Source organism: Oncorhynchus kisutch, linkage group LG10 (assembly GCF_002021735.2).
Source record: "Oncorhynchus kisutch isolate 150728-3 linkage group LG10, Okis_V2, whole genome shotgun sequence".
In the NCBI taxonomy this organism is placed as follows: domain Eukaryota; kingdom Metazoa; phylum Chordata; class Actinopteri; order Salmoniformes; family Salmonidae; genus Oncorhynchus; species Oncorhynchus kisutch.
Window position 1 is genome coordinate 38,101,812 of NC_034183.2, and position 243,237 is coordinate 38,345,048.

Here is a 243,237-nt window from a genome sequence, read left to right on the forward strand (position 1 = left end):
CTTTAATGCATTGCCATTTACTCAGCTGGGCCAGGGGAGTTTTAATTAGGTCAGGTCGAAATGTCCGACAGATCTCAACTCCATAAAAGGAGGAAATTGCCATCGCCTGATCTCGCTGCTTTCTCTTCCTTAACTCCATCTGATCCAGAAGTTCTGGGCGTCCATGAATCCACCGACTCTTACCTTTCATCTGAATTATCTGTGGCGATCGGGAGAGTGGGCCATTCAGTTATTGTTTATAGTTATTACCGCGGAGCGTGGCTTGGAGCGCACGCTTCAAACATATTGTGTAATGTGAATTGTCAATGATCACGGCCCTACGGATCCTCATAGGCCAATTATGCAATCGATATGGTTCATATGTATTGAAATTAATTATATGTACACATGAAGACAATTGAAAGAGTGAAATGAGAAACGTCATTGTTTGCTAACTGATTGACTTTGATAATGGGGATTATAGATTGTATAACCATTCACTGTTTGTATTCTTTCATAATTTATGATAACTAGTTACGAGCCTAAATGACTCACGGATGATTACTATTGACTTCTTAATGAACTGGACTGTTGAACTCCCTAACTTTTATGTTAATAATGAATGATATGATTTGATCTTTGATTATGAATTTGATTGGATACATGTTATTTGTTTCCTTTGTGATGCAGGACAGACTACTCAGTAAATATACCACTTTATGGTTAAAGGAATTCCTGCCTCAGTCTCATCCATTCCTCTGTCACCTGACACGTGACCACCTGTTCACACAGATTCCACTAATCTTTCAAATACACAAATAATCACAAATCAAGAAATGACAGAATGGGTCCAATCAACAACCTAGAGTAAATATATTAGAGTGAGCTGAGCATGTGTCAGAATCCAGAGTATAAGTAGGTGGTGTGTATAGACAGTATATCATTTGGAAAGAAAATGTTATGTAGACCGATTGGCAGTGTTTCAATTACTTAAGAGTATTTTGTACATTTAATTACATTGGGCTGAACTACACTCCAATGTATTTTGTAACAAGATACTTTCAAGAGCTGTAATTTGTTTTATAAACAGTCTGATGGCACTACCAGCGATCATACACTGTTTACCCGGGGGCAGGGCTACCGACGTTAAGGCTAATCTGAAGATGGTGCTGGCTAAAGCTAAAACTGGCGAGTGTAGAGAGTATAGAGATATTGTTATCCACGTCGGCACCAACGATGTTAGGATGAAACAGTCAGAAATCACCAAGCACAACATAGCTTCTGCGTGCATATCAGCTAGAAAGATGTGTCGGCATCGAGTAATTGTCTCTGGCCCCCTCCCAGTTAGGGGGAGTGATGAGCTCTACAGCAGAGTCTCACAACTCAATCGCTGGTTGAAAACTGTTTTCTGCCCCTCCCAAAAGTTAGAATTTGTAGATAATTGGCCCTCTTTCTGGGACTCACCCACAAACAGGACCAAGCCTGACCTGCTGAGGAGTGACGGACTCCATCCTAGCTGGAGGGGTGCTCTCATCTTATCTACCAACATAGACAGGGCTCTAACTCCTCTAGCTCCACAATGAAATAGGGTGCAGGCCAGGCAGCAGGCTGTTAGCCAGCCTGCCAGCATAGTGGAGTCTGCCATTAGCACAGTCAGTGTAGTCAGCTCAGCTATCACCATTGAGACCGTGTCTGTGCCTCGACCTAGGTTGGGCAAAACTAAACATGGCGGTGTTCGCCTTAGCAATCTCACTAGGATAAAGACCACCTCCATTCCTGTCATTACTGAAAGAGATCATGATACCTCACATCTCAAAATAGGGCTACTTAATGTTAGATCCCTTACTTCAAAGGCAATTATAGTCAATGAACTAATCACTGATCATAATCTTGATGTGATTGGCCTGACTGAAACATGGCTTAAGCCTGATGAATTTACTGTTTTAAATGAGGCCTCACCTCCTGGCTACACTAGTGACCATATCCCCCGTGCATCCCGCAAAGGTGGAGGTGTTGCTAACATTTACGATAGCAAATTTCAATTTACAAAAAAAAAAAGACATTTTCGTCTTTTGAGCTTCTAGTCATGAAATCTATGCAGCCTACTCAATCACTTTTTATAGCTACTGTTTACAGGCCTCCTGGGCCATATACAGCGTTTCTCACTGAGTTCCCTGAATTCCTATCGGACCTTGTAGTCATAGCAGATAATATTCTAATCTTTGGTGACTTTAATATTCACATGGAAAAGTCCACAGACCCACTCCAAAAGGCTTTCGGAGCCATCATCGACTCAGTGGGTTTTGTCCAACATGTCTCTGGACCCACTCACTGTCACAGTCATACGCTGGACCTAGTTTTGTCCCATGGAATAAATGTGGTGGATCTTAATGTTTTTCCTCATAATCCTGGACTATCGGACCACCATTTTATTACGTTTGCAATTGCAACAAATAATCTGCTTAGACCCCAACCAAGGAACATCAAAAGTCGTGCTATAAATTCACAGACAACACAAAGATTCCTTGATGCCCTTCCAGACTCCCTCTGCCTACCCAAGGACGCCAGAGGACAAAAATCAGTTAACCACCTAACTGAGGATCTCAATTTAACCTTGCGCAATACCCTAGATGCAGTTGCACCCCTAAAAACTAAAAAAATGTCTCATAAGAAACTAGCTCCCTGGTACACAGAAAATACCCGAGCTCTGAAGCAAGCTTCCAGAAAATTGGAACGGAAATGGTGCCACACCAAACTGGAAGTCTTCCGACTAGCTTGGAAGGACGGTACCGTGCAGTACCGTAGAGCCCTTACTGCTGCTCGATCATCCTATTTTTCTAACTTAATTGAGGAAAATAAGAACAATCCGAAATTCCTTTTTAATACTGTCGCAAAGCTAACTAAAAAGCAGCATTCCCCAAGAGAGGATGACTTTCACTTTAGCAGTGATAAATTCATGAACTTCTTTGAGGAAAAGATTATGATTATTAGAAAGCAAATTACGGACTCCTCTTTAAACCTGCGTATTCCTCCAAACCTCAGTTGTCCTGAGTCTGCACAACTCTGCCAGGACCTAGGATCAAGAGAGATGCTCAAGTGTTTTAGTACTATATCTCTTGACACAATGATGAAAATAATCATGGCCTCTAAACCTTCAAGCTGCATACTGGACCCTATTCCAACTAAACTACTGAAAGAGCTGCTTCCGGTGCTTGGCCCTCCTATGTTGAACATTATAAACGGCTCTCTATCCACTGGATGTGTACCAAACTCACTAAAAGTGGCAGTAATAAAGCCTCTCTTGAAAAAGCCAAACCTTGACCCAGAAAATATAAAAAACTATCGGCCTATATCGAATCTTCCATTCCTCTCAAAAATTTTAGAGAAGGCTGTTGCGCAGCAACTCACTGCCTTCCTGAAGACAAACAATGTATAAGAAATGCTTCAGTCTGGTTTTAGACCCCATCATAGCACTGAGACGGCACTTGTGAAGGTGGTAAATGACATTTTAATGGCATCGGACCGAGGCTCTGCATCTGTCCTCGTGCTCCTAGACCTTAGTGCTGCTTTTGATACCATCGATCACCACATTCTTTTGGAGAGATTGGAAACCCAAATTGGTCTACACGGACATGTTCTGGCCTGGTTTAGATCTTATCTGTCGGAAAGATATCAGTTTGTCTCTGTGAATGGTTTGTCCTCTGACAAATCAACTGTAAATTTCGGTGTTCCTCAAGGTTCCGTTTTAGGACCACTATTGTTTTCACTATATATTTTACCTCTTGGGGATGTTATTCGAAAACATAATGTAAACTTTCACTGCTATGCGGATGACACACAGCTGTACATTTCAATGAAACATGGTGAAGCCCCAAAATTGCCCTCGCTAGAAGCATGTGTTTCAGACATAAGGAAGTGGATGGCTGCAAACTTTCTACTATTAAACTCGGACAAAACAGAGATGCTTGTTCTAGGTCCCAAGAAACAAAGAGATCTTCTGTTGAATCTGACAATTAATCTTAATGGTTGTACAGTCGTCTCAAATAAAACTGTGAAGGACCTCGGCGTTACTCTGGACCCTGATCTCTCTTTTGAAGAACATATCAAGACCATTTCAAGGACAGCTTTTTTCCATCTACGTAACATTGCAAAAATCAGAAACTTTCTGTCCAAAAATGATGCAGAAAAATGTATCCATGCTTTTGTCACTTCTAGGTTAGACTACTGCAATGCTCTATTTTCCGGCTACCCGGATAAAGCACGAAATAAACTTCAGTTAGTGCTAAATACGGCTGCTAGAATCCTGACTAGAACCCAAAAATTTGATCATATTACTCCAGTGCTAGCCTCTCTACACTGGCTTCCTGTCAAAGCAAGGGCTGATTTCAAGGTTTTACTGCTAACCTACAAAGCATTACATGGGCTTGCTCCTACCTATCTCTCTGATTTGGTCCTGCCGTACATACCTACACGTACGCTACGGTCACAAGACGCAGGCCTCCTAATTGTCCCTAGAATTTCTAAGCAAACAGCTGGAGGCAGGGCTTTCTCCTATAGAGCTCCATTTTTATGGAACGGTCTGCCTACCCATGTCAGAGACGCAAACTCGGTCTCAACCTTTAAGTCTTTACTGAAGACTCATCTCTTCAGTGGGTCATATGATTGAGTGTAGTCTGGCCCAGGAGTGGGAAGGTGAACGGAAAGGCTCTGGAGCAACGAACCTGCCTGGCCGGTTCCCCTCTTTCCACTGGGATTCTCTGCCTCTAACCCTATTACAGGGGCTGAGTCACTGGCTTGCTGGGGCTCTCTCATGCCGTCCCTGGAGGGGGTGCGTCACCTGAGTGGGTTGATTCACTGTTGTGGTCATCCTGTCTGGGTTGGCGCCCCCCCCTTGGGTTGTGCCGTGGCAGAGATCTTTGTGGGCTATACTCAGCCTTGTCTCAGGATGGTAAGTTGGTGGTTGAAGATATCCCTCTAGTGGTGTGGGGGCTGTGCTTTGGCAAAGTGGGTGGGGTTATATCCTTCCTGTTTGGCCCTGTCCGGGGGTGTCCTCGGATGGGGCCACAGTGTCTCCTGACCCCTCCTGTCTCAGCCTCCAGTATTTATGCTGCAGTAGTTTATGTGTCGGGGGGCTGGGGTCAGTTTGTTATATCTGGAGTACTTCTCCTGTCCTATTCGGTGTCCTGTGTGAATCTAAGTGTGTGTTCTCTAATTCTCTCCTTCTCTCTTTCTTTCTCTCTCGGAGGACCTGAGCCCTAGGACCATGCCCCAGGACTACCTGACATGATGACTCCTTGCTGTCCCCAGTCCACCTGGCCATGCTGCTGTTCCAGTTTCAACTGACCTGAGCCCTAGGACCATGCCCCAGGACTACCTGACATGATGACTCCTTGCTGTCCCCAGTCCACCTGGCCATGCTGCTGCTCCAGTTTCAACTTCCACCTGACTGTGCTGCTGCTCCAGTTTCAACTGTTCTGCCTTATTATTATTTGACCATGCTGGTCATTTATGAACATTTGAACATCTTGGCCATGTTCTGTTATAATCTCCACCCGGCACAGCCAGAAGAGGACTGGCCACCCCACATAGCCTGGTTCCTCTCTAGGTTTCTTCCTAGGTATTGGCCTTTCTAGGGAGTTTTTCCTAGCCACCGTGCTTCTACACCTGCATTGCTTGCTGTTTGGGGTTTTAGGCTGGGTTTCTGTACAGCACTTTGAGATATCAGCTGATGTACGAAGGGCTATATAAATAAATTTGATTTGATAAGAGCGTCTGCTAAATTAACCAAATATACAGTGCCTTCAGAAAGTATTCATACCGCTGGACTTTATCCAAATGATGTTGTTAGTCTGAATTTAAAATGGATTAAATTAAGATTGTCACTGGCCTACACACAATAGCCCATTTAGTCAAATTGGAATTGTTTTAGGACATTTTTACTTATTAATAAAACATTTAAAGCTGAAATGTCGAGTCAGTAAGTATTCAACCCCTTTGTTATGGCAACCCTAAACAAGTTCCGAGAGTAAAAATGTGCTTAACAAAGACACATAATAAGTTGTGTGACTAACTGTGTGTGCAATAATACTGTTAAACATTTTTTTTAATGACCTCTCTGTATCCCACACATACAATTATCTGTAATGGCCCTCAGTCGAGCAGTGAATTTCAAAGACAGATTCAACCACGAAGACCAGGAAAGTTGTCCAATGCCTCGCACTGCTGAATAAGTCAAGAGGTAATACTTACTTTCTGAAGGCACTGTACCACTAGAGCAAATTAGCCTTCCCCACCAGTGAGACGGTCATGGACTGTATATGGCTTATGCATTGCTGACAGGCATTCTTTCCTTCCTCCCCATCGTACATGTGAATTTCCACATTACATTGCAAAACCCACGTCTTGTGCGAGGCATTCACTATCTTGAACATTGATGGATGTTACCTTGCTGGTCATCCACCGAGTCAGGGGAGAAGAGTTACACCAACCGCAAATATGGTTGATTTATCAGTCTCCTGCTCCAGAGCTGGATCTGGTACACATTTCAGGGAAGGCCAGGCACATACCTGGAACAGGAATATGATCAAAAGCATATTTACCAGTATTTCAGATGAGCGGTCGATGACCGATATGGCAGGAATTCCTCTGATCACAGAACTGTTGCAGTTAAGAAACATTTCCCCCCCCCCCCCCAGGGCTAAATCACCCATTATATTTGCTCCATTGACTACTGTACATTTCAGAATAGGAAATGCACATTTCATGCTTGTCACCTTCTCAAAAAAAAAAACTGGTTACAAAATATCAAATACACCCAAGTGATGTTAAACCTTAGAATGAAATGCAGAATATGAACAATGTATGATAATAGGAATCATCTATTCCTCTTTTTGGAGGAACATGGGAGCGAGAGATCAAATAGGATCAAATCAAATCAAATCAAATTTATTTATATAGCCCTTCGTACATCAGCTGATATCTCAAAGTGCTGTACAGAAACCCAGCCTAAAACCCCAAACAGCAAGCAATGCAGGTGGAGAAGCACAGTGGCTAGGAAAAACTCCCTAGAAAGGCCAATACCTAGGAAGAAACCTAGAGAGGAACCAGGCTATGTGGGGTGGCCAGTCCTCTTCTGGCTGTGCCGGGTGGAGATTATAACAGAACATGGTCAAGATGTTCAATGTTCATAAATGACCAGCATGGTCGAATAATAATAAGGCAGAACAGTTGAAACTAGAGCAGCAGCACAGTCAGGTGGAAGTTGAAACTGGAGCAGCAGCATGGCCAGGTAGACTGGGGACAGCAAGGAGTCATCATGTCAGGTAGTCCTGGGGCATGGTCCTAGGGCTCAGGTCAGTTGAAACTGGAACAGCAGCATGGCCAGGTGGACTGGGGACAGCAAGGAGTCATCATGTCAGGTAGTCCTGGGGCATGGTCCTAGGGCTCAGGTCCTCCGAGAGAGAGAAAGAAAGAGAGAAGGAGAGAATTAGAGAACGCACACTTAGATTCACACAGGACACCGAATAGGACAGGAGAAGTACTCCAGATATAACAAACTGACCCCAGCCCCCCGACACATAAACTACTGCAGCATAAATACTGGAGGCTGAGACAGGAGGGGTCAGGAGACACTGTGGCCCCATCCGAGGACACCCCCGGACAGGGCCAAACAGGAAGGATATAACCCCACCCACTTTGCCAAAGCACAGCCCCCACACCACTAGAGGGATATCTTCAACCACCAACTTACCATCCTGAGACAAGGCTGAGTATAGCCCACAAAGATCTCCGCCACGGCACAACCCAAGGGGGGGGGGGGGCCAACCCAGACAGGATGACCACAACAGTGAATCAACCCACTCAGGTGACGCACCCCCTCCAGGGACAGCATGAGAGAGCCCCAGCAAGCCAGTGACTCAGCCCCTGTAATAGGGTTAGAGGCAGAGAATCCCAGTGGAAAGAGGGGAACCGGCCAGGCAGAGACAGCAAGGGCGGAGGAGCGAGAGATCAAATCTGTAAAGACGGCCTTACGAGTCGTCCTGGGGGACCAAACTGTCACTGAAACTGTCTTGAGGACCGTCCTGATAGAGGTGGAAGGGATTCTGAACTCCAAACCCTTGGGATATCTCTCTGCAGACATCGCTGACCCCGATCCGGTTACACCAAATATGCTCTTGATGGGACGCCGAGATGCGTCACTTCCTCAAGCCATGTATGCTGATACCAACCTCGTAGGCAGACGCCGGTGGCGACACAGCCAAATCTTAGCTGACCATTTTTGGGCCCGATTCATTCAGGATTACCTACCAAGTCTACAGCACAGAGGGAAATGGCGGAGCGAAATGGCCGGCCTGGAAACTGGTCAAGTAGTAATGATGGTGGACCCTCAGCTGCCTCGAGCCTCCTGGCCGGTGGGCCGTATAACTAAGACCATGCCTGGGACTGATGGTCGTGTTAGATCAGTGGAGATCCAGGTGAAGAACCGGATATCTGGCCAGTTGCCCGACTAATTCTTCTCCCTGAGATGACAGAGGACGGGGAGCAATGAGCCTTTTTTGAGGAGTGTGGAATTTAACAAATTTCCGGGGTGGCTGTAGAAAAGGCCCATGGAGTTGGTGGAATAATCCTTTAATGCATTGCCATTTACTCAGCTGGGCCAGGGGAGTTTTAATTAGGTCAGGTCGAAATGTCCGACAGATCTCAACTCCATAAAAGGAGGAAATTGCCATCGCCTGATCTCGCTGCTTTCTCTTCCTTAACTCCATCTGATCCAGAAGTTCTGGGCGTCCATGAATCCACCGACTCTTACCTTTCATCTGAATTATCTGTGGCGATCGGGAGAGTGGGCCATTCAGTTATTGTTTATAGTTATTACCGCGGAGCGTGGCTTGGAGCGCACGCTTCAAACATATTGTGTAATGTGAATTGTCAATGATCACGGCCCTACGGATCCTCATAGGCCAATTATGCAATCGATATGGTTCATATGTATTGAAATTAATTATATGTACACATGAAGACAATTGAAAGAGTGAAATGAGAAACGTCATTGTTTGCTAACTGATTGACTTTGATAATGGGGATTATAGATTGTATAACCATTCACTGTTTGTATTCTTTCATAATTTATGATAACTAGTTACGAGCCTAAATGACTCACGGATGATTACTATTGACTTCTTAATGAACTGGACTGTTGAACTCCCTAACTTTTATGTTAATAATGAATGATATGATTTGATCTTTGATTATGAATTTGATTGGATACATGTTATTTGTTTCCTTTGTGATGCAGGACAGACTACTCAGTAAATATACCACTTTATGGTTAAAGGAATTCCTGCCTCAGTCTCATCCATTCCTCTGTCACCTGACACGTGACCACCTGTTCACACAGATTCCACTAATCTTTCAAATACACAAATAATCACAAATCAAGAAATGACAGAATGGGTCCAATCAACAACCTAGAGTAAATATATTAGAGTGAGCTGAGCATGTGTCAGAATCCAGAGTATAAGTAGGTGGTGTGTATAGACAGTATATCATTTGGAAAGAAAATGTTATGTAGACCGATTGGCAGTGTTTCAATTACTTAAGAGTATTTTGTACATTTAATTACATTGGGCTGAACTACACTCCAATGTATTTTGTAACAAGATACTTTCAAGAGCTGTAATTTGTTTTATAAACAGTCTGATGGCACTACCAGCGATCATACACTGTTTACCCGGGGGCAGGGCTACCGACGTTAAGGCTAATCTGAAGATGGTGCTGGCTAAAGCTAAAACTGGCGAGTGTAGAGAGTATAGAGATATTGTTATCCACGTCGGCACCAACGATGTTAGGATGAAACAGTCAGAAATCACCAAGCACAACATAGCTTCTGCGTGCATATCAGCTAGAAAGATGTGTCGGCATCGAGTAATTGTCTCTGGCCCCCTCCCAGTTAGGGGGAGTGATGAGCTCTACAGCAGAGTCTCACAACTCAATCGCTGGTTGAAAACTGTTTTCTGCCCCTCCCAAAAGTTAGAATTTGTAGATAATTGGCCCTCTTTCTGGGACTCACCCACAAACAGGACCAAGCCTGACCTGCTGAGGAGTGACGGACTCCATCCTAGCTGGAGGGGTGCTCTCATCTTATCTACCAACATAGACAGGGCTCTAACTCCTCTAGCTCCACAATGAAATAGGGTGCAGGCCAGGCAGCAGGCTGTTAGCCAGCCTGCCAGCATAGTGGAGTCTGCCATTAGCACAGTCAGTGTAGTCAGCTCAGCTATCACCATTGAGACCGTGTCTGTGCCTCGACCTAGGTTGGGCAAAACTAAACATGGCGGTGTTCGCCTTAGCAATCTCACTAGGATAAAGACCACCTCCATTCCTGTCATTACTGAAAGAGATCATGATACCTCACATCTCAAAATAGGGCTACTTAATGTTAGATCCCTTACTTCAAAGGCAATTATAGTCAATGAACTAATCACTGATCATAATCTTGATGTGATTGGCCTGACTGAAACATGGCTTAAGCCTGATGAATTTACTGTTTTAAATGAGGCCTCACCTCCTGGCTACACTAGTGACCATATCCCCCGTGCATCCCGCAAAGGTGGAGGTGTTGCTAACATTTACGATAGCAAATTTCAATTTACAAAAAAAAAAAGACATTTTCGTCTTTTGAGCTTCTAGTCATGAAATCTATGCAGCCTACTCAATCACTTTTTATAGCTACTGTTTACAGGCCTCCTGGGCCATATACAGCGTTTCTCACTGAGTTCCCTGAATTCCTATCGGACCTTGTAGTCATAGCAGATAATATTCTAATCTTTGGTGACTTTAATATTCACATGGAAAAGTCCACAGACCCACTCCAAAAGGCTTTCGGAGCCATCATCGACTCAGTGGGTTTTGTCCAACATGTCTCTGGACCCACTCACTGTCACAGTCATACGCTGGACCTAGTTTTGTCCCATGGAATAAATGTGGTGGATCTTAATGTTTTTCCTCATAATCCTGGACTATCGGACCACCATTTTATTACGTTTGCAATTGCAACAAATAATCTGCTTAGACCCCAACCAAGGAACATCAAAAGTCGTGCTATAAATTCACAGACAACACAAAGATTCCTTGATGCCCTTCCAGACTCCCTCTGCCTACCCAAGGACGCCAGAGGACAAAAATCAGTTAACCACCTAACTGAGGATCTCAATTTAACCTTGCGCAATACCCTAGATGCAGTTGCACCCCTAAAAACTAAAAAAATGTCTCATAAGAAACTAGCTCCCTGGTACACAGAAAATACCCGAGCTCTGAAGCAAGCTTCCAGAAAATTGGAACGGAAATGGTGCCACACCAAACTGGAAGTCTTCCGACTAGCTTGGAAGGACGGTACCGTGCAGTACCGTAGAGCCCTTACTGCTGCTCGATCATCCTATTTTTCTAACTTAATTGAGGAAAATAAGAACAATCCGAAATTCCTTTTTAATACTGTCGCAAAGCTAACTAAAAAGCAGCATTCCCCAAGAGAGGATGACTTTCACTTTAGCAGTGATAAATTCATGAACTTCTTTGAGGAAAAGATTATGATTATTAGAAAGCAAATTACGGACTCCTCTTTAAACCTGCGTATTCCTCCAAACCTCAGTTGTCCTGAGTCTGCACAACTCTGCCAGGACCTAGGATCAAGAGAGATGCTCAAGTGTTTTAGTACTATATCTCTTGACACAATGATGAAAATAATCATGGCCTCTAAACCTTCAAGCTGCATACTGGACCCTATTCCAACTAAACTACTGAAAGAGCTGCTTCCGGTGCTTGGCCCTCCTATGTTGAACATTATAAACGGCTCTCTATCCACTGGATGTGTACCAAACTCACTAAAAGTGGCAGTAATAAAGCCTCTCTTGAAAAAGCCAAACCTTGACCCAGAAAATATAAAAAACTATCGGCCTATATCGAATCTTCCATTCCTCTCAAAAATTTTAGAGAAGGCTGTTGCGCAGCAACTCACTGCCTTCCTGAAGACAAACAATGTATAAGAAATGCTTCAGTCTGGTTTTAGACCCCATCATAGCACTGAGACGGCACTTGTGAAGGTGGTAAATGACATTTTAATGGCATCGGACCGAGGCTCTGCATCTGTCCTCGTGCTCCTAGACCTTAGTGCTGCTTTTGATACCATCGATCACCACATTCTTTTGGAGAGATTGGAAACCCAAATTGGTCTACACGGACATGTTCTGGCCTGGTTTAGATCTTATCTGTCGGAAAGATATCAGTTTGTCTCTGTGAATGGTTTGTCCTCTGACAAATCAACTGTAAATTTCGGTGTTCCTCAAGGTTCCGTTTTAGGACCACTATTGTTTTCACTATATATTTTACCTCTTGGGGATGTTATTCGAAAACATAATGTAAACTTTCACTGCTATGCGGATGACACACAGCTGTACATTTCAATGAAACATGGTGAAGCCCCAAAATTGCCCTCGCTAGAAGCATGTGTTTCAGACATAAGGAAGTGGATGGCTGCAAACTTTCTACTATTAAACTCGGACAAAACAGAGATGCTTGTTCTAGGTCCCAAGAAACAAAGAGATCTTCTGTTGAATCTGACAATTAATCTTAATGGTTGTACAGTCGTCTCAAATAAAACTGTGAAGGACCTCGGCGTTACTCTGGACCCTGATCTCTCTTTTGAAGAACATATCAAGACCATTTCAAGGACAGCTTTTTTCCATCTACGTAACATTGCAAAAATCAGAAACTTTCTGTCCAAAAATGATGCAGAAAAATGTATCCATGCTTTTGTCACTTCTAGGTTAGACTACTGCAATGCTCTATTTTCCGGCTACCCGGATAAAGCACGAAATAAACTTCAGTTAGTGCTAAATACGGCTGCTAGAATCCTGACTAGAACCCAAAAATTTGATCATATTACTCCAGTGCTAGCCTCTCTACACTGGCTTCCTGTCAAAGCAAGGGCTGATTTCAAGGTTTTACTGCTAACCTACAAAGCATTACATGGGCTTGCTCCTACCTATCTCTCTGATTTGGTCCTGCCGTACATACCTACACGTACGCTACGGTCACAAGACGCAGGCCTCCTAATTGTCCCTAGAATTTCTAAGCAAACAGCTGGAGGCAGGGCTTTCTCCTATAGAGCTCCATTTTTATGGAACGGTCTGCCTACCCATGTCAGAGACGCAAACTCGGTCTCAACCTTTAAGTCTTTACTGAAGACTCATCTCTTCAGTGGGTCATATGATTGAGTGTAGTCTGGCCCAGGAGTGGGAAGGTGAACGGAAAGGCTCTGGAGCAACGAACCTGCCTGGCCGGTTCCCCTCTTTCCACTGGGATTCTCTGCCTCTAACCCTATTACAGGGGCTGAGTCACTGGCTTGCTGGGGCTCTCTCATGCCGTCCCTGGAGGGGGTGCGTCACCTGAGTGGGTTGATTCACTGTTGTGGTCATCCTGTCTGGGTTGGCGCCCCCCCCTTGGGTTGTGCCGTGGCAGAGATCTTTGTGGGCTATACTCAGCCTTGTCTCAGGATGGTAAGTTGGTGGTTGAAGATATCCCTCTAGTGGTGTGGGGGCTGTGCTTTGGCAAAGTGGGTGGGGTTATATCCTTCCTGTTTGGCCCTGTCCGGGGGTGTCCTCGGATGGGGCCACAGTGTCTCCTGACCCCTCCTGTCTCAGCCTCCAGTATTTATGCTGCAGTAGTTTATGTGTCGGGGGGCTGGGGTCAGTTTGTTATATCTGGAGTACTTCTCCTGTCCTATTCGGTGTCCTGTGTGAATCTAAGTGTGTGTTCTCTAATTCTCTCCTTCTCTCTTTCTTTCTCTCTCGGAGGACCTGAGCCCTAGGACCATGCCCCAGGACTACCTGACATGATGACTCCTTGCTGTCCCCAGTCCACCTGGCCATGCTGCTGTTCCAGTTTCAACTGACCTGAGCCCTAGGACCATGCCCCAGGACTACCTGACATGATGACTCCTTGCTGTCCCCAGTCCACCTGGCCATGCTGCTGCTCCAGTTTCAACTTCCACCTGACTGTGCTGCTGCTCCAGTTTCAACTGTTCTGCCTTATTATTATTTGACCATGCTGGTCATTTATGAACATTTGAACATCTTGGCCATGTTCTGTTATAATCTCCACCCGGCACAGCCAGAAGAGGACTGGCCACCCCACATAGCCTGGTTCCTCTCTAGGTTTCTTCCTAGGTATTGGCCTTTCTAGGGAGTTTTTCCTAGCCACCGTGCTTCTACACCTGCATTGCTTGCTGTTTGGGGTTTTAGGCTGGGTTTCTGTACAGCACTTTGAGATATCAGCTGATGTACGAAGGGCTATATAAATAAATTTGATTTGATAAGAGCGTCTGCTAAATTAACCAAATATACAGTGCCTTCAGAAAGTATTCATACCGCTGGACTTTATCCAAATGATGTTGTTAGTCTGAATTTAAAATGGATTAAATTAAGATTGTCACTGGCCTACACACAATAGCCCATTTAGTCAAATTGGAATTGTTTTAGGACATTTTTACTTATTAATAAAACATTTAAAGCTGAAATGTCGAGTCAGTAAGTATTCAACCCCTTTGTTATGGCAACCCTAAACAAGTTCCGAGAGTAAAAATGTGCTTAACAAAGACACATAATAAGTTGTGTGACTAACTGTGTGTGCAATAATACTGTTAAACATTTTTTTTAATGACCTCTCTGTATCCCACACATACAATTATCTGTAATGGCCCTCAGTCGAGCAGTGAATTTCAAAGACAGATTCAACCACGAAGACCAGGAAAGTTGTCCAATGCCTCGCACTGCTGAATAAGTCAAGAGGTAATACTTACTTTCTGAAGGCACTGTACCACTAGAGCAAATTAGCCTTCCCCACCAGTGAGACGGTCATGGACTGTATATGGCTTATGCATTGCTGACAGGCATTCTTTCCTTCCTCCCCATCGTACATGTGAATTTCCACATTACATTGCAAAACCCACGTCTTGTGCGAGGCATTCACTATCTTGAACATTGATGGATGTTACCTTGCTGGTCATCCACCGAGTCAGGGGAGAAGAGTTACACCAACCGCAAATATGGTTGATTTATCAGTCTCCTGCTCCAGAGCTGGATCTGGTACACATTTCAGGGAAGGCCAGGCACATACCTGGAACAGGAATATGATCAAAAGCATATTTACCAGTATTTCAGATGAGCGGTCGATGACCGATATGGCAGGAATTCCTCTGATCACAGAACTGTTGCAGTTAAGAAACATTTCCCCCCCCCCCCAGGGCTAAATCACCCATTATATTTGCTCCATTGACTACTGTACATTTCAGAATAGGAAATGCACATTTCATGCTTGTCACCTTCTCAAAAAAAAAAACTGGTTACAAAATATCAAATACACCCAAGTGATGTTAAACCTTAGAATGAAATGCAGAATATGAACAATGTATGATAATAGGAATCATCTATTCATAAAAAGTATGTCCATACTAGCATGGTATAGTTTAATTGCAAATTACTAGCTATAAAGCACTTGAGGGCTAAGGAAATACAATTTAAAAAACAGAACAAGAGTTTAAGTAATGTTTAACAGACGGAATCATTTCACAGGTGTTTCCAGCCACGTGAAACATCCTTTACTTATCTGAAGTACACTGCCAGTACAGCATGTGGTAAAATGTTCCAAGTGACTCTTTTCACACTCGTTTCACAATATGGCACCTTGAACGTCACCTTGCTCCCCCCTGGTGTCTCACTCAACATTTTGCTTTGTTCATTACACTTATGCTTGATTGACCATTTAGCGTTCGCGTCAATGTACAGTAGACTTCTTTGGTCAAGCTAAAGAATGAAAGCTAATCAACAAGTCATTAACATTCCCTTTATTGCATCAGTTGTGTGTGACAAGGGAATGTACTAAAAAACTGACATTAAACTGTCAGTGTGTGGTTAACTGTATACATATTGTACAGACGCAGTAAAAGACACGGCAACATAAGTTACTACTACTGCAAATGAGCCTTTCCCTCCAGTGAAAAGGTTGTGTACCAAATGTGGCCCAATGGCGCCATCGGGTGGATATTTTATGTAAATGAAAAGTTATCCACTTGGTTTCAATCAGTCTATCAACTGCAGTCTTTCTTGACCGCAATCAATGTTCTCGCCAACAGACACACTAATAATGCAATGTCTTTACCGTACATTTCTTGCTATTCAAAATTATCCAAATGAACCCATTTTTGATTTCCCCCAAAGCAGTTCAAAGATATTCATCCAAATCAAGCCAATAATATGTAGGTCAGGTAGTTGTCTATTTACAACGAAAACATTGGACAATACCTACAGACACACAAACTCAGGAATAAATGCGTTTTCCACTAGTGTCTGGATAATATGCGCGTCAAAGATATACCAAGGGATTACAAATAACAGTTCAAATGTTTCAATAACAATAACATCTATATCATGTGTACTGGGTAGACGAGCACTGGACCATTCACATAAACAGGGGCTGGACACGGGAGAAGAGTAGTGTGAGGGTGTCTGAGGGGGAAAGCTGTAGGACAGTCCCTGAGGGTTAGTGCACCCAGACTTTGGATCAAAACCCAAATCAAAGCCCAGGTTTCAACCAGATCTAGGCCTCAGTCCGCGTTCTGCCTGAGAATCCTCTTCTCTTCCTCTACGAAACTCTTGTCAGATGTGGCCTGGCCCAGATCCCGCTTCCTCTTCTCCTTCTGTTGGAAGCTCTCTACCCTCCTCTTTTTTGCTGACACGGATGCCTTGTCTCCGTCCTCGTCTACAACAGGGAGAAAACAGTACGTCAGAATTGTAATTCAGAAATGACCTGAGATTGCATAGCCACCTACTGTGCTTAAGTCTTGCCTAACCAGCACCGATTTCCCCCCCTGCTATAAATATCAAGTTACTGTTTATCAGAGCGGGAGAGAGTCATTATTTTCTATATGAAAGTCATTGAGAGATGTGCAGGCATAGATATAGAATCCAGGCAGATAAGCAGATACAACAGAGTTAAAGATGGTATGTTGGCAGCTGTATGAACTTGTACAGTGTACCTCAGGTAGTACCAAATAAGATGGAAGCTATACCACAGACAAAAGGGGAAACCCAGACAAATCACAGGGGCTATAAATCTGAAGCATCCGTTTAGAACGTCGCCGCTAAATACTTACTTGACCCTTTCTAAAAGTTTTTTAAAAATTGCATTGCTTAGGAGTGCAAGGGCGAATGTAAGTTTATTGGGTCGCATACACAGTTTAGCAGGTGTTATAGCAGTGCAATGAATAACTAACTCCTAACAAGGCAGTCGGATGTCAAACAATTACAATTGTACGAATAATACAACAAAAAGCAAGATTAAGAATGGCGGGAAAGAATCCAATTAACAACCCAAATAGCACTGTAGCAGTATCAAAACGCAATTATGCATACAGCACCAGTCAAAAGTTGACACACCTAGTCATTCAAGAGTTATTTTTTCTATATTGAAGAATAATAGTGAAGACAAAACTATGAAATAACACATGGAATCATGTAGTAACCGAAAAATCGAAATATATTTTATATTTCAAAGTAGCCACCCTTTGCCTTGACAGCTTTGCACACTCACAATCCAGTATATAAATACATGATGTGTATAAACCATACAACTAAATACAATTTAGAGTAGTAGAAATATTAGAATAAGCTATGGTCGGGGATACAGTGACCAAACGGGAAGTGACCAGTGGTTCAATGTCTCTACGAGATGGGAAAGCAGCATTGGCTTTGAGTGTGTATGAGTGACTTTTGTGTGAGTGAGTGTGCATCACCTGGTATGCTGAGTGAGTGTGTTTCAGTAGGCGCTCCCTAACAGAAATATGCAAATACATAATAAAACGCACCAATAGGATCTTGCTAGTTCTTGCTCGTTTCTGCCCATTTTTCTTCATTTGCTCCAATTTGAAAGAACACCAATGATAAATCTTGGGTTAGTTATCAGTATTTTTGCCTATACTAAGCAGGCAGACCCTGGTCAGTCATACAGATATTGTTTCCCCCTACCTGAATCTGATGGCTGTTCCTCTGTGGGCAGGAAGACAGCGTTGCCCATGTGAGGCTGTGGAGCGTCTTCTCCGTTATCCTCGTAGATGTTGGACCACTTTATGGCCATGTCCATACCTGGGGGAGCTCCCTTCTTGGGCTTCTCCGTTTCTGTGGCGTAACTCTGAGGAGGGGGCACCGCATTTGTCTTCCACATCTTGAACTCCTTGGCAGGCTGCAGGCAAAAGATACTCATAATCAACTCCCCTTTTACTTAAAAAAAACAAAAAGTGTTCCCCTATTCATCTGTGCCTTAAGGGTACGGTTTACAATGCATGGGGTTATAATACAACACCTATCCGGTGTATGTGACAAAACATATACACCAAGTGGCCAGTTTATTAGGTAAACCCCATTCACAAAAAATAGTTTGCGCCTACAGACAGTGAATCACGTGGCCGTGGCTTGCTATATAATGCAGGTAGACAGGCATCGAGACATTCAGTTACTGTTTGATTGAATGTTAGAATGGGCAAAGCGAGTGACCTAAGCGACTGAGCGTTGTATGATCTGTGCCAGGTGTGCCGGTTCTAGGGCTGTGGCGGTCACGAAATCTCATCAGCTGGTGATTGTCAAAGCAAATAATTGCCGGTTGCACGGTTATTGATTGTTAATAAACAAATATTTAGCATCTCCTGGCTTCCTGGCCTACAAGCCACTGATGGAGACCTTTGGAACATCTACATTTTAAAAAGTCTAATAAATCCATGTAATATAGACTACATCTTCACAATACATCCATTATTTATTTTAGACAGGTCTAAATAAACATGATATTAAAGAAAATGTTGTCTATTTCAGAAGAACAGAACACCATACTCGGAGTTGTCCTGAAATTAGGTCCTGATCTGGCTATGCCATTTGGCTGTAGGCTACACTAGTTCAATTAGCAGAAAATATTTGATTAGAATTCCGTGGCATTATTTTATTTAATGAAGAATTCAATTGAACAAAGCTGAATAAAATAGAAAGGATATTTTCTCCAAACGCACATGCGGCTATTCTGTGTCGAGCCTGTTAACAAAGAAACAGGTACTCCTATATGCTTAATTTAGAGTTGTTAATGTAACTTTAGTTGTTCAACAAATGTTGGGCTATGTGTTTGATTTGTAATACATTGTAAGGCTATATGATGCGACTAATGATTTGAAAAAAGTCAGTTGAAAAGGCATGAGCTCTGCTTTTTTTGGTGCAGGCTGTACACACTTCATCAGTCTCTCATTCACAATTTGACAAGCACTTGATATTGCCTTGAATTTCCCGGTGGCATCCCCTTCGTGTGGCCATAACATACCCTAAAACAATCCATGCCTTTTGTGGCCAGTTACAATATAATAATTATAATTCCCTTCTCGCTGAGTGCTGCGTATTCAGAAGCATCTCTCACTCACATGGCTCTCCATCACGTGACTGGGTCTTTCTCACAGGCTACAAGTGAAGACACATGTCGAGGACGCAACTGCGTGCAACCTTATCCAATTCCGAGGCGCATATTGAAGATATTGGAAGAACTGTCCACATTTACTTTTCGTCAGCCAACAAGATGAGTAGCCTAACAAACAGAAAAAGCACTAGCCTATGTCAATCTACTATCATCCATAGTACAAAAGTTGACTTATTTCATTCTTTGCGAGGAATAAATATTCCAAACAGTCTGGGACAGTTGTGGGATGCGAAAGATCCCAAATTAATACAACCACTAGCATCAAAAACACTTTTTGGCGATACGATCATCGTTCTCGATTTGGCCAACCTAGGGGTGCAAATTGACTAACCAACCCTCATTAACTGGGCAATAAAGAGCAGAACATTTTCCAAACTGTCAAATGACATGACTAACAGAAAATACTATCCATGTAATACAAGGAATGGACATTTTCATTAAGATATTAATTTGAATGAAAACGAGCAACAATAGCAAGCCTATCGTCTAACGCTCAAAAGGCTAAAGCCTATTATTGGACACACAACTGCTGTAATGAAGCAGCTCATCAAACCTCCTTTTTCAAACATTTACCAAAATGCAATTCGCAGGAAAACACTGTTCTAAACAGTGCACTTAATGCGAGCGGTTTCATATCTGACAGAGATTAAAATTACTATCAGCAATTTAGAAAAAAAGAGGCTGAATCTAATAGCAACAACTAGGATGTGCTGCTAATATGACTAGGATTGTGCCATTGGCTTGTTGATATAAAAAAAGTTGATATGAAAACGAATAGGAGAGAAATGCTGGTAATTGGCATGAGTAATCCACATTTTTATGGTTGGATTTTTGCTAAGCTACTTTGAAGCAAGGTAAGACATACCTCATTATTTGAAGTCAAACGTTCAGGTTTCAAAGAATGATACTGCCTCAGCCGTGGTAATGTGGTGGGTGATGAACTGATAGCCTGCCGACTATAGCTTATGCACTCGAATGGCGGGCGCGCGTTAATTACGAGTTGAAACTGAGAAATAAAAATAGCTATTTTTAAAATTGTGGTCATCAAAAGAGGTTAACACGCGACTGCATTTAGAATTTGTTGCACAATGACTGGGTTTATAAAAAACACATTTCACTCTAGTACTAGCTTTGAGGAGCTGCTCTCAGGTGAAAGGCTATTCCGATCCTCAAACTAGTTTCTGTATGCTTTGTGCGTGTGATAAATAAGGTACATGACGACTAATGAAAATACAGTCGAGAAAATTAATTCCCACTAAAGCATGACCGGTCAAATATATCTTCAGCATCTAAAACCGATTAACGGTTAAGATCCCTTGGCCAAACATTTATCTTCTAAAATGTCTGTGTCAAATCAAAATGATCTGCTCCAGCTGCAGGTGGTTCTTTTGAATTTAGAAAATGCTCCTTTATTTAAAAAATGAAATGTTTTGCTCCATGAAGTAATCCAACAATATGTACGCCGCCATCTTGTCCATTTAAAATCTTCTCTCATTGATTGAGACAGGTGGGTCCACCCCAAAGTGTCTCGATCAATGAGAGAAGATCTTGTTCCCAAGAACGCCAAAGTAACCTGTTTAAATGACTATCCCTGTAGCACTCACATCTGTAGCCATGAATTGCTTTGAAAGGTTGGTCAAGGCTCACATCAACACCATCATCCCAGACACCTTGGACCCACTCCCATTCGCCCTAACAGATCCACAGATGACGTAATCTCTATTGCACTCCAGTGGCGTATATTCATGGATGCCAAGCCCCCCCCCCCCCCCAAAAAAATGTACCTAGAAATAAAATATATATATATAATTTATTGTCTGTGTTTTCATAATGAGGCTGAATGTATCTCACAGAAACGGCAACCCTGTCTCCGTAGGCCATTATCTGATGCTATCTGGTCATAAAGAGTATGACATTGAAGCCAGAGAGCATTTTGCCTCCCTTGTATAAAATAGCCAATCAGCGTGAATAGTCCTAGCGCACCAAAAAAAGTGTCAAGTGCAATCAGCGTGAATAGTCCTAGCGCACCAAAAAAAGTGTCAAGTGAAGCCAGTTTGGATTTGGCTTCACTCTGATCACATCGCATTAAGAGAAATACGCAATTGACAGAAACAACTTGAATTGTTGCATATTGTTATGTTCCTCCGGTTGCTAGCGAGCTAAAATGGACCCTTTCCTAAATTAGCCTTGTGGTTTTACTTAATTCTCCATACTGGCCAATGAGTATAACGGCAATTCTGATCCAACCATAAATTCAAACATTGTGCACCAGAACTGAAAGGATGGAAGTTCAACATGTAGAAGGCCAATGTTAACTAGATGATGCAGGCCAATGAAAGTAAATTAGGCTAGCGAGGGAGCATTTTAGCCAGGAATCTTAGGATAGCAAAAACTAAAAGCTTGTACTGTATGACAGAGTCAAGAACGCACGCAAACACACAAATCAGAACCATGGACAGCTACCTCATCTTTAGCTTAAGTTGATTGGACTAAATTGTTTTTTATTTTATTTTAGTTGTCACTGTAGACTAATAAGCATAGGTGATTTAATGATGTTGAAATGTTAAAGTTGAAATGGTGATGGAATAGTGGAGGTAGCTCCTGTTTTCTTTGTGACTTGCGCTAACTGTGGTTCGAAATCAATAGTTATTTAGTAGTCTGAAAATGTCAGGAAAAAAACAACTTGCAGGTTATGTAACTGTAGGTTATGTAACTGTTTGTTCCATGCAATATGCTTTGTGGACTTCACCGGACAGAGGTTGCCATCCGGTATTGTGATGAAACAAAGGTGTGGTTTAATCTATTCTGCCACTGTTTTCTTTGTGTCTCGGCCTTAGGTCTATATATCATGGTCGCAAGGCAAATGAACTAACGGTATAGAGCAAACACAATTATCACAACAGGTTGTAATGCGGCTTATTTATTTCTGGCTTGGCTCCTCCAGTGATTTCACCCATGCACCGCTACTGTTGCACTCCACATGTCCCTTTCCCACTTAGACAGAAGGAACGCCTACGTGAGAATGCTATTCATTGACTACAGCTCAGCATTCAACACCATAGTGCCCTCTAAGATCACTAAGCTAAGGACCCTGGGACTGAACACCCCCCTCTGCAACTGGATCCTGGACTTCCTGATGGGACGCCCCCTCGTGGTGAGGAAAGGCAACAACATCCACCACGCTGACCCTCAACATGGGGACCCCTCAGGGGTGTGTGCTCAGTCCCCTCCTGTATTCCCTGTTCACCCATGACTGTGTGTCAATGCTTGACTCCAACGCCATCATTAAGTATGCAGATGAAACAACGGTGGAAGGTCTGATCCCCGACGCCGTGATAGCCTATAGGGAGGAGGTCATAGACCTGGCAGTGTGGACTACAGGAAACGGAGGGCTGAGTACGCCCCCATTAAGATCGATGGGGCTGTAGTGGAGCGGGTCAAGAGCTTCAAGTTCCTCAGTGTCCACATCACTAAGGGATCTATCAAGGTCCAAACACACCAACACAGTCGTGAAAATGGCATGACAACACATTTCCCTCCTCAGGAAGCAGAAAAGATTTGGCATGGGCCATCAGATCCTCAAAAAGTTCTACAGCTGCACCATTAAGAGCATCTTGGCTGGCTGCATCACCACTTGGTATGGCAACCGCTTGGCATCTGACCGCAAGGCAGTACAGAGGGTAGTGTATACTGCCCTATATATCACTGGGTCGAACCCTCTGCCATCCAAGACCTCTATACCAGGCAGAGGAAGGCCCTAACAATTGTAAAAGACTCCAGACACCCAAGTCATAGACAGTTCTCTCTGCTACCATACAGCAAGCAATACAGATGTACGAAGACTGGATCCAACAAGACCCTGAAAAGCTTCTACCCCCAAGTCATAAGACTGCTAACGAGTTAGTTAAATAGTTAGTCTGGGTAGCTATTTGGCTATCTTCTTTGACCTTAACTCATCACATACATTGTTACTACCTGTCACTTTATTCCTAGTTAAATGTACAAATCTACTTCAATTACCTCCTACCCCTGCACATCTACTCGGTACTGGTACCCCTTGTATATACTGATGTATTTATTATTACGTGTTTTACTTTTCTACTATTATTTTTTCTTTGCATTGTTGGGAAAAGCATTTCACTTAGTCCACAAATGGAGGAATACACATTGTTGGATTGCTTCATAGAGTAAAACATTTATTTTAATAAACGGGGCATTTTCTAAATTCGAACAAACCACCTGATATTTGAAAAGATACATGTTTGGCCGAATCGAGAACAAAGATGGTATCGTCAAGTTCAGCTTGGTCGAAAATTCTCTGCTACGCCAAACAGTACCTATCCTGTAACACTAATGGAGCATCACATTAGCCGTTACAATCTGCTAGCCATTATAGCAGATGAGCTGGCAGTCAAGTAAAGCTTGAAAATCCCTGGAATAGAGCTTGCCAGTTGACGAGTCGTGGAAAGTTAGCGGAAGTGGATGATGAGTTTGAATCAAGCAGCGCGTCAAGCAAAGTTGGTGAAGACGAAAGTTCTGAATGGACACCAGTAGTATCGAAAAACTGGAACAAAAAGGAAAGTGTCTAAAATTGGAGTGGAGGATACTTGTATGAATGATAATGATAATCATTTCTTGTTGGGATGCATTTGCTGAGTAAGAAAGCATATGTGGGAGACTCGTTTGAGGTGTCGAAAATGGTGAAGTATGCGCTCGGAAAAGTAGTCGGTCATAGTTACCAGGAGTGGTCTTATTTGGATTAATTGTATTTCCGAAGAACAGAGGAAGGTTGCAGTGAGAATCCAGACAACAGGTGGTGTGTTTTGAACTTAGTAGAGCACCAGTCAGAGGAGTCATCTCAGGGTTGAAGACGGATGTTCAGGTTGAATCCCTGAAGAGAATTCCTGGTGTGGTTGGTGCCTGGCGTCTGACCCGCTGGGTGAATGGAGAAAAATAAGAAAGTCTGTCAGTCCTGTTGTTTTTTGATAAGGAGCAAATACCTACGCATGTGAAGCTTTGTTATGCAAGATACGCTGTAAGAGCTTTCGTCCCCAAACCATTGCAGTGTAAGAATTGTAAAGGATAGTGTGTGTGCAGATGGAGAGAGTATATTGAAGAACGGTGTGTAGAAGAACGACGGTGTTGCAATTGTGGTGGGGATCATGATCCCAAGTTCCTGGAGTGCCCTGTAAGGGTGAAGGAGATTGAGGTGGCAAACATTAGAGCGGTCAATCAAATCTCCTATGTAGAGGGGATTAAAAGAATTGAGAAAACAAGTGATGCACCATAGCGTAGCTGCAAGTCAAAAGGTACCCTGTGGATTTTGTGGCGTTCATGGCCACAGTTACAAACTGTACAGCCCTAAAAAATTGTCAAAGACCCAAGCCACCCTAGTCATAGACTGTTCTCTCTACTTCCGCATGGCAAGCAGTACCGGAGCGCCAATAAATGTTTTTGGGACTTAATGATTTTAAATCTGAAGACTTGCAAGGGTTACTTGCGCCAGAAGACCAGACCTCCCAGGTTCCCCTTCAGCCTTTGTTGGGATGAGATTAACAGAAAAAGTTTGATTTAGTTTATTTACTGTTAGTTTGATAGTTTTGGTATTTAATTGCATTTGTGGGAATCCTGTTTCCATCCCGCACTGTAGGTGGCGGAATGCACATAAAATTGTGTGATCGCCAATATAGCAAAGAAGAACTCTCCAATTTGTAGTCCTAAAACACGGAAATAAATAAACTCTGGTTTGTTCAGCCATCCCTATGGCAAAAAAAACAGGGTTTGGGAATAAACGCCGAAAATTAAGTCCAAGGTTAATACAGATTTAGGAGGTCGTATACGTGTTGTTATATGAGATAAGAGGTCAGTTAACGAGACCATTATGAATTATGAAACTTTTGTGATTTATGTTTTTTATTACCACACATTCTTTAAAAAATCACAAAAAATGACGTTAGCTGATGAAGGTTCTCACAGAACAAAACGTATAAGATCATAGCCTGTGATTACCACAGACATTATTTTCTGCTTTTCTCCCAAAACCGCCATTCATTTTCCTCATAGCAGCCTTTGTCCAAGGAACCATGGTGGAGTGTCTACAAAAATAATTACTATTTCTCTCTAAACCTGTGCCAACACTGTAGTTTAACTTGCTTGTAAAACGAACGTTATCTAGCTGGTAGAATACAGTACAGTGGTGTTTCACTGGCTAATGTAACACTACACTAACGTTAGCTACTAGCAGTAGCTGCTATATTGTTGTATCGCTGTTGGAATTAACTGGCTAGTTACATAGCAACGGAATGCTAGCTAGATTCGTATTTTTTACAGTACCTCTTCGGGAGCTTTCACGGCGCGGCTCTCCCAATCTATCTGTTTATTCAATGGGTTGTACAGGAAGGATGGCTTGGCAACCGACTTGAAGAGCTCGTCAGGTTTGGGTAGAGGAGCTCCACTAACCGCCCGCTTGGTCCCGTGTTGGGGAGATTTGTTGTGGCTTCCAGTAGCATCGTCCTCCCCCTTTCCTCTCGATTTCTTCTGGCCCTGTTCATCAGAATCGCTGCTGTTACTATCGCTACTGTCACTCAGATCATCGTAACTCATGAAGTAATGGAAAGAGTCTGGTTTCTTCTTATCAACCATACTGATGAAAGGATTACATTAGCTAGTAATACGTTGAATTTAACTTTAGAGATAGGAATATAATGCCCTAGCTAATTAGCAAGCAACCTTGATGATTTTGCTGGTTACTCCATTTTGAATCACTATTGCCGTAAAATTTGTAATACCCTAAAAAGTTGTCGTAAAACTATTTTCTTAAAGGAGCAGTAGTCCCTTTTTTCAAGACACTCAACATAACTTTGTGAACAGTTATTTTCCTCAAGCTCAATGCACAACCACATTGTATATTTACCATAATCAAAATGTATTTTCATTTCTTAAACCAGGGCTGTAATATACAGTGTGTGTGAGTGTCTCCTAACCTACAGATTATTCGTATAGTATACAGTATATACTGATAAAAAATATAAACACAACATATAGACTGTTGGTCCCATGTTTCATGAACTGAAATAACACATTTTGTTCACAAATTTATTGACATTCCTGTTAGTGAGTATTTCTCATTTGCCAAGATAATACACCCACCTGTGACAGGTGTGGCAAGAAGCTGGTTTAACAGCATGATCATTACACAGGTGCACCTTGTGTTGGGGACAATAAAAGGCCACTCTAAAATGAGCAGTTTTGTAACAACATAATGCCACAGATGTCTCAAGTTTTGAGGGAGCGTGCAATTGGAAAGGTGACTGCAGGAATGTCCACCAGAACTGTTGCCAGATAACAGAATGTTCATTTCTCTACCATAAGTCGCCACCAATGTAATTTTAGAGAATTTGGCAGTATGTCCAACCGGCCTCAAAACCGCAGACTACGTGTAACCACGACAGCTGTGGACCGCCACATCTGGCTTCTTCACCCGCGGGATCGTCTGAGACCAGCCTCCCGGACAACTGATGAAACTGTGGGTTTTCACAACCGTGGAATTTCTGCACAAACTGTCAGAAACCGTCACAGGGAAGCTCATCTGAGTGCTCAGTATCCTCACCCAGGGTCTTGACCTGACTGCAGTTTGCCGTCGTAACCGACTTCAGTGGGCAAATGCTCACCTTCGATGGCCACTGGCACGCTGGAAAGTGTGCTCTTCATGTATGAATCCCGGTTTCAACTGTAACAGGCAGATGGCAGACGGCTTGGTGTTTATTATGGCGTTTTGTGGGCAAGCGGTTTGCTGATGCCAACGTTGTGAACAGAGTGCCACACGGTGGCCTGGGGTTATGCTATGGGCAGGCATAAACTGAGGACAACAAACACAATTGCATTTTATTGATGGCAATTTTAATGCACAGAGATACCATAACAAGATCCTGACGCCCATTGTCGTGCCATTCATCCGCTGCCATCACCTCATGTTTAAGCATGATAATGCACAGCCCTATGTCGCAAGGATCTCTACAGAATTCCTGGAAGCTGAAAATGTCCCAGTTCTTCCTGGGCCTGCATACTCACCAGACATTGAGCATATTTGGGATTCTCAGGATCGACGGGTACGACAGCGTGTTCCAGTTTCTGCCAATATCCAGCAACTTCGCATAGCCATTGAAGAGGAGTGGGACCACATTCCACAGGCCACAATCAACAGCATGATCAACTCTATGCGAAGGAAATGTGTTGCGCTGCATGAAGCAAATGGTGGTCACACCAGATACTGACTGGTTATCTGATCCACGTCCCTACCTTTTGTTAAGGTATCTGTGACCAACAGATGCATATCTGTATTCCCAGTCATAGATCAGGGCCTAATGAATTGATTTAAATTGATTGATTTCCTTATATGAACTGTAACTCAGTCAAATCTATGTTGCCTTTTATATATTTGTTCAGTGTATATGTTTTTGCAAAACTCTTTTGTGGGCAAAAAATAATCACTTGCGGGCCTGTTTTGGTCCGCGGGCGGCCTGTTGCCGACCCTTGACACAGAGGACTCCATCTAATAAATATAGTTATGTTATATTGTGAACATAACAATGGATTGAATGAGTACATTTTATACTTGTCTCTTATCTCAGGTGAGTCGATATTCACGTCAAATGATGTCATTCCCTTTCGACCACGCCCACAAATTGGTGAAAGCTGCTGTGTTGTTCAATGTACTTGTAACCAGGCCAAAAATCCCGACCTATGGTTCACAATGCTCCAATGTAGCGAAATGGAGCCTGAGAGAAGAGCCCTGTGCGGCTTCAGGCTATTCGGTGTGGAAGAGTGGGAGATGTCAGGACCCGATGTCCAAGGAGGCCGACTACAGGTAGCTACAGTACGTGTATGTAAAACATTTCATCACACAAGACATTTAGCTGGTTTAGCATAGCCTGTTTGTAACTCCAGTCACGGAGTTACAAACAGGCTATGCTAAACCAGCTAAATGTCTTGTGTGATAAAATGTTTTACATACACGTACTGTAGCTACCTGTAGTCGGCCTCCTTGGACATCTTTTTTGTTTATGTTGTTTGGACATCTTGGACATCTCCTTGGACATCTTGTTTGTTTATGTTGTTGGTCTTGGCTAGCCTAATATTCCAGTCTGCTCGTTTTAGTCAATTACAAAAAACGACATTTAAGAAAAGTACAAAAGATTACTTTTCAACATTGCCTGCTCCCGAGTGTTCTCACTATTTAGCAAAACGTAATATTGTAGGGCTTCCATCATGCCACTTTTCATGATGGTCTAGGAAAATAAACATATTTAAATGTGATTTATATGTTATGAAAATGTTCAGACCTCATGCACTTGCAAAACACATGGTCATAATCCCAAAGATTTGAAAAATAAATACACCTAAATATTTTCTGAATAATTTGTTCTCATGTTCATCTTCCAAGGCCATCCAGTTGTAAAACGATTTCAATTATCAAATATGCGACCACCAGGGAGCAATATAACACTTATTTTTGAATGTGTGACCGAGGCAAGAGACTGCTAGTGCAGCCCAATCACTGTCTACTATATCAGCCTCCATATCATGTACATATGTCTCTAAGAAGTCAACAGTTCAATTTGAGTTAAGTTTATTGTACAAAGTAGATGAAACTCTCAAATCAAGATGCAGTGTAAAAGTACTATGGCTGAGCTAGACTACCACTCTAACCAAACATCTAAAACAGAAATGGGCAACTCCAGTCCTTTGGGGCTGGAGTATTGTCAAACGTTTCCCCCATCCCTAGCAAACAGTTGATTAAACTAATTGTATTCTAAACTGAAGATCATGATTAGTTGATTATTGGAGTCAGGTGTGTTAGCTGGGGCTGGGGGTAAAGTGTGACACCAATCAGGCCCCTGAGGAATGGAGTTGCCCATCAAAACATGGACAATTCTAAACCCTTCTATGCAGTGGAAGGTTTAGGCATAGGCAACGTGGGCAGCCGCCCGGGGCGGCATCTTGCCAAGGGTGGCATGGGGCGCCCGCACAAAAAAATATATATATATAAAGTATTCAATAAAAAAATATATAACTAAATATTCCGAATGGTGACATTTGTACAATCGGTTTTCTTTCGCTTCAAGTCCATGCTAGGTAAAGCTCCGCCTTATCTCAGTTCACTGGTTACGATGGCAACACCCACCCGTAGCACGCGCTCCAGCAGGTGTATCTCACTGATCATCCCTAAAGCCAACACCTCATTTGGCCGCCTTTCGTTCCAGTTCTCTGCTGCCTGTGACTGGAACGAATTTGGAGACTTTTATCAAATCAAATCAAATCAAATTTATTTATATAGCCCTTCGTACATCAGCTGATATCTCAAAGTGCTGTACAGAAACCCAGCCTAAAACCCCAAACAGCAAGCAATGCAGGTGGAGAAGCACGGTGGCTAGGAAAAACTCCCTAGAAAGGCCATCTATCTCCCTCACCAACTTCAAACATCTGCTATCCGAGCAGCTAACCGATCGCTGCAGCTGTACATAGTCTATCGGTAAATAGCCCACCCATTTTTAGTTTAGGTGTTTCTTGTTTGAAGTACAATAGTGTAATAATCAGGTTCTCTTTTTTGTAAGTGTGTTATTCTATTTGTGATATAGGATTTGTGCAATTTAGTTTTATTGGTGTGTTTTTGGTTAGCAATAGGGTAACAGTGTAATAATTTGTCATTTTTATTTGTATTTACATACTAATATTTGTTTGTATTTGTCTTCGTTACGTCTTTTGATATTTATGAGTCTTATTGTTGTATATATATTTATATTGATATAGTTTGAAATATTACAATGAATTATTTGTGTTGCAAATGTGTCACGTTCTGACCTTTATTTCCTTTCCTTTGTCTTTATTTAGTATGGTCATGGCTTGAGTTGGGGTGGGCAGTCTATGTGTGTTTTTCTATGTTGGGGTTTTGAGTTCAGCCTAGTATGGTTCTCAATCAGAGGCAGGTGTCGTTAGCTACTTAGGTAGCCTGGGTTTCACTTTTGAGTTGTGGGTGTTCGTTTTCCACACGGAACTGTGTCGTTGATGCATGTTATTTTTGTTTTGTTCGAGTGTTCAGTTGTTTTCGTAATAAATCATTATGGACACTTACCACGCTGCAAATTGGTCCGATCTATCTTACTCCTCATCAGAGGAAGACGACGAACATTACAGAAACACCCACCAACCAAGGACCAAGCAGCGTGGTAATCGGCAGCAGCGGCAGCGGCTAAAAACACAGGACACCTGGTAAGGGACCAGGGACCATGGGCACAGGCTGGAGAATATCGCCGCCCCAAGGCTGAGCTGGAGGCAGTGAAAGCGGAGAGGAGGCAGCGCGGCTGGAAGCCCGAGAGGCAGCCCCAAAAATTTATTGGGGAGGGCACACGGGGAGTGTGGCGAAGGCAGGTAGGAGACCCGTACCAACTTCCCGTGCTTACCGGAGAGAGAGAGAGAGAGGGACCGGGCATGCACCGTGTTATGCAGTGGAGCGCACAGTTTCCCCAGTGCGTGTGCATAGTGCGGTACATTCCAGGTCCTCGTATCGGCCGGGCAAGAGGAGGCATTGAGCCAGGTGCCATGAAGCCGGCTCTACGCATCTGGTCTCCAGTGCGTCTCCTCGGGCCGGCGTACATGGCACCAGCCTTACGCATGGTGTCCCCGGTTCGCCAGCACAGCCCAGTGCGGGCTATTCCACCTCGCCTGACTATGGGGAGCATTCAACCAGGTAAGGTTGGTCAGGCTCGGTGCTCAAGAGCTCCAGTGCGCCTGCACGGTCCGGTCTACCCAGTGCCACCTCCACGCACCAGCCCACGCACCAGCCCATCAGTCAGGAAGTTAAAGCTTGGTCGCAAATGGGTCTTCCAAATGGACAATGACCCCAAGCATACTTCCAAAGTTGTGTCAAAATGGCTCCTAATCTCAGCTCATTACCTGTATAAAAGACACCTGGGAGACAGTAACCTTTCAGATTGAGAGGGGGTCAAATACTTATTTACCTCATTAAAATGCAAATAAATGTATAACATTTTTGATGTGTTTTTCTGAATTTTTTAAAATGTTATTCTGTCTCTCACTGTTCAAATAAACCTACCATTTAAATTTATAGACTGATAATTTCTTTGTTAGTGGGCAAACGTACAAAATCAGCAGAGGATCAAATACTTTTTTGCCCTCATTGTAGTTGGTGAACCAGGCGAGGCAGTCATTTGAGAAACCAAGGCTGTTGAGTCTGCCAAATTAGAATGCGGTGATTGACAGAGTCGAAAGCCTTGGCCAGGTCGATGAAGACGGCTGCACAGTACTGTCTTTTATCGATGGTGGTTTTGATATTGTTTAGGACCTTGAGCGTAGCTGAGATGCACCCGTGACCTGCTCGGAAACCAGATTGCATAGCAGAGAATGTACGGTGGGATTCGAAATGATCGGTGATCTGTTTGTTAACTTGGCTTTCGAAGACTTTAGAAAGGCTGGGTAGGATAGATTTGAAGAGGGGGATGACCGCGGCAGCTTTCCAATCTTTAGGGATCTCAGACGATACGAAAGAGAGGTTGAACAGGCTAGTAATATGGGTTGCAACAATTGTGGCGGATAATTTTAGAAAGAGAGGGTCCAGATTGTCTAGCCCAGCTGATTTGTAGGGGTCCAGATTTTGCAGCTCTTTCAGAACATCAGCTATCTGGATTTGGGTGAAGGAGAAGTGGGGGAGGCTTGGGCAAGTTGCTGTGGGGGGGGTGCAGAGCTGTTGGCCGGGGTAGAGGTAGCCAGGTGGAAAGCATAGCCAGCCGTTTAAAAACGCTTATTGAAATTCTCGATTATCGCAGATTTATCGGTGGTGACAGTGTTTCCTTGCCTCAGTGCAGTGGGCAGCTGGGAGGAGGTGCTCTTATTCTCCATGGACATTAGTGTCCCAGAACATTTTGGAGTTTGTGCTACAGGATGCAAATTTCTGTTTGAAAAAGCTAGCCTTTTCTTTCCTAACTGCCTGTGTATATTGGTTCCTAACTTCCTTGAAAAGTTGCATATCGTGGGGGCTATTCGATGCTAATGCAGTACGCCACAGGATGTTTTTGTGCTGGTCAAGGGCAGTCAAGTCTGGAGTGAACCAAGGGCTATATCTGTTCTTAGTTCAATTTTTTTTGAATGGGGCATGCTTATTTAAGATGGTGAGGAAAGCACTTTAAAAAAATAACCAGTAATCCTCTACAGACGGAATGAGGTCAATATCCTTCCAGGATACCCGGGCCAGGTCGATTAGAAAGGCCTGTTCGCTGAAGTGTTTTAAGGAGCGTTTGACCGTGGACCCATTATGGACGTAGGCAATGAGACCGTGATCGCCGAGATCCTGGTTGAAGCAGAGGTGTATTTAGAGGGCAGGTTGGTCAGGATGATATTTATGAGGGTGCCCGTGTTTACGGATATAGGGTTGTGCCTTTGAAGGTTTGTTTATAATTTGTGTGAGATTGGGGGCATCTAGCTTAGTTTGTAGGACTGTCGGGGTGTTAAGCATATCCCAGTTTAAGTCACCTAACAGTCCAAACTCTGAAGATAAATGGGGGGCAATCAATTCACATATGGTGTCCAGGGCACAGCTGGGGGCTGAGAGGGGTCTATAACATGTGGCAACAGTGAGAGATTTATTTCTGGAAAGGTGGATTTTTAAAAGTAGAAGCTCGAACTGTTTTAGAACAGACCTGGATAGCATGACAGAAGTCTGCAGACTATCTCTGCAGTAGATTGCAACGCCGCCCCCTTTGGCAGTTCTATCTTGCCGGAAAATGTTGTAGTTGGGGATGGAAATTTCAGAAATGTCGGTGGCCTTCCTAAGCCAGGATTCAGACATGGCTAGAACATCATGGTTGGCGGAGTGTGCTAAAGCAGTGAATAAAACACACTTAGGTTGGAGGCTTCTGATGTTAACATGCATGAAACCAAGGTTTTGGTTTATCTAGGCTCTTGGTGTAAAATGTTGTCATGTGGAACAGAACATTATTTTGCAGGGGAGGGGGGGGGGCTACGTTTATCAGCATTGAAAGTTGTCATCACTGATAGAAAAAAATATGAATCCTTGGATAGATTTGTCTCTTGGCGAATCTATTTGGCAAAAATTCAGATTATCACATGCAAAAGCCTTGGTGGGATGAGGTGATTATTCTAACTTTCAGCAGTAGAATACAACTGCAGTCCATTTGTATTCTACTGCCTGCTCTGCTCTGGTCAACAGTAGTGCACTATGTAGGGAATAGGGTGCCATTTGGGACGTAAGCCTAGACAGCCACTGACTGAGTGAAATCTGCTCTGAGCTGGATCAACATATCATAGGATAACGTTATCCTGTCTCGTTTTTGCTTGAAGTTATTCGTCAACTGATATTTATGTCAGTTGGCCATGCTCCCAGCAGGCTTTGCGGTGCCAATGGGAAAAGATGAGCGTCAACCACTTGATGTTTATGTCAATACACTGCAGTCAATGGGAAAAGATCAGTGTTGGAGGGTTGACGTGTATGTCAATACATTGTGTTCAATTTGAAAAGATGAGCGTCACAGAGTTGATGCTTATGTCAATACTTTCCAGTAAATGGGGGGCTTAGACAGACAGACGTCTCTCTATTCCCCCCTCACAGTCTCTCCTTCTCTTTGCTTCAAGTAAGATCTACCTTTCTGCAATGTAGTCGGGGTGGGACGACTTAATTAATAGTGACACATGTGGCAAGGACTACAGGCTATCACAGACTACAAAGACAAATCCAGCTGTCTGGTGCCGACTGAAGCCTCCCTCCCAGACAAGTTTAACACAGATTGCATTCCTGGCTGTGTCCTCGGAGTGTGCACTGAGCAACTGGAGGGTGCCTTCTCGGACATCTTCAACCTGTCCCAGGCTGTAGTTCCCACTTGGTTCAAGAAGACCAACGTCGTCCCAGTGCCCAAGAAAACCAAGGTGACATGCCCAAATGACTATCGCTCTGTCACATTCACCCCTATCATCATGAACTGCTTTGAGTGGCTGATTGTGTCGCACATCAAGGCCAGCATGCCAAGCACACTGGAAAGACTCCAATTTGCCTACCACTCCAACATATACACGGAAGATGTAATTTCCATCACTATTCACACAGCCCTAACACATCTGGACAAGAGGAACACCTATGTGAGAATGCTGTTCATTGACTACAGTTCAGAGTTCAACACCATTGTTCCTTCCAAGCACAACACCAAGCTCAGAGCCCTGAATCTGCAATTGGATTCTGGACGTCCTGACTGGCAGACCACAGGCTGTGAGGATGGTCAAAAACACTTCCTCCACACCGACTCTTACCACCCCCCCCCCCAGGGGTGTGCCCTCAGTCCTCTGCTGTACTCCTTGTTCACCATCGACAGCGTGGTTTGCCTGACACCAACTCCATCATTCACGTTTGCCGATGACACCATGGTTGTAGGCCTGATAACCAATCACAATGAGTCAGCCTATAGGGAGGAGGTGCTAAGTGAACAGGTATTGTGGTGCCAAGACCACAACCTCATCCTCAACGTCAGCAAAGCAAAGGAGTTGATTGTTGAATTCAGGAAGCAGAGGAGGGAACACGCCCCGATCTACACCACGAGTAGTATTAGAGTCAGCAGTCACGAGGAAAGTAGAGCGTCCACATCACCGAGGGCTTGACATGGATCCACAACACCACCACTCTTGTCAAGAGGGTGCAACAGCACCTCAACCTCCTAAGGCGGCATGCCAGGCCGGGTCCTTTCTAAATACTACCGCTGCACGATCTAGAAAGTCCAGACCATTTGCATTACATCCTGGCATGGGAATTGCCTCATCCAGAACCACAAGACCCTCCAGCGGGTGGTGAAGACAGTCCAGTACATCACTAGGGCAGTGTTCCAACCCATCTCATGAAATCTATTTGAAACGGAGCCTGAGGAAGTCTCACAGCAGCGTCAAGGATCCCACACACCCCATTCACGAGCTGTTCACTCCCTTACTGTCAGGCAGACTGTATAGAAGCATGAGGTCTGATACCAACAGGCTCAGACACTTTGGATCTTCAAGCCATCAGACTGCTGAACACTCGAACTGGACTGACCACCTGCACTGACTCTCCGCTCCTTAGCACTCATTCACTCACTCACTCACTCACTCACTCACTTATGCTAAAATGTTTTTCTATTCTACTGAGCCATTTACTTTGTTTGTATTCTGATCTTTTATTGTAATATAGTTCACGGTTGCTATTCAGTCAGGAAATCTGGTCTGAATGCTTGTTTAACTTCATTCAGTAAGCATGACTTTTGTTTCCTAGTAGAGGAATGAATACAAACGTATCATCAGCAAAGCTTCTTGTTCCTTCTCTTCTTTCCTGGAATGTCCGTCACCGATTTTCTGTAACTTATAGCACGGTTGCTATTTCACCTATGGGCTCACTTTTGCAATAATCCCCTTCCTCCCTTTCAACCAATTGGCGTAAATCTTGGGATGTATTTATGTCAACTTACCTTAGTTCTCTCATTTGCTGTTTTTCAGCAACAGTTTGACAACCATCCACCTCCCAACAAGCTATAATAACCTGAAGGCCCATCATTGGAACTTCTTTACCCCAGCGAGGGGGTTTCGATGGTACCTGCCATCACTTCATCTGGCTCATTGGATCTTCCCTCGGAGACGAGGCCATACCCCAAACTATTTAATAAAGTTTCATATTGCTTCTTGTTTTTGTTGTTCATTCCGTTAAGACTGTACTTGATTGAAGTTGCATTGTCGAGAAGGAACCTGCAAGTAATGTCTACCTTGTACATACGACTAATAACTATTTCAAGGTTGGGGCCTTAACTCTAACCTTCTCAGCTCAACCCAAGCTGTAACCTTAACTTCTTGTCCAGTAACTCTAGACAACCCTAATGAACAATAGATTATTTAGCTCTATCCCCCACTACTTTGCAGAAAGGTAGGCCTCACTTGAAGCCTGACGTAGAGTTAATGTGCTATTGAGTGACATCGGCAGAACGGTTATTAACAGTTTCTCTTAAGATTTGCCTTTTCACCTTTAGGTTACTGTGTACTGAGTGGAATCACAGAGGTACAGGCCAGATGTAAAATCTCAAAATGTAATGCGCAGGCTGTCAATTTGGGGCTTATAAAAAGTTTAGATTCATCATGGTTATGAACTATAAGCATTGTTGCACTGAGCACAACCTTGGATTTTTTTATACCTTTTTTGGAAAGTTTGTGGCTTTCAGTTTGCATAAAAGGTTCAACTTGAATGTTACCAATATGTCAGTGTTTAACATGTGTGCAAATGCTTAAACTAAGTTATGAATCTAGACTAGAAACAAAATTCAGGTATAGGATCGTTCAACAGACGCTTCCGATGAACGCAAGCCTGCACCTGACCATGTGAAATGATCTCTTCACAGTGAAAACTTGGTCACATAGAGAACAACGACTTTTCCATAGAAAAGTATTACCTACAGCCCTCATATAACCATGCCTCATCCGTGGACTGCAATTGAGCAAGCTAACCGTCCTGCCACACAACCCATCCTGACTTTGGTTCTGTTTACTGTGGCAACAGGAAATGGCTTAATTCATCCTCAACATGGTGCGTCATTCTTTCCCTGCAGTCAAACAAAAACACAATCTTCCATCCTCTATAGTACGATCGATTCTTAAAGGTCACGAACAGTCAGTCGTGTTTTTTGGTACATGTGATGAAACCAGATCAAAGTAGAAATGAACAAAGAATGAAAAATGACTGTTGCTTTGACATGGATGAAGTTTGATCGTAAAGTTACTGGTCCCCCTCCAAAATGTCACACACTTGGGAGTCAGGAGGAGGCATTAAGGGGATAGAGTGACGTCACCCTAACTCTAATTGTAATACACTGACGAAGGCCTTGAGGCCGATACATAAAGCTTAATAAAGAGCAGTGATACTAGCAAGAGCAGTCTGCAGGTTTCATTCTTTTTTTCTCTCATCTTATTCAATTGTTACCATGCGTCTACAACAAAGAGAGCGCAGATGTGCGAGTGACTTTTGAATACACCAATGGTAACGTGATACTCACTTACCTAATTTAAATAAGGCCCGCCTTGTAACCAACATCGGAGAAGGCGTGTTTGGAGGGCCGTGGTTTAAATAGCTACTCTACTGGTGCCAACATTTGACTAGGTTGTCAGCAAATATAATTAAACGTTTACACTTCATCTATGGCAAAGATACTTATGTCTTCCCCTTCATCTGTGTTTGACTAGCTTGGTCTTCAGCCAGACCGGAACAAAAGGGTGGGGAAGGGTCATTCAAAACTCTGACGCAGTTGTCATGTCAATACATCAGTCAGTGCTACTGTGAACCGTATCACAACAGATGCCAAACGGGAGATGTATTAAAAAAAAATGACATCATCATTGATGCAATTTCAATGTTTGAGTTGCTTTGTGTATCACCAAATTTTACTTGATGATTTTACTGCAACACTGCATCCACTTTTCTTGCCATAATTGTTTCAAAGAGCTGTCAGTCAAGGCGAGCTCATGAATATGAGATCACCGACCACTCAGCCTGTCTTTTCAAACTTACTGGTCGTTAGCCATGAGAGAGAAAGTACTTTTTGTCACATTTTGAGCATTTCAATCACCCCCAAAAATATTAGTCACTCAAAAGGTTATTTTACATGGCAATCAGAAGGACTGTTTTGGGACCTTTTTTAATGTATAGACATGACACTGCCTTTTTTTTTTACCAATTAGGTTGCGTCTGAAATGGCACCCTATTCCCAATAAAGTGCATTACTTTAGACCAAAATAGTGCAAATTATAGGGTGCCATTTCAGATGCAACCTATTGCCTCCAATGAGTGCTTTGAGGCCTGTTAACGAGCTCTTCCCCAATGGCCTTATCTCTGTTGTCAGATATGAGATTGAGAAACATCTTCAGTGGGGAGAACAAGTATTTGATACACTGCCGATTTTGCAGGTTTTCCTACTTACAAAGCATGTAGAGGTCTGTAATTTTTATCATAGAAACACTTCAACTGTGAGAGACGGAATCTAAAACAAAAATCCAGAAAATCACATTGAATTGTTAAGTAATTATTTTGCATTTTATTACATTACATAAGTATTTGATCACCTACCAACCAGTAAGAATTCCGGCTCTCACAGACCTGTTAATTTTTCTTTAAGAAGCCCTCCTGTTCTCCACTCATTACCTGTATTAACTGCACCTGTTTGAACTCGTTACCTGTATAAAAGACACCTGTCCACACATGCAATCAAACAGACTCCAACCTCTCCACAATGGCCAAGACCAGAGAGCTGTGTAAGGACATCAGGGATACAATTGTTGACCTGCACAAGGCTGGGATGGGCTACAGGACAATAGGAGAGAAGGCAACAACTGTTGGCGCAATTATTAGAAAATGGAAGAAGTTCAAGATGACGGTCAATCACCCTCGGTCTTGGGCTCCATGCAAGATCTCACCTCGTGGGGCATCAATGATCATGAGGAAGGTGAGGAATCAGCCCAGAACTACACAGCAGGACCTGGTCAATGACCTGAAGAGAGCTGTGACTACAGTCTCAAAGAAAACCATTAGTAACACACTACGCCGTCATGGATTAAAATCCTGCAGCGCACGCAAGGTCTCCTTGCTCAAGCCAGCGCATGTCCAGGCCCGTCTGATGTTTGTCAATGACCATCTGGATGATCCAGAGGAGAAATTGTAGAAGGTCATGTGGTCTGATGAGACAAAAATATAGCTTTTTGGTCTAAACTCCACTCGCCGTGTTTGGAGGAAGAAGAAGGATGAGTACATCCCCAAGAACACCATCCCAACTGTGAAGCATGGAGGTGGAAACATCGTTCTTTGGGGATGCTTTCTGCGAAGGGGACAGGACGACTGCACCGTATTGAGGGGAGGATGGATGGGGCCATGTATCGCGAGATCTTGGCCAACAACTTCCTTCCCTCAGTAAGAGCATTGAAGATGGGTCGTGGCTGGGTCTTCTAGCATGACAACGACCCGAAACACATAGCCAGGGCAACTAAGGAGTACTAAGGACTAACTAGAAAATCTTTGGAGGGTGCTGAAAGTCCGTATTGCCCAGCGACAGCCCCGAAACCTGAAGGATCTGGAGAAGTTCTGTAAGGAGGAGTGGGCCAAAATCCCTGCTGTAGTGTGTGTGAACCTGGTCAAGAACTACAGGAAACGTATGATCTCTGTAATTGCAAACAAAGGTTTCTGTACCAAATATAGGTTTAGCTTTTTCTGATGTATCAAATACGTATGTCATGCAATAAAATGCAAATGAATTACTTAATCATTCAATGTGATTTTCTGGATTTTTGTTTTAGATTCCGTCTCTCACAGCTGAAGTGTACCTATGATAAAAAATTACAACCCTCCTCATGCTTTGTAAGTAGGAAAACCTGCAAAATCGGCAGTGTATCAAATACTTGTTCTCCCCACTGTAGATGGCTACTAAGGTCGAATGCAATGTAAATACGCCGAGGATAGCTAGATCAGATGTGGATGGTGGAGTGTCATTCACTCCCAAGTGTGTATTATCATCTCTCCAGCTGGAGGGACAGTTGGCGATAAGTCTTATTGGATTTCTCAGAGCTCACATTACCCAGCATGCTCTTATACAGCGAGAGCATGGCAAGAAAAAGAGTACCAGTAGTAGAGAATGTACAAGTAACTGCCAAAATAAAGGAAAAAACAACATTGTGTCTTAATAGGGGGTTTGGCCACCACGAGCTGCCAGAACAGCTTCAATGCTCCTTGGCATAGATGCTACAAGTGTCTGGAACTCTATTGGAGGGATGTGACACCATTCTTCCATGAGATATTCCATAATTTGGTGTTTTATTGATGGTGGTGGAAAATGCTGTCTCAGGCCCAGCTCCAGAATTTCTCATAAGTGTTCAATTGGGTTCAGAGCTGGGGACTGAGACACACACATACACTTTAAACCCCCTTTGCTCTTTTGAGACCCCTCTTTCAAAGTCAGAGCTTTTCTTCTACCCATGGTTGCCAAAATAATGGGCAACTGGGCATTTTAATCCATGACCCTAATCATGATGGGATGTTAACTGCTTAATTAACTCAGGAACCACACCTGTATAGAAGCACCTGCTTTCAAAAATAGAAATGCAACAATTTCAAAGATTTTACTGAGTTACAGTTCATATAAGGAAATCAGTAAATAAATGAATTAGGCCCTAATCAATGGATTTCATATGACTGGGAATACAGATATGCATTTGTTGGTCACAGATACCTTAAAAAAAAGGTAGGGACGTGGATCAGATAACCAGTCAGACCCTGGTGAGGACGACGAGCACGAAGATGAGCTCCCCTGAGACGATTTCTGACAGCGTGCAGAAATTCTTCAGTTGCGCGAACCCACAGTTTCATCAGCTGTCCGGGTGCCTGGTCTCAGACATTTCAACAGGTGAAAAAGACGGATGTGGAGGTCCTTGGCTGGCATGGTTACACATGGTCTGCAGTTGTGAGGCCGGTTGGACGTACTGCCAAATTCTCTAAAACAATGTTGGAGGCAGCTTATGGTAGAGAAATGAACATTCAATTTTCTGGCAACAGCTCTGGTGGACATTCCTGCAGTCAGCATGCCAATTGCACGCTCCCTCAAAACAAGACATATGTGGCATTGTGTTGTATGACAAAAATGCACATTTTAGAGTGGCCTTTTATTTATTTTTTATCTTTATTTAATTAGGCAAGTTAGTTAAGAACAAATTCTTATTTGCAATTACGGCCTACCAAAAGGCCTCCTGCGGGGATGGGGGTTGGGATAAATGTAATAAAAATGTAATGTAATAACACTATAGGACAAAACACACATCACGACAAGAGAGACAACACAACACTACATAAAGAGAGACCTAAGACGACAACATAGCATGGCAGCAACACATGACAACACAGCATGGTAGCAACACTACATGACAACAACATGGTAGCAACCCACAGTTTAATAAACACAAGGTGCACCTGTGTAATGATCATGCTGTTTAATCTTCTTGATATACCACACCTGTCAGGTGGATGAATTCTCTTGGCAAAGGAGAAATTCTCACTAACAGGGATATAAACAAATTTGTTGGTATGGAACATTTATGGGACATTTTATTTCAGCTCATGAAACATGGGACCAACACTTTACGTGTTGTGTTTTTATATTTGTGTTCAGTATACTTTGTATCCCTCATTTAAGTGTTTCTTTATTTTTGTCAGTTACCCGTAGAATACAGTAGTCAATACAGGGACAATAAAGGGCTTTAAACATTGAAGAAACCCCTATAATGGCTTCTTGACTAGACTATACAGCAGTAGTTATTAAGCCACTTAAGATGGAGACACACAGCAAATTGAGACATGTTATAAGTATGTAAAGTGTAACGAGAAATTACAAGTATTGGTCATTACAAACATGTCATACACGGCAGGGAAGTAGTGCTCAGTCCTTCATAAAGTGGGCACAGCTTAGGTTAAGACAGGGTAGTAGGAAATGAACATCCTATGACTGTTTTTAAAAGGCATTTTTTTGATGACAATTGCATGTGCCTTTTGTAATTAGTTTCCTACCCTGGCTTTAGACGTCAGAAATCACAGTTTAATAAGAGGAATTGACCCTATGTTCAGCTGGATGGAATAACTAGCACCATCATCACAGCTAGGGATCAATCAACACTCCTGTTCAATAATCATATAAATTTCTTCTGGAACCAACAATAAGGTAGTAAGAGCACTCAGGTCTCCAATGGCAGAGAGAGGAACAGCACATTATGCCAATTTCCAGATTATTAAGATAACTGGGTGGATTTCATACATTTTCACCCCTCAATAAGAACTTGTACTTGTTACATGGCATGACTATGAATCATGATGAATTGAATCCTAAATTAAATACGGAGAGCGCAATCAGCAGGTGATTGTAAATGTATCTTGGCGGATTTGCTTTTTGTTTATTCATCATAAACCGGCTCCTGCACTATGCATACTGCACTATACCGTAGCATTATATAGATCCTACACAGTTGTTAAAAAAATAAAAATAAATCTATGAAACACCATCCTTTCGGCCTCTCCAGTGTTCTATTGTAGGTGGTTGTTTTAAAGGGTTGTAAACATTGACCAGTAAGCACAGGGAATGATTGACACATGAGCACTTTCAGAGGGGGGGGGGGGGGGGGTAGCCTGGATAACATTCTGTTATCAAGGGGTAACACAGCAGAAACAGACTTGTTTCGGGCAAGGGGGCAGCAGTGGCCCGACCCTGCCCTGAGAGCATACCTGGGTTTAAATACTATTCAGAATCATGTTAAATACATTGTCTGCTTGATTAAGCTTGCCTGGCTTAATAATGGCCCAATAGTATAGTTCCAAAAATGTCAAACCCCGCTCTCCTGGCACATCAAAGTATGTGAAAGATTTCAAGTATAGTATTTGAACCCAGGTCTGCCTGAGAGACCCCTAACGGAGCATGCTCAGATCAGACTTTGGCCTTCTTGTTGATGAGAACGGAGCAACAGGTGAGGGCTCCGTCCACCTTGACCTTCTCCATGTTCGACACTGGGATCAACATGTGGTCCTTCAGCTTCTCAAACACCTAGGGAAGAGAGTGAGAGAGGGAATATGTCTGTCTTCACCTTCCGTAACATTGTTTACAGGCATCGTTCATTTTTACAATGATTTGGAAGCACTTACGAGGGATGCAAATCTAAGAATGACCATTTTAGGTATAGCGAGTTCTCAGTCTTCTGAAGATAGAAAAACTAAGTGAGAAATATTACAGCATCTCCAGAAACCCTCAATGCAATGTGTCACCCTGTGGAGCCCCTCCAGAAGAAAACCACTGTTTTCCTAAGACACTTCCAAGCCAGAATATATATATATATATTTTTCTCTCTCCCTCTCTCCATGGGAAACACATGTTAACATTGCCAAAGCAACAACCAAAAACAACAACTTAGAAATAATTAAAAGGTCACCACCATTTTTAAACAATTTTCATTTCTACATTTTGTAGAAAAAAATGTAAAGTAAAAAAGTTCTAAACGATGACCTCATCAAAAGTTTAAACATTTTAAAAACAGTGATTTTCAAACACTATGAGATTTGCGGTGACATGGGAGCTAGAAAATACCCTCCCTCTGGCTAGAAACTCATTGCAGGGTTTAAAAATCACATTTTTTACCCTGTGATGTCACACAGAAGCATTTCTTAGGACCTTTCTTATCTTTTTAAGCACAGATCATAGAATCATACTGTTTTCATACATGTAGACACTGGTTTGGTGCTGGAGACAATGCATATTGAGGTTGACTGGCAGAATTGCCCTTTAACAGTAAACATTACCCACAGTAAACATTAACATTACAGTAAAAATCCCCTTCTGTCATACTAAAAGCCTGGGCTTTCAGTACCATAAGAGCAACAAGCAACCCACCCAACTCTGACCTATCAGATCCTCCAGCCATGAATCAACAGGTCTTACTCTGGCCTTCCTACAAGCAATACATAGAACAGGGGTAAACCCCATCAACCATTGGAGGGGGGATCACGAGGTCAGGGGGGGCGATGCACTTTATCCAAACTCCTCTCCGCCTAACTCCTTTTTTTTCTTCTAAATCTGTTCTCTCGCTCTCTTTCACTCAAGTGTTTCTGTTTTTATGGCAGTGAGTCTGTTCTTTCCAGCTGGGTTGTTATTACTGTGGTTGAAATTTATACAAGGGGTAGGAGAACTTCACTGTGGGGGCTGGCTGAGACCTTTTGTCTAGTCGACTTCGATCTCTCTTCTCAGCCCCCCCCCCCTCTTTATGTAACGCTACTAAAAATAGCCGGAGACAGAATTTTTAGGGTGAGAATGTTTAATGTTTATACTGTAGGAAAGCGGAGCGGCTTTGCAGGCAGTGAGCGGGTTCGGTCTGATTGGGTTGACGAATCTCTCATTCTCTTCCTCCCTCTCTCTCTATCTGAAGGGGGGGGGGTCTGTCTGTCTAGATTACTGTTATATAGATGTGTTAAGTTCAATCAGGCTGAGAGGGCGCACAGCTTGTTTTTGTATCTCCCAGATCTGCTCTTCCAGAGTGGTGGTTGCGAGAGATTACATGGAACTGTGTCTGACAGTCTGACACGCAGAAATGTATCCCTGTGTTCCGACACCCCTGATGATTGTGATTCCAACACCTCTACATTTAATGACTCTTCATCCCACAGATGGTGCGCAGAGAGGCAGAAAGCGCCCTAAGCTTCGATCCAGGACCCATATGAATACACTCTACAGTGGCCTGATACAGGACACTGACGCAGACACTCTGGTTTATGTTTCGGGTTGAATTCCCCTTTAGCCAATCCTCAAGGCACATATTATATTAAGCCTTGGGAAATCGGACAACAGTTCCAAATCCAACGAGACGTATTTCAATAAATGCTTCGTACTAAAAAAGAAATTGTTCAAGTTTGGGTTTTAACCGCAGAGAACATTTGAGGTCTTAGGGCTGTCTGTGCAGATTGCAGGGTGTTGGTTGTCATAGTGACACAGGAATGCGTAGCGACAATGAGGAGTCTAAATGACATGGCTCATCCTCAGCCGTCTCTAACAGCTACAGAGACAATAACATGTCATTCGCTGCTCCCATACGAGCTGACATCCAAGGGTCACGACAAAGTGCAGGGATATTTACGACAAACATATGCATACAAGACGACAAATATACAATATTCAGTGGCTAATAACTGGGGGAGAACAGAGATTAGCATGTGTGTGCTAGTGCACAGTGTGTGTGTGCTAGTGCACAGTGTGTGTGTGCTCACTTTGGCACTCTCTGGGAACTCCTCTGGGGTGCAGTGTAGCAGTACATGGCCTTTGCTGGGGAGGTTCATGTAGATGGTGTTAGCTGCAATGTCATCAGGCACCGTCAGCTTGTTGTAGCGATGGTCACTCATCTGCTGCATGATCTACAGACACACAGGGAGACAGACAGACAGATGTCTGGTAAGCTGTAAGCGGGGCACACAGAGCCACGGTGAGATTGGAGAGAAGCCCAGTCCAAATTCTCTCCTAAACCTCTTGGCCATAGCTCTCTGATGTTTCTAGATATGTAACAAATATGGTGGGAGCGCTACCCCTACACTGCTTATACCTTTCCAGGCAAACATTGAAGGGTACGGTCGAAGGAGGAGGGGCAAGGATCATATTGTGGCTGGGCAAAAAGGAACCAGACCCTGCTGTTTTTGCCTGCTCCAGTCCTAACCTCCAAACCACTATCTGGGTGGCTGGGCCTTAATGGAGAACACAGACGGGCAGACAGACTGACTGACATTCTTTCATGGCAGATGTCATGTTATTTATGTAATCTGCTGGGTCGGGGCTTGGGGGAGAAGGAGCAGCACTAGTTCAAGCACTATGACCTTAATGCAGAGAAGAGCAGATGTGTGAGAGTGTGTGTGTGTCCAAGGTTTACGACCTGAACACCGGTGGATACCTTAGAGGAGGAAAAGGATGAGGGAGAACCAAAGTAAACATTGAAAAGGTATTGTCATCTCCTTCCCCTCTTCCCTGACTCCTTCCTCTCGCCCCTTTTGCTCTGCACCTCTTTTTTTATATCATGCAGAGAGAGTCTGAGCTGGTGTGTGTGTGTGTGTGTTTGAGGAGAATTTGGGTTAGAAGAGTGATTGTGGTGTTGATCCATGATGATAAATCTCAAAACCCCTCACGATGCTCCATTTGTCTCTGTGGATCATGACGTGAACAATGTGCTTTGTGGTTTGGCCTGTTCACACATTCCCCTCTACCCTGGGGTTGGCCGGTGTGCGTGTGTGTGAGAAATGTGCACGTGTCTGGTATGTGTTTGTATCTCCCAGATCTGCTCTTCCAGAAGGGCGGTTGCCGGCTCCGCCCGGCCTGGCGGGGTGAGAAAATGACCATAAACACCTTGGCTTATGTATGGCGTGTTGCGTGACCGCAGCAGTCCTAAATGAAACACGGTCCATGTGCGTGACCGCGAGCGCTCTCTTCACACACAGGAGGATTAGCGGTCTGGCGTGAGAGACTGAGACAGAGAGGTGAGAGACTGTATGACACTCACGCCACACAGATCAGTATTTCCCTCAGTTTTATAATAGTTATCATTTTCTCTCCTCTCAAATCCAAGTCGGACATTGATGAGGGATCATTTTTGGACTTCAGGCAAGTCCTCAGTTTCTTTATCACATAATGACATCATTACATCACTCCATCGTGTGGGTCAGAGGGCACAGAGCAGTAGCCAATGCCTGAGGAGATGTGGCATAACGGCTAGTCTTATGACAGACGGGCTAGAAAACACGTGAGATCTGGTTTTGGGTGCCGATAGAACATAATGGCAGACCACAGCTAGAGGAGAGGAGACATACTGAAAGGCAGTCTATAGGAAATACTACACTAACAGGACGAGGACTGTCTGATGAGCTGTCCAATTACTTTCTAATCTCAACTGACTGATGTTATTAAACCAGTACTCCCCATTTCAGTCCTCCTGGGCACAATTTTCCCTTCACTGAACTCTTCCCCATATACTGTAGGAATTGTTACTACCTCAGTCAAGCTTACAAACCCCCTTCAGATGAACGTCTTGCTCTCTAATGTAAGACAAATGGGGCACAACAGAACTGGATTAGAACCAATGAACGATCTCTACAGTGAGCAGTGCCTCTCTCACAATGACTGTGTACATTCCCCCGAAGTACTGTTTAATATGAAAAACTGCTGAATGTGTGACGGAATGTGCAGAGTCAATCTTGCTAAACAAAATATTCACTGGGAGGTAACGGAATACCCTACGAGCAACAAACAGACACATAACAAAAACTACTGTCACTTTAATGAAGGGATATGGGATGCCATTCCTCTAAAGTCACCAGTACACAGAGTATTCTTGCAGCACACTTACAATATGTGGAATTTTCACAGTTCACACAATTTCCCCTGACCCGTGTAGCCATTAAACTAAGTTGTTACAATGGCTCTTTTCAAAAACCAGTTGCTATCCAATGGACCAGGGGAATGGTTATTAGACTGTAATGGCTACCTGTTGATGTCATTATTTGGGATTGGTCCTTGACACACATTTCTTCCCAGAGAACCGACTGTTATTGGCTTATGGTCCATGTTTATTCCTGTCCCTTTAGGCCAGCGTCTCTTCAAGAAGGTGAATGCAGGGGCACAAGTGGTGGCGTCTGTGTGAATGGGGGCGGGGTCAGCTGCTCCTTCTGACTGGCTGGGTAACCCAGTGCTGGGTAAATATGGGGCAGAACACACGCTGGGTTATCTTGATCCAGCCAGTTGGGTTGCGTGAATAACCCAACATGTTGTGTGGTTGGGATTACACAAACATGGGTTTTATTCACTTTCATGCTGGGTTAACCCAGCAGCTGGGTCTTTTTAATGTAATCCTTAGGTTATTTTCAGGAGGCATGGCTTTCAGATAGATGTTTTTGGCCACCCGAAAGGGTAAATGTCATTCCTGTTCATCTGTTGTATTGTATCAAATGTTAAGATTGTACACTGCAATTTTGAATGTGCCTTAATTTGGCATATTTCATTATTATAAAATATGAATAATATTAACATTATTAATTGCATATTGTAATGAAGTGGTAAGTATCCCAACTTTGGGATTTGTACAGGGTCTTAAGAAACACACATTTCTGTAAGCCTCATAAAAGCTTTAAAACGATCAGTGTTTAGCCTTAACATGCGCTAACAATACAACATAACAGACTAACATAAATACATTTACTCTCACAGGTGGCCAAAAATAACTATTTGAAAGCCATGCCCCAAGTCTTCTGATCATGCCTCTAAAGGGCTGGGTCTGGGGTATAGGCCTGGGGTTGAGGCTGGGGTGTGGGATATAAGGCTGGTGTCTGGGTATAGGGCTGGGGGTATGGGCCTGGGGATAGGGCTGGGGCAGAAAGCTGGGCCTGGGGTCAGTTATGGGCCAATCAGTGAGTCCTTTAAGCATAAGTCAACCTGGAACCCTGGTTCACTGGAAAGGGAGAGTGTGCGTGAGAGAGCATTAGCACTTCAGTATAAGTAAGAGGGAGTATTTTGGGGAGATGACTTCACGGCTGAGGCTTGGCAGTGATAGCCACAATTGTTATGAGTACGATCAGATGATGGAATTCATCCGGTACACGTCCTCAACTTGGGAGGGCTAAACATAGTATGACTGCAGACTATGCAAGGCACACACACACACACACACACACACACACATGCAAGGACACACAGATGCACACACACAAACACTGGCTGCCACAATTGGTGTGCCGTCAACTATACTGTATCAGAACCATGACTCAGTATCAGACCAGACATGGTAACATGGCAATACAGTCATAGCCTGCTTTAGTAACAAAGTCATAGTTTGGTCTGTGAATAACATGCCAACCTTATACCACTACTTCACTACTCAAAATTAGGTGTGCGTTCACAAAAGCTCACCAAGGAAATCCAGCCAGCAGGCATGTAATAATATCTAATGATATTATCATTAGATTTGAGCTACATTCACAAAAACAACCCCTTTACGTGCATTACAGCTACATTCACAGCAACAGCAACCCATTTACATTCTTTACAATAGCATTCACAACAACCCCTTTTGCGTTCATTATAGCAGCATTTCCCAACTCCAGTCCTTAAGTACCCCAACAGCACACATTTTAGTTTCAGCCCCAGACAAACTCACCTGATTCCACCAAAGATTGCCTATTATACTGACAAGACAGTCAAGTGACCACTTCAACAATGGAAATACATGTCCTCAAAGATGAAAGGCAGGCAGGAGGTGAGATCAGGTGGGACCATTCTAGCAGATACACGTGAACAGGCCAAAGAGATAGAGGACTCATCTTTGTATCGGTGCCATTATAGCATCTGCGAAAGCATGGGCAGCACAATTGAGGCAATCTCCATTTTAAAGTAGTCTGTTTTTTTCCTCTTCATTGGCTGATTGCTCCCAACTCACAGGAATCCCCACCCAGTTGACTACTTACATTTTTTAAAAACATTTTATTTAACTAGGCAAGTCCGTTAAGAACAAATTCACATTTTTACAATGACGGCCTTTCCCTGGCCAAATCCTCCTCTAACCTAACCCAGACGACGCTAGGCCAATTGTGCGCCGCCCTATAGGACTCCCGATCACGGCCGGTTGCAATACAGCCCGGGATCAAACCTGGGTCTGTAGCGGGGGTGGGCAATTCCAGTCCTCGATAGGGCCTGATTGGTGTCACAGTTTTGCCCCAGCCCCCAGCTAACACACTTGACTCTAATAATCACCTAATCATGATCTTCAGTTTAGAATGCAATTTGATTAATCAGCTGTGTTTGCTAGGGATGGAGAAAAAGTGTGACACCAATCAGGCCCCCGAGGACTGGAGTTGCCCACCCCTGGTCTGTAGTGACGCCTGTAGCACTGAGACGCAGTGCATTAGACCGCTGTGCCACTCGGGAGCCCAATGGTATAAGATGGTGTAAGCACTCAATGGCAATGGCCACGCTAAAACGAGTTATATCCATGATGAGTTCTCTGTTTAGCTCTATGACAACAGGCACAACTCCGATATAAAGTCATTTTTTCAAAGTTGGCGAAATGTCATGGGTGTCCACTTATGTCAGTGCATTCATCACAACCGAACCATAACAAAACGTCTATTCGATCCAATAAGCCTCACGCAGCAAATTCAACACTCATTGACCTCAAATTCCTAACGTCAATGGATCATTTTCGTGGAAAGATTTTGGACTGAGTAAAACCTCTCACTTCGCCTCTTCCTCTCTGATTCAACTCATTGAGGGCTTGATGATTAGTTGACAAGTTGGATCAGGTGTACCTTATGATCTCAGCCGTTCATTAAAGTCCTTTATAACTACAGCTAATTGCTTGTTGGAGGAAGGGGGAGGGGTAATCAGGAATTACAATGCTGTGAGAAATTCTGTCATTAACTCATGCTAATGGCCCTTCTCGCTTTTCTCTACAATAGCTAATGGAATCTTAATGGGGCTCCAGTGTGTGTCAACTAAAAGTGTGCTGTATTAGTTAGCTATCACTATTACAGAAGTAGGATCTTAATTTGAGCCAGTTTTATACAGCAGGAAGATAATCCTGCAGCAACAGAACATGTGAATTATAATTAGTGTACATTTTTGTAGGGGTCTATATTTTCTAATTTCAATACATTTTTTATTCATAAATTTTTTGTTATTAGGGCAAATCAATTCGGAAATTACAAACTTGAGAAGCCTTTTAAAAACTCAAATACACTACAAGTTTGCATTTGCAGGAAAAATTCTCAGCAACAAGAGTGATCAAATTAAGATCCTGCACCGTATGTAATAATTCATTACCAGTGTAAATAACTAATACTTGGATATGTTTGCCTCAGTATGTTGAATAAGCTAAGGATAACATTGGAGAATAAACATATGTACAGTCTTTACACATCTCATTGATAATGATAATTGTATACCACAGGAAGAGTCGCTGATGCAATTGTAACAGCTAATGGGGATCCACATGAACAAATAAGTACTTAGAGGGACATGGAATTTTGTGTCTGTCTGTGGTTGAAGTAATCTGTAGATAGTTCCTCTCAACTTATTTAGTGTTTCAACACTTTGCATCCCTGGGCCAGTAGGGGGTGACGTCTCACTGAGAAGGCAGATGAGGAAGAACTCTACCACTGAGAAAGCCTGGCTGTCAACTTTCAGGTGTGTCTGTCCCAGGTGTGCAGGGCCAGAATACTGAACAGGCTCGCAGGGCACATGCCCCGGGGCCCCTGACCTCCAGATAGCATATGATAGCAATGTGTAGAATTGCTGGAAATTAGCTTTAAAACTGCAAAATGTTCTCTCAGCCTTATGGCAAAGTGTGAACAAAAGCATGAAATGAGCTATAAAACAGCATTTTTCTTCTTCTTCCATGACAAAAAAAGTGTATAATTGCAGGAAATGTCCTTTTACACTGCACCATTTTCTCTTACTTAACCTCATGACAAAACATGTAGAATAGCATTATAAAACAGCACATTATTCTTTCTGCACCATGGAAAAATGTGTTGAAATGCAGTAGATTTGCAGAATTCCAAAATAAAGAACAAAAAAAAAGGTTAGTGCCCCGGGGCCCCAAGTGCTGTAGTCCGACCGAGCAGGTGTGTGTGCTCACTTGTCTCTGAGGTTTCAAAATGTATCACATTCTGTTTTCCTGTCTGTACTGTGTATTGACACAGAGTTGCGTGCCAGGCTCGTGACTCAACCCCCCCCCCCCCCCCCCCCGTCCCTACAGTCTGTGATTTGGAGTGGTGTGTGCATGCCAGTCTCCTGCTTTGATGCCGGGGAATTCCTTGTGTCTGTTCCTCAAAAAAGAACAGGCAGAGATTTATTGCAACAGTCTCCATGAAAGGTAGCAATATGTCACTGTCAGTGTGTTTGTGTTTGCTCCACATCTTTTATGAAGAGGATCTGTATTCCCTACAGGGTGTGTGTGCATCCCTATAGTGGTTATTCAAGGACTATCTTTAGATTAGCCCCATTGATTAAGAAGCCCTCTCTTTGGTAATGAGGTGGTGAGCGTTTTAAACATTTAAACAATAGTTGTATAATTGAGGTTCAGCTGTGTATAACATGGATTATACTATAGATTAACTACGAACACACATTTATCAGCGGGAGATCACATTCACATGTGGTTTCTGCAGGCTTGTAGAAGTTGGAGTCAGAGGCAGGCATCATACCGCAGAGAGAGGGGGGACCTGTTGTCGTGTGAGGTGTGTGTGTGTGTGTGTGTGTGTGTGTGTGTGTGTGTGTGTGGGGGGGGGGTTGAGTCAACACGTGTGATGACCTGTCTTGCATGTTACGCAGCGCTGTGAATGCCTGACAGAGGGGCAAGGAGAGGGGGGAGGGAGGGAGGAGGGAGCACAGGGCTGTACAGTTACAGTATATTGAGACAGAGCCAAAAATGAAAAGAGAAAAAAATAAATAGTGTCAATGTAAAATAAACAGTCTTTAAACTTGATACGATTTCTTAGGTTTTCATGACTACAATCCCAATCAGAGTTAAAGTTGGGAATACCTGGGAAAAGGCAATGACAACCCTGCAAATCCCCAAAGATCCAAACATTCCTCGCATAGGTCCAATTCGGGTCCTTCCAAAGTAATGTAACAGCTAATCGGGATCCACATGAACAAATAAGTACTTAGACGGTCATGGAATTCTGTCTGTCTGTCTGTGGTTGAAGTATGTAGAAGTGGTTTTGCACAAACGAGTCTTGTTGCGTGATCCAGACCAGATTCGTAATTTCCGGTCACAACTTGCAGACTTGTTTACGTGTTGCTGTGCGTTTTGTTGCCAACCTTACTTTGCTACCTGACAACTTTACGGTTTTTACTTTTTAATTACCGTTTATATTTTTAGTTTTTCCCTCACTCAACTTTTTTTTTTCATTCAACTTTTTCACTCCGGACGCTTTATCTGGACATGGTTCTCAGGACTTCCAACAGCCGAAGCTAAGTAGTAACATTAAAATGATGCCTTCTAATTGCAGTCGCTGTACTCATAATATACAGGAGAACGATCGCCTTATGGCGAGGATAGCTGTGCTGCAAGCCCAGCTTCAGACGCAATCGTTAGGCAAGGGTAATTTCAGTGTAGGAAAGGAGAAAACAGCGTCTGTGCCACCCGTAACTACAGATAGTAACGTTAGTATAAATCCCCTGGCACGGTCCCCACAGCCAGGACAACATTCTCATTGCTTCTGGAGGGAAATGCTGTAGGAATGCTCATCCGGTGTCGCTCATTCAGCCCGACAGAAAATTTCAACTGGTTTTCCCCATTAAGCAGCGAGATGGAGTCTGAGGCCAAGCCTTCTCTGGTCGCTACTCCTCCCTTTACGGGGTCTGAGACGCCGAAGCTTCCCACCATTAGCTCTGACAAATTGAAAACCCTAGTCATTGGCAACTCCGCTACCCGCAGTATTAGACTTAAAACGAATCATCCATCGAGCATACACTGTTTACCAGGGGGCAGGGCTACCGACATTAAGGCTAATCTGAAGATGGTGCTGGCTAAAGCTAAAACTGGCGAGTGTAGAGAGTATAGAGATATTGTTATCCACGTCGGCACCAACGATGTTAGGATGAAACAGTCAGAGGTCACCAAGGGCAACATAGCTTCAGCGTGTAAATCAGCTAGAAAGATGTGTCGGCATCGAGTAATTGTCTCTGGCCCCCTCCCAGTTAGGGGGAGTGATGAGCTCTACAGCAGAGTCTCACAACTCAATCGCTGGTTGAAATCTGTTTTCTGCCCCTCCCAAAAGATAGAATTTGTAGATAATTGGCCCTCTTTCTGGGACTCACCCACAAACAGGACCAAGCCTGGCCTGCTGAGGAGTGACGGACTCCATCCTAGCTGGAGGGGTGCTCTCATCTTATCTATCAACATAGACAGGGCTCTAACTCCTCTAGCTCCACAATGAAATCGGGTGCAGGCCAGGCAGCAGGCTGTTAGCCAGCCTGCCAGCTTAGTGGCATCTGCCACTAGCACAGTCAGTGTAGTCAGCTCAGCTATACCCATTGAGACCGTGTCTGTGCCTCGACCTAGGTTGGGCAAAACTAACTACATGGCGGTGTTCGCCTTAGCAATCTCACTAGAATAAAGACCTCCTCCATTCCTGCCATTATTGAAAGAGATCGTGATACCTCACATCTCAGAATAGGGCTACTTAATGTTAGATCCCTCACTTCAAAGGCAGTTATAGTCAATGAACTAATCACTGATCATAATCTTGATGTGATTGGCCTGACTGAAACATGGCTTAAGCCTGATGAATTTACTGTGTTAAATGAGGCCTTACCTCCTGGTTACACTAGTTACCATATCCCCCGTGCATCCCACAAAGGCGGAGGTGTTGCTAACATTTACGATAGCAAATGTCAATTTACAAAAAAAAGACATTTTCATCTTTTGAGCTTCTAGTCATGAAATCTATGCAGCCTACTCAATAACTTTTTATAGCTACTGGGACATATACAGCGTTCCTCACTGAGTTCCCTGAAGTCCTATCAGACCTTGTAGTCATAACAGATCATATTCAAATTTTTTGTGATTTTAATATTCACATGGAAAAGTCCACAGACCCACTCCAAAAGGCCTACGGAGCCATTATTTTGTCCAACATGTCTCTGGACCTACTCACTGTCACAGTCATACTCTGGACCTAGTTTTGTCCCATGGAATAAATGTTGTGGATCATAATGTTTTTCCTCATAATCCTGGACTATCGGACCACCATTTTATTATGTTTGCAATCGCAACAAATAATCTGCTCAGACCCCAACCAAGGAGCATCAAAAGTCGTGCTATAAATTCTCAGACAACCCAAAGATTCCTTGATGCCCTTCCAGACTCCCTCTGCCTACCCAAGGACGTCAGAGGACAAAAATCAGTTCACCACCTAACTGAGGAACTCAATTTAACCTTGCGCAATACCCTAGATGCAGTTGCACCCCTAAAAACTAAAAAACATTTGTCATAAGAAACTAGCTATATATGGTATACAGAAAATACCCGAGCTCTGAAGCAAACCTCCAGAAAATTGGAATGGAAATGGCACCACACCAAAATGGAAGTCTTCCGACTAGCTTGGAAAGACAGTACCGTGCAGTATCATCCTATTTTTCCAACTTAATTGAGGAAAATAAGAACAATCCAAAATGTATTTTTGATACTGTCGCAAAGCTAACTAAAAAGCAGCATTCCCCAAGAGAGGATGGCTTTCACTTCAGCAGTAATAAATTCATGAACTTCTTTGAGGAAAAGATCATGATCATTAGAAAGCAAATTACAGACTCCTCTTTAAATCTGCGTATTCCTCCAAAGCTCAGTTGTCCTGAGTCTGCACAACTCTGCCAGGACCTAGGGTCAAGAGAAACACTCAAGTGTTTTAGTACTATATCTCTTGACACAATGATGAAAATAATCATGGCCTCTAAACCTTCAAGCTGCATACTGGACCCTATTCCAACTAAACTACTGAAAGAGCTGCTTCCTGTGCTTGGCCCTCCTATGTTGAACATAATAAACGGCATTCTACCACCGGATGTGTACCAAACTCATTAAAGTGGCAGTAATAAAGCCTCTCTTGAAAAAGCCAAACCTTGACCCAGAAAATATAAAAAACTATCCATTCCTCACTGCCTTCCTGAAGACAAACAATGTATAAGAAATGCTTCAGTCTGGTTTTAGACCCCATCATAGCACTGAGATTGCACTTGTGATGATGGTAAATTACCTTTTAATGGCGTCAGACCGAGGCTCTGCATCTGTCCTCGTGCTCCTAGACCTTAGTGCTGCTTTTTGATACCATCGATCACCACATTCTTTTGGAGAGATTGGAAACACAAATTGGTCTACACGGACAAGTTCTGGCCTGGTTTAGATCTGATCTGTCGGAAAGATATCAGTTTGTCTCTGTGAATGGTTTTGTCCTCTGACAAATCAACTGTAAATATCGGTGTTCCTCAAGGTTCCGTTTTAGGACCACTATTGTTTTCACTATATATTTTACCTCTTGGGGATGTCATTCGAAAACATAATGTTAACTTTCACTGCTATGCAGATGACACACAGCTGTACATTTCAATGAAACATGGTGAAGCCCCAAAATTGCCCTCGCTAGAAGCCTGTGTTTCAGACATAAGGAAGTAGATGGCTGCAAACTTTCTATTTTTATACTCGGACAAAACAGAGATGCTTGTTCTAGGTCCCAAGAAACAAAGAGATCTTCTGTTGAATCTGACAATTAATCTTGATGGTTGTACAGTCGGACCTCAGCGTTACTCTGGACCCTGATCTCTCTTTTTCCATCAACGTAACATTGCGACAATCTGAAACTTTCTGTCCAAAAATGATGCAGAAGAATTAATCCATGCTTTTGTTACTTCTAGGTTAGACTACTGCAATGCTCTACTTTCCCGCTACCCGGATAAAGCACTAAATAAACTTCAGTTAGTGCTAAATACAGCTGCTAGAATCCTGATTAGAACCAAAAAATGTGATCATATTACTCCAGTGCTAGCCTCCCTACTGGCTTTCCTGTTAAGGCAAGGGCTGATTTCAAGGTTTTACTGCTAACCTACAAAGCATTACATGGGCTTGCTCCTACCTATCTTTCCGATTTGGTCCTGCCATACATACCTACACGTACGCTACGGTCACAAGACACAGGCTTCCTAATTGTCCCTTGAATTTCTAAGCAAACAGCTGGAGGCAGGGCTTTCTCCTATAGAGCTCCATTTCTATGGAAAGTGAGAGACACAGACACGGTCTCAACCATTAAGGCTTTACTGAAGACTGATCTCTTCAGTGGGTCAAATGATTGAGGAGTGTGAAGGTGAACGGAAAGGCTCTGGAGCAACGAACCACCCTTGCTGTCTCTGCCTGGCCGGTTCCCCTCTCTCCACTGGGATTCTCTGCCTTTAACCCCATTACAGGGGCTGAGCCACTGGCTTACTGGTGCTCTTCCATGCCGTCCCTAGGAGGGGTGCGTCACTTGAGTGGGTTGAGTCACTGACGTGATCTTCCTGCCTGGGTTGGCGCCCCCCCCATGGGTTGTGCCGTGGCGGAGATATTTGTGGGCTATACTAGGCCTTGTCTCAGGATGGTATTGGTGGTTGAAGATATCCCTCTAGTGGTGTGGGGGCTGTGTTTTGGCAAAGTGGGTGGGGTTATATCCTGCCTGTTTGGCCCTGTCCGGGGGTATCATTGGATGGGGCCACAGTGTCTCCTGACCCCTCCTGTCTCAGCCTCCAGTATTTACGCTGCTTTAGTTTATGTGTCGGGGGGCAAGGGTCAGTCTGTTATATCTGGAGTACTTCTCCTGTCTTATCCGGTGTCCTGTGTGAATTTAAGTATGCTCCCTCATTCTCTCTTCCTTTCTCTCTCTCTCGGAGGACGTGAGCCCTAGGACCATGCCTCAGGACTACCTGGCATGATGACTCCTTACTGTTCCCAGTCCACCTGGCCGTGCTGCTGCTCCAGTTTCAACTGTTCTGCCTGCGGCTATGGAATCCTGACCTGTTCACAGGACGTGCTACCTGTCACAGACCTGCTGTTTTCAACTCTCTAGAGACAGCAGGAGCGGTAGAGATACTCTTAATGATCGGCTATGAAAAGCCAACTGACATTTACTCCTGAGGTGCTGACTTGTTGCACCCTCGACAACCACTGTGATTATTATTATTTGACCATGTTGGTCATCTATGAACATTTGAAAATCTTGGCCATGTTCTGTTTTAATCTCCACCCGGCACAGCCTGGCCACCCCTCATAGCCTGGTTCCTCTCTAGGTTTCTTCCTAGGTTTTGGCCTTTCTAGGGAGTTTATCCTAGCCACTGTGCTTCTACACCTGCATTGCTTGCTGTTTGGGGTTTTAGGCTGGGTTTTTGTACAGCACTTTGATATATCAGCTGATGTAAGAAGGGCTATATAAATACATTTGATTTAATGCTTGGGGGTATATGGGAGCTCCTGCGAGATAGAAAATGACCATGTAGTGAAGCATGTATTGCCCTTTCTGTATCGTATTGTTTCTGCATTACACTGAAGAAGCCTTCCTCTCAATGACGTGTCCTCCCCTGTTTGTTCTACATGACACAGGGATGAGTTAAGTTAGAGCAATGTGATCTCCAGTTTGATCCCAGTACAAGGGTGTGGGCAAGATGGCCTGCAGTTACGTCGAGCAACAAATGTGTCACCTGAAATACTATTCAATACAAAGACCACATTTTCCAAACTGGGAGCAAGTCAATAAAACGTTTTCATTTGCAAACTCATTAAGAACTGTTTACACATTGTTTAGGAGTTCCATTATTCTTATTGTAGTGACTTATTACCAGGTGGAACTATTCAAAACTGGAAAATTAAGTAAAACATCTGACAAATCCATTAATATCGAAGACAAATGAAGAAACAATATTAGAATAATACAAATAATTAGGTGGGTGCTTACATTGGTCCTATTTGACATACGTACAAGTATGTATTATATTCCAGTGTTTCTCTCCACCTCCATCCCTTCCCCTGCAGCCTGCTCTCCCCCACCCCCTATTCTCCCTTCTCCCACTCATCCCCATGCTATACAGAGCAGTTGTGCCTCTACCTAACTTTCTCTCTCCATCCCAACTCTCTCCCCCATCTCTCTCCTACTGCCTATCCCTTTCTCCAAATTCATCCCTTCCCCTCTCCTGCAGACTCCTCTCCCTCCTTTTAACGCCTGTGTTCTTTGTTGTAAGAGACAGGGTTCCATCAAGGGACAAAATGTTTCAGGTTTTGGTTTTGTTGAGCCCCACCACGAGAAGACAACCTCGCCCAGCTTGGCAATGTTTGAGAGTCGCTCAAATCTGTTAATTCTCGTCACCTATGAAGAATGTTCATATATACTCAGTGGCCAGTTTATAAGGTACACCACCCCGTTCACAAAAATGGTTTGTTGCTCCTACAGACAGAAAGTCACGTGGCCGTGGCTTGCTTATATAAAGCAGGCAGACAGGCATCGAGGCATTCGGTTACTGTTCGATTGAACGTTAGAATGGGCAAAACAAGTGACCTACGCGGCTTTGAGCGTGCTATGACTGTCGGTTCCACTATCTCAGAAACAGACGGCCTTCTGGGCTTTTCACACACAACAGTTTATTTGGTTTACTGAGAGTGGTGCGGCAAACAAAATACATCAAGTCAGCGGCAGCCCTGTGGGCGAAAACAGCTCGTTAATGAGACGTCGAAGGAGAATGGCAAGAATCGTTCAAGCTAACAATGCAAATAACGACGCAGTACAGCGGTGTGCAGAAAGGCTTGGAACGTATAACTCATCAGTCCTTGTCACGGATGGGCTAGTGCAGCAGACGACCACAACGGGTTCCACTCCTATCAGCTAAAAACAAGAAGCGGCTCCCGATCACCAACACTGGACAATTTATATGAGCCGCGCTCAAGGTCCTAAACGACATCATAACCACCATCGATAAGAGACACTACTGTGCAGCCGTATTCATCGACCTGGCCAAGGCTTTCGACTCTGTCAATCACCACATTCTTATTGGCATGTGGTGATTGCCTCGCCTGGTTTACCAACTACTTCTCTGATAGAGTCCAGTGTTGTCCGGGCCTGTTGTCCGGACCTCTGGCTGTCTCTATGGGGGTGCCACAGGGTTCAATCCTTGGGCCAACTCTCCTCTCTGTATACATCAATGATGTTGCTCTTGCTGCTGGTGAGTCTCTGGTACACCTCTACGCAGACGACAGCATTCTGTATACTTCTGGCCCCTCTTTGGACACTGTGTTAACTAACCTCCAGACAAGCTTCAATGCCATACAACTCTCCTTCCGTGGCCTCCAACTGCTCTTAAACGCAGGGAAAACTAAATGCATGCTATTCAACCGATCACTGCCGCACCTGCTCGCCTGTCCAGCATCACTACTCTGGACGGCTCTGACTTAGAATATGTGGACAACTACAAATACCTAGGTGTCTGGTTAGACTGTAAACTCTCCTTCCAGACTCACATTAAGCATCTCCAATCCAAAATTAAACCTAGAATTGGCTTCCTATATCGCAATAAAGCATCCTTCACTCATGCTGCCAAACATACCCTCGTAAAACTGACCATCCTACCGATCCTCGACTTCGGTGATGTCATATATAAAATAGCCTCCAACACTCTACTCAACAAACTGGATGCAGTCTATCACAGTGCCATCCGTTTTGTCACCAAAACCCCATACACTCCCCACCATTGCGACCTGTACGCTCTCGTTGGTTGGCCCTCGCTTCATACGCGTCGCCAAACCCAATGGCTACAGGTTATCTACAAGTCTCTGCTTGGTAAAGCCCTGCCTTATCTCAGCTCACTGGTCACCATAGCAGCACCCACTCGTAGCACGTGCTCCAGCAGGTATATTTCACTGGTCACCCCCAAAGCTAATTCCTCCTTTCGTCGTCTTTCCTTCCAGTTCTCTGCTGCCAATGACTGGAACGAACTGCAAAAATCTCTGAAGCTGGAGACATATCTCCCTCACTAGCTTTAAGCACCAGCTGTCAGAGCAGCTCACAGATCACTGCACCTGTACATAGCCCATATATCTACCTACCTCATCCCCATACAGTATTTATTAATTTATCTTGCTCCTTTGCACCCCAGTATCTCTACTTGCACATTCATCTTCTGCATATCTACCATTCAAGTGTTTAATTGCAATATTGTAGTTACATCGCCACCTGCTCCTTTGCACCCCAGCAGCTCTACTTACACATTCATCTTCTGCACATCTACCATTCCAGTTTTTAATTGCTATATTGTAATTACTTTGCCACCATGGCTTATTTATTGCCTTAACTCCCTTATCTTACCTCATTTGCACTCACTGTATATAGACTTTTTGTTTTCTTTTGTTCTACTGTATTATGGACTATGTTTTGTTTATTCCATGTGTAACTCTGTGTCGTTGTATGCGTCGAATTGCTACGCTTTATCTTGGCCAGGTCGCAGTTCCAAATGAGAACTTGTTCTCAACTAGCCTACCTGGTTAAATAAAGGTGAAATAAAAACAAATAAATATGTACATATTTTTATTCCATCCCTTACATTGTGTTTGTATAAGGTAGTCGTTGTGATTTTGTTCGATTACTTGTTAGACATTACTGCACTGTCGCAACCAGAAACACAAGCATTTCGCTACGCTCGCATTAACATCTGCTAACCATGTGTATGTGACAACTAAAATTCGATTTGAGTGGAGGAACCTCGCCGCTTCTTGTCGTGTCATGCTGATGGCAGAGTCAGGATTTGGGGTAAGTGTAGTGTGAACACGCCTGGCAGGCAACTCTGTGTCATAAAACGGGAAAACAGTACAGACACGAAACAGAATGTGACACGTTTTGAAATCCAGGAGAGACGAGAGAACATACACCTTCTTGGCGGGACTACCGCATTTGGGACCCAGGGGCATTTAAAAAAAGGAGTCAGCTAACTTACTGTATTTCAACACATTTTGCCATGGTACAAAGAGAATAATTTTCTGTATTATAATGCTATTCTACACATTTTGTCATGAGGCTAGGTAAGAGTAAATTATGCCGTTTTAAAAGCAAATATCCTGCAATTCTATACTTTTTGCCATGGAAAAAAAATGTTTAAATGCTATTTTTATAGCTCATATCATGCTTTGGCTCACATTATGCCACAAGGCTGAGAACATTTAGCAGTTTTAAAACACATTTTCTGCTATTCTACACATTTTGCCATGAGGCTGAGAGAAAATGTTGCCGTTTTAAAGCAAATTTCCTGCAATTCTGCACATTTTGCTATCATATGCTATCTGGGGCCCCAAGCAGGCCGATAGCGGCGCAGTACAACAGTGGTGTGCAGAACGGCATCTCGGAACGTACAACTCATCAGTCCTTGTCACGGATGGGATATTGCAGCAGATGATCACACCGGGTTCCACTCCTATCAGCTAAAAACAAGAAGATGCGGCTCCAGTGGGCTCGCGATCACCAACACTGGACAATTAAGAAGTGGAATACCTTGCTGGTTCCTGTTGCGTCATGCTGATGGCAGAGTCAGGATTTGGCCACGATGAATTCAGACTGCTCTGGAGGCAAAGGGGGTTCCAACCCGGTACTAGATGGGTGTACCTAATAAACTGTCCAGTGAGTGTAATGCCTAATAATATTATCTAAAGTGTTTAGCATCAAGTTAATTAAGTCCTTGTGCATATTGAGGAGTCCCCAGAAGAATTCTTATCTTATGCTTCAATGATGCCAGATGGCCCTGTTTATCAAAGCAGGACACTGGCATGCACACACCACTCCAAATCACAGACTGTAGTGTAGTGTACACACACGCCTGACACGCAACTCTGTGTCAATACACAGTACGAGGTAGAGACACGAAACAGAATGTGACACGTCAGACAATGGAGCACACACACCTGCTTGGCGAGACGACCGCATTTGAGGCCCCGGGGCATAAAAAAAAATCTATAAATTCAACCAACTTACTGCATTGCAACACATTTTGCCATGGTGCAGAGAGAAAAATGTGCTGTTTTTATAATATGTGTTCGATGGGGTTGAGGTCATTGCTCTTTGCATGCCAGTCGAGTTCTTCTACACCGATCTCAACAAACCATTTCTGTATGGACCTTGCTTTGTGCACTGGGGCATTGTCATGCTGAGAAAGGAAAAGGCCTTCCCCAAACTGTTGCCGCAAAGTTGGAAGCACAGAATCATCTAGAATCTCATTGTATGCTGTAGCGCTAAGATTTCCCTTCACCGGAACTAAGGGGCCTAGCCCAAACCATGAAAAACAGCCCCAGACCATTATTCCTCCTCCACCAAACTTTTACAGTTGGCACTATGAATTCAGGCAGGTAGTGTTCTCCTGGCATCTGCCGAAAACAGATTTGTCTGTTGGACTGCCAGATGGTGAAGAGTGATTCATCACTCCAGAGAATGCGTTTACTCTGCTCCAGAGTCCAATGGCGGTGAGCTTTACACCACTACAGTCAACGCTTGGCATTGCATATGGTGATCTTAGGCTTGAGTGCGGCTACTCGGCCATGGAAACCCATTTCATGAAGCTCCCGACGAACAGTTCTTGTGGACTTTGCTTCCAGAGGCAGTTTGGAACTCGGTAGTGAGTGTTGCAACCGAGGACAGATCATTTTTTTCAGCCCTCGTGGTCCCGTTCTGTGAGCTTGTGTGGCCTATCACTTTGCGGCTGAGCTGTTGTTGCTCCTGGATGTTTCCACTTCACAATAAAAGCACTAAAAGTTGACTGGGGCAGCTCTAGCAGGACAGAAATTTGACAAACTGACTTGTTGGAAAGGTTGCATCCTATAACGGTGCCACGTTGAAAGTCACTGAGCTCTTCATTAAGGACACTCTACTGCCAATGTTTCCCTCTGGAGATTGCATGGCTGTCTGCTCGATATCATACTCCTGTCAGCAACGGGTGATGCTGAAATAGCCGAATCCACTAATTTTAAGGGGTCGCTAGCTAGCATGCACAGACATTTGCATGCTTGTGTTGCTATAGTTACAGAGTACCAGAAGCTGTCAGGAGCAGTCTGACTCTCAAAATAGACCAAAAACTAAATTTTAGATTACTTGCATATGAAATGTCTTCCCACATCCCTCGAATTGGTGCTGGCTGGCGCACATTGTGGCATTGTTGACAAATTGGCTATTTTAATGTGGAGAGATCGTTTTTCCCTGATTCACTTCCATTAATCAAAGGAGGAGTAGGATAATGGCAGCTCGGTGGCTTCAAAGACTCTTATTGGCCAAGACATAGCGTAGGCTATCCAGGGTTTATATACAATGCCTTCAGAAAGCATTCATACACTTTAACTTATTCCACAGTTTGTTGTTACAGCCTGAATTCAAAAATCTACACCCAATATCCCATAATGACAAAGTGAAAACATGTTTTTAGAAATTTTTGCAAATTTATTGAAAATGAATTACAGAAATATCTAATTTACATAAGTATTCACACCCCTGAGTCAATACATTGCAAAAGCAGCTTTGGCAGCGATTACAGCTGCGAGTCTTTCAAGGTAAGTCTCTAAGAGCTTTTCACACCTGGTAGTTGATCATTACTAGACAACCTTTTTCAGGTCTTGCCATAGATTTTCAAGTAGATTTAAGTCAAAACTGTAACTCTGCCACTCAGGAACATTCAGTGTCTTCTTGGTAAGTGTGTTTTAGGTTATTGTCCTGCTGAAAGGTGAATTCATCTCCCAGTGTCTGGTGGAAAGCAGACTGAACCAGGTTTTCCTCTAGGATTTTCCTTGTTCTTTAAAAAAAATCATTTTAAACAATTACATGCATACCCATAACATGATTCAACCACCACTATGCTTGAAAATATGGATAGTATTTCTCAGTAATGTGTTGTATTGGGCTTCCCCCAAACATAATACTTTGTATTCAGGACAAAATGTTATTTGCTTTTCCACATTTTTTTGCAGTATTACTTGAATATTGCCTCGTTGCAAACAGGATACATGTTTTGGAATATGTTTATTCTTTTCACTCTGTCATTTAGGTTAGTATTGTGGAGTAACTACAATGTTGTTGATCCATTTTCAGTTGTCTCTTATCACAGCCATTCAATTCTAACTGTTTTGATGTCACCATAATTAATAAATTCACCATGCTCAAATGGATGTTCAATATCTGATTTAGGTGCCCTTCTGTGCGAGGCATTGGAAAACCTCCCAGGTTTTTGTGGTTGAATCTGTATTTAAAACTCACTACTCGACTAAAGAACCTTACAGATAATTGTATGTATGTGTGGGGTACATAGATGAGGTAGTCATAAAAAAAATCATGTTAAACACTATTATTGCATAAAGAGTGAGTCCATGCAACGTATAATGAGACTTGTTAAGCAAATGTTTACTCCTGAACTTATTTAGGTGTGTCATAACAAAGGGGTTGACTACTTATTGACTCAAGGCATTTCAGCTTTTCATTTTTAATTAGATTTTTTCTTTCAAAAAACACAATCACACTTTGACATTATGTGGGCCAGCAATTTATAAAATTTTAAATTCAGGCTGTAACAATAAAGTGTGGAAAAAGTCAAGGGGTGTGAATACTTTCTGAAGTCACTGTACGTCATTGATTTCCACATATAATTGAAATAAATTCGATTTTTATTCCATAAAGACTGTAATTGTGTCTTGTGAATATTGTATAAAAATTATTTCAGCCATGTTCCATATTAAAAAGTGAAGTGCCACTTACAGTTTACCACGTACAGTGGGCAACAGGGAATATGTTCCTCCACTGATCTTGGCATCTGGGATATCCAGCAGTGTTTGTGTTTTTTTATAAAAAAAGATAAAAAATTCTCCCCAATTTCATGGTATCCAATTGTTAGTAATTACTGTCTTGTCTCATTGCCACAACTCCTGTACGGGATCGGGAGAGACGAAGGTCGAGAGCCATGCGCCCTCCGAAACACAACCCAACCAAGCCGCACTGCTTCTTAACACAGCTCGCATCCAACCCGGAAGCCAGCCGCATCAATGTGTCGGAGGAAACACCTTACACCTCGCGACCTGGTCAGCGTGCACTGCACCCAGCCCGCCACAGGAGTCACTAGTGCACGATGAAACAAGGATATCCCTACCGGCCAAACCCTCCCTAACCCGGACGACGCTAGGCCAATTGTGCGTCGCCCCATGGACCTCCTGGTCGCGGCCGGCTGCGACAGAGCCTGGTCTTTGTGTTTTTAAATACGACGAGCATACATTGTAAAATTGTAAACTGACAAAAATGTTTCAAGTTAGAACCCATTAGATAATATACAGCACCAACTACATAAACTGATAGGGTCCATTATCTGCTGCCTGGACTTATAAACATTGACTTATGATTATGGGTAACTTGAAATAGCTCTTGAAAAGAGAAAGCAATTAAGCACGGTACTGTTTTAATAATTTTTTGCTTGTATGAGAATGACCACCACAAATTGAACTTGAAGAAAATCTATTGGGATGAGATAGGAGTTTTATTTCAGTTATGTTTTCTGCAAACGCTATTAAACATGTATTAATCTAAACATAATTTACAAGATGCTGCAAAGGAAAGTAAGAAAGTAAGTCCAACTCTGTCCTCTGAACATAGACCTATGCACTCAATGGTGACTGATACCTTCAGGGCTTTCTGAGCCGGTTCGCTGGTGCCAATCACGATGAGGCCTGGTCCTCCCATGCTGCAAAAGCTCTTCAGGTGTAGGCCATCAGTGACAGGGACAGTGGATACGGCATAGTCCTGCAAACACACAACAACCCTACTGCATTACAGGGGCCGTGGACATAGTCTTGCAAACACACAACAAACCTACTGGATTACACAGCATAGTCCTGCAAACATGCAAGCCCTAACATCATTGGACTAGACAGGTCCCAGTGGGAAAGGTAACCGAACCGGCATTGGTTGAGAGTCTTAGAGATGAGGTCCCTAAAGCCCCAGGCCACTGGTTGGTTGAGATTCTGAGGTCACCAGAGCCCCAGGCCACTGGCCCCTCCCCTCAGTCTGTAAAAACCTAAACTAGCAGGCGTAAATTAAACGCTTGACATTAGATCCCCTATATACTGGTCTCGACGAGAAGAAGCTGTCGGGAGGTTCTCTTCCGCACTGTTCAACCAATCCAGTAAATGTGGAGTAGGAGGACTTTTTGGGGAATTGGCAGAGGCTAGTTTTTACTGGGAGCTGCGTCTTTCTCTGGCCTCGCGTGCCAGACACACCTATACGGCCGTCTGGCTGCTGCTCAGACAGAGACTGTTGATGTTGAGTGTCATCCTGCTCTGTTCTGTCTCATCTATAGTTCTAGTCTAGAGCTCCCTGTTCCATGGTTTGTTTCTGGAGGACCAGACTACTGCTACTGCTCAGAGAGCGACTGATGATGTGGTGTCATCCTACTTTGGTCTGTCATACCATATCTACCCCATGGTAACAGGGGTTCTGGTGGGCTATTAATTAGCATCTGGAGTATGTTGTGTTGTGACATGGGTTGGAATCCCAGGTTCACGGAGGCAGGAATGGACATGTTATATGGAGTGTCAATTCACTCCGCTTTGTCATCCGACCGATATCTGCCACATCATTTCTGCCCTTTCCTCCTCATTCCCAGCTCTTCCTTGTCCTCCTGGAGCCCTATCTTAACAGTCAAATAGAACAACAACCTATTGACAACTCACAATTCATGACAATCACTGGATTAGGCTGCACAAAAATATTTTGAACAATGCATTCCTGCTTGAACATGTTAGATGAACAACTTATTTGGTTTCCTACCATCTCAGTAGTCTAGTATACAGTCTAAAGCACTTTATAGAGTGAATGATAAAAAATATATTGCATCTCACCGGGAAAACAAAATAGTGTGACCAAATTATGGGCTGGTGCCACCAACTCAAAAAGTTGCTCACACTAATCTGGAGCCCTGTCAAGGAGTGTGCTATTAAAAAAAATCTGATACAGTGTAATGTGTTCTTCTGCCAGTTTGGTTGTTCGGAAGAGAATCATGCGATAGGATGTTATGCAGAAAAATATGTTGGTAGTACAAGGCTATGTTCAGGTAACTGCTAAAATAATGTAAACACTTGAGTAAATTAGTGATACAAAGTATTTTGAAAGCAGATGCTCCACATAGGTGTAGTTCCTGAGTTAATTAAGCAATTAACATTCCATCATGCTTAGGGTCATGTATAAAAATGCTAGGCAGGCAATTATTTTGGCTACCATGGCTATGCCCCCATAGGATGGCAATGCCCCCATCCACAGGGCACGATGGGTCACTGAATGGTTTGATGAGCATGAAAATGATGTAAACCACATGCCTTGGCCGTCTCAGTCACCAGATCTCAACCCGATTTGAACACTTATGGGAGATTCTGGAGCGGCACCTGCTCCAGTTTTCCATCAAGAAAACACAAAATTATGGAATTTCTTGTGAAATAATGGTGTCGCATCCTTCCAAGTGAGTTCTAGACACTATGCTGAATCTATGCAAAGGTCCATTGAAGCTGTTCTGGCTCGTATTGGCCCAACGCCCTATTAAGACACTTTGTTGATGTTTCCTGTATTTTTGTGCACATGAAAGTCAGTGATGTTTACTGTAGGTTACTGAGGCAATACAAATGTGATGTGGCTAAAATATGACTGAAAAGAAAGGGCATTTAGTTGACTGAAATGGCCTACTGTTTTTGTCATTTTGACAATAACTAGGCTAAATCGTTATTCAAATGACAAATGTAGTATATGTAAGAATAATCAAGTCAGCTACCTACCTGATTTTCTTTCACTGGTAGCTAGTGATAGCTAGTGATAGTGATGCAAAAGCTAGCCCTACTTGAAACATCGCTATTGTCACGTCCTGACCTTAGTTCCTTTTTTTTATGTCTTTGTTTTAGGTTGGTCAGGGCGTGAGTTGGGGTGGGCATTCTATGTTTTGTTCTGTTTGTAATTCTATAAGTTTGGCCTGGTATGGTTCCCAATCAGAGGCAGCTGTCAATTGTTGTCTCTGATTGAGAACCATGCTTAGGCAGCCTGTTTTCGCCCTTGAGTTGTGGGAAGTTGCTTTCTGTCTTTGTGTGTCTGCACCAGACAGAACTGTTTTGTTTGTTCCGCTTTGTTTTTGTTTGTTCTAGTGTTCAGTTTCTTTATTAAATTTACCATGAACACGTATTACGCTGCACCTTGGTCCTCTTCACCTTCTTCCACCTATGAATATCGTTACAGCAATCTCCTGGCTGCATTTACCCACCAGATTCAGTAGCTTGAACCCCCACCCCCAAAACGTTTTGATAACCCCATTAGATTCTATTGATATCCCCATTAGATTCTATTGATTCCCACATTAGATCCTATTGATTCCTCCATTAGATCCTATTGATAACCCCATTCGATCCTATTGACAACCCCGTCAATCCTATTGACAACCCCATTAGATCCTATTGACAACCCCATTAGATTTCTTGCTCAAAGTTTAGGTGTCACGAATCCCGCTTCCTGAGTCTGTGTTTGCCTGTGTTTCTGTCCTGGAGTGTGTTTTCGGTGTCCTGGAACGCACCCTGTCTGGTTGCCGGGCGAATTAGCTTGTTGGGAGATCGAAGTTCACCCGCACCTGTATCCCATCAGTAATCTGCACACCAAAAGCTCTGACCTGACATCCATTCCCTGCCGGATCGTTAGCCATGAACAGTATGTTGTGCCATAGTATCAGCCTCAAGTTGGATAGAATTTGTTTTGTTGTTTTTTACGTATTGCTTGCCTTAAACTTACCTCCGTTTGTTCTGTCTTCAGTTACTCACCCGGATCATTTACCCCATTCCCGCCTGGTCGTCGGAGGATTCCGCTACCCCATTGGATCCACCTATTTACTCCCATCAACTCACCACCGCTGCCCGCTACGCCACCTGGATATATCTACCCATTCACATTCACTTGTAAATAAATACTCACCTTCTTCCTACTCTCCTTGTCCTGGTCTGCTTCTGGGTTCGATTTTGAAAGAACGTGACAGAACGATCCGGCCAAGGATGAACCCAGCGGACCTGGACTCCGTTTGCCATGCCATTACCCAGCAGGGGAAGACATTGGGACAACACAAGACGGCGCTACAGGAGATAGCGGGTTCAATCCAGAACTTATCTGCTAGCTTGACACAAATCCAGGATCAGCTCAGTTTGCCGGCGATTCATTCACCACCTGTTTCACCCATCTCACCTGCCGTGTCTGGTGCGGTTTCCTTCCGTGAACCCAAGGTACCGACGCCTGATAAATATGAAGGGGATTTGGGAAGATGCCGTTCTTTTCTTATGCAGTGTGGGTTAGTGTTTGATCTGCAGCCCCATTCTTACGCCACTGACAAGGCTAGGATAGCCTTTGTTATTGAACTGCTGCGTGGAAGAGCTCTGGAATGGGCTTCAGCCGTTTGGGAACGACAGGAGACCTGCATGGCTTCATACCAGGAGTTCACGGGAGAGATGAGAAAGCTTTTTGACCATCCAGTCCGAGGTAAGGACGCAGCTAAACGTTTGTTCACTCTTCGCCAAGGAGCTCGCAGTGTGGCAGACTTTATGATCGAGTTCAGGACATTGTCTGTGGAGAGTGGTTGGAATGAGGAGTCACTACAAGCGGCTTTTTACCAGGGGTTGTCGGAGCAACTCAAGGACGAGCTGATATCCTATCCAGAGCCTAGTGATCTAGACAGCTTGGTCACCTTAGCTATTCGGGTAGATAATAGAGTCCGAGAGAGAAGGAGGGAGAAGCAGTGGGGTCCGTCTAATCAATCTGAGACTCGGTTACCATTTGGGTCAGGAAGTGGACCAGAACGGGTTGATCATTTTCCTTCACACGGGATTAGTGGAGGAGTCCTGCCGCCAGATCCTGAACCTATGCAAGTGGGGCGGCACGGGTTAACTAAGGACGAGCGCCAACGTAGACGTGAGACAAACAGCTGCCTCTACTGTGGTAGCTCGGGACATTACATCTCCGTTTGTCCTCAGCGCCCGTTAAATTGCTCGGCTCGTTATGTTTGGGAGGTTTGTTAGCGAGCCAGTTTCAACCTCTCAAGAGCCCTGTCAGACCTCGTTTTCCTGCTACCCTCATAAATAAGAATCAGAGTTTAGCGATTAACGCTTTCATCGATTCAGGTGCCGATGACAGCTTCATTGATGCCGACTTAGTGGAACAGCTGGGGCTTTCCAAGGAGCAATTACCGGAAGCCATTGAAGCAACCACTCTGAACGGCAGTATTCTGGCACGGATCACTATGAGGACTGAACCGGTTAAGATGTTGTTGTCGGGGAATCATTCAGAGGTTATTTCTTTTTTAATTTTGCCTTCCCCCCATGTTCCTCTGGTTCTTGGATACCCCTGGCTAAGAGAACACAATCCTTCGTTCGATTGGGTGACTGGTAAGGTAACTAGTTGGAGCATTGAGTGCCATGCTAACTGCCTCAGGACTGCCTGTTCTCATGCTGTCCCCAGTCGGGTCAGTGAGTCTGCTCCTCCTGATTTGTCCCTGGTTCCTGAAACATATCACGAGTTGGGTGAGGTGTTCAGTAAGCAGAAGGCTCAGTCACTTCCTCCCCACCGACCTTATGATTGTACAATTAAGCTGTTCCCTGGAGCTGCCTTTCCCAAGGGACGGTTATACAGTATTTCTCGACCTGAGCGGGAAGCCCTGGAGACCTACATAAAGGAGTCTCTTGCTGCAGGTCTCATTCGTCCCTCGTCATCAACCCTGGGAGCCTGATTTTTTTTTGTGAGTAAGAAGGATGGCTCTCTTCGACCGTGTATTGATTATCGGGGGTTGAATGATATTACGGTCAAGAACAAGTACCCCTTGCCCTTGATGAGCTCCGCTTTCGATTCTTTACAGGGTGCTATTGTGTTTACGAAGCTTGATCTACGCAATGCGTATCATCTGGTTCGGATCAAAGAGGGGGACGAGTGGTTGACTGGATTCAATACACCTATGGGACATTTCGAGTACCAGGTGATGCCGTTTGGACTTTCCAACGCTCCAGCAGTGTTCCAAGGTTTGGTGAATGACGTGCTGAGGGATATGATCGGTCTGTTTGTGTTCGTTTACCTGGATGACATCCTGATTTTCTCCAAGGAGCTTTCCAGCCACATCCAGCATGTTAAGCAGGTCCTGCAGCGGTTATTGGAGAACCGTCTGTTTGTGAAGGCAGAGAAGTGTGATTTTCACGCCCACACTACATCCTTCCTCGGGTACATCATCTCCAGGGGTGAGATCAAGATGGACCAAGAGAAGGTTCGGGCGGTTCGGGATTGGGCCCGGCCCAGTACGAGATTGCAGCTCCAGAGATTCCTGGGATTTGCGAACTTCTATCGGAGGTTTATCCGTGATTACAGCCGGGTGGCCGCCCCTTTAACTGCTCTGACGTCTTGCACCAGAATTTTCTGTTGGACTCCTGAGGCAGACCGAGCATTTCTGAACTTGAAGAGCCGATTCACCAACGTGCCGATTCTCTCTCAACCTGACACTTCCTGTCAGTTTGTTGTTGAGGTGGACGCGTCTGATGTGGGGGTGGGCGCCATCCTGTCCCAGCGTAGCTCCATTGACGGTAAACTCCATCCCTGCGCCTTCTACTCTTGTCGTCTTTCACCAGCTGAGAGAAACTACGATGTGGGTAACCGGGAGCTTCTCGCTGTGAAGCTTGCCTTGGAGGAGTGGCGTCACTGGTTGGAGGGAGCGGAGCAACCGTTTGTGGTCTGGACTGACCACAAGAATCTGGCTTACGTGCAATCGGCAAAACGTCTCAACTCCCGTCAGGCCAGGTGGGCTTTGTTTTTTGGACGCTTCAATTTTTCCCTGACGTTCCGACCTGGGTCGAAGAACGGCAAAGCGGACACCTTGTCCTGGATGTTCTCCAAGACGGATGAGAGTGGGGCCAAGACTGAGACGATTCTTCCCCAGGACCTTGTCGTGGGAGCCGTTACATGGAGGATTGAGGAGGATGTGATGGCGGCCCTTCGGACGCAGCCCGGCCCCGGTAACGGTCCACCCGGTCGGTTGTTCGTGCCTGAGTCGGTCCGTTCTGCTGTTCTTCAGTGGTCCCACGCCAGCAAGATAGCTTGTCACCCTGGCGTTGCTCGGACTATGGCGCTACTGCGCAGACGATTTTGGTGGCCTGCCATGGGAGAAGATACCCGGAGGTTTGTTGCCGCATGTCCTGTTTGTGCTCAGAACAAAAGTACCAATCAGCCCAGCTCTGGGCTTCTTCACCACCTACCTATTCCTCGGCGACCTTGGTCGCATCTGGCCCTGGATTTTGTCACGGGATTGCCCCATTCTGTTGGGAACACGGTCATTCTGACCATTGTGGACAGATTCAGCAAGTTTGCTCATTTTGTCCCTCTCTCCAAGCTTCCATCTGCCACGGAGACGTCCGAGATCCTGGTTAGGGAGGTTTTCAGGGTCCACGGATTGCCCAGTGACATTGTTTCTGACCGTGGTCCTCAGTTTACCTCTGCTGTCTGGAGATCCTTCTGTTTGGCCATTGGAGCTACAGTCAGTCTCACTTCTGGATTTCACCCACAATCTAATGGTCAGGCGGAGAGAGCCAACCAGAAGATGGAGTCCACGCTGCGTTGTCTTGTCTCCTCTGATCCCACCTCTTGGTCATCTCAATTACCCTGGGTCGAGTATGCCCATAATACCCTTCCTTCATCTACCACTGGGATGTCCCCCTTCCAATGCCTGTACGGATACCAACCTCCCTTGTTTCCTTCTCAGGAGAGGGATCTTTCGGTTCCTTCTGTCCAGGCCCACATTCGTCGTTGCCACCGGACCTGGTATCGGGCCAGGAAGGTCCTCCTTAGAGTTTCTGACCGGTATCAGATCCAGGCGAATCGTCGCCGAATTCCTGCTCCCGCTTATACCATCGGAGATAAGGTTTGGTTGGCTACACGGGATCTTCTTCTACGGACTGAGTCGAGGAAACTGTCACCAAAGTTCATTGGTCCGTTTATGGTGGAGAGAATCATTAACCCTGTTGTGGTCCGACTCAAATTGCCAGCAACGCTTCGAGTACACCCCACCTTTCATGTCTCCTGCCTCAAGCCGGTTCTCCTCAGTCCTCTGTTGCCCCCTCCTCCTCGTCCTCCTCCTCCTCGGATGATCGGAGGTGGTCCTGCCTACACGGTGCGCCGCATAATGGATTCCAGGCGGCGGGGTCGAGGTTTCCAATATCTCGTGGATTGGGAAGGATATGGTCCAGAGGAGAGGAGTTGGATTCCTCGGTGTCAGATCCTTGATGACGACCTGCTTCGTGACTTCTACCGCCTCCACCCTGGCGCTCCAGGTAGTCCACCCGGTGGCGTTCGTCGGAGGGGGGGTACTGTCACGAATCCCGCTTCCTGAGTCTGTGTTTGCCTGTGTTTCTGTCCTGGAGTGTGTTTTCGGTGTCCTGGAACGCACCCTGTCTGGTTGCCGGGCGAATTAGCTTGTTGGGAGATCGATGTTCACCCGCACCTGTATCCCATCAGTAATCTGCACACCTGTCCTGATCATCACCTCTCCCCTTCAAAAGCTTTGACCTGACATCCATTCCCTGCCGGATCGTTAGCCATGAACAGTATGTTGTGCCATAGTATCAGCCTCAAGTTGGATAGAATTTGTTTTGTTGTTTTTTACGTATTGCTTGCCTTAAACTTACCTCCGTTTGTTCTGTCTTCAGTTACTCACCCGGATCATTTACCCCATTCCCGCCTGGTCGTCGGAGGATTCCGCTACCCCATTGGTTCCACCTATTTACTCCCATCAACTCACCACCGCTGCCCGCTACGCCACCTGGATATATCTACCCATTCACATTCACTTGTAAATAAATACTCACCTTCTTCCTACTCTCCTTGTCCTGGTCTGCTTCTGGGTTCGATTTTGAAAGAACGTGACATTAGGGAAAAAAACTAAAAGTGAACATAATTCATGATGGGTTTTTATTTTTATTTCGTTTCAGGGTCTAAGATAATAGTTTCAGTATAGTTTTAGATTTTCAAGAAGGTTTGCTAATTCATTGTTTTTTTTTCATGATTCGTTTCCGTTTTAGTTTACTATAATAACCGTGACTCTCTGGTCTACCTATAGACAAGTAACAATCACAAAGAATGTTAGGGTATGGGAGCAGACACAAAGGGCTACTGGGGGTATCAGGCATGAATCAATTGCCTTAGGTGTCTGGTTTATGAGATAGCTAACCATAAAGGACATTTGATTGTTCATAAATATGTGGGGATAACTCATAAATTATATGCAAAATATGATATGGACAGTGTTTTTGTATGAGTCTAAATTTGGCCTACAGGAAGGAGGTGAAATCTAGTTCTTTGTTTAAACCGTGTGGTGATACGGAATTTAAAATTGTATATCCTCTGCATGGTGGATAAGCTTTTTTGTGACCGCCACACCAAGTCATTCATTAATAGTGCCTTTGTGCTATAAAATGTCTCGCAACTTGCGAGGTGATATTTTGATGTCTGATAGTGGATTGATGTTCTCCAAGGTGTACTTTTAAGGCGCGGAATGTTTTTTCAATATTCAGTGAGTGTACAACACATTAGGAACACCTGCTCTTTCCATGACATAGACTGACCAGGTGGTTCCAGGTGAAAGCTATGATCCCTTATTGATGTCACTTATCAAATCCACTTCAATCAGTGTAGATGAAGGGGAGGAGACAGGTTAAATAAGGACTTTTAAGCCTTGAGGCATGGATTGTGCATGTGTGCCGTTCAAAGGGTTAATGGGCATGACAACATATTTAAGTGCCTTTGAATGGGATATGGTAGTAGGTGCCAGGCACACCGGTTTGAGTGTGTCACACAGTTTCCCGTGTGTATTAAGAATGAGAAAGGGAACAGAAATGGTGATACCTAGTCAGTTGCACAACTGAATGCATAAAACTGAAATGTGTCTTCAACATTTAACCCAACAATCTGAATGGTCCACCACCCAAAGGACATCCAGCCATCTTGACACAACTGTAGGAAGCATTGGAGTCAACATGGGCCAGCATCCCTATGGAACTCTTTCGACAACTTGTAGAGTTCATGCTGTGACGAATTGAGGCTGTTCTGAGGGCAAAAAGGGGTGTAACTCAATATTAGGAAGGTGTTCCTTATGTTTTGTACACAGTGTAGATCGTATTGCAAGAACACATATAAATAACTCCTTTAGTAGTGCAAGTTATACATGCCTTTTATCTCATAGGTCCTAGGAGTCTGAGGGCTAGAAGTCTGAGGGCTCCTTCTGATTTGACCAACATGACTGATATATTTCTTGATTGTTTATAGGTAAATAAAGGTAGATTCTGAAAGGCAGAATGTTCAAAATCACTTTCCCTTCCACTTCTGAAGGTTGGCAATGATGGATTTGGTATCCCATGGGCTGATGCTAACTATAAACAGGTTTACCACATTGGCAGCTAGTGGTATACTGACAGGGGGTACATGGTATGCTCCAGGCATGGGGTTTGAGAACATATACCAAGGATGGGCACCATCAGGATATTGTGCTGGAGCTAGTGTAGCTTGTCTGAGGTGGAGCTGAAGTGGAGCTAGCACAGCATGACCTGGGGCTAGCTGAGGTGGAGCTAGCACAGCATGACCTGGGGCTAGCGGTTGAGGTGAGCTAGTGTAGCTTGACCTGGGGCTAGGTGAGGTGGAGCTAGCACAGCATGACCTGGGGCTAGCTGAGGTGGAGCTAGCACAGCATGACCTGGGGCTAGCGGTTGAGGTGGAGCTAGTGTAGCTCGACCTGGGGCTAGCTGAGGTGGAGCTAGCACAGCTTGACCTGGGGCTAGCTGTTGAGGTGGAGCTAGCACAGTTTGACCTGGGGCTAGTGGTTGAGGTGGAGCTAGGGTAGCTTGACCTGGGGCTAGCTGAGGTGGAGCTAGCACAGCATGACCTGGGGCTAGCTGAGGTGGAGCTAGCACCGCTTGACCTGGGGCTAGCTGTTGAGGTGGAGCTAGCACAGCTTGACTTGGGGCTAGCTGTTGAGGTGGAGCTAGCACAGCTTGACCTGGGGCTAGCGGTTGAGGTGGAGCTAGTGTAGCTTGACCTAGGGCTAGCTGAGGTGGAGCTAGCACAGCTTGACCTGGGGCTAGCGGTTGAGGTGGAGCTAGTGTAGCTTGACCTGGGGCTAGCGGTTGAGGTGGAGCTAGTGTAGCTTGACCTGGGGCTAGCGGTTGAGGTGGAGCTAGTGTAGCTTGACCTGGGGCTAGCTGAGATGGAGCTAGCACAGCTTGACCTGGGGCTAGCAGTTGAGGTGGAGCTAGTGTAGCTTGACCTGGGGCTAGCGGTTGAGGTGGAGCTAGTGTAGCTTGACCTGGGGCTAGCGGTTGAGGTGGAGCTAGTGTAGCTTGACCTGGGGCTAGCTGAGATGGAGCTAGCACAGCTTGACCTGGGGCTAGCGGTTGAGGTGGAGCTAGCACAGTTTGACCTGGGGCTAGCAGTTGAGGTGGAGCTAGTGTAGCTTGACCTGGGGCTAGCACAGCTTGACCTGGGACTAGCAGTTGAGGTGGAGCTAGTGTAGCTTGACCTGGGGCTAGCAGCTTGACCTGGGACTAGCAGTTGAGGTGGAGCTAGTGTAGCTTGACCTGGGGCTAGCAGTTGAGGTGGAGCTAGAGTAGCTTGACCTGGGGCTAGCTGAGGTGGAGCTAGCACAGCTTGACCTGGGGCTAGCTGAGGTGGAGCTAGCACAGCTTGACCTGGGGCTAGCTGAGGTGGAGCTAGCACAGCTTGACCTGGGGCTAGCAGTTGAGGTGGAGCTAGTGTAGCTTGACCTGGGGCAGCGGTTGAGGTGGAGCTAGTGTAGCTTGACCTGGGGCTAACAGTTGAGGAGATAGCTTAGTTTGACATGGGGCTAGGGGTTGAGGTGGTGCTAGCACGGTTTGACCAGGGGCTATCTGAGGTTAAGAAAGGGCTAGTGTAACATGACCAGGGGCTAGCAGAGGTAGAGGGGGATCGAGATCATAGGGGTTTGGGCAAAAGACCGTCCTCTCTCCTCCATGGCCCGGAGACCAATAAGTAGTAGAGGAGTGCATCAATTCGTTAGTATGCAAAAGGAAGAGTGTCCTCCCCTCCTCGATAGCCACCTTTTCATCGAGGATACTCATGTGCATCCCAGCGCAGAAGTGTGTTTAAATCTGCCACACCTCCTTTGAATCAGCTTTTGTTTTGTCAGAGGAGAAAAACGTGCACACGTTTGAAAAACTTGGACCTTTTTCATAAGGAGGTGAGAGAGGACACAGGAGGGGACCATTTGAGGAAGAAGTTCAAATAGAGCTACAACTTCCACACAGGAGTATCAGAGGAACCATTAATTACTTTGTCAAGTTTAGTTCAGCCATGGTTCTATAGTCAAAAACATTGAAAAAATAAAACTTGACCAAACAAATGGTGAAACCCGGAAGTACAAAGGGAGACTCAACACATACGTTTTAATAGGGCGATGAGGACGCGCCCATATTCAGCACCGCTGAATGGACAGCGCTTCTTCTGCATCTCCACTCATTGAGACAGGTATAGCGGGGCTCTGCGGTGCTGAAATGGAAATATCCAGTTGGCAATGGATATTTCCCATTTGAGGGTATTTTGATATTATAAGCACAGTTCAATACAGTCCTCATTCCTTTATGAAGCGGCAGTTTAGCCCAAACAGTGACTCAGAAAAGATAGCAGCAGGCAAATGTCCTCCTCTGAGCTTATCGTGAGACACATGATAACAACCCGTCATATCCCATGGACAATCCTAGAGTTGTGTTCAGCAGAGAGAGAAGTTTTGAGTGAAGATTCCTTACAACGTTAACTGCCCTACCTGTAATATATGTTCATTCATTTACAGGGAGATGGCAAATACCCGCTAACCCCAGGTCAATTAGTGGATTTCGGCGATTTCAGACACACCCGTTGCCGACAGGTGCATAAAATCAAGCGCACATTAATGCAATCTCCATAGATAAACATTGGCAGTAGAATGGCCTTACTGAAGAGTTCATTGACTTTCAACGTGGCACCGTCATAGGATTCCACCTTTCCAACAAGTCAGTTTGTCAAATTTCTGCTCTGCTAGCGCTGCCCCGGTCAACTGTAAGTGCTGTTATAGTGGAAACGTCTAGGAGCAACAACGGCTCAGTCGCAAAGTGGTAGGCCACACAAGCTCACAGAACGAGACAGCCAAGTGCTGAAGCATACAAAAATTGTCTGTCCTTGGTTGCAACGCTCAATACCGAGTTCCAAATTGCCTCTGGAAGCAACGTCAGCACAGGAACTGTTCATTGGGAGATTCATGAAATGGGTTTCCATGGCCGAGCAGCTACACACAAGCCTAAGATCACCATGCACAATGCCAAGCGTCGGCTGGAGTGGTGTAAACGCATTCTCTGTAGTGATGAATCACGGTTCACTATCTGGCATTCTGACGATTGAATCTGGGTTTGGCTGATGCCAGGAGAACACTACCTGCCCCAATGCATAGTGCCAACTGTAAAGTTTGGTGGAGGAAGAATAATTAACTCAGGCTGTTTTTCATGGTTCGGGCTAGGCCCATTAGTTCCAGTGAAGGGAAATCTTAGCGCTACCACATACAATGACATTCTAGAGGATTCTGTGCTTCCAACTTTGTGGCAACAGTTTGCGACGGCCCTTTCCTGTTTCAGCATGATAATGCCCTAGTGCACAAAGCGAGGTCCATAAAGAAATGGTTTGTCGAGATCGGTGTGGAAGAACTTGACTAGCTGCACAGAGCCCTGACCTTAACCCCATCAAACACCTTTGGGATGAATTGGCACACCGACTGAGAGCCAGGCCAAATCACCCAACATCAGTGCCAGACCTCTCTGATGCTCTTGTGGCTGAATAGAAGAAAGTCCCTGCAGCAATGTTCCAACATCTAATGGAAAGCCTTCGAATATGAGTGGAGGGTGCTATAGCAGCAAATGGGGGACTAACTCCATATTACTGCCCATGATTTTGGAATGAGATGTTCAAAGAGCAGGTGTCCACATACCTTTGGCCTGAAGATACAGTATTAAGTGTTATGATCTTGAATGGAAGACAAGACAATAGCCTGGTAGAGATGTCTCCCCATGGACTTTGATATTCCTCTCGCATGTCCTTCACTCAACAAGGGTAAGAGACTGTCCTTTACATATTTAACCTCCCAATAACATATGTGGATAATCCTGGCCTGAACAGAACAGGCTGTAAAATTATCCTGAATTGAATAAAGGAAGGAGGAAAAACAATGGGAGCTGTAGAGGGGAAAAAGCCTTGTATGTTTTCCAAGAGCCGCATCATCAATACCTGACTTAACAAGGATAATGAATAACAGTGAGAGGCTGAGAGATACCATGGTGGAATTTAAATTGGACACAGACAGGAGCGGAAACAGGGCAGCGAGGAAAGGTCAAATTCCTGTTGGGTGTTGAACTCGCCAGGAAATGACCCCATGAGTCAGCAAAAGGCATTCTTTCCCGAAACCACTGGAATCACCCTCTTCTCCTAGCCATACATTCCTGAGACACCATGTTTGCCATCTAATCAATTTCCGAGACAATAGCGTATTTAAATGCCTTGAGGCCCGTGAGGCCCCTGAATGAGACCATGATTACCTCAGGGGGGCAGTAATGGTGGCTTGAGGACACAGGAAGTCAGTCTGAACATTCCCAGGGTGCACTGCTCTAGTCTGTTCTCACTCACCTTGAACACATCGGCCAGGATCTCTGCTCCTTTCTGATTGGTGCGTTTGGAAAGCCCCACAAAAAACTCTCTACCTGAGGAGAAATGGACAACAACCTGTGGTCAGTATGGATGGAGAGAAAGATAGAACAGAAAGAGAGAAAGTACGGCCTGAACGTTTGGGTCGCCACTCAAGAGCATTGCAGAGAGAATGGGCATAGCCGTTGAGCTTTTATAAATGAGCCGTTAGCGACGACGTTGCCAAGAGGAAATGTTCCTAGCCCTGCCTGCCAAGTGAAACCAATTTCAGCTGGATGGGAGATGGGAGGAACGTACCACAGAGAGCCAGCGTCTAGAAACTCAATTAAATGTTCTAGTGCTTTTTCCAAGCCCTGCATGGTGTAGAGCATGACCCACATAACATTCACAGGCAAAGCTGCACAACTGTTACAGAATGTACAGAGTAGACCATAATAAAGACCTCACCTCACTAGCACTCTACCTACAGTACGTTCTCAGCTAGTTCATTGTGAGATGACTGTTGTGGAACAAGGTTCCTATTGTGATGAAATAGGGTGTGTGTGTGTGTGTGAGAGATGGGGGTATAATATTGCCATCTGAGCTAATCATTTTCAATCATGCAATGGGGCAGACTGCTGTAAGGAAAAACACTCTTGTGAGGTCACATAGAAAGATATGACAGTCAGTCCGTTGTAATTTGTACGCCATTTCAGTTGAGGTCACCTCAACTACTTGACTATTCCGAATTAATTATTTGGGAACAATGTTTGTTCACCACCTGTGGTGATGGGTCATATCATTTGCATGATCAAGTGGTCATACATGTTTAGCTTTGCTGAATAACTGTATACTGTATCCGTTTCCATAGTGATAACTAAGAGGATGGTGATGCCCATGGTTTTAATGGTGTGCGATTAGTGGAACGTTGTGTACCTGTAAAGAGGACGTCTCCTCCGTCCAGAGTGGCGTTCTCATCTGACATCTCAACGATGTTTAGGTCCAGCTCCTTCAGAGCTCGCCGCATGGCCTCCGTCTAGAAAACACACATAGACAGACAGGGTTAAGGCACATACACAAGTGCATATCTAGGCGCGTGCAGTCATGGACAGATGCACACACAAAGCATTCATTGGAAAGACGTTTATTGCAATGAGATATAGTACACACACATGACACACCAATAGGAGAGCTCTCAATGATATATGGAAATGAATACCTGGGACAGCCTAATAAACAGCGTCCAGAGAAAGGTATTATGATCAAGTCATCATATTGCTACATAACACGAGCGAAAAGGCACATGATCCAACATCAGCCAGGTTCCGGAGTAGAGTACGAATCACGTAAACCAAACCAGTCTGTCCAAGAGATCATCATGACATCATCTCTGCGAGCCACAAGGTTATGTCATAACAGAGGATGTATGTAAAACTTTTTATATGGCCACGGTGGTGGAAATGGGGTAGGAAGAGACCAACACGAACCTAAAAAAGGTTGGCGGATTAAAAAACGATCCATCCAAGTCAAAGTTCCTGGCCCGTTCTCTGGGTCAGCTGCCCCTGTGTGTGTGTCTCCATAGAAGAGGACCAGCTGTTTGGTGGTGGACTGGATTTGGTCAGGGTAGCCTGGTCTGAGGTCCGCCTATTCTGGTTTTGATTGTCCCGGGTTTTGGGGGTCCCCAGGGAGCTGTGACTGCCGCGGGGCCTGGGGCCAATGTGATGTTAGTGTAACATCAGTGTTTCCACAGGCCCCTATCTCACCATGACCTCAGCCTAGCTGTTCGCTAATCGAAGGCTTCTGCTTCTCCTCACACCAGACACCCGGGCCAAGCCATGAAGTCATCCAGGTAGAGACTGCCATGCGGGCCACGGCACAGCACAACACAGATAACACAAACACTTACTCTTTCTCACTCTCCCACACACGCATACATACACTTGCTATGCATTACACACATCCACACACAAATCCAAGACCTCCCTTGGATCCTCAATGAAACATAGTAGAACATGAGACCCTTTACCCTTTAAGTTCTATGTTTTTTAGTGTTTTTTTTGGAAGGCTGCGAGGGTTTGTTTTGTAGAGGGACTCTAAGTGTGATTTTGGATGATCTTGTGGCTCTGGCTCTCAGACACAACAGCACCTGTGTAAACAATCATCACACAGACCAGGCTGTACCGGCTGGTTCCTCATCTGCTATGGCTCAACCTCATTCCACACAAACTCAACCACTTTTGCAGCATCTCACAGAGCACCAAAGGCATCTCCTCCTCCACCTCATCCACATTTTCCCTTTTCTTCTCTCTCTCCTCCCTCTTCTTTCTTCAGCTCCCAAGAACATTGTCTCCTTTTCACCTATAGGTATGCCGTACTCTAGTTCATTAGTGGTCATAAGTAGATACTATGAAGTTACGACTGAATGTCTATCTAATAAACAGCATGGAAAATAGCCGTTTTAATTGGACCAAATATCTATTGAAATTAGAACAGACATGTTTTCCTTCAGAAGGTTATCAGTGCAACACCTTCAGCACTCCAATTAAGATGCATAGTAATTGCCCTAAGGGTACACAAGTTGTTTTGAATGATCCACAATAGATTTCAGATCTACTTTCCACTTGTCTTTGGCCTCATATTACGTAAGGAATCAAATCAAATAAGTCAAGATTTCCCCTTTATTCAGTTTCATCTCCATTTCTCTCTACTTCTCACTACTCTTCCCTTCTCCCAGGGCTACTCCACCATTCCCCCACAGCCGCCCAGCCTCCACCACTGCGGTTGCCCCTCTCCTTCCCCTCTGCCTCCCGATGTGGCACACTGTGACAGGACTGGAGACTCTGCCTGTGCCATCACAGCTGCAGCCTCCAGGAATCTTCAACAACCCACCAACTAACGGGCGGGAGTACAAACGCACGCACCACGCAGATACGCACACACACACAGACTAACCCTAACCCCCTTGACTTCACCCCTCAGGCATTTCCTCTGACGTGACCTCACAGGAGGTGATCTGACCCAGGGACGCCAACTGGGGCCCTCAGGGGCCCGGGAGTCAAACGCACCGACCCCTGAATACAGACAGGCGCTGGTGTGTGTGTGTGTGTGTGTGTGTGTGTGTGTGTGAGAAATAGAGTGGGGAACAGTTCTGGGGCCCGTCCGTCTCGTTCTTACCACCTGGACCCCCAAAACAGTTCCGGATTAGATATTTACATTGCATGGATGAGTAAATTAGCCCAGACTGGAAAATACAATTGGGGGTGTTCAGTGCATGACAGATACAGACTAGAGGTGTGTGGGTGGTTGACTGGTGGAGGTGTTCCCTAAAGTCAAACAAAGCTCAGAGGGTGTGCAGATACATGCGGTGGAGGGGGAAATATAGGCTAGTACATGGTTTCCCAAACTCGGTCCTGGGGCCCTTCATGGGTGCACGTTCTGGTATTTGTCCTTGCACTTTAGTGAGTCAATTATTGTAATAATACTTCTTTTGAGAAATAGCGGCCCTCGTGTGTACTTCCAGTAATAATGCATATCCCAATATGGTACAGAAACGGTGTGAAAATCTGGATACCGCCCAAGCCTACATCTAGATAGCCTAGTCGAACAGACTGAGTGGCCACCCTGGCTGTTATGTAAAGAGGGTGCCAGCTCCACTCTCCAACTGATACCCACTCCGCTGCTAAACCGCCCGCCCTACCCAGGGCTACACGCTGAGAGCTAGGCCTTTTAAAATTCACAACAGAGTTTTGACTGTTCTGTCCTAGGTACCCTGGTCCCAGATCTGTTTATGCTGTCTTTCCAACTCCTATGGTCACTGTCAAGCAAGATAGCACAAACAGATCTGGGACTAGGCTACTAATAGTTGGAGCATGAATACAGAAATAAATAGCTTAATTTTTATTCCATGGCCATTGGGCAATTGAGTTGGAAAAGTCAAGTTCATGCGGCATCAATGATCGTTGGAGCTTCGGCTGGACATCCCATAGCATAGATGAGGATGAACATATAAGACTAATGCAGAGAAGGAAAAGTTAAAGAATGGAATGGGAATGCCAATCAGAATGGAAAAGGCTAATGACAAAGCTATGCACCCCAGAGAAGGAATTTCAATAAACACACTGAACTTCATTAGGTATACAAAACATCCAGCGGGATAACGTTATCAGATCTTTCCAGGTATTTAGTACATCTTTGACGTCATGGAAGGACTAGAGAGATGACTGGACTGTCTTTGTTCTGTGATGATAGGAGTAACTTGGAGCCTTAAAAGACTGAGAGGTTTGCTATGGTCAGTGATTCTCACCGAGTGGTTACCTTGGGATTTGCATACTTGGCCTAGAGGGTAACACACTCGCACGCAGGTGGACGTTTATAGTCATGAATCTTGCCCTGTAGGCAGAACTGAGCGATTTCCGCTAGATGGACCAGCTGCAAAGTCCAAATTGGCTATATCGTAACAATTCATGAAAACAAAATTTGCTTTTTGGTCTTAATTTAAGGCTAGTGTTGTGGAGGGTCATGCCACCCCCTACAGTCTTCTAACTGTCTCCAATTACCTTGGGCAACACCCCTTTCCTCCACACCTGTTTACACTCCCAAATCATCTCTCCTCTGCCCTTTTCACCCCTTTCAGTTCCTTATTGATGCAGCATGCTCCTTCCTACACACTAGGATATTATTTTGGTGATGCCACTGGGTAGCCCTAGCATTCCTCCTGCATTATATGATAAAGTAAGTGCCCTTTGTTATTATACTGTTTGGAGAATGTAAGTCCTAAATAATATATAGTACTTGCCCTATTATTCATTTGTATAGCCATGCCCTCTGTTTTCTAATGATGCTAAATGCTATGGGCCCTTTGTTCTAGTTATGTGTTGGCAGTCTCCTTAATTTATAGATGTTATATGTTAAGTCTATTTATACCCATAGTCACTTGGCACTACCTTGACATGTCTGCACCTTTATGTTAATTTCTTTGTTTTCCTAATGTTTCATTTTTGTATCTCTCTTCCAGACCACCACATCCTGATTCACGTTATGACTGATGCACCGTTGTGGCAGAAACAGTCTGGAACCTAGCTTACTGTTCCGCCCTAGTCCTTTTCTTCATGGTCCTTCGAGCCGGATAAGACTGCTGCCTTGGAACAAAAGCCTTCAAAACGCACACACCGAACCCAGAAGCACAAAGAAATCTTCACCCCCTTCCAGTACCAGCTCCTCCTAGGCATACTAAGAGACATTTAAAGTAATCTACAAGAGAACGCAGGAGCAGCGGGTACAGCGGACATCACCGCCATCAAGCTCCTATCTAATCCAGCCTCCGTCGATAGTTCTTCCAAACCCCCCTCTTGTGGCCAGTGTGCCAGCCCCTCCAAGCTCCCCTCCTGTGGCCAGCACACCAGACATCATACCAAGCCTCTTCCTCCAGCTCGGATCCAGGGAGCCACCAGTCCAACTCCAACCCAGGGCCTTTCCTTTCCAGTGGTCAGCGTGCCACCTCCTGGCCTTTCCTCTCCAGTAACCAACATGCCACGCCCTACAGGTCCCTATCCTGTGGCAATTGGCATGCCAACCCCATGCCTTCTGGCTGGCAAAACAAACCCAAGCCGTCCAACTGTCTAGAAACATCAGAGGGATGTTGAGCTTCACCTTCCTCCTTGCACATCCTTGTTACCCATATCCTATCTCCAAGGCTTTACAAGCCTCAACACATCCTACCCACAGGCTTTATATGCCCCGACTCCTAACCTCCGTCCACGCCCTCCCCCTATGTGCTCTGTTCGTTACTGTGTTCAACTGTGTAATGATTCACATTCTGACCGATGCACCATGGTGGCCGTCCTGAGCCTAGCTAAGCCTGTCCTAGCCCTAGTCCTTTTCTTCAGTTAGGGTAAGCAGTGTGGTTAAGGTTAGGTTTCAAATCATGGGTTAGGGTTAGGGTTTTATGACTTTGTGCCTGTGCCAGCTAGTGACCAGCTGGAGCTACCTCTAGGGAAAGATTCATAACCTGCCACTCACACGTGCACATACACGCACACACAGGTTTTATATTAGTCTTATTTTAAATGAATATAGTTCAGTCCTTGAGCTGTTCTTGTCTAATGTTCTGTATTTTGTCATGTTTTGTTTTGTGCAGACCCCAGGAAGAGTAGCTGCTGCTTTAGCAACAGCTTATGGGGATCCTAATAAAATACTATAAAATACTAATTCTCCATTACATACACTGCTCCTCTGGACCGTCCCCTAACATGACTAAACAGGAATAGTATTTTATGAATAGTTCAGTAAAATGGAAGTTGCAGGTAATCGGGAAGCCAAGGAAAAGCGCTGAGCATGCAGGCACTGACTGACTGCTGCCTTGAGAGAGATGATGCTCTTTTTCTCACTTTCTCTCACACAACCTAAATGCATGCGCACATGCTTGCAAACACACACGCCACATGCACACATAGTACTGTGTCAATTATCTTTGTTGTTGCAAAACTGAGTTGTTTTTTCACCATTCCTCTGTTAACAGGTTGTGGCAGTGCTATAACCCAGTTCACAGCAGGAATGTGACAAAAAGTATGCTATTTATGCAACAGTCTAATGAAAATAAACTCTCAATGCCTTGTCCAGGCCAGGCAGGCGGTATCCAAACAAATCCCAAGGCAATACGTTGGAAAAAACCTGCGGCCTGAGGTAACCAAGCCATCTTTCTCGCTCTCTCTCTCTCTCTCTCTCGCTCTCTCTCTCTCTCTCTCTCTCGCTCTCGCTCTTTTATTTTGCATAACACACAACTATCTGCTTAGGGATTACATAAACGTTTGATCAGTAGGTCAAAGTAAAGCAGCCACAGTAGATCATCAAGAACCTCACAGCTGAGCAGAACAACAACCACGGGAGATGTGGCCGCCTGTCTCAGCAGCAGAGGAAAGGAGAGGAAGCTAGCTAGAGCCAGAGACCTATATCCAACCACTGCCAGACTAAGGTTTTGTCCCAAATAGCATCCCATTTTCAGAGCCCAAGGCTCTGGTCAAAAGTAATGCATTATATAGGGAACTCGGTGCCTTTTAGGAGGGAGACTAGATCCAACCGCTGCCAGAACGACTTCATTTGGACTCCCAGGATATTCGGAGCTGGAGCAGAAAAATGCCCCAAACAGCCTGTGAGGCTGACATATTTAGGAGCTGAGATGGCAGAGCAGGGTGTAGCATGGTGGGGGGCATATTATGGTCTGAGTGTGGATTGTTGTGCAAAAGGAAACTCACATAGAAAACACTCAGAGTTAGAGTTACAGGGAGATACAAAAAGGGGAGCGAGAGAGAGGAGAGAGAGCATTTAGGGGACTTGTCAAGGTAGGGCTCTCTTTATCTATGTTCCTCCACCCTGTTACCCTAGCGAGCCAGAGTGAGCCCCCAGGTAGCCTCCTTCACCCTGCTGGGGGTACATTTCAGTCCAGTCCCTTGGTGTTACCATGGACCAAACCCTCCAACCCGCTGGGGTGTTAGGCAAGAGGGGGAACCATTATACCTATACCTATTATACCAAACGGAGAGTTTGTTTCCAGCTTTATCAAGGCACCAATCATACCATCTCAGGCATCTACCTCGGGCATTCAAAGGCTGTTTCTCTGTCACTGTCATTAGATACACGTGGCATGTTGAAGACTGGCTTTGTTAAAGGCATCACAATAAGGATGTTCCATTTCTGTGTTTTTTCTGTCAAAGTGCTTCACTCACACCCCTTCCCTTTCCGGGAAGAGTCAACTTCCCTTCCACACTGGGAACGAGTCAGAATTGACTCTTTCTAACAAACTAAGAAATACTTCTAGTAAAAAGCACTATCACTATCCATTAGAAAGATGAGTTTCAAGAAACTTCGGCACAGCAACTGTGGAATGGCATCTTTTAAAACAGCATCTTATTCTTAGTGTGCTTCAGTATACAAGGGGAGCCTCATAGGATGTGAACTTTAGAGCTGTATAGATCTAGCACTGTAATCAGCACACAAACTCACTCCCGACACTACTCTGTTATGTAGCCTAGCTACAAGCCAGGGGGGAAACCTAGATGATCTTCAGAGCTCTAGGCAGCATGCTATCAGGAAGGGAGAAAGATTAGAGGACATGGAAAAACAAGAAAAATACATAAAGACGAGAATGGGAATGAGTGGAATAAGAGAGAATTCTTTCAAGACACCTCAATTCATTCAAGACCCCCCCCCCCCCCCCCCCATACACACACACACACACACACACACACACACACACACACACACACACACAGAGCTCTACTACAACAAACAAAGGTATCAGCATTGCCGGCCCAGGGCCAGCATTCCAGTCTCAGGGAAAATAAAGCTTCTCCTTCCAACCTCCAATCTCCCTCCTTATATCAGCAGCAGAGCCAGAAAGATACGTGTGTATGTTTTTGTAGTAGCTGTGTGTCTCTCACACACACAACCTCACACTGCGATGGCTCCACAAATATAGAAAGTAGAACTGCAGGGCAACAGGGTTTGTTGAAGGTGGGTGTATGAGTGGGGGGTATGGGTTGCCCTTCTGTATCCCCCCCACGTATTGCCCTGACCACCAGGGACTATATCTCTGCCCCCCCCCCCCCCCACACACACACACACCCCTCTACCCCAACACAGGAGGTGAAACAATAAACACACCCCCTAGGAGGATTACAGTGGACCCTTGCCTGGCCGCCTCTGCCTGATCAGAAATAACATTCCGTTCATCAGTGAGGGAGCATGCACACACGCACACACAGCTCTGTACCCCCAGCCGGTCAGTCACGCCATCATACAACAGGCCCTTAGAGAGAAGACAAATGGCTGGCATTCACTTTCAAGGGCTCTGTTAAATCGCACTGACACAATGATACATTCTGTGACCAGATGGGTTTAACGACAACAATGTAGGCCAGAAGTTAACTTCAAAAGGGGAACATAAATTTGAACATGATTGCCTTTGAAGGTCCTTTGATCTATAAAGTAAAAAGCCTGGACGAAGATAGGTTGCCCGAATGTGTAGGCGCTTAACGAGAGGTGGCCCCACTAACTCACCTCCCACACTTGTTGAATAGTGACTTTACTCTCCCTTTCTCTGGCTAATATAGAGGGAAAAACCTATTCCCAGACCACCTTTGGCCTACCTGGCCAGGTATACAGGACCACCCACATCTTTAGTGGAGCAGTGAATTACTAAAACACTGACCTGACTGGATCCACCATCCCAAACACTCACCCTCCAACCCAACCCCCCCTCCCCCGATATAGCATGTTGTGTGTGTCTACAACTCCACAAGCTTCTATCAAGATTGTAAAATGTTTGGCAAGGGACTTCTAGACTAACTAAAAGACACTGTTAGGCAGAGTTTGTCTGGACGAGAGTTAGAGGAAACAGAGGGAAATTGTTCAGTGAAGCTCATGAACACTCACCACACACATGTACGCACACACACACTGAATCATAGAGCTCCAAACAAGTACTTTCCCTGAATGTCTCCCAGAGCGTGACCCCAGATGACTCTTCCAGAGGGGATAATGGAAAAAATCTGGTTTGACGCTTTGAGAGAATCAGAGATGAGACAGAAGAAACGAGATAGGTAGTTTAGACTGCGGTGAAATAGGCAGAGAGATAGAGAAAGGAGATAGAGAGAGAGAGACGAGTCATGAGTGAGGAGGTGATGATACTAATGCTATCACTAAAGGAATCCCCATCTCAATTCTAATCCTCCAATGCCCGGAAGAGGGAGGCTGGACAGGGTGAGGTCAGCCCATGCAGGGTTAGCCTGCTCTGGGCCTCTAAGAGAGGGACCCTGTCCATGGAGGTCAGAGGAACCACTAGTCTCCAGAGGATACTAATAATGAGTAATTCAGAAGAAATGTCTGTACAGTGTACAGTCATGGCCAAAAGTTGAGAATGACACAAATCTTAATTTTCACAAAGTTTGCTGCTTCAGTGTCTTTAGATATTTTGTGTCAGATGTTACTATGGAATACGGAAGTATAATTACAAGCATTTCATACGTGTCAAAGGCTTTTATTGACAATTACATGAAGTTGATGCAAAGAGTCAATATTTGCAGTGTTGACCCTTCTTTTTCAAGACCTCTGCAATCTGCCCTGGCATGCTGTCAATTAACTTCTGGGCCACATCCTGACTTATGGCAGCCCATTCTTGCATAATCAATGCTTGGAGTTAGTCAGAATTTGTGGGTTTTTGTTTATCCACACGCCACTTGAGGATTGACCACAAGTTCTCAATGGGATTAAGGTCTGGGGAGTTTCCTTTCCATGGACTCAAAATATCAATGTTTTGTTCCCCGAGCCACTTAGTTTTCACTTTTGCATTATGACAAGGTGCTCCATCATGCTGGAAAAGGCATTGTTCATCACCAGACCTTGTGTTGGACAATGTGTTGGTACCATTCTTTATTCATGGGTGTGTTCTTAGGCAAAATTGTGAGTGAGCCCACTCCCTTGGCTGAGAAGCAACCCCACACATGAATGGTCTCAGGATGCTTTACTGTTGGCATGACACAGGACTGATGGTAGCGCTCACCTTGTCTTCTCCGGACAAGCTTTTTTCCGGATGCCCCAAACAATCAGAAAGGGGACTCATCAGAGAAAATTACTTTACCCCAGTCCTCAGCAGTCCAATCCCTGTACCTTTTGCAGAATATCAGTCTGTCCCTGATATTTTTCCTGGAGAGAATTGGCTTCTTGGTTGCCCTTCTTGACACCAGGCCATCCTCCAAAAGTCTTCCCCTCATTGTGCGTACAGATGCACTCACACCTACCTACTGCCATTCCTGAGCAAGCTGTGGTACCCCGATCCCAGAGCTGAATCAACTTTAGGAGATGGTCCAAGCCTTTAACCAACAATGCAGTTTTAAGAAAATATCAACAAAAAAGAAGTAAGCGATAAGAAAAACAAACAATTAAGGAGCAGCGGTAAATAACAATAGCGCGCTACAGTGCCTTGCGAAAGTATTCGGCCCCCTTGAACTTTGCGACCGTTTGCCACATTTCAGGCTTCAAACATAAAGATATAAAACAATTTTTTTGTGAAGAATCAACAACAAGTGGGACACAATCATGAAGTGGAACGACATTTATTGGATATTTCAAACTTTTTTAACAAATCAAAAACTGAAAAATTGGGCGTTCAAAATTATTCAGCCCCTTTACTTTCAGTGCAGCAAACACTCTCCAGAAATTCAGTGAGGATCTCTGAATGATCCAATGTTGACCTAAATGACTAATGATGATAAATACAATCCACCTGTGTGTAATCAAGTCTCCGTATAAATGCACCTGCACTGTGATAGTCTCAGAGGTCCGTTAAAAGCGCAGAGAGCATCATGAAGAACAAGGAACGCACCAGGCAGGTCCGAGATACTGTTGTGAAGACGTTTAAAGCCGGATTTGGATACAAAAAGATTTCCCAAGCTTTAAACATCCCAAGGAGCACTGTGCAAGCGATAATATTGAAATGGAAGGAGTATCAGACCACTGCAAATCTACCAAGACCTGGCCGTCCCTCTAAACTTTCAGCTCATACAAGGAGAAGACTGATCAGAGATGCAGCCAAGAGGCCCATGATCACTCTGGATGAACTGCAGAGATCTACAGCTGAGGTGGGAGACTCTGTCCATAGGACAACAATCAGTCGTATATTGCACAAATGTGGCCTTTATGGAACGTGGACGCCAAGGAACTTGAAGCTCTCAACCTGCTCCACTACAGCCCCGTCGATGAGAATGGGGGCGTGCTCGGTCTTCCTTTTCCTGTAGTCGACAATTATCTCCTTTGTCTTGATCACTTTGAGGGAGAGGTTGTTGTCCTTGCACCACACGGTCAGCTCTCGGACCTCTTCCCTATAGGCTGCCTCATCATTGTCAGTGATCAGGCCTACCACTGTTGTGTCATCAGCAAACTTAATGATGGTGTTGGAGTTGTGCCTGGCCATGCAGTCATGGGTGAACAGGGAGTACTGGAGGGGACTGAGCACACACCCCTGAGGGGCCTCCGTGTTGAGGATCAGCTTGGCGGAAGTGTTGTTAACTACCCTTACCACCTGGGGGCGGCCCTTCAGGAAGTCCAGGATCCAGTTACAGAGGGAGGTGTTTAGTCCCAGAGTCCTTAGTTTAGTGATGGGTTTTGAGAGCACTATGGTGTTGAATGCTGAGCTGTAGTCAATGAATAGCATTCTCACATAGATGTTCCTTTTGTCCAAGTGGGAAAGGGCAGTGTGGAGTACAATAGAGATTGCATAATTTGTGGATCTGTTGGTGCGGTATGCAAATTGGAGTGGGTCTAGGGTTTCTGGGATAATGGTGTTGATGTGAGCCATGATCAGCCTTTCAAAGCACTTCATGGCTACAGATGTGAGTGGCTCGGCTCGGTAGTCATTTAGGCAGGTTACCTTAGTGTTCTTGGGCACAGGGACTATGGTGGTCTGCTTGAAACATGTTGGTATTACAGACTCAGACATGGAGAGGTTGAAAATGTCAGTGAAGACACTTGTCAGTTGGCCAGTGCATCCTCGGAGAACACGTCCTGGTATTCTGTCTGGCCCAGCGGCCTTGTGAATGTTGACCTCACATCAGCTGCGGAGAGCGTGATCACACAGTCATCAGGACCAGCTGATGTTTCAGTGTTACTTGCCTCGAAACGAGCATAGAAGTTATTTAGCTCGTCTGGTAGGCTCGTGTCACTGGGCAGCACTCGGTTGTGCTTCGCTTTGTAATAGTTTGCAAGCCCTGCCACATCCGACGAGCGTCGGAGTTGGTGTGGTACGATTTGATCTCAATCTTGTATTGAAGCTTTGCCTGTTTGATGGTTTAGAAGGCATAGAGGGATTTCTTATAAGCTTCCGGTTTAGGCCCACTCCTCGAAAGCGGCAGCTCTGCCCTTTAGCTCTGAATGTTGCCTGTAATCCACGGCTTCTGGTTGGGGTATGTCGCTGTGGGGACGATGTCCTCGATGCACTTATTGATAAAGCCAGTGACTGATGTGATGTACTCCTCCATGCCATCGGAAGAATCCCGTAACATATTCCAGTCTGTGCTAACAAAACAGTCCTGTAGTTTAGCATCTGCTTCATCAGACCACTTTTTTTTATAGACGGAGTCACTAGTGCTCACTGCCTTAATTTTTTCTTGTAAGCTTTTACTGGTTTTATCAGGAGGATAGAGTTATGGTCAGATTTGCCAAATGTAGTGCGAGGGAGAGCATTGTCCGTGTCTCTGTATGTGGAATAAACGTGGTCTCAAAAGTTTTCCCATCTGGTTGCACATTTAAAATGCTGATAGAAATTCGGTAAAACTGATATAAGTTTCCCTGCATTAATGTCACCAGCCACCAGGAGCGCCGCCTCTGGATGAGCATATTCCTGTTTGCTTATGGCAGAATACAGCTCATTGAGTGCGGTTTTAGTGCCAATTTCATTCTGTGGTGGTATGTAGACAGCTACGAAACAAAGATGAAACCTCTCTAGGCATTCTTATTGGCAGACTCAATATCCTTTGCTTCTCAAATGACTGCCTCGCCTGGTTCACCAACTACTTCTCAGATAGAGTTCAGTGTGAAATCGGAGGGCCTGTTGTCCGGACCTCTGGCAGTCTCTATGGGGATGCCACAGGGTTCAATTCTTGGGCCGACTCTTTTTTCTGTATATTTCAATGATGTTGCTCTTGCTGCTGGTGATTCTCTGATCCACCTCTATGCAGACGACACCATTCTGTATACATCTGGCCCTTCTATGGACACTGCGCTAACAAACCTCCAAACAAGCTTCAATGCCATAAAACACTCCTTCTGTGGCCTCCAACTGCTTTTAAATGCTAGTAAAACTAAGTGCATGCTCTTCAACCGATTGCTGCCCGCACCCTCCCGCCCGACTAGCATCACTACTCTGGACGGTTCTGACTTAGACTATGTGGACAACTACAAATACCTAGGTCTCTGGTTAGACTGTAAACTCTCCTTCCAGACTCACATTAAGCATATCCAATCCAAAATTAATTTAGCAACAAAGCCTCCTTCCCTCATGATGTCAAATTTACCCTCGAAAAACTGACTATCCTACCGATCCTTAACTTTGGCAATGTCATTTACAAAATAGCCTCCAACACTCTAATCAGCAAACTGGATGTAGTCTATCACAGTGCCATCTATTTTGTCACCAAAGCCCAATATACTACCCACCACAGCGACCTGTATGCTCTCGTTGGCTGGCCCAAAATATTTGTCGCCAAACCCACTGGCTCCAGATCATCTATAAGTCTTTGCTAGGTAAAGCCCCACCTTATCCCAGCTCACTGGTCACCATAGCAACACCCACCCTTAGCACACGCTCCAGCATGTATATTTCACTGGTCATCCCCAAAGTCAACACTTCCTTTGGCCGCCTTTCCTTCCAGTTCTCTGCTGACAATGACTGAAACTGGAGCATAAATCTCCCTCTCTAACTTTAAGCATCAGCTGTCAGAGCAGCTTACCGATCACTGTACCTGTACACAGCCAATCTATAAATAGCACACCCAACTACTCATCCCCATATTGTTACTTATCCTCTTGCTCTTTTGCACCCCAGTATTTCTACTTGCATATCATCATCTGCACATCTATCACTCCAGTGTTAATGCTAAATTGTAAATATTTCACCTCTATGGCCTATTTATTGCCTTACTCTTCTACATTTGCACACACTGTACACAGATTTTTCTATTGTGTTATTGACTGTACGGTTGTTTATGTGTAACTCTGTGTTGTTGTTTTTGTAGCACTGCTTTGCTTTATCTTTGCCAGGTCTCAGTTGTAAATGAGGACATGTTCTCAACTGGCCTACCTGGTTAAATAAAGGTGAAATGAATACATAAAAAAAGGTACATAGTGTGATCTACAGCTTATCATGAGATACTCAAACTCAGGCGAGCAAAACTTTGAGACTTTAGATATCTTGCACCAGCTGTTGTTTACATGAATGCATAGGCCCCTGCCCCGTGTCTTACCAGAGTCTGCTTAACTGTCTTGCCGATAGAGTGTATAACCCGCCAGCTGTATGTTCTTAATGTCATCGTTCTGCCGCGACTCGGTGAAACATAAGCTTTTGCACTTTTTAATGTCAAGGTTGATAGGATATACGTGCTTTCAGTTCGTCCCATTTATTTTCCAGAGATTAAACGTTAGCTAGCAGAATGGAAGGCAAGGGCAGATTAGCCACTCGTCGCCTGATCCTCGCAAGGCACCTGGATCCTTTGCCTCAATCTCAGTTTCCTTCTCCAGTGAATCACGGGGATCAGGGCCTATTTGGGTGTCTTCAATATGTCCCTCACCTCCTTGTCCAATTTGAGATGAGCAATCCCAGTTCTGATGTCTGATGTCCAGAAGCTCTCATAAGAGACGGTAGTATCAAATCAAATAATCAAATCAAATCAAATGTATTTGTCACATACACATGGTTAGCAGATGTTAATGCGAGTGTAGCGAAATGCTTGTGCTTCTAGTTCCGACAATGCAGTAATAACCAACGAGTAATCTAACCTAACAATTCCAAAACTACTACCTTATACACACAAGTGTAAAGGGATAAAGAATATGTACATAAAGATATTAATGAGTGATGGTACAGGACGGCATAGGCAAGATGCAGTAGATGGTATCAAGTACAGTATATACATATGAGATGAATAATGTAGGGTATGTAAACAAAGTGGCATAGTTTAAAGTGGCTAGTGATACATGTATTACATAAAGATGCAGTAGAAGATATAGAGTACAGTATATACATATGAGATTAATTATGTAGGGTATGTAAACATTATATTAAGTAGCATTGTTTAAAGTGGCTAGTGATATATTTTACATAAATTTCCATCAATTCCCATTATTAAAGTGGCTGGAGTTGTCAGTGTATTGGCAGCAGCCACTCAATGTTATGACCTTGAGATAGAAGCTGTTTTTCAGTCTCTAGGTCCCTGCTTTGATGCACCTGTACTGACCTCGCCTTCTGGATGATAGCGGGGTGAACAGGCAGTGGCTCGGGTGGTTGTTGTCCTTGATGATCTTTATGGCCTTCCTGTGACATTGGGTGGTGTAGGTGTCCTGGAGGGTAGGTAGTTTGCCCCCGGTGATGCTTTGTGCAGACCTCACTACCCTCTGGAGAGCATTACGGTTGTGGGCGGAGCAGTTGCCGTGCCAGGCGGTGATACAGCCCGACAGGATGCTCTCAATTGTTCATCTGTAGTGTTTTGCGAGTGCTTTTGGTGACAAGCCGAATACCTTTAGCCTCCTGAGGTTGAAGAGGCGCTGCTGCACCTTCTTCACAATGCTGTCTGTGTGGGTGGACCAATTCAGTTTGTCTGTGATGTGTATGCCGAGGAACTTCAAATTTACTACCCTCTCCACTACAGTCCCATCGATGTGGATAGGGGGGTGCTCCCTCTGCTGTTTCCTGAAGTCCACAATCATCTCCTTAGTTTTGTTGACGTTGAGTGTGAGGTAATTTTCCTGACACCACACTCCGAGGGCCCTCACCTCCTCCCTGTAGGCCGCCTCGTCGTTGTTGGTAATCAAGCCTACCACTGTAGTGTGGTCCGCAAACTTGAAGGTTGAGTTGGAGGCGTGCATGGCCACGCAGTCATGGGTGAACAGGGAGAGGAGAGGAGAGGGCTCAGAACGCACCCTTGTGGGGCCCCAGTGTTGAGGATCAGCGGGGTGGAGATGTTGTTACCTACCCTCACCACCTGGGGGCGGGATGTCAGGAAGTCCAGTACCCAGTTGCACAGGGCGGGGTCGAGACCCAGGGTCTCGAGCTTGATGACGAGTTTGGAGGGTACTATGGTGTTAAATGCTGAGCTGTAGTCGATGAACAGCATTCTCACATAGGTATTCCTCTTGTCCAGATGGGATAGGGCAGTGTGCAGTGTGGTTGAGATTGCATCATCTGTGGACCTATTTGGACGGTAAGCAAATTGGAGTGGGTCTAGGGTGTCAGGTAGGGTGGAGGTGATATGGTCCTTGACTAGTCTCTCAAAGCACTTCATGATGACGGAAGTGAGTGCTACGGGGCGGTAGTTGTTTAGCTCAGTTACCTTAGCTTTCTTGGGAACAGGAACAATGGTGGCCCTCTTGAAGCATGTGGGAACAGCAGACTGGGATAAGGATTGATTGAATCAGCATTATGTACAAAATAAGTTACGAACAACGCAAAATAGTGTTTAACATTATTTTTGAATGACTACCTCATCTCTGTACCCCACACATACAGTTAATTGTAAGGTCTCTCAGTCGAGCAGTGAATTTCAAACACAGATTCAACCACAAATACCAGGGAGGTTTTCCAATGCCTCACAAAGAGAGGCACCTATTGGTTGATGGGTACAACATTTAAAAAGCAGACATTGAATATCCCTTTGAGCATGGCGAAGTTATAAATTACACTTTGGATAGTGAATTAATACACACCGCATCACTACAAAGATACAGGCGTCCTTCATAAATCAGTTCCCGGAGAGGAAGGAAGCCGCTCAGGGATTTCACCATGAGGCCAATGGTGACATTAAAACAGTTACAGAGTTTAATGGCTGTGACGGGAGAAAACTGAGGATGGATAAACAAGATTGTAGCTACTCCACAATACTAAATGCAATGACAGAGTGAAAAGAAGGAAGCCTGTGGAGAAAAAAAATATTCCAAAGCATGCATCCTGTTTACAATAACGCACTAAAGTAAATCTGCAAAACTCTGGCAAAGAAATGAACTTCATGTCCTGAATACAAAGTGTTATGTTTGGGGCAAATCCAACACAACACATCATTGAGTACCACTCTTCATATTTTCAAGCATGGTGGTTGCTGCATCTTGCTATGGGTATGCTTGTCATCGGCAAGGACGAGGGAGTTTTTTTGGGATAAAAAGAAACAGAATAGACAGGCAAAATCCTAGAGGAAAACCTGGTTCAGTCTGTTTTCTAACAGACGCTGGGAGACAAATTCACCTTTCGGCAGGACAATAACCTAAAACACAAGGCCAAATATGTATTTAATTAACTAGGCAAGTTGGTTAACACATTTTTATTTATAATGACAGCCTACCCCGGCCAAACCCGGACAACGCAGGGCCATCATCATCCTGTTCATAAGTACTGAACATCCCAAATTCAACATCAAATAACATGGGGGCCATAATCCATACATTGTAGTGACTCTTCTCATTCCCAGACTCTATAATCATTATTTTTCCAACTAATTTATATTTTTGAGGTGTTCCCAGCGATTTGTTCTCTGCTCCAGAACAATGAAATGGTTTTGGACAGAGAGCGAGAGAGAGAGCGAGAGAGAGAGAGAGAGCTGTGTGCAGTAAGAGAACACCATACCACACAGCAACACCCAGACTTTCCAAAGAATGTGATGGACACGTTCCCAAAGGCAAAAAGGGGAGTTTTCTGCCAACCAGCCAGGGTATAAACTAACTGCCCATTGTGAAGGGATCTCCCAAAACAGCAATAGGGCAGCCATGTAAACCCAGACGTATGGGAGTGGCTTATATGCATGAAAAAATAAGGTATAGCTACAAGCAGCAATGCCGGGGTTCAAGTTGTGGGCCCACTCTGCCACCATCAGGACGAATTGGACACATCACCATAGGATGAGCTACTTCTGTACTCCTTACCATGTTTGCCAAATATCAGAACTCAAAATCAAACTGATTATTTAATATGCTTCTGATGTACACTATTTTGGACCATTTTCAATGATGTTGACTACTTTAAACATCTTTTCCAGAACTGCTGGACAGATTGACACCAAATTGGGTATATAGCATCTTGTACCCATGTCGTTAAACGCAATATTTTCCAAGACTAGCTGAAACAATATAGCCGCCATGAGCCAATGAGCTTGCATTAATGTTGTTTCCTGTCCAACAACCCTACCATGCGGCTAAACTGAACCACAGGTCAGCTAGACTCATATCACTGAGCATGTGTGCCAAATTTCATCACTCTGACTCAAACAGATCACAATATATAAACATGTGCACCTTATAGAGCAACCGTGTGGTCGATCTGATTGTGCTTGCATGTTGAGTCTTCAGTGTTTGAAACGTGTCCCAAAATTGTTACAAAATGAAAATACGTGTGATTTATATGCATTTATAGAATACACCCACGTGAATATTTATTGGTCAGTAGTGGCCATGTTGTTTCACATACTAGCCTGGAGCACATTGGCTTGAGAAACCTTGGTCCACAGATGCCATATAAATTACATGACCAAAATAATGTGGACATCTCATTCCAAAATCATGGGCATTAATGGAGTTGGTCACCCCTTTACTTCTATAACAGCCTCCACTCTTCTGGGAAGGCATTCCACGAAATGTTGGAACATTGCTTCAGGGACTTACTTCTATTCCGCCACAAGAGCATTAGTGAGGTTGGGCACTGATGTTGGGTGATTAGGCCTCTCTCTCAATCGGCGTTCCAATTCATCCCAAAGGTGTTCGATAGGGTTGAGGTCAGGGCTCTGTGCATGCCAGTCAAGTTCTTCCACACCGATCTTGACAAATAATTTTGTATGGACCTCGCTTTGTCCACTGGGGCATTACCATGCTGAAACAGGAAAGGGCCGTCCCAAACTGTTGCCACAAAGTTTGAAGCACAGAATCGTCTAGAATGTCATGGTATGCTGTAGCGCTAAGATTTACCTTCACTGGAACTAATGGGCCTAGCCCAAACCATGAAAAACAGCCCCAGATCATTATTCCTCCTCTAGCAAAATTTACAGTTGGCACTATGCATTGGGGCAGGTAGCATTCTCCTGTCTGACTGTCAGATGGTGAAGCATGATTCACTCCAGAGAATGCATTTCCACTGCTCCAGAGACCAATGGCGGCGAGCTTTACACCAGTCCAGCCAATGCGTGGCATGGTGATCTTAGGCTTGTGTGTGGCTGCTCGGCTGTGGACATCCATTTCATGAAGCTCCCGACGATCATTTCTTGTGCTGAAGTTTCTACCAGAGACATTGTGGAACTCGGTATTGAGCATGGCAACCAAGGACAGACAATTTTTAGGAGCTTCAGCACTTATTCAAGTCCCATTCTGTGAGCTTGTGTGGCTTACCACTTTGTGGCTGAGCCGTTGTTGCTCCTAGACGTTTCCACTTCACAATAACAGCACTTACAGTTGACCGGGGCAGTGCTAGCAGAGCAGAAATTTGATGATATGATTTGTTGGAAAGGTGGCATCCTATGACGGTGCCATGTTGAAAGTCAATTAACTCTTCAGTAGGGCCATTTTGCTGCCAATGTTTTGTCTATGGAGATTGCATGGCAGTGTGCTCGATTTTATAAACCTGTCAGCAACGGGTGTGGATGAAATAGCCGAATCCACTAAGTTGAAGGGGTGTCCACATACATTTGTGTATGTAGTGTATCAAGTTTCGTATAGATATTTCTTTCGGTGCTAGAGGAGTAGCATTTTATGTGTTTTTCTCAAAATTCTAAATGACGGAAAATCCATTATGGCGAACCTTATGGGTCCTGAAGGCAAGGGGGAGGCTTTAAGGACATGCCTGGTGCCCAAACAGATTCGGTTCAGTCAATTCAGTCAGTCGTCCTCATGAGCCCTCCCTACCTAGCTAGATTATGCTTGTAGCTAGAGATTTCTTCGCGAATTTGAAACTTATCTGCCGAAGTTGGGACTTGGGAGTGTTCAGAATCATTCCGTTTTTATTAGACTACAAAAGCAATAAATGTGCTTTAACTGTCCCTCTGGCCTGAAATTAGCAAGACTGGTGGCAGGTAGCCTAGCGGTTAGAGCGCTAGGACAGTAAATGAAAGGTTGCTGGTTTGAATCCCCGAGCTGACTTGGTAAAGAGAAATTGGTTGATGTGCCCTTGAGCAAGGCACTTAATCCTAATTTCTCCTCTAAATTGCTCTGGTGTTGATGCACTGGTCCTTGGTCTGGTTCTCAGAAAGTTGTGGTGTGGATCTAAAGGGTTACATTCTTGACTTACTTTCTGGTACTCACACCAATTTTACACGCTGAATCCATGTGGGTTGTGCACACATCAGGAAACTCTGGAGAGTATTGAGATACATAGCCAGCAGGGGGCTCCTTTTCCACCAAGAGCGTCTGAAAGACTTGAATTGTCACGCCCAACCTCACTCAATTTACAGCTGCTTGGTCTATAAATGGAGGAATTAATTAAGCGGTGTCTGAGGAGATCTTGTTAAAAATGTTGGAAAATATACACTATTTTCAAAATTTCGGATGATCCATCATGGTGACATCGTAGGTTCTAGAGGAAAATGTTTTCCTTGGGTTGAGAGGAAACGCTGTACCAAATCCCGAGAATCTAGGTCAAACGAGGAGGCGGGGGTGACCTTTTGAAGTAAAATGTTGTTTATAAGGCCACCATTTGGCCGAGTTGCACCACGTGTAATCAAATGTATTTGCCTATCAAGTTGGGTCTCTATAGGTCTTACCATTTAAGAGTTATAGCTCTCCAAAGATCGGAAAAATAATAATAATCCTAGGAATTATAGAGTTCAAATCTAATAAACTTTTATTAGTCACATGCGCCGAATTCAACACCTTAACTTACAGTGAAATGCTTACTTACGAGCCCCTAACCAACAGTGCAGTTTTAAAAAATACATAAAAGAATAAGAGATAAAAGTAACAAGTAATTAAAGATCAGCAGTAAAACAATAATATATACAGGGGGTGCCGGTACAGAGTCAATGTGCGGGGGCACCAGTTAGTTGAGGTAGTATGTACATGTAGGTAGAATAAAAAATTTAAGTGACTATGCATAGATGACAACAGAGAGTGGCAGTGGTGTGGAGAAGGTAGGGGCAATGCAAATAGTCTGGGTAGCCATTTGACTAGATGTTCAGGAGTCTTATGGATTGGGGGTAGACGCTGTTTAGAAGCCTCTTGAACCAAGATTTAGCGTTCCGGTACCGCTGGAGGCTCGGAGGCCAAGCAGTTGCCATAACAGGCAGTGATGCAACCAGCTGTAGAACCTTCTGAGGATCTGAGGACCCCATTCCCTTCGGGGCTTGGATCCTAATAATCCTAACAATTATAATAAGGGTTCCAGCCCCTTTGTGGCTTGGACGTTTTATTAATAATGAACGTTAACAAATACAATACTGTTTCACCAGATTTGCTGCTTGAACCCTTTAAAAGAAAGTAAGTGTTTTTTTATTATTTTAAAGGGAGGGGAGAATAGAAAAAAGAGAGGACCGTGTTTCCCATAAATGTTAATGAAGGGCTTTCCCAGGCGTTTCTTTTTTCCCTGCAATATGAAACAAGGGATCAGACAGATGCTGATGTAAACCAGTAAGGGTCTACCTAAAAGTGGAGGTAGAGAGGAGGGAAAAACACTGGAAGAAACTGGACATTAACTATAGGTTTTTAGGCTTTACTAGGGTCAGCTAGTTACTAAATCTCTTTACAGTGTACAGACACTATTCTCACTCCATTCTTCCTCGAAATCAATAGTCTCTCGGTTCAAGGACACCATTTGTCCTCAGAAAACTCTCTGGCAATACCAATAAGGATTCAAGCCTTTTCCATTTAGTCTTAATCTTTGGGTTGAAATGAGGTAAAACCAGTTCCATTTTGTTGTTACATTTATGTTTATAGACACTAGATTAATGATATGTATAGAATGTAATGTTAATACTGCTGTAAAATGGACTGGAGGAGGTTGTTTCCTATTAAATATGCCAATATGTACGTGCATAGTGTGTGTGTGTGTGTGTGTGTGGCCTCTCACCAACCTACGGCCAGGTTCTTTATCTTGATTGGGTGGGTGTTTTGCATGCATGACTCATTGAAACAACCAGGGTCACAAAAAATCATGATCTTCTGGCCCAGGGCTAATGTCAGGGTAGATTAGTGGTTACAGAAAAATACATGCTGAAGAGAAATGGAACAATGTGTTACGTTCCTCTCCTGGGGTTATAGGACTTTTGGTGTATCACAACTGTGACAGTTGTCACAACTGCTGAAGCAGCTAGGCTAAAACTCCACTGCAATGAATCCTCAGGAAATTTATAAAAGTAAATCGGAAAGACATTATATAACCATATTGTAAACACTTGAAGTCTGGATGCAGTCTATCACAGTGCCATCCGTTTTGTTACCAAATCACCTTATAGCACCCACCACTGCGACCTGTAAGCTCTAGTCAGCTGGCCCTCGCTACATATTCGCCGCCAAACCCACTGGCTCCAGGACATCTATAAGTCTATGCTAGGTAAAGCTCCGTCGTATCTCAGTTCACTGGTCACGATAACAACACCCACCCGTAGCACACGTTCCAGCAGGTATATCTCACTGATCATCCCCAAAGCCAACACCTCATTTGGCCGCCTTTCCTTCCAGTTCTCTGCTGCCAGTGACTGGAACGAATTGCAAAAATCGCTGAAGTTGGAGACTTTTATTTCCCTCACCAACTTTAAACATCAACTATCTGAGCAGCTAACGGATCGCTGCAGCTGTACATAGTCCATCTGTAAATAGCCCACCCAATCTACCTACCTCATCCCGATACTGTTTTTATTTTATTTACTTTTCTTCTCTTTTGCACACCAGTATCTCTACTTGTACATCATCATCTGCTCATTTATCACTCCAGTGTTAATCTGCTAAATTGTAATTATTCGCTCCTATGGCCTATTTATTGCCTACCTCCTCATGCCTTTTGCACACACTGTATATTGACTTTCTTTTTTCTACTGTGTCATTGAGTTGTTTATTGTGTTATTGGCTTGTTTATTGTTTACTCCATGTGTAACTCTGTGTTGTTGTCTGCGTCACACTGCTTTGCTTTATCTTGGCCAGGTCGCAGTTGCAAATGAGAACTTGTTCTCAACTGGCCTACCTGGTTAAATAAAGGTGAAAAAGTCACTTACAACTACACAGTCTGCTCAAAACAAACCATCCCAGCCACAGACTAAAAAAAAAAAACAATAACACAACAGGCACCTCTACAGTCAGCCATCTCTACAGCCAGCCAGCCTCAAACCAATCCCACACAGCCTCTGCTTCTGATTTATCCTGTCTCTTTGTGATAGCAGCCAGAAGAGCCAACCCGTCCAACAGATATGCGTTTGAAGCTCCACATGTAGCCCATGTGTGCCCACCACCTGGGGGGACACTCCTCACCCTACCTGGGGCTGCATGCCCTGTCCACAGAGGGTCTCAGGCCTGCCTCTGCCATCGTGCCCCCTGGCCTCAGTGCAAAAACAACCAACGCAATGCACTGCAGCGAAACGAGACAGGCTGTAATGGAAACGTACACTTTCCAGACACTTAAGGGAATAGCAAGCATCCCTACCCTGAGCTCCATCCAAAAAAACAGTCCCCCTCCTCTGCCTCGCTGTTCCCCCCCTTTCGCCAGCCCTCCTCCGTATAATGGCCCATCTCCTCTTTCAGGAAATAACTTGGCAGATTTTTATAACGATTAGCATACAGTACATTACAGACAATAGAGCCTCGAGTCATACTGAGGATTTTGAACAGATGAAAAAAAGAGAGTGAGGAAAAGAGATGAAAGAATAGGAGGGGAAAAAACAACAGAGCAGCGAGGAGGGCGACTGACTGTGTCATGCTCTAATTATGTGTGCTTTACTGGCACGGGGGGGGGGGGGGGATTAAAGTAGGGGTCTGCTAATTTGCTATGTGATGTAAGGCTTGCATGTAATTCCATATTTCCTCTGTTAACTGCAGGCAGACATTCCACAGCATTCTGACCTAGAAAAAAATAATCCATATGTTGTTATTTAAAGGTTCTTGTTCCGGAACTGGAGCTCTCAGGAACTCTGGCTTGGCTCTGACAGTACATAGGGTTGTCACTATGACACTGACACTGCCCTCCACTACTCACTACTATGCCCTGATCCTCTCCTGCTCTAGCTTCCCGTGTGGCCCTGTGTTAACCAAACACTTAAATGCCCACTCTGTGATATTTACAGCGAGTTTCTCCAGCCTAACCCTCAGTTTAAATGGTGTGTTTGAAATACAAATCCCAGATAGTAGCTTTAAGTGAGTGATAGTTTCCACTCCTACAGACATTTGCTGCTTTGATTTATGTGAAGGGAAGCGGGAGAACAAATTAAATCTATTTTAAATAAGTAACTGATCAGAAAACTGTCTTCTCAGGACCAACTGTTACTGTTACACACCCTAGTGGGCCTGTTTGTTTTTTTACTTTGTACACAATGAACTGCTGTTGGGTTTAGCTACAGCAAGAGGCCATCAGACAATGATCAATCTACATTCAAACTTGAACTAGAACAAAACAAACAGCAGTGTAATTGTGTGAATTCTCTGAAAGTGTGAAATCTGTATCATTTATCCCATTTTAACCTGATTGTTTACATCGTGGAAAGATTAGTGTCATCTTAAAGTACATGTGGGTGAACCTTGGTTCGTGCTGAGTGTGTTCTCAGAGTAAAACACCCACCTTGGGTTGGGACTCCAGCTGACTTCTTAGTGCAAAACCTATAGGGAGAAGGAGAGTGTCGCTCTTTCCCTTCATTTCACTAGTATGAAAGTGGATCAGATTTCAAAGTCCCTCCCACCCCTCTCCATAAGCCCGTTCTCAATCTGATAACACACAGAGATGTTCAGAAGCTCATAAACTAACCCATTTCTGGGATTCTCAGAATTCTGAAAGGTGTGACTTGATTGGATAAGATATGGCCTATGATTCAACATGGAAAAGTTCTTATATTATGCGATTGTGCATACCTGTGTTGTGTTTGAGCGCATCTGCTTGCATCCCAGTGTGTGTGTGGATGCATGCCACCAAACACACACACACACACACACATAAGCACACACATAGTCTCAGTGTTGCGCTTCTGTAGCTGTCAGGGAGCTGCTGTGACTGTCGCTATTAGCCTGGGGCTAATAGTGACAGTACGGGTCAGGCCAGAGTGCAGAGACACAACTAACAGTCCACACTGTGGAGACACACTAGCCTAGTAGTCCCAACACTAACGTTTGCCAATGCTAAGTTGGTCAGCTAAGTCATTTTGAGTGAGATATAAAACATAATTGAGTTAAAGCTAGAACACAGAGGCGTAATTGACATCTGAGAACGACTTGAATTATGGAAGGAGAGAAAGAGGAAAGGAGGATTGGATGAGACCCTGAGGATTGGATGACACCCTTGTCACAATGCCTGCAGTCCTGCAGAAAGCAATTATATGGCATCTGCATTATAGATTATTCCTGGAATATGGTGCAATTGCATTCTTTAGGCTCGGCCAATCTAGCACTCAGTGTGTATGTGTATGCACGTGTCTCAGAGACAGAGCTTACATTCTTCTTATTGGAGTGAGAGAGAGCGAGAGAGAGAGGGGGGGGGGTTCCTCCAGGGGTTGATTGAATGGTTGAATGGCCATCCCTGGACATGATTAACTACACAACAGGGAACTGAGGTATGCACTGCCACACACACACTGCCACACACACTGCCACACACACACACTCTACACGTAGACGCATGAGCAATGGAGCAGCTGCATCCCCACATTCCAAACAGAAAAGTACTTACCACATTTACCAGAAAAGTATCACAATCTGTTGGGTAATTTGTCATTTTCAATGATTCATGTTTTGAGCTAGTCTGTATTAAAATGGATTGCATGTATTATATAATAATTAACAGATTGCATTTTGCAACCATCCTCCCCCCCCCCCCCATCACCTGAAGATGAATGGTTTTGCCCACAGGAAAGTTTTGCTTCCCTCCCGTGCACCACTGTGTTGGTTCAGTACAGTTAGAAAGCACTAGTTGTACCACTGGCGTTTAAAATGAAAAGGCACCTGCATTTATTTTTATATTTGTTGTCCTGATGCACTAAGGTTGTTGTTACCTATCATTTGAGCTGTGTGAACCACAAGCACATTTTTGTCATTTAACTTTGCCTGTAAGAACTACGATGAGCACAGGCATATGACAGTAGGCCTAATACTACACCATTATTTGTAGTAATAATAATAATAATACATTTTCTCCACAAGCTGTTTACAGGCATTTAACACCATTCTGCATTTTTGCCATCTATTTTTATTTTCCGGGTTAAATCACGTTGTTCAAATGTTTTCACTCACTTACAAAAGTAACTGTCCTGGCTGAGCCCCGTATGTGATCACACCATGGCCGCTTTGCGTTTACAATGTAGCCAATCTGTGTCTGTATGCAGTGGCCATTTTACCATGTAAATCTTGGTGGGGCAACAAAAATAAAATGTGGGATGCATGCCAGCAAAGAAACTACACAACACAACACATTAATTGCACTTTAACAGTGACAAACGGTGCCCACAAACTGTTAGGGCCTACATAAAGCTGTCCCAACAGCAGAGTCCCAACAGCAGTCCCAACACCTTACCACTGCCAGATCTGGCTTTCAGCGGAGCCTTGTCTGGCAGCGAAACAGTTCATTCAGCCTCATTAACTGCCTTTTCTTTTTTTGTTAAACATAGCTGACATGGCTGACTTGCATAAATATGGTTTCTACTGATAACTGAGATGTACAAACTATGGCATAAGGGAACAACAAGCAGATAAGAGGCAATCTGTCATTTCGATTAAGACATTAATGAGCGAGCGACGACGGACGTAGTCAATAAAACTATTTGTTCAGCACTTTTGAAATGTACAGCGACAGAATTCAGAACATGGGCCGTTCTTACAGAACCGTAGGATAAATAAAGGGGGCATATAAACAGACAAAGAAAGCTCTTACAATATTCAATGATTACATTTCTCTAAAACCAGGTTATAGGCAAACAAGCACACACCGGCCACGAACGATGTGTTTACAATACCGCATTGGTGAAAATAGACCAAATTATTAGGGTGAGGCACAGGTGCTACTAACAGCACAACATACACTTAGTATTAATTGTTTAGCTACAGTACACATATCTCTATGGCATCCTACATAATTTATGAAGCAGCACAAGACATTTTTGGACTCACGTTATTGTGATGTGCTTGGAGAGGAAAGTTGCGCGGCGGGCAAATGTTGTCATCAAAGAGAAAGATGCCCGATTTACAAAATCCAAGTTGAATGACTGTTCAAAACGCATTTCACCAGTTGTAGCTGGTGTAGTACCATTTTTTTATTGACTGAATATATATGGAGCAATTTAGCAATTAGGATTTGTTATCTGATATGGCTATGATAAATGAGCCATTGTTGCGCACTGTTGGCATAGATAAACGGCTAGATAAATTCACACATTTTTTTCAAGCCTTGTGTTCTAAAAGTTCTATATAATTTCTTGTGGCAGAACCTAAGAAAAATAGTTGTGAATCTGTTCATAAATATGTGTTCCTCCTGTGAAGAAACCCCCACTTTCAGATCAAGTCAGAACACACACAGACAGGCCAGGTCGGGAAGTTCCAGAACACACCGTACACCTCACACAGAGATGGGAGCACACAAATGGGGCATAGGAGAACAAACGCAGAGAGCATTGGACAACAGACCGGGTTTAAATACATTTCAATTCAGTCGATACAGAATTGAAAAGTCTCACTTATTTCAAATGAGGATTCTTATACTGATGGGAGTTGAGATGGAACTGAACACAACCCTACTGGACAAAAATAGATATTACAACAGAAAAGAAGCCCAGAACACCCACAGACACAGCAAAGCTTTGGAAGGATCGGCACAGAGTTCTTCAAGAGGGCCAAAAGAAATGGAGGGTTGTTTATGCTTATAACCGAGCTCTGAAAACACACATTTTGCTAGGCTTCGCTGATGCGTTTACCAAAGACTCCGAACTGGATAAAAAAATAGCTCCAATTCTGTATTTTTGCATAATGCCAGCAGCCAGTCCAGAATTCCAGGATATGTACAGGGAATCAGAGAAAACAAACACCGTCTTCTACATACTTCAAGCTTTTCCCAGCCATGAATAACTCAGTTCGTCTCAATGCTGCAAAATAGATTCACTCTTGCTCTCGGGCAGACCTGTGATTTTACCTTATAAGGGCTGAGAGGATGGCCTGGGGGGTGAACCTGCGTGGATTCAGGGCATCATACCTTTACCAGCTGGTGAAGCTGTTTTATCTTCCAGGAATGGTACCCCTCCAATCACCACTGGTTTAGAAAGGCTTAAACCCAGACAAAGGCAACAAGCCATAGACACCAGTAGACATCCTAGCATCCAATTCCAGTCATCATCCTTCCTCCCATTCTATCCAGCCACACACACACAAAATAATCTCCAGGTGGGTTCTGGGACAGTGCTAGACTTCTAGAGCTCAGTCATCCAAACCCACTCCTCTCTCTGTGGCTTAGAAAGCAGCTGGTTGTTGAAGATCTTTAAAGAGCAACCGAAGGCAATAAATTATTTATCTCGTAGAAATTGGCCTGTGTGGCATCGATATGACTCAGAATCATATTATAGTGTCAAAATTAAGTAAAGAGTAAATAGGATCATTTTGATCATGAAGTCAGTCTCATCCAAAACTGAGTTTTGTAATCGAGTTCGTCACGATTTACTTGAGAGTTGGTTATGTAATACTTACATGCCCACTTTTGCCAATGATGCCCAATTGCCCAGAGACAACACGCTGTGGTCCGCCCCCAGCTGCCATGTGGAGTTTGTGGACAATATTGTCAAGTCTGCATACTGTATGAGTGCAACACACACATTTCGCTCGGCAAATAGAAGTGAAAATAGGCTTCCATGAAGTTGCTGCAAACTTCAAATGCATTACAACAAACTCATCATTAAGCTAAGGACCCTGGGATTAAACACCTCCCTCTGCAACTGGATCCTGGACTTCCAAATGGGCTGTCCCCAGGTGGCGAGGGTAGGCACACTATTGATACTGTAGCTAGCTAAATGCATCAAACTAATGTGCAATGTGTTGTACCATTGGGGCGGCAGCGTAACCTAGTGGTTAGAGAATTGGACTTGTAACTGAAAGGTTGCAAGTTCGAATCCCCGAGCTGACAAGGTACAGATCTGCCATTCTGCCCCTGAACAAGGCAGTTAACCCACTGTTCCTAGGCTGTCATTGAAAATAAGAATTTGTTCTTAACTAACTTGCCTAGTTAAAAAAAAAGTCAGAGGATTAGCTCATCTTAGCTATCTACCTTGTAAACAACAGCTAACTGTAGTCAATTTGCATTGGATACTAGCTTTCTAGCCAACTAATTTCAACTTGGACAAAATATTGATAACTAACCTGGATTGGCTAGCTAGCTAGCATTTGGGAGCTTTGTCAGCAAATGAACATTTTAAACTAAGTTGCAAGCTACTTTTTTAGCAAGGTGTTGTAGAATGAGTGTGTTATTAAACACATTCCAGGCTCTTGCTGTAACTGATATGACAGAGAAATATCAGATAGATAGGCTAGTCAGCTGCAGCTATCCCCAAGCTATGCTTAGCTGCTGTCAGCTTGGCTAAACACAGTCAGCGCAGGCTTTAGCCTACATGTGCAACTGAATTAGCTGACCATCTTAAGATGGCTAGTCAGTCAGGAGGAATGAAGTCCTCAACTTTGTTCTCACCATTGCAAAACTAGCTTAGCTTACCTCACTCAGAGCTGTGGTGGTCCTGAAAATTTGTCAGCAGGTAACTCTCATGCAAACAACTGCCGGTCCCACGGTAATTGACCGTTAATTAACATAAACACGTTCAGAAGCTATGCTTCCACACATAGCCTACAAGTCAATGTGCTGACCTTTGATACATCTACATTTTAGTCTAATAAATTGTACACCATCACAATAAATCCGCTCCTTATTTTAGGCCGGATTAAAGAGAGATTTTCATCTCAATGAGCCCTTTCTGATTAAACAAAGGTCAAATTTATAATGAGGGATACCTGGAGAAAATCTGACCTCTCTGAAATTAAAATGGATGACTCTCCCGTCAGTAAAATATTTTTACCTGACCCTCCCTGAAAGATCCACTATACCCCAAATAATAATTAAAACATAAAGTGTATAGCAGAGAACAGTTTTGGAAACTGTTCTTCGTTTTGTAAGCATTTACATGGCAATGTTGTTGAAGTCCTGTTGCTGATGCGCTGTTGAAGTGCTCAGCGCTCCTGCCAGCCTGTAGTGTCACAAATGCTTCACAATTGATTTCCTAAATGGCAGGTATAGCCTTGAAATAATAAAAATATAGCCGAAATAATATATTTCCATTCCTTCTCAGGCTACCTGGCTTGCCCATGACTGATTTAAAGTTAGTATGTCGTTTAACAGCCTGTTGAAATGTTGAACGTCAATTGATAGTGACAGAATCACATATTACTTCCCAAGCAAAGTACATCGTTTGTCTCCCCGGCTATAGAAGGTAGAGCAGCCTCTGAATGTCATAGAGACAAACAAAATAAATCCCATGTGTATCGGAGTCACGTCTTTCTCCGGCATTTTACAGCTTGTTACTAGCGTAAAACATTGCAGTGGTCGTTACAGATCACTTTGAATAAATCAGGTCCACCCCATTTTTTTTCAAAATCTTAAACTGTTTTTTTTTTGCCATTTTCTTTAACAAAAGCCACAATACCCTCACATACCCTCTCAATTCGAGCCCTGGTTTTAATTTAACACACCAAGCCATTCACTTACACTGGGATATTTAAGGAGTGCATGGTGACTGAAGGAATTGGCTGATAACATCTATGGCTGGTAGACTATAATTTAATCTGTCAAACAGATAGGCCTACCTCTTATTTATTGAATAGGAAGAAATAGGCTCTAAGACAAAGACCATCCTGTTGTTTGTAGCCCAAAGTCAAATAGAAATGAAGACTGTTTAAATTAATTAGACATTCTCAAAATAGCCTACTTTCAGCACCCATCTGTCTATCTCCGTGGCTGCCTGTTCATAGTACTGTACATTTTGTAAATTACTTGAATATGACTTATTGTGAGGTCAATAATTCTAATAAATAGCTTCATTACGGACAACGAAACATTTTTATTAAAATCAATTATAGCAGTAGCAAGCTTAGCTCCGGTCTTCCATCTCATCTTCACACTCTCCCTCTCAAATTGAACAGGACATCAGTAGGCCTCGTCCACCACACAGATATATATTTTTATTTTACTAATATATTTAGACTTGTCTCCTGAAGTGCCACCGGTACAGAGCACAGCCATTGGATAGACAGGGCTTATGATTGGGATAGCTTATCCATTGCAGTATGTAATGCATATGGGGCAGCACGTAGCCTAGTGGTTAGAGCTTTGGGCCAGTAACTGAAAGGTTGCTGATTTGAATCCCTGAGCTGACAAGGTAAAAATCTGTAGTTCTGCCCATGAACAAGGCAGTTAACACACTGGCAGTCATTGTAAATAAACATTTGTTCTTAACTGACTTGCCTCGTTAAATATAAAAATGTAGTGTAGCGTAGTTTTAAATACACCACCACAGTAGCACAAAAACTCAGGGTGGAAGTTCATTTTCTCAGAAATATAACTTTGCCCGGTGCATCTCCGAGCATGCTCTTCGTATAGCCGTATAGGCTATGGATCACTTGACTGAGACCACACTAGGTGCACTGATATTGCTCAACCAGCATCGGGCAAACATCGAGATACAATAAGTAATTCATTCTCAAACACTGAGCATTATGACATTTAAATCAGTAACAAATTACATGACCCTCCACTGGACTAAATAAAAAAAGACTTAAACCCTCCCCCTGGCTGAAATTGGAAAAGCATGACCCTGCCCCATTTTCCTCCAGGTAAAAACGGTGTAAACTTCGACTTGATTATAATTCCATGGCATTTTTTTAATAGTATTTTACAGTAAGAAGAATAAAATTGAACATAGCTCAATAAAATAGAAAGTATATTTATCCCAAATGATTTCTGAGGGAGTGCGCATATTCTGTGTTGAGCGATTAACAAAGTGATCATTTTAATGCTTAACTTTAGTGGAGATACACACCTTAGGCTATATGTGTAAGGGTTTTCTTTAGGTGAAGGAGAGTCAGACCAAAATGCGGCGTGTCTGTTGCTATCCATGTTTAATGAAACAAAGTAAACACGAATCAAAATACAAAAACGTAACACGAAAACCGAAACAGCCTAATACTGGTGCAAAGTAACACAGAGACAGAACAAGGACAATCACCCACAAACACACAGTGAAACCCAGGCTACCTAAATATGGTTCCCAATCAGAGACAATGACTAACACCTGCCTCTGATTGAGAACCATATCAGTCCAGACATAGAAATAGACAAACAAGACATCCAACATAGAATGCCCACTCAGATCACACCCTGACCAACCAAAACATAGAAACATACAAAGCAAACTATGGTCAGGGTGTGACAATATGTTTTGATTTGTAATACATTCTAAGGCGGCATGATGCGACTAATGATGACTTGAAAAAAGTCACATGAAAGGCATGACCTCTGCTCTGTTTCCAATGCAGTCATCTTTCACAATTTGACAAGCACTTGATAATATTCTCACCAATCAGACTATTCTCAATTTAGCCTGGTATTTACATATAGCCTACTAATATACATTGAGTGTCGAAAACATAAGGTACACCTTCCTAATATTGAAATGCACCCCCTTTGCTCTCAGAACAGTCTCAATTTTTCAGAGCATGGACCATACAAGGTGTCGAAAGCGTTCGACAGGGATGCTGGCCCATGTGGTCTCCAATGCCTCCCACAGTTGAGTCAAGCTGGCTGTAAGTCTTTTGGGTGGTGGACCATTCTTGATACACACGGAAAACTGTTGAGCGTGAAAAACCCATCAGCTTTGCAGTTCTTGGCACAGTCAAACTGGAGAGCCTGGCACGTACTACCATACTCCGTTCAGAGGCACTTAAATATTTTGTCTTGCCCATTCACCCTCTGAATGGCTCACATTTACAATCCATGTCTCAATTGTCTCAAGGCTTAAAATTATTCTTCAACCTGTCTCCTCCCCTTCATCTACAATGATTGAAGTGGATTTAACAAGTGGCATCAATAAGGGATCATAGCTTTCAACTGGATTCACCTGGTCAGTCTATGTCATGGAATAGCAGCACGAGAAATCTGGGATCCTCTTTTAAATAGTGACCAGTCAAAACTCAGTTTTTACACGTGATTGCGCAATGACTGGATGCAGTCTATCACAGTGCCATCCGTTTTGTCACCAAAGCCCCATAAACAACTCACCATTGCGACCTGTACGCTCTCGTTGGTTCGCCCTCGCTTCATACTCGTCGCCAAACCCACTGGCTACCTAGCAGTAAAAACCCACCCTTATCTCAACTCACTGGTCGCCATAGCAACACCCACTCGTAGCACGCACTCCAGCAGGTATATCTCACTGGAATATCTTCAGGAAACAGCAGAGGGAACACCCCCCTATCCACATCGATGGAACAGTAGTGGAGAGGGTAGCAAGTTTTTTAAGTTCCTTGGCATATACATCACAGACAAACTGAATTGGTCCACTCACACAGACAGCATCGTGAAGAAGGCGCAGCAGCGCCTCTTCAACCTCAGGAGGCTGAAGAAATTCGGCTTGTCACCAAAAGCACTCACAAACTTCTACAGATGCACAATCGAGAGCATCCTGGCGGGCTGTATCACCGCCTGGTATGGCAACTGCACCGCCCTCAACCGTAAGGCTCTCCAGAGGGTAGTGAGGTCTGCACAACGCATCACCGGGGGCAAACTACCTGCCCTCCAGGATACCTACACCACCCGATGCTACAGGAAGGCCATAAAGATCATCAAGGACATCAACCACCCGAGCCACTGCCTGTTCACCCCGCTGTCATCCAGAAGGCGAGGTCAGTACAGGTGCATCAAAGCTGGGACCGAGAGACTGAAAAACAGCTTCTATCTCAAGGCCATCAGACTGTTAAACAGCCACCACTAACATTGAGTGGCTGCTGCCAACACACTGTCAATGACACTGACTCAACTCCAGCCACTTTAATAATGGGAATTGATGGGAAATGATGTAAATATATCACTAGCCACTTTAAACAATGCTACCTTATATAATGTTACTTACCCTACATTATTCATCTCATATGCATACGTATATACTGTACTCTATATCATCGACTGCATCCTTATGTAATACATGTATCACTAGCCACTTTAACTATGCCACTTTGTTTACATACTCATCTCATATGTTATACTGTACTCGATATCATCTACTGTATCTTGCCTATGCTGCTCTGTACCATCACTCATTCATATATCCTTATGTACATATTCCTTATCCCCTTACACTGTGTATAAGACAGTAGTTTTTTTGGAATTGTTAGTTAGATTACTTGTTCGTTATTACTGCATTGTCGGAACTAGAAGCACAAGCATTTCGCTACACTCGCATTAACATCTGCTAACCATGTGTATGTGACAAATAAAATTTGATTTGATTTGATTTGATTTGCCAATTCCTCCTTTGGTCGTCTTTCCTTCCAGTTCTCTGCTGCCAATGACTGGAATGAACTGCAAAAATCTCTGAAGCTGGAGACTCATATCTCCCTCACTAGCTTTAAGCACCAGCTGTCAGAGCAGCTCACAGATCACTGCACCTGTAGATAGCCCATCTGTATGTACAGGTGCAGTGATCTGTGAGCTGCTCTGACAGCTGGTGCTTACAGCCCATCTATCTACCTTCCTCATCCCCATACTGTATTTATTTATTTATCTTGCTCCTTTGCACCCCAGTATCTCTACTTGCACATTCATCTTCTGCACATCTACCATTCCAGTGTGTTAATTGCTATATTGTAATTACTTCGCCACCATGGCCTATTGATTGCCTTAACTCCCTTATCTTACCTCATTTGCACTAACTGTATATATACTTTTTGTTTTCTTTTGTTCTACTGTATTATTGACTGTATGTTTAGTTTATTCCATGTGTAACTCTGTGTTGTTGTTTGTGTCGAATTGCTATGCTTTAGGTCGCAGTTGCAAATGAGAACTTGTTCTCAACCAGCCTACCTGGTTTAAATAAAGGTGAAATAATACAATAAAAAATCTAAAGAATTTGGCTTCAGTCATGGCTGCTAGCACTAGTTTAATGGCCATGCTTCAAAACAAGGCCAACTCAGGTCTCTCTCTCTCTCTCTCTCTCTCTCTCTCTGATGTCATTTGTGTTTTGTGTTCTAGAATCTCCTCAACCATCCCAAGTTCCAACAATTCAGCAGCCATGTTCTCTGGCTAGCTCAGCAGGCTAAGTGATGCTGAGTAAAGAGGAGAGGAGTAGACGAGGAGAGAAATAATGTATATTATCTACAGCTGAGAAAAAGAAGACAAAAGTTAGAAAAGCTCCAGTTCTTTTGAAGGAGGAAGGAACTCTTTGGCTGCCCCCCCCCACCCCACCCATTATGGCTCTATAGAAAACCCAGTGATGTCATCTCTGTGCGGCTCCCTGATAGGAAGCTCAACTCTGAGCACCTGTGTTTTTACTACACACACTGACACATGAATAAGCCTGTCACATGAATCAGCTGCTTACTATTTGAGCATGGAATGGCCGACATTTCCTTTGCTCTGAATTGTCTCTATTTTTGACCATGTAGGGGAAGCTATTTGTCTGACTACTCATCCACATCGCCCTGGACAACGGACGTTTCTTCTGCACGATGAGAAGACGCCCCTCATTTTGAAGTCACACAAACAACTCCTAGGATGGCAGTTTCAGACAATGTATGTATTGATAGAGCAGCGGAATTAAATTCAGGGTGAGTCGTCAGGCAAGGAAACCTCTGTGGAGCGGTCCACTTCTGCTACTGACCTTAAATAACACAAATCAAATCAAATCAAATGTATTTATATAGCCCTTCGTACATCAGCTGATATCTCAAAGTGCTGTACAGAAACCCAGCCTAAAACCCCAAACAGCAAGCAATGCAGGTGGAGAAGCACGGTGGCTAGGAAAAACTCCCTAGAAAGGCCAATACCTAGGAAGAAACCTAGAGAGGAACCAGGCTATGTGGGGTGGCCAGTCCTCTTCTGGCTGTGCCGGGTGGAGATTATAACAGAACATGGTCAAGATGTTCAATGTTCATAAATGACCAGCATGGTCGAATAATAATAAGGCAGAACAGTTGAAACTAGAGCAGCAGCACAGTCAGGTGGAAGTTGAAACTGGAGCAGCAGCATGGCCAGGTAGACTGGGGACAGCAAGGAGTCATCATGTCAGGTAGTCCTGGGGCATGGTCCTAGCACACAACACACACATTCACAAGAGGCGAAGATAAGAGATGGTCTCTCCGTACAGCACATCCTAGAGTGGCTCATGGCCATCTAATCAACACACGGTAGAAGAGCTAAGTAATTCCTTCATCTTGAGGTACACTTCTAGACACACACTTGAGTCACCCCTAGACACACACACACGTTGGTTTTACTATCCACACACGTTGGTTTTACTATCCACACACACACGTTGGTTTTACTATCCAAGTGGGGACGAAAACGTTTTCCCATTTAACCACAAAGCCTAACCCTAAACCTAAGCCTAAAATAGCATTTTTCCTTTTGGAATCCAATGTCTTGTTTGATGTCACCTCTAGCCAAACAAAGGTCACAGCACGGGCACAAACAGATCAGATTACATGACAATGGTCAGGGCCTGTTCTTTCTGACTATTCTTAGCTCACATGCTAAGGGCGTATGGTCATAAACCATCATGATGTAAATCTCAGAGACTGTTAGATATCGACCAGCTGACATCAACCGCTCTCAACCACTACCATGACATCATAGAAAGGGTCATGACCATGGGTGTTTTGTTCCACTTATCCTTTCCGCATCTCCACTGACACCAAAAAAGGTACGAGGAGTTGCATAATAAACTCGAGAAAAGAACCCCGAAACCATAATCACATGACGTAAACGTTGTTATTTAAGCACAAAATTAGTGCAGTATATAGGGAAGAGAGAGCATGACCAATTTTCCTCACTAATGCTGTAAACTTTACAAACTAGGACCAAATGTGCATCTCCAGTAGACACACTCACTGGCCACGGAATGGAGAGAAACGGACAGCATGGTTCTCCTTCCTCAACTCGAACATCATGGCGAAGCTATTTCTAATCCCCTTTTAACTTTCTGTTTTTTTTGCCTGATTTCATTCAGGAATTTTCCCTGTAAACGCTCTCATTGTTATCACCCAATGATGTCATAGGAACACGATTGGACGACTCCCCTCGTGGAAGAACCACCGAGCTGAATGTTAGTTGAAGGAAAATTTGGATTTCTCTGCCAGAGATGAGGGAAGAATGACCAGAAATGAGTATGTAACGATTCAAAGCTTCTCCAAATGAAATATTTTCCCATTAGAAAACTCTTACCTGAGCGTCACAATTTGTGAATGCATAACAATAATCAAAAATATTTCCATTTCATAGGACATAGGAGATTAATGTAGAAACTACTGGTTTGAATAGAAAGGAGACGAGAAGAGGAATGAGTGGCAAGCAGAATGCCCATCTCATGTCAGAAACAATCTCTCAAGACATTGAATATGTTATGGCCCAATTCCCATTGTCCTCAAAATTGTGGAGGGGAACATAGCACAAGGAAGGATAAACTCAAGCAAACAAGCACCTATGTAATGCACTCAAACACACTCTCTCACACACTCTCTCTCACACACACACAATATCACACACACACTCTCACACACACACTCTCACACACACACTCTCTCTCACACACACACTCACACACACACTCTCTCTCACACACACACTCACACACACACACACACACACACACACACACACACACACACACACACACACACACACACACACACACACACACACACACACACACACACACACTCTCACACACACACTCTCACACACACACTCTCTCTCACACACACACTCTCACACACACACTCTCACACTCTCACACACACACTCTCTCTCACACACTCTCTCTCACACACTCTCTCTCACACACTCTCTCTCACACACTCTCTCTCACACACTCTCTCTCACACACTCTCACACACACACTCTCACACTCTCACACACACACACTCTCTCTCACACACTCTCTCTCACACACTCTCTCTCACACACTCTCTCTCACACACTCTCTGTCACACACTCTCTCTCACACACTCTCTCTCACACACTCTCTCTCACACACTCTCTCTAACACACTCCAAAGTGAGGAAATAATAAAACTTGACTAGTAGTTGGGAATGAAGCTTTTACAATGCAACATAGTGAACAAACCATTCTAACAAATGGTGAACAGTATGTAATGGATGGTCAGATATGGCAACAAGACACAGGGTGCTATATCAGGTCTCATGACTAAGAGGCACATTAAAAATACATGTGGGTCAGTGGTTGACCCCAGTTGTGGTTTTGTGGTCAACAGTAAATAACCATCTGAGCAGTCATCTATACCTCATCTCCCAGGGATGGAGACTTGGTGGCACTCCTCTCCTTACATGGACCTGTACTAGGGTCACCCATTCACCACGGTAAATCGATTTAGTTTTGTTTGCCCTTTGTGGGTTTTGTGGTCACTAGTAAATAACCATCATCTACACCTCATGTCCTCATCTTTCAGTGATGGAGACCTTCTGGTGGTTATTTCACTCCTTACATGGTCAGGTAGTGGTACCCTGGTCAGCCTTTCCACATGGTCAATCCATCTAGTGGGTGTTATGGTAAGGGGGGGGGGGGCTTCGAGGGTTATGAGTGTAGGGGGTTGAGTCAAGCTGGGACCAAGCAGGAGGCTAAGGGGTCTGGGGGGACATTCCTGGGACGGTCGGGGTGCCGGCGATATTCTGTCTCGGAAGTGCGTGACATTCCGACTGTTTGTGGGTCTCTTTCTGGAGTGCGGAGCGCCACATCTACGAAGATGATGTGAGGCCTGGAATGGGATGGACTAATGTCATACTGCTGGTCAGCTGATAGAGGCCCAGAGGCGCCTTGGGATGTTTTAACACCAATAAACTAGAGCATCCTGATTGTCTGGCTAAACAATCATGATCAAACTACATTGCGCTATAAAACTCAATGCTAGAAGTAATCAATGATGATGTCTTAAAGGGGATGTGTAGCTACTGATGATATACTGTTGGTGTCTTAAAGGGGATGTGTAGCTACTGATGATGTACTGTTGATGTCTTAAAGGGGATGTGTAGCTGCTGATGATGTACTGTTGATGTCTTAAAGGGGATGTGTAGCTACTGATGATGCACTGTTGATGTCTTAAAGGGGATGTGTAGCTACTGATGATGTACTGTTGATGTCTTAAAGGGGATGTGTAGCTACTGATGATGTACTGTTGATGTCTTAAAGGGGATGTGTAGCTACTGATGATGTACTGTTGATGTCTTAAAAGGGATGTGTAGCTACTGATGATGTACTGTTGATGTCTTAAAGGGGATGTAGCTACTAGCTACTGAGGCCCATTGAAAAACTGGATAATAGTATCAGGCACATAAACCATTCTGAAAATACTCATTAGAGAGAAATATTAGGAAATTAAATATAACATCATATGAATATAAGTTAGAATTCCAGACACGCTGTCACAGGACAGGAATGTAGAGTGTAGTGGAGCACTGTGGGAAATGAGAAAGGCTGGCGGGGCTCGGCTCAGGCTTCGGACAGGTGTGCTCTGCTCATGAGGGCGGGATGGAATGGAAAATTCCCTGCCAATCCCCACCAAGCTTTTAACACTTCCTCCCAGTGACCACCGAATGCAGCCAATCAGAGTGGTACGGTGGTAAACCGGTAGGAGAGAACAGTCGTAAATCACAATGCTCTCAGTGTATTTTGGATGATAAATATATTTTTCCAGGCAAGTTTCTGTCATTATCATTCCTGGAGTAGCTCATGTTTGAAGTCAGTGGGCTGTGGAACAGCGAGCTCCACACTGAGAGGACCGCGGAGAAGGGCTGATGGGGAAAGCAGGTGCTCTGACTGGGGCAGCAGTACTGCCAGAGAGGGGGCCTGACAGAGACTCTGTGGAGCTTCTGACCAGTGTTACGCTATATCTGTCCATCTGTCTGTCCTGCTATATTTCTCAGTATACCTGTGTCTGTCTGCCCCTCTAGCTCTCTTTCTCTGGCCTTTATTGTCTGCCTGTCTTCCGTTCAGCTATGTTTTCCTGTCTTGGCTGTGTTTATGTCTGATGGAGGGAGTTATGGCAGAGGCAGTTAGACCGGGAAGCAAAGTAGCCAATAGGTTTTAGGCTTCAACGCAATGATGTCATCTTTATGCCTTTCTCACAGACAGGGTGGGAGGTAAATGGGGAGTGTTTGGGGGAGTGTTGGGGATACGGTCACATCTGAGGGGAACACACACACACACACACACACACACACACACACACACACACACACACATAAACACACAAGTTTATACAGAAGGTCAGCATTGTAGGAGTGTTTCTGTAACGCAAGCGCCCAGCTATCCCACCAATCCTAGAGGAGTATGAATGCTGGCTCCCTACTGCAGTACAGCAGCGGTGAGGTCAACTTCCAGGTCATATCTCAGAGGTTTCACATTCTTTGAAATGATATCTACAATATTTATGGCAGCCTTATATCGTTACCACATTCTCAAAGCACATTAAAAGCATCTTGTCTTGGACACGACCACGCCCTATGACAACAAAGCAAATAGGCAATAGGTTTTCTGTAACACCTCTTTAAGTGCAGCCTAGCCAAGTTATTACCGTGCCAGTGCCAGACATTTCCTGCCCTGCTGCAATGATGATGCCTACTCTACGCCTCCTCTCTCTCACTCTAAGGACCATTAGGTCCTTGGTAAATAAGGGGCTCATTTACAACCCTCTATTATACACATAGAGCGAACCACAAAGCATGGCAGCGTTCATTATGTATTCATGAATACGGCCGTACGTCGGCACACACACAATTAAAGTCCTTGTGTAGATTAAATGGAACCTGACACAACGAGAGAACATTCCTCAGAGGCCTGGAGCCGAGGGGGTTGTTGAGAATCTGTAATGGAAGTCTTGTACAGGTATCTGGCTTTGTTTAATACAACACGTCAAAGTGTCCGGAGCCACAACGAACTGCGTCCATAAATCTCGCTCTGCGGCAATATATCAGCATCTACTGGGAGCAAAGCAGAAAACAGTTCTAGGAAATACACAAAGCTCAACTTTATCTATTTTCCTCGAGTCTCAAATAAACTTTTGCTGGTCAGTGTTCATAGTAGGAGTCGTAGCACATGTGGTGGTAATGAACATTCCCGGTCAAGTCGATTTCATCCTGTAGTATGGTATAGTAATAAAGTTGTTAATTCCATCATTATGAGACACTTGACAACTCTTGAGTATGAATGAACAAATTAGCCACATCCCGAAAGTTTACAGAGCGAGTGTGAGTTCGATGTTACTGTCCGTCAGGTCAATCGGATTTATAATGAGTTGTGACTTTTAGATAATAAGGTGGGCGGCTTAGAGTCTTTGGAAGTGACACATCTATTCTAGTAAAGGCTATTTTTAATCCTTAGTTTGCCCCCAGAAAAACGCGAGTTGGGTATGACAGGCTCTACTAAAGCGTGGTTGGCAGTGTTGCTCTGTTTGTCAGAGCATGAAAGGAGGAAGGATTTTTCTTAAAGCGTCATTAATCCTGACAACAACAAAAAACATTAATTGAGAGAGTAAAGAGTGGATTGAGTTAATCTTTCATTTTGTCACGTTACGGAGGTTCGAAACAAAACGAAAAAGACATTACAGAAGAAATACTTTACAATTGACATATATTTAAAAACATTAACATGCAGTGTGCGTATGTGTGTGACCATCTATCAGTTACACATGCATGTCAGTACATAAACACAACAAGTAGTTCACATGGGAGAGAGGTGTTGCTTTATTTGTTTTTTGAAACCAGGTTTGCTGTTCACTTGCGCTGTATGAGATGGAAGGGAGTTCCATGCACTCATGGCTTTGTATAATACTGTACGTTGCCTTGAATTTGTTCTGGACCTGGGGACTGTGAAAAGACCCCTGGTGGCATGTCTGGTGGGGTAAGTGTGTGTGTCAGTGCTGTGTGTAAAATCTGGAATATCCAACACATTGTTTCTTATATAAACAAGAAGTAATACAGTCAGTCTTTCCTCAACTCTTAGCCAAGAACATTTTTTTCCAACAGTTTGTTAAGAGCTGGCAGCAAGCTCATAGGTATGTTGATAAAACCAGTAAAGGCCGTTTTGTGATGACTTTGTCTTTCTGCCCATATTTTCATTACATAAGCTCTATACAGGGCAGACCAACAGGTGCAACCAATGGACGGGGTGGGCGTGGGGAGTTGGGGGTGGTGATTTTGACGACGAACAGACAACTTGAAGGAAGTGGGTTCAGAACAACAATGACAAAAAAGGTATAACCCCACAAAAAGATATACCAGCGACCCTGGAGCAATTTTGGTTAAGTGCTTTGCTCAAGGGTACATCAACAGGTTTTTTTTTTTTTACATGGTCAGATCTGGGATTCGAACTAGTGACCAATGCTCTAACCGCTAGGCTACCTGCTGCCCCTTGTTTTACAATGATATGGCATTGTAACTGCAAGGCACCATGCTTGAGCATGTGTCTGCATGTGCAGAAATAACTTACTGTATTACACTATTATCTGACTTCTGCTTTGGGCAGTGCCAGACAGTGCCAGTCTCAATGTGAGAGACAGACAGAGAGACAGACAGTCAGATAGTCAGCCTTATACTTTCCAAGACGCTCCATGACATAACATCTGTCAGAATGACTTATCACGTCTTCTGATAAACTTAGCTCTTATATATACTAAACAAAAATGCGACTTCTACTGAGTTACAGTTCATATAAGGAAATCAGTCAATTGAAAAAAATGCATTAGGCCCTAATCTATGGATTTCACATGACTCTTTATGCTGTTATGGTGACTGTCTTACTGGCACACCAGCGGTCACAAGTTATGAGCCCAGTGAAATTCCAAGTGACCGTTTAGTCATGGTAACTATGATTCTCCAAGTTCTGATGCTACTGATGGTCATTAGTAGCCTACCAAACTTGCTAACTGCCTGGTACTCAACACTCCATTGTCCCTCTAATCACTCTGACATCAACGCAAATGTTAAAAAATGAAATATCACATTTACATAAGTCTTCAAAACCTTTACACTGAATATTGTTGAAACACCTTGGGCAGCGATTACAGCATCAGGTTTTCTTGGCTACGACTCTACAAGCTTGGCACACCTGTATTTGGGGAGTTTCTCCCATTCTTCTCTGCAGATCCTCTCAAGCTCTGCCAGGTTGGATGAGGAGTGTCGCTGCACAGCTATTTTCAGGTCTCTCCAGAGATTTTTGATCAGGTTTAAGTCTGGGCACTGTCTGGGCCATTCAAGGACATTCAGAGACTTGTCCCGAAGTCACTCCTGCATTGTTGGCTGTGTGCTTAGGGTTGTTGACCTGTTGGAAGGTGAACCTTCGCCCCAGTCTGAGGTCCCGAGTGCTCTGGAGCAGGTTTTCATCAAGGATCTCTCTGTACTTTGCTCCGTTCATCTTTCCCTCGATCCTGACTAGACTCACAGTCCCTGCAGCTGAAAAACATGCCCACAGCATGATGCTACCACGACCATGCTTCACCGTAGGCATGGTGCCAGGTTTCCTCCAGTTGTGACGCTTGGCATTCAGGCCAAAGTGTTAAATCTTGGTTTCATCAGACTAGAGAATCTTGTTTCTCATGGTCTGAGAGTCCTTTAGGTGCCTTTTGGCAAACTCCAGGCGGGCTGTCATGTCTGGCCACTCTACCATAAAGGCGTGATTGGTGGAGTGCTGCAGAGATGATTGTCCTTCTGGAAGGTTCTCCCATCTCCACAGAGGAACTCTGGAGCTCTATCAGAGTACCCATCGGGGTTCTTGGTCACCTCTCTGACCAAGGCCCTTCTCCCCCAGCTCCATGAATAGTCTTGGTGGTTCCAAACTTCTTCCATTTAAGAATGATGGCGCCACTGTGTTCTTGGGGACCTTCTTAGGGACCCACTGTGTTTTTTGGTACCCTTTGCCAGATCTGTGTCTCGACACAATCCTGTCTCGTAGCTTTATGGACAATTCCTTCGACCTCATGGCTTGGTTTTTGCTCTGACATGCACTGTCAACTGTGGGATCTTATATAGACAGGTGTGTGCCTTTCCAAATCATGGCTAATCAATTGAATTTTCCACAGGTGGACTCCAATCAAGTTGTAGATACATCTCAAGGATGCACCTGAGCTCAATTTCGAATATCATAGCAAAGGGTTTGAATACTTATGTACAGTAAAATAAGGTATTTAAAAATATTTTTAATACATTTGCTAAAAGTTCTAAAAAACATGTTTTGCTTTGTCATTATGGGGTATTGTGTGTAGATTGATTATATACCTTTTTTATCCTCATAACAAAATGTGGGAAAAGTCTACGGGTCTGAATACTTTACGAATGCATTGTATATTATCACTTGTGAATGATACCCAGCTTGTGTGTACAGTAAGACAAAAAAAAGTGCATGCCTTTTTTTGAGACTTTTTCAAATCATAGTCACACACTTCATGTATTCTAGCCCATAGGCCTGTAGCCTATGTTTTGAAAAGGTTTGTCTCACAACTAAAGTTACCAAATAGTTTCTTTAAATGAAGCACATTAATCTGCCTTACAACCGTAGAGCCTAACTGGCATACATGATGAGCAACGCATGAGTTTCCAGTTTTGTGAAGATCAGGTTCACCCTAAAAATGCACCTATATATAAAAAAAAAGCATTACATGCATAATCGCATTTTTGAGAATGGTGTTTTCGGGCTAATTGATTGTATTTTGGAACATTAGCACACATTGCCAACTGCCGTGTGCGCATTGTTGCACTTATTGCTTTTAAATGTTATTTTTTATGCTAGTGGTTGTATTCATTTGGCATCTTATCGCATCCCACAACTGTCGCAGACTATGTTTGGAGTATTTCTTTCTCGCACAGAAGGTCAAGTTGACCAATAGAATAGGTCACCTTTTGTACTATGTGGGATAGTAGATTGACATAGTCTAGTGATTTTGCTGTTTGTTAGGCCTACACATCTTGTTTGCTGACAAAAAGTAAATGTGTACAGTTCTTCCAACATCTTCAATATGCGCCTCGGGAATTCGATAAGGACGCGCACAGTTGCGTCCCAGATGTGTCCATCTTCACTTGTAGCCTGTGAGAAGGATCCGATCACATGACGGCCACTGGTTAATAAGAATTTATATATCTGAGAGAGTCATGTGAGTCAGAGGTGCTTTGGGGCACGCAGACAGGAAAAGGGAATTATAATTATTATATCCAGCCCAAGGGCAGAACGGCCACTGGCCTCAAAGGGCACAGATCTTTTTAGGGTGCATTATGGCCACACAAAGGGGATGTCGCCGGGAAGTTCGAGGCATTATCAAGTGCTTGTCAACATCACTATCAGAGCTACTGATCCTCATGCTCAGGCATCCACATTACAGTGAGCTGACTCCCTGGTGTCTCCAGAAGAGCGTAGTCACAGTTTAGTCATGTAAATCTGTCCTGGCTCTGTGGCTCAGGGGGCACAGAGTACAGTTGAGTGATATGACTGATACTCTCTGCGGTGCGATTGGTAAACACGCTAGAGCACTAATGCGGTGAGTCCACAGAGTGTGATATGACCCACTGCTCTCCCAGGAGGAATCACGCCTGAGCAATCACACAAACACACTCAAATAGAAACACGCAGACACACACACTGGCGCATGCACGCGCACACACAAACCCAACACAAGCACACACACCCCGTGCTCGCACACACAAACCCAACACAAGCACACACACACACACCCCGCGCTCGCACTAGCGCTGGGACGTTTTGATCTTTTTACTGACTCAGATCTTTTTGACTCATTCAGTGAAAAGTACAAATATTTCAATTAATTTAGTTCATTTGAGTCAGCAATGCCCAGACTCAGGACCCCCTACAGGCGAACAATGAACTGAAAACGCGAAAGAGTCATGATTCTACAAGCCTCTCGTTCACATCTCAGAGTCGTTCACCATCGGGGGCACGCAGGACCCCCTACCGGCTAACAATGAGCCTAAAGTAGCAAGCGTAAAAAAGAACGCCTGAAGCTAGGTGATCCTACAAGCTTCTCGTTCACATGTCGCTGACCATAGGGAGCTTATTGGAGCTGTCGTTTGTGACTGAGACTTGTAAAAGGGTGCTTTTAACAACATACATTTTGTTGATTGCTAGGCATACAAATGATTATTTCTTGATCAATTTGAAATGAGGACTAGTTGTGGGCGCAGCTGGACTAAATTGTGAACGACTCTTGGTGGAATGTATTTGACTGCATCACGTCATTGCCAGGCTTTTTTCCCCCGCTATACTCAACTTGAGTGGGTTTTTCTCCTGTCTTATCTGGTGTCCTGTGTGATCTTAAGTATGCTCCCACTAATTCCCCCATCTCTCTCTCTCCCCTCCCGGACCTGAGCCCTAGCCATGCCTCAGGACTACCTGGCCTGACAACACCTGGCTGCCCCCCCTGCTGATCCAGTTTCTGCCCGCGGCTAATAAACCCTGACCTGTTCACCGGACGTACTACCCTATCCTGGACAACACCCCCCCCCCCCCCCTCTCTTGCACTATTTTTCTCGACCTCTCTCTCCGACCTCTGAATGCTTGTCTATGATAAACCAACTGACATTTACTCTTGAGGTGCTGACCTGTTGTACCCTCTATAACCCCTGTGATTTTTATTTGACCCCTGATCTAGCCTTAATGGCCATGTACTCTCTCCACTGGCACAGCCAGAAGATGACTGGCCACCCCTCAGAGCCTGGTTCCTCGCTATGTTTCTTCCTAGATTCCTGCCTTTTTAGGGAGTTTTTCCTAGCCACCATGCTTCTACGTCTGCATTGCTTGCTCTTTGGGATTTTAGGCTGCATTTCTGTATAAGCACTTTGTGACATCTTCTGATGTAAAAAGAGCTTTATAAATCATTTTGATTGATTGATTGACTGCCGTGATGGTGAAAAGGACAAAATTATTTGAACTGCAGCCCCCCAAACGATTTGCTCTCGAGTTTGAGTTTGTTGAGCAAAGGCTGTGTATATTTAGGTCCTATAAGGCTGTGTCCATCATTACATTCAATAATCAATGAATTGCATTCATTCTTGCACCATGAGATGAATTATCAGTTCTAAACATGTATTTCTCTTCTCTATGCTGCCTGCAGCTTGATCTATTTTCCTGCGGGCATATATGACCAACTGTTGTTGGTCAGAGCACGTCTCTGGAGCCACTGAGCGTGTATCAATCCTGCCGTAGGACTCATTGTGGCCAGCAGGTCAAATTAACAACTAAAATGAACAAGTCACTCCGAAAACTAATCATGACTCAAGTCAGTAAAAAGAGTAAATCAAAAAGGACGAATCGTTCACAAACTGCACATCACTAGCTCGCACACACACAGACATAGATCGCACACACCCACCCTAGCCGCCCCGTCCTCTGAGCCCCTGACAAGTCTGCTATAACAGGGCCCAGGGTGAGAGACTAGCCCAGGATGGGTGATTTCCCCCGCTACACAGTCTGATTGCCCTGCACTAATGACACAGATCCATCCCTCTACAGTCACCTGCTGAGGGGAAATGTGTGTGGTGAAATGTGTGTGGTGGGTTATGTAAGTTACACTAAGTGTGTGTGTTAGGTTAAAAAAATAAGTACAAAAAGTGTGTGTGTCTCTGTGTGTTTGTGAAAGTGTGTCTGTATACTGCACTGCCGGCGTGGCGATGACTTATCAAACATGCATATGTCTCCTGCTGCTTGGACCCCTGGCAACAGTCCCGGCGGATGAGCTCTTATTGTTGGTCTGAGCCGCAGAGCAATTAGATTAGTTTACACTGAGCGCTAAAGACGCGGAGGAGGCTGTCATCCTTTCAGGGCCAATTTCCCCATGGCTCCATAGTCTGACCGTCTGACAGACAGGGGCCACGTTACTGGCAGCAATAACCATACCTGGGTTCAAATACTATTTGAAATCTTTCACATAATTTTTGTGTTTGTTATAATCTGCATATAGTGCCATGTGGGCTGGGTTTGCACTTTTGTGACTTTTCTATTGGTTCCATTAAGCCACAGGCAAGCTCAATGAAGCTACATTATTTAAAATACTATTTGAACCCAGGTCTGCACGGTACTGTCAGCTCTAACCAGGGCCAGATGAAAGGAGAAGGAGACAGGTGGCTCATATTGCCTCATGCTTTCCGGTCAGGCACATCACAAACCACAAGCGGTTGGAGGCCCCCAAATCCCCTCCAGAGAGGGTCTACAGCTCAGATGACACCCTATTCAATGCACTAAATAGTGACTAGGTGCCATTTGGGATGCAACCAGGATGATGACTACTCTGACTCTGTGGACAGATGGAAGGAACACCAGTAGCGCTGTTCGTCTCCCAGCATCACCAACATAGAGCCAGATCAGCCACGGTGTGAAACAGTGAAATGCATTAATATTTTCCAGTAAGGCGAACCAAACCAAACCGGCGCCATCGAGTAAATAGAGTGAAACGGATGGGTCTGCCCTATCGGGAAGATAACACAACCTACCCGAGAATCCATGGCCCCGCACACACTCACTCCAAAAAACCTTTCCCAACAACATTGAAGTCTTTTTTTCCAAGAGCCATGCCAACAAAACACTTCATCTGAAGCACTTCAGAGGCCCAAGCATCCCCTTATCTGATTTAGTTTAGAAGAGATTCACCTCTTTAATAAACTATTCCCTGGAATATTAAATAAACACAGCTACACAAGCTCCTTAGTCACATAACAGTCAGCACTCACCCCGTGCTACGTTCCAAATCCAACATTTTTATCAACACATCCCCTCTCTGCCCTCTGCCCTCTGCCCCCCCATCACCCCATCAAACCAAACACACACACCCCTGCTATGCAGCATATGGCATAACAGCATTAACTCCTAACATCTGAACTAACATCGTATCATGGGGGATTAGGGAATGATCCTAGTCAAATACCTGGGACTGAGACACACCTCAGTGTGTCTACATACTGTCCCAGATCCATCCACACTACACGACTAGGGCTGCCTATGACTGCCTGTGGTTCAAGGCCTCGCAGTAACCATAGCATGACCCTTCACCTTCATAGTCACTGTGATAGTAATCACTGCTGACTGTTGACACAGTGTTTAGTGGTACTGACACACTGGCAACAAATATCCAGCCAAAATGATTCTATAATATGCAATATACTGTATGACAGGAGATCTCACAACTCGAAGCCTGTGGTTGTTTGTGTTCAGCAGGGCAGACAGGAAGAGAGGTGATGGTGGGATGTTCGGCCCTGGCAAGCGTGAGAACAGACTGAGTTGTCGAAGTTATACCCGACTGTGACACCCGGGCAGTGGCGACACATGTATCCTTTGCTAACCCCCTGCCCTACTGACCAGCCCTCTACAACCCATCCTAGTGTTCCCGTTTGGGTGCATGTGTGTGTGTGTGTGCGTATGTGTTCATGTAGCCTATGAGCCAGGCAGGCCCTCTACTACCCTACTGTCCCACCACAACCTGGCCCACTGCACCTGTGCACCTCTCCCAGGGCACATTCTGGCACCCGGCCTTGAGACACACTCAGTCATCCTACGACCTGCAGAGAATCTAGCAGATACAGCAAACCTACACACACAGGAACATGCACATGGTAATCCATGCGTGCACTCTGACTGGCACCGAGGCACACAGAAATGCGTACAACAACTGAAAAATATCTACCCTGTTGCTAAAGTATTCAACAATGACATAACAAGGAGCCACAACAACATAGCATCATCGGACCAGCAATGTCTGAGCACCTTCAGATTGGAATCAATGAAGTCCGTGAGCACAGTGCTAAGACATATTGACAACCACTGTTGTCTCCTCAGCTTTCCATGAGGGTTCACCAGATGGACAGAACAGCGAGCTACAGTGTAGTGCTTAATCTTACAGCGTATTCCAGAATTTAAATAGTTCAATGGAAGGCAACATCGTAGGCGCATTTATTCCAGGAAAGAAACTATCAAATAAATCTGGTCGTTAATTAAAGCTGTGTGGGTTTAAAAATGACAGAACTAGAGTACACTGATGCTTCAAAATGCTGCTTTGCCCATTTTATTACATTACTCTGATAAATTGGCCAACACAGTGAGAAGGCATGACATGTGCTGCAGTGGTCGGCCTAACAGAAGCGTAGCTACACCACACATTCCTTTCTAAAGGCACAACGTTTTTTTGAAAGGTCGTTTTTTTCCCCCAGACCTCAAAATGTGTCTTCTGATGTGATTTAAGCATTAACATGGGACTCAGAACATCAATTTTCACTGTGTCTCTATGAATAATTGTAATATTGAGAGAAGAAAAAAAAAACGGGAAAACACTAAATATAATTTAAAAAATGGGGCTCTTTAGAGTTGTTTATTAATTTATTAACCATTATTTTACAGGGTATATTGAAAACACATCTCTTGTACACCAAGGACCAGGGGAAGAGTTTCAGGGTAGAGGAGAAGAGAAGAATTTGCCTATTTGAAAGCTTAAAATAAATTGTAACTCGTGACATGTTTGAAGTTGCTAGAAAAGGTTGTAGGCCCCTGGTTAGACTATAAACTCCCTAACACTACAAAGCCTATCAATCACCACAGCGATACACAATCAATCACAAACGAGACAAGGCACAACAAAAAGAAAGAGTGATGATGAAGTACAAACTTAAGGCGGCATCTCAGCTCATTGAGCCAATTCACTTCGTGTTCTGTTCCTGCCAAGAGACTTTTGATTCAATGTTGGCTTAGTTTAGCGAGGTGCATTGAATCTCGAGTGCCAGGCGGGCAGGGGTTTGCATTGGCTGGGTCTGGTCCCGTGGACACTGTGTGTCCTAACCAGGGGCGCAACCTGGGGACATGTCCCCCCCACTTTCTGAACTTGAGACATCTAGTGGCCCTTTTGGTTACTTTAGATTATCACAGGTGTCTGTAATAATCTCTGGCCCTCTGTGTGGCCCTCTGTGTGGCCTTATCACATGTAAAATATATGAAATAATTGAAAAAGATGGTTTTAAAATAAAAAGTAGAACGACAGCTATAAAACATTATCCTAAATATAAACCATCAATGTTGTGAATACCATTGGTGTTTAATATGAGGGTTTCAACATGACATATCCTTTCAATATATTTTTTTATGTGTATTTGTTGTCAATGTTTTGACGTCAAACTGGTGGTGGCTCTGAAAAAAGTCAATAGTTGGAAGAGTTGCAGTGTTAATTGAAAATAATGCCATTGTTGATTTGATGCTTTTTTTTTCTCTTTAATTAGGGTATTTTCTCTTGAACCACATGGTCTATCGACTAGAAGTGAATACTATATATGAATGAATATGTTTTTAAGCGATTCAAGTATACATTTCCAAAGTCAGGATAGATTGCCATAGATTCTGTTAAATACCACCTTTTGATTCTGCTAACTTTGGTAAATTACCAGCAGCTTTGCAACCCTAGCTGGAACGTTTTACATTATCGAGGCTTGCATTATCTTGTCCTCTCAGGCGCCTATCCAAAAATATGACTGATGGTGATATGACCCAATGTGTATGTGCGTAACTTCGTGAGGAATTTAGAGTATATTTAAGTGTTACGTAAGCCTGCAAGTGTGTCTGTGTGTGTTTAAGTGTGTATAAGAGCACACACTGTAGTGTGTATCAAATCAAATTACAGTGAAATTCTTACTTACAAGCCCTTAACCAACAATGCTGTTTTAAGAAAATACCTAAAGAAAGCAAGAGATAAGAATAACAAATAACAATAGTGAGGCTATATACAGGGGGTACCGGTGTCAAGGTAATTGAGGTAATATGTACAATTAGGTAGAGTTATTAAAGTGACTATGCATAGATAATGACAGAGTAGCAGCGTTCCGGGGGAGGGGGGGCAATGCAAATAGCTGTTCAGGAGTCTTATGGCATGGGGGTAAAAGCTATTTAGGAGCCTCTTGGACCTAAACTTGGCGCTACAGTACCACTTGCTGTGCGGTAGCAGAGAGAACAGTCTATGACTAGGGTGGCTGGAATCTTTGACAACTTCCTATGACACCGCCTGGTATAGAGGTCCTGGATGGCAGGAAGCTAGGCCGTGTGAGGTACTGGGCCGTACGCACTACCCTCTGTAGTGCCTTGAGGCCGAGTAGTTGCCATACCAGGCAGTGATGCAACCCGTCAGGATGCTCTCGATGGTGCAGTTGTAAAACCTTTTGAGGATCTGAGGACCCATGCCAAATCTTTTCAGTCTCCTGAGGGGGAATAGGTTTTGTCATGCCCTCTTCATGACTGTCTTGGTGTGCTTGGACCATGTTAGTTTGTTGGTGATGTGGACGCCAAGGAACTTGAAGCTCTCAACCGCTCCACTACAGCCCCGTCGATGAGAATGGAAGGGTGCTCGGTCCTCCTTTTCCCGAAGTTCACAATCATCTCCTTTGTCTTGATCGCGTTGAGGGAGAGGTTGTTGTCCTTGCACCACACAGTCAGGTCTCTGACCTCCTCCCTATAGGTTGTCGGTGATCAGGCCTATCACTGTTGTGTCATCAGCAAACTTAATGATGGTGTTGGAATTTGTGTTGCGGGAAGGGTTTCAATCTTTTGCTAGTGTGTGTATGTGAGGATGTTGGTGTACATGAGTTGACTGGTCGTACAGTCACGAGTGAACAGGGAGTACAGGAGGGGACTGAGCACGCACCCCTAAGGGGCCCCCGTGTTGAGGAACAGCATGGCGGATGTAGTGTTACCTACCCTTACCACCTGGGGGCGGCCCGTCAGGAAGTCCAGGATCCAGTTGCAGAGGGAGGTGTTTAGTCCCAGGGTCCTTAGCTTAGAGATGAGCTTTGAGGGCACTATGGTGTTGAACACTGAGCTGTAGTCAATGAATAGCATTCTCACATAGGTGTTCCTTTTGTCCAGGTGTGAAAGGGCAGTGTGGAGTGCAATAGAAATTGCATCTTTTGTGGATCTGTTGGTGCGGTATGCAAATTGGAGTGGGTCTAGGATTTCTGAGATAATGGTGTTTTTGTGAGCCATGACCAGCCTTTCAAAGCATTTCATGGCTACAGACTCGAGTGCTACGGGTCGGTAGTCATTTAGGCAGGAACACACGCATGTACATGCTAATGCTTGAATATGAATGTTCAAATTTCTAGCAGGGTTACTGTGATACTGACTGGCATTGTTGGGCACAGCACCTCACAGCATAGTACTGGAGGCTTAGTTAGAGGCCCATTCAGAACTAGTCTATTTATAGCTCGGATCTGTGCTGAAGCAGAGGTTGGAGGTGCTGTGCTGGGCTCCACAGTTGGGTTAACCTCAGGGGTCTAATTCACACTGGCTTAATGTTGGCATGTAAACACCAAACTCCAAGCCCTGTGAGTAATGGGGGTGAAGGGGTGAAGAGTTTATGATATGTTCTGCTGTCTCAGAGAGGATGTGCTGTTTAGTGCTTAAGGGCAGACCCAACAGAAATTGACATGTAAAAGTACAGCGCTTCTTACAAGGAATTTGAAAGTATATTCAGAAGTGAGTGCTCACAGCACTTTAGTGTATTTGGAAACATATCTTTTAGCGAAAGCCTAATGATTTAGCACTGACACAGAGAGAAAACGTCATTCTTAGCTGGTAGAAATGTGTTGTAATTAGCATACATTCTCACTAATAAAGCATTGATGGATGACAACAACAATCATGTCACAATAAACACAAATTCATTACATTGATTTAGTTAAGAGTATTAGCAATGCATACGGTATAGGCATCTCTGCCTCAGTAGTTGTTGATAAGTACTGCACACAAACACTATCAATTCTATTCTGTCATCTTTTAATTGGTTAGAACACGCTGCAAGCATACAAACTCACAGCTAATGATTGAATACAACTTTACCCTAGACGTACAAAGTTTCCTTCTCGGGGGGGGGGGGGGGGTAAGGTAGTAGGTAGTAAGGTAGTAAGGTGCATGGAGGGAGGGTGGTAGTGGGCCAGGCTGGAGGGGAGCGGGGTTAGCAGAGGTTACATGTGCAGCCCCTGCCTGGGTGTCCCAGTATGCCATGTACTTCAAAAAGCACACCATTAATATTAATTTCCTTGTCGTGTCTAATGTACTGTCCTCTCAAGAGGAAAGCAAAACTGCATTAATATTCATGCATGAAAAATGGGCAGGTCATCAGTTGACAGTTAAGGTTAGGCCTAGCCTACATTTGGTATGAGAAAAGTTGTGAGCACAGACAGAAACCACAGAAGGAAGATCTACACAGCCCTACACACACACACAGACAGAAACACACTCTCACTCTCTCGCTCTCTGGCCCTCTGTGACTTGAATGCAGCTTTGCCAACCTGGCCCTCTTCCAGCCCCGCAGGACTTCCTGTGTCTCTCCTCAGTCCGACATGCCAGACCAGACGTTCACACACCCCCGGTGACAGTTGACCATGACCCGGTCACCCTGTGACTGAGAGGGGTTCCTGTTCGAAAGTGTCCCGCAGCTGTCTACCAGCCCAGGGGGAAGAGTAGGGGCTGGTCTGAGAAGAGATTGGTCTGTTCACATAGCACTCTTTACATAACCCAGACAGACACACGGCTGGCAGAAGCATGCAACACGTGCACCACCACCACGGCTATCACACACACACACACACACACACACACACACACACACACACACACACACACACACACACACACACACACACACACACACACACACACACACACACACACACACACACACACACACACACACAGAGGGCCCTGTGTTTTCTGTCGGTCTTTAAAAAAGACAGTGTGAAGGGTGAGGGGGAGATAGGGAGGTAGAGCAAGAGGGTGGAGAAAGAGAGAGAGAAGACAGAGATGATAGACATGAGATAGCAAGACAATGTGGCAGAGAAAGACAGTAATAGAGAAGGCTAAAACAGACAGACCTTCTCCAATCTCAACCAGTGTGGATGATTAGGAATGTGTCAGTCAGTTGGGGAAGCCAAGACAACTTGACCCTGCTTCTCCCATATATATACTGTAGCTGCTGGGTTCAAGCTGCTCCCCCGTCCCCCCCTTCACACACGGATGTCATGGCCTCCAGAAGGAAACCAGGTCGATTCCGTACAGGAAGTCTTATAAAACTGTAGAGCGGCGGGGAATCCGCATCTGCAGCCTGTCTAGTCAAAACAGGGCCTCTCTGCCGTCTGGAGCTGGGGCTGGAGTTGGAGCTGGGGCTGACTCGGGGTGAAAAGTGCTGTGAGGGATGGCCAGGAATAATGCAGGACAGGGTGGGATAGATAAACTATAAAGAGCTCCTGAGTCTAAATATTAGGTCTCTAGGACCAGGTCTAAATATTGTGTCTATGGAGAAAAAGCAGACTTCCTCTACCCATCCTGTTCCTAAAGTACCACGGAAGTGTTATGACTGTGTTATGACTGAGGATGTTGTGGTCTTTTTAGTTGAATACTAAACTGGACATTACCTGCTATTAAAAAGGTCACTGTCTGGTTCTGGCCCACAGGTGTGTCCATTTATGAACTATGAGATGAAGATCTGAAAGATACTCCTTGCGCTAAGGGTACTTTAGGTCTATATGAAAAGCACTGGCAATGAACAGGCCGAGAGCTTCGAGTTCCTCGGTGTCCCTATACACTCACTCCATCATCTGCTCACTCACAGTGCCCTATACACTCACTCCATCATCTGCTCACTCACAGTGCCCTATACACTCACTCCATCATCTGCTCACTCACAGTGCCCTATACACTCACTCCATCATCTGCTCACTCACAGTGCCCTATACACTCACTCCATCATCTGCTCACTCACAGTGCCCTATACACTCACTCCATCATCTGCTCACTCACAGTGCCCTATACACTCACTCCATCATCTGCTCACTCACAGTGCCCTATACACTCACTCCATCATCTGCTCACTTACAGTGCCCTATACACTCACTCCATCATCTGCTCACTCACAGTGCCCTATACACTCACTCCATCATCTGCTCACTCACAGTGCCCTATACACTCACTCCATCATCTGCTCACTCACAGTGCCCTATACACTCACTCCATCATCTGCTCACTCACAGTGCCCTATACACTCACTCCATCATCTGCTCACTCACAGTGCCCTATACACTCACTCCATCATCTGCTCACTCACAGTGCCCTATACACTCACTCCATCATCTGCTCACTCACAGTGCCCTATACACTCACTCCATCATCTGCTCACTCACAGTGCCCTATACACTCAATTCATCATCTGCTCACTCACAGTGCCCTATACACTGAATCCATCATCTGCTCACTCACAGTGCCCTATACACTCACTCCATCATCTGCTCACTCACAGTGCCCTATACATTCAATCCATCATCTGCTCACTCACAGTGCCCTATACACTCAATCCATCATCTGCTCACTCACATATAACATGCACGTACACTTATACTGACTCTACACACACGCACACCCACTCACATACAAGCTGCTGCTACTCTGTTTATTATATATCCTGTTGCCTAGCCACCTTACGCTTATACATATCCACCTCCATCACTCCAGTATCCCTGCACATTTCAAATATGGTATTGGAACTGACCCTGTATATATTAAGCTTACTTACTTATTGTGTTCTTCATATTTATTCTTATTTCTCATGTGTTTTTTCTAGTAATACATTGTTATTGATTATTGCAATGTTGGGTTTTACGTTTGCAAGAAAGGCATTTCACTCTACTTGTGCCTTTGACATTAAAACTAATCACAGATGAAAACCCATCATAACAACTACTCCGTGAATCTAACAAGTAGAGTGAGTCATGATGACACATGATTAGCTGTATTAAGTGATGAGCCGTATTAAGTGATGAGCTGTATTAAGTGATGAGCTGTATTAAGGAAAGGTAAACAGTCATGGATGGAGCAACTTCACCAGTCAAGCATCTAGGAGAGGTCAGCCATCACATAATCAGACCAGAGAGCATCTCTGCAGTGTGTTTATAGGATTTTAAATCAACTCTGATCGCTTCAGTGACTCAATGAGAATAATGGCAGATAAAGATTGAAGAGGTGGGGGTTAGGCTAGGTGAGGCGGGGTGACTCCTCTGTCTCCTTTAATGTGATTAGCCATGGCCTCACTGTCAGAGCGACAGCAGCAGAATCATCAGAGCACAGTATTCTGGCTGGGGCAGAGGAGGTGATTGATGACTAGGGCTCAACAGACCGCATCAGGGGAGCAGATAAACTCTTTAAGAAGCCTGTAGGGAGGGAGGACTGTTTACCTGATGCTACAGCTATAATTGAAGGGGGAGAGAGGCAGAAAGAGAGAGAGAAGGAAAGAGAGAGAGGGAGTGGTAGACAGAGATAACAGAAGCAAGAGAGAGACAATGTGGGAGAAGATTAAGGAGAATATTCAGGTACAGTGCATTTGGAAAGTATTCAGACCCCTGGACTTTCTCTACATTTTGTTAAGTTACAGCCTTATTCTAAAATGGATTCAATTGTTTTCCCCCCTCATCAATCTACACACAATACCCCATAATGACAATGCAAACACTCGTTTTTTGAAATTCTGGCAAATTTAAGAGAACAATTCAAATGTAAAAATCACATTAACACACAGGAAGCATACAGACCCTTTACACCTTTGGCAGCAATTACAGCTTTGAGTCTTCTTGGGTATGATGCTACAAGCTTGGCACACCTGTATTTGGGGAGTTTCTCACATTCTTCTCTGCAGATTCTCTCAAGCTCTGTCAGCTTGGATGGGAGTATCATTGCACAGCTATTTTCAGGTCTCTCCATAGATGTTCGATCAGGGTCAAGTTCGGGCTTTGGCTGGGACACTCAAGGGCATTCAGAGAATTGTCCCAAAGCCACAATTGCGTGGTCTTGGCTGTGGGCTTACGGTTGTTGTCCTGTTGGAAGGTGAACCTTCCCCCAGTCTGAGGTCATGAGTGCACTGGAGCAGGTTTTCATCAAGGACCTCTCTGTACTTGGCTCCGTTCATTTTTGCCTTGATCCTGACTAGTCTCCCTATCCCTGCCTCTGAAAAACATCCCCACAGTATGATGCTGCCACCACCATGCTTCACCGTAGCGATGGTGCCAAGTTTCCTCCAGACGTGCCGCTTGGCATTCAGACCAAAGAGTTCAATCTTGGTTTCATCAGATCAGAGAATCTTGTTTCTCATAGTCTGGGAGTCTTTAGGTGCCTTTTGGCAAACTCCAAGCGGGCTGTCATGTGCCTTTTACTGAAGAGTGGCTTCCATCTGGCCACTCTACCATAAAGGCCGGATTGTGGAACCATCCCTGCAGCACTCTACCAGAGGAACTCTGGAGCTCTGTCAGAGTGACCATCGGGTTCTTGGTCACCTCCTTGACCAAGGACCTTCTTCCCCGATTGCTCAGTTTGGCCGGGCGGCCAGCTCTAGGAAGAGTCTTGGTGGTTCCAAACTTCTTCCATTTAAGAATGATGGAAGCCACTATGTTCTTGGGGATCTTCAATGCTGCATACATTTTTTGCTACACTTCCCCAGATTTGTGCCTCGACACAATCCTGTCTCAGAGCTCTACGGACAATTCCTTTGCCCTCATGGCTTGGCTTTTGCTCTGACATGCACTGTCAACTGTGGAAAGGTATGTGCCTTTCCAAATCATGTCCAATCAATTAAATTTACCATAGGTGGACTCCAATCTTGTTGTAGAAACATCTCAAGGATGATCAATGGAAACAGGATGCACCTGAGCTCAATTTCAAGTCTCATAGCAAAGAGTCTGAATACTTAAGTAAATAAGGTATTTCTGTTTTTTCTCTCTTTGTCATTTTGGGGTATTGTATGTAGATTGCTTACGATTTTATTAATCTATTTTAGAATAAGGCTGTAACGTAACAAAATGTGGAAAAAGTTGAGTGGTTTGAATACTTTCCGAAGGCACTGTAACTGCCAAAACAATGGAAAGACAAATTAGGGATACAAAGTATATCGAAAGTAGGTGCTGTAATTCAGCCATTAAAGTCCCATCATGCTTAGGGTCATGTATACAAATAATGGGCAATGCCCCCATCCACAGGGCACATGTGGTCACTGAATGGTTTGATGAGCATGAAAATTATGTAAACCATTTGCCACTGCTGTCTCAATCACCATATTTCAGCCCAATTGAACAATTATGGGATATTCTAGAGCAGCGCCTGAGATAACGTGTTCCACCGCCATCAACAAAACATGGAGTTTCTCAAAGAAGAATGGTGACATATCCCTCCATTATTTTTTTATTTTATTTGACCTTTATTTAACTAGGCAAGTCAGTTAAGAACAAATTCTTATTTTCAATGACGGCCTAGGAACAGTGGGTTAACTGCCTGTTCAGGGGCAGAATGAGAGATTTGTACCTTGTCAGCTCGGGGGTTTGAACTTGCAACCTTCCGGTTACTAGTCCAACGCTCTAACCACTAGGCTACCCTGCCACCCATTAGAGTTCCAGACACTTGTAAAATCTTTGTCAAGATTGCATTGAAGCTGTTCTGGCTCGTGGGGGACCAACGCAATATTAAGACGCTTTATTAAGACGTGTTTCCGTTATTTTGTGAGTTACCTGTAGGTACAATAAAACTAAACCCAAGCAACTCTACTTAGCTGAAACTATCCCAAGTTTGAATAATTGAGTCTGTAATTGAGTCTGTACTCTTTTTGTCTTCTTTCTTTTCATAAGAGGAGGCAATAAGCTCATTATAACAGGAAATTGAGAAGTTATCTGAGTGCTACTCGAGATAAGAGTTTCTCTGAATGATACACTGCCAACAGCCGCATCACACGCCATACATTTTTTAATCTATTTGGCCTATTATAGTGATAATGGATTGGAGTTTGATTATGGGTGAATAATTTTTTCTGATAGTTAATTTCTGCTCTCTCTGGCTGACCATTGTGGCCTCCCTGAACTGTCACTTCATTCTTTTTTACAAATATGCATATTTATATCATTTCATTCAAGGAAGACGTCTCCTTTGACGCGGAGGCCATTGATGTCACGGAAGGATTCAACTACACACACAAACATAGGCAATCACACACAAGCATGCTTACCTGGTCGCCCGCACACACAAGTACGCATGCAGCTCACACTATTTCTTGAGGTCTGGAAGCCACATGAGTAATACAATCTCGATGTACTCTTAACTGAGAGCGTCCATCAATATAGATCGGTAAGGTCCCCAACCAAGAAAATCTATCTCAATATTTGCTATTGCCAGAGCTAATGGTCCAGACAGGCTTCTTAATGAGGCTGTGTTGGCCAGGGCCCAGCCATGCAGACACTTCATATCAATTGTATAGTGGCTCACAGATGATATGAAATATATTGCAAACTATTGCAAACTCACCCTGTTGAGCTTTGCACTTTTTTTACTCCATGGCATCAAATTCAGGATAAGTGCACTTGTGTGGAGATTATAGTACATTGACCTTCTGAAAAAGTAGTCATAATAGCAGTCTAACTTTACTTTGAGTTATTGATGGAGGACTATACTTTCCAGACATCATCATAGTAATCATAACAAACTTTACTAATGACACAGGCTTTAAAGGGAATCACTGTCATGCTTGTGATGTTTCGTTTCTGTGGCTGAGAACACAAGGAGCACAGAACGAGAGAAACCCTTTGTGAGAGGGGACTCTATTAAACCAACACACCCCTTGGCCTGTCATACACACGTCAGCTGGTCTACCCACAGACAGACACGCAAGGGTACGCAACCCCGTGAGAGAAGAGTCAGTGGGAATCCATATCAAACACTATTCCCATTGCGTAACCAATAGCCAAAACCAATTTAAGGTCAATCTCACAGTTAGGCAACCGCACCAGACAAGATGGACAGATAAGTGCTGCATGGGGAGAGGATGTCACGCCCTGATCTGTTTCACCTGTTCCTGTGATTGTCTCCACCCCCTTCCAGGTGTCGCTTATTCTCCCCAGTGTTTTTATCCCTGTGTTTCCTGTCTCTCAGTGCAAGTTCGTCTTGTATGTTAGTCAAAAAAGGCGCTTCTGGTATTGTCCCGGCCCTAGTCATGTAGGCTATACCCGCACTGTAAATGAGGAGTGCACATGCCAATACCAGAGTGGGCACATTCGCTATATGCCGCAACATTTTTTTTATACAAAACCACCAGTAGAGTTGAAAATGCGATGAAAACCCATTTGGCTTGTATTTTTTATCTGGGAATTTAACCGCAAAAGTTAACCCGCCTCGCCTCTCATGCCACATTCAAAACCAAGGCGGCACTGAATAGTTGTTTTCACATGGCTTGCAGCTAGCAAGCCTTCTTGTGTTATTTTAAAAAAGCTCAGTTTGCAAAAAGTAATCGGCAAAGAAAAATAAGGCAGCTGTCCGCTCATTTATTGCCTCTTGGACAAAGGATTTGTTTGGATTTGTTTTACTGAAGGGCCGGGCTGTTTGCGCTCACTGTTGTTTTGTCGGACATCAAGTGTATATTTGATTGATTGCCTCACGAATGCACAATCGTCGTAAAGACAAAAGACGTCCCTGTGTCTGTCAGAACTGTTGAAATGCCTCTTGCTGAGATGGTCGAAAATATAAAGGAGCAGCAAACAGTAGCGTTAAAAGCTGTACCCGTGTTTAGTGTGGCTCTTGATTAGAGTGAGGATGTGACTGATATTCCACGTCTGGCAGTTGTTGCAAGATACTGTGACTCAGAGCAGGTATGCGAGGAGCTGCGTTGTCTAAAACCCATGCACGGTACTACTAAAGGGGACGAAGTAGCAAAAGCCTTCAAGGGGCATTTTGAGGAGTGAGAGGTGTCGACATTCAAAACATATTCGCTATTACAACTGACGGTGCCCCCACTATGATGGGTAAACATAAAGGATCGGCAAAGCTGATTGAAGATAAGATTGGCCACCCCGTGGTTAAATTTCACTGTGTCATTCACCAAGGGATTCTGTGTTCCAAGATTTCAAATTCCAATTTGGATACTGTGATGACTACTGTAGATAAAATCGTGAATTTCCTTGTTGCTCGCTCGTCTTTGACACACAGACAGTTTCGGTCACTGCTGGAAGAGATGGAACAAATCCACAAAGACTTGCCTCTTCACTGCAGTGTCAGGTGGTTAAGTGGAAGGGACGTTTTGGAATGGTTTGTGGAGTATTTGGATACGGTTAAAGCATTTCTGTCTGAAAAGGGCCAAAACTACCAAGAGCTAGAGGATGTGGATTGGCATGTAAAAATGATGTTTCTCACTGACATAACAGGTCACCTGTCACGTATACCCCCTCTCCTGCCTCTAGGTCATCAGGCTGCTGATTATCCCGCACACCTGTCACCATCGTCTCGCGCACCCGCGCCTCATGACACTCACCTGGTCTCCATCATCTCCTTGATTATCTTCCCTATATCTGTCACTCCCCTTGGTTCTTTCGTCAGGTGTTGTTAACTCTGTTTTCATGTCGGTGTGTTTTGTGTTTATTGTTTCGTTTATTTATTAAAACACTCACTCCCTGTACTTGCTTTCTGACTCTCAGCCCAGCCGTTACAGAATAACACCTCACCTAAGGGAAGCATCAGGGTGTAATGACGTCGGGTCCGGGAACCGTTACAGGCACCCCTGTCTCAGCCGGATCGTCGAGCTTTCATGCCTCCGCCGGCTCGCCAGGGTCTCCTGCTTCCACCGGCTTGTCAGGTTCTCATGCCTCAGCCGGATCGCCAGACTCCCCTGCCTCCACCGGCTCGCCAGGCTCTCCTGCTTCCACCGGCTTGTCAGGTTCTCATGCCTCCACCGGCTCGCCAGGCTCTCCTGCTTCCACCGGCTTGTCAGGTTCTCATGCCTCCACCGGCTCGCCAGGCTCTCCTGCTTCCAACGGCTTGTCAGGTTCTCATGCCTCAGCCGGATCGCCAGGCTCTCCTGCTTCCAACGGCTTGTCAGGTTCTCATGCCTCAGCCGGATCGCCAGACTCTCCTGCTTCCAACGGCTTGTCAGGTTCTCATGCCTCAGCCGGATCGCCAGACTCCCCTGCCTCAACTGATCTGTCAGGTTCACAGCTGACTCGACAGGTTCTCGTGCCTCAGCTGGCCTGACCAGTCCACTCCTGATCCCTGGGTTCGTCCCCTTTAACGGCGTCCTGCGGCTGGAGCCGTGCGTCGGGGAGGGGGTACTGTCACGTATACTCCCTCTCCGGCCTCTAGGTCATCAGGCTGCTGATGATCCCGCACACCTGTCACCATCGTCTTGCGCACCAGCCTCATGACACTCACCTGGACTCAATCCCTTCCATGATTATCTTCCCTATATCTGTCACTCCCCTTCCTCAGGTGTTATTGACTCTGTTGTCATGTCGGTGCATTGATTGTGTTTTTTGTGTTGTTTATTTATTAAAACACTCACTCCCTGTACTTGTTACCGACTCTCAGCGCAGTTGTTACATCACCTCAGTGAGCTCAACCTGTGCTTGCTGGATGTTCCACTACTTCAAGCAACTCAAAGGGCTGTCAACGCGACACACTGTCAGTACTGACGTCATCGGAGTGTACATGGGGGAGTTGAAGTCCAAGTTCTCTGTCAAGCAACATGGCCCTTATTTTTTGATCAAGCCAGACAACTTTGAGGAGAGCGACATGGATCTGTCTGTGTTTCAGTGAAAGGATATCGAGGACTTCGAAATGCAGCTGATCAAGCTCAAGGCATCCTCCCTTTGGTCATCAAAATTCACGGAGCTGCGTAAAGACCTGGAAGGGACAGAGAGGTCAGGGGGCCTCCATTATCCACTGTTGAGAGAGTCTGAAGAAGGTTGCATGTGCAATGCTTTCAGCATTTAGATCCCTGTATCTATGTGAACAGATCTTTTTACACATGAAGTTGATCCTGAGCCCCTCACGCAGCCGGCTGACAACGGACCACTCGGAGGCCTGTGTGTAGCTCAAAGTCCCCAAATATAGCCCAGATAATAAGCAGCTCAGCAATGGAAGGCAGGGAGAAGGATCGCACTAAATCGGTAAGAAGAGATTTTCAATACAAAATTATATAACCTTGTAATGTTCATGCCAATAAACGTGAGCGTGTATGTGGTATGTGTGTTGCAGGGGATTTGGAATAAGATGGGGGGGGGGGGGGGGGGGTAGGCTACGATTCTCAGCAGCAGATCCGGAGATACAGAGTTCAGTTACATTTAGGGCTGTTGGTATGCCTAACAGTCGTCTTTTTATTGAACCTTGTATTTTTCAATAAATAATGTCATTTTGTAATCACATGTAATACTTGGCCTGTCACGTTCGTCGTATACATAATGAGCGGACCAAGGCGCAGCGTAAGTAGAGTTGCACATATTTATTAAAGTGAACCTTCAAAAAAAAAAATGAATAAACGAACGTGAAGTTCGTAGCGCACATAGCACTAAACCAAAACGAAACCATATCCCACAAACGCAGGTGGGGAAAGGACCACACTAAGTATGATACCCAATTAGAGGCAACGATCATCAGCTGCCTCCAATTGGGAACAACTTACCCCAACATATAAATTCATGACTAGAACACCCCCTAGTCACGCTATTACATCATACTATGGTCACGGCGTGACATGGCCTTTGTAGTTCTATAGCCTATATTGAAATGGGGCTGTTCCACAAAAATACTTGGAGGAGCAATATATACACATTATTATTATTATAATAATAAACAAAGAAGTATAAATTATATTTAAGTTTCTAATGAAATTTCCATATATAAACAATCAAAATGGCTGATAAGTACAATTGAAAACAGCAAAGTGTCGCACCACAACGAAATCTTGATTCTTGATAAAACACAAAGGAATATTGTCCATAAATCAAAACCATGAATAAAACCAATATTTAGGCAGCTTTACGGAACAAAATATGCATCTAGCCACTACTACACGCCATCAAGTTACAATAAGTTACAAATACAGGCATCAAAATTAAAATGACCATCGTATTAAAACTGCTGACCACAACTGCATGTCAGACAAATACACATAATGCAATGGAATAAGAGGAATAACATCAAAAGGAATGACTTACAATCATCAAGGATGCTTGCCAAACAAACTCAAACAAACAATGGAGAAAATCAGGAAGTACAATACAAAGATCTACAGTTGAAGTCAGAAGTTTACATACACCTAAACCAAATACATTTAAACTCAGATTCACAATTCCTGACATGTAATCCTAGTAAAAAATCCCTGTCTTAGGTCAGTCAGGATCACAACTTTATTTTAAGAATGTGAAATGTCAGAATAATAGTAGAGAATTATTTATTTCAGCTTTTATTTATTTAATCACCTTCCCAGTAGGTCAGAAGTTTACAATAACTCAATTAGTATTTGGTAGCATTGCCTTTAAATTGTTTAACTTGGGTCAAACGTTTTGGGTAGCCTTCCACAAGATTCCCACAATAAGTTGGGTGAATTTTGGCCCATTCCTCCTGACAGAGCTGATATAACTGAGTCAAGTTTGTAGGCCTCCTTACTCGCACACACTTTTTCAGTTCTGCCCACACATTTTATATGGGATTGAGGTCAGGGCTTTGTGATGACCACTCCAATACCTTGACTTTGTTGTCCTTAAGCCATTTTGCCATAACTTTTTAAGTATGCTTGGAGTCATTGTCCATTTGGAACACCCATTTGTGACCTGCAGCAAAACACCCCCACAACATGATGCTGCCACCCCCATGCTTCATGGTGTTCTACGGCTTGCAAGCCTCCCCCTTTTTCCTCCAAACATAACGATGGTCATTATGGCCAAACAGTCCTATTTTTGTTTCATCAGACCAGAGGACACTTCTCCAAAAAGTATGATCTTTGTCCCCATGTGAAGTTGCAAACCGTAGTCTGGCATTTTTATGGCGGTTTTGGAGCAGGGACTTCTTCCTTGCTGAGAGGCATTTCAGGTTATGTCGATATAGGACTCACTTTTACTGTGGATATAGATACTCCTGTACATGTTTCCTCCAGCGTCTTCACAAGGTCCTTTGCTGTTGTTCTGGGATTGATTTGCACTTTTCGCACCAAAGTACGTTCATCTCTGAGCGGTATGATGGCTGCGTGGTCCCATGGTGTTTACTTGCGTACTATTGTTTGTCCAGATGAACGTGGTACCTTCAGGTGTTTGGAAATTGCTCCCAAGGATGAACCAGACTTGTGGAGGTTTACAATTCTTTTTCTGATGTCTTGGCTGATTTCTTTTGATTTTCCCATGATGTCAAGCAAAGAGGCACTGAGTTTGAAGGTAGGCCTTGAAATACATCCACAGTTACACCTCCAATTGACTCAAATGTCAATTAGCCTACCAGAAGCTTCTAAAGCCATGACATCATTTTCTGGAATTTTCCAAGCTGTTTAAAGGCAAAGTCAACTTAGTGCATGTACATTTCTGACCCACTGGAATTGTAATACAGTGAATAATAATGAAATAATCTGTCTGTAAACAATTGTTGGAAAGATTAATTGTGTCATGCACAAAGTAGATGTCCTAACCGACTTGCCAAAACTATCATTTGTTCACAAGAGATTTGTGGAGTGGTTGAAAAACAAGTTTCAATGACTCTAACCTAAGTGTATGTAAACTTTCGACTTCATTTCTATAGATGCATTTCAAAAGGTGCAAAAACCGCACAGGATTTAACATCTTGGACAGTGCCTTGGTGTGGCGTAGCTCATCTGATGCAGGGAGGCCTATAGTGGAGCTCCGTGGTGCTAATGGACAGCGCCTCTGTTTAGCGAGCCATGGAATTCTTCAGTTTGTGGGCAATTAGACATTCAATAGACAATTAGTTGTAATGCACATATGAAAATCATAGCTGACACGCAGCTCATTAGAAATGGTAGGATAAATTGTAAATTGGCACTCTACACAAAAAAGATTGCTGACCAGTTTTACAGAATTTGGCAGTATATCCAACTGGCCTCCCAATCGCAGACCATGTGTAAGCATGCCAGCCCAGGACCTCCACATCCGGCTTCTTCACCTGCGGGATCGTCTGAGACCAGCCACCTGATGAAACTGAGTAGTATTTCTGTCTGTAATAAAGCCCCTTTGTGGATAAAAACGTATTCTGATTGATTGGGCTTGGCTTCCTAGTGGGTGCACCTGGCTCCCAAGTGAGTGGGTCTATGCCCTCCCAGGCTCACCCATGACTGCGCCCTTGCCCAGTCATGTGGAATCAATAGATTAGGACCTAAGTATTTATTTAAATTGACTGATTTAACTGTAAAAATGGCTGAAATTGTTGCATGTTGCGTTTAGATTTGTGTTCAGTATAGCTATGATCCCCCTTATATCTTAATAATGTAATGACATAAAATAAAATGTCCGATTTTTATCAACAACTGTAACAAGTTGTCAAGTGTAGGACATCTTTACTGGTACCCTAGTTTAAAGAAAGACCCATATACATATTTCCCATAATAAACAATATACCATCTATTCAATAACACAACTAAAATATATTATAATATTGTTTCTATCCACATAGCTCTTACAACCAGTTTTTCGTTCCCCTTTAACAACTAAATTCTCTTTGTTGAAGAAGCCTCTGGACTTCACAAGGATGAGCCTGATTACAAATTCTGTCAACCGTCAACGAGTGTAATCTTGGTATATAATCTCCAAAGTGAAGAACATAGTTAGAGCTTCCACCATTGGGTTACATGAGACCAGGATACATTTTTTCAAAAACAAAGCCTACTCCAATTTACCACTGCCTTCCATAGCCATGAATAACTTATTAATGCATTAGGCAAGCCTTATGAGGGTCATAAAAACAAGATCAATTAAAGGGATACTGATAGATTCTGGCAATTAAGATGGACCCATGGATATCATTTGTATGTCTCTGCGTGCAGTATGAAGGAAGTTAGATGTAGTTTCGTGAGCCAATGCTAACTAGCGCTTCGGTGAAAAGTCTGAATCAAATCAAATGTTACTGGTCACATACCCATATTTAGCAGATGTTATTGCGGGTGCAGAGAAATGCTTGTGTTCCTAGCTCCAACAGTGCAGTAGTATCTATAAGTGCAGTAGTATCTAAAAACAATTCACAACAATACACACAAACAGTGTTTATATGAAGTCTGGTTCATCTAACCAGTAAATTGGCAGTGGCAGTCACAAATAACTAACTAAGAGGGCTGGGATCTGGGATACAAAGAGGGATCAGAGGACTGTGCTTTCTTCCCTATGTCCCAGCCAATAAAGCATGGTTAATCAAGACTGAATTCTGTGCTCACGGTGACATACACACACACAAACACACACACCAATAGGCTATAATATAAGCTCTTTACTGATGCTGGACTCATTTACCTCTGGGATCAGAAGACAGCGGCTGTGCCAATTATGGAGAAAACAGCCTGTTTGTCAGTGGAAAGAGAAGAAGAGAATCCACATGTAAGACTGTAGAGAGGCATGTTAATACCCCTGAGGTTTTGTATGAGAGTGTCGGATTTAGTCAAGATAAACATGAATTGCTTATTTGATCTAACAGAAGTTTCTTGATGTACTGATATAAGTGTGATGCACGTCACATCCCGGAAACTTTAAGAAAAAACTTGTTTAACACACACACACACAAAAGTGAAATAGAAAGGTGAATGCCGTGATCAGGTTGGTTCCACCTTGCTAATCATAACCACCATTGATAATGTAATCATTGTCCACTGTGTATATGTGTTTGTGCATGACCGAACAGTATCTCTGACATGTTTGCCAAGATAGACCCCTTATTACGGGTGTGCCAACATGGCCATACTTGTATTCGAAATCATATCCGTAAATAGCCAGTTGATAGTCGGATCGGATGATACTCGTGAAAAAACATAAATGTTTTAACGTGCCTAAGTAGATATTGGCAAAATACCTATCTCCCGGCACGTTTATAGACCAAATAAGCTGCAAATTAGGAGCCGTTGAGGGGTGTGTGTGTGTGTCTGACCTGTGTCTGTGTCTTCAAACTTGCAGTGGGCAGACAAGTTTGCTATCAATCAGAATACTGGTCAGTGTTTCGTTTTCCTTACCCTCACCCCGCTTGTTAGATAATATGCACATTGATAGCAAACTTCCTTTCCTTTTGATGTATCATGGTAGGAGGCTAACAGTAGGCAGCAGCAAGTCTGAATGACCAGACCGAAACAGCGAAGTGAAGGTGATTGTGTGAAATTCTGAAGCGAGTGGACAGCTTCACTCTATCCAATCAGAGCAGCAGGATCAACATACAGCCCACCCGTCTTTTTACAGACTGGTAAACTAGCCAGTTGAGTGATTTAGACCACGTAAAACCTTACTTGACTGACTGACATGAGAAAGATGCGTTCACGGATAATTACTTAACTACTCGGATCATAATCGTATCCAGAAAATTGTCCATATCCATTACGATACTCGTTTTGTCTGACTACTCGGCACACCTCTACCCATTACCACCAGACAAAATGCCGATAGGCACAGTACCTGTATCGGCAGGGAATGACAACGAAAGGTGAAAGGTGCACATTGTTATATTAGCTTATCACTGCTTCTTTGCAGTGATGCACCTGCTACTACATTGGAAAGTTATCAAACCATTTAGTTTAGAATATCTACATACATTTAGCAATTGCATTCTTCTCATATTACTCTCTAGGCTACTGACCTATTCAATGCTTTCTACGGCATCTCTGCATATAGTTATTGAATTCAACCTGCAGGAGGTTTGTTTGTTGTGATTGAGTGGGGTGAAACAGCTGCTGGCAAGGTTCTGACAGATGGGTGTGTCTTGGTGCTGGCAAGGCGAAACTAAACCCTAAGCATTAGCTCTGGGAGATAACACCCGTCTTCAGGTCTCTTCACGCAAGCATAGTTCTCTGATCCACCAATGTGACCAACCGAGTATCGATCCCAGGTCTTCTGCCCGACTCTAATACTTTAGACTTTAAGGCATTACAACTCTTTCTGGCATGGTCATAAAGGCTTTATGAAAGCTAAATGTTACATGATCACAACTCTAAGTAAACCGTACCTCTTCCATTTTATACAGTAAAACACTACACTGCATGGACACACTTTAGTCAGACCCAAAACAGTCCAGCTGACTAAACATTTGACCAATACATTTCCTGTATGTCGAGAGCCATTATGAAGGAGGTTTACAGATCAATATCCTCTCCCAATGGTATGGCCGGGGCCCATTAGCAGCCCTCACCCGGAGGGTGAGTCTGATACGATATGACAGGGGCTTTCAGAGAGCTCGTCCAAACTTCAAACACACTGTCACCAGAAGGGTTACAAAGGGTCGGAAACTTTCCGGTAAATCTCCGGGATTTTTCAGAAAATCTTCCATGGGAAGTTATTAAGCCCTGGAATTTGGGAAATGTTACTTAAATTCACCAAACAAGTTCAGTGAACCTTTCTTGTGGGATACACATAAGACAATTCTAGGTCTTGTGGCATATTTTGTGGCATAAACTATTCCCAATTCATTGGAATTGCAACCCTCTGCATGCACAGTGCATTGTTCCATCACATGTGCAGTGCACTCTTCCATCACATGTACAGGTGATTCTCAAGATCTTGCACACTAATAAGATGCTATTGAGCTCCACTACTACACTGTCTGAGCCAAGGACTACATACTTTCTGGTAAGTGTTGATTACAATACTGGGTGGGGTGAATATATTTTATGTGACATACATGATTTTTTGTTAACTAGAAAATAGTAGCCTACAGCAAAGTGTGTTTAAATAATTTCTAACTTGGTAACAATTTCTGCTAGTTGTGGGTTTTAGCTTGCTTGAGCCTGCTAACAGAGGAGTTTTAATTCACCTGTTTCCATACATGTTTAATTTGAAAACATTTATTTTACAAAGGAGTTATTTAATCTAACTGCTTAACTATTTATCTGTATGTGGAATTGTATTATTATTATTTTTTACAAATTTTTATCTGATCTTTACAGGAAAATGCCACTGGCACCATCTGATGTATGGATACATTTCACTCCAGTAATGTGGAAGGGAAAACTGTGTACATTTGCAAATACTGTATGTAGTCAGAAATGCTGATGAATGTCTTGCTCGAGCTGTGTATGCAACTGGTTCACCTCTGATGCTCACAGGCAATGTGTATTGGAAGAGATTTCTGAATGTTCTTTGCCCAGCATACACCCCTCCAACCAGACATGCTTTATCTACTCATTTGCTGGATGCAGAGTTCAACAGAGTTCAAGTGAAGATCAAGCAAATCATAGAGGAAGCAGACTGTATTGCAATCATCTCTGATGGGTGGTCGAATGTTCGTGGGCAAGGAATAATTAACTACATCATCTCCACCCCTCAACCAGTATTCTACAAGAGCACAGACACAAGGGACAACAGACACAGCAATCTCTACATTGCAGTTAAGCTGAAGGCAGTCATCAATGACCTTGGACCACAGATGGTATTTGCACTGGTGACAGATAATGCTGCGAACATGAAGCCTGCTTGGTCTAAAGTGGAGGAGTCCTACCCTCACATCACACCAATTGGCTGTGCTGCTCATGCATTTAATCTGCTCCTCAAGGACATCATGGCACTGAAAACAATGGATACACTCTATAAGAAAGCCAAGGGTCATCAAGTTATAGCAACAATCTTCCTCACCAAGCAAAGTGAGAAGAATAAGAGCACCACATTGAAGCTGCCCAGCAACACCCATTGGGTGGTGTTGTCATTATGTTTGACAGTCTCCTGGAGGGAAAGGATTCTTTCCAAGAAATGGCAATATCACAGTCTGCCTATATGGACAGCCCCATCAAGAGGATCCTGTATTATGTATTTTGGGAGAGCGTGGTAAGCAGCCTGAAACTCCTGAAACCTATAGCAGTAGCCATTGCCCAGATTGAGGAAGACAATGCCATCCTGTCTGATGTTCAGACTCTGCTTGCAGATCTAAGATAAGAAATCCGTACTGCCCTGCCCACTTCACTGCTGCTCCAAGCAGAGGAAACTGCAATTCTGAAATACATCAAAAAGCATGAAGACTTCTGCCTGAAGCCCATACACGCCGCAGTGTAAATGTTGGACCCCAAGTATGCTGGCAAGAGCATCCTGTCTGGTGCAGAGATCAACAAGGCCTATGGTGTCATCATTACCGTGTCTCACCACCTTGGCCTGGATGAGGACAAGGTTCTTGGCAGTCTGGCGAAGAACACTTCCAAGCAAGGGCTTTGGATGGAGATGCAATATGGCAGTCGTGCTAAAATAACTCATCAGCCACCTGGTGGAAGGGACTTGGTGGATCTGAGGCTCTTTCCCCCGTTGCCTCCGTCGTCCTCCAAATCCCATCAACATCAGCCGCCTCAGAGCACAACTGGTCCTTGTTTGGGAACACACACACACCAAAGCACGCAACAAAATTTGAGGCTTTTTGAGCCTGACAACGAGCCATCCTCAACAAGGTTGGAAAGTGACAATATAGATAAGGCCTCAGAGTCTGATGTTCAAGAGGTGGACATTGAGGAGGTCCAGGGAGAAGACATGGAAGCCTGAGAGGAAGACAACCAAAGCTCTAGTTTCTAGACTATCATTTTACAGATGTTAAAAACATTTTTGGGAGATGCAATGGATCATTGGGTATCATTCAATATTCCCTTTCTTTTGTTGTTCAGTGAAATCATTCCATGTGAAGAGTCAACTCATTTAATTAAAGTTCAATTCGTAACTAAATAGTTATTTTTCTATTGGAAGGATTTAATCATTTGCAATTATGTCTACTTATGATAAGGTAAAAGGTTTCTGTCTCCATATGATATGGTAACTATATCCAATGCAAAAAACATTCCCATATATTCCCATTCATTCCCACAAAAAGTTTCTACCTCTGAATATATCCCAAAATGTGCAACCTTAGTCAACAGACAGAGGACAGGGAACAGCACATTTAGTCTACAGCCCAGGGTGCACATACATTTGAAGTCGGAAGTTTACATTCACCTTAGCCAAATACATTTAAACTCAGTTTTTCACAATTCCTGACATTTAATCCTAGTACAAATTCCCTGTCTTAGGTCAGTTTGACCTTTCAGGTTATGTCAATATAAGACTCGTTTGACTGTGGATATAGATACTTTTGTACCCGTTTCCTCCAGCATTTTCACAAGGTCTTTGCTGTTGTTCAGGGATTGATTTGCACTTTTCGTACCAAAGTAATTTCGTCTTTAGGAGACAGAATGCGTCATCCTTCCTGAGTGGTATGATGGCTGCGTGGTCCCATGGTGTTAATCCTTGTGTACTATTGTTTGTACAGATGAACGTGGTACCTTCAGGCATTTGGAAATTGCTCCCAAGGATGAACCAGACTTGTGGAGGTCTACAATTTCTGAGTTCTAGGCTGATTTATTTAGATTTTCCCATGATGTCAAGCAAAGAGGTACAGAGTTTGATACAAATACATTTGTACCAAATGTATTTGGTACAAATACATTCACAGTTACAAATACATTCACAGGTACACCTCCAATTGACTCAAATGATGTCAATTAGCCTATCAGAAGCTTCTAAAGCCATGACATCATTTTCTGGAATTTTCCAAACTGTTTAAAGGCACAGTGAACTTCGTGTATGTCAACCTCTGACCCACTGGAATTGTGATACAGTGAAATAGGCTGTCTGTAAACAATTGTTGGAAACATTACTTGTGTCATGCACAAAGTAGATGTCCTAACCGACTTGCCAAAACTATAGTTTGTTAACAAGAAATTTGTGGAGTGGTTGAAAAACGAGTTTTAATGATTCCAACCTAAGTGTATGCAAACTTCCAATTTATACTGTAAATAATGTGCATGTATTTAGTCTGTTTATATTCACACAGACCCCTTTATTAGGGTACACTATTAAGTAAACAGGCAGCAGAAATATCCCTGTCCATAGCCTGCTGTTAGTATAACTTATTGGTGTAATATGGACAGTATACCACAAAAATAATATTTTGCTTTCAATGGACTGACATGCATTGCAGTAATCTGCTCTTTCTGTATGCAAGAGCCCTCTGCCTAGGAATTATGGCTGTTTCAATTAAAGCATCTATTTTGACAGATCAGATGATGAGATGCAGATGCTTTCTCATTACTGTGTGTGCTCTAGTACTCTGCAAACAGGGAATCACAGTTTACAATGTAATATATTTTGACAGCTCACATCTGACTAGACAGCTGTCAGTATTAACCACATCAAAGGTTATGGTAGAAAATGTCTTTATAAAGCATTGCATTTGACAATATACGTAATGTAAAGAACAATGCTCATCATCTACTCTTGTTATTGCTAACATAGGCTACTAATGTCGAGTTCTGCCAGGAACGAGGAGGCAAATTTTACTGCTTCACCCATCTCATATGTATATACTGTATTCTATTCTACTGAATCAATGCCACTCCGACATCGCTATTCCTAATATTTACAGTACCAGTCAAAAGTTTAGACACACCTACTGTACTCCTTCAAGGGTTTTCCTTTATTTTCACTACTTTATTTTCACTTATTCTACATTGTAGAATAATAGTGAGGACATCAAAACTATGAAATAACACGTGTGGAATCATGTAGTAACCAAAAAAAGTGTTAAACAAATCAAAATATATTTTATATTTGAGATTCCACAAAGTAGCCACCTTCTGCCTTTATGACAGCTTTGCACACTCTTGGCATTCTCTCAACCAGCTTCATGAGGTAGTCACCTGGAATGCATTTCAATTAACAGGTGTGCATTCTTAAAAGTTAATTTGTGGAATTCCTTTCCTTCTTAATGTGTTTGAGCCAATCAGTTGTGTTGTGACAAGGTAGGGGTGGTATACAGAAGATAGCCTTATTTGGTAAAAGAACAAGTCCATATTATGGCAAGAACAGCTCAAATAATCAAAGGGAAACGACAGTCCATCATTAATATAAGACATGAAGGTCAGTCAATCCCAAAAATGTCAAGAACTTTGAAGGTTTCTTCAAGTGCAGTCGCAAAAACCATTGAGCACTATGATGAAACTGGCTCTCATAAGGACCGCCACAGGAAAGGAAGACCCAGAGTTACCTCTGCTGCAGAGGATAAGTTAATTAGAGTTACCAGCCTCAGATTGCAGCCCAAATAAGTGCTTCACAGAGTTCAAGTAACAGACACATCTCAACATCAACTGTTCAGAGACTGCGTGAATCAGGCCTTCATGGTCAAATTACTGAAAAGAAACCACTACTAAAGGACACCAATAATAAGAAGAGACTTGATTGGGCCAAGAAACACGAGCAATGGACATTACACCAGTAGAAATCTGTCCTTTGGTCTGATGAGTCCAAATTTGAGATTTTTGGTTCCAACCAACGTGTCTTTGTGAGACGCAGAATAGGTGAACGGATTATCTCTGCATGTGTGGTTCCAACCGTGAAGCATGGAGGAGGAGGTGTGATGGTGTGGGGCTGCTTTGCTGGTGAATTCAAGGCACAGCATTCTGCAGTGATACATTATCCCATCTGGTTTGGTCTTAGTGAGACTATCACTTTTTTTTTTACAGAACAATGACCCAAAACACACCTCCAGGCTGTGTAAGGGCTATTTGACCAAGAAGGAGAGTGATGGAGTGCTGCATCAGATGACATGGCCTCCACAATCACCCGATCTCAACCCAGTTGAGATGGTTTGGAATGAGTATGACCACAGAGTGACGGAAAAACAGCCAACAAGTGCTCAGCATCTGTGGGAACTCCTTCAAGACAATTGGAAAAGCATTCCTCATGAAGCTGGTTGAGCGAATGCCAAGAGTGTGCAAAGCTATCATCAAGGCAAAGGATGGCTACTTTGAAGAAACTCAAATATACAATATATAACACTTTTTTGGCTACTACATGCTTCCATATGTGTTATTTCATAGTGTTGATGTCTTCACTATTATTCTACAATGTAGAAAATAGTAAAAATAAAGGAAAACCCTTGAATGAGTAGGTGTGTCCAAACTTTTGACTGGTAGTGTATATATTTCTTAATTCCTTTCTTTAACTTTTACATATGTGTGTATTGTTGTGAATTGTTAGATACTACTGCACTGTTGGAGCTAGGGACACAAGCATTTCGCTACACGCACAACAACATCTGCTAAAAATGTGTACTTATGTGACCAATAACATTTGAGTTGGACAGTGGTGTCTTAGCCCTCATGTGACTGTGACCATATTATCTGATCATCTTTCCAAGGGCGTTGGCGTTCTGATGATGGCTAATCACATATCCCTTCCTTTGTAGCCTATTACTGTTACAATGTAGCTATAATCTCGATCTGGCGTTGACAGTTATACATATACGATACATTAATACCAAAGATGACAACAGCAGTATATATCCATACTCCAAATAAAGAAATGGTCAACTGAGACATGATTTTTCTATAATATATATATAATATATATATATATATATACATATTATATATACACACGCACACACACTTTATTTACCTCTTTCCTTCTGCTCTCTGCCCCGGGTCTGGTGATCAGAGCGGTGTCACCGCAAACCACAGCGACATCCTCCACGAACACACAGTCCGGGAGTGACTCATCGGCGGGGAGTTCTATCACCTGCAGCCCGAGTTTGTGCTTCAGAACCCCAACATATACCTCATGCTCCCGCTGAGCTTTCACCAGGTCCACGTCCAAAACGTTCATCCTCAGTGCCTCTTTAGCAAGGGATGAGGGGATAGCTCGTACAACAGCGTGAGTGAAGTTACCAAAACCTGTCATCACACCAGCCATGTTCCGTTAGCTGTTGTTACCCTCAAATTGCTCAAACAAACAGCTCGAACCGTAGCCTATGCTAAACGTATGAGAGAGCGAATGCTGCCGGTTCTCTTTCTGTTGGTTAACCTTTGTTTGTTTGATTTTCTTTGTTTTTCTTTCTTTTTTTATGTACTGAACTGACAGCTCCACTTCGGTCAAATAGGCAACAAGCAAGCAAGCGGTCTGATGACGTGCACTAACAAATCATCGACTTGTACCAATGTAGCAATTTCCAGTGAAGCGCACAGCAAAGCCGGACAAGTGACAGTGTGGCTCTTAAACAGCGCAAGCACAGACGCGCTGGCTGTTACTTTGTAACAACTTTCTATTACTTTGTAACAACGTTTTACCATCGAGGAACAAATGGGTTACAAAATCACCACAGTGTCTAGACATAAAATAATGTAAATCAAGGCTAGTGTTACAATCAGTAATCAAACCGTTATTAATATTTACAACCACCTGGGTTTTTAAGTCTTTTCATTCAAATACAAATTATTTTAGAATGTGTACATTCTTAAACATAGTGTATTTTGAAAATTCGAGAACATTGGTCGCTGTCATCTCTGGCTTGTTACTGCAATACCTGCCAGTTTAGCAGATTCCAATGCCAATGCAAAATAAAAATGGAAATATTCTGCTCGGTGCTCTATTATTGACATAATTTCATACCCCTGGTTGACAATAACCCATTCTCCCATGACCCCAGCTCAGAACAAAGGGCGCTTCTTTGACACAGTCCAAGGACAAGGAGGTGCAGTGGCTATTCTGAGCCATTCACTCTCCGATACACCTGCCCAATTGTGTTCAGACTACAGTGTCCCCCCAGCAAATCAAAGTGTATGGCAATAATGAGAATACCAGATATTCACAGTGAACAAAACACATATTTTAGAATCATTTCTAATGTCAGCATACACCAGCATGTTATTATCGAAGTATATGGGAATAACAGATTTCACATCACCACTGAAATATGAACAAAGCACACATTTCATTTCTCTAATATTAGTCTTCTTAATGTAATAGTCATAAGAGACCCATGGAAAGGGAAAGGAAAGGGAAAGGGGGATACCTAGTCAGTTGTACAACTGAATGTGTTCAACTCAAATGTGTCTTCCGCGTCATGGGAAAGGAGAGTCAAGAGTTCTTCAGCTTCTTATGGCCATTGAATGAAGGAGTGTATTGTATTTATCCTGCGCTGTGGTCAGTGTGCAGACTAAACAGGGAAGATATTCCTATTCCTATTCTCTGTGGTGCCATCTAAGGAAGCCTCTGGGCTCAGCTTTGAATGGAATGTTTCTTCAGACTTCCTAAAGCACATTCTTCCACACCACTGGACCAAAGTTTGTATTTTCTTGTTCCAGATACACTCAATTATCCTGACTGGTCCAAACATTCCAGGAGTCCCGCATTCCATTTTCCACTCCTGGATGGACTACCTGCTCTGTCCAAAAAAACTCAGTCCTCCAAATTTTTTTCTCCATTACACATTGTGTATGTCTGACTCTGTCTGGTACATTCTGCCCTAGAAAAATATTTCTCGCTCCCATGCTTAAGTGCTTGGGTTAGACTGAAGGAAACCTCTCATTCTCACACCTGGTACATTCAGAGAATCTGTGTTTATCCTGAATGGCACCTTTTCCCTATGGGCCCAGGTCAACAGTAGTCCGGTATAAAGGGAATCAGGTACCACTTGGGATGCAGCCTCTGAGATCGACCATCAAAATGTGTGAAAACAGAGATGACCCATACACCAGGTCTGCGGTTGATTTAAACCTCAATAACAATTACCAGTCTTTACTCTCTCTAGATCAACAAAAAAGTCCTGCTAACACAGGGATAATATAGCGTTTTGAGTGGCAAATAACACTAAGGTTCTGGCAAAGGCGGCAAGTCTTTCAACTGAATCTAATGTAAATGACCCATTGCTCTGACACAACAGTAGTACAGTAGCGCTGTGTTTAGCCTACCTTGTATAAATGGGGCACAGGGGCAGTCGCCCACCTATAACTCTTGCCCCCTGTCTAAAATTGACAGCTTTTGTGCAAGATGGCCTGACTGTTGTTTTGGAGTAACGTTATGCCCCGCCTGTAAAAAAAAAAAAAAAAAAGTGTGCAGGAGAATACTAAAATGGCTGACATTCCCCACTCTATTATGGATTGGACTGCCGTAGTGAGTTCTTCCACCATCCACCTACTTCAGATGCACTGACTGTCATTCCTTTGGCAGGCTAGGACACACAACAACAACACTCTGACTTCATAACACACATCTGTTAGGGCTGTAGGTAAAACAAAGGACATACCAGGTCCAGGAATAGAAAGACCCAAGTATTATGGAAGAGGGCTCTCTTGTGACTAAGCACAGTGTGTGTACATAAGAACACCCCATAACTCACTGAGCTTACATCCCAGAGTTCTATGAGCTGACATAGAGAGGAAGCTTCAACAACCACTGCATGTTATCCTTTGTTTGAACAGGCTTACAATAAACAGCCAATCCTATTTGGTCTTGTTCCGTTTTACACTAGTCTCTCTAGGACAATAGACTGGGATCCAGTGATTCATAAGGGGGACGGGGAAGAGGGGGATGGAAAATATCATCATTGCCATTACTACATGGATACACATTTCTAGCCCTGGTTGCCCTGGCGATGTTTCCTGAATGGGTAATTACAAGATTAATATCATTATGGGATGTTATTCAATGGTTCCATGGTGTACAGCACTGTTTCCTATAACATACACTGTGTCCTTGTAAGGGAAAGAGGAAAGAATCAGAACAATATGCTGGCAGAGCAGAACAATCATAATCAGAAAAGCATCTTATTGAGCTCATGGGGTCAAACTCACCACACAGAGACTTACTGATGAGGTCATAATGGATATTGGAATAGCAGGATGGCATGGGAAACATTTGACATTAAGGGTCCATTTATGTTTGGGAAACAAGCATCATCATCACCATCACTTGGATGACATAAGTATTACTTGGGGCTAGATACAATACACACACACACACACCAACAACCAAAATAAACTAAATCCATATGGGCACATGGCAGTGCCCCATTGGGAATCTGACACTCAAAACAAACAGACGTTTGTTGATGCCAACTGTCAAGCTGTGACATAATGCCAGTGTCATTTCATGAGCTTTAAAGTTGTTTGTCTGGTTTAATCGATGAAGAATCACAAGCTTTCAGATGAATGACAAATTATATAGCCCTCGGCTACATCAAAACGACTCAAACAATGAGGAAAACAGTCACAACAGTGAGGGAGATGTTAACAACCCAATGGGCACACACTGGTTGAATAAATGTTGTTTGCACTTAATTTCAATGAAATTACGTTGAACCAACGTCGAATAGACGTTGAATTGACATCTATGCCCAGTGTGAATGTCAAGCAAGTTAACCAAAGCATTACACCATCTAGTGTCTTAAACTGGAATTATGAAAATGTGGACAAATGAAAATAAAAAATAAAGCAAGCGTGCATCAAGATACAGATGATTAAATATCAATCGGTACAGAAATAATGATTGTCAAATTCCAACATCAAATGGAAAGGTTACAGTGGATGACGGATCAGTTAAGATACTTCAATATATTTGCACGGTATGAACAAAGTGATAAAGCAATGGCGTATACAATACATTTTGAAACAAACGGATTAGTAAAGGTAAAGTAAGAAAAACTCACCGGAGGGAGATTTCTCAGTGGTCTTGACAACCATTCTCCGTTAGTTATTTGTTCAGCGCTCTCAAAGTATCTCGTCATTTAAGTCTAAGGTATAAAGTTACTCGAATAATATTTCCGTTCTTGTGTTTATGGTTATTATAAATAGGGGATTGTCATATCGTCCTTCGGTTAGCAGTCTATTAACATTAATTTGGCAGGAAAAAAGCATGTTTTTCAAGCATTCTATAATCTTTGCTTTCTTGGTCAAATCCGGTTTGAAATGACTTCTAATCGTTGAATTTCTCAATTCTATCAAATGTAACTTATTTGAGACCCGAAGAATAGTAGGACTAGAAACTAGTTGGGTATTTTCTCCCCAAACTAACATCGTATGTAGAAAATTGGATCACTGTAGTAGATTATGTTTTCAAACGTGGTGGGCAGATTGCGTGAAAAGTAAATTAACCCAAGTAGGAATGCTAAAGAATATCCTGTATGAAGAACTTTAAAAACTCTTTAAACTGTCAGGAATGCTTTGTGGTTGGCTAGAGAAGGGGAGAAATATGTTAATAATGTAGGCTTCTGCCATACCAAATATGGCAATATTGTTACGTCTGAAGTCTGGTTCGCATCTGGAATAGTTTAGTTCTACGGAATAAAGGGGAGAGCGGGCCAAAAATAGAAACCATAAACTTTATTTCTCCCACTCTCAGACGCGCAAAGAAACTCCGAATACCGGGACTTCTCTCTCCCAAACTGTGTACAGTTACAGTAGCCTTCATTTAATATTGCAGCCTATTGATATATGGGCTATAATAAGACCTTCCCTTACAGAATGATTCTCATCATAAACGTATGAGGAGAAGCACTGACAGCATGACAATATATTTTTATAGCAACTGTTTTTGGCAACTGTTGCACAAATTACAGCAAAAGAGTTTGTAAAATAATAACACATTTAACAAATCTATAGCACGTAATAAAACACCTACATCAAAAGGATGAAAAATAAATCAAAACGACAATGTTACATGATCATAATTTTTATAATATTTTTTAAATAATTATAATATTTGTATATAAGCCTGTTACCCATAATGACAACAGCAGTCAAATGAATGGAAACAAACAGACCAAACTGCTATAAAAAAAAGTTACATGTACCCTAACCCTACGGCCCATAACCTAAAGGCTGTGAGAAAACCAATAAAGAAAATAAAAAAGGAAGAAAGGAGGATAGTATCGAAGGGAAACAGCGAGGGGAAAATGTGTTCAGTTCTAGGGAAAATGTAATTTAAGAAAAAAAAGTTAGACAGGGTGGTGCTTAGCTTGGATGGAAAACGCGCCAAGAAACATTCCTGGCATAGTTTTGGAACAGTTCAGCAGTCAGCCAACAACGACGTCAGCTTTCACTACAGTATAAAGGACAGGAGGTACTTAGCTTCAGCAGACTGCAACTTGCAACCAGAGCTAGAGCAACTCCTAAGCCTCTAACCAAAGATACTAAAAAACAAACCAAACCGCTACAGACGAGACGACTGACTGCTACACTTAGGATAAAAAGACACTTGCAAAGACTTAAAGCAATATATCGAAAAGGAATAGCAAAAGAAGACAAATCTTATTCTTGAATAGAACAAGAGAACAAGGCAAATATGTTCATTTGCTCAATCGTCGTGATGTTTATTGGAACCTTCAACGTGGTAAGTTATTTTTCTATAAAATATTTCAGTTGAAAGTTTCTTGTCTTTATTGTCTGGGAAATACAACATTGTAGAACACTGGTTTGTAAACTTATTGCCTCTTACTAAATCATTTCCGCACTGTTTGAATTACGAACTAAAGAAGCTATGTAAATATAACCTGACGATGTCACTCTTTTAAGATGTTGGTTACAAAGTTTCTATCATTAACGTGCTCGGTTATCCACGCAGGTTATTTCCTCCTCCTCCTGCCCCTCGGTATGCGAGTGCCCGATGGAGATGACCAGGTGCGCACCTGGTGTGAGCCTCGTAGCGGATGGCTGCGGGTGCTGTAAGGTCTGCGCAAGACAACTCAATGAGGACTGCAGTCTGACCGAGCCTTGCGACCACACCAAAGGGCTGGAGTGCAACTTTGGGGCCAGCTTCGGAGCTATGCGTGGCATCTGCCGTGGTAGGTGTCTCATTCAAATCCTACTATGCAGTAAACTGATCTTAGGTCTGAATAATGTGAGTTTTAAAGTTTGTAACCTTGTTAAAGTAATAGGGTAGAGTTAAGATGAGCCAGTGAGAGAAAAAGAGGACCATGTGATTTCAACTCTAAGGAATGTAACTCAGTGCCTCAGTCTAAACTCAGAAGTACAAACATCCTGCTCTAGTAGAAAGTGATCCCCCCCTCAGTGGCTCCTCTCCTTATAGGCAGCCCTAGCCTAGAATCTTCTGAGGAATTTTTACAGTTAAACCAAGCCTCCCTCAGCCAGCATCAGCCAGCTTGTGATTTGTGATGTCTATAGCAGACGCTAGCCTTTTGAACAGAGGAATAACAGCCATTTCCACTCTCTTCTCCTCAGCTAAGTCAGAGGGTAGACCCTGTGAGTACAACAGCAGGATTTACCAGAACGGAGAGAGCTTCCAGCCTAACTGCAAACACCAGTGCACATGCATCGATGGGGCTGTGGGCTGCGTCCCCCTGTGCCCTCAGGAGCTCTCCCTGCCCAACTTGGGCTGTGCCAACCCAAGGCTGGTCAAGGTGGCAGGCCAGTGCTGTGAGGAGTGGGTGTGTGATGACGGCAAAGACACTGACATCATTGGCAAGCTGTTTGGCAAAGACAGCGTGACTGACGAGTCAGAGAGCGACCTCACCAACAGGAATGAGCTCATCGCCATCGTCAAGGGAGGACTCAAGTCTCTACCTGGTAAGCAGCTTCTTTCTAGCAGCAGCCATTTTTTAAATTTCAGCTTTCAACAATAACATTTTCCATTGACTCAAATGTTCAAGCCCATACCGGAACAGTTTGTAATGTTTGTTTGATCTTTCTCCTTACAGCTTTCAGAGTCCAGCCTGAGAGCCACATGTTTGAGAGCCAGAAGTGTGTTGTCCAGACCACTCCTTGGTCCCAGTGCTCCAAGACCTGTGGCACAGGCATCTCCACCAGAGTCACCAACAACAACAATGAGTGCAAGCTCGTCAAAGAGACTCGCATCTGTGAAGTGCGACCATGCACCCAGTCTCCTTACTCCAGTCTTAAGGTAAGCGCAAGCCACTAAGACTATAATATACTGAAACATGGCATACTATCATTTTTTCTTTCTTTTAAATAACACTGCTCAGCCTGTTTATGGAACCTCTTGACTGACTGTTTCTCTCCCCTTGTTCCCCCTAACAGAAGGGAAAGAAGTGCAGCAGAACCAAGAAGTCTACCCAAGCTCAGAAGTTCACCTATGCCGGCTGCTCCAGCCTGAAGAAGTACAGATCCAAGTACTGTGGATCCTGTGTGGACGGCCGCTGCTGCAGCCCCCAGCAGACCCGCACCATCCGGATCAAGTTCCGCTGCGAGGATGGAGAGACCTTCAACAAGAATGTCATGATTATCGAGTCCTGCAAGTGCACCTTCAACTGTTCTCATTCCAACGAAGCCTCCTACCCCTTCTACAGACTCTTCAACGACATCCACAAGTTCAGAGACTAAATCAAATCTGATTGGGCTGAGAACCGACCACTGAGAGATCCCAAAACAACAACATTGACAGACCAATGGCAGTCCATCTAAACGCAGGGGTCCAACTTAACCGGCCAATGAACTATCAACTTCCTGTTGTAACTAGATTCCCAAGGAATTATGGGCTTACATCATGAGGACCTTATGAAGTGCACTGTCTGCTGTGACTGAATCAGCATTCTCAATCAAGATTCGCTTCATACTACTGGAGCATCATAGTAGCTTCGTTATGGAGCAAAATGTAAATTAACATGTGTAAATGAAAACGTTAGTATGTTTAAATCAATTCGCTGTCTATATTTTCGACCTATACATACCAACCAGGCATGACCCCAAAAAACGTTTGACTTGTGTGTATATAGATGTTGTATGGATATGCACATACGTAACTTAATTTAGTATACCACGATCCCGTAACCGAAGGAACCAAGACACCATCTTACTGTGGTTCCATTCCTTCCTGACATGGGCATATATGTTCATGTTTTGTGGCAGCTATCGAACTTCCCAACGTTATCAAGAAAGACAAAGTGAAACGTGAAATAAATGAATTCATGTTTTTATTATTGTTATTAATATTATTTATCAAAAAAATGTAGCTACTTTATTTGGATATTATGTGTCTTACTGGAATAAATTGTAAAAATGATTTAATTTTATATGTTAAAAAATAAAACATATTTATTTATGAAATGTAAACACCATCTTTGTTTCCTTTTTTGATCAAACCGAAGATGGGTGACCAACAACTATCAGGTTACTGAGCTGAACATCTTCATTAGGATGAGTAAAACAACAGTACATAAAGTACATACATGTAGGATCATATTATACAGAGAGAGGGAGGTCAAACAAAGTCACAATATACAGTGGTGGAACTCCATCAGTGATACCATGGAGAGTCTCACTATAATGACTCCAACAGATTGATCGTTCTGGGCTGATCTGTTCTTATATAACAGAGTTTTGCAGACCGTTTCCGGGTTTTGTGAATTGGAATGTCATTGTAGAGCTCTGTAAGCCAAGGTAGCTTGCATTCACCAGATCAGGCTAAGCCACGCACTTGACTAATTCGAACCAAAAAAAAAAATCTATCCAAGCATAGCAATGAGCCTGGAGCAATGCCAAGAATCTTAAGTGCCTGTAGTACCAATGAGCATTGATTAGAAGTAGCAATGCAAAGGACACTGTGAATATGAATGTATTTTACACATAGTATACTATAAAAGAAAGAATGTACCCTCTTAGAATACACTCTTAATCCTATTGGGAATAACACTAAATATATACCTCATTTGTAGTGGTTGGATATAAACTTTGGCCCTCCCCACTAGGCTAGCTGCAAGGGGTTGCTAACTTGCTGTAAATAGTCTGATAAAGCCAGGTGGGATAAAGCTTCCCAGCCTTAGGAAAGCAGACATCAGGTTATAACCTGTGGAGGCTAATATTAGTCTCTCTTCTGCAGCTGCTGAGAGGGTGGATGTTTGCAGATGTCACCAAATACCTATGGTTTGAATTGGGGTAAGCAGACCAGTGCTTAAGGGCAACTTCTCAGGTCGTAAGAACACACATAAACACATGTGCAAGTGCACACGCATACAGACACACACAGAGCTGAGGGTTTGATCCAGGTAGAGGGAAGGGAACGACTCAGGAATGCAGCGGAGGATCAGAAAGCAGACAGACATCCTGATGGGTGGCAGATGTTGGAAAATATTTTGGATTCAGAGGAGTAACATGTTCACTTAAAGTCAGGCAGGCAGCCCTAAAAATAAACAAACACTAAGTGCCCGCACAAATCCACAGAAAGTGCATCATATCAATGCATGACACAGAAAACCCATCTAACCAGAACCGCCATGGCAGGGTACCTATGCAGAACTTTACTTTCCTGCAAGGCTGGTGGAAAGTGCTTTTAATAGGAGGTAGAGCAGAGTGGGTGCAGGGCACATCCCCCTTGGTTATGGTTATGCTGCATACTGAACACACTGTGCCCGCTGCTGAATGTTTTACATAAATATCTGCTTTACACAAGGCATCTTGAGGTTTACCTTATTTAAAGGATGTGTTTGGCCATTTATCCCAGTCTAATGTAGTCAAAACACTTTTTGAAAGAAGTCTGTTTTTGTCTTTTGCTCCTTCATCCCTATTTTTTCCCTCCTGAATTCAAGATAATATCATTTCAATCCCTGTTTTGTTTGGAAAGAGCACAACAGCCACACTGTTGTCGCATGCTTGTTAACACAATGCAACTCAGATGGTTGTTAAGTAATGACACCAGAATACTGTGTGAGCAGTCCTTTTCAGTCGTCCATACCATTCCTCAGTAATGTACAACAATCGGCCACCGTAGAGGGGTTCCATCCATTCACCAGTCATTGTAAGTCAGCTTTATCGAAACACCGTGTCAAGAAACTAGGCCCAGAGAATACATTGTTGTGACAGAAGGGAATGAAAAGGTGACCGAAAGAGCACAAAAAACATCTTAAAATCGTCCTACACCCAGACACACAAACCCCACACACCACATCACATGTCAGGCACACTTGAAATGACATCAATCACTAACTACCTCACGCCCTGAACACAAAGTGTGTTTATATGACAAAGACATTCACATGAAGGCTTCGTTAGGCACTACGTACTGTGGTGCGGCCCCAGAAGCCAACGGGGGATGGAGAGAGAGAGGGAAGCTTGGCCATTACAGCATTACAGCATTCTGGAAGCTGCCGAGGCACTGATGTCATCTCTTTTACAGCCCCCTTGTCTATAACCTCAGGTTAATTTCCACTGTTATAGGGAACCCAAGGGCGAGAGGCACAGAGAGTTTTAAAAAGCCATTTCGAGTAGACCAAATTGAGAAAAAGACCCACTTCCTCTAGAACAGGGCCATCTAGTGGCCTGTAGCAGTATAGCGGGAACATAACCAGCATGCTGTGTGCACCGGTCCGAGTCTGAGATTTTACTGGCAAACAATAATGGGCATGTCTGACATTGAGAGAGACGATGTACCAGTAATGCCTGACTGCAGCAAGGCAGTGAGTGTGTTACACAAAATCCTAACAAGTTGCCAGGTTTATTAGCAATATAAATGCCTCTGTCTCTGCCACAGGAGCGTGATAATGCTCCCTGCATAAGTTCTCACACCAGTTGGAAAGGCACCGGGGCCTTATTTATAATCCCTGCGTAACTTTCACACAAATTATCCGGTGCGTCACTTCTGAAAAGGATATGTAGGTCCTACGTCTAAAAACAATGAGATCAATAAACTTGGCGCATGCCGTACATACGCACGTTTCCCGTTATAAACAGTGCTGATGAGCTCAGGACAGACACAGCTATATTTGCGTCCTGTATTTCAGCACCTTTTCAGGTGTCCCGACATTTCTTTTTTTTTTTAGTTTAAGAAGGGGGGGCAAAAATGTGCGAGTATTTACAAACATTGATCTTTTATGGTGACAATAAGGTATTTGTCACATGCTTCGTAAACAGGTGTAGACCAAGAGTGCTTACTCATGGGCCCTTCCCAACAATGCAGAGAGAAACATTTAAATAAATAATAGAAAGATAATAACACGATGATTAAATACACAATGAGTAACGATGAGTAACAATGAGTAACGATAACTTGGCTATACTCACAGGGTACCAGTACCAAGTCGATGTGCAGGGGTACGAAGTACTTGAGCTAGATAAGTACAGTATATATACAGTGGGGCAAAAAAGTATTTAGTCAGCCACCAATTGTGCAAGTTCTCCCACTTAAAAAGATGAGAGAGGCCTGTAATGTTTATCATAGGTACACTTCAACTATGGCAGACAAAATTAGAAAAAAAATCCAGAAAATCACATTGTAGGATTTTTTATGAATTTATTTGCAAATTATGGTGGAAAATAAGTATTTGGTCAATAACAAAAGTTTCTCAATACTTTGTTATATACCCTTTGTTGGCAATGACAGAGGTCAAACGTTTTCTGTAAGTCTTCACAAGGTTTTCACACACTGTTGCTGGTATTTTGGCCCATTCCTACATGCAGATCTCCTCTAGAGCAGTGATGTTTTGGGGCTGTTGCTGGGCAACACGGACTTTCAACTCCCTCCAAAGATTTTCTATGGGGTTGAGATCTGGAGACTGGCTAGGCCACTCCAGGACCTTGAAATGCTTCTTACGAAGCCACTCCTTCGTTGCCCAGGCGGTGTGTTTGGGATCATTGTCATGCTGAAAGACCCAGCCAAGTTTAATCTTCAATGCCCTTGCTGATGGAAGGAGGTTTTCACTCAAAATCTCACGATACATGGCCCCATTCATTATTTCCTTTACACGGATCAGTCGTCCTGGTCCCTTTGCAGAAAAACAACCCCAAAGCAGGATGTTTCCACCCCCATGCTTCACAGTAGGTATGGTGTTCTTTGGATGCAACTCAGCATTCTTTGTCCTCCAAACACGACTAGATGAGTTTTTACCAAAAAGTTCAATTTTGGTTTCATCTGACCACATGACATTCTCCCAATCTTCTTCTGGATCATCCAAATGCTCTCTAGCAAACTTCAGACGGGCCTGGACATGTACTGGCTTAAGCAGGGGGACACGTCTGGCACTGCAGGATTTGAGTCCCTGGCGGTGTAGTGTGTTACTGATGGTAGGCTTTGTTACTTTGGTCCCAGATCTCTACAGGTCATTCACTAGGTCCCCCCTTGTGGTTCTGGGATTTTTGCTCACCGTTCTTGTGATCATTTTGACCCCACGGGGTGAGATCTTGCGTGGAGCCCCAGATCGAGGGAGATTATCAGTGGTCTTGTATGTCTTCCATTTCCTAATAATTGCTCCCACAGTGCATTTCTACAAACCAAGCTGCTTACCTATTGCAGATTCAGTCTTCCCAGCCTGGTGCAGGTCTACAATTTTGTTTCTGGTGCCCTTTGACAGCTCTTTGGTCTTGGCCATAGTGGAGTTTGGTGTGTGACTGTTTGAGGTTGTGGACAGGTGTCTTTTATACTGATAACAAGTTCAAACCAGTGCCATTAATACAGGCAACGAGTGGAGGACAGAGGAGCCTCTTAAAGAAGAAGTTACAGGTCTGTGAGAGCCAGAAATCTTGCTTGTTTTTAGGTGACAAAATACTTATTTTCCACCATAATTTGCAAATAAATTCATAAAAAATCCTACAATGTGATTTTCTGGATTTTTTTTTCTCATTTTGTCTGTCATTTGTCTGTTGAAGTGTACCTATGATGAAAATTACCGGCCTCTCTCATCTTTTTAAGTGGGAGAACTTGCACAATTGGTGGCTGACTAAATACTTTTTTGCCCCACTGTACATTGCCTTCGGAAAGTATTCAGACCTCTTGATTTAAGGTTAAAGCCTTATTCTAAAATTGATTAAATGTTTTTTTTCACCTCTTAAATCGACACACAAAATATGCCATAATGACAAAGCAAAAACAGTGTTTTAGAAATTTTAGCAAATTTATTAAATAAAAAAACTAAAATATCACAGTTAAAGTTGGAAGTTTACATACACCTTAGCCAAATACATTTAAACTCAGTTTTTCACAGTTCCAGACATTTAATCCGAGCAAAAAGTCTTGTCAGTTAGGATCACAACTTTATTATAAGAATGTGAAATATCAGAATAATAGTAGAGAGAATTATTTCTTTCAGCTTTTATTTCTTTCATCACATTCCCAGTAAGTCAGAAGTTTACACACACTCAATTAGTATTTGGCAGCATTGCCCTTAAATTGTTTAACTTGGGTCAAATGTTTCGTGTAGCCTTCCACAAGCTTCACACAACAAGTTGGCCCATTCCTCCTGACAGAGCTGGTGTAACTGAGTCAGGTTTTCAGGCCTCCTTGCTCGCACACGCCTTTTCTGTTCTGCCCACAAATTATCTATAGGATTAGGGTCAGGGCTTTTTGATGGCCACTCCAATACCTTGACTTTGTTGTCCTTAAGCCATTTTGCCACAACTTTGGAAGTATGCTTGGGCTCATTGCCCATTGGGAAGACCCATTTGCAACCAAGCTTTAACTTCCTGACTGATGTCTTGAGATGTTGCTTCAATATATCCACATACTTTTCCTCCGTCATGATGCCATCTATTTTGTGAAGTGCACCAGTCCCTCCCGCAGCAAAGCAACACCACAATATGATGCTGCCACCCCCGTGCTTCACGGTTGGGATGGTGTTCTTCGGCTTGCAAGCCTCCCCCTTTTTCCACCAAACATAACGATGGTCATTATGGGCAAACAGTTCTATTTTTGTTTCATCAGACCAGAGGACATTTCTCCAAAAAGTAGGATCTTTGTCCCTACGTGCAGTTGCAAATCGTAGTCTGGCTTTTTTAATGGTGTTTTTGGAGCAGTGGCTTCCTCCTTGCTGAGCGGCCTTTCAGGTTATGTCGATATGGGACTCGTTTTACTGTGGATATAGATACGTTTGTACCTGTTTCCTCCAGCTTCTTCACAAGGTCCTTTGCTGTTGTTCTGGAATTGATTTGCACTTTTGGTACCAATGTACGTTCGTTTCTAGGATACAGAATGCATCTCATTCCTGAGCGGTATGACTGCTGCGTGGTCCCATTATGTTTACTTGCGTACTATTGTTTGTACAGATGAACGTGGTACCTTCAGGTGTTTGGAAATTGCTCCCAAGGATTAACTAGACTTGTGGAGGACTACAATTCTTTTTCTGAGGTCTTGGCAAATTTCTTTTGATTTTCCCATGATGTAAAGCATAGAGGGACTGAGTTTGAAGATAGGCCTTGAAATACATCCACAGGTACACCTCCAATTGACTCAAATGACATCAATTAGCCTATCAGAAGCTTCTAAAGCCATGACATCATTTTCTGGAATTTTCCAAGCTGTTTAAAGGCACAGTCAACTTAGTGTATGTAAACTTCTGACCCACTGGAATTGTGATACAGTGAATTATGAGTGAAATAATTTGTCTGTAAACAATTGTTGGAAAAATTACTTGTGTCCTGCACAAAGTAGATGTCCTAACCGGCTTGCCAAAACTATAGTGTCACGACTCCCTCCGAAGTTGGCTCCCCCGCCTGTTCGGGTGGTGCTCGGCGGTCGTGGTCACCTGCCTACTAGCCGCCACCGATCCCTTTTTCTTTTCGGTTAGTTTTGTCTAATTTGTTACACCTGTTCCTATTTTGTGTGTGCGTGATTTTCTTCCCTATTTATCGTATGGAACCCGCCCCTTTGTAGTGCGGGATTATTTTGATGTTCACGTTGTATCGTTGGTGTTATTCGTGCTCTCTCGTGCTGACTCCAATCTAAGTGTATCTAAACATCCGACTTCAACTGTATAATAAGCAATTGTAGCAGTGTATGTGATTAGTCAAAAGAGTTAGTGCAAAGGGGGGTCAATGCAGACAGTCTGGTAAGCTATTTTATGAACTATTTAGCAGTCTTATGACTTGGGGGTAGAAGCTCTTCGGGGTTCTGTTGGTTCCAGACTTGGTGCGTTCGTAATTAGGCTACAGCATTATTGTATTTAGGCTACAGCAGTTTCTAAGAGAAAGTGCGATGGCAAATTTGATCACATTTCCGTAGAGCTGTGGGCAGATTGTTTTGATATTTTGCAGTGATTTTTCAAACTAAATATGCAATTCAAAAGTTGGCCAAATGCTACAGCCCACACTACAAAGCAAAATATGACTAGTTGTTCAATAGTTGGTTTCTATATCCTGCCTCTGATTTTAAATAGGCTGTGATGCCTAGATAATTCTATATAATCCTTTCTACTGCAGTTTTTTTTAAAGATATAACATTAGCCATGGAGAACTGGAAATATATTGCTACTGCTCTCAATGACATTGCTGCCCTAAATTTATTAGGCGCTATTGACAAAGGACAAAGAGATACAATTTCGATTAGCGCTGACGCCACTGAACAAAGTTCAGTGACTCTGAACTTACAATGGCTAGCCCCAAATCGTTATATATATAAAACATTTATTGTGCATTTAGCTATTTTGCTATTTGCCTCATGACTCCTGCATGCTTTGTTGACTACGAACTTTCTCCAACCGTGGGACAGACTATGTTTGTTCCTACACTCTGAACTCTCTATTGGTTACAGACTTTTGGCCTCCCATTCTAACCTCGCCTGCTTTGTATTCACGTTACCTGATGAAACAATACTGTACAATATGATCTGTTGCCATCTTATGCACATACAGATGTCATAAATCAGCACTGCAGAGCTCTCCCTGTCCTCTGCCGTGCCTTGATTGTATTACTGTTGATGATATCTGTGCATGTACACCCTGGCCCATCTACTGTTGCTAGCCCCAATTCTGACTTGTGCTTTGATATCTGCTTCCCTAATGTCTGCTCCCGTAAAAGCCTGGGTTTTCTGCACATTAACACTAGAAACGTATTAACTAAAATGGACCAATTGAAAGTGTGGGTTCACAGCTACAATCAAGAAGTGATGGTTGTTACTGTGACGTGTATAAGAAAGAGTGTTTTGAATACTGATGTTAACCTTTCTGGTTATAACCTTTTTCGGCAAAGACAGATCTTCCAAAGGTGGGGGAGTGGCAATCTTTACCAAGGATCACCTTGGTAAATCTGTCCCCAAACAATTGGATTTGCTGGTTTTAAGTATTAAACTTTCAAATAGCTCTTTGTTGACTGTTACTGGGTGCTATCGTCCTCCATTAGCACCGGCCTGTACCCTACCTGCCCTAAGCTCTCTCCTGGCCCCTTATACCAAGTCTGAATTTGCCCTGCTAGGTAACCTAAACTGGGACACCTGGCCAAGTCCTAAAGCAATGGGACTCCCTAAATCTTTCTCAGATTATTACCAATCCCACAAGGTATGACTCCAATCACCCAGAAAAGGCTACTCTTCTTGATGTTATCCTCACAAATAATCCTGATAGGTATCAGTCTGGTGTTTTCTGTAATGACCTTCTTGATCATTGTTTTACAGCCTGTGTTTGTAATGGCTGCTCAGTGAAACAACCTGTCCTGATTTGTCATAGACACTTGCTAAAAAACTTTTATGAGTAAGCCTTGCTTCATGAACTGGTAAAATTGGTAAACTGGTAAAATGGTATAGAATCAGCTTGATCCCCTCTGTCGAAGATGCTTCGACCTTCTTTTTTTATATTTTCAGTAGTATTGTTAACAAACGCCCCCATAAAGAAAATTAAAAACCGGTTCAGCCCCTGGTTTGACTGTGGTCTTGCAGAGTTACTCCACCTCAAGTATTGTATTTGGCGAAAGGCTCGGCACACACATACTCAGGCTGACTGGCTTTCGTTCAGGCAAATGATAAATAAGTGCACTCAGGCTATCCGGAAGGCCAAAGTTAGTTACTTTAAGTAGCAGTTCTCTCTCTGTGGGTCTAACCCCAAGAAGTTCTGGAAAACAGTTAAAGACCTGGAGAATAAATCCTCCTCCTCACAGCTGCCTATGTCCCTTAAAGTTGATGATGTGGTTGTTACTGAAAAGAAGAACATGGCTGAGCTCTTTAATCACCACTTAATTAAGTCAGTATTCCTATTTGACTCAGCCATGCCTCCTTGCACGTCCTCATCTCCTACCCCTTCTAATGCATCTATCCCCAATGCTTTCCCCTCTTTTTCCCCTGTTCCGCTACAAAGGTGCTAAAGGAGCTCCTGAAACTTGACCCTCAAAAAACATCTGGGTCAGATGGTTTAGACCCTTTCTCTTTGGGCTAGACGTGACTCCACCTAGTGAGCCACCTCGACAACATCCTGTGAAATTGCAGAGCGCCAAATTCAAATGACAGAAATCGTAATATTAAACATTCATGAAAATACAAGTGTCATACATCATTTAAAAGCTTAAATTCTTGTTTATCCAGCCGCTTTGTCATATTTCAAAAAGGATTTACGGCGAAAGCACACCATGCGATTATCTGAGGACAGCGTCCCGCACACAAAAGCATTACATACATTTTTCATCCAAGCAGATGCGTCATGAAAGTCAAAAATAAATCACTTACCTTTGAAGACCTTCATCTGGTTGCAATCTCAAGGGTCCCAGCTACATAACAAATGGTCATTTTGTTCGATAAAGTCCTTCTTTATATCCCCAAAAAGTATGTTTCAATGGCGCGCTTGACTCAGTAATCCACCGGTTTCCACCGTTCAAAAGGCATACTAAATGAATCCCGTAAGTTACCAATAACTTCTTCTTAACAAGTCCAACAACGTTCCTAATCAATCCTCAGGTATGCTATTATGTAAATAAACGATCAAATTTAAGATGGAGAATAACGAAGACCATAACCGGAGATAAATAACAAAGTACGCACACTCACTGGAACGTGCTACAAACACTACAGCCAAAATGGGAGCCACATAGAAAAACTACAAATTCTAGCTCATTTTTCAAAAAACAAGCCTGAAACTCTTTCTAAAGACGGTTGACATCTATTGGAAGCCCTAGGAACTGCAATCTGGGAGGTCTTCCTTTCATATTCCCATTCCCAGTCATTGTAATCAATGGTGAGCTGGAAAAAAAAAATTCTGGATGGATTGTCCTCGGGTTTTCGCCTGTCATATCAGTTTAGTTATACTCACAGACATTATTTTAATGTCTGTTTTGGAAACGTTAGCGTGTTTTCTATCTAATACTACCAATTTTATGCATATCCTAGCTTCTGGGCCTGAGTAACAGGCAGTTTACTTTGGCACCTCATTCATCCAAACTTCCGAATACTGCCCCTTAGCCCGAAGAAGTTTTATGGTTGCTGCCCCTATTATCGCCAAGCCTATCTCTGACCTTTTTAATCTGTCTCTCCTTTCTGGGGAGGTTCCCATTGCTTGGAAGGCAGCCACGGTCCGTCCTTTATTTAAAGGGAGAAATCAAGCTGATCCTAACTGTTATAGGCCGATTTCTATTTTGACCTGTTTGTCCAAAAGTATTGGAGAACCTTGACAATGATCAACTGACTGGCTTTCTTGATGTCTATAGTATTCTTCTGGTATGCTATCTGGTTTCTGCTCAGGTTATGTATGTGTCACTGCAACCTTAAAGGTCCTAAATGATGTCTCCATTGCCCTTGATTCTAAGCAATGTTGTGCTGCTATTTTTATTGACTTGGCCAAAGCTTTTGATACAGTAGACCATTCCATTCTTGTGGGCCGGCTAAGGAGTATTGGTGTCTCTGAGGGGTCTTTGGCCTGGTTTGCTGTGATGTGGGGGTGAGGTGGTGCTGTAGCATGTGGTTGTTCATTATGATGATGAGCTTTTCATTGGCCGTTATGGAGGTGGTATATACTGGACACAGTTTTTAATGGGCTTGGTTGGAGTCACCATGTGTTGCAGTATTGTTCCAGTTGTTCCATATCCTCGTTTAGGGTCTGCTCCAGGATGTTGAAGTTGGGAGCTTACATTGTCAGGCAAATATAATTAGCGTATATTAATTTTCGGGAGACGGTTTCTGGGAAGCCATTTGTGTAGAGGTTGACCAGAGAGGGGGCCAGCACTGAGCCTTGGGGAAGACCGTTGGTCTGTCTCTTCCATGTTTTCTTTTCCTCACCGAGGTGGCACATCTTTTGGTCAGTAGTGTGGTGATGATTTTGGTTGACCAATGGGAGAGGGACTGTGGGGTGGGGTGCTGGTGCTGGTGTGGCCCTTCATGTGTGGTGTGCTGTAGCACTTCAGGAATATGAACCCCATCATGGCCAGAAAAAGTGAGTCATTTATTCTGTAATGGTTAAGAAAATCCAATAATTAGGAAATAGATTCTTATGTCTAATTATTTTAGATTCCAAAAATAATTGATTTTTGCTCTTCTCACTAATGGCAAATGGCTGCATCTTGTTATTATGTTTTTTATGAATGAGGGTGTCATCATATCCACCAAGTTCAGTTTTTATAAATGCAAACTTTTTACGGGAAAACTGACGCACGCATGTTTTGGCGTATTTTTTGCATGTACACAACGTTTATGAGGCCCTGGGGCCATTTAATGAGAGCTATGAAATAAAACAGAAAGAGAGAGTAATGGGGGGAGGAGGGAAAGATAGTGGGAGAGAGGAAAATAAATAGTAGAGAGAAAGAACAAGAGAGAGAGAGGCTTCAGCCAATATGAGCTGCTGTAATGTCTCTGGGCTGGTTTTCCCAAAAGCATCTTAAGTTCATCGTTAGCCCATTCCTAAGTTCATCGTTAGAACCATTGAGCTTAATAATGGGAAACCGGGCCCAGGTGTGTAGATGCCGGATAAGATTGAGACAGACTGAACTGAGTGAGATAAGATCACTCTTTTATAGGAGGAGGTCTTTGTAGCATCATGCCCCATTGTGAATGAAGAGATTTAAGCAAGTAAAGTGTTTTGTAATGTTGGGGGATTGCGCGATTGAGACTTCCAGGGTGCATACATACAAGATGCTTCACACTGGTCTACAGTGATATTAAGTTATTATTATATTGTTAACACAATACTTGACTCACGCTGGCCCGTACAAAACACATACCGTACATCACTGGCCCGATGTGGACATTATTGAAGGATATTTAATTAAATATTCATCAGGTCATCTCATACATAACTGCCAAATCAAATCAAATATTATTGGTCACATACACATGGTTAGCAGATTGCGAGTGAAGCGAAATGCTTATGCTTCTAGATCCAACAGTGCAGTAGTATCTAACAGTTAATATCTAACAATTCCACAACAAAACCTAATGTCTAACAAATTCCACCACAAAACATAATACACACAATCTAGTAAAGGAATGGGATGAGAATATACAGTGCCTTGCGAAAGTATTCGGCCCCCTTGAACTTTGCGACCTTTTGCCACATTTCAGGCTTCAAACATAAAGATATAAAACTGTATTTTTTTGTGAAGAATCAACAACAAGTGGGACACAATCATGAAGTGGAACGACATTTATTGGATATTTCAAACTTTTTTAACAAATCAAAAACTGAAAAATTGGGCGTGCAAAATTATTCAGCCCCCTTAAGTTAATACTTTGTAGCGCCACCTTTTGCTGCGATTACAGCTGTAAGTCGCTTGGGGTATGTCTCTATCAGTTGTGCACATCGAGAGACTGACATTTTTTCCCATTCCTCCTTGCAAAACAGCTCGAGCTCAGTGAGGTTGGATGGAGAGCATTTGTGAACAGCAGTTTTCAGTTCTTTCCACAGATTCTCGATTGGATTCAGGTCTGGACTTTGACTTGGCCATTCTAACACCTGGATATGTTTATTTTTGAACCATTCCATTGTAGATTTTGCTTTATGTTTTGGATAATTGTCTTGTTGGAAGACAAATCTCCATCCCAGTCTCACGTCTTTTGCAGACCCTGTCCCTGCTGAAGAAAAGCAGGCCCAAACCATGGTGCTGCCACCACCATGTTTGACAGTGGGGATGTGTGTTCAGGGTGATGAGCTGTGTTGCTTTTACGCCAAACATAATGTTTTGCATTGTTGCCAAAAAGTTCCATTTTGGTTTCATCTGACCAGAGCACCTTCTTCCACATGTTTGGTGTGTCTCCCAGGTGGCTTGTGGCAAACTTTAAACGACACTTTTTATGGATATCTTTAAGAAATGGCTTTCTTCTTGCCACTCTTCCATAAAGGCCAGATTTGTGCAATATACGACTGATTGTTGTCCTATGGACAGAGTCTCCCACCTCAGCTGTAGATCTCTGCAGTTCATCCAGAGTGATCATGGGCCTCTTGGCTGCATCTCTGATAAGTCTTCTCCTTGTATGAGCTGAAAGTTTAGAGGGACGGCCAGGTCTTGGTAGATTTGCAGTGGTCTGATACTCCTTCCATTTCAATATTATCGCTTGCACAGTGCTCCTTGGGATGTTTAAAGCTTGGGAAATCTTTTTTTTTTACACAAGGAGTGTAAAGGTAAAGTAAAGTAAAGTAAAATAATTTTGCACGCCCAATTTTTCAGTTTTTGATTTGTTAAAAAAGTTTGAAATATCCAATAAATGTCGTTCCACTTCATGATTGTGTCCCACTTGTTGTTGATTCTTCACAAAAAAATACAGTTTTATATCTTTGTTTGAAGCCTGAAATGTGGCAAAAGGTTGCAAAGTTCAAGGGGGCCGAATACTTTCGCAAGGCACTGTATAAGTATAAATGAGCAGTGACAGAGCGGCTAATATGCATTAGATAGTATAGAATAGATAGTGAAGGATACAGTATATACATATGAGATGAGTAATGTGAGATATGTAACTATTCTTAAAGTGACATTATTATAGTGACTAGCGTTCCATTTATTAAAGTGGCCAATGATATCAAGTCTGTAGGTAGGCAGCCACCTCTCTGTGCTAGTGGTGGCTGTTTAACAATCTGATGACCTTGAAATAGAAGCTGTTTTTCAATCTCTCTGTCCCAGCTTTGATGCACCTGTACTGACCTCGCCTTCTGGATGGAAGTGGGGTGAACAGGCAGTGGCTCGGGTGGTTATTGTCCTTGATGATCATTCTTGCCTTCCTGTGACATCAGGTGTTGTAGGTGTCCTGGAGGGCAGGTAGTTTACCCCTGATGATGCGTTGTGCAGACCGCACCACCTTTTGGAGAGCCCTGAGGTTGTGGGCGGTGCAGTTAACGTACCAGGCGGCGACAAGCCATATTTTTTCAGCCTCCTGAGTTTGAAGAGGCGCTGTAGAGTCTTTTTCACCACACTGTCTGTGTGCGTGGACCATTTCAGTTTGTTGGTGATATGTACACCAAGGAACTTAAAACTTTCCACCTTCTCCACTGCTGTCCCGTCGATGTGGATAGAGTCGTTCTCCCATTGCTGTTTCCTGAAGTCCACAATCATCTCTGTTGTTTTGCTAGTATTGAGTGAAAGGTAATTTTCCTGACACCACACTCCGAGGGCCCTCACCTCCTCCCTGTAGGCTCTCGTCGTTGCTGGTTATAAAGCCTACCACAGTAGTGTCATCTGCAAACTTGATGATTGAGTTGGAGGCGTGCATGGCCACACAGTCGTGGGTGAACAGGGATTACAGGAGAGGGCTGAGAACGCGCCCTTGTTGGGCTCCGGTGTTGAGGATCAGCGGCGTGGAGATGTTGTTTCCCGCCTTCACCACCTGGGGGTGGCCCATCAGGAAGTCCAGGACCCAGTTGCACAGCGCGGGGTCGAGACCCAGGGTGTCAAGCTTAATGATGAGTTTGGAGGGTATTATGTTGTGGAATGCTGAGCTGTAGTCAATGAAGAGCATTCATACATAGAATGTGTGATGGCGATTGCATCGTCTGTGGACCTATTCCTCTTGTCCAGATGGGATAGGGCAGTGTGATAGCGACTGCATCGTCTGTGGACCTACTGGGGTGGTAAGCAAATTGGAGTGGGTCTAGGGTATCAGGTATGTTGGAGGTGATATGATCCTTTACTAGTCTCTCAAAGCACTTCATGATGACAGACGTGAGTGCTACGGGGTGTCGTGTCTTTGGCTATGCCGGATAAAGTGATATGACATGCTATTCTATAAAATAATTTCTCAGATTGAGCTAATCATGTAAATGTAATTAACTAGAGATTTGGGGCACCACAAAATAATATTTATAGAGCTGTTATCTTCCGAATAAACTGTTAAAGACCTAGTAATATTTTACATCAATAGCAGTCAATATTAATCATCACCTTAATCCAGTCTCATCTGAAAGTTGTAAATTCTTGGTTATCTGCACCGAACCCTGGCTAACAAGTTGAATCAGCAATACAAAATTGGGTTTAATTATTTATTTACTAAATACCTAACTAATCACACAGAATTACACATACACATAATTAATCAACTTGATTACAAATGACATCATAAAGGAAAACATCCCTAGCGGGCGGAACAGATATGACAGCTGGTTACACAAAAGAAAAGGGTCTGGTTTTGAGTGAAAGAGCGGGAAGACGGAGGAACAAAGGGCGAAGCTGTGCTATCATAAATACAGTATGTTATGCATTCTAAATTACCGCCCATTTGGAAAAAGAAAATGCAATAAATATTTACTCTGAGCTGCGCTTCGGTAGGTTGGTGGTAGATGGAAGGCCGTGTTGCCCAACCGAGTCCTTTGTCCTTTGAAGAATATCTCTGTTGGTAAATTGGATACATTGTAGTAACGTCATTGTGTGGTAGATGGGATACCTTCCTAACCTGCGTTTACAGCTGCTGTTGCTAACTCAACGACTAGGAGGTATCACTTCTGTAGTGAATAAGAGTTCAAAGTTCATACCATTTACAACCAAAGCTCACGCTGATGTTGGCTTCGTTCTGTAGATATTATCTGAACCATTCTGACATCGGACCGTCGTCCTCACATCCTCGGAACAGGAGGTTATATTGTCGTCAAGGCTTTATATAGGAAGGGAGAAGAGGGTGTGTTTGAAAAGTTTTATAGCCCATGTCCCTTCACAGGGGCGGGCCACTGATTGAGCAGAACCCTACCTTATGAAAACCCAAATCTCACATTTTAGAAGTGAAAATCACATTTCATCCCATCACAAATATTTTAATATTCAAACATTTAAATTGAACAACAATTCCATGTGAATCCGATAACTCTAATGTGTAGACTTTCCACTGTAGAGTTTATGTCATCTTATCATTGATGCGAATGTCTCAGATGACAACTGAACTGACATCATATTCATTAAGTACCACCGCATATGTTCAATTGGTCGGATTACCAGAATATAGTTCATTTCCTTTGGTTAACAGAGATTCTGGGAACATCAGAAGGTGGGGGACCTTCTGATGTTCCCAGAATCTCTATGTTAACCAAAGGGGTTTGCAAATGTAACATTAGTAGGCTAGAGAGAGGAAAAAGGGGGAAAGAGGTATTTATGACTGTCATAAACCTACCCCCAGGCCAACGTCATGACAGGGGCAATGGTCATTTAGTTAATTTACCAAACATGGTAATGAGAGGAAGCCCACTGGCGGGCAGTGGGAGAAGATGGAATGAGATGGATTTTGGCCAACATTCTGCACATGCTCTCATCTATGAAACATTTGTAATAACCAAATGTAACCAAATGATCAGATAGAACAATGAGACAGATATTTCACTGGATGTATAAATGTGAAGCATCCGAAGCATCCGCTTGGCATTTCCACTCACTACCAAACATGTTAATGAGAGGAAGCCCACTGACGGGCAGTGGGAGAAGATGGAACGAGATGGATTTTGGCCAACATTCTGCAGATTTGCTCATCGATGAAACATTTGATCTCAATACCGTAGCTTTCCTGGGACCAGGAACAATGGTGGCCATCTTGAAGCATGTGGGGACAGCAGACTGGGATAGGGATTGATTGAATATGTCCGTAAACACACCAGCCAGCTGGTATGTGCATGCTCTGAGGACGCGGCTAGGGATGCCGTCTGCCATAACATTTGATGTGTTGTGCCTTTGCACGATGATGCAAACTGTCTGGGAATTTCAATGTATTTGTCATGCCAAAAAATGTGCTTAATCTATAAGTAGTAACCAAATGATCAGTCCTGTCGTACGCAGGCTAGTGCCACAGATAGAACAATGAGACAGATATTTCACTGGATGTATAAATGTGAAGCATCCGCTTGGCGTTTCCACTCACTACCAAACATGGCAGTGAGAGGAAGCCCATCGGCGGGCAGTGGGAGAAGATGGAGCGAGATGGGTTTTGGCCGACATTCTGCACATTTTCTCATCGATGAAACATTTGATCTCAATACAGTTTTCTGTTCCCAAAACTAGAATCTGTTATGAACAGAATGGACTAAGGTTTGTACACTTTAACCTTTGCAACCATTTAAAAACATGGTGTTGTTTAGAAGGAGTGCAAAGGCAAATTTAGATATTGCACACGCACACTTTACAGAGTAGGCGTTCCAGAATGGAAATATGCCGATGATGCTAGAACGCGCCAATAGGATCTCGCTAGCTCGTGCTTGGCTCTGCCCCCCTCCTTGAGTGTTCTTCACACTAAGCATAATGTGTTCCCATTAGAAATGACAGACCACAGCCTATCTTGGTTTAGTTATAAAAATCTTTGCTAGGGCCTGTACACAGTTTCCATGTTGTATCCCATTCCACACCCCTAACAAGCAGTAGAGCCAGTGATATCAAGGGCATCCCTGTGCCAAATCCTAAGACGGTGAGAGATGCTCTTTCTCAGTCACAACCAGGGTAATTAGAAAGACATACAGTACTCAGTACAGTAAGACACACACACACACACACACACTGAAAGGACACACGTATCAAACACAAACACACACACACACATGCACAAACACCACCCGCATGCAGGCTAAAGATGTCAGTGATGACGCAAGTCCCCCTGAAAACACACACCATCAGAGCCCCCAACTGCATTTAAAACAGAAGAATAACTGATGAGCAGGGCTTAAGGAACATTCAACTCTGGGCCTCTCTAGCTGGGCCTCTCCCAACTGGGATGCTGGGGACTGGATTGTGATTATTTCCTCAAACAAGTTGAGCATTGATGGGAGAGGCAGCTTTGACGTCTGTGTACTGAACCCAATAGGCGTCTCTGACCCATGTTGGACAGAGAGAGACAAGTTCTTACTCCACCTTCAGCTTTGAAATGCAGGAGTTTCTGAATCTAACAAAAGGAAACTTTGGACACAAAGATGGGACAAATTGTGAATGCCATTGGTTCTAAAAAAGGTGATTCTGGAATGTGTAACTTGAATGTGGGCATAAACTGAGCCAGTAGTCACAGATATAACTGTGTAATTCTGAAGAGATCCTTATGGAATTCATGAGGGTGAGAGTGACGTAGGTTCCATCTATAACAAACATTCCCTCTCCATGCTGGGTAATGAGTGGGAACAGTGACCTCAGGGTCCAGGCTCTCACAGCTAGCCAGTTGGCTCTGGCTCCCTGATTACTGCAATACAGTAAACACACACACACACTCATGCAGACACACACAGGCACGCACACATGTACACACACCAAAATACATGCACGCACGTACACACTTGCACATGTACGCACATCCACATGCACACACACACAACCGGAAACTCCTCCATCCCCGGGGCTCTGACCATGTATGGAACGCAGCTGTACATACGTACCCCAGTTAGCCTCGTCATGCTGGACGGTGGCCCATATACTCCCCCATCACAAAGGTGGTGACCCGTGTGACCTAAATATTGATCGGCCCATTTCTAAACTCTCTTGCCTAGCAAAAATTCTAGAATCCTTGGTAAATACTAAACTTAGATTATTTTTCAACTACGGAATGTATTCGAAATGTACACCAGTCAGGTTTCTACTTCTCTGTCTCTCCTTTGGTATTAAATTATGTTCTTAATTGTTTTGGTAAGAAGAAACTGTGCAGCCCTTTTTATTGACCTGTCTAAAGCATTCAACACTGTGGACCACTCAATATGGACCACTCATCCTTAGGATGCTTTTTAGCTGTTCAGTTTGTCATTCTTTGTTTTTGCATCTTATGTTTGTTGCGAAGTAAATATTTCAACTTTTATTTTCATTGTTTTGTGATTTGTTTTTTCTTGTAAAGCACATTGTGTTGCATTCCATGTCTGAAACGTGCTGTATGAATAAAGCTTGATTTGATACTTATTCAGAGGCTTTCATCAATTGGTCCGGACCAGGCTGAGTGTAAATGGTTTGAAAGTTATTTAAAGGACAAAACACATCACGTTTTCTGGAGAGAACAGAGGGTGTCCCACAGGGATCGATTCTTGGTCCCGTGCTTTTCACTATTTACATTAACAATATTGGTTTATCTGTAAAAAATACAAATATTTTACCTGTATGCAGATGACACTGTGGTGTATGCTCTTCCCCCCATCAATCTGCCTTTGTAGCCCTGCAGAAAGCCTTTTTTAAACTGAAACTGATAGTTAATGCAGGTAAAACCAAGTTTATGTTATTTTCCATATCATGTAAAAATGTATCTGATGATTTATGCATACAGGGTATCTGGTTGGTGCCCTCATTGAACGTGTCCACGCTTATACAGTGAATTCAGAAAGTATTCATTCCCCTTGGCTTATTCCACATTTTGTTGTGTTATGGCCTGAATTCAAAATTGAATGAATATATTTTTTTCCCTCTCACCCATGTACACACAATACCCCATAATGACACAGTGAAAACATGTTTTTTGAAATATTAGAAAATGTATTTTTCTAATTTACATATAGCACCAGTCAAACGTTTGGACACACCTAAGGGTTTTTCTTTATTTGTACTATTTTCTACATTGTAGAATGATAGTGAAGACATCAAAACTATGAAATAACACATATGTTAACCAAAAAAAGATCCCCAAAAAGTATCAAACAAATATATTTAATATTTGAGATTCTTCAAAATAACCACCCTTTACGTGGATGACAGCTTTGCACATGCTTAGCATTCTCTCAACCAGCTTCACCTGGAATGCTTTTCCAACAAGACTGAACCAGGTTTTTTTCTAGGATTTTGCCAGTGCTTAACTCAATTCTGTTTTGTTTTTATCCTGAAATACTCCCCAGGCCTTAAGAATTACAAGCATAGTTATCAGTGCCGTTTAAGATGAGGAAGGATGATTAAAAAAAATATTATGATCATATTTGATGACTGTCATTCATATTCCTTTCACCCAGCTCAATGTAACATCGATAGGTTTAGGCTACTAAATGATACTCAAATGTTCCTTGTACCCATCATGTGGTTGCTACAACCTACCCTATGAATTAAAGTTTACAATATAGGTGCACACAAGAAGAGCACATTTTCAATACTGCCTTGCACACTCTTACCTGCATCTAACTGATCTATGGTGTAATCATTAGTCCACCAGTTGCAAATGAGAGTTTCAATTCATATTTCGATAAATAGCAGAAAACAAATAATCCGATCAACATTCATTTCGGTTATTGACTATGGCAATATCGTCTATATGAATGTCTTCCACTGTATTGAAGCCATTGGCCGCAGTTTATCATAGCACATTGCACTTTATTACAGGCAAGAGGTTCAGTACACATTATTTAATTTTGTATCAGAAAGTAGGCTGGACGTCTTTGAAGTCTCGTAGATCAATGCATTGCATTATGTTTGTCTATAAAGCTCTGCATAAACTTCTTCCATACCTTACCTCATTGTTAAACCTTCATACGTGTAAGTTACCAGACTTGGAATCAGGGCTGGTTAACCGTGGAGATCCATTTCATCTCCACCGTGTAAGATAAATCCGAGTAAGGCCTCTCGTGTGGAATGATCTCCAAAACTCCTTAAAGTTCAGGCAGATGTTAGAGGGCTTTTTCATTGAGAAATGTGTATGTTTCATATGATTGTGTTTTGCTTTAATGTTTTGTGTTTGCTTTTCATGTATTGTGTAATTGATGTGTATACACTGTAGATATGTATAGTTTAACGGTGGTTTATTGATGTGTTCATGCAGGGCTGATCTGCAAAAGAGACCATGGTCTAAGCAGGACTCCCTGGCTAAATAAAGGGTCAAATAAATGCTTATGAGCCAACATCAGACCAGGCCTCTCTAGTCCAGCTCACCAGAACCTCTGTGCCAAAGTCTGCCGCAACAAATCCATTTCTCCAAGTTCCAAACTAGTACTCCTTAGGTTGAGACACTGGAGAAGAAACGTGGTCAACGCAGCTCACACAGGGTCTGCAGCTCACACAAGTTCTTCTAAAAATAACTGACTTATTCATGGCAACTGAGTGGAGTGGAGACAGACAGGAGGGGAACAAACAGAGAGAGAACAGACTGTGTGTATTCAAATTCAGTCTGTCAAAGATCGCAGTGTAACACAAGACAGAACCAAGCACATCCCAACAGTATGGGAACAAAACCCTTCCTGCCAGTAACCAAGGAAACCTCCTTGCCAGTAACTTAGACCTGGATCCATGGCGACTGGATCAACCACTAAACCCTAAAGTGTTTGCTCTGGTGAACAATTCATAAAAATCGCCACCGGACAATTTACATCCCCCATTTGCACACTGCTGCTACTCGCTGTTTGTTTGTTACCTATGCGTAGTCACTTCGCCCCCACCTACAATTACAGATTACCTCAACTAGCCTGTACCTCTGCACACTGACTCGGTACCGGTCCCCCCTGTATATAGCTTCGATGTTGTTATTCTTATTGTGTTACTTTATATTATTACTTTTTATTTTAGCCTACTTGGTAAATGTTTTTCTTCTTCTTGAACTGCACTGTTGGTTAAGGGCTTGTAAGTAAACATTTCACTGTAAAGTCTACACTTGTTGTATTCGGTGCATGTGGCAAATCAAGTTTGATTTGATTTGGTTTTGAGGCATTGACGTCTGTTTACCTTGTAAGTTAAAGATGAGGCAGCAAACACCAAACACATCCGCTCTTCACACAGACCAACCCACTCTACAAAGGGAAGACAAACCATGGGGAGAGGAAAAAAGAAATGAGGATGTTCAGAGCTGTCATTCAGTTATGCACTTTCACACATTTGAGCTGAGCTGGTCTGGGTAGATCTGTACTAGGCTGGTCTGGTTGTACATCTACCACATTTTATAAACTGAAAAGGACAATATGAAAAGACAAATAGAACAGTATACAATACATTCTGAAAGTATTCAGACCCTTTGACTTTTTCCACATTCTTTTTTGTCGTATTCTAAAATGGATTGCATGTAAATACTCCTCATCAATCTACCTCATAATGAAAGAGCAAAAACTGGTTTTTTAGAAATGTTTGCTAATTTAAATATATTTAAAAAAAAGTTCCCACAGTTGACAGTGCCTGTCAGAGCTAAAACCAAGCCATGAGATAGAAGGGATTGTCCGTAGAGCTCTGAGGCATGGGTACAAGGGTACAAAGGGTACAAAAAGGGTACAAAAACATTTCTGTTGCATTAAAGGTTCCCAAGAACAGTGGCCTCCATAATTCTTAAATGGAAGAAGTTTGGAACCACCAAGACTCATCCTAGAACTGGCCGCCCGGCCAAACTGAGCAATCCGGGGAGAAGGCCCTTGATCAGGATGGTGACCAAGAACCCGATGGTCACTCTGACAGAGCTCTAGAGTTCCTCTGTGGAGATGGGACAACCTTTCAGATGGACAACCATCTCTGCAGCACTCCAATCAAACCTTTATGGTAGACTGGCCAGACGGAAGCCACTCCTCAGTAAAAGGCACATGAGGGCCCACTTGGAGTTTGCCAAAAAGCACCTAAAGACTCTCAGACCATGAGAAACAAGATTCTCTGGTCTGATGAAACCAAGATTGAATTCTTTGGCCTGAATGCCAAGCGTCACATCTGGAGGAAACCTGGCACCATCGCTACGGTGAAGCATGGTGGAGAAAGCATTATGTTGTTAGGATGTTTTTCAGCGGAAAGGACTGGGAGACTAGTCAGGATCAAGGGAAAGATGAACAGAGCAAAGTACAGAGAGATCCTTGATGAAAACATGTTCCAGAGCGCTCAGGACCTCCAACTGGGGTGAACAACAGGACAACGAAGCTAAGCATACAGCCAAGACAACACAGGAGTGGCTTCGGGACAAGTCACTGAATGTCCTTGAGTAGCCCAGCCAGAGCCGAGACTTGAACCAGATCGAACATCTCTGGAGAGGCCTGAAAATAGCTGTGCAGCGATGCTCCCCTATCAAACCTGACTTAGCTTGAGAAGATCTGCAGAGAAGAATGGGAGAAACTCCCCAAATACAGGTATGCCAAGCTTGTAGCGTCATAGCCAAGAATACTTGAGTCTGTAATCGCTGCCAAAGGTGCTTCAACAAAGTACTGAGTAAATTATGTAAATGTGATATTTCAGTTTTTTTTTAAATCAATTAACAAACATTTCTAAAAAAACTGTTTTTTCTTTGTCATTATGGTGTATTGTGTGTAGATTGATGAGGCGAAAAAAATATTTAATCAATTTTAGAATAATGCTGTAATTTAACAAAATGTGGAAAAAAGTCAAGGGGTCCGAATGCACTGTATTTTGGGTCAGAATGGCAGTGTAAAAAGGGTATTACACCCCTACTAGCATTGTTAAAGGCAAGCTGTCTCTCTCAAACACCCAGGCAGCAACACTCCTCTCCATGCAACATTGCTATGGAGCTAAACCAGTGCTCTCCTCCACTGAGCCTTTGCGTGCCTCAGTACCTGCCACAACAGATGCACAGTGCTTCTGCTAACATTCCCCCAAACGGAACCATGCCACAGCAGAGTAGCTGGGTCTACAAGCTGTTCTCATAAACAAACAATTACGCACGCAGTGTCGTTTAAAAGCAAACCACCAAATCAAGCCTAATTAATTGCAAAACCCAACTTCAAAAATATCAGGGGTAATTTAGTGAAATTGGATCAGAGGAATTATTTCAAATGCCTCTCGCTTTCCCAACAGACTAAAAAAGGCACATTTTCTTTTAACAGCAAACAGAAACAAAAGTGGCGCTTTCGTGTGTATTTTTTATATTCTTTATTGAGATAGAAAATTAAGACACAGCTGCTATAACCCAGTGGGAGGCAGTTTATCGCAGGACTGGAATAACAGATGTGTTTAAAGGTTTTTAAATGGCTCTCCCAGAGTTTCTCAATGGTTGTTTGGTAGGGACCCACTATTGCGATGCTGATGGAGAATGTGCTGTGATATAATCATATCTTTATCTAGACCAGAAGGGCACAAGAAAATAGCAGTTGTTGAATGAATATTATGAATGTGTTATGAAGACATTATGTACTGGGTACCATTCAAATAAAGTGTTATTAAAAACTCAAATGGCTTTATGCGGGTGTGCAGGGCACAAAAATGTTGACAACCAGTTACAACACTGATATTCTCTGTTCAATTTGGGACATCACCAAAAGGGCATAAAAGTGAATTGGAACTTCCAAACCAACACATTCAGCACACAGTCCCTCTCTTGTTCTACAAACATTCCCAACCAATTGCAGCATTGGCAAACATTCCTAATATCCTGTCAATAATTTGGCTCTGCAGCTTCATCAAATAAGAGCCTCTACTAAATGCTCCCCATCAACCACCTTAACCACAATGCCCCCTGCTGAATGGTACCCACAATCCCCCCCGCTGTACACATTCTGGTTTGGGGGCAACAGTATCTACATGCTCTCCATCTTTCCATAAATCTATTTGCCTCTTCCTACATTACCCACAATGCCCGTGTTGAACTGTGGAGGGCACATTCTTGTTGGTGGGCAACTTGGAGGTTGAGGAAATAAATCTCAGCTATATTTTATGTCTCTCTCTGTATCCCTGCAGAAATAGGCATAGCATTTCACATCTGAAGCCAGTAAACAATCCTTGGCAAAGAATAAGTTAAGGGAAAAACAAAAATTAATTGAACTTATTCAAGAAAGATCAAGTGTAATATATTATAAAAATAAAGCTAACTAGATGGGAATATGGGGAAAAAATTTGCCAAATTATATTTTAATCTTCAACATATAAATGCTACCAATTTCTTTTTTTACTGAAACTTGTTATAAAAGATGGAGTCACCCATGATTCAGTCTCCTCCATTTCCACTAACCAAAGTTAATTGTAGGGATATTTTTCTATCAACAATGTAAAATGAACAGCTGTACAGAAAGACTCATGTGATGGCCAAATTACAGAGGAGGAACTTCTTGATGCAATTAAAGCCTTTAAGTCTGGGAAAACTCCAGGGCTGGTTCGAGGTATAACAAACCTTTTTTGATGTACTAAGAGGACTGTTATTAGCATGTATTAACCACTCCTATAAACATTTTTGATTATCAGATACTCAACAAGAAGGTCTGGTTTCATTATCACTGAAACAAGACCCATGTGATAATATAAAGATCCAGTCCACTTAAAAAATTGAAGGCCCCTTACATGTCATTGTTGTGATGCAAAAATTCGAGCAAAATGTATAGTGCATAGAATTTAAAAGGTATTGTCGGATATTATTAATTTTACATAGATGATACATCGGAAATAATATAAGACAAGTACAGGAAATAATGGAACACTATGAAAAATATGGGGAAACAAAGCCTTGTATACACAGCAAACGTTGAAAAGGCTTTTAAAGGGAATTTACGGGGGCATGAACACACATTTCCCGGAGCTCCGCCAAGTTGTGACAAATTTACTTAATTTAGAGCACAGTTTCATTTATTTTTTAATTAATTTCGTTTTACTAAGTATTGTTGACATAGTTGCATGTCTTGTTGCTCTTCAGTAATAACAGTAATAATGGCAGTGAATTACAGAACAGAAGATTGCTAAAGTTGGCTGCAGCAAAGCCTTGGATTTTCGTCAGCAAGCTAGCACAGCCACTAATTCAGCAAACGGTCATATTTCTGTTATTTAAAACCTCAGCCTAGTCTACAACTTGACTTCTATTGCTGCGCTTCATTTCCGAAACATAATCTGACTCTTCACTGTTCCACAAATTCTGGAAATGGACTAAAAAAGAGACCCTCCCAAAGGAGGCTCCATTACTCTTTTACCTCTGGCAATCTCTATCGGGGTGCCACAGGGTTCAATTCTCGGGCCAACTCTCTTCTCTGTATACATCAATGATGTCGTTCTTGCTGCTGGTGATTCTCTGATACACCTCTACGCAGACGACACCATTCTGTATACTTCTGGCCCTTCTGTGGACACTGTGTTAACTAACCTCCAGACGAGCTTCAATGCCATACAACACTCCATCTGTGGCCTCAAACTGCTCTTAAATGTAAGTAAAACTAAGTGCATGCTCTTCAACCGATCGCTGCCTGCAGCTGCCCGCCCGTCCATCATCACTACTCTGGACGGTTCTGACCTAGAATATGTGGACAACTACAAATACCTAGGTGTCTGGCTAGACTGTAAACTCTCCTTCCAGACTCTCATGAAATATCTCCAATCCAAAATGAAATATGGATTGGCTTCCATATTTCCCAACAAACCACCTTCACTCATGCTGCAAAACATACCCTTGTAAAACTGACTATCCTACTGATCCTTGACTTCAGCGATGTAATTTACAAAATAGCCTCCAACACTATACTCAGCAAACTGGATGTCAGTATCACAATGCCATCCGTTTTGTCACTAAAGCCCCATATACTACCCACCACTGCAACCTGTGTATGCTCTCGTTGGCTGGCCCTCGCTTCACACTCGTCGCCAAACCCACTGGCTCCAGGTCATCTATAAGTCTTTGCTAGGTGAAGCCCCGCCTTATCTCAGCTCACTGGTCACCATAGCAGCACCCACCTGTAGCAAGGGCTCCAGCAGGTATATTTCACTGGTCACCCCCAAAGCCAATTCCTCCTTCGGCCACCTTTCCTTCCAGTTCTCTGCTGCCAATGATTGGAACGAACTGCAAAAATCGCTGATGCTGGAGACTCATATCTCCCTCACTATTAAAAATCCTACTTTAATAACCTGTCTCCTCCCATCTTACACTGATTTGAAGTGGATTTAACATCAACAAATGATCATTGCTTTCACCTGGTCAGTCTGTCATGGAAAGAGCAGGTTCTTAATGTTTTGTATATTCAGTGTATAAAGATAACCAAATCACTCATAAACAAACTAAATAAGCAGTTCTCAGCTTAACATTATGCCAAAGTAAATTTTAGGAGCTCTGGCTATCACACAGCTACTCTTGTAGCTGTTTGTGTTCATCACATTTTCCACATCCTGCAGCTTTTTAAGCTTTAAGTTGCATCATGTAGTTTTATACAGTGTCATGGAAGAGCAAAATGTACATTTACCCTCTGGCTGAATCTTCCTGTTTATCTATAGAAACACAGCAGAGGCCAAGGGCCAGAGGTGGTCCGGTCCAGGATTCTGCTATGTTAATAAAATATATATAGTAAGCCTAAGTGTTGTTGTCCATTCGTTTACTCCAATTAGGTGATGGGTGGTAGGGTTAGGGGAAAATAAAGGAAAATATATTTACAAAAAATATATGGGAGATTGGAAATGATGCAGACAATTACATTGATGGAAGCTACAATATTAAAACTGATCAACCCCTAAAAAATCTACCTCTTGATGTGGCAGATACTATGGTAATGGCTGGCTGGTAAATGAGGTTCAAGCTAACTAACACAGCAGAATCCTGGACCGGACCGCCTCTGGCCCTTAGCCTCTGCTGTGGTTCTATAAACTACATTTCGCCCTTCCAGGACACCATATAAAACTACATGATGCAATTTAAGCTTAAGTAGAATATGTGATGAACACAAACAGCTATAAGTGTAGCTGTGTGACAGCCAGAGCTCCTAAAATTGACTTTGGCATAATGTTAAGCTGAGAAGGGCTTATTTAGTTTGTTTTTGAGTGATTTGGTTCTATATATACACTGAGTATACCAAACATGAAGAACCTGCTCTTTTCATGAAATAGACTGACCAGGTGAAAGCTATGATCCTTTATTGATGTCACTTATTGAATCCACTTAAAATCAGCTTACGACACCTTGTAGAGTCCATGCCCGGAATAAATACGGCTGTTCTGATGACAACTCAGTATTAGGAAGGTCTTCCTAATGTTTGGTATACTCAGTGTATACACTCACTGGTTCATTAGGTACACCACCCCATTCACGAAAATGGATCACTCCTATAGACAGTCACATGGCCGTGGCTTGCTATGTCAAGCAGGCAGACAGGCATCGAGGCATTCAGTTACTGTTCGACTGAACGTTAGAATGGGCAAAACGAGTGAACTAAGCGACTTTCAGCATAGTATGATCATTGGTGCCATGCACCGCGGATCCAGTATCTCAGAAACAGCTGCCCCTCTGGGCTTTTCACGCACAACAGTGTGTGACAAACAAAAAACATCCCGTCAGCGGCAGTCCTGTGGGCAAAAACAACACATTGATGAGAGAAGTTGAAGGAGAATGGCAAGAATCATGCAATCTAACAGGCGGGCCACAAACAGACATAATGGCGCAGTACAACAATGGTGTGCAGAACGGAAACTCGAAACGCACAACTCATCGATCTTTGTCACGGATGGGCTATTGCAGCAGACGACCACACAAGGTTTCACTTCTATCAGCTAAAACAAGAAGAAGCAGCTCCAGTGGACAATTGAGGAGTGGAAAAACATTGCCTGGAACATGACAGCAAGTTCAGTTTACTTGAGTGGCCTGCGCAATCCCCAGACCTCAACCCAATATAGCATCTTTCGGAGGAGATGGAATGGGCTGTTCGCAGCATTAATGTACCGGCTTCCAATCTGCAGAAAATGCGTGATGAAATTTGTGTCAGCACGGACCAACATCCTTGTGGAAAGTTTCCATCACCGTGTAGAATGCCCCAAATAATTCAGGCTGTTCTGGAGGCAAAGGGGAGTCTGACCGGCACTAGATGGGTGTAGCTAATAAACTGGTGTACAGTGCATTAGGAAACTATTCAGACCGCTTGACTGTTTCCACAATTTGTTACGTTACAGCCTTATCCTAAAAGGTTTTTTTGAAACCCTCATAAACCTACACACAATACCCCATAATGACTAAGCAAAAACAGGTTTATGCATTTTTGGAAATGTATGAAAAATAAAAATACCTTATTTGCATAAGTATTCAGACCCTTTGCCACGAGATTCGAAATTGAGCTCAGGTGCATGCTTTTTCCATTGATCATCCTTTTGATATGTATGATACTTGATTGGAGTCCACCTGTGGTAAATTCAATTGATTAGACATGATTTGTAAAGGCACACACCTGTATACAGTGCCTTGCGAAAGTATTCGGCCCCCTTGAACTTTGCAACCTTTTGCCACATTTCAGGCTTCAAATATAAAGATATAAAACTGTATTTTTTTGTGAAGAATCAACAAGTGGGACACAATCATGAAGTGGAACGACATTTATTGGATATTTCAAACTTTTTTAACAAATCAAAAACTGAAAAATTGGGCGTGCAAAATTATTCAGCCCCTTTACTTTCAGTGCAGCAAACTCTCTCCAGAAGTTCAGTGAGGATCTCTGAATGATCCAATGTTGACCTAAATGACTAATGATGATAAATACAATCCACCTGTGTGTAATCAAGTCTCCGTATAAATGCACCTGCACTGTGATAGTCTCAGAGGTCCGTTAAAAGCGCAGAGAGCATCATGAAGAACAAGGAACACACCAGGCAGGTCCGAGATACTGTTGTGAAGAAGTTTAAAGCCGGATTTGGATACAAAAAGATTTCCCAAGCTTTAAACATCTCAAGGAGCACTGTGCAAGCGATAATATTGAAATGGAAGGAGTATCAGACTACTGCAAATCTACCAAGACTTGGCCGTCCCTCTAAACTTTCAGCTCATACAAGGAGAAGACTGATCAGAGATGCAGCCAAGAGGCCCATGATCACTCTGGATGAACTGCAGAGATGTACAGCTGAGGTGGGAGACTCTGTCCATAGGACAACAATCAGTCGTATATTGCACAAATCTGGCCTTTATGGAAGAGTGGCAAGAAGAAAGCCATTTTTTTAAGATATCCATAAAAAGTGTTGTTTAAAGTTTGCCACAAGCCACCTGGGAGACACACCAAACATGTGGAAGAAGGTGCTCTGGTCAGATGAAACCAAAATTGAACTTTTTGGCAACAATGCAAAATGTTATGTTTGGCGTAAAAGCAACACAGCTCATCACCCTGAACACACATCCCCACTGTCAAACATGGTGGTGGCAGCAACATGGTTTGGGCCTGCTTTTCTTCAGCAGGGACAGGGAAGATGGTTAAAATTGATGGGAAGATGGATGGAGCCAAATACAGGACCATTCTGGAAGAAAACCTGATGGAGTCTGCAAAAGACCTGAGACTAGGACGGAGATTTGTCTTCCAACAAGACAATGATCCAAAACATAAAGCAAAATCTACAATGGAATGGTTCAAAAATAAACATATCCAGGTGTTAGAATGGCCAAGTCAAAGTCCAGACCTGAATCCAATTGAGAATCTGTGGAAAGAACTGAAAACTGCTGTTCACAAATGCTCTCCATCCAGCCTCACTGAGCTCGAGCTGTTTTGCAAGGAGGAATGGGAAAAAATGTCAGTCTCTCGATGTGCAAAACTGATAGAGACATACCCCAAGCGACTTACAGTTGTAATTGTCATGTATTGTCATATTATGTCTTGTTCCTGTTCTTTCTCTTCACTCCGTTTCCCTCTGCTGGTCGTATTAGGTTACCTTCTCTTCCTCTCCTTCCCCCAGCTGTTCCTCATCTTCTCTAACTACCTCGTTCACCCTTTTCCCACCTGTTCCCTTTTTTCCCTCTGATTAGGTCTCTATTTCTCTCTCTGTTCCTGCTTCTTTCTGTGTCAGATTCTCGTGAGAAACTCATGCCAGAACCAAACTATCGTCTCGTTTGCTGCACCCTTGTCCCATCCTGTCGGAATCTGCCTGTTCTTCTGATGCTACGTGTGATCAGGTACCTCTGTCCGCTACGACCCGCGCCTACCCAGAGAGACCAGCAGTCTGTTGCCGCAACCCAGCTATTCTCCTCTGCTGCTAAGAAGGGGACTCTTTTGTAAATATCAGAAGGACTTTCTGTTTCATTTGTCGCCCTCTCTGAGGGTTGTCTATTTTGCCATTTTCTACATCTGAAGAGGATCTATGTCTTCCCTGTGTTTTTACATTAAAGGACTCTGTTTTTGTTAAACCGCTTTTGGGTCCTCACTCAAGTGCACAACAGAAGAATCTGACCAAGAATGGACCCAGCGATTTCGGATCCTTTCCACTCAGCCGTCGAGATCCAGGGAGCGATGCTAGGCAGACACGAGCAGGAATTGTCTGTTGCTCGACATGCCGTTGAGACCCTGACCGCCCAAGTCTCCGACCTCACAAGACAGGTTCACCATCTCCGCCTCGATCCACCGGCCACTTCCAGGGCTTCCGAATCTCCGGAGCCCAGAATCAATAACCCGCCGTGTTACTCTGGGGAGGCCACTGAATGCCGCTCGTTCCTCACCCAGTGTGATATTGTGTTTTCTCTCCAGCCCAACACTTACTCCAGGAGCACAGCTCGTATCGCCTACGTCATATCTCTCCTTACTGGACGGGCTCGTGAGTGGGGCACGGCTATCTGGGAGGCGAGGGCTGAGTGTACTAACCAGTATCAGGACTTTAAGGAGGAGATGATACGGGTTTTTTGATCGTTCTGTTTTTGGGGAGGAAGCTTCCAGGGTCCTGTCTTCCCTATGTCAAGGTAATCGATCCATAACAGATTACTCTATTGAGTTTCGCACTCTTGCTGCCTCCAGTGACTGGAACGAGCCGGCTTTGCTCGCTCGTTTTATGGAGGGTCTCCGCGCGGAGGTAAAGGATGAGATTCTCTCTCCTCCAGCGTGGATTCCTTGATTGAACTCGCTATTCGCATAGAGCGACAGGTTGATCTTCGTCACCGAGCTCGGGGAAAGGAGCTCGCGTTCTCCGGAGCTACCATCTTCCTCCGCCGGCTCGGGTGCTGAGCCTATGCAGCTGGGGGGTATCCGCATCTCGACTAAGGAGAGGGAACGGAGAATCACCAACCGCCTCTGTCTCTATTGCGGTTCCGCTGGTCATTTTGTCACTTCATGTCCAGTAAAAGCCAGAGCTCATCAGTAAGAGGAGGGCTACTGGTGAGCGCTACTACTCTGGTCTCTCCTTCAAGATCCTGCACTACCTTGTCGGCCCATCTACGCTGGACCGGTTCGTCAGCTTCCTGCAGCGCCTTGATAGACTCTGGGGCGGAGGGCTGTTTTATGGACGAGACCTGGGCTTGGGAACATGACATTCCTCTCAGACAGTTAAAGGAGCCCACGGCCTTGTTCACTCTGGATGGGAGTTCTCTCCCCAGGATTCAGCGTGAAACGCTACCTTTAACCCTCACTGTCTCTGGTAATCATAGCGAAACCATTTCTTTTTTAATTTTTCGTTCACCTTTTACACCTGTTGTTTTGGGTCATCCCTGGCTAGTTTGTCATAATCCTTCTATTAATTGGTCTAGTAATTCTATCCTCTCCTGGAACGTCTCTTGTCATGTGAAATGTTTAATGTCTGCTATCCCTCCTGTTTCCTCTGTCTCTTCTTCACAGGAGGAGCCTGGTGATTTGACGAGGGTGCCGGAGGAATATCACGATCTGCGCACAGTGTTCAGTCGGTCCAGGGCCACCTCTCTTCCTCCGCACCGGTTGTATGATTGTAGTATTGATCTCCTTCCAGGAACCCCCCCCCCCCCCCCCCCCCCCCGGGGTAGACTATACTCTCTGTCGGCTCCCGAACGTAAGGCTCTCGAAGATTATTTGTCTGTAGCTCTCGACGCCGGTACCATAGTCCCCTCCTCCTCTCCCGCCGGAGCGGGGTTTTTTTTTGTTAAGAAGAAGGACGGGTCCCTGCGCCCCTGCATAGATTATCGAGGGCTGAATGACATAACAGTTAAGAATCGTTATCCGCTTCCTCTTATGTCTTCAGCCTTCGAGATCCTGCAGGGAGCCAGGTTTTTCACTAAGTTGGACCTTCGTAACGCTTACCATCTCGTGCGCGTCAGGGAGGGGGACGAGTGGAAAACGGCGTTTAACACTCCGTTAGGGCACTTTGAATACCGGGTTCTTCCTTTCGGCCTCGCAAACGCTCCAGCTGTCTTTCAGGCATTAGTAAATGACGTCCTGAGAGACATGCTGAACATCTTTGTTTTTGTTTACCTTGACGATATCCTGATTTTTTTCACCGTCACTCCAGATTCATGTTCAGCACTTTCGACGTGTCCTCCAGCGCCTTTTAGAGAATTGTCTTTATGTGAAGGCTGAGAAGTGCACTTTTCATGCCTCCTCCGTCACATTTCTCGGTTCTGTTATTTCCGCTGAAGGCATTAAGATGGATCCCGCTAAGGTCCAAGCTGTCATTGATTGGCCCGTTCCTAAGTCATGCGTCGAGCTGCAGCGCTTTCTCGGCTTCGCGAATTTCTATCGTCGTTTCATCCATAATTTCGGTCAGGTGGCAGCTCCCCTCACAGCCCTTACTTCTGTCAAGACGTGCTTTAAGTGGTCCGATTCCGCCCAGGGAGCTTTTGATCTTCTCAAGAATCGTTTTACATCCGCACCTATCCTTGTTACACCTGACGTCTCTAGACAGTTCGTTGTCGAGGTTGACGCGTCAGAGGTGGGCGTGGGAGCCATTCTTTCTCAGCGCTCCCTCTCTGACGACAAGGTCCACCCTTGCGCGTATTTTTCTCATCGCCTGTCGCCGTCGGAACGTAACTATGATGTGGGAAACCGCGAACTGCTCGCCATCCGCTTAGCCCTAGGCGAATGGCGACAGTGGTTGGAGGGGGCGACCGTTCCTTTTGTCGTTTGGACTGACCATAGGAACCTTGAGTACATCCGTTCTGCCAAACGACTTAATGCGCGTCAGGCTCGTTGGGCGCTGTTTTTCGCTCGTTTCGAGTTCGTAATTTCTTATCGTCCGGGCTCTAAGAACACCAAGCCTGATGCTTTATCTCGTCTCTTCAGTTCTTCAGTAGTCTCCACCGACCCCGAGGGGATTCTCCCTGAGGGGCGTGTTGTCGGGTTGACTGTCTGGGGAATTGAGAGGCAGGTAAAGCAAGCACTCACTCACACTCCGTCGCCGCGCGCTTGTGCTAGGAACCTTCTTTTCGTTCCCGTTCCTACTCGTCTGGCCGTTCTTCAGTGGGCTCACTCTGCCAAGTTAGCCGGCCACCCCGGCATTCGGGGTACGCTTGCTTCCATTCGCCAGCGTATTTGGTGGCCCACTCGGGAGCGTGACACGCGTCGTTTCGTGGCTGCTTGTTCGGTCTGCGCGCAGACTAAGTCCGGTAACTCCCCTCCTGCCGGCCGTCTCAGACCGCTTCCCATTCCCTCTCGACCGTGGTCTCACATCGCCTTAGATTTTATCAACGGACTGCCTTCGTCAGCGGGGAAGACTGTTATTCTTACGGTTGTCGATAGGTTCTCTAAGGCGGCTCATTTTATTCCCCTCGCTAAGCTCCCTTCTGCTAAAGAAACGGCACAAATCATCATCGAGAATGTTTTCAGAATTCATGGCCTTCCGTCAGACGTCGTTTCGGACAGGGGTCCGCAATTCACGTCTCAATTTTGGAGGGAGTTTTGCCGTTTGATTGGAGCTTCCGTCAGTCTCTCTTCCGGGCTTTCACCCTCAGTCTAACGGTCAAGCAGAACGGGCCAATCAGACTATTGGTCGCATCTTACGCAGTCTTTCTTTTCGTAACCCTGCGTCTTGGTCAGAACAGCTCCCCTGGGCAGAATACGCCCACAACTCACTTCCTTCGTCTGCGACCGGTCTATCTCCTTTTCAGAGTAGCCTCGGGTACCAGCCTCCACTGTTCTCGTCTCAGCTCGCCGAGTCCTGCGTCCCCTCCGCTCAGGCTTTTGTCCAACGTTGTGAGCGCACCTGGAAGAGGGTCAGGTCTGCACTTTGCCGTTATAGGGCGCAGACTGTGAGAGCCGCTAATAAGCGTAGAACTAAGAGTCCTAGATATTGTCGCGGTCAGAGAGTATGGCTCTCCACTCAAAACCTTCCCCTTAAGACAGCTTCTCACAAGTTGACCCCGCGGTTCATTGGTCCGTTCCGTATTTCTCAGATCATTAATCATGTCGCAGTGCGACTTCTTCTCCCGCGATATCTTCGTCGCGTCCACCCGGTCTTCCATGTCTCCTGTGTTAAGCCCGTTCTTCGCGCCCCCGCTCGTCTTTCCCCCCCCCCATCCTTGTCGAGGGCGCACCTATCTACAGGGTCCGTAAGATTTTGGACATGCGTCCTCGGGGCCGTGGTCATCAGTACCTAGTAGATTGGGAGGGGTACGGTCCTGAGGAAAGGAGTTGGGTTCCCTCTCGGGACGTGCTGGACCGTTCGCTGATCGATGATTTCCTCCGTTGCCGCCAGGTTTCCTCCTCGAGTGCGCCAGGAGGCGCTCGGTGAGTGGGGGGGTACTGTCATGTATTGTCATATTATGTCTTGTTCCTGTTCTTTCTCTTCACTCCGTTTCCCTCTGCTGGTCGTATTAGGTTACCTTCTCTTCCTCTCCTTCCCCCAGCTGTTCCTCATCTTCTCTAACTACCTCGTTCACCCTTTTCCCACCTGTTCCCTTTTTTCCCTCTGATTAGGTCTCTATTTCTCTCTCTGTTCCTGCTTCTTTCTGTGTCAGATTCTCGTTTGAGTTTCTCATGCCAGAACCAAACTATCGTCTCGTTTGCTTCACCCTTGTCCCATCCTGTCGGAATCTGCCTGTTCTTCTGATGCTACGTGTGATCAGGTACCTCTGTCCGCTACAACCCGCGCCTACCCAGAGAGACCAGCAGTCGGTCGCCGCAACCCAGCTATTCTCCTCTGCTGCTAAGAAGGGGACTATTTTGTAAATATCAGAAGGACTTTCTGTTTCATTTGTCGCCCTCTCTGAGGGTTGTCTATTTTGCCATTTTCTACATCTGAAGAGGATCTATGTCTTCCCTGTGTTTTTACATTAAAGGACTCTGTTTTTGGGTCCTCACTCAAGTGCACAACAGTAATGGCGCTACAAAGTATTAACTTAAGGGGGCTGAATAATTTTGCATGCCCAATTTTTCAGTTTTTGATTTGTTAAAAAAGTTTGAAATATCCAATAAATGTCGTTCCACTTCATGATTGTGTCCCACTTGTTGTTGATTCTTCACAAAAAAATACAGGTTTATATCTTTATGTTTGAAGCCTGAAATGTGGCAAAAGGTCGCAAAGTTCAAGGGGGCCGAATACTTTCGCAAGGCACTGTATATAAGGTCCCACAGTTGAAAGTGGATATCAGAGCAAAAACCAGGCCATGAGGTCGAAAGAATTGTCTGAGACAGGATTGTGTTAAGGCACAGATCTAGGTAAGGGTACCAAAACATTTCTGCATTTCTCATGTCTGGAGGAAAACTGGCACCATCCCTACAGTGAAGCATGTTGGTGGCGGCATCATGCTCTGGTGATGTTTTTCAGTGATAGGGACTGGGAGACTAGTCAGGGTTGAGAGAAAGATGAACGGACCAAAGTGCAGAGAGATCCTTGATAAAAACCTGCTCCAGAGTGCTCAGGACCTCAGACTGGGGCTAAGGTTCACCTTCCAACAGGAGAACAACCCTAAGCACACAGCCAAGACAATGCAGGAGTGGCTTCGGGACAAGTCTCTGAATGTCCTTGAGTGGTCCAGCCAGAGCCCGGACTTGAACCTGAACGAACATCTCTGGAGAAACCTGAAAATAGCTGTGCAGCGACGTTCCCTATCTGACCTGACAGAGCTTGAGAGGATCTGCAGAGAAGAATGGGAGAAACTCCCCAAATACAGGTGTGCCAAGCTTGTAGCGTCATACCCAAGAAGACTCTAGGCTGTAGTCACTGCAAAAGATGCTTCAACAAAGTACTAAGTAAAGGGTCAGAAATTTCAGTTTGTAAATGTAATACATTTGCAAAAATGTATAAAAGCCTATTTTTGGTTTGTCATTATGGGGTATTGTGTGTAGATTGATGATTTAAAAACAAAAAAAGTATTATAAGGCTGTAATGTAACAAAATGTGGGAAAAGAAATGGGTCTGAATACTTTCCGAATTAACTGCATGTGAATGAACTGCAGGAAAGGACCACCTTACTACTATACATATCCGTCAAGCATACACATTTGCAGACATGCATGTTGGTCACAGACCTTAAAATATAGGTAGGGGTGTGGATCAGAAAACCAGTCAGTATCTGTTGTGACCACCATTTGCCTCATGCAGCGCAACACATCTCCTTTACATAGAGCTTATGAGGCTGTTGATTATCGCCTGTGGAATGTTGTCCCCCTCCTCTTCAATGGCTGCGCGAAGTTGCTGAATATTGGCGGGAACTGGAACACGATGTCGTAGACGTCGATACAGAGCATCGCAAACATGCTCAATGGGTGACATGTCTGGTGAGTATGCAGGCCATGGACTAACTGGGACATTTTCAGCTTCCAGGAATTGTGTACAGATCCTTGCGACATGGGGCAGTGCATTGTCATGCTGAAACATGAAGTGAGGGCAGTGGAAGAATGAGACCACAATGGGCCTCGGGATTTTGTCACGGTACCTCAGTATATTGAAATTGCCATTGATAAAACGCAATTGTGTTCGTTGTCCGTGCTTATGCCTGCTAATACCATAACCCCACCGGCACCATGGGGCACTCTGTTCATAATGTTGACATCAGCAAACCACTGGCCCACACAACGCCATGCACGTGGTCTGCAATTGTGAGGCCAGTTCAAAGTACTGCCAAATTCTCCAAAACAATGTTGGAGGAGGCTTATGTTAGAGAAATTATCATGACATTTTCTGGCAACAGCTCTGGTGGACATTCCTGCAGTCAGCATGCCAATTGCACACTCCCTCAAAACATCTGTGGCATTGTGTTGTGAGACAAAACTGTCCCCAGCACAAGGTGCACTTGTGTAATGATCATGCTGTTTAATCAGCTTCTTGATATGCCACACGTGTCAGGTGGGTGGATTATCTTAGCAAAGGATGAATGCTCACTAAAAGGGATGTAAACAAATGTGTGCACACAATGAGAGAAATAAGCTTTTTGTGAGTGTGAAAAATGTCTGGGATCTTTCATGAAACACGGGACCAACACTTTACATGTTGCGTTAATATTATTGTTCAGTGTAGTTTGACCACTTGAATTGAAGGTCAGAGCACAAGGAGAGAGAGAGAGAAAGAGGCAGAGGGTGAGAGAGAGAGAGAGAGAGAGAAGAGGGATAGAGTGTGAGACCTGTGTACTGCTCCATGGGAGAGGGAAACACACTGGGCCGTGAGATCATTGCAGCCTCTCCCTGTGTGAGGGGTGGAAAATGTGTCATCACATCCCCAACATCAAAGACACCCCATCCATAGGGGTTAACCGGAGGTTATGACAACACACAGACACACACACAGCATTTGGAAACACCAGGGTAGTATAGCCATTAACATCTCTTGTAGAAAATACATACATGAGTTAGTTGTGTTTATAACAAACAAGAATATTCTGTTGGGAGAAGATGCATGTAGACAACTAGGAAAACCCTGGAATTAGGCTCAACCTTGTTTACCACTTAAAGAAGCTCATTTGAAACAGATTAATCTGAACAGGGTATGGTCAGGGTTATGGTCTAGCACTCTTACGGAGTCAAGTCTAATCAACTATAGTGGTTGTTATAACGCATCACAGACTTTGAAGCAACCATGCAATCAAAAAGGCATCTGTGATATCCCAGTCCAATAAGAACGCAATGACTTCATGTTACTTTTTATTTATTTAAGAAAGCATCTCAATAGATGACCTGTAAATAAAAAATGGATGACAAAAAAATGAATGAACATTGTTAGAAGATAAATATCATATTGGCTGTTGAAATGACCTCTACTGTATGAGGACGTAATGCAACAAAGACGTTTTTATTAGGTCCAACTGCATCACATTTTAGTATCTAAAGAAAACGTAAAGTATTCCCAGACTCACTTTCCCTCTGCTTCCAACTCTTCAGTCATATTTTTAACATCCTCGTCGTCATAGTTATTGACATGACTATCAACCTCAGTGTCATTATCATTTGCACAATGACTAATATGAATCTTACCAGAGAGCTCATCATTATTGACTGGGCAATGGCTCAAGAGATTAACAGACTGCAGGCTCTGGCTCACTCGCTCTCTCTGGGTCTCCACAGTCATTTTGACCTCAACTGTTTCAGTAGCAGCAATCAATGCATCGCCTATACAAGTACTAGCATCGGCTTTAACATGGTTATTACCATCGATTGGGTTGTCATCACTCTGGCAGTCACCATGGAAACCATCAACTGTCATTTCATCATCCCCATTATCATCATCTCTTATCAGCTTCAACATCATCTTCATTGTCACTGTTTCCAACCTCAAGTTCCTCTGGTTCTCGCTTGTCTCTATTCGCCTTTGGTGGGTCAGTCTCAGGAAAGTGCAGTTGGGGCTGTGAGACCTCCATTCTCCCCTCCTCCCTTTAACCGTAACCCCACCATGCCCCCTCTTTTGTGGATGACACATCCTTCGCTGAAACGAAAGGCTGGCGGTCGGCAATCGTTAACAGGATGTGGGAAAATTAGTGGAATAAGTTGCCATGCTGCATACACACACGGCCTCACAACATGCAGTCTCACCATGCACAATATGCACACACAAAAACGCACACACACACACACACACACACACACACACACACACACACACACACACACACACACACACACACACACACACACACACACACACACACACACACACACACACACACACTCTTACGCACTAGCACAGGCAGGGTCTGGCTAGGCTGACGGCATCATTTGGCTTAGCGGGCCTTAGTTGAGCGAGGCGGTATGCCAGGCCATTAGTTACGCAATAAAGTAAGGTGGACGTATGTTTTGGAGGGGGTGAGGAATCAGGAGAAATCACCAAAAGATCCCATTTCACTGCAAACATTTTCAGAAGATTGATTGGAACATGTCACAAGACTATTGCCCATGCATACATCATAAATATTTTGAATGAGGTTGGGTCTATGGCATGTCTAATTAGTCAAAGTGTCTCTTACGAGACCAGGCCAAGTGTCTCTGATGAAACTCTGAGATGACTTGTGTGTTGCACAGATTGAGGACGGTGCACAACATGTCCAAGTAAATGCATGTACAACGAGAACGCTCCAAGTCCTCATTGGCCTTAAAGTGGGACATATCATAACCGCAAAGGAACCATGACTGACTGTCATTCACTGACCACAGACCAAGCTGCCAGAGGGATGTTAGGACCTCCATGACGTGCTAAGGCCAGCAGATCAGCTACTCCGCCACAGGGTCTGATTTGTGTGTGTGTGTGTGTGTGTGTTATCACTTCCTACAGGCCTCTCTCTCAGTGTTGTGATGACTCTCCAACACTTATCAGTGATAGTGTTACTATGATTAACACAACAGAGCAACAGTTTAGCAACATGGTCTTATCGAAGGCAGATAAAATGCCACAGCCCGATTACCCTTTATCACTTCCTACAGGCCTTTCTATCAGTGTTGTAGAGACTATCAGTGGTAGTCGTAGTGTTACAGCGCAACAGCTTAGCAAGACACTCCATCCGTTCTGGGTCTCAGAGAGTCTGATAGGGTTATCGAGGCCAAGGGTCTGTTTTTAAAAATTACTTTCCTGTTTGTTTTTGTTTTGTTGCTGTCCCTGACTTTGGAATCTCCAGGCATGTACTACAGCAACTTGAAGTCTGTACTTGAAGACGTAGCCTTGTCACGCCTGCTCCCACTCCCTGGCGCTCGAAGGTGCCAGAGGCTCCCCAACATTACGCACTCCTGCCACCATCAGTACTCACACCTGCTTTCCCCCGTCACGCGCATCAGCGATTATTGGACTCACCTGGACTCAATCATCTGTGTCATTACCTCCCCTATATCTGTCTGTACCCAAGCTCTGTTCCCTGCATCAGTATTAATGTTTGTTTGTCTTTGCTTATCCAGTTCTGACGCCGTCTCTGTCCTGTTTGATGTCTGTTCCCTGTTAAATGTTCTACTCCCCATACCTGCTTCTCTTCTCCAGCATCAGTGTTTACAAGCCTACTGTAAAATGGGTCTTGGATTAACAGATTAAGTAGGAGGACCAAAGTTCTGTCCATTCTCCCTTTCTGCCTTAACCCTAACCCCCATCCATAATTGCAACAGTTCCTACATCAACCATCTTTGATCTTTTTTTTTTGCACGGTTTAACAGAGGTGGAACGTATTGGGGGGTTGGTGTGTTTGATGTTACACAGAACACACACATTTCCTCTGTTGTCATAATGAAATAAGGGCAGTGGGGAGTCACCAGGAGACTCCAGGACATCATCTGACATTAGGTGCTTGGATCTCCTGGAACTAACTGGGGATGGCATGTTAATGTTAAGATGGATGAGTTCTGATCCCTCATTAACAACACCCTTGAGGTTGTTCTAAGGGAAATGGATTGGATTGGATGCTGGATGCCTACTGTAGGTGTAGTTGGTGGGCTTGTTATTACCCGGTCCTTTCAGTGAGTATTCCTGGCAGTGGTCCTTGAGAACCAGTTTGAACTTCAAATTGTCCTTCGGGGTCTTTGCCACCTCCAGCTCTTGATACCTAAACAAACAAACAACATGTTTTACTACACAGCCACTACCAGAAGCTAAAGCAGCCAGCTGCCCCCCATTCAAAGAAACAAAAATGGCCGCTGTTCGTTGTTGACATTCTCTCTCCACATCCCATCTGCTCAAGAGTGCTCAAGTTCTAGAATCCTTCTATGACTTCATGGCTGTGGCTTGGTCTGTCTTTCAAGGAGGAGGGTTGATGGATAGGAGTCATGTCTTGGCACAATAAAACCGCACAGTGCTGATCCCCATCCATCCTCATGGAGAAAGTCAATAACATCTCTCACTAAAACTGCTGTAGCCCTTGAAGCTCCTCTCTCGCTCTCACTCAGTCTCTCTTTCTCGCTCTCTCACTTAGTTTCTTTCTCTCTTTGTGATTACATCAGTAGAGCCTGAGTAATCCCGTCATGTGTTAGAGATGGTCATAAATCATCATGCTAAACAGTTAACAGGCCTCAGGAGGGACATGGTTTGCATTGACGCTCAACCATTTGAAGCCCATCCAGTTTACTCTGTATTCGCCAACATCATATACAGTACATTATATAACTAATGTATACAGTGCATTCAGAAAGTATTCATATCCCTTCACTTATTCTACATTTTGTTGTGTTACAGCCTGAATTCAATTTTTTTTAAATACTTTTTTCTGCTCAACCACCATAATGATGAAGATTTAAAAAAAAAAGTTTTTAGAAATTTTTGCAAATGTATTTACAATTAAATACAGAAATATCTCATTTACATAAGTATTCACACCACTGAGTCGATACTTTGTAAAATCACGTTTGGTAAGTCTCTAAGAGCTTTCCACACCTGGATTGTGGAACATTTGTACATTATTGTTTAAAAAAGTATTCAAGCTCTGTCATATTGGTTGTTGATCATTGCTAGACAACCATTTTCAGGTCTTGCCATATATTTTCAATTTCCTAAAAGGTGGATTAATCTCCCAGTGTCTGGTGGAAAGCAGACTGAACCAGGTTTACCTCTAGGATTTTGCCTGTGCTTATCTCCATTCCGTTTATTTTTTTATCCTGAAAAACTCCCCAGTCCTTAACAATTACAAGCATGCCCATAACATAATGCAGCCACCACTATGCTTGAAAATATGGAGTCGTACTCAGTAATGTGTTGTATTGGATTTGCTTTGTATTTAGTGCAAAAAGTTAATGGCTTTGTCACATTTTTTGCACAATTACTTTAGTGCTTTGTTGCAAACAGGATGAATGTTTTGGAATATTTGTATTCTGTACAGGCTTCCTTCTTTTCACTGTCAGTTAGGTTAGTATTGTGGACTTACTACAATGTCGATCCATCCTCAGTTGTCAAATCAAATCAAATCAAATCAAATTTATTTGTCACATACACATGGTTAGCAGATGTTAATGCGAGTGTAGCGAAATGCTTGTGCTTCTAGTTCCGACAATGCAGTAATAACGAACAAGTAATCTAACTAACAATTCCAAAAAAAACTACTGTCTTATACACAGTGTAAGGGGATAAAGAATATGTACATAAGGATATATGAGTGATGGTACAGAGCAGCATAGGCAAGATACAGTAGATGATATCGAGTACAGTATATACATATGAGATGAGTATGTAAACCAAGTGGCATAGTTAAAGTGGCTAGTGATACATGTATTACATAAGGATGCAGTCGATGATATAGAGTACAGTATCTACGTATGCATATGAGATTAATAATGTAGGGTAAGTAACATTATATAAGGTAGCATTGTTTAAAGTGGCTAGTGATATATTTACATCATTTCCCATCAATTCCCATGATTAAAGTGGCTGGAGTAGAGTCAGTGGCATTGACAGTGTGTTGGCAGTAGCCACTCAATGTTAGTGGTGGCTGTTTAACAGTCTGATGGCCTTGAGATAGAAGCTGTTTTTCAGTCTCTCGGTCCCAGCTTTGATGCACCTGTACTGACCTCGCCTTCTGGATGACAGCGGGGTGAACAGGCAGTGGCTCGGGTGGTTGATGTCCTTGATGATCTTTATGGCCTTCCTGTAGCATCGGGTGGTGTAGGTGTCCTGGAGGGCAGGTAGTTTGCCCCCGGTGATGCGTTGTGCAGACCTCACTACCCTCTGGAGAGCCTTACGGTTGAGGGCGGTGCAGTTGCCATACCAGGCGGTGATACAGCCCGCCAGGATGCTCTTGATTGTGCATCTGTAGAAGTTTGTGAGTGCTTTTGGTGACAAGCCGAATTTCTTCAGCCTCCTGAGGTTGAAGAGGCACTGCTGCGCCTTCCTCACGATGCTGTCTGTGTGAGTGGACCAATTCAGTTTGTCTGTGATGTGTATGCCGAGGAACTTAAAACTTGCTACCCTCTCCACTACTGTTCCATCGATGTGGATGGGGGGGTGTTCCCTCTGCTGTTTCCTGAAGTCCACAATCATCTCCTTAGTTTTGTTGACGTTGAGTGTGAGGTTATTTTCCTGACACCACACTCCGAGGGCCCTCACCTCCTCCCTGTAGGCCGTCTCGTCGTTGTTGGTAATCAAGCCTACCACTGTTGTGTCGTCCGCAAACTTGATGATTGAGTTGGAGGCGTGCGTGGCCACGCAGTCGTGGGTGAACAGGGAGTACAGGAGAGGGCTCAGAACGCACCCTTGTGGGGCCCCAGTGTTGAGGATCAGCGGGGAGGAGATGTTGTTGCCTACCCTCACCACCTGGGGGCGGCCCGTCAGGAAGTCCAGTACCCAGTTGCACAGGGCGGGGTCGAGACCCAGGGTCTCGAGCTTGATGACGAGCTTGGAGGGTACTATGGTGTTGAATGCCGAGCTGTAGTCGATGAACAGCATTCTCACATAGGTATTCCTCTTGTCCAGATGGGTTAGGGCAGTGTGCAGTGTGGTTGAGATTGCATCGTCTGTGGACCTATTTGGGCGGTAAGCAAATTGGAGTGGGTCAAGGGTGTCAGGTAGGGTGGAGGTGATATGGTCCTTGACTAGTCTCTCAAAGCACTTCATGATGACGGATGTGAGTGCTACGGGGCGGTAGTCGTTTAGCTCAGTTACCTTAGCTTTCTTGGGAACAGGAACAATGGTGGCCCTCTTGAAGCATGTGGGAACAGCAGACTGGTATAGGGATTGGTTGAATATGTCCGTAATATGTCAGCTGGTCTGCGCATGCTCTGAGGGCGCGGCTGGGGATGCCGTCTGGGCCTGCAGCCTTGCGAGGGTTAACACGTTTAAATGTCTTACTCACTTCGGCTGCAGTGAAGGAGAGACCGCATGTTTTCGTTGCAGGCCGTGTCAGTGGCACTGTATTGTCCTCAAAGCGGGCAAAAAAGTTGTTTAGTCTGCCTGGGAGCAAGACATCCTGGTCCGTGACTGGGCTGGGTTTCTTCCTGTAGTCCGTGATTGACTGTAGACCCTGCCACATGCCTCTTGTGTCTGAGCCGTTGAATTGAGATTCTACTTTGTTTCTGTACTGGCGCTTAGCTTGTTTGATAGCCTTGCGGAGGGAATAGCTGCACTGTTTGTATTCAGTCATGTTACCAGACACCTTGCCCTGATTAAAAGCAGTGGTTCGCGCCTTCAGTTCCACACGAATGCTGCCATCAATCCACGGTTTCTGGTTGGGGAATGTTTTAATCGTTGCTATGGGAACGACATCTTCAACGCACGTTCTAATGAACTCGCACACCGAATCAGCGTATTCGTCAATGTTGTTGGCTGACGCAATACGAAACATCTCCCAGTCCACGTGATGGAAGCAGTCTTGGAGTGTGGAGTCAGCTTGGTCGGACCAGCGTTGGACAGACCTCAGCGTGGGAGCTTCTTGTTTTAGTTTCTGTCTGTAGGCAGGGATCAACAAAATGGAGTCGTGGTCAGCTTTTCCGAAAGGGGGGCGGGGCAGGGCCTTATATGCGTCGCGGAAGTTAGAGTAACAATGATCCAGGGTCTGTTTCTTTCATCACACCATGTCACGTTGGCCATAAGGCATACGCCCCCGCCCCTCTTCTCACCAGAAATATGTTCGTTTCTGTCCGCGCGATGCGTGGAGAAACCCGCTGGCTGCACCGCTTCGGATTGCGTCTCTCCAGTGAGCCACGTTTCCGTGAAACAGAGAACGTTACAGTCTCTGATGTCCCTCTGGAATGCTACCCTTGCTCGGATTTCATCAACCTTGTTGTCAAGAGACTGGACATTGGCAAGAAGAATGCTAGGGAGTGGTGCACGATGTGCCCGTCTCCGGAGTCTGACCAGAAGACCGCTTCGTTTCCCTCTTTTTCTGAGTCGTTTTTTTGGGTCGCTGCATGGGAACCATCCCGTGGCGCTGGTTGTAAGGCAGAACACAGGATCCGCATCGCGAAAAACATATTCTTGGTCGTACTGGTGGTGAGTTGACGCTGATCTTATATTCAGTAGTTCTTCTCGGCTGTATGTGATGAAACCTAAGATGACCTGGGGTACTAGTGTAAGAAATAACACGTAAAAAAACAAAAAACTGCATAGTTTCTGCATAGTTTCCTAGGAACGCGAAGCGAGGCGGCCATCTCTGTCGGCCGCCTGTCTCCTATCACAGCCATTAAATTCTGTAACTGTTTTAAAGTCACCATTGGCCTTCATGGTGAAATCCCTGAGCGAGTTCCCTCCTTTCCGGCAACCGAGTTAGAAAGGGCGCCTTAATCTTCGTAGTGACTGGGAGTATTGATACACCATCCAAAGTATAATCAATAACTTCACCATGGTCAACCATTCAATGTCTGCTTTTAAAAATATTATTACCCATCTAGCAATAGGTGCCCTTCTTTGCAAGGCATTGGAAAACCTACCTGGTCTTTGTGGTTGAATCTGTGTTCGAAATTCACCGAGAGACTGAGAGACCTTACAGATCAAATCAAACCCAAAAAATCGAATCAAATATATTGGTCACATACACGTGTTTAGCAGATGTTATTGCGGGTGTATCAAAACGTTTGTGATTCTAGATCTGACAGTGCAGAAATATTGTCACGCCCTGACCATAGAGAGCCCTCAGGGTTCTCTATGGTGTTTTAGGTCAGGGCATGACTAGGGGGGTTTCTAGGTATTATATTTCTATGTTGGTGTGTGTGTATGGTTCCCAATTGGAGGCAGCTGATATTCGTTGCCTGTAATTGGGGATCATACTTAGTGTGTCCTTTTTCCCACCTGCGATGTGGGATATTGTTTTGTAGGAGTGCCTATGTGCGCTTCATATTTCACGATCGTTATATCTTTGTTGTTTTGGAAGTTAAACTATCATTAAAATGTGGAACTCTACTCACGTTGCGGCTTGGTCCAATTATTAATACGACGGTCGTGACAAATATCTAACAAGTAATATCTAACAGTTTCACAACATATACTGTATATGTCAGAGCGGCATTGGACTAAGATACAGTGGCATAGTATAGAATATAGTATATACATATGAGATGGGTGATGCAATATTTACATACAATTAAAGTGACTAAGATACCGTAGAATAGTAAAGAGCACAGTTTACACATATGAGATGAGTAATGAAAGATACGGAGACATTATTAAAGTGGCTAGTGTTTCATTTCCTTAAAGTGGCCAGTGATTCCTAATCTATGTCTATAGGCAGCAGCCTCTGATGTGCTGGAGATGGCTGTTTAACAGTCAGTGGTGTAGTATAGAATACAATACAGTATATACATATGAGATGGGTGATGCAATATGTAAACACAATTTAAAAGTGACTAAGATATCGTAGAATAGTGTGGAGTGCAGTTTGTACTGTACTTATGAGATGAGTAATGCTAGATACAGAAAGATTATTAAAGTGCATAGTGCTCCATTTCTAAAAGTGGCCAGTGATAACCCAATCTATGTCTATAGGCAGCCGCCTCTGACGTGCTAGTGATGGCTGTTTAGCTGTCTGATGGCCTTGAGATAGAAGCTGTTTTCAGTCTCACGGTCCCAGCTTTGATGCAACTGTTCTGACCTCGCCTTCTGGATGATAGTGAGCTGAACAGGCAGTGGCTCGGGTGGTTGATGTCCTTGATGATATTTGCTATGATACTTGCTATGACCTCGGGTGCTGTAGGTGTCCAGGAGGGTGGGAAGTTTGCTCCCGGTAATGCGTTGGGAAGACCGCACCACCCTCTGGAGAGCTTTGCAGTTGTGGATGGTGCAGTTGTCGTACCAGGCGGTGATACGGCCCGACAGGATGCTCTCAATTGTGCATCTGTAAAAGTTTGTGAGGGTTTTAGGTGTTAAGCCAATTTCTTTAGCCTCCTGAGGTTTAAGAAGCTCTGTTGCGCCTTTTTCACCACACTGTCTGTGTGGATGGACCATTTCAGTTTGTCAGTGATGTGTATGCCAAGGAACTTGAAGCCTTCCACGTTCTCCTCTGCGGTCCCATCGATGTAGATAGGGGATGCTCCCTCTGCTCTTTCCTGAAGTTCACGATCATCTCCTTAGCTTTGTTGACATTGAGTGAGAGGTTATTTTCCTGGCACCACACTCCCAGAGCCCTCACCTCCTCCCTGTAGGCTGTCTCATCGTTGTTGGTAGTCAAGCCTACTACTGTTGTGTCATCAGCAAACTTGAGGATTGAGTTGGAGGTGTGCTTGGCCACGCAGTCATGGGTGAACAGGGAGTACAGTAGGGGGCTAAGCATGCACCCTTGTGGGTACGCAGTATTGAGGAACAGCGAAGAGGTGGTGTGTTTTCCTACCTTCACAACCTGGGGGCATCCCGTCAGGAAGTCCAGGACCTAGTTGCACAGGGCAGGGTTCAGACCCAGGGCCTCAAGCTTGATGATGAGCTTGGAGGGTACCATGGTGTTGAATGCTGAGCTATAGTCAGATGGGACTGGGCAGTGCGCAGTGTGGTGACGATTGCATCGTCTGTGGATCTATTGGAGCGGTAAGCAAATTGAAGTGGGTCTAGGGTGGCAGGTAAGGTGGAGCTGATATCATCCTTGACTAATCTCTCAAAGCACTTCATGATGACAAAGGTGAGTGCTATGAGGCGATAGTCATTTAGTTAAATTATCTTTGCTTTCTTAGGTACAGGGACAATGGTGACCATCTTGAAGCATGTAGGAACAACATACTGGGATAGGGAGAGATTAACTGTTTCTGTTAGCACACCAGCCAGCTGGTCTGTGCATGCTCTGAGGACGTGGCTAGGGTTACAATCTGGGCCTGCAGCCTGGGCCTGCAGCCTTGCGAGGGTTAACATACTTAAAACGGCCACGGAGAAGGAGAGCCCACAGTCCTTGATAGCGGGCTGTGTTGGTGGCACTGTATTATCCTCAAAGCGAGTGAAGAAGGTGTTCAGCCTGTCCGGAAGCAAGATGACGGTGTCCGTGACGTGGCTGGTATTAATTTTATAATCCGTGATTGTCTGTAGACCCTTCCACATACGTCTCATGTCTGTCTGTCTTCTTGCCCTGGTTAAATGTGGTGGTTCGTACTTTCAATTTTGGGCAAATACTCCCATCTATCCAAGGTTTCTGGTTGGTGTCGGTTTTAATAGTCACAGTGGGTGCATCTCCTATGCACTTCCTGATAAACTCATTCCACGTATCGGTATATGTGTCGATATTATTTTCTGAAGCTACTCTGAACATATCCCAGTCCATGTGATCAAAACAATCTTGATGCGTGGATTCCGATTGGTCAGACCAGCGTTGAATAGTCCTTAACATGGGTGCTTCCTGCTTGAGTTTCTGCCTATAGGAGGGGAGGAGCAAGATGGAATCGTGGTCCAATTTGCCAAATGGAGGGCGGGGGGAGGGCCTTAAATGCATTCTGGAAGATAGTATAACAATGGTGTTTGTTCCTGTCGGCGTGATGTACTGAGAACCCAACTGGCTTTTCGAGATGGTATAGATGGTATATTGTATAATATAATTGTATGTGTGGTGTACAGAGATGAGGTGGTCATTCAAAAATCATCTTAACCACTATTATTGCACACGAGTGAGTCCATGCAAGTTATTATTTGACTAATTAAGCAAACATTTACTCCTGAACTTATTTAGGCTTGCCATAACAAAGGGGTTGAATACTTATTGACTGAAGACATTTCATCTTTTCATTTTTAATTAATTTGTAAAAAACATAATTACACTTTGACATTATGGGGTATTGTGTGTAGACAAAGTGACAAAATAAATCTCAATTTAATCCATTTTAAATTCAGGCTGTAACACAACAAAATGTGGAAAAAGTCAAGGGGTGAGACATATACCCACATGTCAAACCAATCCAAGTGCTGGGATTGCAACGTAAATGCAACGTGACATTTAAAAGGTTTTTACTACAGTACCTCAGGTTGGTTCCAAAAAAAACTCCTAAAACTTCCTCTTTCTGGGGTGGCAGAGGATCTCACACAATCCCACAAGTCAACAGCAATATCTCCTGGCATTTCCTGCCAGGAAGAGACAGAATCAGAAAGAAAGGAAGAAAGAAAGACAGACAGAAAGAGAGAGAGAGAGAAAGAGAGAGATAAATTGAGAGGAAACAAAGGAGGAGCTCCAGCTCAGACTCCTCTCTGTGAGTTGGCAAATCTGTAAACTCACTCTCACACATGCATGTTCCCTAAAAGCGATCAACACCGGAAGAAAGCTCACCCACCCGGGGTTTACCAACAAAGCAGTAGTGTCTATCTCACAGCAGACCTACTCCTATCTCCCTGGGCTCAGTAAAGTGAGGTTTCTCTGGAGACTAAGCTATTGACATTGCTGAAATACAGCGCTGGTTGCTGGCTGGGCCGAGCACACACACATCTGTTCTGTATATAGTGTTCTTCTCAACGAGCAGAGCAGAGCCGAGCACACCATACCACACGGATGCTGTCTCCTGGGGGTTTCCATTGTTTTCCCCTAACAGCTACCTATTATTACTGAAGAATGGGTAGGTAGCTGCAGCATTAGGCCGAGGAGAAGGGTGAGAGAAGTGAGATATGGTCAGGACCGGAGCCAAATATAAGGCTCAGGAGTTACTTCAGAGAGAATTCCTTTGTTCTAATTTATAGAGGGTGTGGGGGCTCTAAACCACATAGAGGTGAACATTCACAACAGGTATTCTTATGTAAGCTGACAGAAAAAAATGGGATCAAAACCACAACAGCTATCTTATTATGCAAGCTAGATGAAAATGGATAATGAATCATGGAGCGAGCTTCACAGTTAGAAGTGAGGATGCAGCACACCACAGCTACAGTTGAAGTTGGAAGTTTACATACACTTAGGTTGGAGTCATAATTTTTCAACCACTCCACAAATTTCTTGTTGACAAACTATAGTTTTGGCAAGTCAGTTAGGACATCTACTTTGTGTATGACATAAGTAATTTTTCCAACAATTGTTTACAGATTATTTTACTTATAATTCACTGCATCACAATTCCATGGGTCAGAAGTTTACATACACTAGTTGACTGTGCCTTTAAACAGCTTGGAAAATTCCAGAAATTATGTCATGACATTAGAAGCTTCTGATAGGCTAACTGACATAATTTGAGTCAATTGGAGGTGTATATGTGGATGTATTTCAAGGCCTACCTTCAAACACAGTGCCTCTTTGCTTGACATCATGGGAAAATCAAAAGAAATCAGCCAAGACAATAGACCTCCACAAGTCTGGTTCATCCTTGGGAGCAATTTCCAAATGGCTGAAGGTACCACATTCATCTGTACAAACAATAGTACGCAAGTATAAACACCATGGGACCACACAGCCGTCACACCACTCAGGAAGGAGACACGTTCTGTCTCCTAGAGATGAATGCACTTTTGTGCGAAAAGTGCAAATCATTCCCAGAACAACAGCAAAGGACCTTGTGAAGATGCTGGACGAAAGAGCTACAAAGGTATCTGTATCCACAGTAAAACGAGTCCTAAATCAACTTAACCTGAAAGGCCGCTCAGCAAAGAAGAAGCCACCACTCCAAAACCGCCGTAAAAAAGCCAGACTACGGTTTGCAAGTGCACATGGGGACAAAGATACATTTTTTGGGAGAAATGTATTCTTGTCTGATGAAACAAAAATAGGACTGTTTGGCCATAATGACCATCGTTATGTTTGGAGGAAAAAGGGCGAGGCTTGCAAGCCGAAGAACACCATCCCAACCGGGAAGCATGGGGTTGGCAGTATCTTGTTGTGGGAGTGCTTTGCTGCAGGAGGTCCTGGTGCACTTCACAAAATAGATGGCATCATGACGGAGGAAAAGTATGTGGATATATTGAAGCAACATCTCAAGACATCAGTCAGGAAGTTGAAGCTTGGTCGCAAATGGGTCTTCCAAATGGATAATGACCCCAAAAGTGCCTAAGGACAACAAAGTCAAGGTATTGGAGTGGCCATCACAAAGCCCTGACCTCAACCCTATAGAACATGAACTGAAAAAGCGTGTGCGAGCAAGGATGCCTACAAACCTGACTCAGTTACACCTGCTCTGCCAGGATGAATGGGCCAAAATTCACCAAACTTATTGTGGGAAGCTTGTGGAAGGCTACCTGAAACCTTTGCCCAAGTTAAACAATTTAAAGGCAATGCTACCAAATACTAATTGAGTGTATGTAAACTTCTGACCCACTGGGAATGTGATGAAAGAAATAAAATCAGAAATAAATCGTACTCTCTACTATTATTCGGTGATCCTAACTGACCTTAGACATCGAATTCTTACGAGGATTAAATGTCAGGAATTGTGAAAAACTGAGTTTAAATGTATTTGGCTAAGGTGTATGTAAACTTCCGACTTCAACTGTATGTGCATGTGACTGCTTTACCAGACTGCAGTTTGGTCTGTGGTTGTGGCCTTTAGTTAAGCCGTATTAATAACAATACAAAGAATTTGCCATAGCACCTCCAAGTGACTGAATACAAGCATGTGCTAAACAGAGAGAAACACAATAAGGGGGTATTTAAGAGCGCCGCGTATGTGATTTTAAACTAAACATAATTTATCCTATTCAGGCTGGCCAGCCCAGCTGCTTCATGGCCTTGGGTCTCTACTCTACTCTACCCTGCAGCAAACTGACTGAGGGAAGGAGGGAAGGAAATCCTCTGGATCCAAATGAGTGGAATGAATCAGAAATAAATAAACATATCCAAAAAGTATTAAACAAATAAACACCCAATCCGAGGGGTTAGGTGAATCGGGCTCTTGATGCTCAGGCCACCTCTCTTCCAGTAAGAGGATGTTTACTGTTTACACAGCTATGTTTAGCACAGGAGGAGCCATTTATTTGATTCATACTTGATATTCAGGCAGACATTTGGTAAGAAAGTCAACACAGGATAAGGATGGCCCCTGTGGCCCACTGTGAGTTGTACTGTTCTGGACAAATCCCATCCATTTAAACCTAGGCCTAACTCCGGCCCCAGGCGACCTACAGGAGGGAGCCATTGCTCTATGCATACCTGCAAGTACTTAAAGGTGCAATCTGCAATACTTACAGTACATGTTGATCTAATGGACTGCCCTCCCTTGCATCCATAGCTGCAAATATGAATTTTGGAGTGTTAACATTTCTCGGGGCCCTAAATATTATAGCAAAAGAGTTGCAGGGCTGCTGTTCAAGTGAAAAATGAAATACTGATTGTGCCTTTAATGCAATAATAAATAAATTGTCCTTCAACCCCAGGGGGCCCTATCCTCAAAACAACAAGGGAGGAGTACTATACGTGTGCTACACAGTAGGTAAAACTAGCCAACTAGCATTGATCCAGTCTTTGTGTAAAGCACACAGAACATGAATGACTTCATAACATGTAATCACACAATTTCCATACGAGGGATCTAGAATCCCCAGAAGATCACTATTATTCTACACAGAGGAGGGAGGCCATGTCATGCTTGGGATGCACTGACCCCTGTTTGGGAGCCCTTCAATTGGATGTGACCCCTGTTTGGAGCCTGGGCCCCCTCTCCTTAATACATGTATGGCTTGTTCCCTCTTCACTATTATGCACTGCTCCAGCCCTGGCCCTGTTATGTAACTGTACCTTGCTGAGGTTATGAGGTAATTCCTTCCACCTTGGCCACGAGAGAGTATGTCTGTCCTAATAAAAGAGCACGATATAAATGTTGATTATAAACACTTAGAAAACGTAAAACACTGCACGCAATGAGAGGCCATTATAAAGCCCCATACCAAGGGCCATTTAGGTTGTTGACAAGGGGGGGGGGAAGAGGGAGAGAGAGATTCTTTAGTTGTATGTACAGTATACACATGGTATACACCGTCCCTCAAAATGCTTACTTGCAGGTTCCTTCTCGACAATGCAACGACAATATGAAATTATAGAAGATAAGAATATGAACATAAAGTAAGTTGCACAGTAGAACAGGAGACATGTTTTTAGCATAAGTATAGTACAGGAAGGCAGAGAGAGAGAGAGAGAGAGAGAGAGAGAGAGAGAGAGAGAGAGAGAGAGAGAGAGAGAGAGAGAGAGAGAGAGAGAGAGAGAGAGAGAGAGAGAGAGAGAGAGAGAGAGAGAGAGAGAGAGAGAGAGAGAGAGAGAGAGAGAGAGAGAGAGAGAGAGAGAGAGAGAGAGAGAGAGAGAGAGGTGGTGATTAGCTAATAGGGAAAGTAAGAGTCACACCTCTGTTATTGTTTCCCTCCCTACTATACTCTGAGCTAGAGCTGTGCTGCGTCGCAGGGTGGGCTAGCCACTAGGGTAATGTTACACATCTTTCATTAACACACTAAGCACCTTAGATGACGTCTACCATAATGCTGACAGGAGCACATTTCTGAAGTTTGCGTCACCTCTCTTACCCTTCCCGTTCTCTGCTCTCCTCCCTCCCACATCTTCCTGCGTGTGTGTGTACGTGACTCTGTGTGTGTGTCGTTAACAGGCAGTAGGTTGGTGAGACTGTGGACGTCTTAATCGATGACTATCCCCAATAGTCAGGGCAGGGGGTTGGATGATTGTGTCCCAGATGGTACCCCATTGGGACATTTGGGGCTCTGGTCAAAAGTAGTGCACTATGTAGGGAATAGGGTGTCATTTAGGAAAAAAATAAAGAGTGTCTTGACTGGACTAGCGGGCAACAAAACTAGTCCTCATCCTGTGCCTCCTTGACCTGCCGCCACTCACACAGTGCTCTCTCCCTCTCCCTCTGTGTGTCTGTGTGTGTGTGTGTGTGTGTATGTGTGTGTGTGTGTGTGTGTGTGTGTGTGTGTGTGTGTGTGTGTGTGTGTGTGTGTGTGTGTGTGTGTGTGTGTGTGTGTGTGTGATTGTGATTGTGTGGGTGGAGACAGGTGTGCTGGAGTCAAAGCTAACCCCCACCAGATGCAACCTGTTCCATAATCAAGACCTCTACAAATACTCAGTCCTTCCACTTCCACACTGGCAGATCGTAATCTCTGCTCAGTCAGTCTACGTTTCTTGCCGTTTGTTCCTGTTGTGCCTGTTTCCCTTGCCTGACGCTGTTTTCCTCTCTGCTACAGTTCTGCCCGCTCTGACTCTGGTCCATCTCCAGTCCGACTTTTCGTCAGTCCTGCTACTCTGTCCTGGATTCCCCACTCTATGCTCCCTTGGATTCCCCTCCAGACCTGCTTACCCAGTCCCAACACCTCTCGCTCCAGCCTCAGCCTCCGCACCTGGTTTCCGGCAGCCCGCCTGAGCTTCCCCTGGCCTGCACTCAATCTTCCCCCCCGTGTTTCAATAAATACCTTGGTTACCTCATCCCAGTCTTCTCATTGAGTCTGCTCTTGGGTTCACCTGTTCCGCTGACACCAACAGCGCTATAATATCTAACAATGCACAACAATATAAAATAATAATGGAATTAAGAAATATATAAATATTAGGACAAGCAATGTTGGAGTCTGGAGTATAAATACTGTGTGTGTGTGTGTGTGTGTCTGTGTGCGTGCGTGCGTGTGTCTATGTACTATATACAGTACCAGTCAAAGGTTTGGACACACCTACTCATTCAAGAGTTTTGTACTATTTGTACTATTTTCTACATTGTAGAATAATAAAGAAGACTTCAAAACTATGAAATAAAACATACAGTATGGAATCATGATGTAACCCGAAAAATATTAAACAAATCAAAATATATTTTAGATTCTTCAAAGTAGACGCCCTTTGCCATGATGACAGGTTTGCACACTCTTGGCATTTTCTCAACCAGCTTCACCTTCTGTTTTACGGGGTCCTAACCAATTGTGCTATTGTTTGTTTTTTTCTAACTTATTTTGTACAAAAGAGACGGTGACAGAACCATTATGACCAAAAAGAGCTTCTGGATATCAGGACAGCGATTACTCACCTCGTACTCGATTAAGATTTATTCTTTAACGAGTCGGACACAAAGGATTTTCTTCAGACACAACCGACAAGGCCTAAATCCCAGCATTCACATGAAGAACAGACAGCGATATCGGGGACGTAGGTCGGTGTGCCTTGTAAGGATCCGACGGCGAGTGGGTAATCTGCCTCAACCATCAGTCCGATTAGCCAACGTACAATCATTGGATAACAAAATGGACAAGCTTTGATCACGAATATCGTTCCAACAGGACATTAAAAACTGTAATATCTTATGTTTCACCCAGTCGTGGCTGAACGACGACATGGATAACATACAGCTGGCGGGTTTTTCAGTGCATGAGCTAGACAGAACAGCTGACTCCAGTTATACAAGGGGTGGAGGTCTGTGTCTATTTGTAAACAACAGCTGGTGCACAAAATCTAATATTAGCAAAGTCTCAAGGTTTTGCATGCCTGAGGTAGAGTATCTCATGATAAGCTGTAGACCACACTATTTACCAAGTTAGTTTTCATCTAAATTTTTCACAGCTGTCTATTTACCACCACAAACCGATGCTGGCACTAAGACCGCACTCAATAAGCTGTATAAGGCCATAAGCAAATAGGAAAAGGTTCATCCAGAGGCGAAGCTCCGAGTGGCTAGGAATTTTAAAACCTCTTAAGGATCTCTACAGATCGGTGTCCCACCCTCGGGATGGTTGAGCTAATGTGCGTTAATGTGGTTAGCATGACGTTGTAAGTAACAAGAACATTTCCCAGGACATAGACATATCTGATATTGTCAAGAAGCTTAAATTCTTGTTAATCTAACTGCACTGTCCAATTTACAGTAGCTACAGTGAAAGAATACCAGGCTATTGTTTAAGGAGAGCGCACAGTTATGCACTTGAAAAGTTATTAATAAACCAATTAGGTACATTTGGGCAGTCTTGATGTAAAATTTTGAACAGAAATGCAATGGTTTATTGGATCGGTCTACAACTTTGCATATACACTGCTGCCATCTAGTGGCCAAAATCTAAATTGTGCCTGGGCTGGAATAATACAATACGGCCTTTCTCTTGCATTTCAAAAATGATTGTACAATATATTCTTTTAAAGGTTGTTTTTATCTTTGTATTATCTTTAGCCAGATCTAATGTGTTATATTCTCCTACATTAATTTCAAATTTCCACAAACTTCAAAGTGTTTCCTTTCAAATGGTATCCAGAATATGCATATCCTTGCTTCAGGTCAGATTTTGGTCATTTTAGGGGAAAATTGAAAAAGAGGAAGATCCTGCATGTTAAATGTGCAACTGGAGGGAAAAAACTCGAGACCACCTTTACTCCACACACAGAGACATGTACAAAGCTCCCCTTCACCCTCCATTTGGCGACCATAATTATATCCTCCTGATTCCTGCTTACAAGGAAGAACTAAAGCAGGAAGCACCAATGACTCGCTCAATAAAGAAGGGGTCAGATGATGCAGATGCTAAGCTACAAGACTGTTTTGCTCGCAAAGACTGGAATATGTTCCGGGATTCTTCCCATGGGATTGAGAAGTACACCACATCCGTCACTGGCTTCGACAATAAGTGCATCAAGGACGTTGTCCCCACAGTGACCGTACGTACATACCCCAACCAGAAGCCATGGATTAAGTCAACATCCTCACTGAGTTAAGGGGTAGAACTGCCACTTTCAAGGAGCGGGACTTATAAGAAATCCCTCTATGCCCTCAGACGAACCATCAAACAGGCAGAGCATCAAAACAGGACTAAATTTGAATTGTACTACACCGGCTCTGATGATTGTTGGATGTGGCAGGGCTGGCAAACTATTACAGACTACAAAGGGAAGAACAGCTGCAAGCTTCCCAGTGACACGAGCCTACCGGATGAGCTAAATTACCTCAATGCTCACTTTTAGGCAAGCAACACTGAAGCATGCATGAGAGCATCAGCTGTTCCGGACGACTGTGTGATCACGTTCTCCGTAGCTGATGTGAGTAAGACCTTTAAACAGGTCAACAATCACAAGGCTGCAGGGCAAGATGGATTACCAGGACGTGTGCTCCGAGCATGCGCTGACCAACTGGCAAGTGTCTTCACTGACATTTTCAACCTGTCGCTGACCGAGTCTGTAATACCAACATGTTTCAAGCAGACCACCATAGCCCCTGTGCCTAAGAACGCTAAGGAAACCTGCCTAAATGACTACAAACAAGTAGCACTCACGTCTGTAGCCATGAAGTGATTTGAAAGGCTGGTCATGGCTCACATCAAAACCATTATCCCAGAAATCCTAGACCCACTATAATTTGCATACCACTCCAGCAGATCCACAGATGATGCAAGCTCTATTCTACTCAACACTGCCCTTTTCCACCTGGGCAAAATGAACACCTATGTGAGAATGCTATTCATTGGCTAATGCTCAGCATTCAACACCATAGTGCCCTCAAAGCTCGTCACTAAGCTAAGGACCCTGGGACTAAACGCCTCCCTCTGCAACTGGATCCTGGATTTCCTGACGGGCCGCCCCCAGGTGGTAAGGGTAGGTAACAACACATCTGCCACGATGATCCTCAACACGGGGGCCCCTCAGGTGTCCGTGCTCAGTCCCATCCTGTACCCCCTGTTCACTCATTAAGTTTGCCGATGACACAACAGTGGTAGGCCTGATTACCGGCAATGATGAGACAGCCTATAGGGAGGAGGTCAGAGAACTGGCCATGTGGTGCCAGGATAACAACTTCTCCCTCAATGTGATCAAGATGAAGGAGATGATTGTGGACTACAGGAAAAGGAGGACAGAGCACGCCCCCATTCTCATCGATGTGGCTGTAGTGGAGTAGGTTGAGAGCTTCAAGTTCCTTGGTGTCCACATCACCAACAAACTCTCATGGTCCGAACACACCAAGACAGTTGTGAAGAGGGCACTACAACACCTTTTCACCCTCAGGAGAATGAAAAGATTTGGCATGGGTCCTCAGATCCTCAAAAAGTTCTACAGCTGCACAATAGAGAATATCCTGACTGGTGCATCACTACCTGGTATGGCAACTGCTCGGCCTCCAACCACAAGGAACTACAGTGGGTAGTGCGTACGGCCCAGTATACGTAACAGAGGAAGGCCCTACCAATTGTCAAAGACTCCAGCCATAGATGGTTCTCCTTGCTACCGCACGGCAAGCAATATCTGAATGCCAAGTCTAGGTCCAAAAGGCTTCTTAACAGCTTCTTCCCCCAAGCCATGAGACTCCAGAGCAGCTAATCAAATGGCTACCCAGACTATTTGCAATGTCCCCCACCAACCCACCCCCTCTTTTGCGCTGGGCTACTCTCTGTTTATTATCTATGCATAGTCACTTTACCTCTACCTACATGTACATATTACCGCAAATACCTCGACTAAACTGTGCCCCCGCACATTGAATCTGTACCGGTAGCCCGTGTATATAGCCTCGCTATTGTTATTTTACTACTGCTGACTTATTTTTCTTAAAACTGCATTGTTGGTTATGGGCTTGAAAGTAAGCATTTCACTGGATTATTTGCAGCAATTCGACCATGAAGACCTGATTCACATGGTCTCCTCTGAACAGTTGGTGTTGAGATGTGTCTGTTACTTGAACTCCGTGAAGCATTATTTTGGGATGCAATTTCTGAGGCTGGTAACTCTAATGAACTTGTTATTTGCAGCAGAGGTAACTCTGGGTCTTCCTTTCCTGTGGAGGTCCTCATGAGAGCCAGTTTCATCATAGCGCTTGATGGTTTATGCGACTGCACTTGAAGAAACTTTCAATGTTTTTGAAATGTTCCGTATTGACTGAACTTCCTGTCTTAAAGTAAGGATGGACTGTCATTTCTCTTTTCTTATTTGAGCTGTTCTTGCCATAATATGGACTTGGTCTTTTAACAAGGGCTATCTTCTGTATACCACCCCTACCATGTCACAACACAACTGATCAAACGCATTAAGGAAATAAATAACTAAAATGTACTTTTAACAAGGCACACCTGTTAATTGAAACGCCTTCCAGTCAATGTAACTGGTTGAGAGAATGCCAAGAGTGTGTAAAGCTGTCATGTAGGCAAATGGTGGCCATTTTGAAGAATCTCAAATATAAAATAGTTTGATTTTCTTAACACCTTTTTGGTTTAATACATGATTCCATATGTGTTATTTCTTAGCTTTGATGTCTTCAATATTATACTAAAATGCATAAAATAGTAAAAAATTTAGAAAAACCTTTAAATGAGTAGCTGTGTTCAAACATTTGAGTTGTGCTGTAAGTATTCAGCCCCTTTACTCAGTACTTTGTTGAAGCACCTTTGGCAGCGATTACAAAATCGAGTCTTCTTGGGTATGATGCTACAAGCTTGGCACATCTGTATTTGGGAAGTTTCTCCCTTTCTCTTCTGCAGATACTCTCAAGCTCTGTCAAGTTGGATAGTGAGCATTGCTGCACAGCTATTTTCAGGTCTCTCCAGAGATTTTTGGTTTCAAGTCTGGGCTCTGGCTGGGGCTACTCAAAGACATTCAGAGACTTTCTCCCGAAGCCACTCCTGCATTGTCTTTGCTGTGTGCTTAGGGTCATTGTCCTGTTGGAACGTTAACCTTCGCTCCAGTATGAAGTCCTGGGAGCTAGGGAGCAGGTTTTCATCAAGGATATCTCTGGTCCGTTTATCTTTCCCTTGATCCTGACTAGTCTCCCAGGCCCTGCCTTTGAAACATATCCCCACAGCATGATGCTGCCACCACCATGTTTCACCGTAGGGCTGGTACCAGGTTTCCTCCAGACGTGACGCTTGGCATTCAGGCCAAGGAGTTCAATCTTGGTTTCATCAGACCAGAGAATCTTGTTTCTCATAGTATTAATGTCTTTAGGTGCCTTTTGGCAAATTCCAAGCGAGCTGCCTTGTGGCTTTTACTGAGGAGTGGCTTCCATCTGACCACTCTACCATAAAGGCCTGATTGGTGGAGTGCTGCAGAGATGTTTGTCCTTCTGGAAGGTTCTCCCATCTCCACAGAGGAACTCTGTCAGAGTGACAATCGGGTTCTTGGTCACCTCCCTGACCAAGGCCCTTCTCCTGCGATTGCTCAGTTTTGCCGAGCAGCCAGCTGTAGGAAGAGTCTTGGTGGTTCCAAACTTCTTCCATTTAAGAATGATGGAGGCCACTGTGTTCTTGGGGACTTTCAATGCTGCAGAAATGTTTTGGTACCTTTACCCAGATCTGTGTCTAGACACAATCCTGTCTCAGAATTCTACAGACAATTCATTTGACCTCATTGCTTGGTTTTTGCTCTGACATGCACGATCAAATGTGGGACCTTATATAGACAGGTGTGTGCCTTTCCAAATCATGTCCAATCAATTGAATATATCACAGGTGGACTCCGATCAAGTTGTAGAAAGATCCCAAGTATGATCAATGGAAACAGGATGCACCTGAGCTCAATTTCGAGGGTCTGAATACCTATGTAAATAGGTATTTCTGTTTTTGTTTTTTATAAATGTGCAAACATTTATAAAAATGTGTTTTCGCTTTGTCATTATGAGGTATTGTGTGCAGATTTTCCACATGCACAAAAAGCTTTTGTGCACAGATTTGTTTATATCCTTGTTAGTGAGCATTTTTCCTCTAAGATAATACATCCACCTGACAGGTGTTGCAAATCAAGAAGTATTTATCTGTAAAAACTTTTTTTTGTGGGGAAAACTCATTCTGATTGGCTGCACCCCTGCCCACTCATGTGAAATCAATAGATTATGGCTTAATTTATTTATTTCAATTGACTGATTTCCTTATATGAACTGTCACTCAGTAAAAGGTGCACGGTAGAGTAACCGGGTGGTCGCCGGCTAGTGACAGTAACTAAAATTCAGGGCAGGGTACCGTGCAGGGTGGTGTGTCTGTCTGAGTGTGTGTGTTATTTACTTTGTATCAAAAAGAACAGTCAGTGGTCTGACTGTGGCAAGATAAGAAGGTCTCCTGGGATACGAATCACTAGCTAAGGACCATCTCAGGAGTGGGATGGGGGAGACTCACTGTCATACTGATGCTGTTTGCAAAGAAGAACAAGTGCCTCCAAATTAGGAGGGCACGGTGGGCTATGAGTGAAGAGGATCAACTTTCTCTCTTTCCATGACCAAGTGGAAATGGCAGAAAGCCAAGCACTGGGCGAGGCAACTGGGTGCTATCAAAACCGGGGGGAGTGAAAATATTCCCTGCTGGGCCCCTCTCCTCTCTGCTTTCTCACTACGTAGCTTTGCAAGTATTTACAAGGCAAGTGATGTCATGTTCATAAACCAATTCAATCAATTTCATACATGCCGGAAAAATCTGTCACGAGTGCCGAGCCTGGCGTAAAGGGGGAATCCGAATGGTCACATGGACGGACAGAATGCCTGACTGATGACATGATTCTGACAACCATTTTGAAGAGATTACAATCTATGTTAATTTTGGATCCTGTAACCAGATAAGACACAATGAATGGATATCAATGAAATGGACACTACAGTTTATAGGAGAACTGGGATCTAATTTGGGCACATTTAAAGGGATACTTTGGGATTTTGGAAATGAGGCCCTTTTATCTACTTCCCCAGAGTGAGATGAAGTCAAGCCAAGGTTGTTTTGCAAGCCAACGTTAACTAGCGTTAGCGCAATGACTGAAAGTCTATGGGTATCTGCTCACTTGAAGTCATAGTTAGGAACGCTAGTTAGCAATTGCGCTAGTGCTAGTTAGCAACGTCCTTCAAACCGCAAGCAGAGACATAAAAATGGTATCCACGAGTTCATCTGACTCTGCTGAAGTATAAAATGTGCCTCATTGCCAAAATCCCAAAGTATCCCTTTTGACGTTAGCTTCCCAGCTCCCTCCTGAACAAAAAATTGCTTTCAATTGAAATTCTCCTGGCCTTTACAGTCTGAGTGAGGAGAATGATGTAAATCGAGGAGTCGATGTGTTCTGAAAGAGGAGACGTTGTGGATGATAATAAATGCCACTTTGATGTCATACAAGCAAACCACACACCCGTGAGTGCAAAATGTGCACTTCGCATTTCCATATTTGAAAACTTGTGTAATATACAGTATCAACGATGGTGATCACTATGATTGATGTACAGCTACAGGGATGACATGAGTCATACCCTGGGTTGTCCCGAACAGAATGAGCCTGTTTGTTGTGTTGTGAAGAAAATAAGCAGCGGAACACGAACTTGAATGCACTCATGACTCCATTTTATGCGCACCAACATTGCAATCTGTTTGTTTGAAGAGCCTTGTGAAATCGTAACAATGTAAGATCTTATTTTATAACTTAGTTAGTCATGTTGGCAATAGAATACGCTTTCAAATGATGCCACCCTGACCCAGATTTATGATGGAACGTTTGTGCATTGCGTAAACAACATTCATTGTGTGTTGGTGGGGTGTGTTCCAAACAAAAAAACGACATGTGTGCTTGCTTCAGTTCGTCACGGCAAAGCTAAAAGATCAAAAACGCACCTTTATATTTGAAGGCTCTTTCCTTGAGTCATAAAAGTGCATTGAAATGACTTAGGAACTGTGCAGTTTGGATAGGTGCGTGGCCACTTGAAAACACCAGTTCGACCTCTCACTCAAACACTTGTAATCATTTTTTCTTATGTTACACCTACCCCAAAATGTTCATGAATATTCTTATTATGTTTCTGAATGTATCCAGAGTATTTTCTGACAAAGGCTGAGAAAAGTACAGTACATGTAAAATGCACATAACTCAACAGCGTAACGTTTGGAATCAGTCTTGTGTCAGGTGAACTGTTGTGTCCTCACCTTTGGTCTAATATCCAAAGTGTTCTCTTTCAATTGCTACCATAGTCATTCATGTGCTTTTTATATTTCTTCTGATTGAAATGTTTCTATTTGGCCCTATCCAAATTGGCCAATTTATTTTATTTTGCTGCCTGTATGGCGGTCTTTTTGGCACTTTGACAGAGAAACAGACGACTGTTTACTCCGTTTCCCATTAGAAGAACGTCTGAGGGACCTCTCTCAGTTACAGGTGAAGGCCATGCTGTCTGAGCCTGCTGTAAACAGTCTACACTGGGAACAAATGAGGCCTGGTCAGGTAAAAAAAAAAAAACGCCCCCCCCCCACTTCAAGCCAGACTAAGCAAAGATCTCTAGCCTGCTTGACATGACTGGAGCTGGGATGGAAGGTTAGAGGGCAGACTGTATATCAAATAGGATGAGAGATGGGTTGAAACAAAAAGACGGGGGTGAGGGGAAGGGAAGTGAGAGAGCGAGAGTAATGGAAGAGAGTGTTTGAAAGATACATCGTTTTTAGAGGGAAAGATGAAGGATTAGGGACAGGAAAATAGGTGAGAGTAGAAGTAGTATAATGTCCCTGGAGCTCGGGAGTATGCAATTGTATTTTGTATTACTGCATTATAATCCTGTTCTTCTCGAGTCAGTCACGTCCAAATAAAAAAAGGGGACTGTGGACTGTGGAGAATAACGACAGATGTTATATTTTGTCCACCTGAAAATGAATTCTCATTTCCTTTTGTTAGCCTTTTTCTGTCAAGCCGGCAATCGAAAATGAAATGAAATGAAAATGGAACATTGTGTTTATTATGTCGCTCACCCGTCACATATTCAAAACATTCCTACTGTGGGGATGAGTGTTAAAGCTCTCACTTCATCTCGTATTAAGTCACAGTACTGTGAGCCTAGTCCAAGCAGTGTGTGTCATTGTACTGGCCAGGCCAGGCCCAGGGAAGGCAGGCAGGCAGCACACAGCTGGGAGGTGTCGGGGGGCCAAACGTGACGTAGTGTCTCTGTCTGTATTCTATTTACCAGCAATGATCCAAACACCTAAGAGGAGATTGATGGAATGCAGCTTCTTTGAATAAACAAAAGTGTTTCAATATAATTGAGAATCCAGACAGTTCTATGGAATGGATGTCCATCATGCCAGTTACCAGAAAGAGCAATGCCACATAACTGACATGGAGGGATTCCTTGCGATGCCAGACTTCGTAGTCTTCTTTCCAACCAACGTGAGGATGACTTGAAATCAACTATCGCATGGAAAGGGATGCCATGTCATTGTCCACAGTCAGTGTATGGATGAAGAGCATTATGGCCCCTACCTGAGCCACTCCATTTTAATGGCATATAGATAATTGTATAATTTGGGTGGTTCGAGCCCTGAATGCTGACTTGCTGAAAGCTGCGGTATATCAGACCGTACAGACCGTATGACAAAACATACATTTTTATTGCTCTAATTACATTGGCAACCAGTTTAAAATAGCAATAAGGCACCTTGGGGGTTTGTGGTATATTGCCAACATACCATGGCTAAAGCTGTATCCAGGCACTCGTTTGTAAGAACATCCCTTAGCCTCGGTATATTGGCCATATACCACACCCCCTGAGGCCTTATTGCTTAAATATATCATGTGACTCTCCATCATAATAATTTTTGCCTTATCCCCCTGCTGATAGATGCAATATAATTGAATAATACAGTATAATTGAATAATATCATAAGTATTCACCCCCTTTGGAGTTCTTGACATTTCATTGTTACACAGTGTGATTGAAATGGATTTACAGTGCCTTCAGTAAGTATTAATACCCCTCGACTTATTTCACCTTTTGTTGTGTTACAGACTGAATTCAAAATGGATTAAATATAGATTTTTTTCACACCTATTTACACAAAATACCCCATAATGACAAAGTGAAAACATGTTTTCCGAATTTTTTATATACCGTATTTGCCAAAAGTTTTAGAACACCTACTCATTCAAGGGTTTTTCTTTATATTTACTATTTTCTACATTATAGAATAATAGTGAAGACATCAAAGCTATGAAATGACACATGGAATCAGGTAGTTAACAAAAAGGTGTTAAACAAATCAAAATCTATTTTATATTTGAGATTCTTCAAAGTAGCCACCCTTTTCCTTGAAGACAGTTTAGCACACTCTTGCATTCTCTCAACCAGCTTCATGAGGTAGTCACCTGGAATGCATTTCAATTAACATACGTGCCTTGTTAAACGTTCATTTGTGGAATTTCTTTCCTTCTTAATGAGTTTGAGCTAATCAGTTGTGTTGTGACAAGGTAGGCATGGTATACAGAAGATAGCCCTATTTGGTAAAAGACCACATCCATATTATGGCAAGAAGAGCTCAAATAAGTAAAGAGAAACAACAGTCAATCATTACTTTAACCTTTTCACGCGAGTTCCAAATATCTCTACCCGTCACCCCTGAGTAAGTTTTTTTCATGCACGTGATGTCAGAATGTTCCAAAATGTGAATGCATCAGGACAGTTATCCTCAAACCAAGGCACGTTGCCTGCTAATTATCAATAAGCTGTGTTTCAACTTGTCAGTTTCAAATGATTTTCAAACAAGTTTTATTTTCGAACAACAGTTCTAATTGAGGTCTGTTCCGCCTCCTTGTTAATTCGCGTAAGAAGTAGCCCATTTCACTCTTGCGGACAATTTACCTTTACTGAGTGGACAAACTTCTCTCTTCGACGTGAGCCCAAGCATAACCTTATGTGTTTCCCCAGATCAAGGATGAAGTCAGTCAGATCTGGCCTTGCACAAATGTTTGGACATGTGTGCATTCCTATCAAAGTTAGTGACTTATTTTCTGTAAATCATGTTGTCGTTTCTGCTGTAGCACACCATATGTATGTATGGATCATAATGTACTTAAATGTTTTCAAGTACTGGTGACAAATCATGCATTCCGATTCTTGCATAGATTGTAATGGACACATATGATGGGTGTAAAATACTTGAATGATTATGATGAGCTAATGCTAAGCTATTTGCCAGATATGTGTGGCACCATGTTTGTTGACATCATGCAAAGCATTCTATTTATCATGTTAGCGTCTGTCAGACCAAAGATGTTATAACAAGGAATAGTTCACTCAACTGACTTATGGGGCATTCAAGACAACTGTGAAAAATACTAAGTAAATCCTGACATCAATGATCTTCAGGTTGGAGAGTCGGAGCTCTAGAAAGAGGCCAGAGTTCCAGAGTTGGCATTCCGAATTGGATGACCGTCCAAAGTTTTTCTTTTTTTTCTTCCCGAGTTCTCAGTTGTCTTGAACGCAGCATCAGATTGTAACTTTGGTACCTCAGGGTTGCCAGCTCAGACCCCCAAAGAGGTTTATTTTTATTTAGCATATAACCTTCTCTTGTGTTTGGCCCCCATTTATTGATAAATCCCCCATCAACGTAGTATTTCCTGCATCATATCCCCCCACGATACCGTCCCCCATTTCTACCACCCATGGACTTGAAAACCCCCACAAATGAAATTAACCCCCCAAAACCCCCTTAAAATGGTTTTATCACTGTTTAGCTTTTGCGCTACTGTTAGGCTAGGCAGTAGGCTTGAAATTTGATGTGATATTCTGTGAAGAGAAAATAGTTTATTTGCTTTGTGATTTGTCAAAAACAGTAAACAAATTGTCAAGTCATGTGCAGTGGTTCTTGTATACACTGTAACAAGTACATCAATGATTTGTAATATGCTGAAAAGTGGCTAAACTAAGTTAATATTTATCAGGCAATGAGCGCAGCCATCTTTGACTTTGTTTATTTGCGTTTCAGAGTAAATTGCATTCTGGGATCAAGCTTTTGCTTGTCAAACGTAAACAAGAATGGCTTCCATCATTAATAATTTATCTGCTGTTAGCTTAGCTGACACACATTTATTTTCTAAACAGCATTACATTAATCTCTTGTGCTTACCAGAGATGTGGTACATTGTTAGGTTGCTAACTTTTGTATTGTTTTTTTTTGTCAGCGCAACCTATTATTTAGACTGGGTCATGGAATGAGTTTGGCTGTGAATGTGTTCCGTGCGATGCTTGGTTGATGAAGTTTGCATTTATCTTATACAACAAAAGGTCAAATTGAGGAATAAAGTTTAAGATCTTCATTAACCATCAGTACAAAACAATATGAAGATGCTGTTCAGACAACAATGGTGTTTAGATGCATTTGTTGCATCATTAGTTGCTACTGTTCTAATCACGTATTTGAGATTGTACACTGCAGGGACCACTCAACAATGATCACAATTATGTGATTGTACACGTCAAAGGGTTAAGACATGAAGGTCAGTCAATATGGAAAATGTGAAGAACCATCAAGCGCAGTGATGAAACTGGCTTTCATGAGGACCAACACAGGGAAGGAAGACCCAAAGTTACCTCTGCTGCAGAGGATAAGTTCATTAGAGTTACCAGCCTTAGAAATGGCAGAGTTCAAGTAACAGACACATCTCATCATCAACTGTTCAGAGGAGGACTGCATGAATCAGGCCTTCATGGTCGAATTGCTGCAAAGAAACCACAACTAAAGGACACCAATAATAAGAAAAGACTTGCTTGGGCCAAGCAACACGAATAATGTACATTAGACCTGTGGAAATCTGTCCTTTGGTCTGATGAGTCAATGTGAGATTTTTGGTTCCAACCTCTGTGTGTTTGTGAGATGCAGTTTCTCAAATTAGACACACTCTAATGTACTTGTCCTCTTGCTCAGTTGTGCATCGGGGCCTCTCACTCCTCTTTCTATTCTGGTTAGAGCCAGTTTGCGCTGTTCTGTGAAGGGAGTAGTACACAGCGCTGTACGATATCTTCAGTTTCTTGGCATTTTCTCGCATGGAATGGCCTTGATTTCTTACAACAAGAATAGACTGATGAGTTTCAGATGAGAGTTATTTGTTTCTGGCCATTTTGAGCCTGTAATCAAACTCACAATTGCTGATGCTCCAGATACTCAACTAGTCTAAAGAGGCCAGTTTTATTGCTTCTTTAATCAGAACACAGTTTTCAGCCGTGCTAACATAATTGAAAAAGGGTTTTCTAATGATCAATTAGCCTTTTAAAATGATACACTTGGATTAGCTAACACAACGTGCCATTGGAACACAGGATGGTTGCTGATAATGGGCCTATGTAGATATTCCATAAAAAATCAGCCATTTCTACCTGCAATAGTCATTTACAACATTAACAATGTCTACACTGTATTTCTGATCAATTTGATGGGACAAAAAAAATATGCTTTTCTTCAACAACAACAACATTTCTTAGTGACAAACCTTTGAACGGTAGTGTACATATTACCTCAATTACCTCGACTAACCGGTGCCCCCTCACATTGACTCTGTACCGGTACCCCCTGTATATAGCTTCGCGACTGTTATTTTACTGCGGCTATTTAATTATTATTTTTTTTATTTTTATAAATGTTTTACTTAAGGGCTTGTAAGTAAGCATTTTGTTGTATTCAGCGCATGTTACAACTAAAATTAGATTTGAATTTATTTAGACTTGAATACTTACTGACTGAAGACATTTTTAGCTTTTCCTTTTTCATGAATTTGTAAAATATATATATATATATATATATATATATATATATATATATATAACTCCGCTTTTACATTAAGGGGTATTGTGTGTAGGCTAGTGACACAAAATCTCAATGTAATCCATTTTTTATTCAGGTTGTAACAAGACAAGGGGTGTGAATACTTTTTTAAGGCACTGTATATAGTTCATATGTACACAGTGTACAAAACATTAGGAACACCTGCTCTTTCCATGACAGACTGACAAGGTGAAGCTATGGTCCATTTTTGATGTCACTTATCAAATCCACTTCAATCAGTGTAGATGAAGGAGAGGAGAAAGGTTAAAGAAAGATTTTTAAGCCTTGAGACAATTGAGACATGTATTGTGTATGTGTGGCATTCAGAGCGTGAATGGGCAAGACAAAATATTTAAGTTGCTAGGTTGTTTGAGTGTGGGGTGTGTTTTCATGGCACAGATTGGGACCCTTGATAAAAGTGGAGCAACGTTTGAATGACACGGGATATCTGAACATCATTGCCAATCACGTGCATCGCTTAATAGCAGCAGAATATCCACCTGCGAATTGATTTTTTTCAGCAGGATAATGCCCCGTGCCACAAGGCTAGAATTGTTCAGGAATGATTTTATGAACATGACAGTGAATTCAGCTTACTGCAGTGGCCTTCCCAGTCACCAGATCTCAATCCATATGTGGGATGAGATGGAACGAGCTAGTCGGGGTAAAGATTCACTAGCAGCCAACTTGACAAAACTGTGAGAAGCAATAGAGTCAACATGGGCCAGCATCCCTGTGGAACGCTTTCGACACTTTGTAGAGTCCACGGCCTGACGAATTGACGCTGTTCTGATGGCAAAAGGGGGTGTGACTCAATATTTGGAAGGTGTTCCTAATGTTTTGTACATTGAGTGTAGTCTTGTGAGTGTAGTCTTGTGAGTGTGCATAGAGTCGGTGCAAGACAGGGGTAATTTGGGTAGTCCGTGTAACCATTTAATTAACTATTTAGGAGTCTTATGGTTATTTAGTATTTTTATTGATTGGGGATAGAAGCTGTCTTGGAGCGGGCTGGTCCGAGAGCTGATGCTCCTGTACCATTTGCCGAATGGTGGGGGAGGGATCAGTCTATCAGGTGGCTGAAGTCTATACATTTTCCGGCCTTCTCTACACTGCCTGATATAGAGGTCCTGGATGGCAGGGAGCTCGACCCCAGTGTGTACTGGGCCGTCTGCACCACCCTGTGTAGCGCTTTACAGTCGAGGATTTGCCAGTCAATATGCTCTCGATGGTGCAGCTGTAGAACTTTTGAGTATCCGAGGGCCCATGCCAAATATTTTCAGCCTCCTGAAGGGTAAGAGTCGCTGTTGTGCCCTTATCATGACTATGAGGGTATGTCTGAAGCATGTTAAGTCCTTAGTGATGGGGATCCGAGGAACTAGAAGCTCTCAACCAGCCCAATCGATGCGGATGGGGGCGTGCTCTCCCCTCTTTCTCCTGCAGTCCACGATCAGCTCCTTGGTCTTACTGACATTGAGGGAGAGGTTGTTTTCCTGGCACCACACTGCCAAGTTTCTGCCCTCCTCCCTGTAGGCCGTCTTATCACCGTCGGCGATCATGTCTACCACCCTCAACAGCAAACTTGATGATGGTGTTGGAGTCGTGCGTGGCCACGCAGTCATGTGTGAACAGGTAGTACAGGAAGAAACTAAGCACGCACCACTGAGGGGCCCCCCGTGTTGAAGGTCAGCGTGGCGGAGGTGTTGTTGTAAGTCAGTAAGTCCAGGATCCAGTTGACGATGGAGGTGTTCAGTCCCAGGGTCCCGAGCTTGTTAATGAGCTTGGAGGGAACTATAGTGTCGAACTCTGAGCTGTAGTCTATGAAAAGCATTCTCACATAGTTATTTCCCCTCTTGTCCAGTTGGGAAAGGGCAGTGTGAAGTGCAATTGAGATTGCACCATCTGTGGATCTGTTGGGGCGATATGCGAATTGGAGTGGGTCCAGGGTCTCTGGGATGATGGTGTTGATGTTTGTCATGACCCTTTAGGCTGCATGCTCGCTCTACTGAGGTACTACTTAGCTACTCATTGAGCAGTGAGCACTAAGACTGAACACCACGTTTCCAGCTAAAAATGTGTACCACCGAATCCAATTTCAGGGCAGAATACCACAATAAATGTTTTACGGCACAAAACCACAAGAAATGTACAGCAACAACATGAAATCAAATATTTTCCTACAGAACGCTTATCGCGATTACCCCCCCCCCCCCACACACACACACAAAAAACATAAATGCAATCACACATGTTCAATGTGATGCAAACTGTAAGACAAAGTGTGACATTATAGTTTGGTCTGGTCTGAGGAGGGGGTGGGAGGCTTGAATTCACACTTGGGCCTTTAGTCAATTATATTCTGTGTATTTCTATATTAATCCACGTTATACTGTAGTCAGGCCCTGTCATAGAAGACTCATTTATGGGAGACAGACTTGATTTAAAGCTGGTCTGACAGCAGTAGGAGACACAATCCAAAAACATTTGCATGTTATAGCAACTGAATAAATATTTACCTTGATATAGAGAGCCAAGGTTTTCCCCCTTGATAATGACGACAATACTTTTAAAGAATGTGATGACTTCTCGTTGGAGGGCACTGCTTCAAGGACAAAATGAAGATACTGTAATATAATGGCTTTGCAGCACTGACATTGCAGCTTTCATGTATCACACTGGCAACTTTTCACTGTCAGTCCCTGGCGGCTTGTGCATTTCAACAGCAGTAATTCATTGGAATCTAATTGGCTTTGTTTGCATCATTCCTGTTGAGTGTTGAACGTGAGAACGCAGTGACTTAACACACCGCCTGTGGAGTCGAGCAGTCAGTCAACGTTGCTCAAATCCCCGCAGTAATTACATTATTTGTGTGTGTGTGTGTGTGTGTATGTGTGTGTTTGTTGTAATAATGCGTTTAGCCGTTTCAGGCGAGACAACAATGGAAATCACACTGAGTAGGTCATCCAAACCACCCATCTAATTTTGGACTCTATTATCACATTGTAAACGTTCTCTTCCAGCTGTTGAGTAGGACTTTACATCGAGACCCAAAACCACAGCCTAATTTAATTCCTATATCTTAAATGTCTAATGAAACATAGTTCAAGCCGTAATATATTTTGTGTGTAGATTCCAGCTAGATTTAGGCCCTGGCTTTGGCTCAGAGATATTGCCATTCCTCTCTCTGGACCAGTCTCCATCTTGGTTTGCTCTGTTTCTAGCTTGTGTGATGCAGGACAAATTGATGTATCTTCAGCCATTGCCAAGAGAGCACCTGGAGACCAGGTGAGGCTATCGTTAGCCAGCCTCTGTTTGGGAGGGGAAATGGAGCCAAACAAGCTACTGTAGGCATTCAAATACTTTCCAAGAACAGTAGATCAACAATGGAATTAGTCAGTGCTCCAGTGTGTTATATAAGACCGGAGTGGTCTTCTTACTTTTGATGTCTCACTGGTTCAGACTCTGTAGGGTGGATGTAGGCGTTGAGGATCTGTTCAGGTCTGGTCATCTGATACCCCCGAAGGCGAGAGTGAAAAGGTGAGGGAGAGAGACAAAAAAGAGAGTTCCAAGGAACAAACCAAAAGTCAAATCGTGATCTTGATCAATGACGTTCTTGGAGTGGTTTTAATAACGTGGGGTGTAACAATCTACACGTGGGTCAACCTCACCAATAGTCTCCACTATTACAGGATAAATGGGTGCTGATACAATCTTCTGGCAACACTACAGTCACTCTCTAGGATCTGTTTTTTAGACATTTTGCAAATTTATTTAAAAAAAAAATGTTTTAATTAAATATTACATTTACTTTGTGTATTCAGACCCTTTTCTCTTTACTTTGTTTAAGCACCTTTGGCAGCTCCTGCATTGTCTTTGCTGTGTGCTTAGGGTTGTTGTCCTGTTGGAAGGTGAACCTTTGCCCCAGTCTAAGGTCCTGAGAGCTCTGGAGCAGGTTTTCATCAAGGACCTCTCTGTACTTTGCTCAGTTCATCCTTGCCTCGATTCTGACTAGTCTCCCAGTCCCTGCCCCTGAAAAACATCCCCACAGCATGATGCTGCCACCACCGTGCTTCTTCGTAGGGATGGTTCCAGGTTTCCTACAGATGTGATGCTTGGCATTCAGGCCAAATAGTTCAATCCTGGTTTCATCAGACCAGAGAATCTTGTTTCTCATTGTCTGAGAGTCCTTTAGGTGCCTTTTGGAAAACTCCAAGCAGGCTGTCGTGTGCCTTTTACTGAGGAGGGGACTCTGTCTGGCCACTCACCATAAAGGCCTGATTGGTGGAGTGGTGCAGAGATGCTTCTCCTTCTGGAAGGTTCTCCCATCTCCACAGAGGAACTCTAGTGCTCTGTCAGAGTGACAATCGGGTTCTTGGTAACCTCCCAGACCAAGGCCCTTCTCCCCCGATTGCTCAGTTTGGCTGAGTGTGTGTGTGTGTGTGTGTGTGTGTGTGTGTGTGTGTGTGTGTGTGTGTGTGTGTGTGTGTGTGTGTGTGTGTGTGTGTGTGTGTGTGTGTGTGTGTGCGTGTGTGTACTGAGTCCGAGTTGTCATGGGGATGACCATGACATGCTCAACACTACAACTCCAGCTGGCGGATATCCCATAATGAGTCCTGACTCTCTGGGGTGCAGTGGCAGACCTAGACTTAAGCACTCTATGGATGAAACTGGGTTGCTAGGTGTCCTCTCTAAACATGCAAAACATTTAACAACCCCACCAACAGAAAGCAGTCGCTGTGGCTGCTGTCACAGTTACAGTACCCAACCCAATCCTGCACAGCATCCCAACCCAGCCTGTCACTCTGCAGGCCTTAATACTCAAATCAATTTCATTTTTCAAATACGTTTTAGAATACTGACTGTCCAAACAGCAAGTTACAAGTCACCAAATCGGATGTGTGTAGACACTAGTCATTTCATCACATGCTATGCTATTTGTCATAGTAACAATGGGTGTATGCTGATTAGTGGTGGTGCTCTTGCTTCCTCTCAATCAGAAGTCGTTGTTTACCAATCTAAGGTGACGACAATGCTTGCCACGGATGTTTCCCATTTATTTGAATGTTCAAATGTCCTTTTTGGCTAGCCACAACACTCAACAAGCTAGCTAGCTGTAGAGCTTGCTAGCACACTCACTAATGCATATGTAAGCTATTAACAAGTTATTTAGCTACCACATGCTCTTGTCAGACTGTCAACAGAGTAGCTAGCAAGCAACAGGATATGCCAAAAAAACACTTGAGGGCAAATAAATGTGATTTGACCTTTCACATAAGTCGCATGGCTAGGAATCAGTTTTGTATCTGATTTCAAACCACCTATGAATGTGGTTTAAATCTGACTTGAAAATATCAGATTCCATGTAGTTTTTGGCTGATCAGATGGCAGGAAAAACATCAGATTCTAATCGGGTAATTGGATTTGAGTCATTTCAAAATGCCAGTATGAACAAGGCTTTAGTGACCACGGAGGCTCAATGAGCTGACATGACAGAGAACATAAAGGTTCTGCCGAGAGACGTTGTCATTTAATGGGAACAGTCTGTCACGAGAAACTAAATTAACAAGAAGAAAATATACTGAAAATCACACTACCAGTAATTATCAGTGATCAATCAAATCTGAAAACATGAGGTCACATTACGTTTGGTGTCTGGCGGGCCGTGATTCAGTGGTGTCCGAGTTCTATCATGCATTTCCCTGGCGTCCCGCACACTCTGGACTCAACCAAACTACAAAGACTCGGTCCTCCTTTGAGTCCTATCATGCTGTCCAAGGGCAGGAGAAATGATGCCATTGGGTGGAGTCCCATCTCGATGTGTAATCCCCTTTAAGGGCTGCATCTCAAATGGCACCCTATTCCCTATGTAGTGCACTACTTTTGACCAGAGCCCTGGCCTAACAGGAGGAGCTGAGGCCTGGGGGACATTGTGGGTTAGGGCTCAAACGGGTCCAAAGAACCTGGTGTAACTGCTAATGCACACCATGGACCATATTGTTAGCTGCTTTAGAGCAGAACGTTTTCAAAGGGTAAGGGTGACCCCGAGGTTCACGGTGACTGGTCTGGTACACGAATGCTGGGGTACAGCTGGGGATCATTAGGGCTAGGGTAGAACAGAACAGGGTGCATGAGATGTGCTAGGCAGTGTCAAGTCTTCATCAACATCTTAATCATTACCACCCTCCTTCTCCTCTTACAGCTGAGTATCATTGGGGCTGGGACAGAACAGAACAGGTTGCATGTGGTATTTAAGCATCAGGACTAGTAACCGGAAGGTTGCAAGTTCAAACCCTGGAGCTGACAAGGTACAAATCTGTCGTTCTGCCCCCGAACAGGCAGTTAACCCACTGTTCCTAGGCCCTCATTGAAAATAAGAATTTGTTCTTAACTGACTTGCCTGGTTAAATATAGGTCAAATAAAATAAATAAAAATCAGCACTCCTCCTTCTCATCGTCTCCTTTCTCTTACAGCTTGGCATCGTCAAGACAGGACAGAGCAGGATAGGGTGTACAGTATGTGGCATGCAGCATCAAGTTATCATCATCATCCTCCTCTTCATCTTCTTTTTCACCACCCCCACCCTCTTCTTCCTCCTTCTCCTAACAGCTGGATCCAAAGCTGAGCTCGTGCCATCACTCGTTCTTTTCCTTCCCCTCAAACCTTTCTGGTTGTGCTTTGGGGTTCTGATGGCAGTGGTGGTGCTTTCATCCAGATGGCAACGTTACACAATCAGGAGAGGGAGTCTGCAATGGAGACATTTTTTTCTCAGGAAAACAAAGGGAGAGGAAGGAGGTGGGGAGGGTTGAAAAAATGAGAGAAATATGTAGACTGGCAGAACATCCATTGAAAAGGAGCTTTTGAGTTTCCACTTGGATGTGGCAGAAGGGGAGGGGGAGACTAGGGAGGGTGTGAGGTTGGGGGGCAGGCAGCGGTGGTGGTTGGCTAGGCTGGGGAGGGTGTAAGGAGGAGGAGGGGGCCAGGCCAAGCAGGCAGTAGTGGGGGCTAGTTGCGGAGGGTGTGAGGGGATTCCCTATGCAGGTGCAAAGGTATTCCATGCCCCTCTAGGCTGTTGAGGAATTTATGAGTGTTTGCTTGGGCTTGGCAGAGACTTGGCTTGGCGGTGGGGTGGAGGTTAAAACAGGGGAGGATGAGGGAGAAACACCAGGTGTTTGTGCACTGTTCTGCCTTGATGGCGAATGGAAACTATTTTATCTGATGGAAAAAGGGCTCGGCCGGGCTGTGTAGGTGCGTGCATGCACCTCAGGCTGGGTCAGGATTGCATACCAGGAATATGTGGTATCATTCACTCACTGTCAGGGATAAGAGTGAAGAGATGACAGAGGAACGCAACAAGTATTTTCCATACAGTCAAAGTGGGCGAATGGTGAGAAGATGACATGGCAAGTTGAGTAAGATTAACTTGTGTTTACATATTGCCTGACTGCACAGTGAAAGCATGGCATCGGTCTTCTGCCTGCCTGCCTGCCTGCCTGACTGCCTGACTGCCTGCCTGACCGCCAGAAGCGGTCTGTGACTGTCGGCTTACATGGAAATGTCAAGTTCATCAAGAAACGTCAAGTTCAACTCCCCTTCAACTGGCATTCCTCTTCCTCTTGCTTATTTTCCAGCCGTATTGTCTACTCTAC

At 43.7% G+C, this 243,237-nt stretch overlaps 3 protein-coding genes across 4 annotated transcripts; 1 reads left to right on the forward strand and 2 right to left on the reverse strand.

The window, feature by feature from the left end:
• Window positions 1-15,554: 15,554 nt before the first annotated feature.
• On the reverse strand, window positions 15,555-26,308 carry LOC109898121 (UPF0690 protein C1orf52 homolog). Its single transcript, XM_020492934.2, has 3 exons — window positions 25,873-26,308; window positions 18,057-18,270; window positions 15,555-16,791 (listed from the first exon to the last, which is right to left on the reverse strand). The coding sequence occupies exons 1-3, from the start codon at window positions 26,179-26,181 to the stop codon at window positions 16,637-16,639; spliced, it is 678 nt and encodes a 225-aa protein (XP_020348523.1). The 5' UTR covers window positions 26,182-26,308; the 3' UTR covers window positions 15,555-16,636.
• A 14,942-nt stretch (window positions 26,309-41,250) lies between these two features.
• On the reverse strand, window positions 41,251-162,426 carry LOC109898122 (N(G),N(G)-dimethylarginine dimethylaminohydrolase 1). 2 transcript variants are annotated; one of them, XM_031833626.1, is made up of 6 exons: window positions 162,075-162,426; window positions 81,374-81,473; window positions 80,441-80,514; window positions 66,353-66,472; window positions 45,395-45,538; window positions 41,251-43,187 (listed from the first exon to the last, which is right to left on the reverse strand). In XM_031833626.1, exons 1-6 carry the CDS (start codon window positions 162,150-162,152, stop codon window positions 43,071-43,073), a joined length of 633 nt encoding a protein of 210 aa, XP_031689486.1. In that variant the 5' UTR covers window positions 162,153-162,426; the 3' UTR covers window positions 41,251-43,070. The 2 variants fall into 2 exon arrangements, with proteins under 2 accessions (XP_031689486.1, XP_020348524.1); XM_020492935.2 differs by lacking the exon at window positions 162,075-162,426 and adding an exon at window positions 158,048-158,639.
• A 1,065-nt stretch (window positions 162,427-163,491) lies between these two features.
• LOC109898123 (CCN family member 1) lies at window positions 163,492-166,314 on the forward strand. The gene is made up of 5 exons (XM_020492936.2): window positions 163,492-163,756; window positions 163,988-164,207; window positions 164,605-164,949; window positions 165,081-165,283; window positions 165,421-166,314. Exons 1-5 carry the CDS (start codon window positions 163,709-163,711, stop codon window positions 165,721-165,723), a joined length of 1,119 nt encoding a protein of 372 aa, XP_020348525.1. The 5' UTR covers window positions 163,492-163,708; the 3' UTR covers window positions 165,724-166,314.
• Window positions 166,315-243,237: the final 76,923 nt, after the last annotated feature.

Bases quoted from the DNA above. Each gene is read 5' to 3' on its own strand.
- LOC109898123 (XM_020492936.2), top strand. From the start codon at position 163,709: ATGTTCATTTGCTCAATCGTCGTGATGTTTATTGGAACCTTCAACGTG. The intron at 163,757-163,987 runs GTAAGTTATTTT...TTATCCACGCAG, and splicing joins TTATTGGAACCTTCAACGTG to GTTATTTCCTCCTCCTCCTG. The intron at 164,950-165,080 runs GTAAGCAGCTTC...TTCTCCTTACAG, and splicing joins AGGACTCAAGTCTCTACCTG to CTTTCAGAGTCCAGCCTGAG.
- LOC109898121 (XM_020492934.2), bottom strand. From the start codon at position 26,181: ATGGTTGATAAGAAGAAACCAGACTCTTTCCATTACTTCATGAGTTAC. The intron at 18,271-25,872 runs GTACTGTAAAAA...TTTTGCCTGCAG, and splicing joins CCGTGAAAGCTCCCGAAGAG to CCTGCCAAGGAGTTCAAGAT. The intron at 16,792-18,056 runs GTAGGGGGAAAC...TCCCTGTTGTAG, and splicing joins GGAACAGCCATCAGATTCAG to ACGAGGACGGAGACAAGGCA.
- LOC109898122 (XM_020492935.2), bottom strand. From the start codon at position 158,341: ATGGCTGGTGTGATGACAGGTTTTGGTAACTTCACTCACGCTGTTGTA. The intron at 81,474-158,047 runs GTAAATAAAGTG...TGTGTTTTCTAG, and splicing joins CAGAGAGCAGAAGGAAAGAG to ACGGAGGCCATGCGGCGAGC. The intron at 45,539-66,352 runs GTATCAGTCACC...GTGTGTCTGTAG, and splicing joins CGGCTCAGAAAGCCCTGAAG to ATCATGCAGCAGATGAGTGA.